The sequence below is a fragment of the Chiloscyllium plagiosum genome, unplaced genomic scaffold (assembly GCF_037043375.1).
Source record: "Chiloscyllium plagiosum isolate Xiang-an unplaced genomic scaffold, Cpla_swu_hap1 HiC_scaffold_13, whole genome shotgun sequence".
NCBI classification, from domain to species: Eukaryota; Metazoa; Chordata; class Chondrichthyes; order Orectolobiformes; family Hemiscylliidae; genus Chiloscyllium; species Chiloscyllium plagiosum.
This window is the reverse complement of record NW_028270151.1, coordinates 7,203,086-7,464,852: the sequence shown is the minus strand read 5'-3', so window position 1 is coordinate 7,464,852 and position 261,767 is coordinate 7,203,086. Positions and strand designations below refer to the sequence as shown.

The window sequence follows — 261,767 nt, the reverse complement described above, 5'->3', positions numbered from 1 at the left end:
GGTCGTCTTTTCTTCTTAGGGATTTCTATTTTACAGGTTACTAATTGATAAGGGCACCTTTAAGAGAGTTATTCTCTGGGCTGCCTGCAGATGCTGGTGGCTTGGCAGTTATAGTGTCATAGAAATGTACAGCATGGAAACAGACCCTTCAGTCCAACCTGTCCACGCCGACCAGCTATTCCAACCCAATCTTGTCCCACCTGCCAGCACCCGGCCCATATCCCTCCAAACCCTTCCAATTCATATACCCATCCAAATGCCTCTTAAATGTTGCAATTGTACCAGCCTCCACCACATCCTCTGGCAGCTCATTCCATACATGTACCACCCTCTGTGTGAAAAAGTTGCCCCATAGGTTTCTTTTATATCTTTCCCCTCTCACCCTAAACCTATGCCCTCTAGTTCTGGACTCCCCAATCCCAGGGAAAAGATTTTGTCTATTTATCCTATCCATGCCCCTCATAATTTTGTAAACCTCGATAAAGTCACCCCTCAGCCTCCCATGCTCCAGGGAAAACAGCCCCAGCCTGTTCAGCCTCTCCCTTTAACTCAAATCCTCCAACCCTGGCAAGATCCTTGTAAATCTTTTCTGAACCCTTTAAGTTTCACAACATCTTTCCGACAGGAAGGAGACCAGAGTTGCATGCAACATTCCAACAATAGCCTAACCAATGTCCTGTACAGCTGCAACATGACCTCCCATCTCCTGTACTCAATACTCTGACCAATAAAGGAAAGCATACCAAACGCCTTCTTCACTATCCTATCTACCTGCGACTCCACTTTCAAGGAGCTATGAACCTGCACTCCAAGGTCTCTTTGTTCAGCAACATTCCCTAAGACCTTACCATTAAGTGTATAAGTCCTGCTAAGATTTGCTTTTCCAAAATGCAGCACCTCACATTTATCTGAATTAAACTCCATCTGCCACTTCTCAACCCATTGGCCCATCTGGTCCAGATTCTGTTGTAATCTGAGGTAACTTTCTTCGCTGTCCATTACACCTTCAAGTTTGGTGTCATCTGCAAACTTACTAACTGTACCTCTTATGCTCACATCCAAATCATTTATGTAAATGACAAAATGTAGAGGACTCAGCACCGATCTTTGGGGCACTCCACTGGTCACAGGCCTCCAGCCTGAAAAACAACCCTCCACCACCACCCTCTGTCTTCTACCTTTGAACCAGTTCTGTATCCAAATGGCTAGTTCTCCCTTTATTCCATGAGATCTAACTTTGCTAAACGCCTTACTGAAGTCCATATAGATCACATCTACTGCTCTGTCCTCATCAATCTTCTTTGTTACTTCTTCAAAAGACTCAATCAAGTTTGTGAGACATTATTTCCCACGTACAAAGCCATGTTGACTATCCCAATCAGTCCTTGCCTTTCCAAATACATGTACATCCTGTCCCTCAGGATTCCCTCCAACAACTTGCCCACCTCTGAGGTCAGGCTCATCGGTCTATTGTTCCCTGGCTTGTCTTTACCGCCCTTCTTAAACAGTGGCACCACGTTTGCCAACCTCCAGTCTTCTGGCACCTCACCTTGACTATCGATGATACAAATATCTCAGCAAAAGGCCTCCTTCAACTGTTGAATTTTCCCCAGTCTTTTACCCCCGAAGCATTGAATTGTGTCATTGGCTTTTAAGATTGTCAATATACTAAATTCAAACATGATTGGAGTTTGGTATTTTTCGGGCTATAATTTAAACTGATTGGCCGAATTTGAATTTTGTTTTTGTCTCTAGGCAACCAGTTACCCTGGCTGCTGGACCACATGTTACATTGTATCTTGTTCAGAACACTTGGTGCTATCAGGTAGTTCTGCTAGCTTTTAGCTCTTAAAGGTACAGTACACCCACATCTTCATAAAACCACTATAAAGGTGACTATCTACGTTTAATGGCATCACCAATGTCTGACTTGGCCCTTACCTAACTGACAAGCTGGTAGAAAGAATATGAGCGAGACTAACAACTTGTCAATAATAACCAAACGAGGCACATATTACCATTTCAGTCTCCATTTTGATCCCAGCAAAATCCAAGGGTTCCAATCGAGCTTCCAAACTCATGCCAGTTTCTGCTTATGTTGAAATTATCTCTGAGTTTGTGGGAGAGGCAAAGAAAATGGAGAAACAAAGAGACACCATCTTAATATTCACAGTTCAATTCAGAAACAATTCTTTACAGAAGAATTAACAAGGTCGATGAAATGTTGGCCTTTTTCTGAAGAGTGCTGGAATATAAAGAAGTGGAATTTATGTATAGATGTACATAGGTCGGATTAAACTCCATCCGGCATAACTGCATTCAGTTCCAGGTATTGTACCTCGGGAAGGTTATATTGATCTCAGACTTAGCAGCTCCACTGCTCATGAGCCTGTAATCTGCGTAAGGTTGGACTTGACCGGCAAGACTTATTGTGGCCTGAACTGCAAGGACAGAGTTCTCTGGACTCTGGCAGGACTAAGAACCTGACTTATTGTGGCCAATCCTCTTGACTGGAATCGGACGAGTCCCTTGTGATGGTATCCCATGGATGACTGCAGTTGACCTTGACCCCAATGAAGACTTCTCCCCTTTGACTTTCAGACATGGCCATTTTCTTGGCAACTTGCTTGGGAACATTAGCAGTAAACACCAATTGTTGTGACAATCCATTCATACCACTTGCTTCTGTGACAAGTGACCCCACCGCACTACCACCATTCCAAGCATGGCATTCTGGAAGTACAGGGAATTAGGCCATTCATCATTTTCTGCATGTCCTTGGTAGAGTGGGAGGGGGAATTAGTGTTCAGCCACAGGGCAGTGGGTTGATCATTGCGGGTGTCCCAGAAACAATCTGCAAGTTAGCGTCCTGTCTCTCCGATATACAGGAGACCACATCAGATGCAACGGATGAAGTAGATGACGTGTGTGGAAGTACAGGTAAATGTCTGTCAAATGTGGAAGGATCCTTTGGGGCCTTAGATGGAGGTGAGGGGGTGGGGTGGGGTGGGTGGTGTGTGGGCGCAGGCTTTGCACTTCCTGCAATGGCAGGGAGGATAGGTTGGTGGGGGATGTGGACCTGACAAGGGAGTCATGTAGGAAATGGTCTCTCTGAAATGCAGATGGGGTGGGGAGGGAAATATATCTCTGGTTGTGGGGGTCTGTTTGTAGGTGGCAGAAATAGCAGAGGATAATGCAGTATATTCGGAGGTTGGTGGGGTAGAAGATGAGGACTGGGGGGTTTCAGTCCTTGTTGGAACTGGAGGGGTGGGATTCAAGGGCAGAGGTGCAGCAAGTGGAGGAGATGTGCTAAGGGCATTGTTGACCATATGGGAGGAGAATTTCTGGTCTTTCAAGACGGAGGCCATCTGGGATGTTCTATGGTGGAATTGGTCCTCCGGGGAGCAGATTTGACTGAGGCGGAGGATTTGGGAATAAGGGATAGTGTTTTTATATGAGGCACGATGGGAGGAGGTTTAGACCAGATAGCTGTGGGAGTCAGTGGGTTTGTAGTTAATGTCCATGTTGAGTCGGTCGCTGGAAATGGAAATGGAGAGGTCCAGTAAGGGGAGAGAGGTGTCTGAGATGGTCCAGGTGAACGTGAGGTCAGGGTGGAAGATGTTGTTGAAATTGATGAACTGTTCAAACTCCTTGTGGGAGCATGAGGTCGCGCCAATATCAGTCATCGATGTAGCGGAGGAAAAGGTGTACACTGGTGTAGATGCAGTGTAGCCACCACCTTGTGGCTGTACAACTAACTCCCCCTCCCACTCTGCCAAGGACATTGAGATCCTGGGTGTCAAACATCACCAAACCCTAACCACCTGACGTTTTGGAGGAAGAATGCTTCATCTTCAGCGTTGAGACCTTCCAACCACATGGGATCAATGTGGATTTCACCAGTTTCTCCACCTCCCACCTTATCCCAGTCTCAACCTTCCAACTTGCCACCGCCCTCTTGAAAGGTCTACCTGTCCATCTTCTTTCCCACCTATCTGCTCCACCCTCCTCTCCGACCTATCACTTTCAACCCCACCTTCATCTACCTATCACATTCCCAGCCACCTCCCATTTATCTCTCAGTCCCCTTGGCCCACAAGCTTCATTCCTGATGAAGGGCCTATGCCTTAAACGTCGATTCTCCTGCTTCTCAGATGCTGCCTGAATGGCTGTGCTTTTCCAGCACCACACTCTTCAACTCTAATCTCTAGCATCTGTAGTCTTCACTTTGTCCCACAATATCCCACAGTTCTTGATAGCTCAGTTATGGAATAAAATCTGAAACTGAGATACAGAGGAAGATATTAGTGTAGATTTGGTAAGTTTTAAGGTGCCAATTAAAGGAGAACAGAGAGGTAGCAAGGCGGAGAGCTTTAGGGAGAGAATTATAAAGATTTGGCTCTCAGCAATTGAAGGCACTAATGCTAAAGTGATTAAGATTGGGGATACTCAAGAGACCAGGATTAAAGGAGCACAGAAACCTCAAAACATTATAGGATGGAGGACAAGGAGACATGCCACTGTGAAGGGGTTTGAAAATAAGGATGGGAAACCTTAAAACTGACCTAAAATGAAAAATAGAAATTGCTGCAAAATTCTGCAGGTCTGGCAACAAGTATGGGGAGAAAGCAGAGTTAACATTTCAAGTCCAATGACTCTGATGAAGTTCTGTTCATTCTACTATTTCTACTTTAATTGATATATGTGAGAAGGATACAAGTGTATAAATACTTGAGAGTTGTCTCACAAACTTGATTTGAGTTTTTTTGAAGAAGTAACAAAGAGGATTAATGAGGGCAGAGTAGTAGATGTGATCTATATGGACTTCAGTAAGGCGTTTGACAAGGTTTCCCATGGGAGACTGGCTAACAAGGTCAGATCTCACAGAATACAGGGAGAACTAGCCATTTGGATACAGAACTGGCTCAAAGGTAGAAGACAGAGGGTGGTGGTGGAGGGTTGTCTTTCAGACTGGAGGCCTGTGACTAGTTTAGTGCCCCAAGGATCAGTGCTGGGTCCTCTACTTTTTGTCATTTATTTAAATGATTTGGATGTGAGCATAGGAGGTATAGTTAGTAAGTTTGTAGATGACACTAAAATTGGAGGTGTAGTGGACAGCGAAAAGGGTTACCTTAGATTACAACAGGATCTTGTCAGACGGGCCAATGGTCTGAGAAGTGGCAGGTGGAGTTTAATGCGAGGTGCTGCATTTTAGGAAAACAAATCTTAGCAGCACTTATACATTTAATGGTAAGGAGCAAGGGAGTGTTGCTGAACAAAGAGACCTTGGAGTGCAGGTTCATAGCTTCTTGAAAGTGGAGTTGCAGGTAGATAGGATAGTGAAGAAGGTGTTTGGTATGCTTTCCTTTATTGGTCAGAGTATTGAGTACAGGAATTGGGAGGTCATGTTGTGGCTGTACAGGACATTGGTTCGGCCACTGTTGGAATATTGTGCACAATTCTGGTCTCCTTTCAATTGGAAAGGTGCTGTGAAACTTGAAAGGATTCAGAAAAGATTTACAAGGATGTTGCCGGTGTTGGAGGATTTGAGCTATAGGGAGAGGCTGAATAGGCTGGAGCTGTTTTCCCCGGAGGCTGAGGGGTGACTTTATAGAGGTTTATAAAATCCTGGGGGCATAGATAAGATAAATAGACAAAGTCTTTTCCCTGGGGTGGGAGAGTCCAGAACTAGAAGGCATAGGTTTAGGGTGAGAGGGAAAGATATAAAAGAGATCTAAGGGGCAAACTTTTCACGCAGAGGGTGGTGTGTGTATGGAATGAGCTGCCACAGGAAATGATGGAGGCTGGTACAATTGCAACATTTAAAAGGCATCTGGATGGGTATATGAAAAGAAAGGGTTTAGAAGGATATGGGCCAAGTGCTGGCAGTTGGGACTAGATTGGGTTGGGATATCTGGTTGACATGGAAGGGTTGGACTGAATGTTTCCGTGCTGTACATCTCTATGACTCTAAGTACCTTAGCATATGAAGAATGAAATTAATCACATTATGCAAACTAAATCAGAGATATTTCAAGCTGCTAACATTATTTTAATGACAAAGTATCATTAACTAAAAATGCCTCCTCAATCAGTAGTGATGCCCATGCTGCATTTTTAACAGTTGTGTGTATTACTGCCCATCTCAACATGTCCACCAGATGGCAGAAGAACACCTTGCCATCATTTCCCATCTCTTTTATACTATTAGTGGGAAAATCAATGTAAAATGCTGATGAATCATCCAATAATGACAGGGGAAAAGTACCAGTATCCATCCATAATTAGAGGACCTTTGTGATATTAAATCTCAGAATCACAGAAACGTGATGGCTTGAAGGAGACCATTCAGCCCATCATGTCTGCACAGGCTCTTTAAGTGAGCATCATTATCTATCAATCTCCTGATTTTATCCCATACCCCTGTATACTACTTTTTATCCAAATAATCACCCATTTCTCTCTTTTTCTCATAAGTCTGTTGTGTGGCACAGCATCAAAGGCATCCTGGAAGTCAACCAAACCACATTAACCACCCTCAAAAAAACTCCAGCAAAATAGTTAAACATGATTTCCTCTTTAAAAATCCACGCCGATTCTTCCTAGTCAACCCACCTTTTTCCATGCAATTGCTAATTCTGTACCAATTAATTGTTTTTAGAAGCTTTCCCACCACTAAAGCTAAACTGACATTGGGTTTTAATTATTGGGCTTATCCTTACGACCTTTTTTTTAATATAGATATTTTTATTAGAAATTTAACATTTTTACAAGTTTACAAAAATAAACAAACTCTCAAGTACAAACATTGATATACAATTAAATCTTAAATATATAATAACCAAAATTTAACAAAAGAAAAATACAGAGAAAGAAAAAAAAACAAAACTCAACTAACTACTAATCTAACCTACAACTAACCAGAGTGTATATTTAAGTCTCTTACATTATTCAAATAAGAGAAAGAAAACAAAAACCAACGGATAACACAGAAATTGGGTAGTGAGATACATGCTCGGAATGTGTTAACATCAAATGTAACAAAACCCGTATTCGTGTGGGATTCCTCTCCCAAGGGGCCCCTGACCAGCCAGGTTCGTAATCTCAATTAAATAAAAGCCCTTTTTCTTGTTAAGATAGCTGAAATATCTGTATTCATATAGTTCAAGAAGGGCTGCCATATTTTATGAAATAATTCGGTCTTTCGGTGCACCATATTTGTAAGGCAGTCAAGGGGAATACATTCCATAATTAATCTGTGCCAGGGGGGCCCTCAGCCACCCAGTTTACCAAAATATTTTTCCTTGCACAGAAAGAGAGAATAGAAAATAGTCTCTTCCCGTGCATATCCAGGGAGGGTAAGTTCGAAAAGCCCACAAGGAGAGATATAGGGTTCACTTTAATTTCCGTTCCTAAAATTTCTGTCAGGGTACTTGGTACTTTAGTCCAGTATCTACGGATCTTATGACAGGTCCATAGGCAATGTACAAGAGTGCCCACCTCTATTTTACATTTGGGACATATTGGAGATGCTCCTACCTTAAATTTTGCCAATCAATCCGGTGCTATATGGGCCCTATGCAGTATCTTCAGCTGGATAGCCTGAGTTCTGTTACAGATGGTGATTCTTCTGGCGTTTTCCCAAATGTCATTCCACGTTTCTATAGAGATTTCTAGTCCCAATTCCTGATCCCATGTTTTAAGCAGATTGTCCATATCTCCGGATACTTCATCATGTAATAAATGATAAATAGTACTGACGGAAGATGCCCCCATTGGTCGTAGTACTCTACATTCTCTATCTGATTTATAAAGACTATCTAATAACGTAGTCTTCTTCTGTATATAATCTCGAATTTGGAAGTATCGAAAGAGGTCTCCATTGGGTAATCCGAATTTCTGACGCAGCTGTTCAAAAGACATCAGGACCCCATCTTTAAATAGGTCCCCTAGACATGAGATACCCCTGGCTCTCCAGAGTTTAAAAGTGGCATCTGTAAACGCCGGTTGGAATCCCCATGCTCCCACTATCGGCGCATAGGGGATGTTTTATGTGAGTTGCCCTCATTTTGCCACATTATATTCCAAGCTTTAATTGTGTTTAGTATAACAGGGTTTTTACAGTGATCCGTACTGATTTTCCTCTTATCTGAAAATAAAAGGTTAACAAGTGGGTATTTTACTTGAGAAGCCTCGATGTCCACCCAGATTGATTGCGGATCAGACAAGACCCAATCAGCTATGTAACTTAATAGGGAACTTAACTGATATTTCCTAAAATCTGGGAAGTCCAAGCCTCCCCTTGCCTGTGGAAGCTGTAGCTTCTTCAGCTTAATGAGGGGCCGTCTATGATTCCAGATAAAGGAACCCACCAGCCATATAATTTACGTAGTGCCAGCCTCTGCAGCATCACCGGAAGCATTCTCATAGGATATAGGAGACGGGGCAGGACATTCATTTTAATTAGTGCTATTCTACCCAGCCAGAAAATTGGCAGGTCTCCCCATCGCTGGAGGTCCTGCCTTATCCTTTCCAGTAAATCACAAAGTTAGTCTTGTATAACTGACCAAATACTGGGGTAATAAAAATGCCTAAATATAAGAAACCCGAAAGGGAAAGTGGGATCCGTCCACTAAGTGGGGTATCATAGCAAGGCCACCCATTGGCTTAGCCTCCGATTTTAAAAAAATAATTTTATAGCCTGAGAATGCGCTAAATGTATTAATAACTTGGATTAAGCGAGGTACGGACATCAGAGGATTATTAAGGAATAGAAGAACATCATCTGCATAAAGGGTAATTTTATGTTTACCTGTACCAATCCTTGGGGCTGTTATATTAGGATCAGCCCATATAGCTTCTGCTAGTGGTTCAATTATTAGTGTAAATAACAATGACGAGAGAGGACATCCCTGACGGCAGCCCCTACCCACACTGAAGCTATCTGAACCTAATCCATTGGTAACCACAACTGCTTTGGGATCACTATACAATGTTGAGACCCATTTGGTAAACACCTTTCCAATGCCAAACCTTTCCAATGTGTAAAACAAATATGACCATTCAACCCTATCGAATGCCTTTTCCGCGTCTAATGAGACTATTAATCCTGGTATCTTTCCCTGATGGCAGGCTTGAATCACATTCAAAACCCTTCTAATATTATTGGATAATCTACGGCCCTTAATAAACCCCATCTGATCCTCCTTTATGATATGTGGCAATACCCTTTCTCGTCTCAATGCTAACGTTTTAGAAAGGATTTTAAAATCTACATTTAGCAAGGATATTGGTCTGTATGACGCACAATCTTCTGGATCCTTTCCTTTTTTAAGGATAAGAGAGATATTTGCCTTTCAGCGAAGGCGGGAGACAGCCCTGACTGTATGCGTAGTTATACATGTCCATAAGTTGACCAGCTAATATTCTTGTAAATTCTTTATAGAATTCAGCTTGAAAACCATCTGGGCCAGGTGCCTTACCGCTCTGAAGTTGTCTGATTGCGTCAAGTATTTCTTGAACTGTTAGGGGAGCATTTAAGACCGATACCTGTTCCGGAGTTAGGTCCAGAAAGGTCAAATTTTAAAAAATTATTGCATCCTCCTAGTCCTGTCTTCACAATCCTGCGATTTATATAAATCAGAATAAAATTTTCTAAAGATTGCACTAATCCTTTTATGATCATGAGTCAAAATACCCGTACTTTCCTTGATAGACGTGATAGTTTGAGGGGCCTTTTTTTTCTTTGCAAGAAATGCTAAGTATCTACCTGGTTTGTTGCCAAATTCATATAACCTTTGTTTTGCAAATAATATTTCCCTCTTAGCCGTTTGGGTAAGCGTGGTGTTTAGAACTGTCCTAAGGGCTGTAATCCTTTGCAATTTGATAATAGAAGGTCTATCAGCGTATGCTGTTTCAGCTGCTTTTAAGCGAGCTTCAAGCAGACGCTGTTGTTCTCCCTTTAATTTTTTCTGGGTCGCTGAGTAAGAGGTGATCAAACCTCGCGCGTAAGCTTTGATGGTCTCCCACATCATTGTTGGGTTGCTAGCCGTACCTAAATTCATTTCTAAAAAAGTTTTAAATTCTTGAGAGAAGTACTTAACAAATTTACTATCTTTCATCAGGAAGGGGTCCATACGCCAATGCCGAGGGGATGTCCTGTTGTTCCTCGCCTTGATTTCCATATATACAGCAGAGTGATCGGAAATTGCTATACTGCCTATTTTACAGGATGATATGGAATTTTAAAAAATCGAGGGGGCAAAAAACATATCAATTCTGGTAAGACATTTATGTGGATTGGAGTAAAAAGAAAAATCTCTGCCCTGTGGATGAAGACATCTCCATACATCTACTAATCCTAATTTTTTGTTCAGATCCACCAATTGTCTGGATCTGGGAGGTACTCTTGGGAATCCTATCTATTTCCGGATCCATAATACAATTAAAGTCTCCCCCTATAATTGTATGACGGGCACCAAGAGCCATCAATTTTGAGAAGGCTTCCGTTATAAATTTAAAGGGGTGTGCCGGAGGGCAATACAAATTTAAAATCCCATATTCCTCTCCATTTATAAGGGCTTTAATCAGAATATATCGTCCAGATTCGTCTTTTATCTGATTAAGGATTTTGAAAGAGAAATTCTTCCGAATAAGAATAACAACTCCCCTACTTTTTGAGCTAAAAGAAGAAAAAAAGGCCTGATCAAATCCACCCTGTCGTAATTTCAAGTGTTCTTTATCCAACAGGTCTCCTGTAGGAGAGCTATATCAACTCTTTCTTGAGATTTGATAATATTTTCTTCCTTTTGACTGGCCAATTACTCCCCTTGACATTCCAGGTGCACCACTTAACCGACTGATCAACCATAATCGTCCGGGCAAATCCGAGACCCCTCGGGAGGGGAAACCCTACCAGAACATCCCGAGCATAGAGCATATAAAATTCACAAAAATAAAGGCTCTCTAATACACTCACAACAGTATAATAAAAAACTATTTCTAAATAATAAAAAAAATAAAACGTATTTAAATGGAGATTTTCCCCTTTGTTCCCAGGGCATGTCACTTCCTTTCCAAAGGTCCATCTTATCCTCTCCCAACCAGTGCCCCACCCTTGACCCAGGCACTCCTCAATAGGATGAGGAGAATTCAAATATACTACAAAGCTAGAGTTAACAGTGAGCACCCTACCTCCACACCCACACCAACACCTGAATATATTTGGTAATGTTAATACCATGTATAAACATATGTAACTATAAAATTACAACCTCAACAAATAATAATTAAATATAATAATACAAAATAACAAGGGAAAACAACCCCGCTCCTAGAGACAGAGGTAAAATAGAATAAGGTAACCACCTCCCCCCACCAACATTAACTAGACCCCCCGGTTATATATATAGAATAATTTTTAAAAACCCCAAGGGGGGGGGGGGGGGGGGGAGAGAGTTAAATAGAGAACAAATAAATAAATCCCTCTCTCCACCCCCCAAGATAATATTCAACAGTAAGGTTAAAAAAAAAGAAAAGGGGAGATATAAACCGGAGTGGGGGGAAGGCAAACCAACATCCATTATCTCTTACAATTTATCTAAGAGAGTCCAAAACTTCCTTAGCCTTTTCCAGTGATCCAAAGTTATACATGGATCCTTCATGGTTAAAGCGTAGCGTCGCTGGGTAGCGTAAGGAGTACTGAATATTTAAGTCCCTTAAACACTTCTACGCCTCATCGAATGTCTTCCTCTTTCGGACCAAGCTGGGGAAAAGTCCTGGAATAACATGATCTTGGATCCTTTATAGATCATGGCTTGGGACTCTTTTCCAAGATTTCTAGAGACTTCTAGAAGTATCTGCGCCTCCTTATAGCTCTGCAGCTGGAACAGGACCAGGCGGGGACGCTGGCTCGAGCCGGGCCCGCGTATTGCAACCCGGTAGGCCCATTCTACCCTTACCTGGCCTAATCCAGCCTCCAGAGTTAACAGCTGTGGCAGCCACTGTTCGAGAAACGCTGTAAGCTGGCCTTTCGGGAAGGCCCAGCAAACGAATATTTTTTCGACGACCTCGATTATCGAGGTCATCAATATGATTCTCTAAGGTCCGGACTCACTATTCGAGAGTCTGGACCTGATCCACGGCCAATTGCGCTGTAGTTTCGGAGGTCGCGGCCTTTAGCTCCGCCCATCCGACTCGGCGCTCGATTTCCTTAATGTCTCGGTCGTGCTTTTGCAGCGCGGCCGAGAGTGAGTCCCATCGACTTTGGGATTCTTCAATAAAAGCATCGATCTTCGCATCCAGTTTGGAGATGATTTCCACGAGGCTCGCCACCGTAGGTAAGTCCCCCGGGGCGGCTGCGGATGCCTCAGCGGCAGCTGGAGAGGGTGGGGGAGGGGTTCCTGCTTGCTTTGAGCTGTGGGATCCCTTCCCTTTAGTCATTTTTACTGAAGATTAGATTGTTTAAATTTAATACTAAGCAACTAATTAAATTAAACAGCTATTTTAAATGATTTGGTGAGTGTGATGGGGGGTGGGTGACCCACTTTGCCCAAGTCTTGGGAGGAGCACTGTAGACTCAGACTTGCTGGTTCGCCGCCATCTTGGATCCCCCTACAACCTTTCTTAAACAAGGTGATAATGTTTACAATTCTCCAGTCTTCTGGTACCTCCCTCAACTCCAGGGAAGACTTAAAGGTTATGGCTAATGTCTCTGCAGTTTCCATTCTCACCTCCTTCAATATAAATGGATGCATCTCATCCAGTCCCAGTGCTTTGTCACGTTTAAATCTGACCAACACCCTTACTAATTTTAGACCTTTCTAATGACATAATTTCCTCCTCTGTCACCATGGTTTAAGTAGCAACTCCTTCTTTGGTAAAGACAGAAGCAAAGTATTTATTTGACATTTCAACCATGCCAACCGCCTCAATGCTTAACCCCTTTCTGCTCCCTAATCAACCATGCTCCTCTGATTACCAGTATTTTGCTATTTATATTCTGGTAAAAGGTTTTTGGGTATCCCTTTACAAACTGTGATTTGCAGAACTAGGGTTATGGAAAAAAAATGATGTCATTTATAATCTCACTCAATTAAAGAACTCTGAAATGGTAACCTAAAATTTTATCTTACTACTCTGTGGAGTGGGGAAGTGGTTAACATATTTGGCTGGATGGCTGTTCTGTGATTCAGCATAAGACTAGCAAAAATGTAGCAGCACTTACTTTGGGTATCATCCATACTTAGAAGACCTTTGTGACATTGAATTGTAAAATCACAGAAATATTATGGCTAGGAGGAGGCCATTCAGTTCATCATGTCTGCACTGATTCTTCAAGTGAGCATCATTACCTTGTGTCAATCTCCTACTTTCTCTCCATATCCTTGCACACTGTGGGGTTCAATTTCTGCACTGGCTGAGATTACCAGGAAAGATTCTCTTTCTCTTTCTCAACCTTTCTCCTGAGGTTAAAATACCACCAATTATCTCTCTGATGAGAATGCAGTGCTATGGTCTGGTAAGACTATGATGACTTTATCTTTCGTGAGCATAAGTGACTTAAGTTATGATCAGGATGAAAATATTTTGCTGACACATCAGTTAAAGGCTGTACATCTGATTCTAAAGCCCATCTGCTAAAACAATCAGTATAACATCATTTTTGAGATGGAGGAGGCCACTTGAAAATAGCACACATTGATAGGATATTCATTTTGTCAGATTAACATATCAGATAACATACCAGTAAGTCTCTGGCAGAAATTTTCATCAAACCCTTAAGCAGAAACTGGATAACTTGGACAAGCTGAGAAAATAACTTGCATAAGAGTTCCCGCTGTGAGTCTCAAACCCAACACAGGCTAGCACACTGGATGCCAGTTCAGAATTATTTCCTATACAACAGTATAATTGTATACCACGGGGAAAAATAATAACATTGCAACATCTCTGCCAGCAGGTTTCCCTTTGTTTAAGAAAAGACTTTATGCATTGAAAGGCTCTGTATTCTTTGGCAGCTGGTGAGGAAAATAATGAATGTAAAAAATTCCTGTCAAAAGAATGAGCTGATGAATTCATAGGGCACACTGGTGTCTAGGCATCTGGGAAAAATCATCTGAATTAAAATTAGTTAAACGTGGTTACCAAAAAAATTAAAGCAGCTAGATTTTTAAAATTCTTTCATGGCATGTGAAATTTCTGGAAAAAGCAGCATCTGTTGCCTGTTCTGAAATGCACTTGAGAGGGTGAATGTGAGCTGCCTTCTTGAACTGCTCCAATCCATCCAGAATAAAGGCAAAATACTACAACTGCTGGAAATCTGAAACCAACAAAAAGAAATTTTGAGAAACTCAACAAATCTGGCAGCATCTGTGGAGAGAGAAACCGTGTTAATGCTCTTGAGTCCAATGTGACTCTTCTGCAGAACTCAACTTATTCAGATAAGTCATATCAAACCTGAAACGTTAACTCTGTTTCTCTCTCTCCAGATGCTGCCAGACCTGTGGAGATTCTTAAGCATTCTCTTTGCTTGTTTCAGTACATGAAGTGTAAGGATACCCACAGTGCGATTAAGTAGAGCATTCTAAGGCCCATAGACTGTGAAGGAATGGTGATACAATTCCAAGCCAGGATGGTATGTGGTTTGGAGTTGAATTTGCAGGTTCCCATGCATCTAATAGTCTTGTCCTTCTTGATGACAGAGGTCGCAAGTTTGAAAGATACTGTTGAAGAAGCTTTGCTGAGTTGCTGCCATGCTGCTTGTAAATGGCACACACATCTGCAACAGTGGAAGGAATGAATGTTGAAGGAGCTGAATGGGATGCCAGCCGAGTGGGTCATTTTTCCCAATTGGTGATGAGTTTTATGAGTGTTGTTGGAACTGCAGCCATCAGGCAAGTGGGCAGCACTCCAACACATTCCAGACTTATAGCTTGCAGACAGTGGACAGGCTTCAAGGAGTCAGGAAGTGGGTTAATCACAGAATTCCCAGACTTTGACCTGCTCTTGTAACCACTGTATTTATGAGTGGTCCAGTTCAAGTTTTGGTCAAAAGTGAATCCTAAGATGTTGATGATGAGTGTTTCACCAAACATAATACTGTAGAAATGATCAGATTTTTACCTTGTTAAAGGTAGTCTCGACTTGTCATTTCCCTAGCTCATATCTTAACTGCTGCTTATCAACCCAAACCTGAAATTTATCCAGGTCTTGCTGCATATTGGCATGGACTACCTCAGAATCTGAACAATGTATGATCAGAAAACATTCCCACATCAGACCTTAATTTGGAGGTGAAGTCATTGATGGGGCACATGGGATGGTTAGTATACTATAGGAAACTCCTGGAGAGATGGTTTGGTGGTAAGTCTCGGGTCATTCTCATTCATTAAACTCATGAAACATGTGGATATGCACAGGAAATTAAACACAACTGAAGAAACAATTTGATCTGGCTTAAGTATACTAAAAGAATAAAAAACAGAAACTGCAGGAGCAGGAGATTATCAACAGATATGAATAAATATGATTGAGCTACTGACATGTGGATGTCATCACGTAAGGGATTACGGTATGCATCTATTTTCTACTAATCAACAGTACTTCTCTTAGCATTTCCTCGCACACATTTTTTCCCCCTTTGGGGAATTGCTGGAAGGATTGTTGGTGGGTGATTATCAACCCAGTGAATCTATCATAGAGTCAGAGTCATACAGCATGGATACAGACCCTTCGAGGTATTGGAGTGCAGGTTCATAGCTCCTTGAAAGTGTAGTTACAGGTAGACAGGATAATGAAATAGGCATTTGGTATGCTTGCCTTTATTGGTCAGTGCGTTGAGTACAGGAGTTGGGAGGTCATGTTGCAGCTGTATAGGACATTGGTTAGGCGACTTTTGGAAAACTGCATTCAATTCTGGTCTCCCTATTACAGGAAGAATGTTGTGAAATTTGAAAGGGTTCAGAAAAGATTTACAAAGATGTTGCCAGGGTTGGAGATTTGGTAGGCTGAATGGGCTGGAGCTATTTTCCCTGGATCACGGAGGCTAAGGGGTGACCTTTATAGGGGTTTATAAAATCAAGAGGGACATGGATAGGGTGAATGGACAAGGTCTTATTCCTGGAGTAGGTAGTCCAACCCTAGAAGACTGAGAGGGGAAAGATTTAAAAGGAATCTAAGAGGCAACTTTTTCATGCAGAGGGTGGCACGAGTCTGGATTGAGCTGCCAGAGGAAGTGGTGGAGGCTGGTACAATTGCAACATTTAAAAGGCATCTGGATGGGAATATGAATAGGAAGGATTTGGAGGGATATGGGCCAAATGCTGGCAAATGGGACTAGATTTATTTAGGATATCTGGTCAGCCCATGAACGAGTTGGACTGAAGAGTCTGTTTCCCTGCTGCACGTCTTTGTGTCACCAGTCCATGCTGACCATGTTCCCAAACCAAACTAGTCCCACCTGCCTGCACTTGGCCCATATCCCCCTGAACCTTTCCTATTCATGTATTTGTCCAAATGTCTTTTAAATGTTGCAACTGTACCTGTATCTAACACTTTCTCTGGCAGTTCATTTCACACACAAAATATTCTCTTGTGTAAAAACGTTTCCCCTCATATCCTTTGTAAATCTTTCATTTCTCACCTTAAAGCTATGCCCCCTAGTTTTGAACTCATGCATCCTAAGGAAATGACCCTTGTCATTCACCTTATCTATGCCCCTCATGATTTTATAAACCTCAATAACATCACCCTTCAACCTCCTACACTCCAGTGAAAAAAGTCCTCGTCTTTCCAGTCTATTTTTATATCTCAAGCCCTGCATTCCTGACAACATCCTGGTCAATCTTTTATAAACTCCTTCCAGTGTAATAATATCCTTCCTATAAAAGGGCAACCAGAATTATACACTGTACTCCAGAAGAGGCCTCATCAACGTCCTGTACAACCTCAACATCACATCCCAACTTTTATACTCAAAGGTCTGAGCAATGAAAGTAAGGATGCTAAATGCCATCTTAACCACCTTCTGCCGCATCTGCTCCCAGGAGGACCAGTTCCAGATAGCCTCCTCCTTCAAAGACTGCAATTTCCCCTCCCCCATGGTCGATATTGCCTTACAACAAATCTCCTCCACTTCCCACACCTCCGCTCTCGATCCCCACCCCCTCCAACCGCAACAAGGACAGAACCCCCACAACCCAGTCCTCACCTTCCACCTCACCAACCTCCACATACATCGCATTATACTCTGCCGTTTCCACTACCTACAAACAGACTCACCACCAGTGATATTTTTCCCTCCCTACCCCTATCTGCGTTCTGTAAAGACCATTCCCTCTGTGACTCTCTTGTTAGGTCCATGCCCTCCACCAACCCACCCTCCCCTCCTGGCATCTTCCACTGCCACTGCAAGAATTACAAAATCTACACCCATACAGTCCCCCTTACCTCCGTCCAAGGCCACAAAGGAGCCTTCCACATCCGTTAGAGATTTACCTGCACTTACACACATGTCATCGACTGTATCCGTTGCTCCCAATGTGGTCTTCTCAACATTGGGGAGACACTTGTGGAACACTTCAGAGAACATCTCTGGGACACCCGCATGAAACAACCCCACTGCTCCGTGGTCGAACACTTTAATTCCCCCTCCCACTCCGCAGGACATGCAGGTCCTGGGCCTCCCCCACTGCCAAACTATTACCACCAAATGCCTGCAGGAAGAACGCCTCACCTTTCGCCTTGGGACCCTCCAATCACACGGGATCAATTTCCTCATTTCCCCTCCCCCCATCTTACCCTCGATCCAACCTTCCAACTTGGCACCACCCTCTTGACCTGCCCTACCTGTCCATCTTCCTTCCCACCTAACCACTCCACGTTATAACCTTCACCCCCTACTTCATCTCCCTATCACATTCTCAACTACCTTCCCTCCAGCCCCACCTACCCCCTCCCATTTATCTCTCCGCCCCCTTGGGCCACCCCCTCATTCCTGATGAAGCATTTATGCTCGAAACGTCAATTGTCCTGCTCCTCAGATGCTGCCCTGACTGGCTGTGCTATTCCAGCACCACACTTCGACTGATTTCTAGCATTTGCAGTGCTCACTTTCTCCCTTCTTAACCACCCTGGCTACCTGTGATGTAAATTTCGAAGAATTCTGTACCTGAACCCCTAGATCTCTCTGTTCTACACCCCAACCCATTGCCCTACCATTAATTGTATAAGTCTATACTGTCTTTGTCTATATTTCCAAAATACAATATCTTGTATCATCAATTCATCTTCTGTGATCCATGGCACTGATGAAATGCATAGCCATCATGATATTCCTTCAGTGGAGATGAACAATTTTCATTTGGTAAGAGCATTTCTTTTTGGATTCTGCGTTGTCATATGGTTAGCATTTTCATTGGCTTCAATATATTCTTGGCTATTTAAAGTTCAGCCCTCCTAAATTTCCCTCTCAAAGAAACTGTTTGTCTAGAGTTCAAAGCCCTCTATGGTCACATATCAGACATGACCCAAAGCTGCATTTTGGAGTTGGTTAATTCAGTTGGCTGGATGGCTGGTTTGTAATGTAGAGTGATGCTACATTGTGGGTTCAATTCCTGCACTGGCTGAGGTTACCAAAAATAATTCTCCTTCTCAATCTCTCCCCTCACCTGAGGTAGGTGTGGTGATCCTCCGGTTAAAAAACCACCACTGCCTCTCTAACGAGGGAGCATTCCTATGGTCTGGTAAGACTGTGTTGAGTTTAGCTTTTTATTCAAGCATGGAGGGGAGCAAGTACTTCAGTCAACGTAAAATTTAAGCTCCCAGAATAGAATACAAAAATTTTTATATGAGCAAGTTATTAGTAGTTACATATACTTGCAAATAGAACCTAAATAGTTAACACTGTTAAACAATCACCTCAGCATTTGAGAGTGCACAAACCCTGCATGCCTCAAGGGCACAATCAATACTGTATCAAATTACTGAATTTTAAACTGTTACCATCAGGATAAAAACAATGACGGCAGATGCTGGAAACCAGATTCTGGATTAGTGGTGCTGGAAGAGCACAGCAGTTCAGGATTTTACTGCTCCTCGGATGCTGCCTGTTACCATCAGGGACCTTGCACAGATTCCTGGGCTCATTTTCACAATTCTGATAAGGCTTAGTTACATTCAGGCTTGTACACATTTAGACTTGCTGATTTTTACATTCATGAGAATTCTTGTGGTTACCAAATCTTATGATTTGGAGATGCCGGTGTTGGACTGGGGTGTACAAAGTTAAAAATCACTCAACACCAGGTTATAGTCCAACAGGTTTAATTGGAAGCACACTAGCTTTCGGAGCGACGCTCCTACATCAGGTGATAGTCACTATCACCTGATGAAGGAGCGTCGCTCCGAAAGCTAGTGTGCTTCCAATTAAACCTGTTGGACTATAACCTGGTGTTGTGTGATTTTTAACCAAATCTTATATTACACTCTTTACACAATCTTTTTAAGTTTATTCGCCTTCGCCCTCCTGATAGAGTACAGTTCCAGGGATTCTGAAGTTTACAACTGAATATCTATCTATTAAAATTCTCTAATTTTCACATGTAATCACAAAAAAGTGCTTAATGCTGTTTTAAAATAAGGCTCTTTTCTAAAATTAATTGCACAAGGATCCAAATAAATGTAGTTCTCTCCTAAAATATGGAAATGAATGGTTACATTGACACTAAAGCAGCTATAACACAATCCATCATTACACTAAGCTGCAGTGCCCAAATGTTGTTTTATGGCTGCAAATATCCACATGATCAATTCCCAATTTTGTGTGGGTTCACACAATTCATGTAAAAATCCAAATAAGATCATAAGACCATAAGAAATACAAACTGGAGTAGGCCATTTGGCTCCCCTAATCTGATATTCCTCACATCAAATTGCCTGCACCTCCCCATAATCCTTGATTCCCCTACCAACTAAGAATTTATTTATCCATCTCCCCCTCAAATATACACACTGACCACATAGCTGTCTGTTGTAAGAAGTTCCAAAGACACTCAGCTGACACAATTTCTTTTGAGAGAAGAAATTCCTCCTATCTCAGTCTTAAATTGGGGTCCCATTATTCTGAAACTATGCCCTCTGGTCCAAGACTCTTCCATGACAGGAAATATCCTCTCAGCATTTACCCTCTCTTTAAGAATCCTACATGTTTCAATGAGATCACCCTTCATTCTTCTAAACTCCAATAAGGAGAGTCTCAATCCATTTAGCCTTTGCTCATAAGATAATCCCCCCATACCAGGGATCATCCTGGTGAACCTTCTCTGAACTGTTTCCAATGAAATAATATCTTTCCTTAAATAATGATCAACTCCATAATGGCTCAGAAACACCAATGTACATATGTAATAATATCTGCACATTTTGTTTCCATTCAAGTGGAATAGTGCAGAGGTGGTCAATGAACTCATAAAGCAGGAGAAATGAAATAAATGTATTATAATAACTGGAGATTGTTGCCATGCTAAGAATTCTAGGATTAGATATACCAATAAAAAGACTGATCCAGAATCTAATGATATGAATAGATTGTGTTGAACCTCGTATATCTAAATGGTTGGCAAATCGTCTGTACGCTTCTTATCCATCCCTGTTAGATCTCATAATTTCAATAAGAGTCCGAGTTGTGGAGCAGATTCCGTTGATCTTTTCTGTGATACATAGCTCAGTTACAGCACACAGCCTAAAAGGCACACAAAAAGCTTCAGAATGTCTTATACAGTTCAAACTTAGAGCACACGTCTCCCTTTGATTACTATTGGTCAGAGGCACTAAGTTATCCCTCCGTAATTGGTTTACTGGTACAGCGTTTTACAGGGCAACCTCAATTATCCGAACGACACAGGTGGGAAGTATTTTTTCAGATAATCGAATGTTCGGATAATCAAATGTTCAGATAACCAAGGGTGTACTGTACACAGTTCAAGCTTGCCTCAATGTATGTAATCATATCACTGAACAACAAAGAGGTGGACAGGCTTGTGGTCCACCCCGATGCTTCATGATGTTTTCCCAGACTTTCTTATCTTTCTTCTTGAGGCTTTTCACAATGGATACTGTATTCATAAAACATGGAACATAGAACAATACTGCACAGAACAGGCCTTCGATGTTGCGCCGATCTGTGAACTATTCTCAGCTCGTCCCCCTACACTATCCCAAAATCATCCATGTGCTTATCCAAGGATTGTTTAAATCTCCCTAATGTGACTGAGTTAACTACATTGGCAGGTAGGGCATTCCACGCCCTTATACTCTCTGAGTAAAGAACCTGCCTCTGACATCTGTCTTCAATCTATCACCCCTCAATTTGTAGTTATGCCCCCTCGTACAAGCTGACATCATCATCCTAGGAAAAAGACTTTCACCGTCTACCCTATCTAATCCTCTGATCATCTTGTATGTCTCTATCAAATCCCTCCTTAGCTTTCTTCTTTCCAATGAGAACAGACCCAAGTCTCTCATCCTTTCCTCATAAAACCTTCCCTCCAGACCAAGCAATATCCTGGGAAATCTCCTTTGCACATTTTCCAATGCTTCCACATCCTTCCCAAAATATGGCGACCAGAACTGTACACAATATTCAAAATGTGGCCGCACTAGCGTTTTGTATAGTTGCAGCATGATACTGCGGCTCTGGAATTCAATCCCTCTACCAATGAAACTTAACACACCGTATGCCTTCTTAACAGCACTATCAACCTGGGTGACAACTTTCAGGGATCTATGTACATGGACTCCAAGATCCCTTTGCACATTCACACTACCGAGAATCTTTCCATTGACCCAGTACTCTGCCTTCTTGTCATTCTTCCCAAAGTACATCACCTCACATTTAGCTGCATTGAATTCCATTTGCCACCTCTCAGCCCAATTCTGCAGTTTATCCAAGTCCCCTGCAACCTGTAACATTCTTCCAAACTATCCACTACTCCACAGACTTTAGTGTCATCTGCAAATTTACTAATCCATCCACCTATGCCTGCGTCTAAGTCATTTATAAAAATGACAAACAGCAGTGGTCCCAAAACAGATCCTTGTGACACAACATTCAAGTAACATTTGCCAACGGCACCATGTTAACTGCTAATTAATTAGATACTTGCCTATCACTCCAGGAACTTTTGTATTCCCTGTAATGAGAAATTTAAAAGAATATTGATTTTGGATCAGTTCCAACAAAGTTTTGTGATTACACCTGAAGTTAGAATTCTTTAGCTAACAAGTTGTGTCTTAATGTGTTTATTCAATCCACATTTCAATGTCTGCTAATCTCTGTACTCTTTCCTTCCTGTAGTGATAAAGGGGAGGGGAATCACTTTTACTGTCTGAAACTGGTTTAAATCTCTTCCTCTAATGCTTTTAGTGATTTGTTTGTACATAAGTGGATCTATAACTACTTTGGAATCTATATCAATGATTATCAATATTGTATCAGATGGTTTAAATAATTCAAGATGAGCAACTAATTAGTGTGAAACCGCAGTTGCACATTCTATCTCATTTAAGTTATCTTGATTATACAGAGTTACTATTGTTCTACTTGTGAAGACAATATTAAGCAAATATTTTCCCATATGCTCCAACTACTGTCTTGGTAGCTCCGGAATTTAAATTCAGTTAATAAATGAATTTGGAATAAACCCAGTGTCGGAAAAGCCCATCTACTGTCCTATAGGGCCCTTGTGGAGCAGTGGTAATGTCCCTCTAAGTCTGAAGACCTGGTTCAAGTCCCACCTGCTCCAAAGATGTTTCATAACATCTATGAACAGGTTTATTAAAAAAAACCTTCACTCTCTCTACCCATCCCATACCTTTGGTGTCATTGATTCCTGACTCTTCTCTGAAATGGCCTCATGGATCTTTCGATTACGATGCAAAAATACAACAAAAATAAAACTGGAGAAACCAGCTGGAATGAGTCAAGGCTCAGACACACCAGCCCTCTGTCAATCCTCCAACCTAATATCTGGGACTTATGTTAAAAATGGCAGAGCTGTCCCAGACTAGTCAATCAACAACTTGGTATAATCAAATAATACATCATAGACAATGTCCCAGACACAAACATAACTATTCTGGGTACATCCTGTGCCAGGACAGGACATAACCAGCAGAAATGGCAGCATGGTGGTATACAGTCAGGAGGGAGTTGACTCTGGACACCATAAGGTCTCACGATGTCAAGTCAATATGGGCAAGGAAACCTCCTAATGATTAACCATCACTTAGTTGATGAATCGTTTGGAAGTATTTGTTGTTGACTTTGACTGGGCAGGGGATTTTCAATTATGATAAGGGATTGGACAGAAGTGGGGAATTTTCCTTAGAGCAGAGGAGACTGAGGGGGGTGGGATGACATGATTATGATGTATAAAATTATGAAGTGCACAGATAGATAGGAAAAAAAACTGATCCCCTTGTTGGAAGGGTCAAGAGATTTAGGTGACAGGTAGGAGGTTTAGAAGAGATAGGAAAAACTTTTTCACCCAGAAGATAGTGGGAATGTGGACCTTGCTGCATGTAGGGGCGGTAGAGGCAGAAACCATCATAACATTCAAGACGTATTTAGATACACACATGCAAGACATACAAAGTTGGAAAATGGGATTAGACGGTTATAGGGTCATAGAGTTATACAGCATGGAAATAGACCCTTCCGTCTAACTCGTCCGCACAGACCAGATATTCTAAACTAATCTAGTTGCGTTTGCCAGCATTTAGCCCATATCCCTTTAAGGAGAAAGTGAGGACTGCAGATGCTGGAGATCAGAGTCAAGAGTGTGGTGCTGGAAAAGCACAGCAGGTAAGGCAGCATCTGAGGAGCAGGAGAATCAACATTTTGGGAATTCCTGGTGAAGGGCTTATGCCCGAAATGTTGATTCTCCTGTCCTTCAGATGCTGCCTGACCTACTGTGCTTTTCAAGCACCACACTCGACCCATATCCCTTTAAATCCTTCTTATTCATGTACCCTCCAGATGCCTTTTAAAGGTTGTAATTACACCCAGCAGGTACAATTATTCCTCTGGTAGCTCATTCCATACTTGCACCACCCTCTATGTGAAAAGGTTGCCCCTCAGGTGCCTTTTAAATCTTTTCCCTCTCACCTTGAATCTATGGTTTGGACCTTCTGGTTTGGACTCCCCCACCCTAAGAAAAAATACCTTGATTTTGACTGGCACAGACTCATTGGGCCAAAGGGCCTTTTTCTATGCTGCAGATCTCTGTGATTCTAAGTACTGAGGATAACAAGGGCACAGAATGTAGCCTGAAGAGGTAATTCAATCTCTTCAGTAAGTCTGGCTCAGTAGCACGATAACTGTCCGGGCCAACTAAGTTCTGAACGGCACAGTTACCAGATTTGCCTTGCAATAGGGTGGTGAAGTAACTAACATGATGGCACATTGATTTGACCTCATCCTCACTAATCTATTTATCGCTGATGCACCTGATGAGAGTATTGATGGGAGTGACCATCGCACTGTCCTTGTGGATGTAAAGGGCATACTCCATCATATTTGTAACACTACCATCTGTTAAATCAGATACATTCAGAACACATCTAACAGCTCAAAACTGGGAATCCATGAAGTGCAGGAACTGAATTGCAATTTATCGTGAGCCTCCATATGTAAACTTGAGCCTTCATATCTCTTAGTCCTGGTTCAATGAGAAGTGCAGGGGAGAATATTAGGAGAAACAAAAAGGCAGGCAAAAAACAAGGAGCCAACCTGGTGAAGCTACACAAAAAGAATACATATACTTCTTTCCACACCAGTACTCCCTCCAGACTTCACATCAACTCTAATTAAGAGTCATCTAGACTTGAAACGTTGGCTTGCTTTCTCTCCATGGATGCTGCCTGACCTGCTATGACATAGAAATATACTGTAGTTCTTTCACTGTCACTGAATAGAATTCTGAAATTCCCTACCTAACTACAGTATACAGTGTGAATGTCTTATCAAGGGCAGTTAGCGATGGGCAATATATGTTGCTGGCAAACCCTAAATTTCATGAATGAATAATTTAAAAATTTACAATATCCTCAAGGCCTTCAAAACATTTCAGAGCCAATAAAGTACAGCTGAAGCACTGTAATTTAGGTAAATTGATCAAAATACATATAAAATACCTTGTGGCCATAACAGTTTTATTGCTTGACTGGGAAGATGTTTTGTCTTTATCCAGAGTGTGTAACAAAATTCTGCAAATATAAGTCAAAATTAATATACACATATTCATGCTTCCAACCATCTCTAAAGTGTCTTGGGCCTTATTACCCCAAATTTATTACAAGGGTGAAGATTAGAGTGGTACTGGAAAAGCACAGCAGGTCAGGCAGCATCCGAGGAACAGGAAAATCGACGTTTCGGGCCAAAGCCCTTCATCAGGAAGGGCTCATTCTAATCTTGACTCTGATCTCCAGCATCTGCAGAGCTCACTTTCACCTTATTACCAGGGTGGTCTTGTGTCACTGTTCATGATCTGGGGGATTGGAAATTTGAGGAACTAAACTAAGAAACAGCAATAACATTAGAAAATAAGAGAAGAACAAAGTGAGAGAACAGCTTAACATTTTCATTTCATACTAATATCTCATGTTAAATAAGAATGAAAGGGATAGAATTCCAATTGATATCAAAACTGGATAAATCAGATCCCAGAGTGAAGTATGCCTTGATTAACCCTAACTTTCGTGGTAACTTTACTTGAACAAATTCACAACATTGTGCCAGTGTACTTTGAACAGAAAGAATAAATTGTTTATTAAACAACAAAAACACATCAACTATATTACACTAGACAAAAAAAGTTGGAAACGTTTCACGACAAACAGAAGAAAATGGTTCTAACTCATAATGTTCCTTTCATCCCGGCAAAACCCTTGCAAAAACCAAACCCCTATGTTCAAACACTATCTCCACATTAAGGATCTTTGTGCAAGCTGGCACAGCTGCAATTGGTTTCCTTCCTTTGAGATACTTCAAACAGACTCAATAGTACCTAAACCTCAGAGCAAACATGAGTTCTCTAAGCTCAGTCTCCAGAAATATTACAGGATTTCTTACTGGAGAACTTATCCCTCCTGCCTCCATTCTCTGGCACACTCACACACACTCTGTGATTGCCTGAATACTTCTGGATTTTAAAAAAATCTCTGTGTATTCTTGGACCCCTCTTGTTCACAACACCACAGTATTTTCTACCTTTGTTTCTAATCCACTAAATTAGCAAGATTCATCTCTTCATTTCAAGGGTTGGAAAACATGTACTCAAACAGGCTTTATACTTACAGGCACTAAGCTCACAAAAATAACTTTTAAAACAAACTAAAGCCATGTCCCTCCTTCTTAACACATAAAATAGACATTGAACTTAAATTTCTCCACTGTTCCTCACAGATAGGAATGAAAGGAGATAGGTATAGTTCAGATTCTTCAGATTTATGAGATCAAAGTGTACGGAAAGAAAGTAGGAACGGGGGACTAGATTGATTATATTGAATGGTGGAGCAGCTCAAAGGACTGAAACGCCTACCCCTGTTCCTGTGTTCTCATAGGATAAGGCCAATCAGATAACCCTATTCATTTTATCATCGAGATCCTGCTTTAGGAAGGAGTCTGGTCATTCTGATCTAAACAGAATTTCTCTACTTCATGCTTTATATTTACATCTTCTAATTCTTTCTGATTTTGCATAAAACATTTGATGTTGTTTTCATTGATGCACCACTCAAAAGAATCTTTCTCTAACAATTGCTTTTTGCAAGATTGTAGAGGCTTCCCTCATCTCACTCATGATTATAATTGGGAACCATTAAATTCACTAGATGTGACAAATATTTTGATCCCTGAATTTTGTTAAAGCAGATATCTTTCTGCACTGATCAATTTGCCCTGCACATTTATTAAATATTTCCTTTTGTGTGAAACAAATTCTGCTTTCTTAGAGCCAATTGCAATCGCAAATACAGACTCCATGTTTAAGTGTTTTTAATCCACTTGTGGAATGAGAGTGTTGTTGACTGGCCAACACTTATTGCAAGTCGTGGTGCTGGAAAAGCACAGCCTGTCAGGCAGCATCCGAGGAACAGGAGAATTGATGTTTCGGGCATAAGCCCTTCATCACTTTCTCCAACATTTATTGGAGGTCCTAGCTGCCCATGAGAAAGTGAGCTGCCTTCTTAAATCACTGCAGATCGCGAACTGTAGGTAGACCTACAATAATTTTAGAAAGGCAATTCCGGGATTTTGACTGAGTGACAATGAAGGAATGGAGATTTGGTTCCAAGTTAGGATGGTGAGTGTTCTGGAAGGAAACTTGTAGGGAATGGTGTTCCCATGTATCTGCTGCTGTTGTCCTTAGAAGTGGTCATGGGTTTGGAATGTGCTGTTTAAGGATCTTTGGTGAATATCTGCTGTGCATCTTGTAGACAGTACACATTGCTGCTACTCATTGTTGGTGGTGGAGGGAGTGGATGCTTGTGGAATATTGCGTGCAATTCTGGTCTCCTTCTTATTGGAAAGATGTTGTGAAACTTGAAAGGGTTCAGAAAAGATTTACAAGGATGTTGCCAGGGTTGGAGGATTTGAGCTATAAAGAGCGGCTGAACAAACTGGGCCTGTTCACTCTGGAGCGCGGAGGCTGAGGGGTGACCTTATAGAGGTTTGCAAAATGAGGGACATGGATAGGGTAAATAGACAAAGTCTTTTCCCTGGGGTCGGAAAATCCAGAACTAGAGGGAATAGGTTTAGGGTGAGAGGGGAAAGATATAAAAGAGACCTAAGGGGCAACTTTTTCACAAAGAGGGTGGTATGTGTCTGGAATAAGCTGCCAGAGGAAGTGGTGGAGGCTGGTACAATTGCAACATTTAAGAGGCATTTGGATGGGTATATGAAGAGGAAGGGGTTGGAGGGGTATGGGCCGGGTGCTGGCAGGTGGGACTAGATTGGGTTGTGATATCTGGTCGGCATGGACGGGTTGGACCGAAGGGTCTGTTTCCATGCTGTACATCCCTATGGCTCTAAGTAAAGAGTCATAGATTGGTGGAGTAGCAGATAGTGAAGGGGACTGTAATTTGGGGATTGGAAAGTTGGGCAGAGAAATGGCAGATGGATTCAATCCAGGCAAATGCAAGGTGATGTACTTTGGAATATCTAATTTAAGAACAAACCATACGGTAAATGGAATTGATGTACAGAGAGGTCTGGGTGTTCAGGTCCATTGTAACCTGAAGGTGGCAATGTAGGTTGATAGAGTGGTCAAGATGGTATACGGCATACTTTTCGATTACTCAGTGTCATGAGTTCAAGGTGAGAGGGGAAAAGTTTGAGGGAGCTATGTATGGAAAGTTCTTTACTCAGAGAGTGTGGTTGCCTGGAACGTGGTAGAGGCAGACACAATAGTATCATTTAAGATGTATCTAGACAGATACATGAATGGCCAGGAAGCATGGGGATACAGATCCTTAGAAAATAGGTGGTAGGTTTAGATAGAGGATCTGGATTGGCACAGGCTTGGAGGGTGAAAGTGGATACTGCAGATGCTGGAGATTAGAGTCAAGATTAGAGTGGTGCTGGAAAAGCACAGCAGGTCAGGCAGGAACATCCTAATGAAGGGCTCCTGCCTGAAACATCGATTTTCCTGCTCTTCGGTTGCTGCCTGACCTGCTGTGCATTGTCAGCACCACTCTAATCTTGATAGGCTTGGAGGGCCGAAGAGTCTGTTCATGTGCTGTAATTGTCTTTGTTCTTTGAGTCTGCACCAATCAAAAACATCGAGTCTGCTTTTCCAGCGCCACACTTTTCAACACCAATCAAAAACGACCTAAATATTCTAATCCCATTATATTGAGTTCCCTCGTCTAAATCAACGGAATGTATTATGAATAGCTGCGGTCCAAGTACTGATCTGTGCAGTAACCCATGCTTTCATGCTTTCAGAAAAAGACCCGTTTCGTGTCTGCCACCCAGGCTTTATTCCTGATGAAGGGCTTTTGCCCGAAACGTCGATTTTGCTGCTCGTCGGATGCTGCCTGAATTGCTGTGCTCTTCCAGCACCACTGATCCAGAATCTGGTTTTCTATGTCAGTACACCACCCCTAAACCCATGCACTTTAACTTTACACACTAATATCTTAAATGGGACCTTATCCAATGCCAAAGTAAACCACATCTAATGGTTATCTCTTATCAACTCTATTAGGTACATGGTTTAAATATTCCAATGTAAATATATTATCTTTATCCAATCCTGCACCGTCTTGCAAGTGCTCTGCTGTTAAGTCTTTTATAATGGATTCAAAGCATGATCGATCTTGAAAGGGGTACAACTAAGTTTTTTTGGAAGGAAGAAAATGTTATTACAGTTGTCCATTTCAGTCAGCACGGCGCCTTTATAAAGATCCTCGATTAATTTTCGCCAGTTCTGCAGAAACCCCTATGGGGATTGAAGGGACTACTCCGCCCCGATTCCCATTTCAGTTTGGGTGTGAGCCAAAGTGACCTTCAGTGTACACAGGGCTGTCTCTAAAAGGGAAATGGAAAAACACGGAACTTAGCAAGTCAAAGTCAACAGACGGTATAAAAGTCCCTTTGGTTAATCTCTCGCCCTCCTCTGTTGAGTAAGGAGCTTTTCTTTTCCATTGTGAATCAGAGTACATCCTTGAGATTTTCCCTCTGAAATTTCGACGTAGAGTTTTTTTAAAGTGGGAGATCCTTACTTAAGGCCGACCCAATTGAACCTGTATGTGTTTTCAAAATTATATTATTTGAGTGAGGACTTTTTTTTAGGGCAAAGGAGAAGGCACTGTCTCCTCCTCTGAAGAGACGCAGTTTACTTTGGAGCCGGCGAGCTGCTTGATTCGTTCAGGAAAGGCGCAAGAGGAGAGGGGCAAGAGGCAGCACCAAGATCACCCCCCCACCCCGCCTCTGCCAGCTCTCTCCCCCGGCCCACAGTGATCACCATGAAACCCGCCGCCTTCCCTTACCTCGGGCTGTTGTGCGCCACTCTCGTCTCATGTCAGGTCCCGCCAGGAAAAAGGTAAAGAAGTTTTTTCAGCAACAACAAAAAATTCGTAAACCTTTAGCCCAACCCTGGTGATTTTGTTGTTTGGTAAATGTCTGGAGTCGCCCGATCTATATTTGTACTGGAAATGAAGTTTGTTTTTCCGAAAAAAAATCATTATCTTAACTATGTTTCACATCGTCGGCATTTCTCTGTCATCCCGGTTTTAAGAAACTTGTCGCAAGATTGGTTTAACGTCGGTGCCTCCAAACGGTTGGTGGTCTCAGTTCTCAGTGAAACCTGATGATTGTTTGTTTTAGAGACGCGATTAATGCAATGTGGCTTCAACTCATCCTCTGTTCCCTCACACTGGACTCTCAGTTCCTGGACTTTACTTGCCTCCTGGGAGTTTTACTTGCTGACACCATAGATTGTTGTTATGGGGTAGAGGTAAGCAAGCATACAAAAACAAGATGTCAGAAATTGTACGTGAGAACTAAAGAAAGTTTGAGAAAGCGACTTAACAGAGCCAGGTGGCACCCACTGCTCGCTCCGTATCCATACACCTGAATACTGGGAGTGCAACAATATTGGGAAAGAAAGCTGAAAACATTTGATTTTGTGACATACTGTAATGAATGTATAAAATCAGACATATAACTTGCTTATACGCCTGTTGTTTTAATACATGTATAGGACGTAGGTATTGCTGGCAGAGCCAGCTTTTATTGCCCATCCTTAGTTGCCCTTGAGAAAATGAAGATCTAACATCTTGAACCTCTGCAGTCCATGTGCTATAGGTAGTTCCACAACGCTACACTTGCAGGTATCTGCTGCCTTAATGCAATGTAAGGGCAAAAAAAAAGTTCTGTTAATGAAGTGAAGTTTATTTTTATGCAGACTTGGTATAACTATGTCACGATAATGAATTATATGTAAGATGTGAAGTATGCTGATAGTGAACATCCATGTTGCTGATTTGCTAGACCAAGGAAACCTCATGCAAATTTGAAAAACTATATTGTAAAAGAAATACTAACGGGTAATGGTGACTTGGCTTTAAGACAGACTTGGAATACACTTCAGATAATAGATATCAAAAAATCTAATTACTTCTTGAGCTTAATTGAGCTCCTGCAAAAAATCTGAAACAGGTACAGAAAATGCTGGAGAAACTCAGTAGGTCTGGCAACATCTGTGCCGAGAAAACAATTATTATTTTGAGGCCGGTCAGCCTTCTTCAGAACCAAAAACAGTGAGAGAAAAATGATATTTATGCTGATCAGCATAAGGATCACTGAAGTAGAAGCATTAACACTCTTTTCTCTCCACAGATCCTGCCAAAGCTGTTGAGTTTCTCTAACAATTTCTGTTTTGTTTGTCAGATGTCCAGCATCTGCAGTTCATTGCTTTATTTATCAAAAAGGTCTAATTGTTTTTGATGTTAACAGAACCCTGGCATTTAGATTACTAGCTTGTTATGTCTGCAAGGAGATCAAGGTGGAATATAATGGTGTCTGATACCATCGAGTGTATCATGATTTGCAGCAAATTCCTTGCTTAGTTTAATAGCAAATAGAGGAATTTGATAGGGATGTGTTGGATTCATAGTGGTATTAAGTAGCATCATTCTCAGGCTTATATCTTCTGAAAAACAGAATAAATAAAGCATAACATTCAGTTATTTGCAAATTTGATATCTTTTGTTGCCTTTCCAGGAACTTTAAATGTGGAGGAGTACGAAGTGGACAGTCAGGTTTCATCGGAAGTGAGGGATTCCCTCGACTTTACCCACCCAACAGTAAATGCACTTGGAAAATCACGGTATGAATTGGGACTGTCATGAATACAAGCATATTGCAAAACATACTTTTAAATTACTCAAAAATGAATATATTTAATGGAACTGGACATAGTAGAATGTGGCTAAACCAAATTCAATTAAGAAACCATTATAATATTACAGCAAATAAAATATATCTAACATTTTTTAATTGTATATTAGCAATAATCTATCTGTTAACATAGAGTCATAGAGATGTGCAGCACCGAAACAGACCCTTCGGTCCATGCCGACCAGATATCCCAACCCAATCCAGTCCCACCTGCCAGCACCTGGCCCATATCCCTCCAAACCCTTTCTATTCATATACCCATCCAGATGCCTTTTAAATGTTGCAATTGTACCAGCCTCTGCCACTTCCTCTGGCAGCTCATTCCAGACACATACTATCCTCTGTGTGATAAAGTTGCCCCTTGGGTCTCTTGTATATTTTTCCCCTCTCACCCTAAACCTATGCCCTCTAGTTCTGGACTCCTTCACCCTAGTGAAGAGACTTTGTCTACTTATCCTATGTATGCCCCTCTGATTTTATAAATTTCTATAAGATCACCCCTCAGCCTCCGATGCTCCAGGGAAAACAGCCCCAGCCTATTCAGCCTCTCTCTATAGCTCAAATCCTCCAACCCTGGCAACATCCTTGTAAATCTTTTCTGAACCCTTTCAAGTTTCACAACATTCTTCCAATTGGAAGGAGACCAGAATTGCATGCAGTATTCCAAAAGTGGCCTAACGAATGTCCTGTACAGCCTCAACATGACCTCCCAACTCCTGTATTCAATAGTTTGTCCAATAAAAGAAAGCATACCAAACACCTCCTTCACTATCCTATCAACCTGTGATTCCACTTTCAAGGAGCTATTAACCTGCACTCCAAGGTCTTTGTTCAGCAACACTCCCTAGGACCTTACCATTAAATGTATAAGTCCTGCTAAGATTTGCTTTCCCAAAATGCAGCACCTCTTATTTATCCAAACTAAACTCCATCTGCCACTCCTCAGCTCATTGGCCTATCTGACCAAGTTTGTAATCTAAGGTAACTTCTTCGCTGTCCACTACACCTCCCATTTTGGTGTTTGAAGGAGTTGTGTTATTTAGCTGATGAGTTTTCCAGGGGGCTCAATGTCTGGAGTAAAGGCACAGGCAATAGTGGCTCGAGGATGATAGAAAACGATGAAGCCATTTGGCTGCAAGTCAGTGTCGGTCTAGCCTTTCAGCCAAAACTATTTATGATAATCCCAAAAGCCTGCTCTTTCCCATAACTACTTATTGTCTTCCTTTTCAAATATCCCTTTCAGTCATGTTGTAGTTTGTCTCAATTACAACTTGACCTCCACATTTTAATGATTCCATATCTGCCAATATTCTTCTAATTCCTCCTGTTGGTTTTCTTGTGATCATCCATATTTTGTATTTCTTGTTTCTGATCCATCAATTTGAAAAAAAATTCTCATTTATCGTTTAAAATATTTCATCATTTTGAAAATCTTTTCAGATCAGACTTTAAGCTTCTTTGTTCCACTAAGAAAAATTGCTCTAGGAATGAGTTTGTGGGGAACATTTGCTATGGGTGTCATCCAATTTCAGTCATTTTCTCACATTGACAGTGATCTTGATGTAAGAGCGTGTGACAATCCAATTCTTTTTCCACCAGCCCCAGGCTATGCTTAAGTGCACTGTGTAGCCCAGACCAGTGTTCATTCGGTTCCTAAGCTTAATAAGGTGACGGTGGAACTTAGTTGCCAATCTCTTGCTCTGTCTGGGCATGAAGAACACAGCTACTGAAACTATTTGAGCAAAAACAATTTCTATAGAATCATAGAATCGCTACAGTGTGGAAGCAGGCTATTCGGCCCATCAGGTCCACAGCATCCCATCCATCTATACTCTACCCTAGCCAGGTAATCCTGCATTTCCCATGGTTAATCCACCTAACCTGCACATCCCTGGACTGTATGGGCAATTTAACATGGCCAATCCACATAATCTGCATATCTTTAAACTGTGGGAGTCAGTTGCCTGAGGCTGGAATTGAACATGGGTCCTTGGCTCTGAGGCAGCAATACTAACAACTGAACCACCGTGCTTCCCCAATTTGTTTTAACTGGAAGTGTATTAAATCTTCACAAAAGGGCCATCCTTCCCTCCCTCACTGCTGACCATAACCACACAATGAGCCTCAAAATGCATGCATGGCATTTGCTTTCATTTTCTTTCTTCCCCTTCCCTTTACATTTTAAAACATTTAATTTTCTCCCTTTATAGGTTCTTCCACACCATGTACCATTCCAAGCCAAAAGAGTGGGCAGGAGGCCTGTTCCTGTTCTCTGCCAAAGCCGCTTTTGATCAGCTAGGAGGTATGCAAAAGTGGCCTGCAGTGTTTTCCCACTAACCTTCTCTCCCTCTGAACAATTATCAGGCATTTATTCAGCACCTACTTGTCAACAGAGTCGAAGTGGAAAATTTACCCACTCAATGTACCAGTGGTTGTCATTCTTGGTAAACACTTTTACACTGGGGTCATGACAAGCACTGTCCTCCTGCCTTTGTTAACACTGCCTAATATAAAACAATCTGGCTTCCATTCTTGTGGCAAGGTCTTAGGTCTGAAATATCGATGGCCAGCTTCAGTTTCGCCACACAGATGCTGCCTAGTCTGTTGAGTATTTCCAGTCATTTCTGTCTTTGCTATTCTGTCCAGTTTGCATGAGTTCAAAGAGCTGAGGTCAGAGTTTAGAAAACAAATGTCACCATCTGTTTCAGCCAGGAACTGTGGTACAGATCACAGCAAAAAGGCACCAGTGCTCCAAAACCATGCATAAGTGACATATTCCTAGAGCCAAAGTAGCATTGTACAAGTGTTTCAAAGTATATTTGAGTGTACTTTATTTTGAATGTACTCTCTGCTACAAAGTGGTTCTGGGTCATACAAAACTAGAAAATTCTGGAAATATAAAGTAGAATGAATGATAATCATCAGAAAGCAAAGAGTTCAAGCTTTGGGATGTCATTTAATCAGGAAGATAGGTTAATATCACACCTAGGGGTGGTGATAGAACATAGAACATTACAGAGCGTACAGGCCCTTCGGCCTTTGATGTTGCACCGACCTGTGCAACCAATCTGAAGCCCATCGAACCTACACTATTCCATTTTTATCCATATGTTTATCCAATGACCATTTAAATGCACTTAAAGTTGGCGAGTCTACTACTGTTGCAGGCAGTGTGTTCCACAACACTATTACTCTGTTAGTAAAGAAACTAGCTCTGACATAAATCCTATATCTGTCACCCCTCAATTTAAAGCTATGTCCCCTCGTGCCAGCCATCACCATGCAAGGAAAAAGGCTCACACTGTCCATCCTATCTAAACCTCTGATTATCTTATATGTCTCAATTAAATCACCTCTCAATTCTTCTTCTCTCTAACAAAAACAGCCTCAAGTCCCTGAGACTTTCTCCATAAGACCTTCCCTCTACATCAGACAACATCTTAGTAAATCTCCTCTGAACCCTTTCCAAAGCTTCCACATCCTTCCCATAACACGGTGACCAGAACTGTACACAATACCCCAAGTGCGGCTGCACCAGGGTTTTGTACAGCTGCAGCATGACCTCGTGGCTCCGAAACTCAATCCCTCTACCAATAAAAGCTAACGCACCATAAGTCTCCTTAACGCTATCAACCTGGGTGGCAACTTTCAGGGATCTATGTAAATGGACACATATCTCTGTGCTCATCCACACTACCGAGAATCTTTCCATTGACCCAGTACTCTGCCTTCTTGTCATTCTTCCCAAAGTGCATCACCTCACATTTAGCTGCATTGAATTCCATTTGCCACCTCTCAGCCCAATTCTGCAGTTTATCCAAGTCCCCATGCAACCTGTAACATTCTTCCAAACTGTCCACTACTCCACCGACTTTAGTGTCATCTGCAAATTTACTAATCCATTCTCTATGCCCTCATCTTGGTCATTTGTAAAAATGACAAACAGCAGTGGCCCCAAAACAGATCCTTGCAGTACACCACTAGTAACTGAACTCCAGGATGAACATTTCCCATCAACCACCACTCTGTTTTCTTCAGCTAGCCAATTTCTGATCCAAACTGCTAAATCTCGCTCAATCCCATGCCTCCGTATTTTGTGCAATAGCCTATCGTGGAGAACCTTATCAAAATGCCTTACTAAAATCCATATATACCACATCAACTGCTTTATCCTCATCCATCTGTTTAGTCACCTTCTCAAAGAACTCAATAAGGTTTGTGAGGCACGACCTACCCTTCTCAAAACCATGTTGACTGTCCTGTCCTTAATGAACTTATTCCTCTCTCGGTGATAATAAATCCTCTGTCTTATAACCTTTTCCAACACTTTACCCACAATGGAAGTAAGGCTCACTGGTCTATAATTACCACAGTTGTCTTTACTCTCCTTCTTGATCAAGGGGACAACATTAGGTATCCTCCAGTCTTCTGGCATTATTCCTGTAGACAGGAATGGCCTTGTGGTATTATCGCCGGAATATTAATCCAGAAACTCAGCTAATGTCCTGAAGACCTGGGTTTGATTGCCACACAGCAAGTGATGGAATTTGAAGTCAATTTTTAAAAATCTGGAATTAAGAATCTACTGATGACAATTATGGGGGTGAAAAGAAACATTGAGATGAAATAAAATGAAACAGGACAGACCACCTGGCATTGACTTAGGTACTAGAAAAGACAATGGTAGAAACAGCCCTGTCAGCCCTGCAAACTACTCCTTACTATTATCTCAGAACTAGTGCCAAAATTGGGTGAGCTGTCTCATAGACTTGTCAAGCAACAACCTGACAGTCATACTGACAGAGTCATGCCTTATACACAATGTCCAAGACACCACCATCACCATCCCTGAAAGCCTCCTGTCTGACCAGCAAGGAAAGACCTAGCAGAAGCGATGCCATAGTCAGAAGGCAGTTGACCTGGGAGTCTTCAAAATTCAGTCAGAATTCCATGAAATCTCTTGGCTTCAGATTAAATATGGGCAAGGAAACCTGCTCAGAGTCAATTACTGTCCCATCCGTCTACTCTCAATCATCAGTAAAATGATGGAAGTTGTCATCAACAATGCTATCAAGCAGCAACTGCTCAGCAATAACCTGCTGACTGTTACCTAGTTTGGGTTCTGCCCAGGCCACTCAGCTCCAGACCTCATTACAGCCTTGGTTCAAAGACAGACAACAGCTGAATTTCAGAGGTGAAGTGGGACTGACAGCCCTTGACTTTAAATCTACATTAGACTGAGTGGCATTAAGGAGCTGCAGTAAAACTGGAATCGGTGGTCATCGGGACAAACCCTCTGCTGGTTGGAGTCATAACTGGCATAAAAGAAGATGGTTGTAGTTGTTAGAGGTCACTCATCTCAGCTCCAGGACATTGCTGCAGGAGTTCCTCAGGGTAGTGTCCTCGGCCCAGCCATCTTTGTTGCTTCATCAATGACCTTTCCTCCCTCATAAGGTCAGAAGTGGCGATGTTTGCCGATGATTGTACAATGTTCAGCATCATTCATGTTTCCTCAGATAACAAAGCAGTCCATGTTCAAATGTAACAAGATCTGGATATGGCTGACAAGTGACAAGCAACTTGCACACTACACAAATGCAAGGCAATGACCAACTCAATAAGATACAATCTAGCCACTGCCCCTTGACATTCGGTGGTTTTACTATAACTGAATCCTCCCACTATCAAATATCTGGGGATTACCATTGATCAGAAACTCAATTGGACTCGCCCTGCAAACACAAGTGCAGGCTATAAAAGCAGGTCAGAGACTAGGAATAGTGCAGCAATTAACTCACTTCCTGAAGGCCTCCTCTCCCCAAAAAACAAAAGGCCTATCCATCATCTAAAAGCTACACACTCCCATTTGCCTGTTTGAGTGCAGCTCCAACAATACTTAAGTTTGACACCATCCAGGACAAAGCAGCCGGTTTGATTGGCACCACATCCATGACCATCCACTCCCTTCACCACTGGTGCTCAGTGCACACTGCAGAAATTCACCAAAGAGTCTTAGACAGCACCTTCCTAACCCACAACTACTTCCAACTAGAAGGGCAATGACAGCAGATTCTTGGGAACACCACACACTGCAAGATCCCCTCTAAGCACTCACCATCCTAATTTGGAAGTATATCGCTGTTCCCTCACTGTGTCACTGGGTCAAAATCATGGAATTCCATCCCTAAGGGCATTGTGGTTTACTTGCAGCACACTGACTGCAGCGCTTCTAAAAGGCACCTCACCACCACCTTCTCAAGGGCAACTAGGGACAGGCAATAAATGCTGATCCAGCAAGTGATATCCAAATCCCAAGAGTGAATAAAAATATAGCATGGAACACAACTTTTACCTTCTAATGGTAACATGCTGTGTATTTCCAAGATTTTTTCTGTTTAAAGTAGATTCTCACATTCAGGGGATTTTCTTTATTGTTAGTGTTCAGGTGTTATTTTTCACTAGCTTGGATTCTTTGCAAATAGCATCCAATATCAGCCAAAGTGTAGAATGAATGTCAGTTGAAAATATGTGTGGCAAATGGGGAAGATCTAAGATTCCAGATATCCACAGGAAATTACAGCTATGGAGAACTATAGGCTTAAACATACAACCAAATACTTTGTGACAGTGTCAATATTTCAGTGCAATTTTTCATTCTCTTTTCACCATTACGTGTTAGATATGGTATTTTCTTTTCCATTAAGGAAGTTAGCAAATCGACTTGCTGCTCTCCAACATTTTTTCTCAAGCAATGACTCATGTTGAAGTTTAGTTCCAAGGACACCCACACTCCTCTGGTTCCTTGCCCATGCAATATTTCTTTAATAACTCACTGATGATCTTTACAGAACTTCAATAATCTAAGCAAAAAAAGATTCCCCAAAAGCAAATTTTTCTCCTTTTTATTCCTTGATTCTATCAGCATTTGTTGTTTTGAATAAAAACCCCTTTAAGAAATTATGGAATTGAAGAATATCAGAATTTTACAAAATTATGCTTAAGCAATTAAGATGATCTAAGAAACTGGAAGCAATATTGGCAACTTATTTATGTAGCACCTTTTACTGTATTAATATGCCCCAAGGTGCCACACAGGAGCATTATAAAACAAAGTATGACACACCAGGCTATGTAAGGTGATATTAAGTCAAATCTCCAAAAGGTCAAATGGTCAAAGAGGTGTTAAGAGGCATCTTAAAAGAGGAAAACAAGGGAGAAAGGTGGAGATTTGATGGAAATAATTTTGGAACTTAGTGCCTCACCAACTGAGATTCAATATTAGTTGAGAAATGGGAAAATTGAGGGGATTGAAGGCTGATGAATCCCCAGGGCCATGGTAATCTACATCCTAGAGTACTTAAGGAAGTGGTTCAAAAAATAATAGATACATTGATGGTCACCCTTCAGGATTCTATAGACTCTGGTACAGTCCCTGCAAATTGGAAAGGAGCTAATGTCACTCCTGTATTCAAAAACGGAGGTTGAAAGAAACCAGGGAACTACAGACCAGTAAGTCTAACTTCAGAAGTGAGGAAAGTTCTGAAATCCATTATCAAAGACTTTATAGTGGAGCATTTAGAAAACAGTGACAGGATCAGACAGAGTCAGCATGGATTTATGCAGGGGATATCATGCTTAATAAATTTGTTGGAATTCTACGAAGATGTAACGAGTAGAGTTGACAAGGGAGAGCCAGTCAGTCAATGTGGTATATTTGGACTTTCAGAGAGCATTTGACAGAGTCCCGCATTAGAGAATATTGTGCAAGATTAAAGCATGTGTGGTTTGGGGAAGTATTTTGAGGTAGATAGAAAACTGGTTGGCAGAGAGAAACAAAGAGTAGGAATTAATGGGTCCTTTTCAAATTGGCTGGCAGTAACTAGTGGGGTGCCACAGGGATCAGTGCTGAGACCCCAGCTATTCATAATAGACATTAATGATTTGGATGAAGGAACAAAATGTTACATCTCAAAGTTTGCAGATGATACCAAGTTGGGTTGGGGATGGGTGGGGTGATCAACTGTGAAGAGGATGCAGAGATCCTTCAGCATGCTCTGGACAGGTTGGGTGAGTGGGCAAATCAATGGTAGATGCAGTATAATTTGGTATAAATATGAGGTGTTCACTTAGGAAGCAAAAATAAGAAGGCACATTACTACCTGAATGGCTGCAAGTTGGGAGAGGGGAGTGTGCAGTGGGACCTGGGTGTCCTTGTGCACCAGTCACTGAAGATAAGCATGCAGGTGCAGCAGGTGGTAAAAAAGGCAATTGGGATGTTGGCCTTCATTGTGAGAGGTTTTGAGTACAGCAGCAGGGATGTGTGATTGCAATTACACAGGGCCTGGGTGAGGTCACACCTAGAATATTGCATGCAGTTTTAGCCTCCTTTTCTGAGGAGGGATGCTCTTGCTGTCAAGGGAGTGCAGCAAAGATTTACCAGGCTGATTCCGGGGATGGCAGGACTGACGTATGAGGAAAGATCAACTAGAACATAGAACGTTACAGCGCAGTACAGGCCCTTCGGCCCTTGATGTTATGCTACCTGTGAAATCAGTCTGAAGCCTGTCTAACCTACACTATTCCATTTTCATCCATATATTTATCCAATGACCATTTAAATGCCCTTAAAGATGGCGAGTCTACTACTGTTGCAGGCAGCGCATTCCACAACCCTACTACTTTGAGTAAAGAAGCTACCTATAACATCTGTCCTACATCTATCACCACTCAATTTAAAGCTATGTCCCCTCATGCTAGCCATTACCATCTAAGGAAAAAGGCTCTCACTGTCCACCCTATCTAACCCTCTGATTATCTTATATGTCAAAATTAAGTCACTTTTCAACCTTCTCCTCTCTAATGAAAAAAACCTCAAGTCCCTCGGCCTTTCCTCATAAGACCATCCCTCCACACCAGGCAACACCCTAGTAAATATCCTTCGAACCTTTTCCAAAGCTTCCACATCCCTCCTATAATACGGTGACCAGAACTGCACGCAGTACTCCAAGTGCAGCTGCACCGGAGTTTTGTACAGCTGCAGCATAACCTTGTGGTTCCGAAACTCAATCCCTCTACCAATAAAAGCTAACACATGTATGCCTTCTTAACAATCCTATCAACCTGGGTGGCAACTTTCAGGGATCAATGTAAATGGACACTGAGATCTCTCTGCTCATCCACACTACCAAGAATCTTACCATTAGCCCAGTACTCTGCATTCCATTACTCCTTCCAAAGTGAATCACCTTACACTTTTCTGCATTAAACTCCATTTGCCACTTCTCAGCCCAACTCTGCAGCTTATCTATGTCTCTCTGTCACCTGCAACATCCTTCAGCACTATCCACAACTCCATCGGTCTTAGTGTCTTCCGCAAATTTACTAACTCATCCTTCTATGCCCTCATCTAGGTCATTTATAAAAATGATAAATAGCAATGGCCCCAAAATAGATCCTTGCAGTACACCACTAGTAACTGAACTCCAAGATGAACATTTCCCATCAACCACCACCCTCTGTCTTCTTTCAGCTAGCCAATTTCTGATCCAAACCGCTAAATCTCGCTCAATCCCATGTTTCTGTATTTCATGCAATAATCTACCGTGGAGAACCTTATCCAAACGCCTTACTGAAATCCATATGTACCACATCATGCTTTATCCTCCTCCATCTGTTTGGTCACCATCTCAAAGACCTCAGTAAGGTTTGTAAGGCATGGCCTACCCTTCACAAAACTTTGTTGACTATCCCTAATCAACATATTTCTCTCCAAATGATGATAATTTCCTATCTCTTATAACCTTTTCCAACACTTTACCCACAACCGAAGGCTCACTGATTTATAATTACCAGGGTTGTCTCTACTCACCTTGAACAAGAGGACAACATTTGCTTTCCTTGAGTCTTCTGGCACTATTCCTGTAGACAAAGACAATTTAAAGATCAAAGCCAAATGCTCTGCAATCTCCTCCCTGGCTTCCCAGAGAATCCTAGCATCCATCATTGGGGACTTATCTATTCTCACACTTTCCAGAATTGCTAACACCACCTCCTTGTGAACCTCAATCCTGTCTAGTCTAGCCAGAATCTCAGTATTCTCCTCTAAAACATTGTCTTTTTCCAGTGTGAATACTGACAAAATTCATTTAGTACTTCCTCTATCTCATTGAACTCCATGTACAACTTCCCACTACTGTCCTTGATTGGCCCTAATCTTACTCTAGTCATTATTTTATTCTTGATACACCTGTAGAAGGCTTTAGGGTTTTCCTTTATCCTACCTGCCAACGATTTCTCATGTCTGCTCCTGGCTCTTCTTAGCTCTCTCTTTAGGTCTTTCCTGGCTAATTTGTAACTGTCAAGGTTAGGACTGGGTTAGGATTGTTTCGCTGAAGTTCAGACAAATGAGGGGGGATCTCAGAGACGTATAAAATTCTAACAGGACCTGACAGGGTAGATGCAGGGAGGACATTCCAGATGGTGGGGTGTGTCCAGAACCAGGGGTCACAGTCTGAGAATTTGGGGTGGACCATTTAGGACAGAGATGAGACATTTCTTCATCCAAACAGTGGTGAGCCTGTGGAATTCATTACCACAGGAAGTAATTGATGTCAAAACATTGAATGTATTCAAGAGGCAGCTAGATATAGCACTTGGGGCAAATGAGTTTAAAGGTTATGGGGAGAAAGCAGAATTAGGCTATTGAGTTGGACGATCAGCCATGATTGTGATGAATGGTAGTTCAGGCCTGAAGGGCCGAATGGCCTCCTCCTGCCCTGATCTTCCATGTTTCTATGAAACATAGCCACCAGTGGCAAGAGTGATTTTAAAATCAGAGATGCTCAAGAATTGAGTATTAGGTACCTTGGATGGTTAAGATGGTTGAGACCAAGGAGGAACTTGAAAACATGAATGAGAAGTTTAAAACCTGCTTTACCAAGTTACCATGCAGTAGTCAGCTGTAAACATTGGACTGCTTAATTTACTGAATATGGACACTGATGGTGGTCCTGGCATTTAGATCTTAATGGAGGAATGCATTTAATCAGTTTTCAAAGAGCTGCTTGCAAGAGGTAATGGAGAAATTTAAAGAGAGAGGGCTTAATTCAATTTCCTCCTAATGTCAAACCTTATAATTCTCCCTCTGTCTTCAATATTGTCACTCATTTATGTTCTATGAGCACCACTTTTTAATCAGAATTTAGGAATTCCTTACTTGTTCCCTGAATGTTTCAAAGAGTTTATGCAATGAATAATTCAGCTGTGCTGACCAAAAGGTCCGATTGTGGTGAATCCATTGTGCTGAAGTGGTGATGGTGGGAATGCTATAATTGGAATCAGTTCCTCTGTATTAAAAAGGAGAAAATGTAGTCCTTTTTCCATTTGCATCAAGAACTGTCTGCTCATAAATATTGGGAGAGGACAGAATAAGCTTGGCTATGACCCCTCACATAGTAAAATAGCCCACAAATGTTCATTGTAAAAGCTCCTACATGGAAGTCTACTTGAAGCTGCTTTTAAAAAAGATTCATTTAAAAAAGTATCTTTCAAGACCTCAAGACATCCCAAAAAGCTTTACAGCCAATTAAAACCATAGTCAGTGTTGTAATGTAACTACCAGAAGGTACAACAGAAGTACTGTTTTGTACAATGGTACTTCTGTCTTTATTGCCTGAAGTACTTTTCTGTACAGGTCACATTAGACCACTGGGTAACTGTAGATGTGGTTGTCCAAGTCCTGCTGTTTAATGATATGTTTCTGTAAAGGTGTTGGCCCGCAGCAAGCTTCTCTCCCAGTTATTACCCAATACTGTTTCCCAGTTAACAGTATAAGCTTTTCTCTCTACTTTTGCTTTAATTCACTAATGGGTTGTGAGTGTTGCTGGCAAAGGCAATATTTATTACCCCTACCTAGTTGCCCTTGAAAAGGCTGTGGTGTGCCACTCTTGAATGACTGTATACACACCCACAGTGCTGAGAATGAAGGGATTTCCAGAATGTTGACCCAACAGTGTTATTAACTACAGAGCTCAGCATGATGTGTGACTTGCAGGAGAATTTGTAGTGGCACTGTTCCAATACAACTGCTGCCCTTGTTCTTCTAAGTGGTAGAGATTGTGGATTTTGGAAAGAACTGCCAAACGGGACTTGGTGACTTGCTGCATTGCACACACTGCTGCCACTGTGTGCTACTTGTGGAAAGAGTAAGTGTTTAAGTGGTGGATGGGGTGCTGGTCAGGTGTGTGCCTTGTCCTGGATGATGATAAGTTTGTTGAGAGTTAGAACTGCACTCATCCAGGCATGTAGAGAGTAGTCTATTACATTCCTGACTTGTAAGTGATAGACAGGCTTTCTGATGTCAGATGGTGAGTTATGCACCACAGAATTCCCAGACTCTGACCTGCTCCTGTACTTGAATTTTTAAATGGCATAATCAGTTCAGTTTTTGCTCAATGTGATATCCTCCCTGAAAGGAGAATTCCCAATAGTGATTCAGCAGTGGGAATGCCACTGTGTATGAAGGGGAGGTTGTTGGGTTATCTCTTTTTGGAATAGTCACTTGTGTGATGTGAACATTGCTCGTGTTACATCCATCTGTTAATTAAACTAAACACCCAGAAAAGCTCACCTTGCCTTGTAATCTGTTAAAATATGAGTGACAGAAGTCCCAAATTCCAGTATTTGAAGAAAATAATATCAATTTATTCTTTAACTCTAAAAGTGAACATTAAAGAACAACTATTCACAACTCTAAGCTGCCCTTTCTCTTAACTGCTTATTACCTGCCTCCAACTCTATAACAATATATTGTTCCAATAAAACACTTATTAAAATTACATCAACTTACAAACCATACATCAGCCCTCATCTTCAGTGTCTTTCTTCTTCTGGCTGAGGTCTCTGGGGTCGTCAACTTGCTTTTACTGCGAATATGTTTCATATGAAAAGGTACCTTTTGATAGAGAGTGTTTCAATGTCTTGGGTCTTTCTCAAAGGCAGCCTGTATTTTTATATCCCCAACATCGGATTGTCTCATTGGTTCAATGTTGGCAAATCAATAAATTCAAATTTGGTTGGGTTTTAGTATCCTAGGGCATAATTTAAATTGATTGGTTAAATTTGAATTGTTGTCAAAACAGCAACCAACTCAAGTATATATTTCACAGCCAAATATTACATATTTTCAATTTTCCAGTACACTCTAAAACTGCTCTTGTAAGCTCTCAGTACGCAACAGCATTCACTCTTTCTTAAAGGTACAGTACAAGCCTTCCACTTCATAACACTTGTCACTTATCAGCCCTAGCTTTGATGTTATCCACGTCTTGCTGCACAGAGACTTCAGTATCAGAAGAATTAGAAATGGCGCTGACCACTGTGTGATCGTCATCAGTGAACATCCCCACTTCTGCCTACTGATGGAGCAAAGATTGTGGATGACGCAGCTGAAGATGGTTAGGTCTAGGACATTATTGTGAGGAATACAAATGGGTTCTTGTGGTGCAGTGATAGTGTCCTTGCCTCTGGGTCAGGCAGCCTGGGTTCAAATTCCACCTTCTCCAGAGGTGTGTAACGACATCTCTGAACATGTTGATCAGAACATATCCACTCAAGAATGTAACCAGCGAGGACCAGGATTTAATACTAGTGGCCACCAGTAACCCCAACCAATTTCTTCAGTGTTGATTTTTGTTTCCCTGATTCACATTTCAATATTGCTGGTGCTGTTAATGCCAAACATGGTCAAATGTTTCTTCAACTTCAAGGGCTATTGCTGTCTCTTTACCTCTGGAATTCTTTTTTTTTCCTTCAAAGACTTCAATGATATCTAGGGCAGACTGGTCTTGGAGGAACCTTAACCGAGCATCAGTAAGCAAATTGTTGGTGAGATAGCACTAGCTAGCTAGCACTGTCAATAAAACACTTTCTGTCACTTTAAAGATCGAGAACAGATTGATGGGTTGCAGTTGGCCTATTTAGGTTTGACCTATTTCTGTACCTGAGCGATTTTCTACCTTGTAGATGCCATTATTGCAGCTGTATTGGAACAGCTTACTTGGGGATGCTGCTTCGAGTGCATTTCAGTACTTGTCAGTACTTTTAAAAGAAATGTAAATTAAAGCTGCATTCCAGTTTAATTCTGGATCTAAAAGTGGAATAAGAAGTCTGATTTTAACAGTGTGCAAATAAATGGTTTTGAGAGAATCAAATGAGTTCTGGATTGTGAGGTTTAAAAGAACCTTGATTGCCTCATTCGAGGAGAGAGAGCTGACAGGAGATCACAGCGAAGGTTGTCATGACTATGAAGAGTTTTTAGAAGTCAAATAGGAAATATGTTTTTACGTATTGGTGTGTCAGTAACTAGAAGGTCGAATCCAAGATCAACACGACAAGCAAAGGAAATAAAGAACCACAACAGCCCAGATATCCTGATCTTTAAATAGTTTAAATAGAGACCGGACATATCCCCAGAGATATGAGTCAGGACATGTTGGAAGTCCTGGCATAGTGACAGGTGGGAATTATCTGGGTGGCTTAAACTTCCAGTGGGGAATTACCCTGCATCCAGATACCTCCGATAAACTCAGATATAGATTTTGTAACTTTGGAAGGTTCTGATTCATTTACCTGGATAGTTACTCAGGAAATGTCAGATAGATAAAATCCAGAACAGGCTTGGAGTCGATTGAGAGTCGGCAAGACCTTGGTTCAGGTCCCACCTTCTCCAGAGTTATTTTCCAATTAACCTGTTATCACACATCAAGAGCAGCATTCCAAGGGTCTTTTGCAATGGCAGTGTCTTTGCCTGTGGGCCAGGAGGCCCACGTTCAAATCCCAACCTCTCCAGGAATGTGTCATAACATGTCCCAACACATTGACTAAAATAACAGGAGTGGTGTTCCTACCATCAGGCAGTGGGGATTCCCAGTGGAGGGCACTCTACCCGGGACTACTTCCATTTTCCATTGGGGTCCTTGGGTGGTGGTGTTTGGATGCAGCAGTTCCATGCAATTGTAGTATGGGTGGTTCTTGGATTCCTGGCCCAGAGGTTCATTTTACAGGGCTGTGGAGTCCGTGGACCATGTACATGTTGGCTGTGGGAGACAATATACCCCTGTTTAATTACTTAAAGAATCTTTTGTTGTTTTTATTGTTTGCGCTTCAACCCAGTGCTCCTGATCTTTGGGTACCCATTGCAGTGCTGAGGGATAGTTGGGGGAGTTCAACATACCACCTCATAAGCCTGCTCCTGCCCTCCATAATCCCGTCTGACTACTCCATCCCTGCAACTCCCTCTGACTCAAATTCACCATCTCCCAGTCACTCTAATATGCTGCCACTTCAACTACACTGCCAATCTAACCACTGACCTCATTCTCACTCATCCACTCGATAGACTGGAAAGTTTTTTCAATATCCCAAAGCTTTTGAGAGTGTTAATGAATGTAACTGAATACAGCAGCCAGGAGATCTGATTTGGATTTCCCTGACGAGCCAGCTATACAAAGAATGAGCCCAAAAGTAGGTCCGTTCCACATTTTTGAAGAGGCCTGGTAGGGAAGTTTAAACTCAAAATGCATGTCGTGAAAAACAGTAGTAAAGTAGCAATCTAAAAGTGATGGTCACAGCACAGAAGTTTTGAGCCTATAATCATGGAAAGAGAATTACAAATATCTTTTTAAAAAGAATATAAATAAAAGTACCTTTTAAAACAAAGTAAAATATTAATGTGGAAATGCAAGGGAATAGGGCTAAATAGATAGCTGTTTGAGTTTTTTATCTGCTCGTGTGTCACTGGCAAAGCCAGCATTTATTGCTAAATGACTTGAGCTTATTGCAGAGGGCAGTTAAGAGTCACTGTCTCTTTGTTTGTTTTTTCCCTAGTTGACCCTTGTGACCTCTCACTGTATTTGAGTGACAGCTATCAATGATTCAAGTTTTAATGTCATTACTTGCAGGTACCAAAAGGCCGAGTGGTAGCTCTGAATTTTCGCTTCCTCGATCTGGAACGGGACACTCTCTGCAGATACGATTACATTGATGTCTACAATGGACATGTCAATGGCCAGCGGTTGGGCAGGTTTTGTGGTACTTCAAAACCTGGAGCCATCATTTCAACTGGCAACAAGATGATGGTACAGATGGTAACTGATGCCAACACTGCAGGAAATGGTTTTGTTGCTATGTACTCAGCAACTCGGCCAAACCAGAGAAGTAAGGTTATTTCATTCCTGCTGACAGAATAAACATTATAAATTCATGGCTAATGTAGAAATGTCAGTATAAAATATAAATTGCCTTAATGGTGGCAGACCTGTCTCTTAGGCAAAGGTTGTTGCTTCAAGCCTAGCTTTTAAGACTTAAGAACGCCGTCTAGTCCAGCTCTTCTGTGCAGTCCTTTCAGCTGAAATGTTAAAGCTTGGAAGTTAAAGGTCATGATGTCACTATTTGAAGAAGAGCAAGGGGTTTATCCTAACCAATGTTTATCATTTAACCAAATCACTGAATTCTCCTTACAGTTTGTGCACAAATTGCCTATGTTTCCTTATTATGCAATAGTGTTACAACATGGGGTAAACCCTCCTGCTTAATTTAAAACCAACAACACAGAAAAACTTTATCCCGTGCAGTAATCTGTAAAAATCTGAGTGCCAAGAACTATGTAAAGTAAAAATTAACAACTTTATTTCTTAAAGTATAAAAGCGAATAATTAACTAACCACTATTTACAATTTCTTTCTCTAACCTATCTTCTACCCTCCCTTCTATAATACTAGTCCGATAAAACTCCCAATTAAGATTTACAAAATAACACTTCTTATCTCAAAACCAGGCAGCTGTAGATTCTTGTTTTCAGATCTTCTTGTGTCTTCTTTTCTCCTTGTTAGGAATTTCTGTATTCCAAGTTACTAATCGAAAACGTATTTTTAAGAGTTTTTTTTCAAGCAGTCTGTTACACGCTAAGCCTTGGCAGTTCTCCTCTCAACTGTTCAATATTCCCCTGGTCTTATACCCCAGAGCATTGGATTGTGTCATAGGCTTTTCAGATTGTCAATATACTCAATTCAAACTTGATTGGAAATTGATATTTTCTTTGGGGTATAATTTAAACTGATTGGCTGAATTTGAATTTGTTTTTGTCTCCAGGCAACAAACTAATCGAGTTGTTCAACCCAATGTTACATTGTTGCTTTATTGAGAACACTTGGTACTGTGTCTGGTAGTTCTGCTGCTTTTAACTCTCTTAAAAGTACACCCGCATCTTCATAACAATAGTGACTAGTTTTCAAAGGTATTTTCTTGGCCCTGAATGAAGTTTCCATGGTGTTTGAAGTCAGGAAAATGTAAAAAATACCCTGAATTGGCTGTCACCTTCTTTAGACAATTATAGTGTAGAAGTCTTATAAATGCTGCTTTAATTTTACTAATTGCTGTGGACTATATATAAGTGTGAGAGAGAGTGAGGACCAAAATACAGACAACTTCTTCTGATACTCACCAGTAGAACCTACTTAATGAACAACCCAAATTAAAGTGCCCTTTTATGTAGACATTGAGAGCAGAAAGCACTGTCATTCAAAACTGACAATGAATAAATTGATTACTTTAGCATCTCTATTTACGCATGTGGTAAGCTTTCTTTAATGTTTCACCCAAGTTGCTGCTGTTGATGTGCTATGATGTATATTGTTGTCAAAATATGCAACAACAGGGAAGGATGGGAATAGAAACCACAGCTGAGCTTAATCTTTTCCTTGTTTGATGAACATTACACCTACAGTTCCAGCAAACGTGATGAATGATGGCAGGAAGAACTCTGCTCCATTTTATTCTTCTGATCCCAGGACCAATTACTCAGTCCAATTAAAATGCCCTTTCCAATGATCTAACTGAAATAAATGAACACCAAATATTTGGCTTTGCTAAACTCACCTCTTCATTATCTAGTCTATGTTCCCTCAGCCTTCCAGACTCGCTTGCTTGCATGTTCACTCATAATTCCATCTCAGCTTCTCTACCCTCTGAATTGCTTGTAAGGATCCCATTCCCCTGCCAATCTAGTTTAAATCCATCCAAACACAATAAAGTAACCTCCCTGTGAGACTGTTGGTCTGAATCCTGTTCAGATATAACCTGTCCAACTTGTACAAGTCCCACCTCCCCCAGAAATGGTCCTAATGCTTCAGAAATCCAAAGTCGTCCCTCCTGCACCTTCTCTTTGACCAGACATTGATTTGTTCTATCCTTAATCTCACTACTGCATGGCACCAGGAATAATCAAGAGATTACTACTTTTGAAGTCCTGCTTTTTAATTTCCTGACCTGGAGTGCTTAATGTCTGAAATACTAAGCATGCAATGTCACATCCATTAGTAACCATTAACACCATCCAGGACAAAGCAGCCCCACTTTGATTGTCACCACATCCACAAGCATCCACTCCCTCAACCACTATCATTCGGTAGCAGCAGTGTGTACAATCTACAAGGTTGACTGCAGAAATTCCTCAAAGTACCTTCCAAACCCACACTTCCATCTAGAAGGGCAAAGGCAGCAAATACATGGGACACCACCACTTGCATGTTCCTCTCCAAGCCACTCACTATCCTGACCTGGAAATATGTCGCAGTTCCCTCAGTGTCACTGGGTCAGAATCTTGGAATTCCCTCCCTAGGGCGTCGTGGGTTTACCTATAACATATGGACTGCAGTGGTTCAAGAAGCTCACCATCACCTTCTCAAGGGCAACTACGATGGGCAGTGATGTCTGTGTCCCACGGGTGAATGAAAAAAATACATGCTGCCAAGCTTGCTGAGTGTCTCCAGCACTTTGTGTCTTGTTAAAACACTACCTTGATTGTCTTGATTTGTGAAAAAATTGAGGGGAAAAGGCAGATTTTAAACACGGTCTAATTGATATCTGAACATCAGTATTTTTCAATTACCTCTGTAACTCCCTAAAGTTTGCTTTCAGGACTTCATTTCTTCTTCTTCCTATGTCATTGGTCCCAAAGTGGGCTGTGACCTTTGGCTGTTTGCTGTCCCACTTCAGAATGCACTGCAGCTGTTCCATGAAATTGCTGACCCTGGCATCTGGTGGGCAAATTACTATCTTGGAGTCTTATCTATGACAACAGATGTGCCTGTTTATTCTGCTCTCTAATAAAATCCCCGACAAGTATTGCCCTTCCACACTTATTCCTCCTCCTCCCTGAGCAACTGAACCGTCCACAGTGCCATAAAATATATACCAACTCTATAAACCCCACATGGGGGAGACAACACATTGGGATAGAATAGTACTTAGACCTCTATACTAAATAATTTTCGACAGGAATGTAATGCTTAATTTAAATAGGGATAGTTGCTAAAAGCAGTTTAATACCAGCTAATGCATCAACTCTAAAAACAGTCCTATTGGTTTTGATATTAGTGGGATAATTAAAATAAATACGCATGTGCTAGCTTAAGCTCATTTTAGAGTAGTTACTGTATTGTTAGTGGTTGGGACGACTCTTGTACAATGGAGAGCACCTTATTTGGCGCTGCAGAGCTGGCATCAGCAGAAAGCACCAAATATGAAAGGGCTGAAGTATACAGTGTTAGAATGATGATTTTGCCATATGCTAAAAAAGTCTGCAATACAAGTACAATGATTTTTTTGCTTTGAGTGCTCATTGTTGAATGGATAGTTTGTAACATTTTTATCTAATCCCTACAGATGATCAGTTTTGTGGTGGTCGTTTGGAAAAATCACCTGGCTCCTTCAAAACACCTAACTGGCCAGACCATGATTACCCAGCCGGAGTCTCCTGCTCATGGCACATAGTGGCACCCAAACATCAGGTAATGGTGACTAAATATGTAACAATGCCTTATCTCATGATCTAAACCAATCATATGACTCCTTCCACAAGGTCCTGGGGGGAGAAAAGCAGTTTGGATATGGGGAATGAGTAAGGACATGAAGATGAATTGGACAACCTTTCTCGAAGAGCTGGCACAAGCATATGATGGGTTGAATGACCTCCTTCAGCCCTGTATAATTCTATGATTAATGAATTGATTAGCTAAGTGAACGATTTATTTTTCTGTGGCTGGTAAGATCTTAGTTGAGACCAGTAAGATTTTTTTATTTAAAGAAAATCTGAATTCGCAGTTTCCAGTTCTCAATCACTTTTTGGTTTGGAATCGCAGGTTCATGGATGGAGCTTAGCCATTTAAAGAGAAAGTGAGGACTGCAGATGCTGGAGATCAGAGCTGAAAATGTGTTGCTGGAAAAGCGCAGCAGGTCAGGCAGCATCCAAGGAGCAGGAGAATCGACGTTTCGGGCATGAGCCCTTCTCCAGGAATGAGGAAAGTGTGCCAAGCAGGCTAAGATAAAAGGTAGGGAGGAGGGACTTGGGGGAGGGGTGTTGGAAATGCGATAGGTGGAAGGAGGCTAAGGTGAGGGTGATAGGCCAAAGTGGGGGTGGGGGCGGAGAGATCAGGAAGAAGATTGCAGGTTAGGAAGGTGGTGCTGAGTTCGAGAGTTGGGACTGAGACAAGGTGGGGGGAGGGGAAATGAGGAAACTAAAGAAATCTGAGTTCATCCCTTGTGGTTGGAGGGTTCCTAGGCGGAAGATGAGGCGCTCTTCCTCCAGGCGTCGTGTTGCTATGGTCTGGCGATGGAGGAGTCCAAGGACCTGCATGTCCTTGGTGGAGTGGGAGGGGGAGTTGAAGTGTTGAGCCACGGGGTGGTTCGGTTGGTTGGTCCGGGTGTCCCAGAGGTGTTCTCTGAAACGTTCCGCAAGTAGGCGGCCTGTCTCCCCAATATAGAGGAGGCCACATCGGGTGCAGCGGATGCAGTAAATGATGTGTGTGGAGGTGCAGGTGAATTTGTGGCAGATATGGAAGGATCCCTTGAGGCCTTGGAGGGAAGTAAGGGGGGAGGTATGGGCGCACGTTTTGCATTTCTTGTGGTTGCAGGGGAAGGTGCCGGGAGTGGAGGTTGGTCCTTACCTACCACCCACCAACCTCTATATACATCGTATCATCCGTCGTCATTTCCACCACCTCCAAACGGACCCCACCACCAGGGATATATTTCCCTCCCCTCCCCTATCAGCGTTCCGAAAAGACCACTCCCTCCGTGACACCCTCGTCAGGTCCACACCCCACACCAACCCAACCTCCACTCCTGGCACCTTCCCCTGCAACCACAAGAAATGCAAAACTTGCGCCCACACTTCCCCCCTTAATTCCCTCCAAGGCCCCAAAGGATCCTTCCATATCCGCCACAAATTCACCTGCACCTCCACACACATCATTTACTGCATCCGCTGCACCCGATATGGCCTCCTCTATATTGGGGAGACAGGCCGCCTACTTGCGGAACGTTTCAGAGAACACCTCTGGGACACCCGGACCAACCAACCGAACCACCCCGTGGCTCAACACTTCAACTCCCCCTCCCACTCCACCAAGGACATGCAGGTCCTTGGACTCCTCCATCGCCAGACCATAGCAACACGATGGCTGGAGGAAGAGCACCTCATCTTCCGCCTAGGAACCCTCCAACCACAAAGGATGAACTCAGATTTCTCCAGTTTCCTCATTTCCCCTCCCCCCACCTTGTCTCAGTCCCAACTCTCGAACTCAGCACCGCCTTCCTAACCTGCAATCTTCTTCCTGACCTCTCCGCCCCCACCCCCACTCCGGCCTATCACCCTCACCTTAACCTCCTTCCACCTATCGCATTTCCAACAGCCCTCCCCCAAGTCCCTCCTCCCTACCTTTTATCTTAGCCTGCTTGGCACACTTTCCTCATTCCTGGAGAAGGGCTCATGCCCGAAACGTCGATTCTCCTGCTCCTTGGATGCTGCCTGACCTGCTGCGCTTTTCCAGCAACATATTTTCAGCTTAGCCATTTAAGCCAAGTTCTTTCTTTAGAGCTGTCTGTCTAACATGTGAAGTACAAATGATTGTGTGAATAGAGCCCAGCTGATGCAGTAGGTTAGATGCTAATATTTTCCTCTGGAAACTGGATTTCATTTCAGCCTAGGCTGATGGAATGAAGCTGTCTTCAGGTTTCTGTCTTCAGGTATGGGCACCACAGGAAAGGGGTTTAGACAGTTGTGTTCCAGTTCTTACTAGGCTGAAGACACAAATTTGTTCTCAATTTGACTCTGTCTAACATCTCATTTAGAGATGCCACAGGATGGCTGGCAAGGGTAAAAGAAAATTTACACTTAATACAGCAAGGAGGTGCATGGCTTAGGGAAGAGGCATATTTTGAGGGCAGAATAAAGGAAATTTTACAATGCAAAGCACTCTACCTCAAAGTGGTGACATTTCATCTTGATTTCTGCAAAAAATGGAAGGGAGTGAAATTATATTTTCAACTGTATAACTGATATTAAATACTAGACTAGACTGGCATATGGAAACTGATTAGATTGGTGAGGACTATATTCACTGGAGTTTAGAAGAATGAGGGGGAAGATTGCATAGAAACCTTAAGAGCATACAGAAGCAGAATTAGGTAATGAAACATATGATGTCCACTATGCCATTCAATCATGGCGGATTTGTTCTCACTCAATTCTCCTGCCTTTTTCCCATAAACCTTAATCCTTTGACCAATCAAGAACCTACCTATCTCTGTCTTAAATACAATTAGTGACTTGGCCTTGATAGCCCACAACATCAATGAGTTCCACAGATTAACCATCCTCTGGCAGAAGAAATTTCTCCTTATCTCCATTCTAAAGGGTCATCCCTTTAGAATCCCTTGGACCCAGTCTCTCATATTCATGGAAATAACTTCTCCATGTCCACACTATCCAGACCTCTCAGTATTTTGCAGGTTTCAATCAGATCTCCCCTCTACATTCCATCGAATGCAGACCCAAGGTTCTCAACTGCTCCATATATGACAAATTCTTTAACCCCAGGATCATTCTTGAAAATCTCCATTGGACGCCCTCCAAGGCCAGCACTTCCTTTCTTAGATACAGAGTCCAAAGCTGCTCTCAATATTCCAAGTGCAGTCTGATCATAGCCTTATACAGCCACAGGACTACATCTCTGCTCTTGTATTCTAGCTCTCTCGAAATTGTTACAACCTTGGGTAAATTCTCCTGCTTAATTTAAAACCAGCAATACAGAAAAGATTTATCCTTTGCAGTAATCTGTAAAAATCTGAGTAGCCAAGGACTATTTAAAGTAAAATTAACAACTTTATTCCTTAAAGTATAATAGCGAATAATTAACTAACCACTATTTACAATTTCTTTCTCTAACCTAACTTTTACCTTCCCTTCTATAATACTAGTCTGATAAAACTCCCAATTAAGATTTACAAAACAACACTTCTAATCTCAAAACCAGGCAGCTCTTGGTTCTTGTCTTCGGATCTACTGTGTCTTCTTTTCTCCTTGTTAGGAATTTCTGTGTCACAGGTTACTGATTGAAAAAGTACTTTTAAGAGAGAGCTATTTTCAAGCAGTCTATTTACATGCTGGGCCATGGCAGTTCTCCCCTCAACTGTTCAATTTTCCCTGGTCTTATACTCCAGAGCTTCGGATAATGTCATTGGCCTTTAAGATTGTCAATGTACTCAATTGGAGTTTGATATGTTTCGAGTATAATTTAAATTGATTGGCCGAATTCAAATTTGTTTTTGTCTCCAAGCAACAAACTAATCAAGTGGTTTGACCCAATGTTACATTGCTACCATTTTGAGTACCTTTGGTGCTGAGTCCGGTAGTTCTGCTGCTCTTAACTCTCTTAAAGGTATACTCACATCTTCATAATGAAATGAATACTGCGGTATCTGTGCCGGTAGAGGTCGAGAACAGACAGCAAAGCGAGTTAAGCGGAGGACTCAAAGACTATTGAACTTTTAACTTTATTTTCCTAGTTTAAACTGTGAAAGACTTTAATGTAAGCTATGATCTATTCCTTTATTTTTCTACTATTCTGTGAAGAAATGCTTAACCTTTTAATCTTGGTTTTCTTACTACTTTAGTACACAAGTTATTTCTGTACCTAGGTACCTTGGTATGTAAGATGGCGCCATGTGTGGCAACATCATGTACTTCTCACTGTACTCCTGTACTTGAGTACACATGACAATAAAATATAAAAAGTACTACATTGTCCTTCCTGACTGTCAACTGAACTTGCATGTTAACCTAAAGAGAACCCTGAACCAAGACTCCCAAGTCCCTTTGTGCTTCAGATTTCAGAAGCCTTTCCCCATTTAGAAAATAGTCTATGCCTCTTCTTCTTACTAAAGGAATGACCTCATACTTACTCACTTTGTATGCCACCTGCCCCTTCTTTTCCCACTGCCCTAGCCCGTCCAACTTCTGCTGCCTCTCTGCTTCCTCAACACTACCTTCCCCTCCACGTACCTTTGTGTCATCTGCAAATTGGCATATCTTTATCCAAATCATCAATGTATAACATGGATAGTTGTGCTCTCAACACTGATCCCTGTGGAACTCCACTAGTCACCAGCTGTCATCCTGAAAATAATCCCTTTATCCCTACTCTGTGCCTTCCGCCAGTCAGCCAACCCTCTATCCAAGCCAGTACCTTGCCCCTAACACCATGGGCTGTTACATTATTTAGCAGCTTCCAGTGCGGCACCTTGTCAAAGGCCTTCTGGTGATCCAATTAGATCACATCCACTGGCTCTTCTTTGTCTAACTTGGCAGTTACCTCCTCAAAGAATTCTAACAGATTTGTCAGACAACATGACCTCTCCTTGATGAAACCATGCTGACTCAGCCCTATTTAACCATGCCATAAAATTCTGCAAGGACTAAACAGGATAAATGCAGGAAGGATGTTCCCAATGACCAGGGAGTCCAGAATCAGGGATCACAGTCTCAAAATATGAGGCAGGTCATTTAGGACTTAAATGAGGAGAAACCTTTTCACCCAGACCGTGGTGAGCCTGTGGAATTTTCTGCCTAGAAAGCCGTTTAGGCCAAAACATTGAACGTTTTCAAGAAGGAGATATAAATATAGTTCATGGTACTACAGGGATCAAAGGGTTAGGGGAGAAAGCGGGTGCAGGGGACTGAGTTGGATGATCAAAGGACCAAATGGCTTACTCCTGCTCCTATTTTCTATATTTCACAAGAGCCTTGAGTCTGGATTTTTTTTGTTGATTTAAGTTTGTTGATTTTGTTGATTTTTGGGCAGCACTGGGATGAGTGTTATCATCATGGTGAACATTCTTCACCTTAAAAATCAGTTCAGTGATTGCTTGCCAGAGTGATGGAATGGCAAAAAGTTCACTGAAGGATGGAAGAAGAAATGAATTTTTAAAAACTGAGCAAAAATCTAGAATTTTTTTTTGTCACTACTTTTAGTTTACATTTTTCAAGCATGTCACTGCCTTTTTGATGGAGTACCTTCTTACCCCTTGCCTATTCTACAGTGAGGGTTGTGGGATTTGCTTTAGGAATAACCCTTGTACTATGTGGGCGGCACGGTGGCACAGTGCTTAGCACTGCTGCCTCACAGCGCCTGAGACCCGCGTTCAATTCCCGACTCAGGCGACTGACTGTGTGGAGTTTGCACGTTCTCCCCGTGTCTGCGTGGGTTTCCTCTGGGTGCTCCGGTTTCCTCCCACAGTCCAAAGATGTGCAGGTCAGGTGAATTGGCCATGCTAAATTGCCCGTAGTGTTAGGTAAGGGGTAAATGTAGGGGTATGGGTGGGTTTCGCTTCGGCGTGTCGGTGTGGACTTGTTGGGCCGAAGGGCCTGTTTCCACACTGTAATGTAATCTAATCTAAAAAAAAAAATCTATGTTACGTGGATGAAGAACATAGAAAACAAAGTTTCAAGGGAGGATGTGGCAGTCATTCACTGGTATCTTTATGACTAAAGATATAGACCAAGCAAGTCTCTATCCATGTGGTGATGGAACAAAAAGAAAATGTAATCAGCTTGATCAGAAATGACATACCTGCAGGACTTGAACACAAATCTTCCGGCCCAGAAGGAGGGACATTATTAACACACCACAAGAGATATTGATGCTGCAGCAGTACTTACAGGGGATAAACTTCACTAGGGACATGATCATCTATACCATGTACTGAAATCTTTAGTTACCCCACCTTTAACATTTCACTACTGGTGATTATATAGTGAACATACATTTTCCCTGTTCTGCATGATTATTGCAGATTGTGTTTGGGGATGTTGGCACTTTGTTTTTGAAAAATCCATTGAGTTGTCAACTGGAATACACTGGTGGAAGCAGATCCAATAGTAACTTCCAGTCAGTAATAAGGTTGGTTAGCTCAGTTTGCTGTATGGCAGGTTTGCATGAGAGTGATGCCAACAACGTGACATCAATTCCCAGGTTTATTACCGGCTGAGGTTACCGTGAAGGACTGTGCTTCCCCACCTGTCCCCTCACCTGAGGCAGGGTGCCCTTCCGGTTAAACCACCCCCAGTCATCTTGCTTTAATGAGAGAGCAGCCCTATCATCTCGTAGTACTGTGGTGATATTACTTCAGACGCATGCTTGAAAGTGAAATAAAAATAAAAGGTGAAGGAGAAAGAGCAGGGCTATGGGATTAATTGGATAACCCTTCCAAAGAACTGGCGCAAGCATAATGGGTTCAATGGCTTCCTTCTCTGCTCTACAATGCAATGCTTAAGCAATCTGTACAGCACAGATTTATCAGACAAGCTGTAGTTTATTTCTTTTGGATATGGCAGGCGTTGCAATCTCAGGCAAGACCTATAACTTTTTATGTAAAAAACATTGTGAAATTCCAGTTATTTGTTCGAAGAATGAAAATCCCCAAGAATTCACGATTTAAAGCAAAATAATTTTTTTAACGTGACACAGTAAAAACAAAGCAGACCCTAAATAATATATTGGATAACCACGTATACTTGCAGACTCAGAATCAATATAAATTAAACCTGAATTAAAAGCCAAATTATGGTTAATTTAAAATGAAAAATATACATTAAATGGCAGAGGCAACTAATCACATGCATTGGCTTGGTAACTCATTCATCATGTTTTCCAAAAGTCTCAGTCACAGATTCCTTCAACAGGCTTGTTTTCATCACAAGGAATTTCAGCTTCTCTTCCAATAAGGTTTGGCCTGATTCCAGGCCAACACAAGTACACAATCAACCTGGGTTCCAAAAGTATCAGCTTCACAAAAATGGTATGTGTCTGCAGAATCTCCTCCTTCTGGATACTATAAAACCACCAGCTGTATCTTCAAATGCCTTCATTTAGTCTATGCTCAGCTCCTGGAGCTAGCCTTAGCTATCCCACATCACTGGGACCATCATCTGAAGCTAGATTGTTCTGTGTTCTTTTATATGGTTTCAACCAGGATGGTCAACCCAAATAAAAACGTGAAGGAGGAACTCCACTGGTCTGGCAGCATTTGTAAAGAGAAAATGTTTCAAGTCCAGTGACCCTTCTTCATAACACTTCTTGAATTTATTCAATCAGAGAGTTGTGAATCTTGGAATTCTGTACCCATAGTGTGGAGGTTCAGCCAGAGATTGCCAAGCAGAGATTGATATATTTATAGATATTAAAACCATCCAGTAATATTGTGGGCAAATGACATTGAAATGGAAAATCAGCTGTTTACTAATTGACTTGTAGAACAGAATGGAGGGCCTGATTGGCGCAATTGGCCTATCTTAGTTTCATTTTCTGTGTCTTCCTTTGTGTTCCTTTTCAATTAGGGGATGGGCACATCAGAAATGTGGAGCTTATTCAAGGAAAAGCTCCTGTATGCCCTAGATAAGTATGTACCTGTCAGGCAGGGAGGAAGCTGTAGAGCGTGGGAGCCGTGGTTTATGAAGGAAGTGGAATCTCTGGTCAAGAGGAAGAAAAAGGCTTGTGTTAGGATGAGATGTGAAGGCTCAGTTAGGATGCTTGAGGGTTACAAGGTCACCAGGAAAGACCTAAATAAAGAGCTCAGAAAAGCCAGGAGGAGATATGAGAAGTTATTGGCGGATAGGATCAGGGTAAATCCTAAAGCTTTCTATGGGTATTTAAGGAATAAAAGAATGACGAGAGTAAGATTAGGGCCAATCAAGGATAGTAGTGGGAAGTTATGTGTGGAGTCAGAGGAGATAGGGGAAGCACTGAATATTTTTCGACAGTATTCACTCTAGAAAATGACAATGTTGTCAAGGAGAATACTGAGATACGGGCTACTAGACAAGGTGGGATTGAGGTTCACAAGGAAGAGGTATTAGAAATCCTGCAGAGTGTGAAAATAGATAAGTCCCCTGGGCCGGATGGAATTTATCCTAGGATCCTCTGGGAAGCCAGGGAGGAGATTTCCGAGCCTTTGGCATTGATCTTTAAATCGTCATTGTCTACAGGAATAGTGCCAGAAGACTGGAGGATAGCAAATGTGGTTCCCCTGTTTAAGAAGGGGAGTAGAGACAACCCTGGTAATTATAGACCAGGGAGCCTTACTTCAGTTGTTGGTAAAGTGTTGGAAAGGTTATAAGAGATAGGATTTATAATCATCTAGAAAAGAATAATTTGATTAGGGATAGTCAGCACGGTTTTGTGAAGGGGAGGTTGTGCCTCACAAACCTTATTGAGTTCTTTGAGAAGGTGACAAAACAGATAGATGAGAGTAAACCGGTTGATGTGGTGTATATGGATTTCAGCAAGGTGTTCGATAAGGTTCCCCACAGTAGGCTATTCTACAAAATGTGGAGGAATGGGATTGTGGGAGATATATCAGTTTAGATCAGTAATTGGCTTGCTGAAAGAAGATAGAGGGTGTTGGTTGATGGGAAACGTTCATCCTGGAGTCCTGTTACTAGTGATGTACCGCAAGGGTCGGTGTTGGGTCCACTGCTGTTAGTCATTTTTATAAACGACCTGGATGAGGGGCGTAGAAGGGTGGGTTAGTAAATTTGCAGACAACACTAAAGTCGGTGGAGTTATGGATAGTGACGAAGGATGTTGTAGGTTACAGAGAGACATAGATAAGCTGCAGAGTTGGGCTGAGAGGTGGCAAATGGAGTTTAATGCGGACAAGTGTGAGGTGATTCACTTTTTGGTCAGAGTAACCAGAATGCAAAGTACTGGGCTAATGGTAAGATTAGATGAGCAGAGAGATCTTGGTGTCCATGTACACAGATCCTTGAAAGTTGTCATCCAGGTTGACAGGGTTGTTAAGAAGGCATACAGTGTTTTAGCTTATATTAATAGAGGGATCGAGTTCCGGAACCATGAGGTTATGCTGCAGCTGTACAAAGCTCTGGTACGGCCACACTTGGAGTATTGTGTACAGTTCTGGTCACCGCATTATAAGAAGGATGTGGAAGCTTTGGAAAGGGTGCAGAGGAGGTTTACTAGGATGTTGCCTGGTATGGAGGGAAGGTCTTACAAGGACTTGAGGCTGTTTTTGTTAGAGAGAAGAAGGTTGAGAGATGACTTAATAGAGACATATAAGATAATCAGAGGGTTAGATAGGGTGGACAGGGAGAGTCTTTTTCCAAGTATGGTGACGGTGAGCACGAGGGGGCATAGCTTTAAATTGAGGGGTGATAGGTATAGGACAGATGTCAGAAGTAGTTTCTTTACTCAGAGAGTAGTAAGAGTATGGAATGCTTTGCCTGCAACGGTAGTCGATTCGCCAAATTTAAGTACATTTAAGTCGTCATTAGACAAGCATATCAACGTACATGGAATAGTGTAGGTTAGATGGGCTTCAGATTGGTATGACAGGTCGGCGCAACATCAAGGGCCAAAGGGCCTGTACTTCGCTGAAATGTTCTATGTTCCAATTAGGTTTTATCTCAAAGCCTTAAAATGATGAATTCCAACAGAATAGTAGTAGTAGGGAGTTTGTATCAGCACTATGACACATGGAGTTCTGCAGAAAGGAAGCATGCCCAAAGAGTAGGGAGACGTTGAGAGCTTTACTGTGTACTGTGCTGAATCTGTCTTTGGAGCACTTGATGGTGACAGTGTGGAGAGAGCCTTGCTTTCAGTTTAAAAGAGTAGACAGACATTTATTGTCTCAATGTGCCCTTTTGTAATCAATATCATGCAGTTTTACAAGTATCTTGCTCGCTCATTGTGTAGCTTGATTGTGATCATTGCATCACGTACATTCTGATTACACAAAAAGAGAATACCATGGATGCTGGAATCACTCTACAATCAGGGAACATCTATGGAAAAGAGAAACAGTTGTCGTTTTAGGTCAACGACCTATCAACTGAACTTAATCTTTGCTTTCCTGGCACTTACTGCCATATCTTTACCACAGTCTGAGTAACAAGATAATTTTCTCAATTATGTGGTGGCTTAACCAATGACCCTTAAAGGGAATGTTGGGGCAAAAAAAACGCTGGAGTCCACAAATGTTAGATAAGTTTTAACATGTTCACTTTTGAAAACTAACTTTGATGCAGAGTCAGGACAATTTCATTATCTAAATCACTGTTGGCATTATGTATCTTTTTGCAAGATGTCTGTTGATTAATAATACTAGTTCACAGTGAATTGTATTAGGGGTAACGGGTGTTTGCATATCAATGACTTGCATTCTATTGAAAGTTAATAATGCATTGTCTGAATAAATAATGAACGAGATAATGTTGCAAGTTTGAGTTCAGTAAGCAATGAAGATCTCCATATAAAAATACTGACACTGCAGTTGACTGTGTGCAGAACCGGTAATCAAAATTTGATATTCATTACTTTCCATCTTTAACAGATAATTGAGTTAAAGTTCGAGAAGTTTGATGTTGAAAGAGATAGCTACTGTCGATATGATTATGTTTCTGTATTTAATGGTGGTGAAAATGATGAAGCAAAACGAATTGGAAAATACTGCGGCGACAGTCCTCCAGCGTAAGTGATCTTACATTAGTTTTGCACGTATTAGTGTTTACTTTGTCATAGAATCATAGAATGCTGTGGCACAGAAGCAGGCATATGGTCTGTATCAGTTCTCTCCAAAGATCAATTTAGCCTGTCCCACTCCCCTGTTCTTTTCCCATAACACTTCAAGTTTTATATCTTTATCCAATTCCCTTTTAAATCTTCCTCCACCACACTCTTCTGCAGTCAATTCCAAATCTAAACATTTTACCTTTGATTTTTTAAAATTTCATTCATGTTAAATCTGTGGTCTCTAGACTTGTACTCCTCCAACAAAGGGAACAGTTTCTTCCTATCTACTTTTGGATTCTTCATCATTTTAAACATTTTTCTCAAATCTTGTCTCCACTTCTCGAAAGAGAACAATCCAGATGAGATGGTGGTATCGTGGTAATATCTCTGGACTTGTAATTCAGAGGGCAAGGCTAATATTCTCAGAACCTCGGTCCAGATCTCTCCAGCTGCTGTCATGTAACCACATTGCCCCTTCCTGTTGACTCATCACTTGCTTGACCCCACTTCTGCAAGATTTGGGAATGCAAACCTATCAGTAGGGCAAGTGATTTTTAAAATCATATTCTTTCAAGAAATAGCTGAGTACAATGGATACTGCAAAGGCTTTAACCCCTGGGTCCTGACAGCATTTCAGCAATGGTACTGAAGATTTATGCTCCAAAAGAAGCCATGCACCTAGTTAACCTATTCTGATGCATTCTTAATGCTGACATCTAACCCAATAATGTGAAAAATTGCTCCGTTATATTTTGACCATATAAAGCAGGGCAAAATCCACACATCCAATTACCACCCCATCAAAGGGTTATCAACAATAGAATCAGGTGGCAATAACCTTTTCATTAATGTTCTGTTTGTGTTTCACCACATTGTGTTTCCACATGGCTCATGACCTCATTACAGCTTTTGTCGACACGTGAATGAAAGCTCACTAGGGGAAGTGAGGGTTACTGTCCTTCCCATCAGGGCAGAATTTTACTAAGCATATCTTCAAAAGCTCTGGCAATGGAAATTGGGGGAAGATAGTTGTGGTTATTGGAGGCTCAGCATCACAGTCCTAGGACATACCTGCAGGAGTTCCTCACGGTAGTGTCCTTGGCCCAGCTGTCTTTAGCTGCTTCATCAATGACCTTTCCTTCTTCATAAGGTTAGAAGTTGGCATGTTCACTCAGTTGCAAAATGTTCAATACCATTTGTGATGACTCCAATGCTGAAGGAGTCCAAGTCTAAATACAATAAAACCTGAACAGTATCCAGGCTTGGGTTGAACAGTGGAAAGCAATATTCCTGCTAAACAAGTGCCAGGTAATGGGTATCTGCAACAATATCCTTTGCTATTAGATGGTGTTACTATCACTGAATTCCCCCCCCCCCCCATCAATGTCCTGGGGTTATCATTGAAAATAAACTGAACTGGATAAGCAATACAAGTACAGTGCTTACAAGAGCAGATCAGGCCAAGAAAAATTGTATTGAGTAACTTGCCTCTTGACTCCCCTTCATCTACGTGGCACAAGTTGGAGTATTTCTCCATTTGCCTGGGTGAGTGTTGTTCTAACAACACTTAAGAAACTCAACACTGTCTAGTCCACTTGATTGGCACTTGTTTAAGACATTAAGTATTTGATTCTTCTACCACTGATGCAAAGAAAGACCCTCAGCATCTTCCAAATCCGTGACTTCTGCCATCTAAAAGGATAGGGCCAGAAGATACATAAGAACACCACTACCTGCAAATTCATTTCCAAGCCACTCACTATCCTGACATGGAAATATATTGCCCATTCTTTCACTGGCGCTCCCAAAGGACATTGTGGGTTTACCTATTTTGTGTGGGCATGCTGTGATTCAAGAAGGCAGCTGACCACAACCTTCTCAAGGGCAACATGGGATGGAAAATAAATACTGACAATGCCAGCAATGTTCACAGAGTGAATAAATTAAAATTTCAGATCTGATCCCTAAGAACCCTAGAATGTTTTATGCATAGTAAATCATGACTTGTCTTCAACTCTCTTGCTCTTTTATATCACTTACCCTTCAGTGGGTAACTAAAGCTCCAAACCTGTCACCTGACAGTCTGACATGTGCATTATCTTCTTATTGATACTGTTTTGTTATGACTGAATTATATTGGAAGTGTGAAGAAAACTTATGTCTAGAGAGATGACAATTGATAGATTTTCTAACAGTACAGTGCTCGGATGCCTGAATTGCTGTGCTCTGCCAGCACCACTAATCGAGAAGCTCGTGTGTTCATGTCTAGAACTGTGCACAAGGTGAGCCCCTGATCCTGGCTCTGATCATTAAGAGAGAGGAGGAAAGTAATTCAAATATCTAAAGGAAGAAAGAACTGTCAGGGGTCCATCATCAGGATATCTATCTATTGTTTTGGCCAGGGAATCATGCATGGCACTCAGGAATTTGAACAAGTCCCTTCATATAGATTGGAGTATGGTTTTCTGTGTCGCAATTAGAGTTGTCTTCTGGTGCAATTGAAGGGCTTGGGGTCCTGGGCTGAGGGAAGTTTTGGGTTCCGATGCTTGTTCGGAGTGGAGGAAATGGGAGCCTTTGAAGCTAATCATAGGGTGGGAGTGTGGGAAGGGGGGAAGCTTTAATTTGACCATGGTGAAGTCTGAAGCATTTGGAGAACTACAGTAGTGTGTGAAAGGCCACGTGGGGCAGAGGGTAAGAAAAATGAGGGGGAAGTCAGCGTCTGGGGTGAGGATGAGGGTTTGTCGCACAGCACATAAATGAACCAAGTTCTCATTTGAATGTAACTGTTGGACTTCCTGAAGCTCTTTAAACCCTGGTCACCAGAGTTAAATCATTATCATGGGATTGGAAATCATGGCCATATTTAAAGCATTAACCCACCCCCTCCAGAATGAGAGAGTCACCCAACTACCTCCTGCCTCAATACAGCCAGAAAATGTGTGGAGATGGGGTGTGGGAGACAGGTTTAGCTTGATTTTTCAGAGTTTAACCTGACCCAAATCCACCTGTGTTTTTTTTTGAATGGCTCGAACCTTTCTGCAGTTATCATGATAGTAAGTTATTGCTTAACCGGTCACCTTACGTTACAAACTCGATTAATTGTGCTTCTCTTTTTCTTTGCTGTGGTCTAGGCCAGTTCTGTCCCAGGAAAATGAAATTGTCGTGCAGTTTCTTTCGGATCTTAGTGTCACCGCTGATGGATTTCTGGCTCATTACAAATTCCGGTCAAAAAAGTTTCTCAGCACAACAACTTCCCCGGTCACAGCTGCAGTGACAACCAGTAAGTAGCCAGCTAAGTTATTCCTAAACATTCAAAGACCTCAATATTGGGAAACAAAGTGTTTAAGTGTTTTGGGAACATGTTATACACTAAGTGTAGATAGAATATGCATTGCCCTTTCACTGACAAAATATTCAATAAAGCCCCGAGCTTCAGCAAAACAGTCAGCAAGCTGCATGTTGATTTTGGGTCACATACCTGGAATAATCATGCGTAGCTGAAGCTGCCACAATGTTTGCTGGAGTACTTTTCTGCGTATCGATTTACTTCACTATGAAAGAGACACAATTTGTACAATGTTTTCCAATGTAGCTTGTTTCTTCCTCAATTATGCCCATCAAGGAAAAATCCATACACAATCTAATGTATTCAAAAAGAATATGTACCCAATGAACACAATCCACCGATTTCTCAGCAACAAACCCAAACGAGCAGACAAAACACCTCCAGAAACCCTAGCCACTCTCCACTACATCAAAGACATCTCGGAAATGACTGCCGGAGTACTCAGACCCCTTGGCATCATGGTAGGCCACAAACCCTATTCCCTACTCCCCCACCCCCCCCACCTCCCCACCTCAGTCTGCACCTTCCCTACTCCCCCTCCCCATCTCAGTCTGCACCTCCCCCACTCTTCCCCCCTTAGGCTGAACCTCCCCCACTCTTCCCCCCCCCCCCGGGCTGCACCTTCCCAACCTCCCCGTCACCTTGGCTGCACTTTCTCCCCTCCTCAGGCTGCAAATAGTGTTTTTTTAATTTAATGTAGTTTCATATTTTATATGATTAGGAGCTGGAGTACACCATTCAGTCCCTTGATCTGCTCCACTATTCAATAAGATCATGGCTGGTCTGATTACTCCACATTCCTGCTTATCCCCAATAACCTTTGACCCCCCCACCTTTATCAAGAATCCATCTATCTCCACCTTAAATATATTCAAAGGCTCAGCTTCCACTTTTGATGAAGAAAGTTGCAAAGACTCATCCCTCTGAGAGAAACCAATTCTCCTCATTTCGTGGATAGTTGCATTGCTGAAATTTATACATGGTAATACACTTGCCACTGCTGGTTCAGTTATGTCGGCCAGGTAAAATGTTTGCTTTGTCTGTGCCAAATTACAATAGTTGCCTTGCATTATTAATATACCAATGCAAGGTGTCGCTGACCAACTATATGCAGTTAATTTAGCAGTTGTTAGCAGAGTTCAAACAATTTGGTTAAGACTGTATCTTTTATTCTTGTGTATTTTTGATTTTGAACTGAAATTTTAAAAAATGACTTTTTAAAACCAAGGATTGTGGAAGGCATAGTTGTCTTCTTAAAAGAAATTACAAACACTCGCTAAAAGCACTGTTTACACTGCTGCTTTACTCAACCAATGAGGGAGAGGCAGGTTGCACATGAGCTGGCATTAAGGGATGTCTACAAAGTGAGATTCAGCCAGCAAAAGGTTGCTGATTGGTTTGTGTGGCCATCTGCTTACCAACAACAATGTGATTAGCTCTTGGCTATGACAATATTGCCAGAAGTTTTTGGAAGGGAAGGTGGTATCTCTCTCTAAAACATACCTGAAGTCTGAACAAAGCCAGTTTTCCCCCACCAGTTGCTGATTACTTTTAACAAATAAATTAGACTTTATAATTTGTGAACCAGTCACTCATGCAAGAAATAAAAGAAACCTGGAGAAGAGATCGAGGAACAGCAAGTTTTGGGCAAGCAAGTGATTATCTCAATGAAGCCTGTGGACAGGGGCCACTGAAATTTTTTTTCTCCTTCACCCATAACTGTGTTTTTGTCTGTCTGTATATGTTGTGTGTAAGAGGAGATTTATAAGAGGTTTATAAAATCACGACGGGCATGGATAGGATAAATAGGCAAAGTCTTTTCCCTGGGGTGGGGGAGTCCAGAACTCTAGGGAATAGGTTTAGGGTGAGAGGGGAAAGATATAAAAGGGACATAAGGGGCAACTTCTTTCATGCAGAGGGTGGTGCGTGTATGGAATGAGCTGTCAGAGGAAGTGGTGGAGGCTGGTATAACTGCAACATTTAAGAGGCATCTGTATGGGTACATGAGGGATATGGATGAAGTACTGGCAAATGGGACTAGAATAGGTTGGGATATCTGGTCAGTATGGACTAGTTGGACCAAAGGGTGTGTTTCTGTGCTGCACATTTCTTTGAATCTATGTACTCAAGGATGCCCTCATAAGAACGGGGTACGATCCTCAACTCATCGACCACCAGTCCCGATGTGCCACAGAGAGGAATGATATTGACCTCCTTCGGAGACAAACACAACCTGCAACTGACAGGGTACCCTTCGTTGTCCAGTACTTCCCAAGAGCTGAAAAACTATGCCATGTTATTCACAGCCTGCAAAACATTAATAATGAGGATGTCAACAAAGGGCAATGCTAAGTGAAAAAAAGTGAAAGGGAGGGCAGGGATTAAATCAAAATAGAGTCTGAGGGGGAAATAAAACACTCCACACCCTGCGGTGCTCACCTCTTCCTGAAAGTCTCAAGGGTGTTGGTAAACACCACGGGCTCCTTCTCCACGGACACCTGGACCCGAACATAACTGCGGAAGAGGGGCAGGCAACCGGACATAATGACCCCCTCCATGACCTGCTGTCTGCATCAGTTTATGGCCAAGCTCAGGAGCAAACCCACGAGGAGATTGCTGTGACCTTTGATTTGTTTTAAAAAGACATTTTTGAGACACAGATAAGTGTTGAAGCAATTGCCAAATCCATTAACTGCTCCAAACATTTTCTGAGAAGCTTAATTGCTGCTCTTGTGGGGGCATCTATTGACAAAGTGTTCCATTGAAACCTGCGGCTGTTGCTGGTATGACATCAATTCCAGGTGATGAATTCTAAAGTTGACCCTTAAGTGCAGCTGATGATCTAGCATTTTCCATTGATTTGCAGATCTTTCTGCTCCTGTTCGATAAGCCTGAGGTAATACCTCTATGTTACCCCTCATAACGAACTTCAATTAGTATTTTCATGGCCTGTTTAACCAGCTCTGAACTGCTTGGTCTATGAAGTTTAGCTGCATTCTTGGTTTAGAGTTTGAATTGAGATAGGGTATTGGCCGACTTCCAGTTCATGGTGGGGCATTTGGCATCCATCCTTCTGTTTGTTTACTTTATCCAGACACAATTGAGATGCAGTAACATTTCAGTAATCCAATTGCAATGGGGACACTCTGCATGTACCCTCAGCAGTGTTTCTGCTGTCCTCTCTGCTTTGTGCTTTCCTATTTTTAAAAATTTACTTTGTATGCACTCCTTGTGTGTCTTAGCACTGCACTTAATTTTTTTTTCTATTTTTGGCTTGAAACTTGTTTTAGGTAGGTTTTATTGACTTGCACTCTTTCCAAATGCAGCATGTTTTTTTTTCTTTGTTTGAATTTAGGTATGCTTTTCTTTGTTTAGACCATGGGACTAACTCCCAAAATTTTGATTAGTGACTAGATACTAGTGCAACTGTGAACCAGCTGGCTGTATGTATGGATTAGGCCAATTTTAGGTACTCTGTTTGTGAAGAAGCTTTTGTTATAATATATGGAATGAGTTGCCAGAGGAAGTGGTGGAAGCTGGTACAATTGCAACTTTTAAAAGGCATCTGGATGGGTATATGAGGGAAGCAAGGGTTTGGAGAGATATGGTCCAGGTGCTGGCAGGTGGGACTAGATTGGGTTGGGATATCTGGTCAGTATGGACGAGTTGGACTGAAGGGTCTGTTTCCATGCTGTACATCTCTATGACCCTTTTCCTGCCTTTTAAAGTAGCCACTGATGTGTTCTCTCCTTATGGACTCTGGTAATTGATTCTACTTTAATGGCTGGCTCCACTGTCCCTAAACTATGTGCTGATCCTTAATTTTTGGTAACCACACTATAAGCCTGACCACTTCCTACTTTAGACACCACCCTTCAGTGTGTCAGATTACTTAGTTTGAATGGATCTAAAAAGACAATGCAGTTCCCTGTACCTCGCTCTCCTGCAAGTCAAAAGAAATATTAGTAATAAAATCAGCTAAGCATAGATTGCCAGAGTGTTCAGAGTTTACCAAAAACAGGAGATTGTCAGCTTATTATGGACCAGGCTTGGAACCCCTCCAAACCATTACAAGAAACTAGCCCAGACCCTAACTTGCTAGTTATTTAAAACAGTTGTAAAGTAGATATTCCAGGATTGATGCAGCTGGTCAAACCACTTAGTTTTAAATAAAACAGAATTTATTTACAACATTACTGAATTAAACACAAATGAAAGAGAACAGAGTAGAGAATAATGTAACATATATTAAAACACAACAGATTACCCCAACTTAATGATGCTGTTCCAAATACTTGCTACAATCCCCATAAATACCCCTTGGCACAAAAAAAAAATCAAACACAGGGTCTTATAGGAGAGATGTCAGAGAGAGGGAGGATCAACATGGACCTGCTTCTTTGGGTCCAGCAGCTTTACAACAACTGTACGCTTGCAGTTAACAGCCAGACCAAACCAGAGAAAAGCTCAGCTGGGAGAACTGGCCACTCCTTTTTCATTGTACAAGTATTTATTTTAAAAACTTTAAAGACTTTTGCAAGTAGATCAACCCCAGACATTTCAGAGCAATGTGTCTTTATGATCTCCTGAAAAAACATTGATAACCTAACCTTGTTAAAGAAGCGAGTTGTATTTAATTGGGGAGGCTGCAATAAATCTTGATGAACTAGTGTTAAATTGATCAAAAGTGATCTATTTTGAATATTTGAGGCTCTTGTTGATAAGCGGTGAGTTTCCACCTTGCTTACCCTTCCACCAATATAACCAGGATCTGTTTTACAACTTCCAGGGTTCTCTGAGCTCACTTAATGTTTCGTCCACCAGCAAGCTCCACAAAATCCAGCCCCTAAGTTATTAAGCAGGATGTGAAAAATCTGTAATATTGTTTTGTTTTACAATGTTTGAGCTACTCATCTTAATCATCATTACTATATAATCCATGGAATACTGTGTATACAGTTTTTGACGTGAAATGTTTGATCAAAGATGTGTATACATTGATTTTCACAGCTTTTACTATATTTTCCTTGAAGTAGGAGACATTTTGACTTTGAGACTTAAACTGTAGTTGCAATAATAATGACAGCATAATAATGTTTATTTTATCTTCTTCTGAAAAATAAACATATTCTAAACTTGTGTCATCAGAAGAAATAGTTTCTGATTATCAATGCCTGACGAACTGAAAGTTGTTTTTTTTGTTCTTTAGCAGTGAAACCTACCATACCCCCATGCCAACTGAAGTGTAAAAAAACTGGAACGCTGCGCAGTAATTACTGTGCTAGTGACTTTGGTAAGCCAAATATTTTCCCTTGCTAGTAAGAACATTCTTGCCTGTGTATCTGTGAATGGAATAGTTAGTGTTTTTCTCCCATATACAATCTTCAGCTCAATCATTTCTATATTCCAGTATCAGGGGCTTTACATAAATCCTTTCTAGTGAAATAGGCAATTATGTTTACAAAAAGAATGGATTCACAGTATAAAAACAACACACCAAACATGGAGTGAACTCCGTGTGAGAGAGGTGTTTATTCATTTACAACCTTTGGCACATTGAACCATTCCCTCTGCCTAAGGTACAATGGTGCATTTGTCATTTTGTGATCACAGCTTAGATTACAAACGGAGTCAAATAAAATGACTTAATATTTTCAGGCCCAAACATTACAATTTTTCATGCACTTGGCATAGCCCTATTCATCCAAGACACATTATATGGACAGGAGTTGTCACACTCTATTTCTCACCTCCACTAACAGACATTTTTCTTCATTTATAACTGGGGGCAATGGATTAAGGAAACGATACAGAGCTGTTCTGCAAAGAACTTGTTGGGCGGGGGGGGGGGGGCGCAGTTGCAGACAGAAGCATCCAAGTCAAGTCTTTGAAGCTTGTCATTGTAGTTGTATTATCATCTCATGTGGCACTGTATTAGCACAGGCCGGGAGATTCCAGTGTAATTTGCTGCTCTCAGCTAGTGCAGCCACTTTTGAAAGAGGTTGTTGTGAGGATGTTGGTAAAACAACATGTATTACCTTGAGAAGATGAAGGGTGTACCTTCTTCATGGCTAATGATTATATTTCTACTAGAATGGCTCATCAAACTACTTCTAAAGGCATTAAGACAATCATTTGATGTAAGTTTGATTTACACTTAGACCAAACATGGAGTGAACTGTCAGTGTGAGAGAGGTGTTTATTTATTTACAACCTTTGGCACATTGAACCATTCCCTCTCCCTAAGGTACAATAGTGCATTTGTCATTTTGTGATCTCAGTTTAGATTGCAAACCAGATTTACTTCAAAACTAAGATTTCTGTAAATAATAAAACTAACCCAGCATCAAATCATCAGATTTGCCAAATTAAATTTGTTTGATTTCGTGGTATTTGAACACTTAACTTGTGATTCCTAATCACATCACCATGCCCCTTATAGGTGCTACAACAGACCTCAGCATCACTGTAAGCTGAGAGACATGCACCAGATTAAATCTGTTGGGGATGGGATGTATACCAATGTTGCACGCTAGCTGACTGCTCAAAAGATAAATGTGTAAGAAGCAGGTTCTACCGGAAGTGCTCCATGTAGTTGGTTGTTTTCATGTTAGCCACTCATTATCATGGGAGATGCGGACAAGAGAAAAATCTTTACAAAAGAATCCCTATTCCCAACTGCTCTATAGTACCACTGTTAGTAAATTTAATTGGGCCAAATGTAGAAGTAAGTTTGAATGTGATGTTTACATCAAGTCAGGCAGTCAAGTCACCATAGTCCTACCAGACCATAAGGCTGCTCTCTCATTAGAGAGACAGCAGGTGGTGAGTTAACCTGAGGGCCACCATACCTCAGACAAGGGCAGAGGTTGAGAAGGAGAATCCTTCATGGTAACCTCAGCTAGTGATGGAAATTGAACTCACACTGTTGGCATCACACTGCTTCACAACCAATTAACATACTATTCAGCCAACTGAGTTATACCAACTCCAAATAGTTAGTGTCACACACAAAGTGAATTACTATTTGCCTGAGGTATCAGAGGTTAAAAAAAAGGAGAAACTTAGAGATAAAGAAATTCACTCTTTTCAGAAGAAATACTTCCACAAATTTGTCTTAAGCCATGTTCTTGTCATGTCCAACACTGCTAAATGAAGCTAGTTTTTCAATCAGGATTTGAATGTGGATAATGAAGTGCTGTTTGTTTTACCTATACTCTTACATTGATAATTAAAACACGACAATAAAATCATGGTTTCAAAATCTTGTTATCCTGAGGTGATTTGAGGAGCAACCTTTCACTCGATTTTCATTTTAATTTTAGGTATTTTTTCTTTCTTTCAGTGTTAACTGGCACAGTTATAACTGCTATAACACGCAACGGCAGTATTCACACCACCATCTCCGTTATTAATATTTTCAAAGAAGGGAGAATGGCAATTCAGCAAGCAGGGAAAAACATGAGCGTCAAAATAATTTCAGTCTGTAAAAAGTGTCCAATTATTAAACGAGGTAAGTTTCCCAGTTGGAAAGCTCATATTTGTTCTGTTATGCTTAATGATTAGCCTAAATTGGTGAACACCTCAGTTAAAGTAAGATTGTCAAATAGAAGCCTTAAACATTTATGCTAATATTGTCAAAGAAGAAAAGATTAAATAAATTGAAAAAGTGGTGGCTAGGTGAATCTTGGTATTTGGCTGCAGAAGGAAGGGAAGAAATAGTGACAAAAGCAGTTTCTTTCCAGGGAAATAAATGCTTTAACCCTGCAACCAGTTGCCTTCACTAGTTGTGTTATTTTCAGATACTTCTTCAGGCAACAACACCAGCTTTTAATAATGTGAATTAAAATAGCATAATTCAGAAACAATTAACAGAATCACTTGGCATTTAATGATAGTGCAAATCATTTGTTACAGTAATTGAAAATTAATCCTACTGCTGTTCTCTTCTAGCTTCATCTTTTCTGCTGGAATTTGTTCTGTTTTGGTTTTTTTTTCCTTAAAAAGATTAGATTCCCTACAGTATGCAAACAGGCCATTTGGCCCAACAAGTCCACACCAACCCTCTGAAGAGTAACCCACCCAGACCCATTCCCCTACCCTATATTTACCCCTGACTAATGCACCTAATACTATGGGCAATTTAGCATGACCAATCAACCAGTACATCTTTGGACTGTGGGAGGAAACTGGATCACCCGGAGGAAACCAACGCAGACATGGGAAGAATGTCTGTGTGGAGTTTACACATTCACCTGAAGCAGGAATCAAACCCAGGTCCCAGCGCTGTGAGGCAGCAGTTCTAACCACTAAGCCACCGTGCTGCCTGGATCTCTGCCTCAAGTATGTCCTGTTGTGAAGTAATCCATGTTCTTAACAACCCAACAGTTTTTCCCACACATCTGATTGCTTTCTTTAAGTGTTCTACATGTGTTAAGCCTTTCATTCATTCTGAAGAGAAAATGACTTTTACTCTATTTGTCTATTTTTGAAATAAACAAACTAATCTTTTGAATCTTCTTTTGCCTTGGTGCAAAAGATCCTGGAATACTGTGTACATAATACATAATTTGGAATCTGGAGTGAAAACTGCTAGAATCAGGCTCATCGGTTGACAAAATTACAGAATGAAATGTTAACAGTATCAGGATTTTGCATATGTCACAGCTGTAGTTTCCAATATCTGGTTTGATCCAGGTTAATCTGTAAACTCTGTGGTTTTAATGATCTTTCTATAGTGAAGCAACTAAAGTACACTAGACTTTACCAATATTTTGTGTTTTATCACTATTTCTTTATTCTTAAATAGTATTTGTCTTTTTATAAAGCCATGAAATAAATTTGATGTTTTATGTATCTGCACTTATAATTCTTGGAATATTGAATCCCTAAACCTGGTAATTCATCCATACCCTTCATTCCTTTTCATTCAGCATCCATTCCAATGCCAAAATTTATTACTTCTCACTTATGTCAACTTGGATCAATCACCCGTCTGCCCACTCTATAATTTATCCATGTTTCCCTGAAGTAGTTTACAGATATTACCATTTACTTTCTGCATTCATACCATCAAACAAGCCTCAAAATTGTATTTTCTCTATATCCAGGTTCAAATCATAGAACCTTACAGTGCAGAAAGAGGCAGTTCAGCCCATCAACTCTCCAAAAAGCAGCCCATCCAAATCCAGCCCTTACCCTCGCACTGCAACCCTGCATGTAGCAAGGTCAATCCATCTAACCTGCGTACCTTTTGACTGTGGGAGGAAACCGGGAAACCCGGAAGAAACCCAAACTGACAGGGGGAGAATGTGCAAACTCCAAACTCAAGGCTGGAATGAGGCAGCAATACTAACCACTGAGCTACATGTCACCCTGTATTTCTATAAATCATCTATGTATTGTTCTACAGAACACAAACGCAATCAGTTAGCGCCATCAAACGTTTGGACAGTATAAATAATTAAAGCAGATTTAACTCAATCAGCTGTACTGAATTTTTAATTTTAAGATACAAGATTTCAATACTGCACCACTGTTCAACTGCACTTTCTATACTCCTTATAATTAGTAATAGTAGGAAGTATATGCAAATGCAAGGATTGTGAACAGTATACCTGACAAAACCCTTGTTACTACATAGAATATGTGTTTATTCTTTTTTGTTATAGATCACAAATCTCCTGCTGATCCATCAGATAACTTCTCATCCAAACCAATTTGAGTTCGATTACTGTTTCTTTCACTGAATGTTGCCTTATGTTTTCAGCCCAACACCCTTATCTTTTGACTTCTTCATTAAACATTTTTTTAAATTGAAAATAACTGTGGTCCCAATTGTTCACCTACTCTTCTGTCTGTGCTTATTTCATTTTCCAAAACAGAATCATGAAATACTTCTTTCATTGGACTAGATGCATATCGAATGCAACAGTAATGACAAATTGCATTTATATACGGCATCTAACATAGAAAGAAATCTCCAGGTATTTCATAAACCCCTTCCCAATGGGCTTAGGTCTGTCCTCTTCTGAGGCACAGTCCACCTTCTATTCCTTTAATCATATTGATCTATCTGGTAGCTGCATTGATGATTCTTGAGGCACAGTGGTATTCTCCCCTTCTTTTGAGTTAGGAGACCTGGGATCCAGTCCCACCTGTTCGAGAGCTGTGTCATAACAGCTCTGAACAGATTAATAAGGAAAATATCTTCAGAAAAGTAGTGCCACGTTAATGCAAAGAGCAGCAAAATAGATAGTTACATTGACACAGGATTTGTTGGATATTATATTGAGATACAGATTATCCCATGCTTCTATCCTTGTGTCTTAAGTTGTCTATCTCTGTCTCATTTAGAGTGGTGCTGGAAAAGCACAACAGGTCAGGCAGCGTCCGAGGAGCAGGAAAATTGACGTTTCGGGCAGAAGCCCTTCATCAGGATGTTCCTGATGAAGGGCTCCAGCCTGAAACGTCGATTTTCCTGCTCCTCAGGTGCTGCCTCATCTGCTGTGCTTTTCCAACACCACTCTAATCTTGACTCTGATCTCCAGCATCTGCAGTCCTCACTTTCGCCTTCTGTCTCATGGCAGACACATTCGGAATAATACAATGCAGAAACCTTTCATCCTGCCTGATGCTACGAATTCTAGTCACTTGTTGTCTAACAGTAGAGATCTCCTGTCAAAGTGGAACAAATGAATTAGTCCTGGCCATGTTGAGATCCATGATGAACAACGTATCACACTTTATAGACAAGATCCCTTGCATAGCCATTCTTTTATGTGTCATTTAAAAATGCAGATAAAGTTCACCTGAATTTCCACTTGCATCAAACTCTCAAAGAATCAATAATTTCTTTCGACTCACTTTGCACAGATAATGATTAAAGGAAGAAAAAGTTCCATTAGAACCTCAAAAATTAAATTCCCTCCAAGATTAATCTCAAAATTCTAGAGTCTTTCTGTTTGAGATGACCCACTCAAATAAAAATGCTATTCAGAACATCTAATAATTAATTACCTTGTATTGTCAAAAATTGGTTCAATGATAAAGTTCTGCTTATTGATGTATTTTCACTATCTTTGCAGGACTGAATTACATCTTCATGGGTCACGTAGATGAAGCAGGCAGAGGTCAAGTGTTTCCTAATAGCTTTGTCATACCCTACAGATCAAAGAACCAAAGGTTTCTGAACAACGTAAAGAACAGACGATGCTAAACACACAGTAACAGCAAAGACTTTATTTTCCATTTATGGTGCTGGTAATCGTTACAGATAGTTTTCTTTAATTGATTACAAACTGCACTTCTTAACAGGTGGCTTTCTGCTGGCAAATAGAAGCATTGAAATGTAAAGTTGGTGAAATGTGTCCAAAGTGCTGACAAGAATTTGGATGTCTGTTACGAATATACCAATCCTTGTACTCGCAAAAATAAAGTCTGCACAGAATGATTAGCCCCAAAATCATGTTGCATTTGGAACTGTCTCCTTATTTATAACAATGCTGACAGAGGTTGAGTCAAATGTTTATCTTATATACTTATATATTGTAATAGATTATTATATAGGACTTAAGTGCAATAATGAAATACAAAGATGACTGATGATGTTTTATAACTGATTTGTTTGAAATTGGTGTTTGTTTTTGATTTTGTCTTTCTCAGTCACTCTTTGCATTATGTATCTGCTGCTTAATAAAAACATTTTGTTTTGAACTGCTGAATTTCCAAAAGTTGCCATTTCAATAACAATGTCAGATTATTGTATCTTGTGTACAATAAGATGACCAACCTAAGGGTCTTCAAGGCTTTGGTTATCTTTCTATTCACCATCCATCTCAAACGTGATTGGAAGGTCAGAGGTTATGCTAATCCTTAGTATGCTAAACCAGTCTTACCTCCCTGTCTGCAGTTAATTCTGAGACTTCAAGCAGATATAAAACAAACTGATGAAACAGATAGAGACCTGGTAGTTCAAATTTAATGAAAATAAATATGAGGAGATACAGTTTGGCAGTTGAAATGAGCAAAGCCTAGTTAACTTATGTTCTTTCAAAGGGGGTACAGAAACTAAGAAACTGGCAAGTTTGAGCACTCAAATGTTTAAAGCTGCTCTGACAAGATGAGAAATCTGTAAAGAGAAATGCATGTGTAATCCTTGACTTTATACAGGCAAAATACAAAAGGAAATTGTATCAAGTTGTTATTCAGCAATTTTTAAGCCTTGCCTGTAAGTTCTTTGCCCCCATTCTGGACTCCAGATTTCAGGGAGGATATCAACACCTTGCTGCAACTGTAGAAAAAAAGTTATGAAAGTGATCTGAGGGATGAGGACCTTCTGTTAAGTGGAGAGAATGGAGAAGCTGGATTTGTTCAGTTTCCAGCAAGGTTTAGAGTATATTTCAGTGTACAAAATGAAAACAGGCTCTTTGGTCTAACTTGTCCAAGCTGACCAGTTTTCCTAAACTAGTCCCATTTGCCGGTGTTTGGCCCATATCCCTGTCAGTCTTTCCTATTCATGTACCTGTCCAGATGCCTGTTAAAATGTTGTAATTGTACCCAGCTTTATCACTTCTTCTGGCAGGCTGTTCCACGTATGCACCACCCTCTGTATGAAAAAGTTGCCCCTCTGAATCCTTTTAAATCTTTTCCCTCTCACCTTAAACTAATGCCCTTTAGTTTTGGACTTTCCTCGGCTGGGGAAAAGACCTTAGCTATTCACCTAATCTATGCTCCTTGTGATTTTATAAACCTTGATTAGGTTATCCCTCAGCCTCCTTCAAGCCAGGGAAAATAGGTCCCAGCCTAGTCAGCTTCTCCTTACAACTCAAAACCTGCTAGTCTCAGTAACAGAGTAATTCAATATGGAAACAGGCTCTTCAGCCCAAACTAGTCCATGCTGACCATTGTGCCAGCTCAGCTAGTTCCAATTGCCCACATTTGGTCTATTTCCCTATAAACCGTTCCCATCCATGTATATCCAAATGTTTTTAAAATTTTGCTCCCTCAACCACTTTCTTTGGCAGCCCATTCCATATCAGCACAACTCTCTGCAAGAAGAAGTTGCCCCTCAAATCTTTTATCTTTCTTAAATCTTTTCCCCCTCACCTTCAACTATGCCCTATAGTTTTCAAATCCCCATTCCTGGGAAAAAGAATATGCATTCATCCTATCTATGCCCTTCATCATTTTACACATCTCAATAAGGTCACCCTCATTCTCATACGTTCCAATGAATAAAATGCTATCCTGGCCAACTTCTCCCGATAACTCAGGCCTACTAATCCTGGCAACATCCTCGTAAATCTCCTTTACACTCTTTCCAGTTTAACTATGCCTTTCCTATACAGGGTGATTAAAACCGGACACAATACTCCAAGTGCAGCCTCACCAACAACTGTAAAGAAATGTCCCAACTCCTATACTTAATGCCTTGACCAATGAAGGACTTCTTCACTGTCCTGTCTACCTGTGACACCGCTTTCAAAGAACTATGTACTTGTACTCCTAGGTCCCTCTGTTCCTAACACTCAACAGGACTTTACCATTTACTGTATAAGTCCTACCTTGGTTTGACTTTCCAATGTGCAACATCTCACACTTACCTGTATTGAATTGCATTTGCCAATCCTCAGCCCACAGAGGGGAATATGGTTAAGAACTCACTGCAATTTTTGATAACCTTCCTCGCTATCAATGATACCTCTCAATTTTGTATCATCCGCAAACTTACTAATCATGCCTTTTACATTCACATCCAGATCACTTATGTAAATAAGAAATAACAAAGGTCCCATCACCAACCCCTGTGACACACCATTAGTAACAGGCCTCCAGTTCCGAAACAACCTTCAACCAGCACCCTCTGCTTCTCACCATTGAGCTAATTTTGAATCCAATTATCTAGGTCTCCCTGGATCCCATTCTTGTAAAACTTCTTAGCACCCTTTCCAGTTTAATAAAATCTGCTCTGTAGCAGGGTGACCAGAATTGTAAGCAGTACTCCACATTTTGTAGGAATTTACAAAATCATGAATAGCTTTGATGGAGTAAATGAGAAATATTTTTCAGTAGCAGAAAGGTCAGTCATCAGAGAACTTAGGTTTAAGGCATAGAGAACTACTTATGTCATGACTTTTTAAAAAATGTATTGCCATCACAAACTGTTGTTAGGTTTAGCGTATTTATAAACATTGTTGTGATTTGTAAAGTACTGTCTGGAGGGATGTTGAAAGCAAGTTCAACAGTAACCTTCAAAGAGAAACTGGATAAATTCTTCAAGGAAAAGAAAATACAGTATTGTGAGGAAAAAAGTAGGGAGTGGATAGCTCTTTCAAACAGCTAGCACAGACACAATGGGAAGAATGGTCTCCCTTTCATGCTGCATTACATAGTGATTTTAATAATGACCATGTAGGATGAGTGAAATACACAGGAGGCAGGTATAGTTGGAGAGATATTTGAATTCCAATCCCTAGAAAATGAATACAATCTCCAGTTATGTGGTATAGACATTCTGCTGGTATTTCATTATCTTCGAGTACTTCTAATTAAAATCACGTTATTTATAAAATTTTATGATGTGGAGGTGTAGACGGGGGTGGACAAAGTCAGAAGTCACACAACACCATATTATAGTCCAACAGGTTTATTTGGAATCACAAGCCCCGAAAGCTTGCGATTTCAAATACACCTGGTTGTAAGTTTGTTCGCTGAGCTAGAAAATTTGTTTTCAGATGTTTCATCAAATTAGGTAATATCATCAATAAGCCTCCAGTATGGCCTGCTTTTTATTTATTTAGGTTTCCGTAGGTTGGTGATGTCTTTTCCTGTGGTGATTTAATTTCCTGTTCTTTTTCTCAGGGGGTGGTAAATGGGATCCAAGTCGATGTGTTTGTTGATAGAGTTCCGGTTGGAATGCCATGCTTCTAGGAATTCTTGTGCATGTCTCTGTTTGGCTTGTCCTAGGATGGATGTGTTGTCCCAGTTGAAGTGGTGTTCTTCCTCATCTGTATGTCAGGATACTAGTGAGATTGAGTCATGTCTTTATGTGGTTAGTTGATGTTCATGTATCCTGGTGGCAAGTTTTCTGCCTGTTTGTCCAATATCATGCTTGTAACAGTTCCTGCAAGGTATTTTTTAAATGACATTAGTTTTGTTTGTTGTCTGGATAGGGTATTTCAAGTTCATAAGCTGCTGTTTTAGTGTGTTGGTGGGTTTGTGGACTACCATGATGCCAAGAGGTCTGAGCAGTGGCAGGACCTCTTGGCATCATGGTAGTCCACAAACCCACCAACACACTAAAACAGCAGTTAATGAACTAGAAGGACCCTATACAGACAACAAGCAAAACTAATATCATTTACAAAATACCTTGCAGGAACTGTTACAAACATGACATTGGACAAACAGGCAGAAAACTAGCCACCGGGATACATGAACATCAACTAACCACATAAAGACATGACCCACTCTCACTAGTATTCTGACATACAGATGAGGAAGGACACCACTTCAACTGGAACAACACATACATCCTAGGACAAGTCAATCAAGAGACACGCATGAGAATTACTAGAAGCATGGCATTCATTCCACCTGGAACTCTATCAACAAACACATTAACTTGGATCCCATTTACCACCACCTGAGAAAAAGAACAGAAAATGACATAACAACAGGAAATGACATCAACCACCCAAGGAAACCTAAACATATAAATAGAAAGTGGGCCATACCATCAGTGTTTCACCAGAGGCTCACTAATGATGTTACCTAGTACGGTGACAAAATGTCTGCAAACAAACCTTCCAGCTCAGCAAGCAAACTTACATCCAGAACCTCAACCTGAGCTATAAATCTCAAAACTCACTAAAACAAACCTGTTGGACTATAACCTGGTATCACGTGACTTCTGACTTTATAAAATGTTACTAAGTGGCAACCCAATCTTATCCATAATTTTACATCTTTCAATTTAAAGATATTGGCATTTCAAATGCAATTCTTTGCAAATTTATCACATTCTAATGTGATAGTAACTCCTAATTTCATTGTAATTAAAAGAAATTTGAAGAATAATGTGTTTCCACATTAATACATATACATTTACTTATATTAGTGAAGGAAGGAACCCCTAAAGGTTAGAGATTTGAATTCTTCAGCTGGAAAAATTATAATTTGCATTTATTAAATGTCAATACTGAAATATATCAGAGTGCGGTTCTGTTCGCCGAGCTGGAAGTTTTTGTTGCAAACGTTTCGTCCCCTGGCTAGGCGACATCATCAGTGCTTGGGAGCCTCCTGCGAAGCACTTGTTTGATGTTTCCTCCGGTGTTTATAGTGGTCTGTCCCTGCCGCTTCCGGTTGTCAGTTTCAGCTGTCCGCTGTAGTGGTTGGTATATTGGGTCCAGGTCGATGTGTTTGTTGATGGAGTTTGTGGATGAATGCCATGCCTCTAGGAATTCCCTGGCTGTTCTCTGTCTGGCTTGCACTATGATAGTAGTGTTGTTCCAGTCGAATTCATGTTGCTTGTTGTCTGCGTGTGTGGCTACTAAGGATAGCTGGTCGTGTCGTTTTATGGCTAGCCACACACGCAGACAACAAGCAACATGAATTCGACTGGGACAACACTACTATCATAGGGCAAGCCAGACAGAGAACAGCTAGGGAATTCCTAGAGGCATGGCATTCATCCACAAACTCCATCAACAAACACATCGACCTGGACCCAATATACCAACCACTACAGCGGACAGCTGAAACGGACAACCGGAAGCGGCAGGGACAGACCACTATAAACACCGGAGGAAACATCAAACAAGCGCTTCGCAGGAGGCTCCCAAGCACTGATGATGTCGCCTAGCCAGGGGACGAAACGTTTGCAACAAAAACTTCCAGCTCGGCGAACAGAACCACAACAACGAGCACCCGAGCTACAAATCTTCGCACAAACTTTGAATATCAGAGTGCATAATTTTGCCAATGAAGGTAATGTACTCTTTGGAATATAGGAACAGAAGTAGGCCATTCAACCCCTCCAGTCTGCTCCACATTCAATCAAATTGTAGCTGAAATTTCCAGAGGACCAAGAAGAAAGATGAGGTCTACGTGATGCCTTCAAAAAACCTTCTAACCCTGTTGAACTAACATCTCAATGCAGAGCTTCTGCTCTATTCTAGTCTTAGCCTTGAATCATAAGTAACCTTTCATAAGGTCTCATAGTACATTCATACCCTATTATAACCCTACTTTGGAAATAGGGAAAGGCTTCAGAAATCTGAAGCACAAAAGAGACTGAGGAGTCCTAGTTCAGGATTCTCTTAAGATTAATATGCAGGTTCAGTTAGCAGTTAGGAAGGCAAATGCAATGTTAGCATTCATTTCAGGAGGGTTAGAATAGAAGGAATACTGCTGAGGCTGTGAAAGGTTCTGTTAAGACTGCATTTGGAATACTGAGAGTAGTTTCAGGATCCATATATACAGAAGGATGTACTGACATTGGTGGGGGTCCAGAGGAAGTTTATAAATATGATCCTGGGAATGAACAGTTTGTCATATGGGGAGTGGTCGATGACTCAGGGCTTGTATTTGATGGAGTTTAGAAGAATGAAGTGTGGAGGGAGGATACTCAGCATCTGTGCCCATTATATTCTTATTGGATCACCTCCAAAAATTCAGTTATTGAATTATTATGATCACATAAAAAGCTTCCTATGAGAATGCACATTTTACCAGAGCTGACATTCTTCACCCAAGAGAATTATGAAAAATATATTTTCAATCTTAGTTAAATATAAGCTGACACAATACACCATAGATATTACTGCATGCAAATATGCAACACTGCTGTATTATCTCTGAACAACAGAGTTGAAATTGCTCATGCTTGATATTTAATGAAAGCCTTCATATGATCATTTGAAATTTCTTTGCAATTTTAATGGAAACGTTTAAGTCAAATGGATGGTTCCCTTTGTTAAAATAACTTATGTAAGAATGAATGGGAACTTGTTAATGCTTTCATTACGAATGTAAAGCATGTTTTCACGTCCTGTATCTTTGATCTGCCTTGTGGGTTTCTGAAGCATTTTTGGAACATCCAGCGTAACCACTGATGAGTCAGCAGTAGGGTCGGGAAAACAAAATTTCTTAAAGGGAAATAAATACCAGGAGCATTCTCCTAAATAACAAAATGGCAGTATCTACTTAAAATAAATTATTGACAATTATTTGTGCGGCAATATCATCCAAATTAGAAACTCCATATGTATTGTAACTATATATTTCAGCTTGAAAATTTACGAAAATAGATCACATTAAATCAAATATTGAACAAACCATAACTATCTGTGGATGACAGATGATGACAGAGACGTCCTTTCACTTAGTTTCATACTTACAACATGAATGAAACACACATCAGCATCTAGTGCCTTCAAATACTTTTTAGTTCCGTGAATAGAACATGGCATATTTTGCTGTCCTGAAGCCAAGAAGGTCTCTCATTTCATTGCGAAACTTGGAAAGGTCCTGGCGCAGTTCATTCAGATTCTCTTCAGTCGCTTGGTCTGTGCTATGCATCTTTTGCCTCATTGCAGTAAGGTAACGATGGACCAAGCAACACATTACTTTTTGGTAATTTTGATCTCGTTTATGCTTGAGAGTCTTCCATTCCTTGTTAGACAGAAAAAAGTGTATCTTACGGTTGAGACCAGCATTTATCGTATGGAGGAACTTAATTAAGATGCTTCAGGGCATTTGCTGTGTTATAGGCACTATATAATTGCAAATTACGATTGTGACAATAAAAATGTTAGTTACAATATGAACCAGTATAGATTTACATGTTTCTAGATTCTTCCTTGTCATGTATTATACTCCAGCTAATGAAGCTCAATTACTAAAAGCCTGTGGTGAATTAACTATTAATGCATTAGAGTGACTCTCCCTGGAGATTTGACATCTTCCACATTAGCCCTTTAAGATTAATAAAAAAATGCACAGCCCATCAGTGATACCAAAAGTAGTCAATAAATTAAATCAACTGCATAATAGAATTCCCAGTTATAAAAGGTGGAAATAAGAAACATTCCCAACATCAATAATTACAATTAATTTGTATCCTAACATATTTATCATTACCATTGCAACACTGTAGTGATGTAAAACTCTCAATATTTTGTCCAAGATATATCATTTAGATGGCTGCTGTTCTTACCAGGGAAGATGAACAACTGAATACTATACCTCTCATCATCTTCACACCTTAGTCCTACTCTCAATTAATAACTTATGCTCTGGGAATACAGGGGGGTCATTTATAATGTACAGTTGGTGACATGGTGGCAGGTAAGTCAAATGGCAAGTCAGATATCACAAGTCACAAATCAATAATCATCCTGTCTAAGTAAATGCTTAGCCTTCATTCAACATTTGAAAAACCAGACAATCCATTCATTACCACATTGCTGTTAGGGAGATCTAGCTCTATACAAAGTGACTGCTGCACTTTACAACAGTGACTAAACTTCAAAAGTATTTATTGAACTGTAAATTCCTTTGAGAAGAATGGAGGTTATTAAATGTGCTTTTTTAAGGATTGTTTTCTTTTATTTATAGACTTCCCTATAAAACTATAGGAATGAATGTAAAACCATAGGATGTGTATGTGGTGTACTCTGGAGCTTCAAGACATTCTCTACTCTTTTAAACTGAAAGTAATGGTTCCTCAATGCTATCCCCATCAAACACTACCAGGTCGAATACAGCACAGGATTAGATACAAGATAAAACTCCTTCTACTCTTTTAAAATTAAAGTGAAGTTCCATCCCCATCACAGTGACACACTGGCGTTGCAGAGAGGGATTGCCAAACTGTCGGAAGACCAAGTTCCATTCTGGCTGTTTAGTAGATATAAGAACAGCCTCGCATTAGACTAATTCCCCTATTATCCTTGTCAGCTGAAATAACTCCAAAGAGGCCTGTATCCCGTCACCAAGTCACCCTTTATTTACACATGGACTGTCGCTGACACTGATCTAGCTCTCTCAGAGCCTGTTCTCAGAGTGAACAGAACCTCTGACATTCCTGTCAACCAGGGCTCCCTGATTGGGGCTGTGAAGCTGGTCAAATCAGGGAACTCATACAGAACACACTAGATGGCCTCCTTCTTCAAAGACCGCAAATTCCCATCCCATGTTGTCAATGATACTCTCCAGCACATCTCATCCACTTCCCACACCTTTGCCCTCGAGCCCCACCTCTCCAACAGCAACAAGGACATAATACCTCTGGTTCTCACTTTCCACCCCACCAACCTCCAGATAGACTGCATTATCCTCCGCCATTTTCACAAACGGACCCCATCACCAGAGATATATTTCCCTCCCAACCCCATCTGCTTTCTGTAAAGACCACTCCCTCCGCGACTCTCTTGTGAGGTCCATGCCCCGCATCAACTCACCCTTCCCTTCTGGCACCTTCCCTTGCCACTGCAAGGAATTGCAAAGCCTGTGCCCACACCTCCTTCACCTCCATCCAAGGCCCCAAAGGAGCCTTCCACATGCATTAGAATTCTATGTGCACTCCCACACATGTCATTTACTGTTTCCATTGCTCCCGATGTGGTGTCCTCTACATTGGGGAGACAGGATGCCCCCTTGCAGGATGCTTCAGACAACATCTCCAGGTCACCCGCACCAACCAACCCCACCACTCTGTGGCCGAATATTTCAACTCCCCCTTCCAGTCCGCCAAGAACATGCAGATGCTGGGCCTCCTCCATTGCCACATCCTAACTACCCGATGCCAGGAGGAAGAATGCCTCATCTTCCACCTTGGGACCTTCCAAACACGGCATCAGTGTGGATTTCACCAGTCTCCTCTTTTCCCTTCCCCCCCCCCCCACCTTATCCCAGATCCAACCTTCCAACTCAGCAGCGCCCTCATGACCTGTCCATCTTTCTTCCCACCTATCTGCTCCACCCTCCTCTCCAACCTATCTCCATTACCCCGCACTCTCAGCTACCTTCCCCCCAGCTCCACCCCCCTCCCATTTATCTCAACACCCCCAAGCCCACAAGGCTCATTCCTGATGCCCGAACGTCAATTCTCCTGTTCCTTGGATGCTGCCTGAGCTGCTGTGCTTTTCCAGCACCACACTCCCGAGTCATATTCTATGTCGTCCATCTGGCTGACCTTGTTACAATCACTGTAGCAGCATTCATCCTTCAACAAGTATCATCAAATGGTCGACTTTCTTCATTACTATCATCTGTTATTTGTGCAATGTTGTATTAGATTAGATTCCCTACAATATGAAAACAGGCCCTTCAGCCCAACAAGTCCACACTGACCCTCCGAACAGCAGCCCACCCAGACCCATTCCCCTATATTTACCCTTGACTAATGCACCTAACACTATGGGCAATTTAGCATGGCCAATTTACCTAACCTGCACATCTTTGGACTGTGGGAGGAAACCGGAGCACCCAGAGAAAACCCAAGCAGACACGGGGAGAATGTGCAAACTCTACACAGACAGTTGCCCAAGGTGGGAACTGAACTCGGGTACCTGGTGCTGTGAGGCAGCAGTGCTAACCACTGAGCCACCGTGCAACTACCTAGGAACAAAAGGAATCCAAAAGCTGCAATCTGTCTTGGGATATCCTTAGCACATAAATACTCTTCTATAAATGCATGTCTTTTTCATCGAGGTATGGCCTTTTAGAACAAAGAACACTACAGCATAGGAACAGGTACTTCGACCCACCAAGACTGCACTAACACATGATGCCTTTCTAAACAAAATACCTTTTGCCTCTACGCAGTCCATATCCCTCTATTCCCTGCCTTTTACATACCTGTCAAAATGCCTCTTATACATTGCTATTCTATCCACTTCCACCTCCAGCAGCACATTCCAGACACATACTACCCTGTGTGTAAAAAACCTGCCTCTCACATCTCCTTTAAACATATCCCCTTTTACCTTAAACCTAATAAAGGTCCCCTAATAAATGACATTTATATCCTGCGAAAAAGACTCCAACTATCCATTCTACCCATGCCTCTCATAATTTTGTAATTTTACTTGGAATGTAATGTGATCCACACGATTACCTAATAGGTAGACATAAGCCTTGAATAAATCAAATCTACAGTCACTTCATATCCAAAGTTAAAAGTGGTTCACCTAATGAAGGAGCAGCGCTCCGAAAGCTAGTGCTTCCAATTAAACCTTTTCGACTATAACCTAGTATTGTGTGATTTTTAACTTTGTACACTCCAGTCCAACACAGGCATCTCCAAATCATTATTAATATCCAGTATACAACACATGTGGACAATCAGAAACTGACACAGACAGCTCATTATACAAGATTGAAGCAAGCTGGCTGTTAACTATTGTGGAGAACGTTGTGCATTTTTTGTATTATTGTTCAAAATTAATAAAGGATAGATTTAACATTACAGATGTGTTTCTGTCTCTCAGCACTTGTTTTTCACAGAGGAGATCAGATTATTTGGGGAGTTTAATGACTGATCACATTTTCCTCAGATTCTATAAATTCTGTTATTGAACACTCTATGACTGACACATCGGATTTGCAGTTTTCTTACTTTAAGGCTATTCTGACGTTTCACTTTTCCAGCGCTGGTGTGAGAGCAGATCCATTTGTTAAGACTTGTGAAGAGATAGCAAATGGTTTTCGGGGAAGGAATGATATTGAATGGTGGCGGTAAAGTACATTTGTCATCAAAGTAGCTCAGCCACAGCTTTGCTCGGGCAAACTTCCATTCCTTGTCTTCGTGATTCTTGGGAAAAAAAAATGTTAATTCATTGTTAAAATATTGTTTAAAATATTTTAATAGGCTCTCGCCAAGCTATTCTAGTACAGCAACATTAATGGTATCTGCACAGCAATGTAGAAAATTGACCAGATTTGTCACATCCTCAAAAAGCAGGATAAATCTAAACTGGCCATAACCATCACATCAGTGTTCTCTCATTTATTAGGAAAGAAATGGAAGGTGTTATTGACAGTGCTCTCTGCCAGCACTACTCAACAGTAACCAGCTTACTGAAGCTCAGTCTGAGTTCCACTAAGCCTACTCAACTTTTGACTTGATTACAGCCTCTGTTTAAACATGGACAAAAGAGCTGAAGTCAATTCATCAGTGGTAGAGATCATTGACTGGACCAGCATTTATTGCCGATCCCTAGTTCCCCTCAAGATGCTGGTGGTGTGCAAACTCTACACAGACAGTCGCCCGAGGCTGGAATCGAACCTGGGTCCCTGCTGCTGTGAAACAGCAGTGCTAACCCCTAAGTCATCATGCCACCTTATTAGGGTCATTGAGCAAAGAAACAGACCTCTCAATCCAACTCGTCCATGCTGACCAAGTTTCCCAAACTAAACTAGTTCTACTTTCCTGTGTTTGGTCCATATCCCTCTAAACCTTTCCTATTCATGTACCTGCCCATGTTCGAACTTTACCTGCATTGATCACTTCTTCTAGCAGTTCATTACACATGTGCACCACCCTGTGTGTGAAAAAGTTGCCCGTCAGGTCCCTTTTAAATCTTTCTCCTCTCACCTTAAACATTTGCCCCTTAGTTTTTGAACTCCCCTACTCTAGGGAAAGGACCTGATATTTTACCTTATCAATGCCCCTCATAATCACTGCTGCACTCCATGTGCTGTAGGTAGTGTCACCAATGTTATTAGGAAGAGTGTTTCAGGATTTTGACCCACTGATGCTGAAGGAACAATGATATTTCTAAATCAGGATGACGAGTGGCTTGGAAGGAAACTTGCTGATGATGCTGCCCTTAGATTCCAGTTCTGGGTCTGGAAGGTGCTGTCTAAACAGTCAGTAGAAGAAACAACAGCACTGTTCTTCAGGGGCCAGGACTGGATGGTACATCTCAGGCCAAAAGCTAGGGCTTGTGGCTCTATGAGGCTCACTATGCTCAGGCTGGAGGCCGGAGGCTAAAAGCAAGGTCTGAGATTTCTGCTTGCCCTGCTACTGTCACCATCAAAGCTACAATTGACTGAGTGAATTATCAAAGAGTTCTAGCAAAACTGGAATCAATGGGAATTGGGGGAAACCTCTCTGGTGACGAGAGTCACACCCGGCACAAAAGAAAATGGTTGCGGTTGTTAGAAGTCAATGATCTCAGTTCCAGGAGATCAAGAGTTCCTCAGGGCAGAAATCAAACTATTAACAGGTGTTATTAAACACCTCTGGAGCAGGTGGGACTTGAACCCAGAACTCTTGCTCAGAGGTAGGGACACTACTATTGTAATACAAGAACCCCTAGTGCCTCAGAGTATTCCCCATCCTCAAATAGATATTCCTCAACATTTCTGTCTTAAATATGCTCTTAATCTGAGATTATACCTACTCTGGTCCAAGACTCTTCCACAGAGGAAACAACTATCTGCAGCTACCCTGCCAAGTACCTCAAAACTCTTCTACATTTCAATAAGGTTGCCTCTCATTCTTTTAAATTCCAATGAGTACAGACCCAACCTACTCAATCTCTCCTGAAAAGACAGTCCGGGCATACTTGGAATCAGCCAAGTGAACCTGCTGTGGAATGTCTCCATGCCAGGATATCTTTTCTTAGTAAAGGACCCAAAACTGATCACAGTTTTCTTGTTATGATCTGACTCGTGTAGTTTTAGCAAATCCTCCCTACTTTTATACTCCATTCCCTTTGAAATAAAGGAGTAGAAAGTGAGGGCTGCAGAGGCTAGAGATCAGAGTCTGGTGCTGGAAAAGCACAGCAGGTCAGGCAGTATCCGAGGAGCAGGAGAATCGACGTTTCAGGCATGAGCCCTTCATCAGGAATCATGCCTGAAACATTGATTCTCCTACCCCTTGGATGCTGCCTAACCTCCTTTGAAATAAAGGCCAACATTCCATTTGCCTTTCCTATTACCTACTGCCTTGGATACCAGCTTTTTGTGAATCATATATGAGGTTTCCCAAATCCCTATTCTGAACCTTTGTGCAGTCTTTCTCCATTCAAATAACATTCAGCTCCTCAATTCTTCCTGCCAAAATGCATAACTTCACATTTCCCCACATCATATTCCATCTGCCATGTTTTTGCCCACTTAATTAACCTGTCTACATCCTGCTACATACTCTAAATTGTCCTCATCACTTGTCTTCCCAGTTATTTTTGTGTCACCCACAAATCTGGCTACAGTACATTCACGTTCTTCACTCAATTATATCCATTAAAATATATTGGAAGTAACTACTGCCTTCTCCAAGATAGTTAGGAACAAATAATTAATGCTGGCCTAGCCAATGATGCCTGCATACCATGAATAAATGATAAGATATCAAAAATATTTCCTTTCATGCTTCCCATGAAGACGACAAATTCAGAGCCAAGACGGCTGGAGTCATGTCAAACCTTTTTCTTTCAATGCCACTTTTTCTCCAAGCCAGATGTGATAAGCAAATGGTCTCAGGTGGTTGATTTTACTGGAATCATAGAATCCCTATAATGTGGAAACAGGCCCTTTGGCCCAACAAGTCCACACTGACCCTCTGAAGATTAACCCACCCAGACTCATTCCCCTACCCTATTGTCCTCTATTTACGCCTGACTAATGCACCTAACCTACACATCCCTGAATACTATGGGTAATTTACCTTAGCCAATCCACCTGACCTGCACATCTTTGGATTGTGCGAGGAAACCGGAGCACCTAGAGGAAACTCACGCAGACACGGGGAGAATGTGCAAACTCTGCATAGTCACCCGAAGTTAGAAATGAACCTGGGTTCCTGGCGCTGTAAGGAAGCAGTGTTAACCACTGAGCCACCGTGCCGCCGCGAAACAATACTCCATATTTGACCTGAGTCTGGTAGTCCAATGGGAGATACAAAACCCCAGATGCAGTGAAAATGCAGGAAGAAAAATGTACCAGACACGCTTTGCAACAGTAAATTGATGTGCCTAAACTCCTAACCATAATCTTAAAATATCAGTCATGTTACTTACAGTTCATGGGTGGGCGTTGATACATCACAAGATAATAACCAAGTTATGCCATTTATAGGATCCAAAACACAATTATCTGCTTAAGAGGGAAATGAGTAAGCAGAGACAGAGACAGAGATAATAAAACCCTCAATTGAACAACTTAGCACCAGTTTGGCTGACATTTTTTGGATGCCATCTGTAGAATGAAATCGGTCATAGTGGAGTAAAAATAATGCTGATTACAGCTTTCAGCTGAGATTATGGAGGGTTTGTTAAATTTCTGGAAATAAATTCCAGAAAGCTTTCTCTTCTTAGAATTCTTTTCCTCTCAGGAGAACAATTACGTTAGCGTGCCAATAACAGCCAAAATTTAACAATTTCCAGTGGAGTCAATAAATCTTTTACAGATTCTCTCTTTCAATGCACATTTTTTAATTCATAAGTGAGTTCAGTTTCTGAACAAACTGTGAATAAACTGGAGTCATTTTTTTTGACAATCTTTTGAATTATTTACAATGTGGAGTCGATAAATAAATGTTTAAATGATAAATGTACATTCCAATCCGAAGATGATAATATCCTGGATGCCCATAATAGTGAAGTATACAAGTGGTTATGCACAGAACACTTGGTTCACACGATCTCTTGGCTTTGTTTTAATCACATAAATGGCACTGAAATTTAGAAGAATGAGGGGCAACATTATTGAAACATGCAAGATTCTTCAGGGATTTGAAAGGACAGATGTAGAGACATTGTTTCTGCATGTTGGAGAATCTAGGATCAAAACCATAATCTCAAATAAGGAGTTATATATTTAAAACAAAGAAAATGAGGAATTTCTACTCGCGGAGGGGAGTAAATCTGTGAAATTATTTGCTAGACAGCATTGTCTAGGCTGAGCAAAAATTTTAATCAGTAAGTGAATCAAGAGATATGGGGAAAAGACAGGAAAAAGTGTTGAGGATTATCAGATCAGCCATGATCCCTTGTGTGCCAAAGCAGACTCCATGGGCTGAATGGCCTACTTATTCTCCTACATTTCATGGTCTTATCAATTTTCAAAAACAGAATTTCTGACTGTTGTTTCAATGTTTTCATACATCACTCCAGAAGTTACAGGATTCCTTCCAGAGTGGCAGCAGTACAATATTTGCAGTTGTGATAAAACATTGTGAGGTTCAAGGCAATTGTAATGGACCATTTGCCCTGTTTCTGGCAGTGAAGTTTGTGTGCTCATTTGACAGTATGATGCAGACAATCACAGATACCAACTTTTGTTACGCAAAATGGGGTATTTTCTGACTGAATTTGTTTTAAGAATATCAGGAAGTACTTGCTCAGAAAAATGTCGGAACATAATTTAAGGAACAACTGGTGGAAGGGCTTTTTGAAACAATCTTTCATGGGGTTCTTTCAAGCAAATCCAGCATTTGATCACTCACCATTGAACAAGAGATCAGGCACTGAGCTGCTCTATTACAAAATCATAGAGTCATTACAGCACGGAAACAGACCTTTCAGTCTGACCAGTCTATGCTGACCATAATCCCAAACTAAACTTGTCCCACTTGCCTGCCATTGGCCCAATTCCCTCCAAATATTTCTTATTCATGAACTAATCCAAATGTCTGAAACACTGTAATTGCATCCACATCCACCATGTTCTCTGACAGTTCATTCCACACAATAACCACTTACTTGCTGGCAATATCTTTCTAAACAAAGATACTTCCCTCCTCTTCATTTTTGACCATCATTTTCATTCCTCTTCAGGATTAGCAAAAAGTTGAAATGCACTTCAGCTTTTTCAAAAAAATTATGCCTCTCTTCGAACATTTGGTACAAATTTGAGACAAAGAAAAGTGGAAGGCAGCTTACAAAACAGCATAGAGCCACTGGAATGAATGGCCTGATATAAATTCTACAAACAACTTACAGCGATCATCTGGAAGCTTTTGTGTAGCATTGCCACCAGCAGTTTAGTCAGGACAATCACAACCACCACGTTGTATGTGCCGATGATGAGTGCTCCAACAAAAGATTGCAGGTCATCAGTGTAACTGAATCTTGTGACAAACAGTGCCACATGTGCCAGGGAGAAAATATACCAAAATAGGGCATAGCAGGTCCCAACAAACCTGGAGGAATAAGACACAGTGAATTAATGACTGTTTTGCCATCCTGAAAAACAGAAGACTAAAAATTAAAGTGGACTCCATCTAGATATTGAACACCCCGCTTCAGAATTTCCACTAGACACAACAGGACTTACATTAGCAGATTAGCTGTGGCAGGTCTACCTGAATTGGCACTTGAAGTCTTTCCCTGGGCACTGACACAGGAGGATGAGAAGAGGGACACTGATCAACATGATGGTTAGAGCACCAAAACCGGCAAAGTACAATATTTTTCACTTTGTGCATGGCATAAACTATCTGTAGTTGGTAGAGCAGTTTTTTATCAATGCCATTGGCACTACCATAAGACTGGCATAAAAATGACTCCTTATGGTACTGCATCCTTTCTCTGTGGGGAAGTAGTTAACCTTTGCCAGGTCTTTAGAGTGACACATGGAGAGTATAAACCAAGCTTATGAGAAATTGCATATCTAACCATGAAAGTGCAGCTCTAAACCATCCAAGCATGATTATTTTATAGTACAATTCCTTCCTGTTTTGTAAAACAGTCTGCAATATGATCTATTAGAGGTAGCCTGACATTTGTAGATTAACCAGAACATAATTTGATGTGGTAATTCCAGCATTTGTAACAAAATGCTTAATTTCTTCCCATTCTCCTCCCCTCACCTTCCTCTCTTCTCACCCACTCAGTGGAGTCTGAATGCTATCAAAGCTTGAGAAACAGTTGAAACAAGAGACATGGGGAATTAAAACTTCTGAAGCTTCTCTTTACCAATCCATTGAAAACTCAATGTGAAAAATAAAACAACGGCTGTACATTAGGAGACCAGCAAGTAAAGATAAATGCAATTACCAGGAAAATCTTGTTTTCTAATTTGTGAATTAGTGCTTAAAAAAAATGTAAAGTGAAAAATACCGTATCGTAACATGCTATTGCAAAGACCTGAACGACAAATAAAACATTAAACAACATGGGTCACTAAATTCTACTTAAACTTACGAATGGAAGGCTACGTTGCTCTGTTGCTCACAGAAGATTCCAGAACAATCCTTGCCTTCCACCATCGAAAACTCCTTATCGTACAACTGAGTAAGGCCGATGGTGAAAGAGATCAGAACAAGCAGAAACATTCCCAAGAACTTTCCAAAATCTTGCAACATTTGTCCCATGGAAATCTGATCAAAAATATTGGTTACAGATTAGTAAATGACATGGATATTAAAAAACAAAAGAGTTTTGCTGAGAGAATAATGGCACTCATCAAAATGTTTTAAAAGGGTTCAGATGTAATAAAACTTTGAGAAATATGATCCTGAACCCTGCGCTCAATTTATAATGGGCACAGGGGGACAAAGCACAAACTGATTCAGAATTTAATGCTCAGGGAAAGATGGAACAAGAAAATAATTACTATTGGTATTCACAGGTCTTCTGAGATTGAGCTAAAGCTTCACTTTTCATCCATGTATTGTTAACATGATTTGAAAGTACAATAAGTGCCAAAAATGGAAATACTGTAGCTATAAATCCAAAAATTGAACAATGTTGATAAATGGGAGCAATTTCAGGGCAGTAACCCTTCGTGTCCTCAAAAGCGTTTTTCCAGCTTTCAACCTTTAAATTGATAAACCAGTTGTAATAATGAGATTAGATATCACATGTCTACCACCACTAACACTCAATAGTAGCAGTGTGTACATGCATAAGATGCACTGCAGCAATTCACTAACGATCCTTCCAAACCTACGACCACTGCTATCCTGAAGGACAAGGGCAGCAAGTATATGGGGGCAGTAGCACCTGCAAGATCTCCTCCAAGCCACTCGCCCTTCTGACTTGAAAACATATTGCTATTCCTTCACTACCACTAGGACTCCTAACAGCACACAAACCAACAGCCACTCTCAGACAACAACTCACCAGGATCCGATACCCAGCAGGAGCAAAACCAATGTAGTGTACAAAATCCCATGCAAGGACTGCACAAAACACTACATAGAACAAACAGGAAGACAGCTAATGATCCGCATCCATGAACACCAACTAGCCACGAAACAACATGACCAGCTATCCTTAGTAGCCACACACCCCGATGACAAGCAACACGAGTTCGACTGGGACAACACTACTTTTATAGGACAAGCCAAACAGAGAACAGCCAGGGAATTCCTAGAGGCATGGCACTCATCCACAGATTCAATCAATAAGCACATCGACCTGGACCCAATATACCGGCCACAGCAGCGGACAGCTGGAACTGACAACCGGAAGCGGCAGATACAAATCACTATAAATGCCGGAGGAAACATCACAGAAGCGCTTCACAGGAGGCTCCCAAGCACTGAGGATGTCACCCAGACAGGGGATGAAACGCCTGCAACACAAATTCCCAGCTCAAACAGAACCACAACAACATCAATTAAAATGGATGTCAATTTAAGGAAATAGAGTGTTAAAGGGAGGGGTGGGAGTAGGAAGGAGTTCAATAGCAATGGCATAGGGCTGGTAAGCTGCATCCTTCCTGTTTCTGTGGACAATCTGGTATCTGGATCAGGAACAGTGCTCAAAAACAACGGACAATTTTTCCCACTCGCGAGGAAGATACTACGTGATCTTCCCAGATGGCAAATAGCTACCACACTACAGCAGTGGTGGTATGTAACCCTCACACGACCCCTTAAGTATCCACTTAAGGGCCTTAACTAGCCTGCAGGCGGGAGACCATCCTTAAGCTTTGCCTTGCATTAATTATTGGGAGGCTGGAAGGTGACAGGATCTCCACCACACACTCACTCTCTCTCTCTCTCTCAATCACAGCACTTCGCAGCTCTAAATTCCACTCTGCATATCCTGTAGCATTGCCATTTCGTTTGACTTTGGTTTTTCTGTTGGTGATTTAATTGCCTCAACTCAAGAGGTTTGGGCATTCACTCTGCTTACCTCTTTACGTTTGCTCAAAAAACCCCATCTTTCATCATGTCATAACAGTCTGCATTAACTTAATTTCAAAGTTAAATGACTTTTGATAAGACATTTTTCCTCAATATAATGTTATGATGCACTGGTTAACATTTAAGAAATATGTGTCTCTTGAACTTTAAGAAACATACAATTCATTAGAAAATCATTAAATGACAGAATCCCTGCAATGTGGAAGCTGACCATTCGGCTCATCAAGTCTACACCGATCCTCTGCAAAGCATCCCACCAAAACTCATCCCAATCCTATCCCTGTCACCCTGCATTTCCCACAGTTAATCCACCCAGCTTGTACACCCTGAACATTATGGGCAATTTAGCATGGCTAATCCACCTAACCTGCACATCTTTGAACTGTAGGAGGCAACCAGAGCACCCATGCTGATCTGGGGAGAACGTGCAAACTCCACTCGAACCCAGGTCCTGGGCACCGTGATGCAGCAGTGCTAACAACTGAGCCAGCATGCTGCCCCATCTTGGTTGGAAACAAAGGAGCACAGCTCTAGCCTACCTCCCTGACAACAGAAACAAGCACAGGCAAAGTAGAGGAGCAAGGAATGGGGGGGCACAAAGTAGCTGATAACAGAGTGCCATAATGCTTTCTTTTTTTTCTTAAGTAGTCCAATATTGTGTTCCGTCCAAGAAGATGGACAACCAATCCATTCCCAATCAACGGCCAATATTATACTGTAAATCACCATAAGCAGATTCAGAGGAACATGCCATGGTTTTATTGTCCTCTTTCAGGCGAAGCTCTTTGCTTCCAGTGTCAGGAAATTGAAATTAGGAATTCACTGTGGAAGGAAACCAAGGTTGCAAACTCTACATTAAGACTTCAACATGAGGTTTAGCTGACTCTACATTGTTCAGAAAATACTATATTTTGCAGATGCCATCTTTTGAAACAGACATTAAACAGAGATTTGATCAGCCTGTTCAACAACTCAGTGAATATTAGAGATTGTTTGCTCAAAATAGTTTGTCAAGATTTCTCAACATCCTGGACAATATTTCTCCCTCAAACAAAATCATCTTAACGTGTTGACAGTTATTCATTACACATTGAGATATGCATTATCTGATACATGATGTAAAATGTCTATTCCATTTGCCTTCATATTTATGTTACAAGTAAAAAAGCCTATATTTCTGCAAATATTCATAGAGTCATAGAGATGTACAGCATGGAAACAGACCCTTCGGTCCAACTTGTCCATGCCGATCAGATATCCCAACCCAATCTAGTCCCACCTGCCAGCACCCGGCCCATATCCCTTCAAACCCTTCCTATACATATACACATCCAAATGCCTCTTAAATGTTGTAATTGTACCAGCCTCCACCACATCCTCTGGCAGCTCATTCCATACACGTACCACCCTCTGTGTGAAAAAGTTGCCCCATAGGTCTCTTTTATATCTTTCCCCTCTCACCCTAAACCAATGTCCTCTAGTTCTGAACTCCCCGACCCCAGGGAAAAGACTTTGCCTACTCACCCTATCCATGTCCCTCACAATTTTGTAAACCTCTATAAGGTCACCCCTCAGCCTCCGACGCTCCAGGGAAAACAACCCCAGCCTGTTCAACCTCTCCCCATAGCTCAAATCCTCCAACCCTGGCAACATCCTTGTAAATCTTTTCTGAACCCTTTCATGTTTCACAACATCTTTCCGATAGGAAGGACACAAAAATTGCACGCAATATTCTGACAGTGACCTAACCAATGTCCTGTACAGCTGCAACATGACCTCCCAACTCCTGTACTCAATACTCAGACCAATAAAGGAAAGCATACCAAATGCCTTCTTCACTATCCTATCTACCTGCGACTCCACTTTCAAGGAGCTATGAACCTGCATTCCAAGGTCTCTTTGTTCAGCAACCCTCCCTAAGACCTTACCACTAAGTGTATACGTCCTGCTAAGATTTGCTCTCCCAAAATGCAGCACCTCGCATTTATCTGAATTAAACTCCATCTGCCACTTCTCAGCCCATTGGCCCATCTGGTCAAGGTCCTGTTGTAATCTGAGGTAACCCTCTTCGCTGTCCACTACACCTCCAATTTTGGTGTCATCTACAAACTTACTAACTGTACCTCTTATGCTCGCATCCAAATTATTTATGTAAATGACAATAAGTAGAGGACCCAGCACTGATCCTTGTGGCACTCCACTGGTCACAGGTCTCCAGTCTGTAAAACAACCCTCCACCACCGTGGGCGGCACGGTGGCACAGTGGTTAGCACTGCTGCCTCGCAGTGCCAGAGACCCGGGTTCAATTCCCGCCTCAGGCGACTGACTGTGTGGAGTTTGCACATTCTCCCCGTGTCTGCGTGGGTTTCCTCCGGGTGCTCCGGTTTCCTCCCACACTCCAAAGATGTGCAAGTCAGGTGAATTGGCCATGCTAAATTGCCCGTAGTGTTAGGTAAAGGGGTAAATGTCGGGGTATGGGTGGGTTACGCTTCGGCGGGTCGGTGTGGACTTGTTGGGCCGAAGGGCCTGTTTCCACACTGTAAGTAATCTAATCTAATCACCACCCTCTGTCTTCTACCTTTGAGCCAGTTCTGTATCCAAATGGCTAGTTCTCCCTGTATTCCATGAGATCTAACCTTGCTAATCAGTCTCCCATGGGGTACCTTGTCGAACGCCTTACTGAAGTCCATATAGATCACATCTACCGCTCTGCCCTCATCAATCCTCTTTGTTACTTCTTCAAAAAACCCAATCAAGTTTGTGAGACATGACTTCCCACGCACAAAGCCATGTTGACTATCCCTAATCAGTCCTTGCCTTTCCAAATACATGTACATCCTGTCCCTCAGGATTCCCTCCAACAACTTGCCCACCACCGATGGCAGGCTTACTGATCTATAGTTCCCTGACTTGTCCTTACCACCCTTCTTAAACAATGGCACCACGTTAGCCAACTTCCAGTCTTCCGACACTTCACCTGTGACTATCAATGATACAAATATCTCAGCAAGAGGCCCAGCAATCACTTCTCCAGCTTCCCACTGAGTTCTAGGGTACACCTGATCAGGTCCTGGGGATTTATCCACTTTTATACATTTCAAGACATCCAGCACATCCTCCTCTGTAATATGGACATTTTGCAAGATGTCACCATCTATTTCCCTACAGTCTATATCTTCCATATCCTTTTCCACAGTAAATACTGATGCAAAATACTCATTTAGTATCTCCCCCATTTTCTGCGGCTCCACACAAAGGCCGCCTTGCTGATCTTTGAGGGGTCCTATTCTCTCCATAGTTACCCTTTTGTCCTTAATGTATTTATAAAAACTCTTTGGATTCTCCTTAATTCTATTTGCCAAAGATATCTCATATCCCCTTTTTGCCCTCCTGATTTCCCACTTAAGTATACTCCTACTTCCTTTATACTCTTTGAAGGATTCACTCAATCTATCCTGTCTATACCCTACATATGCTTCCTTCTTTTTCTTAACCAAACCCTCAATTTCTTTAATCATCCAGCATTCTCTATACCTACCAGCCTTTCCTTTCACCCTAACAGGAATATACTTTCTCTGGATTCTCGTTATCGCATTTCTGAAGGCTTCTCATTTTCCAGCCGTCCCTTTACCTGCGAACATCTGCCCCCAATCAGCTTTCGAAAGTTCTTGCCTAATACCATCAAAATTGGCCTTTCTCCAATTTAAAACTTCAACTTTTAGATCTGGTCTATCCTTTTCCATCATTATATTAAATCTAATAGAATTATGGTCGCTGGCCCCAAAGTGCTCCCCCACTGATACCTCAGTCACCTGCCCTGCCTTATTTCCCAAGAGTAAGTCATTATTCCTAAATTATGAATAAACTGCTACACCAGGGTGACATTAACTTTTTAGAATTGAGATTCAAAGACTTCACCAACTCAGATCTGGTTAAGGCTCAAACTGCACAAATCCAACACAGTATTTGGGCATAATTCTGTCAAATAAACTTGTCTTTGGGACTCTTTATATCATCAGCAGAATTGTTGTGTAAATGCAGTACATGGAGGAGAGAGGCATCAATGTACATTTGGTTTCCTTTCTCAAAGACAATTATTAAAAACCCCTCATTCACCATTAATTACTGATACTAGTGAAATTGGCTTAGTAGAATCCCAAATGACACTTTAAATGAATCAATGGTGAAATATGAATGTGTACTCCTACTTTCTTATAGTGGCCTCCTGGTTGTTTGGACACTTTTGACAGTGTTGACTTTTGAAAAAATATTCCCTTAATAGCAGTCCTATTTAATTAATAACATCTCAAAAGGGATGTTTTGACTGTGAAAGAAATCGCTTGAAATCATAAAACACTCAGGTCTGTGATTTTTTTTTTTAAACAAGTTCCTCGTCCTACTGGAACACAACCAGTACTTATCTGGTGCCTGCTTATTTTTAGAATTCCAAAAGCCGCGAATATCGTGTGGGCTAGTGTGCTTGGTGCTTCATTACAGGCTGTACTGCTGGAGATTTGAGTCTTCGTGAAGGATAAATGCATCAAAACATTATAGGAATCTTATTCGATCTCAGTGTAGAAGTGTGCTGAATCTTCATTTTACATAATATAACACGAAATGCTTAAACATTGAAGTTACTGAATATTAATCATAACAATGCTGACAAAATAGTTTTTCTATAAAATTAAAAGGGAGACGCAAGGTTGTGAGTGATAGAACCCATCAAATGCATGATTTGCTCCACTGCATTACATCGGCTTCCTCCAAGTACTTATTTCTATTAGATTTATACCATTACTTGTTCCCTATTACCCACAAGTTCTCAGTTGATAGTTATAGAGTTACACAGCATGGAAACAGACCCTTTGGTCCAACTCATCCATGCCTTTCAGAAATCTTAAACTAATCTGCTCCCATTTTACCAGCATTTGGCCCATATCCCTCTAAACCCTTCCTTTTCATGTACCCATCCAGATGCCTTTTACATGTTGTAAGTGAACACAGCTCCATCACTTCCTCCGCCAACTCGTCCCATACATGCAACACTAGCTGTGGGACAAAGTGCCCCTCAGGTCCCTTTTAAATCTTTTCCACTCACCTGAAACCAATGCCCTCCAGTTTTGGACTCCCCTACCCTGGACTATTCACCCTATCCATGTACCTTATGATTTTATAGATCATTAGAAGGTCACTCCTTAGCCTCTGATGCTCCAGAGAAGAGAGCCCCAACCTATTCTGCCTCTCCCTATAGCTTTCACCCTCCAGCAACTTCCAGCAACATCCTTGTAAATCTTTCCTGAATTCTTTCAAGTTTATCAACATTCTTCCTTCAGAAGGGAGACCAGAATTGAACACAGTATTCTAAAAGTGGCCTTTCCAATGTCCTATGCAGCCACAATATGACATCCTATCTCTTACGCTCTACGCACTGAACAATGAAGGCAAGCATACCAAATGCCTTCTTCACCATCTTATCTATCTGCGACTCTACTGTGGTGCCGTAATTTACATTCATGAGCCTTGCCAATGTTGTCCATGTTAGATTTGGTGTTAGTTGTTCTTCTTATTCTTCACTTCAAAGGTACTGTTGTTGTTGGCATCCTTCCCTCTTGGTAAGATGGTGGAGATGGGATTCTTTCATATGACACTCTAACATTGATGGCTAAAGAGACCAGTATGTGGAAAACAGATTCAGCTATAAAATGCCACATGTAATGTTTATCAGATGCCATTGTGGGACATCATTTTTGTGTTGTTCCCTGTTGCCAAACTGTTGTAGCCAATGATCATCAGGGCAGCACATGCTAGCCCACAGATGATGTCACCATTTCTTATGTTGCTAACTGGTACCTCCCAAGCATGTGAGAGAAATAATGTTTAGGGCCTTTGTGTTGCACTTGGAAACATCCTTGAAATGAAGCTCTGGGCATCCTGCTGGCAATATAGCTCTATCTACTCCAACACACAGAAAATGCTCACTATGTGATTTTCTTCTTTTCCTGTGAACAACCGAAATCACTTCTGCTTGACAAATATTAATATACTTGCAAGATTTGGCTTCCAGAGGATTGTCACATTCTTCATTTTGTTCTTCCAAAAGGTTCTCAGAATACGTTATAAACAGTGAAGATGAAAATGGTTTTGCTTCCTTTTTTGATAGATTTAAGTTTTTTTTGCTTAATTCATTCACAGGATATGGGTGTCACTGGCTGGACCAGCATTTATTGTCCATCTCTAATTGCTCAAGAAGGCAGTAAGAGTCGACCACATTGCTGTGGGTCTGGAGTCACATGTACGCCAAACCAGGTAAGGATGGCAGACTTCTTTCCCTGAAGGACATTAGTGAGCCAGATGGGTTTTTCCTACAATCAACAATTATTTCATGGTTGTGATTAGACTCTTTAGTCCAGATTTTTTTATATGGGTCCCTGAGATTAATAGTCTAGCCATAATACCATCACATCCCCATTTTACCACATATGCAACGTGTTGAGAGCACAGAACTCATAAACCAGGATCTTGATAATTGTCAGCTTGACATTATTCCACACACATTTTATGAATCAATCAATGGCGATAAGCTGCTTTTTCCATGCGTGAAATGATTTCTACATAAAGACACAGGTTGTTTGTCACTGTGGGCACAAGGTAGGAAGTTTGCTAACCATTTCCAGCCAGGTCTTTTTAGCATGATCAAAGTCAGAGATGTGACCACAGTCTTGGTTTTCTTCACACTTATAATTCGGCAGAACAAGTTACATGCACCAGCCTTTGTAGCAGATTTCCATGTAGCTCTATCAGCATTGTCACAGAGTCATCCAGCATGGAAACAGACCCTTTGGTCAAACTCTTCGATGCCAACCTGATATCCTAAATTGATCTAAACCCAATTGCCAGCATCTGGCCCATACCCATCTAAACCCCTCCTATTCAGGTATTCATTCAGATGCCTTTTAAATGCTGTAATTGTTTTAGTCTCCACCACTTCCTCTAGCAGCTCATTCCATACACACACTACCTTCTGTGAAAATAGTTGTTCCTTAGGTCCCTATTAAATCTCTCCCCGCTTACCTTAAACCTCTGCCCTCTAAGTTTGGACTCCCTTACCCTGGGGAAAATGAGCTGAAAATGTGTTGCTGGAAAAGCGCAGCAGGTCAGGCAGCATCCAAGGAGCAGGAGAATCGACATTTTGAGCATGAGCCCTTCTTCAGGAAAAAGACCTTGGCTATTCACCCCATCTATGCCCCTTATGATTTTATTAACTGCTACAAGGTCATCCCTCAGCCTCCAACGCTGCAGAGAAAGTAGCCCCAGCCTATTCAGTCTCTCCCCATAGGTCAAATCCTCCAACCCTGGCAACATACTTGTAAATCTTTTCTGAACCCTTTCAAGTTTCACAACATCCTTTCTTTAACAGGGAGACTAGAATTGAACGCAGTATTCCAAAAGTGACCTAACCAATGTCCTGTATAGCCGCAACATGACCTCCCAACTCCTATCTCAATAAACTGACCAATAAAGACAAGCATACCAAATGCCTTCTTCACTATTCTGCCTAGCTGTGATTCTACTTTCAAGGAACTACGAGCTTGCACTCTTTGTTCAACAACACTCTCCAGGACCTTACCATTAAGTGTATAAGTCCTACCCTGATTTGCCTTTCCAAAATGCAGGCACCTTGGTTTTATCTAATTAAACTCTATCTGCCACTCCTCAGCCCACCGGCCCATTTGATCAAGGTATTCTCTAATCACAATGTATTGTGCTTTTGTCTTCTCTTTCAGTCTGGACAGACTGTCGAGGCTGTCCTTGGACCCGGAATACAGGTAAGTTCTTTTCATACCTGCAAGATGACAAACGGCAGGGGTGTGGAGGGGAAAATACCAAATAAAGTAGGAGCTAGGACACAGGCTTGTTTCATTCCATTCTATACCCAGGAATTGTCAGAGGTGTTGCCATCGAAATATATATATTACACTGAATTTTGTCCTGGAAGGAATGAACAGGTAATTTCCACAACATCTTGGAGACTCTTGCTATGCTGTCAGTGTCAGAAAAGTAAAGTAAATAGGTATATTAAAAAATTCTAAATCAACCAGAGATGTTATGATACACCTGTGGCGCAGAACCCTGGGTGTCCTGGCCAGCAATAGGGACTACCACGGCAACACAACAGTTCCTCACATCACTACCTGTCTTCGTGGGGTTTGAATCCACATCCTCAGAACATTAGCTTGGGGGTCTAGTTACTAGCTCAGTGACATTACCAGCACACCTCTGCCCACATCCTATTTTCTCCTTCTTCAGGAATTCCTCAGGATGGATGATGACTTGCTTCCACACTGATTTGACAGTTTCTAGACTGACCAATAAGTTAAACTGCCACACGCAGGACAGGTGGTGCTTGTAGGTTCAGGTAGATTAGTCTTTGTGTTACGACATGGGGTAAAACACCTCCCCCCTCCCTTACTAATTTAAACCTGCAATACAGAAATGATTTAAACCTTGCTGTAATCTGTTAAAATTTGAAAGGCAAAGAACTATCCCAAAAGTCAGTATTTAAAGTAAAAATTAACTACTTTTTAACAAGTCTAACAGAGACTAATTAATTAACAACTATTTACAACTCATTTATCTAAACCTATCTTTTACCTCTACACCACCACCACCCCACCCCCACCTCACAATACTAGTCCGATAAAACTGCCGATTAAGATTTACAGAAAAATCCAAATTTCATAACCAACCAGCTGTCAAATCTTCTCTTGGTATCTTCCTCTGTAGGTTTGCTCTCCAGGTCAGTGTTGATGTTTTTTCTCCTGTGCGAACTCCTTCTCCACGCAGGTACCTCTCAGAGTTCTCACTAGTAACCTACATCTGTTGGTCTTTTGGCAGTTCTCCTCCAACTGTTCAATTTTTTTCTCTGTTTCATACCCCAAAGCATCGGATTGTTTCATTGGTGTTAATATTGTCAAAATACTAAGTTCAAATTTGATTGGAGTTTGGTATTTTGGGGCATAATTTAAACTGATTGGCTGAATTTGAATTTCTTTTTGTCTCCACGCAACACAGCTAATCTAGCTATTTGACCAAATGTTACATTGCTACCTTGGTGCTCTGACAGGTAGTTCTGCTAACTTTTAACTCTCTTAAAGGTACAATACCCCTTACACTTCATAACATTTGAAGGTTCATGAGTTTTCTCCTTTACCTCTACTTTGCCTCTGCTTGCTCACAACAAAGTCTCATTCCCATTATTCCCCAAAGGCAAGAAGAGGGTCTGTTTGATGATATGTTTCAAAAGAAACTGTTAATTGGATTTCTCAAATGCTCCAGCAGACACTTGGTCCTACACTTGACTTTCTGTTGGCCCATGGAGATCAGGTCTACTGTACCTCCGGCAGGACAGAAATCATAGGTCTGTGCATCTGTATATACTCCATCTAGATGTAGATGACTCTTTTAAGCATGATCCGAGGTCAATTGTTCCCAGTGTTGCAAAGAAATGGGACATCCCCGGCATATGCTCCCATCTCCTTTGGTTTTTTTGCACAAGATCATTTTTGCATCACATATGTCCTGTGGGATGGATCCGACCTACCATCAGTGTAAGAGATCCTGAAAGCATGACAGGAGATGTGACTTTGTAAACTTCAGCAGTTTGGCTGGGATTTCATCCTTGATGAAGGAGGGCCTCCTGCTTTGTAAGCAGTCAGTGGCCTTTTCAAGTTCAAAAGTCCGGGCACTTTGCCTAACTCAAGCATGACAGGAACCATAAAAAGACAAATGTATTTTGTGAGGCATCAGCATTCTCTTATTTTCTTTTCAGCACTGTTGAAAGAAAACCATTGAGTACAAGATGTATTTATTTTCTCCTCTGTGTGGATATTGACTGTCTAATACACAATTTCCCACAGTGGCCTGAACTGCAATCATGTGCTCAAAATGTGAGGAATCTTGGGCTTTGTTACTATAGCATACAGAAGAGAAATCTTTCAGTAGCATTTTGATTGGGATTGTGGCGCCTGACAGGAGCTTCATGAGTAGTTGCTGTATTTGCCACGTTTCTGCTTTTACACAGGTTTTCAGAAGCAGTAGTAAAGCAAATCTTTTCTCAAACGATGAGATGGAAGGTGAAAATGTTTGCAAGAGGAATCAAAACAACTAAAACCAAACCAGAATTCTGAGTTTGAAACTCAATTCTGGACATTTTGGTTTGAGGAAACCTTTTGCTTGTTGTGGGTCAGTTAGATGAGTCATGGGGAATGGGCATTTCTAGGTCAGATCAGGGAATGGAGAATTTATGGAAAGTATGCAAGTACATCATTTGTGTTAAAGGGTTTAATCTCTGGCCCTACAGGTCAGGAACTTCGGTATAGTTCAATATTTACAAAAAGTTGAATGGAGTGCTTTGGAGCCTCTAGAAAATTGCACTTTGTTCCTTCCTAACGGTGTCAGACATTCACCCTCCAATTTCTTGCTTTTTAGAAGGTATAGGTCATAGTCAAAGCCATGACTCCCAATCAGTCTCTACGTCCACCTAGACTGAAGACTGATCTCCCTGTTTTCCTTGAATGACCAAGTCTCTGAAAGGCTAATATGTGCTCATGTACAGTAATGTACATTCTGGTATAACGCAACAGTTGTGTTCCTTTTCAACCTCGCACTATAGAAAATCGTGCTGGAGAAAACTGCTATTGAAAATTGCTATACCTGTTCAGTAGAAAGTTCATGTTATCCAAACAGCGCCTGCAGTTCATCGATTGCATTATAGTCAATTTGTGTAGTTTTGAAGAAGTGCCAGGTCAGTCATGGGAATGGGCATTTCTGGGTCAGATCAGGGAATTGATTAAGCCAGAATTTGAGGAAAGTACTTAAGTATATCAGTTGTGTTAGATTTCTGGCACCTGACTGCCTGTCAGGAAGTCCAGTACAGTTGAACAGTTATGAAAAGCAGAATAGAGTGCTTAGAAGCCTTGGGATGTTTTTCATTGGGGGGGGGGGGGGGGGAGGGAGAGCATGGCATTAGAGAATAAATGGTAGGTGGAGGTAGAGCTCAAAGAAAAAGATGAACAAAACCGGAGGTTACTGGAAAAGGTCAGCAGGTCTGGAAGTACCTGTGAAGAGAAATCAAAGTTAATGTTTCCGGCACGGTGACCCTTCCTCAGAACGGGTCACCAGACCAGAAACGTTAACTTTAATTTCTCTTCATACATAGTCTCAATCCTGTGAGCTTTTCTAGCAACTTCTATTTTTGTTTCTGATTTACAGCATCCACAGTTCTTATGGTTTTTATTTGAAAGAGAAGAAAGGTTGGACAAAAGAATGGATTACAATTTGTAACAATCAGCCTAAATGAATGAATAGCTGCTAATGGGGACTATTAGTGGTTAACAATGGGTTGTGTGTAATAGCAGACCTTGTGATAACAGAGGGGTTGGGCTAAGGACATGGGAGAAGATGCTTGTGGGGGATGGGCTAAGATCAAGGGAGAAAATGTGTGTGGGACATGGGCTAAGGACATGGGAGAAGATGCGTGTGGGACATGGGTTAAGGACATGGGAGAAGATGCGTGTGGGGGATGGGCTAAGGAGATGGGAGAAGATGCGTGTGGGGGATGGGCTAAGGAGACGGGAGAAGGTGCGTGTGGGGGATGGGCTAAGGAGATGGGAGAAGATGCGTGTGGGGGATGGGCTAAGGAGATGGGAGAAGATGCGTGTGGGGGATGGGCTAAGGAGATGGGAGAAGATGCGTGTGGGGGATGGGCTAAGGAGATGGGAGAAGATGCGTGTGGGGGATGGGCTAAGGAGATGGGAGAAGATGCGTGTGGGGGATGGGCTAAGGAGATGGGAGAAGATGCGTGTGGGGGATGGGCTAAGGAGATGGGAGAAGATGCGTGTGGGGGATGGGCTAAGGAGATGGGAGAAGATGCGTGTGGGGGATGGGCTAAGGAGATGGGAGAAGATGCGTGTGGGGGATGGGCTAAGGAGATGAGAGAAGATGCATGTGGGGGATAGGCTAAGGACATGGGAGAAGATGCGTGTGGGGAATGGGCTAAGGACATGGGAGAAGATGCGTGTGGGGGATGGGCTAAGGACATGGGAGAAGATGCATGTGGGGGATAGGCTAAGGACATGGGAGAAGACGCCTCAAGCCCGAAAATTGTTGAACCAATACTGAATCCAGAAGGCAGTAGAGTTCCCAAGCTGAAAATTTTAGTCGTTATTCATTCTCCCAGGCTGATTGTTATCCACTCCTTTTGTCTGTCCAACTGTTCTCTCTCTCTTTGGGCTCTATCTCCACCTATTGTTTACTCCTTACCCACCCTATCTTCTGCATAAAAAAACTTTTTCCTAATTCGGTCAGTTTTGAGGAAGTGTTACTGAATCCAAAATGTTACTTCTGATTTCTCTCCACAGATGCTACCAGATCTATTAACATTTCCAGCAATTTCTGTTTCTGATTTCCAACATCCACAGTTCTTACATAGCCCTAGCATCTGAATGGCCTATCATGTTATTCTAATGGCATATTTACTTATTTGCATTTGATCTTTGAAAGTTATTTTTAAACTGAGACAGCTAATTTATTATTTTTTTAAACATTGTGCGCTAGAATGTATCCAGATTTCTATCCTTAGATGATATGTCCTACAGCAAGTTTTGATTGTGAAAGTTTATCATTTTAACTTCTTAATTTATGCCTGCTAAAAATGAGCCAAAATACAGAACTTTCATTCACATAATTCCTCAATTTGAGGACATCCCAAAGTGATTCACAGTAAATAAAGATTTGCAATTAGTAAAGTACTTTGGGACTACAGTCACTGCTGCCATTTATGGGAGATGCAGCCAATTTGCATCCAACAAGGCTTTACAAATAGGAAAGGAATAAAAAAAAGTCAGATAAATCTGCTTTTGTGACATTGGTTGAATGAAAAACAATTGCCTATGAATGAGCAAAACTCCTCTGTCCTTCTTCAAATAAGATTTAAAAAAATCACACGATACCAGGTTATGGTCCAACGCATTTATTTGAAAGAGCTACCTTTCGGAGCGCTCTGAAAGCTAGTGTTTTCATATAAACCCATTATACTATAAGCTGGTGTCATGTGATTTCTGACCTTGTCCAACCCAGTCCAACATTAGCACCTCCACATCATGATTTCTTCAAATAGTCATGGTCCATTTATACGCATCTGAGAGGGTAGTCAGAGTCTTACTTGATTTTAAAAAATCACCTCCAACGGTGCAAGCCTTCACTCTTTTGTTATGGACCACCTTTTAGCTGAGAACATTCCTCCTTCCCATGCAGGTACAATCAACAATTATTTTAGTAAATGATTGATAAAATTATTGGAAGGAAGATATGTATCTTCCTCAAATGTAGTTCACTGAATAGAAATTAATTACCTGGGACTACCTTCCCCCCTCACTTTTTTTTATATTTTGTTGGCATGTGGCTTAAAGACTACACAGTCTAAAAGATGTTTACTTCTGTGGCTGTTATGATCAATTGAATTGAAAAACATCATTCAAAACATATGCAGCCAGAAATTAGTCAGCAGCTCCAAAAAGGAATGTGATGTGGAAACAGCACAATGTAGATGAAACTATAACACAAATGACAGCAATGTCAAAGCTTAAAACACACACTGCAACATGCCCTCTGCTCCTGCAACAAAAAAGTGTTGTCCCTTTATTTTAGCAGTTACTTACTAAGATATAGCCTGTCTCATTTATGAGCCAAAACTTTATAGAAAGTCACATATATAGTAACACAGCTACAAAAACTCCTTAGACAGAAAAATGGTCATGCTCACAAAAAAACCCACAAAATCATTGAAACTTTAGGTGTGAAGTTTAGCCAGTGTCAAAATATTTGCAGTGCAAATATTTTTAGTATAACAGTACTTGCTATATAAACTGTTGATTTCAAACTTACTAAAGGTGATGGCAGGAATAGACAATGCCCATACTGTTTCTGTTTGAGATTTAGAATTCAGGTCAGGCTGGTGCTCGAAATGGCAAACTGAAGCACATAAGGCTAAATGGTATTATCTCATGGCCTGTAAACAAAGTTTGTATCTTTTATTCTATAGGCTTCCTTATCATTGCAATATCATGAATGCAAGATGCACAGGAGATTTCAAGATAGGAGGGAAGAAAGGGAAAATCAGAGTGCAGGCCAACTCTTCAGATTTCCTGGCAGCTGGTTATCCGGAAGAACTGATGGACAAGTCAGATCAAGACGCCTTTGTGGGACAGTCTAGGACCAGACATAAATTCTCAGATGAAAGGGTCTCACAATTGAGATAGAGATGAGGAATTTCTTCTCTCAAAGTTGTGAATCTGTGGAATTCTTTGCAACACAGAGTGTGGAGGCTGAGATAGACCGATTCTTAATCAGAAAGGGAATTAAGGAAAATGGGGAAAAAGCAGGAAAGTGGAGTTGAGGATTATCAGATCAGCCATGATCTCACTGAATGGCAAAGCAGACTCTGCAGGCTGAATGGCCTAGGTCCACAATATGTGTTATAGAGAAGGAAAAGTGACAAAACAAATCTTTGAAAAAAAATTATTTGATTATGTAAGATAAAGAGAGGGGAAAATAATAAACAATGCTCAGAAAATGAAGAAGCAAAAATGCTAACACACACAATAGTGAGGTGTTGCAAATGGGTACAACATATACAGGATCTCAACTGTGTTTGGGATGAGCAAGAAAGGCAGTGCATGCACTGGCCTAGATAGACAGAAGATAAATTAGAGAGAACAAATCAAGCAAGGGCAATTGGTTATTTATCTCAATGACTGGTTCAGAAGTACTGTTATCAGAAACCTAATTATCTACCCACAACTTCGAGCACTGTGTATTCTGCAGGGTGCAAATAATTAGATAACATGCATACAATACCTGCAATGGTCCAAGGATGGAACTAGTCGTGTACACAAAGAAAAGCCGTAGGTAACTGAGAATGTTGCCAAAAGCAAACAGACCCTCTGCCACTAAAGTGGGATGGAACGCATCCCAATCCTTCCTGTCTCCAATCGCATGGAACTAGAGAGACATTGGAAAATTTCACAGTTTGCACAAGAAATAACGTGACTTAGAGATTACTTTTACTTTTCAAAAATAAACATGCAATTATTAATCCAAAAATATAACCATTATGCAACTGTGGATAATATAACCATTATCCACAATACTCTCCTTGCATATTTATAAGGGTTTTCAATTCTATCTAGTCATGATACTGTGTTTCATGGTCAATGTCACAATTTCCAAACAACCAGCTAATATCTGAATGCTTCTGGAGAAGCTTGGTAAATAGGCAAAGGGACTTGCAGTTGTTGCATTTTCAAAAACCACTGTCACCAGTGCATGATGTTCTGGTTTGGGTAATTTGTGACCACAAATCCTCCTTTATTGCAAGAAAGAATAGGGAGTTTTTGCATTAACTAGCTAGCCATAATTACCAATGAGTCTCGAGAATATTTATGTTCCCTTCAGGCAGTACTCCACAGTCTCCACTTAGAGACTGCATGGGGGGGGGGGGGGGGGGGGGGGGGGGGGGGGGAGAGAGTGCCATGTAACATGAAAATTAACTAACTCCTTTGGAGTATCATCTCACACAATATCTGCCCCAAACATTATTCCCCTCACCCAGAGTTAATCATTATATATTCACTGGAATTCAATGTTAAGCAAGGGTGAAATTATCCATTTTGGGTTGAAAAGGAATAGATCAGGGTACTTTCCAGATGGTATGAAGTTAAATACAGTGGATGTCCAAACAGACTTGAGGGTTCAGGTGCACAGACCTATAAAATGTTACGAACAGGTGCAGAAAGTAATCAAGAAAGCTAATGGAATGTTGACCGTTATATCTAAAGGACTCGTGCATAAGGTTGCAGAAGTGATGCTGCAGTTATACAAAACCCTGGTTAGACCCCACTTGGAGTGAACAGATCTGGGCATCACACTTAAGTAAGGTTGGATTTGAGGGGTTACAATGTACGTTTACAAGAATGATACCTGGATTTCAGGGGTTAAGTTATGAGGAGGGAGTATATAAATTAGGCCTGCTTTCTCTGGAATTTAGAAGGTTAAGGGATGATCCTATTGAAGTCTTCAAGATATTAACAGGAGAGTGTACATAAAAATGAACTATTTCCACTGTTTGAAGCTTCTAGAACTCAGGATCATAGTCTAAAAATTAAGGTCAGACCATACAGAGAGAGGTTAGAAAGCATTTTTACACATAAAGGATGGTAGAAGTTTGGAAGTCTCTTCCAGAAAAGGCAGTGGATACTCGATCAATTGTTAATATTTAAATCTGAGATAGATACATTTTTGTTAAGCAAGGCTATTAAGGGATATGGGCCAAAGGTAAATATATGGAGATTGGCCACAGATCAGCCTTGATCACACTGAATGGAGGATCAGACCTGAGGGTCTGAAAGGCCTACTCCGGATCCTATATATTACAATTACCACTACCAGGCTCCCCAAAGGTCATTGACTTTACAAATGCAGGAGACTTCACAATCTTCCTAAAAAGCACTCTCTTCAGACATGGAATAATGACAGCTCTTCTCCTGGACCACTGTTCACTTTGATTCTGATTCTTCTGACCAAGATTCTTGATTTTGGTAGATGTTTAATCTCTTGGATATCCTTTAGAGAGGATGTTGCTCTGGTAGACCAAGTTATTGGGCCATTACCTTAAATGGAGTATCTTTAATCTCCTGAATTCCCTTTGCAAAAAAAAACCATGTTGACTCAACCATTTGCTCCATAGCCTTTAATCTCATTAATGTTCATCAGGCGATTATTGCTGCTTTATTTAAACAAGTAGTTTTGTCTTTGCAATGATCTTGACTTCTGGACCATGCAATTCACTTTTAATTAAAACAGACAAACGTTTCACAGTGTCATGGATCTTCAGGCCAGGTGGTAACAACTTATTTTTGATGAGGTCTTAAATCTTTGGAAACTGGATTGGCTTCCATGGACTCATATGCAGCTCAACTCTACTTTGTTCAAGCAAAACTAGAGGACATAGGTTTACGGTGAGAGGGGAAAAGATATAAAAGGGACCTAAGGGGCAGCTTTTTCGCGCAAAGGGTGGTGAATGTATGGAATGAGCTGCCAGAGGAAGTGGTGGAGGCCGGTACAATCACAACATTTAAAAGGCATCTGGATGGATACATGAATAGGAAGAGTTTAGAGGGATATGGGCCAAGTGCTGACAAATGGGACTGGATTAATTTGGGATATCTGGTCAGCATGGTCGAGTTGGATCAAAGGGTCTGTTTCCGTGTTGTACATCTCCATGATTCTATGACCTTTTGAAGCCATTCTCTTGCGCCCTTATCAGTAATTTCATCAGATTCTGTCTTCAGTTTGGGTTCTGCTATAAGTATACCAAGCACAATGAAGTTTTTGACTGTTTACTCCTTGTCTGATTGGTTGGTTTCTGAAGCAGTTGTTCTCGTCTCTAGTTAAATTACTCCAAAGATGTTGAGGTCAGGGCATGTTTGTAGGTTCAAAAATGAAGAGTGCGAACTGTGAACCACAGAGATAGCCAGAGACCTTTCCCCAGGACAGGATTGACTGGTACGAGAAGAAAAAGGTAAAAACAATGACTGCAGATGCTGGAAACCAGATTCTGGATCAGTGGTGCTGGAAGAGCACAGCAATTCAGGCAGCATCAGAGGACAGGCAAAATCGACGTTTCGGGCAAAAGCCCTTCATCAGGAATAAAGGCAGAGAGCCTGAAGCATGGAGAGATAAGCTAGAGGAGGGTGGGGGTGGGGATAGAGTAGCATAGAGTACAATAGGTCAGTGGGGAAGGAGATGAAGGTGATAGGTCAGGGAAGAGAGGGTGGAGTGGATAGGTGGAAAAGGAGCTGGGCAGGTCGGACAAGTCGAGTTGCTGGAGGTTAGAAACTAGGATGAGGTCGGGGAAGGGGAAATGAGGAAACTGTTGAAATCCACATTGATGCCCTGGGGTTGAAGTGTTCCGAGGCGGAAGATGAGGCGTTCTTCCTCCAGGCGTCTGGTGGTGAGGGAGCGGCGGTGGAGGAGGCCCAGGACCTCCATATCCTCGGCAGAGTGGGAGGGGGAGTTGAAATGTTGAGCCACTGGGCGATTTGGTTGATTGATGCGGGTGTCTCTGAGATGTTCCCTAAAGCGGTCTGCTAGGAGGCGCCCAGTCTCCCCAATGTAGAGGAGACCGCATCGGGAGCAATGGATACAATAGATGATATTAGTGGATGTGCAGGTAAAACTTTGATGGATGTGGAAGGCTCCTTTAGGGCCTTGGATGGAGGTGAGGGAGGAGGTGTGGGCACAGGTTTTACAGTTCCTGCGGTGGCAGGGGAAAGTGCCAGGGGAAAGTGCCAGGATGGGAGGGTGGGTCGTAGGGGGGCGTGGACCTGACCAGGTAGTCACGGAGGGAACGGTCTTTGCGGAAGGCGGAGAGGGGTGGGGAGGGAAATATATCCCTGGTGGTAGGGTCTGTTTGGAGGTGGCGGAAATGTCGGCGGATGATTTGGTTTATGCGAAGGTTGGTAGGGTGGAAGGTGAGCACCAGGGGCGTTCTGTCCTTGTTGCGGTTGGAGGGGTTGGGTCTGAGGGCGGAGGTGCGGGATGTGGATGAGATGCGTTGGAGGGCATCTTTAACCATGTGGGAAGGGAAATTGCGGTCTCTAAAGAAGGAGGCCATCTGGTGTGTTCTATGGTGGAACCGCTCCTCCTGGGAGCAAATACGGCGGAGGCAGAGGAATTGGGAATACGGGATGGCATTTTTGCAAGAGGTGGGGTGGGAAGAGGTGTAATCCAGGTAGCTGTGGGAGTCGGTGGGTTTGTAGAAAATGTCAGTGTCAAGTCGGTCGTCACTGATGGAGATGGAGAGGTCCAGGAAGGGGAGGGAGGTGTCAGAGATGATCCAGGTAAATTTAAGGTCAGGGTGGAATGCGTTGGTGAAGTTGATGAATTAGAAGTCATAGTTTGAAGATATTAGGAGGAAGGTATAAAGGAGAAATCAGAGGTAGGTTCTTTACGCAGAGAGTTGTGAATGCATGGAATGCATTGCCAGTTGAGGTGATGGAAGCGATTGGGGACATTTAAGTGACTGCTGGACATGCACATGGATAGCAGTGAGTTGAGGGGTGCGTAGGTTGAGTTACTATATTTTACATTAGGATTAAGTTTCGGCACAATATCATGGGCCTAAGGGCCTGTTCTGTGCTGTACTTTTCTATGCTCTATGTATTTTCAACTCTTGTACACCGTTTGTGTTTCACCTGGACCATATAGTTTTATTATTGTAGATTGTAACCTTAGCTTCGTCAGCCATGGTATCTGATTTCACAGTTGTTCCAGTATCAAGCTTTAAATTGACAAGATATTCATTGACATAAATAAGGTCCGTGAAAGTTAACTTGATTAAATTAGTACTTTCATTCAAAACAGCAAGTTCACTGAGAAATACCTTTGGCATCTTTTCTAATGGAAGTATGTCACCTGATGAGGGCAACTTTTCTTTGAATAGTAATGGGTGCTCTACTGTGTATACGTGTGTGTGTGAGACCAGCGTTTCTGCTGTCCTGAAACTGTCTTATGTCTGTGTAACTTCTGGAAGCGATCTAAAGCTTTACAGACACAGCATTCGTTTTTCATGGCTGGACATTGTCTTTGCCTGTGTCGCCTTTTTGTCTCAGAGCTGACAATGACTCTTAGCACCTGCTGTTTGGCTTACTCTTCATGTTGGTTTGTCACATGCATCTTTAGAGTACCTATACTTTATAAAATGAGCAGACACTGTTGCTCTCCTGAGGTAAGGTGATTCTTCTCTCAGGATCCCACATTATTTGGACAGTCTGCTTCAAAATTAAATCTACCACTGAGTACATGAAGTCAAAGTTTCATCAAGCGTTTCAACAAATCTGTCTCTTATGAATTCTCATTTTGAAGCTCATTGTTCAATATTTTCCACTAACCTGTAAATACTTTTTATCAAATTATCCACAGATTATCCTAGAAGTTGAATGCTTCTGCTAAATCTTGTTCATTCAATAATGCTATTTACTCTTGGATTGAAGTAATTATCAAAACTTTCAGGTCATTGTCATAAATATAAGCTCTCTTTAGTATTCTAGAAATTAATAGCATCTGCTGTAGGACCTACAAAACACAATATTGCATTAACTTGTTCAGCTTCAAATGTAGCGTTTAAGGCAACTCTGTACCTTACGAACAGTCTCCTCCAAAATGCAATTTTACAAGTTCTGAAGAACGGTCACTGGACCCAAAGCGTTAACTCTGCTTTTTATCCACAGATACTGCCAGACCTGATGAATTTCTCCAGGAATTTCTGTTTTCATATCCCATTTTATGTTCTTTCTGGTCCATCTCCGACTTTGAATCTTTGTAGAAGTGATATTTCTCTTTTTTTTCCCCTCAGTGCACTTAGAAATTCTTATTACAATGAAGCGGTTTTAAATCTGCAGCGTTTTAATACCACTTGTTCTGCTGTTCTTTGAGACTAAATGATTTTGTTTAATCAATGTTGTTTGACTTCAGTTGTAAACATTGATAGGTACTGTATTACAACAATATTGTAATTTGTCGATTTGTCTCCTTGAATACTCTACTGCAATTAAAACAAACCAAGTTCTTTAATAAATCTCTAAAAATTCAGTTAAATTATGTTTTTTAGTAATTTGCTGCTTCCATGCTTTTAAATTCTATTTCACTGTAATACCTTCTCAAACATTCACTGTGTTTGCCCACTTTCTGTCGCCAAGATGCAGTTTTCCCACTTCCTTAGAGGCTGAATGAACACTCTCCTGTCTTTCACAACTGAAAGCACAATACACTTTCTTCAGAAATTTTTTTAAAATTCTCTGGCTTTAGCCTTTATAAATCTTCCTGTTGAAAATGTGGTTTAATTATTCAGTGCTGGTCCTTCGAAATTGAAAATTTCTTCTGACATCCTCCTCTGCCTTAACGTTTCCTCAAATGTCTCTAAACCCTTCCTTTTCTGGCTAAAATAAAATCTTTGGGTATTCCAGATATTGTAGCCCTGGTATAAATTACTTTTCCGGCACTTTACTGTCCCATCCAGCTTTGCCTTGACAAGTCTTCTCGTAATGACATTTAAGTTTGCATTTGAGAGGTGACAACTGCAGTTATTTAAAAACTCCTTTGCTTTCTCTTTCTAGTCTTTGTATTGTTTTTGTAAAGATTGTCCCCTTTCTCTCAAGGATTTGTAAGTTTAGTTGTGGTGCCTTCCTTGCTTCCTGCAGACCTCTAAAGAGTTATGGGGAATGAGCAGGAAAGTGGAGTTGAGGCATAGATGAAATGAGCCATGCTCATATTAAATGGTGGAGCAAGCTTGAGCAGCTGAACTGCTTATGTCTGCTTCTATTTCTAAAGTTCCCATTTACCAAGGCCTCTGTCTTTTTCTCCGTGTGGCTGGCATTTTCTCTTCCTCTAGCCAACTCAAATATCTTAGCTCTCCCACAAACCTCTTGGTGAAGATTTGACTATGGAGTGTGAAGCTCCCCTGTTGCTACTATCAGTTTTCATTTTTCAATTGACTGTGCATTCTTAGAGCAGGAACATCCTTAAAGTGGTAATTCAATTTTCTTCAAAAATCTTCCTCTTCTTTCTTCAGAGTCAAATAAATTAAACCTAAGCTACCCACCATATTGTGATCACAATGTCTTATTTTCAGACACCACTTCCACCAGCATTTGGTATTCTGTTTGGATACAGTAGTGAGCAAAGATTTTGATTTAATTAGTGACCTAATCGTTTGTGAGCATGTGTTAAATAGTGATCATAACATGATCGAGATTCATGTAATGCTTGTAAGAGACAAGCAAAGATCAGATTCTAGAATTTTGGATTTAAGTAGGCAGACTTTAATGGGATGAGGCAGAGATTGTCCACAGCAAACTGGGAAGCTCTGCTAACTGGCAAAACAACCCAGGAACAGTGGAGGATGTTCACAGAAACACTTATTGCTATTCAGAAACAGCCATGGACATCTAAGGAGGTAAGGGACAGCATAAAATTAAAAGGAAAGGCTTACACATACATAAACAATAGTACAGATCCCACAGAACAGGACAAATACAAAGATTAATAAGGGCCACAAAGCGAGTGGCTAAAAAAGTAGTATAAAAGAAAACTTGAGAGGAGCATAAAAGACAATAAGACGACATTTTATAAATTATATGAAGGAAAAGCAATAGTGAAGAGTACTATTGGCCCACTGAAGGCTTAGAGTGGGGATATTATTAATGGCCAAGGGGAAATGACAGACAGAGTCATAGAGATGCACAGCATGGAAACAGACCCTTCGGTCCAACCTGTCCCTGCCGACCAGATATCCCAACCCAATCTAGTCCCACCTGCCAGCACCCGGTCCATACCCTTCAAACCCTTCCTATTTATATACCCATCCAAATGCCTCTTAAGTGTTGCAATTGTACCAGCCTCTATCACATCCTCTGGCAGCTCATTCCATACACATACCACCCTCTGCGTGAAAAAGTTGCCCCATAAGTCTCTTTTATATTTTTCCCCTCTCACCCTAAACTTATGCCCTCTATTTCTGGACTCCCCAACCCCAGGGAAAAGACTTTGCCTATTTATCCTATCCATGCCCCTCATAATTTTGTAAACCTCTATAAGGTCACCCCTCAGCCTTCGACACTCCAGGGAAAACAGCCCCAGCCTGCTCAGCCTCTCCCTATAGCTCAAATTCTCCAACCCTGGCAACATCCTTGTAAATCTTTTCTGAACCCTTTCAAGTTTCACAACAGATTGTTTTGTTTTGCAATTTCAGCAGAAAAGGTGGTTATTGCTTGTTGCAAATCCCAAAGAAATTAACAGAGGATTAGGACAGGGTTCAATAAAATTAACTGAAGTGGATCATGAATAATGGTAAAGTTAATGGAAGAAAGAATGCCAAATTTCCAAGACCTGATGGTTTCCATCCACAAGTATCAAAGGAGCAAGGACAGCATAATAAAAGATTATGGTCGTGGCACTGATAAGGTTCCTACATTCAGGAGTTGTATCTCTGGACTGGAAATCTGTTTATGCCACTCTGCTCTTTAAGGAAGGTGATAGAGGGAAACCAGGGAATTACAGACCAGTTAGCCTGAGATCTGTGTTGGGATACTGTTAAGAGTCTATAATCAAGGACAGGGTAACTGATCACTCAAAAAATTACAGACAATCTGGGTGAGTCAGCATGGATTCAGGAATGGTAAGGTATGCCTGACAAACCTCTCAGTGTTTTCTATGAAGTGGTGACAAAGGTAAGTTGATGGATGCTATTTATGTGGACTTCCAGAAGGCTTTGACAAAGTCCCACCCAAGTGACTGTTAGGTAGTGTCCAAACCCAAAGAATTGATGGCAAATTATTAAAATAGGAAATTGGTTGAGTGGCAGGAAATAGAGTTGGAATAATGGATAAGTACTCAGTTGGCAAGATGTGACTTGTGATATCCCACAAGTATCTGTGTTAGTGCTTCAATTATTCAAAGTATTTATAACAACTTGAATAATTGCATTAAAAAGTCAAATATCCAAATTTGCTGACAACACAAAATCGGGCAGCATTGTAGATGATGAGTACAAAATAACAACAGGATATTGATAGATTAGGTGAATTGACAAAGCTGTGGCAGATGGATTTTAATATAAGCATGTGGGAGATTAACCATTTTAGACCAAAAAAGGATATATCAGGACATCTTTTATTTTTAAGAGGGCACAAAATTAAATACAATGGATGTCTAAGGAGCTTTGGGAGTTCAGGTGCATGGTTCTTTAAAATGCCGTGAACAAGTGCAGAAAATCAACAAGAAAGCTAATGGAATGCTGGCCATCATATCTAAAGGGATAAAAAAATGTGTTGCTGGAAAAACGCAGCAGGTCAGGCAGCATCCAAGGAGCAGGAGAATCGACGTTTGGGGCATAAGCCCTTCTTCAGGAAGCTTGAAAGGGCTGGAGTATAAGGATGCAGACATTATGCTGTAGTTATACAAAACCCTAGTTAGATCCCTCTTGGAGCACTGTGAGCAGATCTTGGCACCACAACTTAAGAGGGACGTTGTGATCCAGGAGGGAGTTCAATGCAAGTTTAATAGAATGATACCTGGACTTCGGGCGTTCAGTGATGAGGAGAGATTAAACAAATTCGGCTTTCATTCTCTAGAATTTAGAAGGTTAAGGTGTCCTCCCCAGAGCTGCCTCCCCATCAGTGCCCCCTGCTAGTGCCCATCAGGCAGCTCAGATGACATAGATCCAAAATCCTGTGGATGCTGGAAACCTCAACCAAAACAGAGAGAGTTGGAGAAACTCAGCAAGTCTGGCAGCACCGATGGGGAGAGAAACAGAGTTCTCTGAAATAGAACAGAATAGAATCTCTACAGTACAGAGAGGGATCATTCAGCCCATCGAGTCTGCACTGATCCTCTGAAGAGTATCCCTCCCAGACCCAACTCCCCAGCTCATACCGCATCACCCCACATTTAGCATGGCCAATCTACCCAACTTGCACATCTTCGAACTCAGCAGAAACCTACACAGACATGAGAAGAACATAGTAACCCCACACAGACAGACATCCAAGACTGGAATCAAACCTAGGACCCTGGCACAATAAGACAGCAGTGCTGACCAATATGCCATCATGCCGCCCCAAGGAAAACAAACTCCCCAAATGTGGACTGCCATTCTGACTTGTGAGCAAAAGTCTAAACGAAAACCATGCTCGCATTTTCTGCACAATCTCTGCTGGCAGCATTGTGTAGCATTAGTAACAAGATTACGTGCTGACTGTTGAGTAAGGTGTGTAATGAGAGGAAACAGAAGTGGCGGGGAACAGTTGAAGAAAAGGACAAAGCAAGATACTTAAAAGCGGGGGTAATAACATAATTAAAATTATTGACTGGAATTCTCACAAGGCAAACTAAAGTATAATGTTTCCTTTTGTCCATCAGTAGGTAGGATACGGACTATTTAATACTTGCAATGGGCAGTGATCTTGTGCAGGTAACTTCATAATCAGATTCTCCTCTATTTATTTAATTTTTGCAACATCTCCTTTCAGTCAATGAGTAAACAGTTCTCACATCCAAATGGAACCAGACTCACCCTTCTCCCTTGTTTACCTTATTATGAGCCACAATTTTGAGAGCAAATGTTGCTAAATACAACGAGTTCATGACAAAACTGAGTTGATTTCGAGATTCCTCCATAAAATCTTCAAGTCCATCATACCACAGTCTCTTCACGTCTGACCACACCATTCCTAGAGATAAATTGTATATTAGCACATTCCAGAGGTGAAATGATACATTCAAACTACTGAGTCAACAACATCTGGGTTTACAAACTGCATGCAGAGAATAATGAGTGCGTTTCATAGAATCCCATTAGGCCCATTAATTCCACACCAACCCCTCTTATGAGTATCCCATGCTGATCCCCCCTGCAATCTCTGTAACCCTGCATTTCCAATGGTTAACCATTTAACCTGCACATCCCCGGACACTAGAGGCAATTTAGCATGGCCACTGTGCCGCCCATCCTTTCAGCTTTTCATCTCTTATGGAGTTTTTCTTTTGATTAGTTTAGATTCCCTACAGTGTGGAAACAGGCTCTTTGCCCCAATAACCCACCTAGTTCCATTTCCCTCTGACTGATGCACCTAACACTATGGGCACCTGACCTGCACATCTTTGGACTGTGGGAGGGAAACAGAGAACCCGGAGGAAACCCACGCATACACGGGGAGAATGTGCAAACTCCACACAGACAGTCGCCCGGGACTGGAATCGAATTTGGGTCCCTGGCGCTGTGAGGCAGCAGTGCTAATCACTGAGCCACCGTGCTGCCTGCACACGCAGAGTCAACAATAATAATTTATATAACACCTTTGATGTGGTGAAAAAGTCCCAAAGTCCTTAACTAGAACTTTTACCAAACCTATTTGACAGAGGCACAAATTAGGACCATGTGCCCAAAAACCTGGTCAAATGGAACAGTTTTAAGGAGCAGAGCTAGAAGGGCTTAGGGAATCAAGACTGAGCATAATTGTTAGGTGTAATTAGAGTGCAGAATATGCAGATGTAATTAGACCTATTTTAATGTCAAACATTCTTGCCTTATGATTCTTCAATTATAAATTTACACCCACACTTGCCATTTGAGACTTAAATCCTGCTACTCACGGTGGCAACTTCAGCATCTTGAGAGTTCAGGAGAATGTGAACAATTTAAGTAGGAAGCTGCCATTATGAATATTGATGTTTAAACTGATACAAGAACAGCTAGGATAAAGTGTATACAGACAAATGAATTTTGAAGAATCACTATGATGAATTTTTTTTTAAATCAGATGGCTAGTTTTTGGCCTCTCTCACAGAAAAGACATTTTTGCTTCAACAATGTTGCATTTTGCTTATGCAGTGTACAAGATTCAATATTCTTTTTAAAAGTAACGCCACATCTCTAGGGGTTCATAACCAGCATGCGCCAAGGTCTATACTGCTAACATTCAAACACAAGTAACAGTGTTCTGTTTGTACTCATTTCAAGGTGTACCTAATGAGAATTGAGTACCCTGGTTCATAGAAATATACATCAAATCCCTACAGTGTGGAAACAGGCCATTTGGTCCAACAAGTCCACACCGACCCTCCAAAGAGTATCCCACCATACCCACTCCCCGATACTATTACTTTACATTACCCTTGACTGACGCACCGAACTTACACATCCCTGGACACTAAGGGCAATTTAGCGTGACCAAATCACCTAACCTGCACAGCTTTGGCGCACCTAGAGGAAACCCATGCAGATACAGGGAGAATGTGCAAACTCCACACAGTCACCCGAGTCTGGAATCGAACCCGCATCCCTGGTGCCGTGAGGCAGCACTGCTAACCACTGAGCCAGCATGCCACCCCTTTCTCAGTGTTAATACAGTAATACTTGCCAGTATTCAATCATGGCAATGCAGTGTTTCTCATTTTTAAAAACTGCATTATTTTTAATGAAGAAACATACTGAAAGCAAGGATAATCTTTTTGAAACAGTAAAACATCTGGATAACTTATTCTGTAGGGCTCATGCAAATTAGCATTTAACTGGAATTAAAACTGAACTTTATTTCTAATCAACCTGTTCAGGGATGTTATTACACACCTCTGGAATGTGTGACTGGGACTCCAAGTCCAGGGATGTGTGCACTACCATGGTGCCACAAGATGGCCCTTTACATCTACTGACTATATCTTATTCACTGATTGAATTATACTAAGCAACTGAATATTCTAATCTTAAATTTACATACCACATTTAGATGCATGGATTAATACTATTTTCCTAATAAAAGCATAATACTTCTGGAAATGACACTGGAAATCTGAAATAAGATCAGCAGTCCTTGAAAAGCTCAGCTTTTGATCAAAACTGTGGGTAGAAAAATAGTTTACATTTTGAGTCCAGTGTGACTCTTCTTTGGAAGACTATTTTTCTGCTTTGCTCAACATCCAGAAATGCTTCAGTCCTGCCCTGCCCAAAAACAGCTGATCTGAAAGAGTATCCACACCATTTTGAGGCTTAACTCCATGTTCTCAAACGTCTTCCAACTACATGATTTTCTTCACTTAATGATCTTTGCCTGATCACAGACCATTGGCAGTTGTTGAGAATGTGTTGCTGGAAAAGCACAGCAGGTCAGTCAGCATTCGAGGAGCAAGAAAATCGATGTTTCGGGGCGGAGCCCTTCATCAGGAATGAGGAATTGGCATTGGCAGCCAAGTGGCAGCTCTGATATTACGCTTCTTACTTTCAAAGTGTCTGAAAAAAAATCTCTTCTGGGCTCTACTCTTAGGTTTTCTTAAAGAGTCTCTCTGTACGTTCTCCCTCTATGAAGTCTCTTTCCACATCAAATACTTTCAGACATTCACTTATATGAAGGGTTCAACAAAATGTAAGTGTTGCCACACCTTCCTCCTCTCTCAGACTCCTGGAGAGGTAAAAAGCCAGTCCAGTGAATGCTCCATAGTCAACATTCTCCCCATACTCCTGGAGAGTTTTTGGTCCTCAGTATGATATCTCTTCAAATCAGCACATTCAAAACACAGGGAAGGAGTTAAAACTGTGCCCCATCAAAGATGGTTTTGCAATCCATATGGTCACTCTGAAAACAGCAAGTCTGGTTTACAATACCCTTTCTGATTACTTATCAATTTTAATATAAAACTAATAATTTGAAAGAGAAACAAAATTAAGAATCTTTTCTAATCACTGTAGCTCATATTGAGACAGCTTTTCTATTAACAGCACTTATCTCTAGGAGTGATAACTTCATAAATTCTAAATCTATTATATCAAATGAGATTTTCAAAATGCTCAATTAAAATCTTTCAGTGAGGTTAAAATCACTTCATGTAAAGACTTAGGAGGCAGAAACATAGAACATAGCAGCAAGCCATTCAACATGATCATGGCTAATTCTCTATCTCAACATCACATTGTTGTTTTCTTCACATACCCCCTCAGCACCTTTAGCATCCAGAAATCAACATCTTCCTTAAATACATTCAGTAAACACTTCCATAGCCCTCTGTGATAGAGAACTGTACAGATTCACCACCCTCTAAGTGAAACTATTACTCCTCATCTTAGTGCTAAATGGTCTACCCAGTATCCTCAGACCACAATCCAGTGTTCTGGAATCACCCCCAACCCTAATCCCAAACCTGCCCAGAAGAAACATGCAATTGGTAGATTTCTGTCAGAAGTTTATAAGTTTTGCTGAAACCCCTCTCATTTTTCTAAAGCTCAGTGAATACAGGTCCAAGTAACTCATTCTCTCCTTGTATGACAATCTTGCCATCTCCAAAATCAGTCTGGGATTCTTCACTGCAGTCCCTCTATGGTAAGTATATCTTTTGTTAGGCAAGGAAAGCAAAACTGTACACAATACTCTTCGTGTGGTCTCACCAAGGCCCTATTCACTCGTAGTAAGAATCCCTGCTCCTGTACTCAAACCCTCTTGCATTAATGGCCAACATTTAAATTGCCTTCCTAAGTGTTTGCTGCCGCTACATGCTTGTTTTCAGTGTCTGGTGTATAAGCAGACCCAGGTCCCTCTGCACATTAGCCTTTCCCAGTCTGCCATCTGTTTTTCATACCAAAGTGGACAACCTCACATTCTTCTATGTTATACTGAATCTGTTACATATATCCCATTTGTACGACTTGTCTAAATAGCTCTGAAGTCTCTTTTCATCCTCCTCACCCTGTCTGTGTCATCAGCAAACTTAGAAATATTACAGTCGAGAGTGTGGTGCTGGAAAAGCACTGCAGGTCAGGCAACATCCAAGGAGCAGGAGAATTGACATTTCGGGCATAAGCCCTTCCTCATTCCTGAAGCTGCCTAATCTGCTGTGCTTTTCCAGCACCACACTCTCGACTCTGATCTCCAGTCCCTGGAGTCTTCACTTTCTCCTTAGAAATATTACACTCAATTCCCTAATCCAAATACATATTGTGAATAGCACTGATCCAAGCACTGGACCCTGTGATACACCACTCAATGACCCACTTACTCCTATTCTTCTTCCTGTCTGCAAACCATCTCTCAATCCATGGCCAACAAGAACAAAGAACAGTACAGCACAGGAACAGACCCTAGACCAGCATTTAGAACATAGAACATAGAACATAGAAGAATACAGCGCAGTACAGGCCCTTGGGCCCTCGATGTTGCGCCGATCCAAGCCCACCTAAACTACACTAACCCACTATCCTCCATATACCTATCCAATGCCCTCTTAAATGCCCATAAAGAGGGAGAGTCCACCACTGTTACTGGCAGGGCATTCCATGAACTAACGACTCGCTGAGTGAAGAACCTACCCCTAACATCAGTCCTATATCTACCCCCCCTTAATTTAAAGCTATGCCCCCTTGTAATACCCGACTCAATACGCGGGAAAAGGTTCATACTGTCGACCCTATCTAACCCCCTAATCATCTTGTACACCTCAATCAAGTCACCCCTAAACCTTCTTTTCTCTAGTGAAAACAGCCCCAAGTGCCTCAGTCTTTCCTCATACGATTTTCCTTCCATACCAGGCAACATCCTGGTAAACCTCCTCTGCACCCGTTCCAATGCCTCCACATCCTTCCTATAGTATGGCGACCAAAACTGCACACAATATTCCAGATGCGGCCGTACCAGAGTCTTATACAACTGCATCATGACCTCAGGACTCCGGAACTCAATTCCTCTACCAATAAAAGCCAGTACGCCATATGCCTTCCTCACCGCACTATTTACCTGGGTGGCAACTTTCAGAGATCTGTGTACATGGACACCAAGATCCCTCTGCTCATCCACACTACCAAGTATCCGACCATTAGCCCAGTACCCCATCTTTTTGTTATTCTTCCCAAAGTGAATCACCTCGCACTTAGCTACATTGAATTCCATCTGCCACCTTTCTGCCCAGCTCTGCAGCTTCTCTATATCCTGCTGTAACCTGCCACATGCTTCCTCACTGTCAACAACTCCTCCGACTTTCGTATCATCCGCAAACTTGCTCACCCAACCTTCTAACCCCTCTTCCAGGTCATTTATAAAAATGACAAACAGCAATGGTCCCAAAACAGATCCTTGCGGAACACCGCTAGTGACGGCACTCCATGAAGAAACTTTGCCATCAACTACTACCCTCTGTCTTCTTCCATCCAGCCAATTCCTAATCCAAACCTCCAACTCACCCTCAATGCCATATCTCCGTATTTTCTGCAGTAGCCTACCATGGGGAACCTTATCAAACGCCTTACTAAAATCCATATATACCACATCTACCGCTTTCCCTTCATCAACCTCCTTCGTCACCTTTTCAAAGAATTCAATAAGGTTTGTGAGGCACGACTTGCCCTTCACAAAACCATGCTGACTATCCTTGATCACATTATTCCTATCCAGATGTGCATAAATCCTATCCCTTACAATTCTCTCTAAGACTTTGCCCACAACAGAAGTGAGACTCACCGGCCTATAGTTACTAGGGCTATCCCTACTCCCCTTTTTGAACAAGGGAACCACATTTGCTATCCTCCAGTCTTCTGGGACTACTCCTGTAGACAAAGAGGACATAAAAATCAAGGCCAATGGCTCTGCAATCTCCTCCCTTGCTTCCCAGAGAATCCTAGGATAAATGCCATCAGGCCCAGGGGACTTATCTATTTTCACCTTTTCCAGGATTTCCAACACCTCTTCTCTACATACCTCAAAGCCATCCATTCTACTTATTTGTTCCTCAGTATTCTCATCGACAACAATGCCCTGTTCCTGAGTGAATACTGAAGAAAAGTATTCATTCAGTGTCTCCCCAATCTCTTCCGCCTCCACACGCAACTTCCCCCTACTATCCTTGACTGGACCTATTCCTACCCTAGTCATTCTTTTATTCCTAACATACCTATAGAAAGCCTTAGGGTTTTCCCTAATCCTATCTACTAAGGACCTTTCATGTCCCCTCCTTGCTGCTTTTAGCTCTCTCTTCAGGTCCTTCCTGGCTACCCTATAACTCTCAATCGCCCCAATTGAACCTTCACGTCTCATCTTGAGATAGGCCGCCCTCTTCCATTTAACAAGGGATTCCAATTCCTTATTAAACCACGGCTCCCTCGCACGACCCTTTCCTTCCTGCCTGACAGGTACATAATTATCAAGGACACTCAATAGTTGCCCCTTGAACAAGTTCCACATATCATTTACACTCTTGCCTTGGAGTCTACTTTTCCAAGCCACACATCCTAAGTCATGCCTCACCGCATCATAATTTCCCTTACCCCAGCTATAATTCTTGCCCTGTAGTACACACTTATCCCTCTCCATCACGAGTGTAAAAATCACCGAATTATGGTCACTATCCCCAAAGTGCTCACCTACCTCTAATTCTAACACCTGGCCTGGTTCGTTACCCAGAACCAAATCCAGTATGGCCTCACCTCTTGTTGGCCTGTCTACATATTGTGTCAGGAAACTCTCCTGCACACATTGAACAAACACTGACCCATCTAACGAACTTGAGCTATAGCTTTCCCAATCAATATCAGGAAAGTTAAAGTCCCCCATAACAACCACCCTATTACTGTCACTCATCTCCTGAATCACCTTCCCAATCCTTTCTTCAATGATTCTAGGACTATTAGGAGGCCTGTAAAAGACTCCTTTCGAATCTAAAAATCTTTTGCCTCGATGCAGTCTGCATCCCTCTATTCCCTGACTATTCATGTATCTGTCAAGATGCCTCTTAAACATTGCTATTGTATCCACCTCCACCACCTCCTCTGGTAGTACATTCCAGGCACTTACCACCCTCTGTGTAAAGAAACTTGCTTCTCACATCTCCTTTTACCTTAAACCTATGTCCCCTCTTCATGGACAGTTCTACCCTGGGGAAAAAAACTCCAATTATCCATTCTATCCATGCCTTTCAATCTTGTAAACTTCTTTCAGGTCACCCCTCAGTTTTGGACATTCAAGTGAAAACAAACCAAGTTCGTCCAATCTCGCGTCATAGTTAATACCTTCCCAACCAGGCAATATCCTAGTAAACTATTTCCGTATCCTTTCCAAATCCTCCATATATCCTTCTTTAGTGTGGTGACCAGAACTATATCCAACTTTCCAAATGCTGGTATATTACTCCCAAATCCATGCCTTTGATTTTGCAATTGAAGTACTGAAGGGAGTTTCTCGAAATGGAGAAAGGAGACCAGTGCTGGGGCCACTGTTGTTTATGATATACATAAAAGACCCAGAAGAGGGCATTGGTGGTAAGTTTGCAGATGACACGAAGATTGGTGAAGTAGCAGAAAACATATGGGACCGTCAAAGAATACAGGAGAATATAGATAGACTGCAGAGTTTGGTGGAGAAGTGGCAGATGGAGTTCAATCTGGGCAAACGTGAGGTGATGCATTTTGGAAGGTCTAATTCTAGAATGAACTATACTGTAAATGGAAGAGCCTTGGGAAAAGTTGGTGAGCAGAGAAATTTGGGAGTGCAGGTCCACTGTACTCTGAAGGTGGCTGCACACACGGATAGAGTGGTCAAGAAGGCATATGGTATGCTTGCCTTCATCGGACGGGGTATTGAGTATAAGAGCTGGCAGGTCATGTTAATATTGTTAAAATGCGGTTCGGCTGCGTTTAGAATACTGTGTACAGTTCTGGTCACCAGATTATCAAAAAGATGTAGAGACTTTGGAGAGGATGCAGAGAAGGCTTACAAGGATGTTGCCTGGTATGGAAGGTGCTAGCTATGAAGAGAGGTTGAGTAGGTTAGGATTGTTTTCATTAGAGATAAGGAGATTGTGGGGGGGGGGGGGGGGGAACTTGATTGAGGTCTAAAAAATCATCAAGGGTATAGACAGGGTGGATAGAGATAAGCTTTTCCCAGGGTGAGGGATTCAATAATGAGAGGTCACGCGTTCAAAGTGAGAGGTGAAAAGTTTAAAGGGGATACATGTGGAAAGTACTTTACACAGAGGGTGGTAGGTGCCTGGAACGCGTTGCCAGCAGAGGTAGTAGAGGCAGGCAAGGTAGATTCATTTAAGATGCATCTGGAAAGATGCATGACTAGGTGAGGAGCAGAGGGGTACAGATCCTTAGGATGTGGACAATAGGTTTAGACAGTGGATTTGGATCGGCACAGGCTTGGAGGGCCGAAGGGCCTGTTCCTGGGCTGTAAATTTTCTTTGTTCTTTGTACAAAGAGATCTGGATCAATTGGGTCAATGGGTTGAGGAGTTCAATTTGGATAAATGCGAGGCATTACATTTTGGTAAAATAAAGAAGGGCAGAACTTATATAATTAAAAGTACAGCCTTGAGTAGTTTTGTAGAATAGAGCTCAGGTACATAATTGTTTGAAGTTTGCATCACATGGAGACAGGTGGTTACAAGGCATTGAGCACACTTGCCTTCATTGCTCAGACCTTTGAATATAGGAGCTGAGATCACATGTTGAGGTTGTACAGGACATTAGGGAGGTATCTTCTGGAACACTGTGCCCAGTTCTTTTCACCCGGTTATAGGAAGGATATTATTAAGCTGAAGAGGGTTCAGAAAAGCTTTACCAAGATGTTGCTAGAAATGGGGGGTTTGAGTTATGAAGAGAGGCTGGATAGGCCTTTCTTTAGATTTGAATGTTCACCTGGCTTTTTGTGCCCAATCTCCTGAACCTCTAAACTCACAGCGAGAGTGCTTACACCAGAGTCAAGGCTAACTGCATTAACAGTACAACCAATAGTGGATTACAAAGTAACAGTAAAATGAAAAATCCATATTAATCTAATACTCAAATTACAAACAGAAAGCACAACATTACATTTAATTAAATATACTACATCACAGTGTTAGTTTCTTTCAAGATACAATGTATTAACACAACTTTTCAGTTATTGCTTACTGCTCAAATTAGCATTTCCTTTGTAAACAGCAATACCAAGGAATTATGTTTAAGAACATATACAAATAAACATAAAAGTAGGCCTCTAAAAAAAAACTTCATTCATAAAGTGCCAAACCCTTGAAACCTCCTGTGTTGACTATTACCCTGTTACATCTGCCCTTTCCATCTTGTGTCATACCTTAATGGTACTCCTCTTTCACGAGAGAGCAAATGCCTTCCATATCTACATTGTGAATGATGCAGAAAAAAAACTACGACATAAAAGATCATCACCAGGGCATATTTCTATTGCACAAACAATGGTTCAAATATATCTGCTTAATAACATTCCTGAAATATGCACCTTTTCAGGGTTTTTTAAATGTGGTACAATGGCAGCATGCCAGTGCCAGGAGCTATAGTTCAAGAAGACAATCTTTACTTTACGGGATTCAAATATTCAATACTGCATTCTGAGTAATCTACAAGTCCCTGACAAGGAAGACACAGGAATAAGAGGAGGCTCGTTCAATGCCTTGAGTCTATTCCCATTCCCTATTATATCACAACTGAACTGTACACAACCTCCATACCCATCTATACTGTGCAACCTTTCATAATATTGTCTAATATAAATGTATTAATTTATATTTGAAGGCTTCAACGTACCACCAGTTCCACTAACAAGTGTGAAGAGATGTTTCCTGATTTCACTCTTGAATAGCCTAGCTTTTATGGTCTTATTGTCAAGTTCTGTTTATTCCCCCGAGGTAATAAATTCACTGTATCTAGCTTATCAATTTTTATTTTCATTATCAGTACCTCAATATCATTTCTCAGTCTTCTATACTCAAGGACGTAGAAAACAAATTTATGCTGCCGGACCTCAATGCAACTTTTAAGTCCCAGTATCATTCTAGTGAATGTGCATTGCATCCAATCAAAGCCAACGTATTATTCCTGAGGTACTGTGTCCATAATTCAACACAATGCTCCAGGCAGAATCTGACCAAGGCTGTCTACTCTGAAACAATAATTACCTCACCCTTTCTACTCTAGCCTTCATGAAAGAAAGACCAATATTTGATTTGTTGCTGATTACATCTTGTGCCTATCTCTTTACTCTTCCACAGTTTGTTTCTCATAATTTGTAAAATACCTGATTCTTCTTTCTTAGATCCCAATTCTTCATCAGCCCATTTTGGCTACACATTTATACTGTCTAATCTGCACCTTGGATTCTCCCAGGATATCATATTTTCAAAAAAATTGATCTTTTCTCTTGTCGATGACTGTTTAGATCTACATTTAGAGGTATATGTCTCTGTTAATATCATGGGATGTTGCACAGGTGATCAAATGGACATAGGATATGGACAATTTCTGACACACGATACTTTTGGAATGTCATAACTTTCATAATACACTGCGCGCTTCCTCTACTGCTTGTCAGTATACTCATTTTAATGCATTCGCCGGTATTTTAAGGCAGGGCTTTTGCAGCAGTTATGCAAGACTGAACCACAAACTGACTGACTGTTGCCAAGGCTCCTGCTTTCGGTTGGAACTAAACATTATCTCTTCTCATGTTCTCTCCAACAAATTAAATCATTTTTAGCAGGGGTCTCTAACCAATCATCACATATGCCTTCCCTTTGAGTGGATATATTTAGGACAACTGCAGGGCATTCATCTTTGTCCAGGTGAAAATCTGCCAAGCACATACTCTGGACCTTGCTCAAGACCAAGCTTGAGCAATCTTCATATTCACATACAAACGTATAGAAGGGAAAATTGCATTGGTTTGTGAAGGGGTAAAGTCACCTATAGTCTTACCAGACACAGGGTTGCTCTCTCATTAGATAGAGAAAACTGGTGGTGGATTAACCTGAAGGTCACCATGCCTCAAGTGAGGGGAGAGGTTGAGAAGGACAGTCCTTCATGATAACCTCAATCAGGTAGGAATTGAACCCACACAATTCGCATCAAACCAGCTGAATTTCTTATTAAAAATGGAGTGTGACTATTTAATTACCAGAAGTTTGACAAATTATAATTTAATAACTATACCCTGTGCAACAGAAGACTTAAAATGCTAATAATTTTCCAGTGTGCAGCACGGTGGCTCAATGGTTAGCACTGGTGCCTCACAATGCCAGGGACCTGGGTTCGATTCCCACCTTGGGCGACTGTCTGTGTGGAGTTTGCACATTCTCCCTGTGTCTGTGTGGTTTCCTCCAAGTGCTCGGATTTCCTCTCACAATCCTCTCACTTGCAGGTCAGGTGAATTGGTGATGCTAAATTGCCCAAAGTGTTAGGTGCATGACTCTGGGGTAAATGTAGGGGGTCGGGGAATGGATCTGGGTGAGTTACTCTTTGGAGGGTCGGTGTGTGGACTTGTTGGACCAATGGCCTGTTTCCCCATTCTGTAGGGAATCTAATCTTATCCCTTAATGATTTCAAAGATTGTACTTCAAGTTTTAAATTTGTTCCATAAAACAAAAACTTGAAATAGTTTGTCCATGCTTTGAAAATGCTGAGAGAATGTTTCCACTCATGGGAGAGTCTTGGACCACAGGGCATAGTTTCAGAATAAAGGGGCACCAATGTAAGACTGAAATAAGGAGGAGTTTCTTCTCTCAGAGAGTTGAATGTGGAACTCCTCACCACAGAGAGCTGTGGGGGCAAAGTCCTTGGGTATATTTAAGCGGAGATAGATGCTTGATAAGTAGGGGAATCAAGGGTTATGGAGTAAAAGCAGGAAAGTGGATGTGAAGAGTATCAGAATAGTCATGATCCTACTAAATGGCAGAGCAGAGTAGGCTTGAAAGACCAAATGGTCTACTCTTGTTCTTATTTCTTATGGTCTTATGTTCATTCTTGGGAACGAATAATAGAGCTGTGAAATAGTTCACTACAGTGGAATCTTGACATGGTTTCAGAATGTGAAGTTTAGCGGTCAGTACAGATTTTTCTAAAGGGAATTTGAATGACTCAATGCCTCCAGTATTCCCTTGTTATAATGTTAAAACCTTGGAGCCACAATTAGATAGGTATCATAATCCCATTCCTGTAATGTGTATGAACCTACGTTAAAGTTGCAACAATGAAAGGCTAGATAGGAACATTTAAAGGTTATCTTAATATTAAAATTAATTTAGGAAAAGCATTTGAGTCAAACATTTTTTATCTCAAATGTTAGGGTTGTCTTGGATCAAGTCTGCTGGATTCTTAAGGGGGAGGGGGAGCATGCAGAAGTCATGGTACACATCAGTACCAATAACATACTAGGAAAAGAGGACCTGAAAAGTGAATATAGGGAATTAGGTTGGAAGCTAAAAGGCAGAATGAGCAGAGTAGTAATCTCAGGGTTGCTACTGGTGCCACGGGCTAGTGAGGCTAGGAACAGACAGCAAGTGGTGGAGGGGGAAATTACATTGCAATTAGGCAGGAACTGCAGAGCATAATTTAGGAATATATATTCCCAGGGAAATACACAACAGAAATGTGGGGTTTGTTTCGGGAACAATTGCTGCAACTGCTGGATAGGTTTATCCCACTGAGGCAAGGAAGGGATGGCAGGGTAAAGGAACTTTGGATGACAAGAGATGTAGAACATCTAGTCAAGAGGAAGAAGGAAGCTTACTTAAGATTGAGGAAGTAAGAATCACACAGGACTTAAGGTTATAACGTAGCCAGGAAGGAACTGAAGAATAGACACAAGACAGCTGGAAGGGGCATGAAAAAGCCATGGCGGGTAGGATTAAGGCATTCTACACTTATGAGGAGCAAGAGGATGGCCACAGTGAGGGAAGGGCCGATCAGGAATAGTGGAGGGAACTTGTGCCTGGATTCAGAGGAGGTAGGGGAGGTCCTTAAATGAATATTTTGCTTCAGTATTCATTACTGAGAGGAACCTTGTAGTTTGTGAGGACAGCGTGAAACAAGCTGACATGCTTGAAACAGTTTGATGTCAAGGAGGAGGATGTGCTGGAAATTTTGAAAAACATGAGTACAGATAAGTCCGTTGAGCCAGAAGGGATATACCCAAGGTTACTATGGGAAGCGAGGGAAGAGATTGCTGCACCTTTAGCGATGATTTTTGCATCCTCACTGTCCACTGGAGTAGGGCCAGATGATTGGAGGTAGCAAATGTTATTCCCTTGTTCGAGAAAGGGAGTAGGGATAACCCTGGGAATGACAGACCAGTTAGCATTATGTTGGTGGTGGGCAAAGTATTGGAGAGGATTCTGGGAGACAGGATTTATGAGTAGTTGGAAAAGCATAACTTGATTAGAGACAGGTCAGCATGCTTTATTCCTGACGAAGGGCTTTTTGCCTGAAACGTCGATTTTACTGCTCTAGCACCACAAATCCAGAATCTGGTTTCCAGCATCTGCAGTCATTGTTTTTACCTTGAGAGGGGCAGGTCATGCCTCACAAGCCTTACTAAATTCTTTGAGGATGTGACAAAACACAATAATGAAGGTTGAGCAGTGGATGTGGTGTACATGGATTTTAGCAAGGCTCATTCAGAAAGTAAAGAGACATGGGATATAGTGAAATTTGGCTAACTGGATATAGAATTGGCTGGTCCATAGAAGACAAAGGGTGGTAGTAGATGCAAAGTATTCAGCCTGGAGTTCAGTGACCAGTGGTGTTCTGCAGGGATCTGGTCTGGGACCTCTGCTCTTTGTGATTTTTAGAAATGACTTGGATGAAAGTTTGCTGATGACACGAAGGTTGCTGGAGTTGTGGATAGTGTGAGAAGGGCTTTTGTAGGTTGTAACAGGACATTGACAGGATGCAGAGCTGGGCTGAGAAGTGGCAGATGGCGTTCAACCTGGAAAAGTGTGAAGTGATTAACTTTGGAAGGTCAAATTTGAATGCAGAATACAGGGTTAAAGGCAGAAGTCTTGGCAGTGTGGATGAACAGAGGGATCTTGGGGTCCAAGTCCATTGATCCCTCAAAGTTGCCACCCAGGTTGATAGAGTTGTTAAGAAGGCACATTGTGTGCAGGCTTTCATTAGCAGGGGGATGGAGTTTAAGAGACACTAGATTTTGCTGTAGCTCGACAAAGCCCTGGTTAGACCACACTTGGAATATTGTGTTCAGTTCTGGTCGTCTCATTACAGGAAGGATGTAGAAGCTTTAGAGAGGGTGCAGAGGAAATTTACCAGGATGCTGACTGGACTGGAGGGTATGTCTTATGAAGAAAGGTTGAGGGAGCTAGGGCTTTTCTCATTGGAGCAAAAGAGGATGAGAGGTGACTTGATAGAGGTGTACAAGATGATGAGAGGCATAGAAAGAATGGAGAGCGAGAGACTTTTTCCCAGGGTGGAAATGGCTATCACGAGGAGGCATAATTTTAAGGTGATTGGAGGAAGGTCTAGGGGAGATGTCAGAGATAGGTTCTTTACACAGAGAGTGGTTGGTGCATGGAAAGCACTGCCAGCAGTAGTAGAAGAATCAGATATATTAGGGACATGTAAGCCACTCTTGGATAGGCACATGGAAGATAGTAAAATGAAGGATACATAGGTTAGATTGATCTTAAGAGTAGGATAAAAGGTCGGCACAACATTGAGGGCTGAAGGGCCTGTACTGTGTTGTTCTGTTCTATGTTTTAAAATCTACCATTTATCTAAGAACTACAAAAGTTTACAGTCAGCCTGGATGAATTATCTGTGTGGTTCCATCCTCCTGTCCATTTCTCACAAGCTTAAAAGATTTGTTTAACACTATTTAACCAGTTCCGTTTACAAAAACTTTCAATTGAATTCTGATGTAGAGTCTGAAGAACGAAATCAAAGTTCACCGAAGGTAAATTTGACTTCGGGCAATAGCATTATCGTTCCTACATGATACATTCTTGTAATTTTTATTCTCCATAAAGTCAGTGGACATTTCTGAAAGGAATTATATACTTTGATATTTTCTCCATTTGTGAGTTGTGTTTACAGCAACAATATGCAATGCAGCATCTCAGCACGGTTCCTTTAACCACATCTTCTAAATGTGCAATCTCTACACCTAGAGGGACAAGAGCAGCAGATGTATGGGATGATTATCACTGCAAGCACTCTTTCACATCACACACAATCTTGACTTGGAACTATATCATCCTGTCTCAAGGTTAAAATCCTGGAACTTGCTAACAGCACTGTGGTTGCATGTACACCACATGGACTGCAGCAGTGCAAAAAGGCAGTTTATCACCAACTTCTCAAAGGTAATTAGGGTAGATAATAAATACTGGCCTAACCTGTGATACCCACATCCCACAAACAAATAAACTCAGGCCGTATCTGCCTGTTCAAACGAACATAACCAAACCCATAATGCTTAGTTGAAAAAGGGAACTTATTTATACTAGCCCTAAATGACCCTTCTAGCAAAATCGGTGAAAATATATTAATTGCTTATTCATTCTCTTGCAATGTACAAATTGGCTCCTGTTTTCTCACTTAACTTGACTGCACTTGCAATGTTATCTATTTGACTGTAAAATGTTTTGGGATGTTGCAGACATATGATAAGCCACTGAATAGATGTGAATTCGTTGTTTTCTGAAACGATAAAGGAAACAGAAGGTAATATTTGAACATTAAAAGCTGTATATAAAAAGAAAAACTGTTGGTTTAAAATGATGGGTTGCAACTTGTGAAGTGTACTGGAGCATATGCAAATTTTTTAAATGTCCATTAATATGTTTATATTAATTGTTTGATCGAGAAAATATGTATAACAGCAAGAAATAGAAAGACACTGGATACAGAGAAGACATGACAAAGAATTATACAACCACAAAAAAGAATGCTTATATCAAAGGTCAAATGTTCAATTATAAATAAAATGATGGAAGTCCCTGCTACATTACTAAGCCATTTTAAATGTATTTATGTATATAACTGCGGTGTGAGTGGAACTAATAACATTTACTTATCTATCTGCAGTGGCTTAAGAAAAACAGTATTTATTTATTTTCCTGGAAGCCAGGAAAAAACACTTCACTCTCTCCAGGTACACCTCTCAATAGTGTTTTGACAAATTCTTTCAGCAGCTGTGAGCAACTCCTCTGCTCTATCACAAACTCCCCCACAATAGCGAAATCACCAATCCACCATCAGGACGACAAACAGTACTTTGCAAAAAGTAATACACCCCAGCTGCTAGCATCCAAATGTTAATTACCTGCTAGTACATGCTGCTCTTAGAATTATAATATGTCTGCATGCATTCAGATAATAGGTTAGAAAAAAAAGCTAATTGACTAATACTGGTCCATTATGGAGGTAAATTTCATAATGCTATTGCCTGTGTGGCACATTTCTCTATACACTTAAATCCTGTACCAAAATCAGTTTTGTGTTATTATAGAATCATACAGTATAAGAAGTTGTCATTTGGTTCATTGTGCCTGTATCTCATCTTTGAAATTTATCAATTATCCCACTGCTCTGCTTTTCCCCCCCACAGCCCTTCAAAATACTTCCTTTCCATGTATGTATTTTATTACCGATTGAAGATTACGATTTGAACTTTTTTTTTTATCAAGCTCTGAATACAAACTCTGCATTCAACAGGAAATAACAATCAATCTTTAAATATGAAAACCCACCAAAACTAAATGGTTGTTAGTGAGATTGAAGTACTGAGCCATTGCTGGAAATTGTCAGCATTCTCTTACTGCTCCAGTTTCTCTCTTGTAGAGTTAAAGAATTATCTTATTCTGAAGCAAAGCAGTTTCAACTATAAATTGGTACAAACTCAGTGAAAAACATGGGTATGAATTTGGAGAATTGAACTGAGCTATTCATTGTCGCAGATAGATCGGATAGTGAAGAAGGCATTTGGTATGCTTTCTTTTATCGGTCAGAGTATTGAGCACACAAGTTGGGAGGTCATGTTGCGGCTGTACAGGACATTGGTTAGGCCACTTTTGGAATATTGCGTGCAATTCTGGTCCCCTTCCTATCGGAAAGATGTTGTGAAGCTTGAAAGGGTTCAGTAAAGAATTACAAGGATGTTGCCAGGGTTGGAGGATTTGAGCTATAGGAAGAGGCTGAACAGGCTGGGGCTGTTTTCCCTGCAGCGTCGGAGGCTGAGGGGTGACCTTATAGAGGTCCACAAAATTATGAGGGGCATGGATAGGATAAATAGACAAAGTCGTTTCCCTGGGGTCGGGGAGTCCAGAACTAGGCATAGATTTAGGGTGAGAGGGGGAAGATATTAAAAAGACCTAAGAGGCAACTTTTTCACACAGAGGGTGGTACGTGTATAGAATGAGCTGCCAGAGGAAATGGTACAATTGCAACATTTAAAAGGTATTTGGATGGGCATGTGAATAGGAAGGGTTTGGAGGGATATGGGCCGGGCGCTGGCAGATGGGACTAGATTGGGCTGGGATATCAGGTTGGCATGGACGGTTAGGACCGAAGGGTCTGTTTCCATGCTGTACATCTCCATGACTCTATAACTCAATTCAAGGAGGTGCAAGCACGTTTGTGTAAAACTTCTCTTTTACCTCCCAACAGATGATGCAGAGTAAAACAAATAAGATACGCTGCTCCCTATCAGTGTCAAATTAGTTTACATACTATTAAACTGTCCTGAGTTTAAAACTATAACAAATTAATAGAGTTAAAGTCATACTCACTGACAACTATCTAATCTATGGGCAGGGAGAGTGAAAGAGAAAGCAAGACATCGATGTGACACAGCCAGTGAGAGACAGTAAGCAACATCAAGTGAAACAACAAACTAGATCCATTATAACTTGATTACCAGTTATCCATGTAATCAGGAGGTAGTCGATCATCTCTAGTGCTGGGCCCATCGTGTTTTTTTTGTCTTCGTTGTACACCAGTGAGTATAAGTTCAATAACAGTAGAAATGTAAAGTATGATGCACTGTGAATGATGAATTTCATAAAAGGAGTGTGAATAATTCGTCCTACTCGAGACTTTGGTGCGAGCAGGTAAAAAAGGGACAACACTGGCCATAGGGTGGCAACTGAAAGAACAGTCAGAATCTTCTTACAGGTATGCTTCCGCCGGTAGCCTGCCATCTGCCCAAACCAGACTGTGTTCAGAAACTGCTGGCAATTGGACTGAGCCACAAACTGTAGGATATATAGAAAAATGGAACTCAGTACAGTCAACTGTAGACTTAGAAGCTTACACTATAATTCCCCACCTCATACAGTACATTTACTGGACATTACTTCTTAACATGAATTCGTTTATGAAAACAGTATTTCTCTTGGAAACAGAGCAAGAAGTGAGGCAATTTGGTTAGACACAGATGCTGAGAGTCCTTGGGTAGGTCCAGTTTAGGGCATAATCCCCTATCCGCGGCTCAAGGTGTTGGGAAGGTTCGGGCGGGAAGAGTGGGATTCCCACAGTGCGACATTCCCATCCCTGATAGCATCATCAATAGGATGGAGTAACATAAATATACAAAGGGCTGATAGCATCCACAAAAACATTCTGTACCGCTGGCTCCCCTTTTCCATCTCTCCTTTTGTTGGCCAATATCCAAGATGCAAAATGCGTTTTGGCATTTTTAGAATAACATAATCTACCCATGACTCTTGATTCTTCTACTAGGTCACATATCCAGGTCACCAGCAAAGGGTGCCCTGTATGAAAGCTGCTTGAGAGGTTCTGTCCACATTTTTATATTGATGCATTTCTTTTCATTCTTCAATGGAATGTAGGTATTACCAGTCAGACGAGCATTTGTTATCCACCCCTAATTGAACCAGACAGGTTAATAGGGTATTTAAGAACGCATACGGGATATTTATGAGTCAATGGACAGATTATAACAGAGCATTAATGTTGGAGCAGTACAGAACTTTGGTTAGGCCACAGCTGGAGTATTGTGTGCAGTTCTGATCACCGCACTACAGGATGGATCTGATTGCTTTAGAGAGGCTGCAAAGATGATTCACCAGGATGTTGCCTGGGATGGAGCATTTCAGCAATGAAGAGAGGCATATAAGCTCAGGTTGTTTTCTTTGGAGCAGAGAAGACGGAGAGGGGACTTGATTGAGGTATATATGATTATGAGGGACATGGACAAGGTGGATAGGAAGCAATTGGTCCCCTTAGATGAAAAGTCAATAACAAGAGGGCCTAATTTTAAGGTGAAGGGTAGAAGATTCAAGGAGATTTGTGGAAACTGTTTTTCACCCAGAGGATGATGAGAATTGGAGAATGCCTTACCTGACAGTGTAGTAGAGGATGGAAACTTAACCTTCAAAAAGTAATGGGATCAGCATTTGAAAGGTCACAATAGTCAACTCTCTGGGTTAAGTGCAGGAAAGTGGGATTTACATTGATAGGCTGGTGCAGACTCGATGGGCCAAATAGCTTTTTCTGTCCCGTATGATTCTATGAATGTAATGGCTTACTAGGCTATTTCAGAGAGAAGTGTCAACCACATTGCAGTAGGCTTGGAGTCACATGGCCAGGCCAAGTAAGGATATTACACTCCTCTGGAGCAGGTGGTCAAGCCTCCTGGCACACAGGTAGTGAGAATACCACTGCACCACAACAGCCCTAAGAAGAGCTTTTCAATTAGCTGAATTTAACTTCAACCAACTGCCATGATGGGATTTGAACCCCTATTGCCAGAATGTGGGTCTCTGGACTATTAGTTCAGTAACATTATCATCACACTACTGTCTCTCCAATATTATTTACACTTTTAATTCTCTGCACAACTGAGTAGCAATGCTGCTATACAGATTTTAGAATACATACCTCTTTTTGGTTGTACTTAATTGCTAGTTTAAGTCGGCTTAGGTTCATCCTCTCCTCAAGCAATCCTCTCTTGTCAATAGGTTCATCGCTGGATGTATGATTTAAGATAACCTCCAATTCACGGGAATTCCGTGCCTGTGCTAGGAGATCTTTTGCAAAGGTCTTACACTGCTGTGCTAGTTCCTCATAGTCACTCCTGAAAATATTTACAAACAAATTGGTTTAGTTAAACATATTTCAGTCACATAAATCATTAAAGGAATGTTCAATGTGTCAGAAGAGAGAAAACACTTGAATTTAAATAGACTTTTCGCATCTGCAGGATATTGTAAAGCATGTTATCTAATGAATTATTTACAAAGTTTAATGACTGCTGATTTGAAGACAAATGCAACAGCCGAGTTTGGTATAGCAAGAACTCTGAACTAGAAGCAGGAGTAGGCCATCTGGCCCCTCGAGCCTGCTCTGCCATCCAGTAAGACCGTGGCTGATCTTCATGGCCTCAGCTCCGCTTACCTGACCTCCCACCTTTTGGACCAGATGGGCCAATGGGCTGAGAAGTGGCAGATGGAGTTTAATTCAGATAAATGCGAGGTGCCGCATTTTGGGAGAGCAAATCTTAGCAGGACGTATACACTTAATGGTAAGGTCCTAGGGAGTGTTGCTGAACAAAGAGACCTTGAAGTGCAGACTCATAGCTCCTTGAAAGTAGATAGGATAGTGAAGAAGGCGTTTGATATACTTTCCTTTATTGTTCAGAGTATTGATCACACAGGTTGGGAGGCCATGTTGCGGCTGTACAGGACATTGGTTAGGCCACTGTTGGAATATTGTGTGCAATTCTGGTCTCCTTCCTATCAGAAGGATGTTGTGAAACTTGAAAGGGTTCAGAAAAGATTTAGAAGGATGTTGCCAGGGTTGGAGAATTTGAGCTAAAGGGAGAGGCTGGGGCTGTTTTCCCTGGAACGTCGGAGGCTGAGGAGTGACCTTATAGAGGTTTACAAAATTATGAGTGGCATGGATAGGATAAATAGGTCGGGAAATCCAGAACTAGAGGGCATAGGTTTAGGCTGAGAGGGGAAAGATATAAAAGAAAGCTACAGGGCAACTTTTTCACACAGAGGGTGGTATGTGTATGGAATGAGCTGCCAGAGGAAGTAATGGAGGCTGGTACAATTGCAACACTTAAGAGGCATTTGGATCGGTATACGAATAGGAAGGGTTTAGAGTGATATGGGCCGGGTGCTGGCAGGTGGGACTAGATTGGGTTGGAACATCTGGTCAGCATGGACGGATTGGGCTGAAGGGTCTGTTTCCAAACTATACATCTCCATGACTGTATAACTCTGGATGGTGGGCAGGACCATGACATTATGGTCAATAAATTTTAAAAATTGTTTTTTAATATGAATATTTCTGACATTTGCTCAGTGTTTTGAGAGATTGCACTCTGCAGAGCTGTTCCACAAAACCAGAGGTCAGTGGCCTCAGCTATGCGATTAATAAAGAGTTTACCAAAAAAAGCCCTCAATGGAAGACAGTCATAATCTGTGATTGTAAAAAAATGGTGGCAGTGGGAGTGTGGGAGGAGAGTCATAATTAGTTTCAATAAATCAAAGAAATTGATCATAGAACAAACAGGGCACACATTAGTGACGAAGACAAATTTCTACTTCAATGAGTAATTGGAGTTACAGAGGTCGACCTCACTGGTGGTTTGTTTTTATGTAAACCATAGTTTCATTTTTGTCTTGCCACAATCTGATTATTGTATATCCTACATTATATAAATAAAGGCTCCCACTATAGTAGAATGTGTATGCCTCATGATTGATGAGTTTCTACAACATCATAAGTTGGAACTTATGGTGAAGGGCTTGTTTCTACACTGTAGGGAATCTAATCTAATCAAAATTGTTGGAGAAGACAAGCTCATGTACCATATGGCGAGAGTGAAATTTTGATGACATAATAACAAAGTACAGCCAAACTTAACAACACCAGAACAGGTGCTTCCTGGTAGCACCAGGAGACCTTTATGGGATATGGACAAGGTCAGCATTTGTTACCTATCTAATTGGCCTTGAACTGAGCATCTTGATAGGGCCATTTCAGAGGGCAGTAAAGAGTTAATCACGTTCTTATGGGACTGAAGTCACATGTAAGTAAGATTGGGCAAGGATGGTAGGTTTCCCTCCCTAAAGGACAACAGTTAACCAACAATCAATGATTGCTTAATAATCATTCCCTATACAAATTCCACCAGTTGCCATGGTAGGATTTGAATCCACATCACCAGAACATTAGCCAGGGCCTCTGAAATATCAGTACAGTCAGGTGACAACTGTTCCACTATCTCTCCAAGGAAGTCAAACTGTACTAGCAGCAATAGATTTTCTTGGCAATATTAAGGAGATTTTTATTAGCAATATTCACAGAACACCTTGATTCATGTCCAGTATGTTGGAGTCACTACTGAAGATGATCTTTCACTGTGGTTCTTTAAGTATATTAAAGGAAAAAGAATAACTAGAGACACGATAGGATCCCTCCCAAGGACCAAAGCAGACATGTATGAGTAGAACCGCAGGAGATGGACGAGGTCCTCAATGAATATTTTTCCTCCATGTTTACTGTGGAGAAAGACATGAAAACTTGGGAAAAGTTAGTGGTCATATCTTGGGAACAAATTATATCACAGTAGAGGTGGTGTTGGATGTATCAGTATGCATGAAGGTGGATAAATCTCCTGGCCCTGACCAGATATATCCAAGAACACTGCTAGAGGCTAGAGAAAAAATTGCAGGGTCTTTGGCTGATATTTTTGTATCAACGTTAGCCATGGGTGAGGCCACAGAAGTCTGGAGGGTAGCGAATGTTGTGCCCTTTTTCAACAAGGGCTACAAAGAAAACCCTGGGAACTATAGACCAGTAAGCCTAACATTTGTGGTGGGTAAGTTCCTTGAGAAAATTCTGAGAGATAAGATATACATGTATTTGGAAAAACAGGAGAAAGTGAGGATTGCAAGTGCTGGAGATAAGAGTCAAAGAGTATGGTGCTGGAAAAGCACAGCCAGTCAGGCAGCAATCGAGGAGCAGGAGAGTCGACGTTTCAGATTCCCATGTGGTCAATGATGCCCTCCAGTGCATCTCCTCCACTTCCCATACCTTCCACCCTACCAAACTCCGGATACACCACATCATCCTCTGCCATTTCCACCACCTACAAACAGACCCCACCACCAGGTTCTCCATTTCCCCACCCCCCACTTTATACGAGTCCCAACCTTCCAACCCTCTTGAATATCCATCTTCCTTCCCATCTATGTGCTCCCCCCTCCTCTCTGACTTATCACGTTCACCCCCACCTTCATCTACCTATCACATTCCTAGCTACCTGCCACCCCTCCCCAAGCCCCACCCCCTCCCATTTATCTCTCAGCCCCCTTAGCCCACAAGCCTCATTCCTGATAATGCCCGAAACATTGACTCTCCTGCTCCTTGGATGCTGCCTGACCAGCTGTGCCTTTTTAGCACCACACTCTTTAATATTTCTCTCCCCACCCCTACCTGCATTCCGCAGAGACCATTCCCTCCAGTTCCACGACCCACCAACTCACCCTACCCTCCTGGCACCTTCCCCTCACATCGTGAGAAGTGCAAAACCTGCAACAACACCTTCCCCTTCACCTACATCCAAGACCCCGAAGGATCCTTCCAAATCCAACAGAAATTTACCTGTATTCTGAGAAGAGTAACAAGAAGATGAAAGCCAACACAGTATCAGGTGGTCGCAACAAAATTCGGAAAACACTTGACAAGACACTTTTCAGCATCTTGCCACCAAAACCATTCAGGTAGGTCGAATATTTGAGTCACATGAATTTATAATGAACTTTTCATTAATGGCTGAATATCTTTCTGAAACAACCCAGTTACAACCAATTCTAATTATTAATCTCCATGATTTGAAATACATACAGGACAAATAATGGAATCAAGACTATCCAATGGATGCCACTGCATTAGATCCCATCTAAGTCATTGGTAAAAAATTTAAAATATTGAGAACCTAGCACAGACCCTTTATAGGGCACCACTCTTCACACCCTGCTAATCTGAAAAAAAAAACTGATTTAGATATACATTGGTTGGCTGGCAGAAAACAACCTTCTATCCAGGCTGCTATATCACTCTGTACAATATAAGCTCCTGATATGGGCCGTGTGCTGGCAGGTGGGACTAGATTGGTTGGGACATCTGGTCGGCATGGATGGGTTGGACTGAAGGGTCTATTTCCATGCTGTACTTCTGTATGACTATGACTCAATGACTTCCTCACACGTCATCTACTGCATCCATGGCGCCAAAGTGGTCTCCTCTACATTGGGGAGACAACTTGCAGATTGTTTCTGAGAACATCTCTGGGACACGTCCTGTGGCTGAACACTTCAATTCCCCTTCCCACTTCGCCAAGGACATGCAAGTCCTGGGCCTCCTCCATCACCAAACAGTAACCACCCAACGCCTGGAGGAAGAACGCCTCATTTTCCACCTTGGAACCCTCCAACACATGGGATCAATGCGATTTCACCAGGTTCTCCATTTCCCCACCCCCCACTTTATACGAGTCCCAACCTTCCAACCCTCTTGAATATCCATCTTCCTTCCCATCTATGTGCTCCCCCCTCCTCTCTGACTTATCACGTTCACCCCCACCTTCATCTACCTATCACATTCCTAGCTACCTGCCACCCCTCCCCAAGCCCCACCCCCTCCCATTTATCTCTCAGCCCCCTTAGCCCACAAGCCTCATTCCTGATAATGCCCGAAACATTGACTCTCCTGCTCCTTGGATGCTGCCTGACCAGCTGTGCCTTTTTAGCACCACACTCTTTAATTTGGAAAGACAGGGTTTGATTAGGAGCAGTTAGCATGGCTTTGTGCGTGAGAGATCATGCTTCACAAATTTGTTAGAGTTCTTTGATGAAGTGACCAGGAAGGTTGACAAGGACAGAGTTGAAGATAGACATAGTCCGTATGGATTTCAGTAGGGCCTTTGATAAGGTTCTACAGGGGAGGCTGTTCTGGAAAGTTAGATCGGAATGAATCCAGGGACAGCTGGTAAATTGTATACACAATTGGCTTGATGATAGGATGCACAGGGTAGTATTGGAAGGATACTTGTCAGACTGGAAGCCTGTGACTAGCAGACTGCCTCAAGGGTCAGTGCGTGGCCCATTACTGTTTGTTATCTATATCAATGATTTGGATAAGAATGGACAAGGCATGATTAGTAAATTTGCAAATGACACTAAAATAGGCAATATTGTGGACAGTAAGGAAGGCTGTCAGAAATTGCAGCAGGTCCTTGATCAGCTGGGGAAGTGGGCTGAAAAATGGCAAATGGAGTTTAATATAGGTAAGTTTGAGGTCTTGAATTTTAGAAAGTCAAATCAAGGTGAATGTTAGGGCATTAGGGAGTGTAGTGGAACAGAGGAATCTTGGAATTCAGGTGCATGGTTCTCGGAAAGTGGAGTCACAGATAGACAGGACAATGAAGTCGGCTTTTGGCATACTGGCCTTCATCAGTTAGGGCACCAAGTATCGAAGTTTGGAAGTTATGCTGCAGTTGTACAGGAGGCTGGTGAGGTCGCACTTGGAGAATTGTTGATGTGCAGGTGCTGCTGTTGGATTGGAGTGGACAAAGTTAAAAAACACACATCACCAGGTCATTGTCCAACAGATTTATTTGGAAGTACAAGCTTTCGGAGCACTGCCCCTTCATCGTAGCTACCTGACGAAGGAGCAGTGCTTCAAAAGCTTGTACATCCAAAGAAACCTGTTGGACTATAACCTGGTGTTGTGCGATTTTTAACTTAGAGAATTGTGTTCAGTTTTGGTTACCTTGTTATAGGAAGAATGTTATTAAGCTGGAAAGAGTGCAGACGAAATTTACAAGAATGTTGCCAGGACTCAACGGTCTGTGTTATAGGGAGAGGTTGGTCAAGCTAGCACGTTTTCTTAAGAGCGTAGGAGCCTGAGGGGAGAGCTCTTATAGCAGGGTAAGTGGATAGGGTAAGTGCACTCAGCCTTTTTCCCAGGGTTGGGGAATCATGGACTAGAGAGCATCAGTTTAAGGTTAGAGGGGAAAGAATAAAAGGGAACCTGAGGGGCAACTTTTTTTTTAAACAACGGAGGGTGTTTTGCCATGGAATGAGCTGCCAGCAGAAGTTGTTGAGGCTGGTACATTAACAACATTTATGGACAAATACATGGATAGGTGGGGTTTAGAGGGATATGGGCCAAGTGCAGGGAGATGGTGTTAGCATAGGTGGACATTTTGGTCGGCATGGACTAGTTTGGGCCAAAGGGCCTGTCTCTGTGCTGTAGGATTCTATGACTGTGTGCCAAAAATGGAGGGGGAGAGGCAGTGAAATAAGCAATCTCTCGAAGTAGATAATAGAACTGATGTGGTTCTGTTCGCCGAGCTGGGAATTTGTCTTGCAAACGTTTCGTCCCCTGTCTATGTGACATCCTCAGTGCTTGGGAGCCTCCTGTGAAGCGCTTCTGTGATGTTTCCTCCAGCATTTATAGTGGCCTGTCTCTGCCGCTTCCGGTTGTCAGTTCCAGCTGTCCAACCCAATATACCGGCCACTACAGCGGACAGCTGGAACTGACAACCGGAAGCAGCAGAGACAGGCCACTATAAATGCCGGAGGAAACATCACAGAAGCGCTTCACAGGAGGCTCCCAAGCACTGAGGATGTCACCTAGACAGGGGACGAAACATTTGCAAGACAAATTCCCAGCTCGGCAAACAGAACCACAACAACGAGCACCCGAGCTACAAATCTTCTTCCAAACTTTGAATAATAGAACTGAGCATAGCTGTTAAAATTGGATTAAAAAATGCAGCAAGAATTGAAGCATCATAATGGACAACAGGTGCTGGTGAGGCACAAATGGTCAAGAAACATAAAACGTGCATAAGCACAATCAATAAGATAAACATAGGATGCAAAAGTTACTGAAGGAGAAAAATATGAGAAAAAATACAGATGAAGTCAAGAAAAAGTATCAAGAAGCAGACTTTAAATGTTTGAGGAGGTGTTAAATTCATGGTGCAACAAGTCATTGGTTAATTGTTAAGCCATTGTGCTCTCTGTCATGTGCCTGCAAGAACACAGCAGTGTCAGTTTTGACTGCACAGTAGGGAAACTAAATAAAGATTTTGTGCTTCCTTGCAGTAGTACTAATTGTATGAAATTTTCTGATGTGTTAATAATTTTCTTCATTTGCTTGTGGTCAGCTTCCTTGACTTTTTCTTTGAATGATTCAGGCAAAATACAGACAAAGAGTCAGAGTTTTGACACAGTAGGGAATATGAAGCCCAGATTTAATAATACATAATAGTTGAGGGATAGGAGAAGGGAAAAGTATATCCATTTATAAATGAGTCCACACAACTATCCTGTGTTTGTTATATATTTGTTGATTTCACTATGATTGAATGTTAATGCTTACATTTTGGGTATTTTACATCACTTCTCTCTAACATTTGTACCTAAATTCCACCTCCACGAGGCTCAGTTCCTTCAAATCTGCGCTGAGTTCAAAAGCTCTTAGTATAGGATCCTCCTCTGTAAGCATGATCAACGATGGACTAGACAGGCAGCGGTAGATATCAAGACGGAACCTACAAAAAAAAATTCTGTACTTCACTGTATTCTGCATATTGTTTATTCCCAAACATTATTCCAATTTTGAACATCTGATATTTACAGCTTCATGAGACTTTATCACTTGCAAAGTATTTTTCACAACGCCAATGCTCGGCAAACACTGTATATAATTATCATGCAGGTTCATTTAGAGTCATAGAGATGTACAGCACACCTTTCAGTCCAACCAGATATTCTAAATTAATCTAGTCCCATTTGCCAGCACTTAGCCCATTTCCCTCTAAACCCTGCCTATTCATATACCCATCCAGATGCCTTTTAAATGCTGTAATTGTACCAGCCTCCACCACTTCCTCTGGGAAACTCATTCCATAAGCACACCATCCTTTGTTTGAAAACATTGCCCCTTAGGTCTCTTTTAAATCTTTCCACCTACCTCTCACCTTGAATAATGCCCCCGAGTTCTGGACTCCCCCAACCCAGCGAAAAGACCTTGACTATTTACCCTATCTATGCCCCTCATGATTTTATAAGGTTACTCCTCAGCCTTGAGGACCGCTCCCAGGAACACAGCCCTAGCCTATTCATGATGTGGAAGTGCTGGTATTAGACTGGGGTGGACCAAGTTAAAAATCACACAACACCAGATTACAGTCTAACAGGATTACCCCAGCTCCCAGCCCTGCCGAGTTTTCACCATCCCTCCAGACCTCCCCCTCACTGAGGACGAACGATCAGTCCTCAGCAAAGGACTCATCTTCATCCCCCTCCGTCCACGCATCAATGAATTTAATACACGCCGTGATGTCGAACAATTCTATACAACTGATCTGATGTATAAACAAACCTAGAATGTTGTTAAGTCTTTAAACACTTAGAAAGGGGATGCAGGTTTAAATTCATTCATATGTAAATCGCGGAACTCTTTTTAAGTCACAGTCCCGAGACAAAGGTTTTATAAAAGAAAGGTGACATCTCAGCTCAGACAATGCCTGAAAGGTGTAAGGTTAGAGTCTGTATCCCAACCTTCAGTCAGACTGGCTCTAATTCCAAAGTAGGAATTTATTGAACAGACGATGCTCAACTCATCGATCGCCAGTTCCGATGTGCCACAGCAAGAAACCGTATTGACCATCTCAGGAGACAGACACAGAATACAACTGATAGGATACTCTTCGTTGTCCAGTACTTCCTGGGAGCGGAGAAACAACGCCATGTTCTTTGTCACATGAACTGACTGCCTACTGATTGTGTACTTTTTGAACAAAATAGAATGTATCTGCAAATACAAATTTACCCCATAGACTTTTGTGTGTGTGTATGTGTACGCGCCCATATGAGGGAGGGAGAGTGAGAGAGAAAGTGTGTGATTGCGCATGTAAGAGGGCGTGCGCGCATGCTTGACAGTGAGTGCATACTTGACACTGCGTGCATACGAGTGTGATGGAGTATATGCTTGAGAGGGTGCGTGTGAGTGTATGTACGTGTTTGAGAGAGAGTATGTGTATGAGAGGCTCTGGGATCGTGTGCGAGTGTGATCACATGTGTATGAGTGCTTGTGTGAGAGTGTACAGTGTGGAGGGGTCACCTGTAGTGTGACATGAACCCAAGATCCCAGTTGAGGCCGCTCTCAGCCTCTGCTCGGCCACTCTACATTTTTGTGTATCCCAAAGTCCACCTTGGAGGACGGTCTCCAGAAGATCCAAAGCCACATGTCCCTGACCGCTGAAGTGTTCCATGACTGGGAGGGAACATCCTTGTCAAGGCGACAGTTGCACCGTGTCCACTCATCCGTTGTCGTAGCATCTGCTTGGTCTTGCCAATATACCATGACTCGGGGCATCCTTGGCTGCAGCGTATGAGATATACAACGTTGGCTGAGTCGTGAGTACCTGCCGCGCTCGTAGAGGGTGGTGTCCCCATGTGTAATGGTAGTATCCATGTCAACACTCTGACATGTCTTGCAGTGGTTGCTATGACAGTGTTGTATGGTGCTGTGATCAATATTGTCCTGAAAGCTGGGCATTTTGCTGCAAACGATGATCTGTTTACGGTTTGGTGGTTGTGTAAAGGCGAGAAGTGGAGGTGTAGGGAAGATCTTGGCGAGTGCTCATCCTCATTGCTAACGCAAAGAACATGGCATCGTTTCTCCGCTCCCAATACTGGACAACGAAGGATATCCTATCGGTCGTATCCTCTGTCTGTCTCCTGAGGTGGTCACAATGGTTTCTCACTGTGGCACGTCGGAACTGGTGATCGATGAGTTGAGCATCGTTTGTTCAATACATTGCATTAGCTGTATGACATTAAGATCTTTTACTCAAAATACTGTATCCTATGATCCTGCCCCACTAGCTACCTGATGAAGGAGCAGCACTCTGAAAGCTTGTACCTCCAAATAAACCTGTTGGGACTGTAATCTGGTATTGTGTGATTTTTTACTTTTACAGCCTATTCAACCTCTCCCTATAGTTCAAATCCTCCAACCCTGGCAACATCCTTGTAAATCTTTTCTAAATCCTTTAGTTTTACAACATCCTTCCTATAGTAGGGAGTCCAGAATTGCACGCAATATTCCAACAGTGGCCTAACCAATGTCCTGTACAGCTGCAACATGACCTCCCAACTCCTACACTCAATACTCTGACCAATAAAGGAAAGCACACTAAATGCCTTCTTCACCATCCTATCTACCTGAGACCTCACTTTCAAGGAACTATGAACCTGCACTCCAAGGTCTTTTTATTCAGCAACACTCCCCAGGATCTTACAATTAAGTGTATAAGTCCGATCCTGATTTGCCTTTCCAAAATGCAGCACCTGGCATTTATCTAAATTAAACTCCTTGACCCATTGACCCATCTGATCATGATCCCATTATACTCTGAGGTAACTTTCTTCACTGTCCACATTTCTATTTTAAGACTTGGAATAGTAGATAAATTATTAACATTCAGCACTGTGATCATATGCAGTAAACCTGGATAACTTTGATAAATGGCAATTTACATTTACACCACATAATGCCAGGCAATGACCACCTCAAAGACAGAATCCAAACCTCCTATATCCCTTGACATTCAATGGTGTAGCCATCACCAAATCCCCCAATACCAACATCCATCCTGGTGGATGTTGGTATTGACCAGAAATTGAAATGGAGCAAGACAAGAGCAGGTCAGAGACTTGGAATTCTTTCCTGTAAATCACCTCCTGACTCCCCAAAGCATGTCCCACCATCTACAAGGCACAAGGCAGGAACATGATGGAATACTCTCTACTTGCCTGGATGGGTACTACTGTAACAATATTAAAGAAGTTTGATGCCATTTGGGACAAAGCAGCCCACTTCATTGACACCACATCTACAAACATTCACTCCCTCCACCCACACTCAATGGCAGCAGTGTGTGCCATTTTCAAGATGCACAGCAGAAATTCAGCAAGATTTCTTAGACAGCACCTTTCAAATCCACAACCACTACCACCTAGAGGTTCAGGGGCAGCAGATTGATTCAGGAACAGATTGGTTGCAAGTTCTTCTCTCAGACATACGGCATCCAACTGGGAGCCATACCACTATTCTTTCAATGTCGCTGCGTCAACATCTTCAAATTCTTTTGCTAACAGCATGGTATGTATCCTTATATCTCAAGAACTGCAGTGGCTCACCACCACTTGCTCCAGGGCAATTAGGAATGGGAAATAAATTCTGGCTTGGCCAGAAATGCCCACATCCCATGAACAGACTTTTATAAACTTAACTAGATATAGGGCCCTATATTTCAGATTTTTCAAATCCAAGTGGTCTAATGCTGAACAGATTACAATCTGCCAAGTATTCTGTCTTAATATCTTCTTTTCCCTTTCTGTGCAGAAACAAACTTTGGAGATTCTAGCTGACTATACTGATCCACACATTATGGTTTATTCCTACACTATTATACAAAATTTTGTTTGAAATACTGGTCTCCTCATCTAGCAGAACCTCAGTGAAGCCCTCTACACAAATGCCTTTATGAAACCATGTGCTTAGTCTTCCACAGTGAAACTTTGAAAGTCAAATGCAGTTTTCAGAACTCAAAGACACCTCATGAAAGACAAATGAAGAAGATCCCTAGCTTCAATCTCCCACAATGCTTTGACTTCAACACAGGGGCATGATTAAGAAGTTTGCAGCTGATTCAAAAATTGGCAAAAACTGGTCCCACACCATTGTGACTTGGAAAGATATTGCCATTCCTTCACATTGCTGGGTCAGAACCCTGGAATTCACTCCCTAATAGCACTGTGGGTCTACCTACAGCACGTGAATTACAGCAGTTCCAGTGATTGTAGCTCACCACTACCTTCTCAAGGACAACCAGGGATGGGCAATAAATGCTGGCCAGTACCAAAGCCCATGTCCCAGAAAATCACAGAAATTGAGAATTTTAGCTATGAGGAAATGTGGGATAGGCTGGAGTTGTTTTCTTTGAATAGAAGAGGCTGAAGGGAAATCTGACTGTGCATTACACTATTGAATGTCAGCCCTATCCACAATCATAGTTACACAATTTGCCAGAACACTGACCCCAGCATAGCCTAAATAAAGGGGTCTAGATTAGAGTGGTGCTGGATAAGCACAGCAGGTCAGGCAGCATCCAAGGAGCAGGAAAATCAACGTTCCAGGCAAAAGCCCTTCACCAGGAATAGAGGCAGGGTGCCTGCAAAAAACAGTATCCCCTCACTATACTTTTCCCAATTAATACTATATTTTTCTTTTCTCCAACTCAACTCAAAGGTAGAAGACAGAGGGTGGTGGTGGAGGGTTGTTTTTCAGACTGGAGGCCTGTGGCCAGTGGAGTGCCACACGGATCGGTGCTGGGTCCTCTACTTATTGTCATTTACATAAATTATTTGGATGCGAGCATAAGAGGGACAGTTAGTAAGTTTGCAGATGACACCAAAATTGGAAGTGTAGCGGACAGCAAAGAGGGTTACCTCAAATCACAACAGGATCTAGACCAGATGGGCCAATGGGCTGAGAAGTGGCAGATGGAGTTTAATTCAGATAAATGCGAGGTGCTGCATTTTGGGAAAGCAAATCTTAGCAGGACTTATACACTTAATGGTAAGGTCCTAGGGAGTGTTGCTGAACAAAGAGACCTTGGAGTGCAGGTTCATAGCTCCTTGAAAGTGGAGTCGCAGGTAGCTAGGATAGTGAAGAAGGCGGTTGGTATGCTTTCCTTTATAGGTCAGAGTATTGAGTACAGGAGATGGGAGGTCATGTTGCGGCTGTACAGGACATTGGTTAGGCTACTGTAGGAATATTGCGTGCAATTCTGGTCCCCTTCCTATCGGAAAGATGTTGTGAAACTTGAAAGGGTTCAGAAAAGATTTACAAGGATGTTGCCAGGGTTGGAAGATTTGAGCTACAGGGAGAGGCTGAACAGGCTGGGGCTGTTTTCCCTGCAGCGTCGGAGGCTGAGGGGTGACCTTATAGAGGTTTACAAAATTATAAAGGGCACGGATAAGATAAATAGACAAAGTCTTTTCCCTGGGGTCGGGGAGTCCAGAACGAGACGGCATAGGTTTAGGGTGAGAGAGGAAAGATATAAAAGAGACCTAAGGGGCAACTTTTTCACGCAGAGGGTGCTACGTGTATGAAATGAGCTGCCAGAGGATGTGGAGGAGGTTGGTACAATTACAACATTTAAGAGGCATTTGGATGGGTATATGAATAGGAAGGGTTTGGAGGGATATGGGCCGGGCGCTGGCAAGTGGGACTAGATTGGATTGGGATATCTGGTCGGCAAGGACCGAAGGGTCTGTTTCCAAGCTGTACATCTCCATGACTCTATCTAAGATCACCTCTCATTCTTCTAAATACAAATATAGTCACAACCTGCTCAACAATTCCATTCAAGAAAACTCTTTATTCCACAAAGCTTTTCTGAACTGCTTCCAGCACAATTTTATCCCTCCTTAAATAAACAGAGCAGAAAGATTCATTGTACTGAGAATGTGGTCTCATTAACATCCTGTACAGTTTTGAGAAAACTTGCCTACTTTTGTGCTCTATTTCCTTTCTAATAAAAGCCAATATTCCATTTGTCTTTCTAATTATTTGCTCCATCGCAATTCAGTTCCCAAAACATGACATAATCATAGATCACGTTGGAAATCTGCCAATTTCCCTATTCATAGCACTCATTATAGGGATCAGTTAACTGAACAACTCGTTTGTGATGCAGAGTGAAGCCAACAGTGTGGGTTCAATTCCCAGCTGAGGTTACCATGAAGGATTCTCCTTCCCAACCTCTCCCCTCAAGTGAGGCACGGGAACCCTCAGGTTAAACCCCACTAGTGTCTCTGCAATGAGAAAGAAGCCCTATGGTCTGATTAGACTGTGGCAATTTTACTTTTTTCTAACACTATCAAGAAACAATATTACAAACCTCTTCTAACTTACATTAATTCTGTGGCTTTAAAGATGGCTTGATGGAGAGCAAACACAAATTATGAATATAGAGCCTTACAATTCGGAAGGATGACATTCAGCCAATTATGCCTGTGCAGCTCTTTAAAAGAGGATCCAATTACTGCTGCACTTAATGAATATTACTTCACAGCATGTGTACATTCTTGGCAAAGCTTGAATGAGTTGGCCATTCTTAGTTGCCCTTGAACTACTTAAAACCAAATGGTTAAGGTATTCCACAATAATGCAGAATGGGATGGTGACGGCCTACTGGTATTATCACTGCACTGTTAATCCAGAGACTAGGTAATGTTCTGGAGACCCAGGCCTGAATCCCACCATGGCAGATGATGAAATTTGAATTCAATTTTTAAAAATCTAGAATTAAGAGTCTAATAATGACCATTGTCAATTGTCAGGAAACCCCTATCTGGTTCTCTAATGCCCTTTAGGGAAGGAAATTGTCATCCTCACCTGGTCCAGCTTACATGTGACTCCAGACCCACAGCAATAGGATTGACTCAATTTCCCTTTGAGTCAATCCTAGGGACTCAGTTAGGGAGGGGCAATAAATGCTGGTCTAACTAGTGACTCCTTTATCCCGTGAAGGAAGAAACAAAAATGTTAGATAGGAAGTGCCAGGATTTTGACCCAAAGACATGTCAGGAGGATATGCAACTTGGAAGGAAACTTGAAGCTGTTTTATCACCTGTTACGATGTTTGTGAGGTGTTGTCAAGAAGCCTTTGGGAATTGTCTACTCCTCCTCCATATCTCTTTTCATTCTACAAGTATTTATCCAATTGTTTTTTTGAAGTGATTACTGATTCTGCTTCTTCCACTTACTCAAGAAGTGCATACTTCAGATTTACTTTTAACTGTGTCCAAATTACTTCGACATACACGTGAAATTTAAAATATGTATCTAATATAACTGTAGCAATTAGAAATCTAAACACACTCGTTACATCTTAATATGTTTTACTAACCTAGAATGGCGTAGGCTATCCTTCTTGTTCTTTGCATTACACAGTGTGCATTCACATCCTACTGCATGTGGTCTTGGTAGCGATAGGTCCTGTTTGAGTAACATGGTCAGGATCTCATAGTTATTACGATGAGCAGCAAGGATAACAGGAGCCACATCCATTGTAGTCGAGTATTCAGGATTCTGAATTCTCTGCATTAATTTCTATTTGGACAAGTTCCAACAAAAGACAGAGAGCAAAATTAATAAAGTGCATAATTGTAAACGAGTACATAACAGTCGAGGATTTATTATGTTTAATGGATTTTGTGATCAACTGAAATGTCTGAAACATAACAAGAACAGGTTAGAAGCCTTGATTAACTTCTTGACAGAGAAAGATTAGAACACTGAGCTTTGAAAGAGTGAAATGCACAACAGGACAGGACTGTAGCTGATGTTTTTAAATGGGAAAATGTTAAATGTCAAACATTTGTATCTGCTTTAATCATAAATGTTGCTGAATATAGTGCTTGAAAAAAATTGTGCAATTTACTATCGTGTATTTAACAATATTCTAATGATAAGAAAAATCTTTTTAAATAAACTATGTTCAAACATATACACTTTTCATTTTTGTCACAGTTTTTCATCAAGAAATCTCCAATTTATTTGCAAGCACTACTTTCTATCTCTATTAATAATAGTCTTGAGAACCAAAATGAAGAAGGTAAAAACAATGATTGCTGATGCTGGAAACCAGATTCTGGATTAGTGGTGCTGGAAGAACACAGCAGTTCAGGCAGCATCCAAGGAGCAGTAAAATTCCTGATGAAGGCTTTTGCCCGAAACGTCGATTTTACTGCTCCTCGGATGCTGCCTGAACTGCTGTGCTCTTCCAGCACCACTAACCCAGAACCAAAATGAATAAGCAGGCAAGTTTGCAATATATTGTTTAACATTGTGAAACATGCAATCAAAAGATTTCAACCTTTTCAAACCATTTATTAAAATATTTCTCATTAATAAAGGTTTTATTTTTAAAATTCGATTTGCAAACGGCAGTGATTAATAATTATGTTGGTGTCATAATTCATTTTGGAAAAAGGAGAATCCAACATTTAGGAGGCTGCATTTTGCAGCTAGAAGGGCCTTTATTCAACACAGGATCTTCATGCAATTCTTTAGGGCCAGTAGGTAGGTCTCCAGGATGAGTAAATGTGTCAGGCTCAACATGACATTAAAATGGAACAGTATAGCACAGGAATAGGCCCTTCAGCCCACCATGTTTGTGCGAATCATGACGGCACTTTAAATTAATCCCATCTGTCTGCATATGGTCTGTATTCCTTTATTCCCTACCTGCTCATTTGTCTGTCTTAACGTCTCTTAAGCATTGCTAACTACCACCGCCCCTGGCAGCGCATTCCAGGCACAGACCACCCTCTGTGTAAAAAAAAACTTACCTCGCACATCTCCTTTAAATATTCTCCCTCTCACCATAAACCTATGCTCCCTGGTTTTGGAGATTTCCACCTTCGGAAAGAGACTCAATCTTTCCACCCTATCCATGGCTCTCACAATTTCTCACTTCTATCAGGTCTCCCTTCAGCCTTGGATACTCGAGCAAAAACAAACCAAGTTTGTCCAACCTCTCCTTATAGCTAATATACTCCAATCCATGCAACATCTTGGTAAACCTCTTTTGCACCTTCTCCAAAGCCTCCACATTCTCCCTACAGTGAGATGGCGAGACTGCACAGAATACTCCAAATGTAACATTACTAAAGTGTTATACAGGTGCAACATGATTTGCCATCTTGTGTACTCAATGCTCCAACCAATGAAGGCAAGCATGCCATATACTTTCTTTACCAAATTACCAACTTTCTTTGCCACTTTCAGGGACAAAACTTCCAGTGCAGAACACAAAAGAAACTGTGAAATGATATTTGTGATGTCTAACCATTTTCAATGCTTGAAATGAGCAGATGAAAAGTTAAGTTTCTTGGCAAGTGTAATTCTTTAGATTTTTCTCAGACATATGTGTGCACATAGTTTACTTTCGGATAGATATACCATCCACAGTGATGTGATTTTAAAGATAATTATCTTTAACACGTAAATGAGGACAACAAGGTGATAATGGGGACTGATAAAGTAGTCATAGAGTGGACGTTTCCTCTTATGGAGCAATCTACAACAAAGATCATAGTTTTAGACCAAGGAGAGGTAGGCAAATTTAAAACAGAGATGGGGAGGAATTACTTCTCCCAAAAAACTGTGAATCTAGGAGTTCACTACCCAAGATTGCAGTGGATGCCAGCACACTGAATAAATTTAAGGAGGAGATAGACATATTTTAAATAGTGAGAGAAAGTGAGGTCTGCAGACGCTGGAGATCAGAGTCAAAAAATGTGGCGTTGGAAAAGCACAGCAGGTCAGGCAGCATCCGAGGAGCAGGAGGATCAGAAATGTGATGAAGGGCTAATGCCCGAAACGTCGATTTTCTTGCTCCTCCGATGCTGCCTGAGATGCTGTGCTTTACCAACGCCATATTTTAATTAGTAATGTGTTAAAGGGTTATGAGGAGCGGGCAGGAAAATCGAGTTAAGAGCAAGATGCGGTCTGCTATGATTGTAATAAATGGTGGAGCAAACACAATGGGCTGAATGGCCTATTCCTGCTCCTAGTTCTTATGTAATTCAACCTATGATAGCACTGCAGGAGCAGACACAATGCAGTTTATGGAAGGGATCTTTCAAACCTCCTTAAAATTAAGATACTGTCACACTTAATAAAGGGTACGTTTGAATGGTCAAAACATAGCATAGGAAAACAATGGTCTGAAGTCACACTCTGAAATTATGACCAACACATATTTTAAGTCAGAATTGTACACATTTATCAAGTTTCTTTGCTTGAAAATGTACAATAAATCTCACAGTTTTACGGGAAAATTGGTTAAAAAGCACAAAGGACTGCTACTAATAAAAAGATACACTTCTTGACAAGGTTTTGTGGAACCTACCAGTATAAGATCTTCCATCGCCAAAGGCAGACCCCAAAACACTGCATCACAATCTCCACCACATGATTTGGAGATAAGTCAAGGAGGCAAATTCAAGATCTACTCCAACTGGAACATGGATGAATCCCCATGCTGTTGGCACCAATCTGATCCTGAATATCCGTCCAGCAATTTCCAAACTGCACACCCCAAGGTGTCCAAGATGCTGTGGCAACATGCACTTTTACAAGCATAGAGTCATAGAGATGTACAGCATGGAAACAGACCCTTCGGTTCAACCCATCCATGCCGACCAGATATTCCAACCCAATCTAGTCCCACCTGCCAGCACCCTGCCCATATCCCTCCAAACCCTTCCCATTCATATACCCATCCAAATGCCTCTTAAATGTTGCAATTGTACCAGACTCCACCACTTCCTCTGGCAGCTCACTCTGAAGTCTAATCTGAATACTGATTGCAGATGCTCCAATTCTTTTCCTATCACATGATTTTTCAGGAATAATCTTCCCTGCTGTTACCCACTTGCCACCAATGTATGTTGAAAGGATGTGCAGATTGATATTCAACCTGTTTGGCATTATTATGAACGCGCCTTCCTTGCGCATGGTATTGGGGTCAAAGTACTAACTTGGATTGAATGTTGGTTGGCTGATAGGAAACAAAGAGTAGTGATAAACGGCTCCATTTCGGAATGGCAGACAGTGACCAGTGGGGTACTGCAGGGATCAGTACTGGGACCGCAGCTTTTTACAATATATGTTAATGATATAGAAGATGGTATTAGTAATAACATTAGCAAATTTGCTGATGATACTAAGCTGGGTGGCAGGGTGAAATGTGATGAGGATGTTAGGAGATTACAGGGAGACCTGGACAAGTTAGGTGAGTGGTCAGATGCATGACAGATGCAGTTTAATGTGGATAAATGTATGGTTATCCACTTTGGTGGCAAGAACAGGAAGGCAGATTGCTACCTAAATGGAATAATTTAGGTAAAGGGGCAGTACAGAGAGATCTGGGTGTTCTTGTACACCAGTCAATGAAGGCAAGCATGCAGGTACAGCATGTAGTGAAGAAGGCTAATAGCATGCTGGCCTTCATAACAAGAGGGATTGAGTATAGAAGCAAAGAGGTTCTTCTGCAGCTGTACAGGGCCCTGGTGAGACCACACCTGGAGTACTGTGTGCAGTTCTGGTCACCAAATTTGAGGAAAGACATTCTGGTTATTGAGGGAGTGCAGCGTTGATTCACGAGGTCAATTCCTGGAATGGCAGGATTACCTTACACTGAAAGATTGGAGCGACTGGGCTTGTATACCCTTGAATTTAGAAGACTGAGAGGGGATATGATTGAGACATAAGATTATTAAAAGATTGGACACTCTGGAGGCAGGAAACATGTTTCCGCTGATGGGTGAGTGCCGAAACAGAGGACACAGCTTAAAAATATGGGGTAGACCATTTAGGACAGAGATGAGGAGAAACTTCTTCACCCAGAGAGTGGTGGCTGTGTGGAATGCTCTGCCCCAGAGGGCAGTGGAGGCCTAGTCTCTGGATTCATTTAAGAAAGAGTTGGATAGAGCTCTCAAAGATTGTGGAATCAAGGGTTATGGAGATAAGGCAGGAACAGGATACGGATTAAGGATGATCAGCCATAAGCATATTGAATGGTGGTGCAGGCTCGAAGGGCAGAATGGCCTACTCCTGCACCTATTGTCTATTGACTATTAGGTCACAGAGCTTTCGGGAGCCTTGACACTATCCATTGCACCCAAACGCCTCTAGCACAAGAAACTCGTCCTAAAAGGATGAATCAATCTACTGCTGGAGTAGCAATTATTGAGTGAGGCAAGGATTAAAGCAGTAATATCATAACTGATTGCGCACCTTTTTGAAGCTGTCACTTTGCAGTGAAAGTTCATAAATAGGCTAGGGCTGTTTTCCCTGGAGCATCGGACGCTAAGAAGTGATCTTACAGAGGTTTATAAAATCATGAGGGGCATGGATAGGGTAAATAGACAAGGTCTTTTCCGTGAGGTGGGGAGTCCAGAACTAGAGGGCATAGGTTTAAGGGGAGAGGGGAAAGATATAAAAGAAACTTAAGGGGCAACGTTTTCATGCAGAGGGTGGTGCTTGTGTGGAAAGGGCTGCCAGAGGAATTGATAGAGGCTAGCACAATTACAATATTTAATAAGCATGTGGATTGGTATATGAATCGGAATGATTTGGAGGGATATGGGATGGGTACTGGCAGGTGGGACTAGATTGGGTTGGGATATCTAGTCAGCATGGACGAGTTGGACCAAAGGGTTTGTTTCCATGCTGTACACCTCTATGACTATAAGATATAGGAACAATTAGACCATTTGGCCCATCAAGGTTTCTCTGCCATTTGATCATGGCTGAAATGTTTCTCAACATTGTTACCATAGCTCCAGAGGACCATACCTCTCTTATTAGCCACAAATAGTTAATTAATGCTCAGTTTAACCTGAGGGTCACCACAGCTCAGGCAAGGGACACTGGTACAAGATTTGAACCAAGTATTGGTTTCATTTTGCATTGCAAAACAGCCATTCAGCCAACTGAGCTCAGAGACTCCCCCCTGCCCCCCTCCCTTAGTCCATACTAACTCACTGGGACACAGTTACTACCAAACAAATGACACTACATGGAACTGTGGAGTCCCTGTTTATTGAGAAAAAATGGCTGCACAAGCAACAGAGGCAGTTGTTTTGGAAAAACACCAAATGTAGGTTTACTGGTGTAATTAATTGTACAGGATTTCTGTTTAGTCAACATGGCAAGTAGCAGAAACAGTACTTGTTATGTAACTATCCAAGACCCTGTTTATTCAGCAGAGTAAGGGTTCAAGAGCTAGAGATAGTATTTGTTGTACTAACTGTATAGTGTTGCTGTTCAATCCAAAGGGAAGGATCAATCAATGGTCTGTATTTGCTTGTGTTACACAAAATCGACATTGATTCTTCTGTAAACATCTGGAACTTGAGCCAAATTAAATAAGTCAGATTTTTCCATGAATTCTACCTCATTTTTATTTATGTTGTAATCCACAAGAAAGTGATGTTAAAAAAATTGCCATTTCAGATAAACCTTTTGCTATTTGTTAATTTAGTTGCAAGTGCTTTATTAGCCATTTAGTTCACTGCAGTGCAGCCTAAGACAGAGATGAAGGTTTCCCCTTTTAGTTTGAAGCCAGTTTCAAAAACTGGCAAGTGCCATTTCCTTTGACAAGTGATGTTCTTTTTTAGAAGGACTTACTTTTCTACAGTACAGTGCACCTTTGATTGAGCACTAACAAATATAGCAAAAGCTTTTACTTTTCTTTAAAAAGAAGTCCGGCAGTCTACTCTCCCAAATGACACACCACCCTCAATCAAGACGATAAAACGGCAATATCTGCCCATTGAGTTAGACCGAAGGATCTAATTCTGTGTGACTCTATGACTATGTGCCCTTCTGTTATTTAAATCGCCATTAAGAAGCTTACAAAACAGACAGAAAACCAGTATTCAGACCACTGAAGTGCTGTTTCCTCTTTGCTTCATGCTTCCATAAAATACCTTGCTGTATCCACCCACTAACTTTGTGTGATTAGTGCACAAGTAACTCAAACCCCTCTGGATCTTTCACATTTTGAAACAAATTCTAATTTCCATTCATCATACCAAAGTGAATAAACCCATATTTCTGCACATTATACTCCACTCAGTCACCATCTAGCCTAATCACATAACCAAGTCTATACCTCTTTGTAACCTCCCTGTGTCCTCCACACAGTTTACTCGACCACCCAGCTTTGTATGGTCAACAAACCTGGCTGGAATACATTCTATTGTCTCATCAATGTCAATCACATAAATTATAAGTAGTAGATATCAACAGTAGTTCTTGTGAAATGCTAAGGGATATCACTTGGCCACCTGCGAGGAGAAGGGATCATTTGGCAAAACATGCAATGGAAATTACACAAAGTATATAAGTAATCATAATTCACTAACTGCTATAGTTGGCTTTGATGAACGTCGGGGACGATGATTGAGAAGAATATCAACTGCACCAACAACCTCAGAGTTAATTGCCACAAGCAGAGCATCCGTGGTCTAGAATGAATGAAAAAGTTACTCAACGTTTTAAAATTTATGTTTAAAACAATTACTGTAAAAAACATTTAAGCAACAATAAATATTGGAACCTGGCAGCCATGGTCCAAGAGAAGCTGCAGGATATCCAGATTCTCATTTTCAATGGCAATGGTAACTGCATTTCTCCCCAGAACATCGACACAATTTATATTCAGCTCACTGAATTTCTCATCGAGCAGCTTTTTGACCATGTAATTATCTCCTGAAGTGTACAAAAGTCACAAATGTTAAAAATTTATATCGTAAAAAAACTCTATATAGCACTAAAATAAAACATAGGCATTGCCTGGTGGTATAATCGCGAGACTATTAATCCCGGACCGAGGAAATGTTTTGGCAACCTAGATTCAAATCCTGCCATGACAAACAGTGGAATCTGAATTCAAAAATAATCTGGAAATAGGAAGTTAATGATGACCATGAAACCACTAATGATTGCCTGCAGAAAAAAAAACCTCATCTGGTTCACTAATATCCTTTTGGAAAGGATGTCTGCCATCCTTAACTGGTTTGGCCTTCTCCAGACTCACAGCAATGTGGTTGACTGTTAACTGCCCTCTGGGTAATAAATGCTAGTCCAGCCACTGATGCCCACATCCCATGAATGAATTTTTTTAAAACAAAAAATAGGAGACATAGGCCACCCAGCCCTACCAGTCTGCACTATATTCAGTATCAGAAGTCACAATTTCTGACTTCACCTAATGAAGTCAGAATGCTCCAAAGCTTGTGATTTCAAATAAACCTGTTGGACTATAACCTGTGACTTCTGACTTTGCCCACCCCAGTCCAACACCAGCACTTCCTCATCATGGCTACCATCGACACAAACTGATGGGTCAAAGTGGAGGATCTTCAAAAAGATCATGCATATCGATGACCTCTTCCAACGAAGGTCCAGCCCTCCGAAAGTTTGCGATTTCAAATAAACCTGGTGGACTATAACCTAGTGTCATGTGACTTCTGATTTTGTCCACCCCAGTCCAACACAAGCACCTCCACATCACCCCAGTCCAACACAAGCACCTCCACATCACATTCAGTATGATTGTGGTTGATCAACCAACTCAATGTCCAGCTCCTGTCATCTCCCAGTGCATTTTCAATAATTTTGGATGATGTTAAGGGCAGATAATGAGACATAAGTGCTACAGAGTGGAATATAAAACTGTTATCTTTGAAAACTGCATCTAACAATTAGAAGTTCCAAAGTCTGCCTGATTACCCACTACCTGCATCCACTTATCGCCTTCCCACCTACCATCCCCCAGCCCCATTCCCCACCCATCTATTTATCTCTCAACCCCTTCCCCTCCACATTCCTGAAGAGCTTATGCCCAAAACATCAACATTCCTGCTCTTCGGATGCTGCCCGACCTGCTGTGCTTTTCTACCACATTTTTTTGACTCGGACTCTCCAGCATCTGCAGTCCTCACTTTCTCCTGACAGCAAGTCTGGATGAGCTGAGTATTAGAGATTAAATACAACGCAGATTGTTTCCCTGGGAATAAAGTGCAAGGTGCTTATACTTAAGACTTAGTGGCAGCAATCGGTCTTCACCTGGGGGCATCACAGTAGCTCAGTGGTTAACACTGTTGCCTCACTGTGACCTAAGTTCGATTCCAGCCTCAGACAACTGTCTATGTGGGGTTTAGACATTCTCCCTGTGCCAATTCTCCCACAATCCAAAAGATGTGCAGGTTAGGGGGACTGGCTGTGCTACATTGTCCATAGTGTCCATGGATGTGCAGGCTAGGTGGATAAGCCATGGGAAATTTCGAGTTACAGGGATAGAGTAATGCTCTTCAGAGGGTAGTGTGGGCTCAATGGGCTGCTTCCACACTGTGGAGATTCTATGAACTGTGTGCTTCAAATTGTCCATTTACCAGCAAGTTTGAAAGGAAGATGGGGTCCCTGAAATAGCTAATCAGCATCTCTACCTAGATACAAGGCCCATTTGAATCACAGTTCCAGAGTGATAGGCTTTGACATGGGAAGGGTATTGAGAAAGTCATTGTGATAGTAGGTTCCTGAACTTTCTAAAGTAACACATGCAATCCAGTCTGGCAGGATGGCGGGGAGAGAGAGATAGAGAGAAAAGGTAGAAGCCAAAGATGTCCAAGATTCATAGCTGAAATGTGGGTGGAAACTCATCTCCAGATTGAAATCACCAGTTTTGCTCTGTTAAAACAAAGCTGAAAGATTTACCTAACTAGCGGTAGACAGAGAAGCTCAAGTAGTTCTCTCACCATAAAGGGCAGTTTTGGAGTTAGAAGTTACCAGACTGAGAAAGAAAAGGACATAAACCTTCAGGAGATAAGAATCATTCTGTTCTGGTTCTGGGAGAATCAAATGCCTACTTATAGAGTCATAGAGATGTACAGCATGGAAACAGACCCTTTGGTCCAACCTGTCCACACCGACCAGATATCCCAACCCAATCTAAGGACAGTGTAGCACATATCTGTGAAGTGTGTTTTCTTGGTGTGTCAAATATAAAAAGGGGATATTCCACTGCATGATTTCAACTATAAGTTGCATACAAAGATTATATTTTGCTGGAGTGATTTTTATCTTGCTATCAGAATGGTGTTAACACATGAAACCTTGTTTTGTCTTGCTTCTAGCTATCAACTGGAAATTTGAATTTCTTTTTAAAAGTTTCCAGTCTCTGGAGATGGAACTAACACATTCCAATTAATGGAATCCTTCATGGATATTCCTTCTTTCAAACATTTTGCCACATCAAAAGGCTTGCAATAAATGCAAGCTGTTGTTAGTTTGCATGCATGAAGTTTGAATCTAAATATTGACACCAGCTCCATGACTAACTCATGAGAGACTATAATCCATGTAAGATGGTGACATTTTCAACACTTTATTACAATCCAGGTACGTACAATTAGCTTTACCTTTAAAGAGGAATACAAACTCATTTTAGCCACAAAACTTCACATTCTTAAAAACACAAACTTTATTGGATATTGAACAAATTAAATAAAGGAAGTACAATTCAGTTAACAATCCAGCTTATGCTGAGATATGCTCAACCACTAGGTTTACTTCTTACCTCCCCAGAGAATTCTCTTTTATGATACATCACCTAACAAGTTATTTACTTCAATAGGAAACATTCATAGCCCTTTGAAAACATTTTTTTTTTTTAAGTTCCCCTCAGCTCTAGCTATTCTCAGGAAGTAAAATCTACCATGCCATCTCTCAACTGTGAATGCCTCACTCCTTTCTGTTCTGTTCCGGTTCGTTTTCGATATTTCCAAGCAAACCTGTTGGCTCATTTTGCTGCCACAAGACTCAGTCAGGGCTATTGTACATACTTCCATTAGTTTCAAAGTTACCAATCTTCAAACTTCTGTTCCCTCACAAACTTCTAACTGAGATTAAGTCTCATATATATTCCATGTGATGAACAATGTTTTTTTTTGTTTGATTTACAGTGGAGGCCTAGTGAATGGTCATTTATTTTGGCTATTTCTTAGTGAGCACATAAGGTCTAACTGCAGCTATTGAGATTGGATGGTTATGTGTCCCTTGATATAGCTTCAAAAACAGATGCTGGAAGTCAGAGTCGATAATACGTTAGCTAGAAAGGCATAGCAGGTCAGGCAGCATCAGAGGAGTAGGAAAGTCAACATTTCAGGTAGAGACCATTCATTGAGACTCAGCTATATTTTTGATTTTTTACAAATTGGGAGTGCCTTTTTAAAAATATTTTCCCTTTCATTTTGTTTTCAATTAGGTAATGCATTGTTTCTTGCTCTCCGTGTCTCCTATTCTGACTTTTAAGTGTTAAAAATATTAGCTGGCCCTTGGATGAAGAATAACACATATTCAGGGGTGGAGATTTCAGTTACGCACTTTCATGAGACAAAATACATCAACTCCAGAGCCACAGATGTCTTTGATATATATAGGTCAGGACATCTATGAGGTACTGGCATCTAGGGTGTAGGAGTTGTCTTATTTCCTTTCCGTCTCTGCAACTGCACTGCTTCATCATTAAAGGGTTTGGATCAAAGCTCGATGCAGTTTGAACGGCTGGTAGGTAACTCTTCCCAATCACTAATGTCAATGCAGCATTCTTCTAGGAGGGCTTTAGAGTAACTTAAGCATTTTCACTGTGCTCCCCAGAACACACTATATTTAAAGTTAAAAATCACACAACACCAGGTTATAGTCCAATAGGTTTAATTGGAAGCACTAGCTTTTGGAGTGCTGATCTTTCATCAGGTGATTGGGAAGTATAAGATTGTAAGACACAGAATTTATAGCAAATGTTTACACGTCTAGCAGTGTCTACTATGACAGAGTTGTATGGAGTTGTCCTGAAAGCCAGGCAGTTTGCTATAAATAATGATCTATTTGATTAGATTAGATTACTTACAGTGTGGAAACAGGCCCTTCCGCCCAACAAGTCCACACCGACCCATTCCCCTACATTTACCCCTTCACCTGTTTGAGGTTTGGTAGTTCTTTAAAGACGAGCAACAACTGACAACTTCTGAGCACCGTCCTACAACTCATCCGCTTTATCCTCAATTACAATGTCTTCACCTTTGACAACAGGTTCTTCATCCAGACACACGGTTCAACCACGGGGACCAAGTTGACATATTGGGGTACAAATATCTTCAGGCACAAGTCTGAACAAGACTTCTTCTCGACGTAGGACCTCCAACCAAAACTATACACCAGGTAGATCAATGACATTTTCTTCCTCTGGACCCATGGCGAGGAGTCACTGATAAAACTACACAGTGATATCAACAAGTTTCATCCCACCATCAAACTCACAATGGACTACTCTCTACTGTCTCATTCTTGGACTCATGTATCTCCATCAAGGATGGGCACCTCACTCTACCGCAAACCTCCAGATAACCTCACAATGCTACACTTGTCCAGCTTCCACCCAAAACATATTAAAACAGCCAGCCCCTATGGACAAGCCCTATGCATACACAGAATCTGTTCAGATGAGGAGGAACGTGACGAGCACCTGGTCGTACTCAGGGGTGCTATCATAAGAACACGGTACGATATGCAACTCATCGACCGCCAGTTCCGACGTGCCACAGCGAGGAACCGCAATGACCTCCTCAGGAGACAGACACGTGCTGCAACTAACAGGATACCCTTTGTTGTGCAGTACTTCCCAGGAGCCGAAAAACTACGCCATGTTCTTCGCAGCCTGCAACACATCATCAATGAGGATGAGCCCCTCGCCAAGACCTTCCCCACGCTTCCACTTTTCACATTTAAACAATGACCAAACCTCAAACAGATCATTGTACGTGGTAAACTATCTCATATGCTGCAGGTAAGGATGTCCTGAGGCATGGTACATAGCAGAAACTGAGCAGAGGCTACGGCTATGGATGAATGGGCACTGCACAACAATGAACAGACAGGAGTGTTCTCTCCCAGTTGGAGGGCACTTCAGTGGTCCAGGACATTCGACCTTGGACCTTTGGGTTACCATCCTCCAAGGCAGACTTCAAGACAGGCAGCAGCGATAGCAGAGACTGATAGCTAAGTCGGGTACCCATAGGAATGGCTTCAACCTGGACGTTGGGTTCATGTCACACTACAAGTGACCCCATTGCACTCCACCCACACACACACAATGCAAGTTTGTGGGGTGAATTTGTACTTGCACAGTTACATTGTACTTTGCTCATAAACTGTATGAATCCATGTAAGATTCTGTTAATTCATTTTTTAGATTAGAATCAGTCTAAACATTATGGCACAGACGACAGCACAGAGCGGTGCTAATACCCAATACATTGTCTGGGCTGACACCAATTATTAAAGTTCACTTGAGAATGTAACTTTTTTAAAAAAGGTTTTGTGATTTACATATGAAAAAAGTGAAACTAACATGGTCATTCTAACAGATGAGAGACTTAACAAGCAATCATGGTATTTTTCAATGTATAATGTCAGTTACATCACACTGTAAACTTTTGCTATAAATTCTGTGTCTTACAATCTTATACTCCATAACCACCTGATGAAGGTGCAGCCCTCTGAAAGCTAGTGTTTCCAATTAACCTGGTGTTGTGTGATTTTTAATTTTGTACACCCTAGTCCAACTTTGGCATCTCCATATCATGACTATATTTAAGAGTTGAGATGCAGCAGGGGAGATACTTTTCAGCCATCCAAACAGTATTTATCACAGCTGATTTTCTTTGTATGTTTGTCAAGCTGGCTCTCCCACTGAATCCGGAGAACAAAGTGGAGGCAATGCCTGTATAATCTCTTTAGGGCTGTCATATGTTACTGTTAGCCCATGTCTCATTGCAGTATAGGAGTAATTAGATAGGGTAATTAGATAGTGAAAGACTTTTTCCTAGGATGATGACATCAGCTTGTAGAAGAGGGCATAACTACAAATTGAGGGGTGATAGAATTAAGACAGATGTCAGAGGCAGGTTCTTTACGCAGAGAGTGGCAAGGGTGTGGAATGCCCTACCTGTTAATGTAGTCAACTCAGCCACATTAGGGAGATTTAAACAATCCTTAGATAAGCACATGGATGATTTTGGGATAGTGTAGGGGGACGAGATGAGAATAGTTCACAGGTCAGTGCAACATCGAGAGCCAAAGGGCCTCTGGGCTGTATTGTTCTATGTTCTATGAGTACTGTTAGAATGGCCACTTGGGCTTTTGTTGACCCAGAAAGAATGCTATTGTCAAATGCTCAAGGCAATCGTTTGTAAAAGGCAGGTGATCAAGTGTTGGATCCCATAGTTAATTTTGAGCGAGGTAGCTAGCAAGGCATAGGAAGATTGCAACATATTCTCTTTCAATATAAATGGGAGGACAAAGTTTGATTGACCAGGACTGGGCTGATATGATTCCAACTGTTTTGAGTTGGTGATTTGAAACAGACACTTTAAAAAGTCTGAACTAGTGTCAAGAATGGCTGTGTGATAGCCCTCATATGATTGAGGGCTGGTGTGTGTGTGTGTGTGGTATATATGCGCGCACAGCAGGCTGTAAATACCCTGACTTAAATACAGGCAAAAGATTTCCAGTAGATAAGTTAAGACATGTGACTTCCAAGCATCCTAATGACGTTTTCAAGTTCAGAAACCACTCATTTCTTTTCAAATGAACCAATATCCACGATCCTTTCAATATATTCTCAAAACGTTGGCAGTTTACAATCTGTCTTAACATTTTATTAATAAATTTACTATTCATTTTGTGAATGATATTTTATCTAATAGGAATAGGCCATTCAATCCACACTTGCTGCTTCTAATTATTGAAGTCTGCATTCAGCACTAATTTTATTCAAGCATCACGTTTAATTTCTGCGCATTTTCCAAGTCACACTTTGCAGAAAAAAAAGTACCCTTTTAGCAGGAGTCATGTTAGGGACAAGGGCTAATACCTATAAATAAATGAACAACTAAATAGTTAAAGTAATGAGTTACTGGTGGGAATATAGAACTCATTGTACCAGAATGACAGAGAGAGAGAGAGAGAGAGAGAGAGAGAGATATTTTTTGAGCCAACTCATTTGTACACCCAAGTGTGACACCTGAAAAACTGCTACAGCTTTTCTCTTGAATAGCCTCTGAATTCTTAACGATTTCTGAATAAACTGCATCTGCAAAGGTTCCAGTGACACTGGCACGTGTTAGTGATGTGTGTGCCCACACACCACACCAGGACGCCAAATGAAAGCCATCTTGAACATCTGAAACTTTATCCTTCTATTGTCCCTTTCCCCACCCCAGCAAGAACTTTAATAAAGAAACTTGATTGATTTTTAACTTTTTCTAAACTCAATATAAGTATATATATACTTGGCCACATTGGTAAGTGAACAAAGCGTTTAAATTCATGTTATGACCAGTAGAATGGTGGAAAAAGAGAGACAGTGATTGCAACAAAATAAAATTAGAACGCACAGAAACAACCAACAAATGAGGAGGAAATGGTACCAAACAGAGTGCTAAATTAATCACTCCAAATAGTCCTCACAGATTCTTTCAGCTGTAATCTTGAACTCTACTATTATTGATACACAAATTACTGGAAAAAAATCTAAATAAAAACAATGACAAATACGACACAAAATAAACACAGCACTGAAACAGCCATTATGTGTCTAAAAGATTTCCTTTTGAAGATCTGGTGTCACACTTAGGAAAATAGAATGAGATTCTGGGCTTTATCACCCTTCATTGAAGAAAAACAAGATGACAGTTTTGATAGTTCACAGTCCACATTTGTGCCTCAGTGAATGAGTTGCAAGGTGGATGCAGAGATGTTGCAGTGTGATTTGGACAGGCCGATTGAGTAGGCAAAAGCATGGCAATGCATGTGTATAAATGTTACGTTATCTGTCTTGGAAGAAAAAATAACAAGGCAGATAATTATTTGAATGGCTGTAAATTGAGAGACAAGAATATTCAATGAGATGTGGGTGTTCTCATGCAAAGTTTACTGGAAGTATGCATGCAGGTGCAGCAGGTAAACTGTATGCTGGCCTTCATAGTGAGAAAATTTGAGTACAGGAACAATTATTCAGGGCATTGGTAAGGCCACTCCTCGAGAAAGATGTGCAGTTTCTTGTCTCCCTGTCTGAGGAACGAAGTTCTTCCTAAAGAGGGAGTGCAGTGAAGATTTACCAGATTGACTTCTGGGATGGCAGGACTGACTTATGAGGAGAGCGCAAATTGGTTAAGATTGTATATATTGGAGTTTAGAAGAATGAGGGGTATCTTGTAGAAACATACAAAATTCTAACTGAATAGACATATCGAAAGATGTCCAGACAACAAGTCATAGTTAAGGATAATAGGTAATATTTTTCGGACTGAGGTGAGGGAAAACATCTTCACCAAGAAAGTTCCGAGACTGAGGAATTCACTGCTACAGAAAGTGGTGGAGGCCAAAATGTTGTGTGTTTTCAAGAAGGAGGTAGATATAGCTCTTGTGGCTAAACGGACCTCAGTGGTGGGCAAGTTGTTGGAGGGAATCCTGAGGGACAGGATGTAATGTATTTGGAAAGGCAAGGACTGATTAGGGATAGTCAACATGACTTTGTGCATGGGAAATCATGTCTCACAAACTTGATTGAGTTTTTGGAAGAAGTAACAGAAGATTGATGAGGGCAGAGCAGTAGATGCGATCCATATGGACTTCAGTAAGGCGTTCGACAAGGTTCCCCATGGGAGACTGATTAGCAAGGTTAGATATCATGGAATACAGGCAGAACTAGCCATTTGGATACAGAACTGGCTCAAAGGTAGAAGACAGAGGGTGGTGGTGGAGGGTTGTTTTTCCAGACTGGAGGCCTGTGACCAGTGGAGTACCACAAGGATTGGTGCTGGGTCCTCTACTTTTTGTCATTTACATAAATGATTTGGATTTGAGCATATGAGGTACAGTTAGTAAGTTTGCAGAGGACACCAAAATTGGAGGGATAGTGGACAGCAAAGAAGGTTACCTTAGATTACAACAGGATCCTGATCAGATGGGCCAATGGGCTGAGAAGTGGCAGATGGAGTTTAATTCATATAAATGTGAGGTGCTGTATTTTGGGAAAGCAAATCTTAACAGGACTTATACACTTAATGGTAAGGTCCTTGGGAGTATTGCTGAACAGAGAGTGCAGGTTCATAGCTCCTTGAAAGTGGAGTCGCAAGTAGATAGGATAGTGAAGAAGGCATTTGGTATGCTTTCCTTTATTGGTCAGAGTACTGAGTACAGGAGTTGGGAGGTCATGTTGCGGCTGTACAGGACATTGGTTAGGCCACTGTTGGAATACTGCGTGCAATTCTGGTCTCTTTCCTATCGGAAAGATGTGGAAGTCCAGAACTAGAGGGCACAAGTTGAGAGTGAGAGGGGAAAGATATAAAAGAGGCCTAAGGGGCAACTTTTTCATGCAGAGGGTGGTACGTATATGGAATGAGCTGCCACAGGATGTGGTGTAGGCTGGTACAATTGCAACATTCAAGAGGCATTTGGACGGGTATATGAATAGGAAGGGTTTGGAGGGATATGGGCTGGGTGCTGGCAGGTGGAACTAGATTGGGTTGGGATATCTGGTCGGCATGGGCAGGTTGGACCGAAAGGTCTGTTTCTATGCTGTTCATTTCTATGAAGAAGGGCTTCCTGAAGAAGGGCTTATGCCCGAAACGTCGATTCTCCTGTTCCCTGGATGCTGCCTGACCTGCTGCGCTTTTCCAGCAACACATTTCCAGTTCATTTCTATGACTCTACGAGCAAGGGATTATTGGGGAGGGGGGGGGGGGGGGTAGGGAATAGGACTGGATGAAGGTAATGAGCTCAATGATCAGCCATGATTATCTTGAATAGCAGGGCATGCTCAAGGGGTCAAACAGCTGACATCTGTTCCTACCTTCTGTGTTTCTATGTAAGCCCAGAGCTTGGCAAATTAAGGACTTCATAGCCTATATTTTTAAAATTTGCAGATGTCTCCAGCATTAATGGAACTTCCGCTCACCTAAGTTTTAATCTCTTGACCACAGTTAAAAAATCTAAATTGACACAACGCTTCCTGAAGAAGGGCTTATGCCCGAAACATCAATTCTCCTGTTCCCTGGATGCTGCCTGACCTGCTGCGCTTCTCCAGCAACACATTTTCAGCTCTGATCTCCAGCATCTGCAGACCTCACTTTCTCCTCCATTAATAACACAGGGAATATTCTTATACTACCACAACAGCTACCAGCGACAAGGTCAATGAGGTAGATTACACTGACAAGATCCCTTCCAAGCCACACACCGTTCTGACTTGGAACTACAACACACTGGTCCTTCACTGTGGCAGAGCAATACTCTGCAATTTTTTACCCACAGCATGTGGGTGTAGCTACAGCAAGTGAACTACAGTGGCTAGAGAAAACAGCTCACCACCACCACTTATTAAGGCCAATTAGAGATAGGCAACAAATATTGGCTTAGTCACCAACACTCACATCCAATGAAAGTATAAGAAAAAATACAGTTGAAACTTTATTGCTGGAACAGCACAGCAGGTCAGGCAGCATCCAGGGAACAGGAGATTCGACGTTTCGGGCACAGGCCCTTCTTCAGGAATCAGGCCTGTGCCCGAAACGTCGAATCTCCTGTTCCCTGGATGCTGCCTGACCTGCTGTGCTGTTCCATCAATAAAGTTTCAACTTTGATCTCCAGCATCTGCAGACCTCACTTTCTCCTCTAAGAAAAAATACAATCTTCTTGGATTATCACATAATTGGAAACCTACAATAAGGAAACATTATTTATTTTCTCATTAAAAATTGAGGTAAGCTATACCCAGAGATACGAGGTCAAATCACGCCACTGTAATTAAGAACTTGCAAGATCAAAAGAAAGTCAGCAATTCACCAGCTGCATAATCTGATTAATATTGTTGGCTCCCTATGAATAACAGGGAACCGAAATTCAGTTGCTGACCATTTAAAGTTCTTTTGGTAAGATGTGTTTTTTCACAATGCATTCAACCAGCTGGGTGATTTCTGAAGTCAGAAAGAAAATACTGTGAATACTGGGAATCCAAAATAAAAACAGAAAAATGTTGGTCTGGCAGCGCCAGTATACACAGATTTAGGCCTAATGAATCTTCTTCAGAGTCATTCCTCTTTAGACAGCACTGTGGATCTACCTACAGCAAATGGATTGGAGTAGTTCTAGAAGGCAGCACACCAGCACCTTCTCAAGGTGGAATGGACAACAAGTGCTGGCCCAGCCAGCAAAACTCCCATCCTGTGAAGGAATAAAGAAAGAACAAAATTTCTGAAGTCAGCTATGAATTAATGGATTTGGAAAATATATATACTGACAGATATCCTTCCCAAGAAAACAGTAATGAACCAAATTATCAATTGTTTAACTGATATAATTGCAATACGGAGGTTAATTTTACATTCCAGATTTACATTCCATGACAGGATTTGAGCCCAGTGCAATACCAATGAAATTCCAAGTTCAGTGGACATTGCCATTTCTAGACACAAAGCGTGGTAGAGGTTTAAAACTCTCTTCTACAAACGGCAATGGACGCTAGATCGTTTGTTAATTTTAAATCAGAGATAGATTTTTTTTAATTAAGTTAAGGCATTAAGGGGTTTGTGTCAAAGGCATGCAACATAGAGATAGGCTTCAGATCTGGATGGTGAAACAGACCTGAGAGTCTGAACAGCCCATTCTTCGTATATCTCTAATAAAACAGTGAGATTCCAAGTTCAGTGACATTGCCAACCTTCCATCGTCCCACAATGATAAACCATAAATTTATTTATTAAGTCATCTATACCATTCAGTTGGAAGACAGTTGGGTCATTTGGTCTTTATGATTCAGTTACTGCGAACAAAAACAGTCCTAAAACGCACATAACTCACACATTGCCTTTACATAAACACTGGCAGAAAATATTCTCTCCGACCCACTATTCTCTATGTTAAATCCACAATTCATCATTGGAAATGACTTCTGACTATAAACAATTCTGGTGGTTGCAGAATTTCCAAAAAGCTTTTATCTTTGGCCTTGATATGTGTGCGCACGCCTTGTTTACCATCTCCAATTTTGTCACATGCTATGGCAGCAGGAAGTGGCTGGGGTTGTGGTCAAAGTTTATCAGAATGAAAAATAAAACAGAAAAAATTGTTTTTTTCCCTCTTGACCAATCTCTTAGAAATTGGAAAAGTGGGCAGCACGGTGGCACAGTGGTTAGCACTGCTGCCTCACAGCGCCAGAGACCCGGGTTCAATTCCTGCCTCAGGTGACTGACTGTGTGGAGTTTGCATGTTCTCCCCATGTCTGTGTGGGTTTCCTCCGGGTGCTCCGGTTTCCTCCCACAGTCCAAAGATGTGCAGGTCAGGTGAATTGGCCATGCTAAATTGCCCGTAGTGTTAGGTAAGGGGTAAATGTAGGGGTATGGGTGGGTTGCGTTTCGGCGGGTCGGTGTGGACTTGTTGGGCCGAAGGGCCCGTTTCCACACTGTAATCTAATCTAATCAAATGGAAACCACAGGTCAGTAACTCTTTAATGAGTGAGAAAATTACACTTTCACCAACATTTTCCTGAGACAAGGAACTTGATGTCCTCCCTTGGAATCCCACATCCTCCCAAGAGGACAGCTCCCCGTGTGGGTCAAGGAGGACAGAGAGCATTGAGAGTTGGGGTAGTGAGGGAGCAGGTGAGGAGGGAGTGAGAGAGCAGGGGTAGGGAGTGAGAGCAGGGTTGGGAGTGGGGAGTGAGAGCAGGAAGGGTGACTGAGGGGGTGCAAAGGGGTGAATGTGGGGTTGGGGGTGGGGACGGGAGTGGGTGGGGTGCAGGCAGTAAAAGAAGTGTGTGAGTTAGAGTTGATTAGTTGGAGGGATTGGAGTGAGCTGGAGTTCGGTGTTTGAAGGTTTTGGGGACAGTGATGGGTTGGGGGGGGTGGCAAGTTTGAAGCGTTTGGGATGGCGGTGAGGGTGAAGCGTTCAGGGGCGGGGCAGCGAAGTTGAAGGGTCGGGGGGTCGGGGGGGCGGGGGTGAGGGGCTCGCAGGGGCAAAGAGGGTGGGGATGGTGAAGGCTACAGGGGAGGGGAGAGGCGGAAGAGGGTGAAGGGCTCGGGGGTGGGGATGGCAAAGGCTACAGGGGAGGGGCAGAAGAGGGTGAAGGTATCAGGATGCCGGAGGTAAAGAGTTGGGTGAAGGTATCAGGATGCTGGAGGTAAAGAGTTGGGGTATGGATTGGGGGAGGGGAGTTGAGTGAAGAGAAGAATTTGATGGGGGTGAGAGGTAGGGGGTTTGGGGGTGAAGGGTAATCAGGTTTTGGGTAAAGGGGTTTGAAGTGAAGGGTAATGGGACTGGGAGTGAAAGTTGGGGGGGTAGGGTAGGTGAAGATTTTAGGGGATGAAGGGGTTGGGTAATGATGGGTTTGGGGGGTGAAGTGTAAGTGGGTTTGCGGGGTGAAGTGTGGAAGGCAGGGGAGGTGAAGAGGTTAGGGGGTGAAGGGGAAATTGCCGGTTGTTGATACGGCGAGCGTGCCCCATTCCCAAGCGGGCCTTACCTTTCTCACACGCCAGAAGGAAGAGCTTCTCGTCGATGGTGGTCTCCTCCTTGACTTGCCGCACGTCCTTCAATGTCAGGTATTTGTTCGGAGAAGAGGACTCGGTGCTTTGGTAGAGACTGGCCATTGTTCATCCCCCTCGGAGCGGCCAGTACGAGCGGCGGAAAACCGCCCCTCCGCCCGCGCGCCCACTGACCCGCCCCCGGCTCGCGCCTTCCCACTGCCGTGCGCCCGTCACCATTCACCGCCTTTTGTGTCTTTGGTTCATGCCCAGCCCCTGGGAGAAGATGTCTCCCAGTTAAAAAAAACTGAAAAGCAATTTATTATTTTTATTATCGGAGCAAAGCGCTGACGAGACTGCTGCGCGCATGTGCATTCCCGCTATCTCAGTGTCTTCTTTCCGTCGTCGTACTGTAATTTTTCCACAAAAATGAAGGGGGAAATCTCAGAGAAACCTGTAAAATTCCGACAGGACTAGACAGGGTAAATGCAGGAAGGATGTTCCCAATGATCAGGGGTTACCGTGCAAGGACGTGGACTTCGAACATTTCAGACTGAGGTGAGGAGACATGTCTTCACCCAGAGTGGTGAACCTGTGGAATTCTGTACCACCGAAAGCTATTGAGGCCAAAATGTTGACTGTTTTAAAGGAGTGAGTTATAGGTCTCACGATAAAAGGATATGGGGAGAAAGTGGAAGCAGGGTACCGAGTGGCAGGATCATTCATCATCATTAAAATAAATCCATAGAGGCCAGTATCCCATCAACCAGCCACCCTTTATTTACACAAACAGAGTACTTGAAACTGGAAGATTTCCTCGGAGCTTGTCCCCAAATTGAGAAGAATCCCTGAGACTCCTGTTGATATCATTGGCGCTGGTTAACAACCCCAATTGGAAACTCATGCTCAACAAGATTCATCTGACCAACCTCATTCCGATCACTACAATCATATTAATTGGTACAGCAAATTTGAAGGGCCAAATTGTCTACTTTTTTTTTCTGTTTCATTTTTTCTCTCACACTTTTCTTACTTCCTCCTTATTCATGGTTTTTTTTTTAAATTCTATCTGTGTCTCTGTTTCAGTGCAGACGCAATGAGCCGAATGGTCTCCTTCTGTACTATAACAATTGTGTGATCGTCTTGCATATCATCTGTCACTCCGTGCCTGTTTTTCGCCTGTCTCTCTCGCTCTCACTTTTTTAAAGAATTTCCACGTTCCATCTCTTCTTGTACTCCCTGTAATTTCACATTTTCAGTTTTGTGCAAGTGAAAACCTAGATGTTTCCCTAAGGTTATTGAAAGGTCTCCTTTATTCTTTGAAATTTTGTTCTTACAATACTAGGAAGGTAGTGAGAAGTGACTGAGGAGGAATCTAGGAAAACTTGGCTGGCTCGTCACAACTGAAAGAGGGATTGTGGAGAACCTGGAGTTCAATAGGAACAGCATATAACCATTTTGGGAGTGGCCATTTTGGATAGGGGCTGTGAGGTCAAAGTGTGAATTTTGATGAGCATCAGGTTTTGCTGAGCAGGACAAGCAGCATCAAGGTATGTAAAAATAAGATCTTTCATTTTCTTTCAGAGTCATAGAGATGTACAGCATGGAAACAGACCCTTCTCCATGCCGACCACATATCCTAACCCAATCTAGTCCCACCTGCCAGCACCCGGCCCATATACCTCCAAACCCTTCCTTTTCATATACCCATTCAAATGTCTTTTAAATGTTGCAATTGTACCAGCCTCCACCACTTCTTCTGGCAGCTTATTCCATACACGTACCACCCTCAGTGTGAAAATGTTGCCCCTTAGGTCTCTTTTATATCTTTCCCCTCACCCTAAACCAAAGCCCTCTAGTTTTTTTTTGCGATTACATTACAGTGTGGAAACAGGCCCTTCGGCCCAACAAGTCCACACCGACCCGCCGAAGCGTAACCCACCCATACCCCTACATTTATCCCTTACCTAACACTACGGGCAATTTAGCATGGCCAATTCACCTAACCTACATCTTTGGATTGTGGGAGGAAACCGGAGCACCCGGAGGAAACCCACGCAGACACAGGGAGAACGTGCAAACTCTACACAGTCAGTCGCCTGAGGCGGGAATTGAACCCAGGTCTCTGGCGCTGTGAGGCAGCAGTGCTAACCAATGTGCCAGCGTGCTGCCCACGCGGTTCTGGACTCCACAACCCCAAGGAAAAGACCTTCTCTATTCACCCTTTCCATGCCCCTCATAATTTGTAAACTTCTATAAGATCACCCCTCAGCCAACGACACTCCAGGGAACACAGTCCCAGCCGGTTCAGCATCTCCCTATAGCTCAAATTTTCCAACCCTGGCAACATCCTTGTAAATCTTTTCTGAACCCTTTCAAGTTTCACAACACCTTTCTGATATGAAGGAGACCAGAATTGCATGCAGTACTACAACAGTGGCCTAACCAATGTCCTGTATAGCCACAACATGACCTCCCAACTCCTGTACTCAATACTCTGACTGATAAAGGAAAGCATACCAAACGTCATCTTCACTATTCTATCTGCCTGCGACTCCACTTTCAAGGAGCTATGAACCTGCACTCCAAGGTCTCTTTGTTCGGCAACACCTTACCATTAAGTGTATAAGTTCTGCTAAGATTTGCTTTCCCAAAATGCAGCACCTCACATTTATCTGAGTTAAACTCCATCTGCCACTTCTCAGCCCATTGGCCTCACTGGTCTATAGTTCCCTGGCTTGACCTTCCCACCCTTCTTAAACAGTGGCAACACGTTAGCCAAAGTCCAGTCTTAAGGCACCTCACCTGTGACTATCGTTGATACAAATATCTCGGCAAGAGGCCCAGCAATCGCTTCCCACAGAGTTAGGGTAAACTTGATCAAGTCCTGAGGATTTATCCACCTTTATGCATTTCAAGACATCCAGCACTTCTTCCTCTGTAATATGGACATTTTTTAAGATATCACCATCTATTTTCCTACATTCTATATCTTCCATGTCCTTTTCCACAGTAAATACTGATGCAAAATATTCATTTAGTATCTCCCCCATCTCCTGCAGCTCCACACAAAAGCCACCTTGCTGATCTTTGAGGGGGCCCTATTCTCTACCTACTTACCCTTTTGTCCTTAATGTATTTGTAAAAACCCTTTAAATTCTCCTTAACTCTATTTGCCAAAGCTATTTCATGTCCCTTTTTGCCCTCCTGATTTCCCTCTTAAGTGTATTCCTACTGCCTTTGTACTCTTCTAAGGATTCACTCGATCTATCCTGTCTATTCCTGACATATGCTTCCTTCTTTTTCTTAACCAAACCCTCAATTCTTTTAGTCATCCAGCATTCCCTATACCTACCAGTCTTTCCTTTAACCCTAACAGGAATACACTTTCTCTGGATTCCCGTTATCTCATTTCTGAAGGCTTCCCATTTTACCTGTGAACATCTGCCCCCAATCTGCTTCGGGAAGTTCTTGCCTAATACCGTCAAAATTGGCCTTTCTCCCATTTAGAGCTTCAACTTTTAGATCTGGTCTATCCTTTTCCATCACTATTTTTAATTTAATAGATTTATTTTAATCGTTACTAGAGGGGGTTGCATGCTCCTCCTGTGAGATGTAGGAGATCAGGGAGAATTCAATTGTCCCTGACAACTGTGTCTGCAGGAAGTGTGTCTGCTTGCAGCTCCCCGCAGAGTGTGTTGTAAGTTGGCAGTAGGTTGGAGCAGTGGTTTTATAGATTGGAGTTTCAGGGATGTGGCCACACCAAAGATTCAGCCAGATAGATGGGTGACCATCAAGAGAAGCAGGCAGGTACTGCAGGAATTACCTTTGGCCATTCCCGTCTCAAACAAGTATTTTGTTTTGGATAATGTTGCGGCGACGGTGGAAGGGAGGTGGTGGGGGAGGGTGTGGCCTATCAGGGGAAAGCGACAGCAGCAGCCAGACCAGTGGCACCACAATTGGTTCTGTTGTATAGCAGGGAGGGTCAAAGTGTAAGCAAGCAGTAGTGATAGGGGATTCTATAGTCAGGAGCACAGATTGGCATTTCTGTGGCTGCTAGCAAGACTCCAGGATGGTGTGTTGACTCCTTGGTGCCAGGGTCAAGGATGGCTCTGAGTGGGCACAGGACATTCCAAAGAGCAGTAGGTCAGCATGTGGAGTTATTGAGGAGTAGGTACAAGTTTGGTCAAATAAGTCCAATCAGAAGAACAGACAGGGGCAGGTTAATATGAGCTGACAGTTTGAAGTGTATTTATTTAAATGCAAGGAATATAACAGGTAAGGCAGTTGAGGTTAAAGTCTCGATTAACAACTACGATGTTCTAGCCATTTTAGAAGCTTGGTTGGGAGAAGGACAGGACTAGCAGTTCAACTTTCCAGGGTTTAGATTTTTCAGGCCTGATGGAGATGGATGTAAAAGGGTGGAGGAGCTGCATTACTGATTAAGGAGAATGTCACAGTTGCATGAAGAGAGAACATCTAATCACCATGAGAAACAAATATGAAAGAAGATGTAAAGATGTAAAAACATCAGAGTTGTCATAGTCACAAAAACAGAAAGTGCTGGAAAATCTCAGCAGGTCAAGCAGCATCTGTGGAGAGAAATCAGAGTTAACATTGTGAGTCTGGTGAGCCTTCTTCAAAGCCGATGGTGGCTTGAAAAAAGTCAGTTTTTAAGCAGAAGATAGATTGGGGAGAGGGGGGTAAGGAGTAAATTATAAGTGGAGAGAGAGCCCTCCTCAGATGCTGCCTGAACTGCTGTGCTTTTCCAGCACCACTAATCCAGAATCTGGTTTCCAGCATCTGCAGTCATTGTTTTTACCTAAGAAAGAAAAACAGTTAGACAGACAAAGGAGTGGATAAAGGTCAGCCTAGGCAAACGAATGAGGAAGGGCTTTTGCCCGAAACGTCGATTTTGCTGCTCGTCGGATGCTGCCTGAATTGCTGTGCTCTTCCAGCACCACTGATCCAGAATCTGGTTTCCAGCATCTGCAGTCATTGTTTTTACCTAAACGAATGAATAGCTGCTAATGGGGACTAGTAGTGGCTAACAATGGGTTGTGTGTAATACCAGACCATGTGATAACAAGGCCTGGTATGTTAGGAATGGGGTTAGGACATGGGAGAAGATGCCTCAAGCCCTAAAATTGTTGAACTCAATGTTAAAACCAGAAGTCTGTCGAGTTCCCAAGTGATAAAAGAGGTGCTGTTCTTCCAGCTTGCCCTGAGCTTCACTGGAGCACTGCAGCAAGCCTGAGACAGAGAGTTTGGCCAGGGAATAAGGCAGTGTGTTAAACTGTCAGACCACTGGAAGCTCAGGGTCTTTTTTGTGAACAGAACGTAGGTGTTCTGCAAAGCGGTCGCCTACTCTATGCTTCATTTACCCAATGTAGAGGAGATTATATTGTGAGCAGCGAATGCAGTGGAACAGATTGAGTGAAGTGCAGGTAAAGCCTGGACACTATGGGGCAATTTAGCATAAGGTGGAGGAAGCTAGGGTCAAGCTCCGCTCTAGAGGATTACAGGTAGGCAAGGAAGGAGCTCAAAAATGGTCTGAGGAGAGCCAGGAGGGGGCACGAGAAAGGCTTTGGATTAGGGAGAACACAAAGGCATTTTACACTTAGGTGAGGAATAAGAGAATGGTCAAAGAAAGAGTAGGGCCGATCAGGGATAGCATAGGGAATTTGTGTGTGGAGTCTGAGGAGGTAGGGGAAGCCCTAAATGAGTTTTTTGCTTCTGTCTTTACGAAAGAAACAAACTTTGTAGTGAATGAAACCTTTGAAGAGCAGGTATGCATGCTGGAATGGATAGAGATAGAGGAAGCTGATGTGCTGAAAATTTTGTCAAACATTAAGATTGACAAGACCTGGACCAGATTTGTCCTCGGCTGCTTTGGGAAATGAGAAATGCAATTGCTTCGCCACTTGCGAAGATCTTTGCATCCTCGCTCTCCACTGGAGTCGTACCTGAGGACTGGAGAGAGGCAAATGTAATTCCTCTCTTCAAGAAAGGAAATAGGGAAATCCCCAGCAATTACAGACCAGTAAGTCTCACATCTGTCGTCTGCAAGGTGTTAGAAAGGATTCTGAGGGATAGGATTTATGACCATCTGGAAGAGCATGGCTTGATTAACTGCAGTCAACACGGCTTTGTGAGGGGCAGGTCATGCCTCACAAACCTTATCGAGTTCTTTGAGGACGTGACTAGAAAAGTTGATGAGGGCCGAGCTGTGGATGTGGTGTATATGGACTTCAGCAAGGCATTTGATAAGGTTCCCCATGGTAGGCTCATTCAGAAGGTCAGGAGGAATGGGATACAGGGGAACTTAGCTGTCTGGATACAGAATTGGCTGGCCAACAGAAGACAGCGAGTGGTAGTAGAAGGAAAATATTCTGCCTGGAAGTCTGTGGTGAGTAGTGTTCCACAGAGCTCTGTCCTGGGGCCTCTACTGTTTGTAATTTTTATTAATGACTTGGATGAGGGGATTGAAGGATGGGTCAGCAAGTTTGCAGACGACACAAAGGTTGGAGGTGTCGTTGACAGTACAGAGGGCTGTTGTAGGCTGCAGCAGGACATTGACAGGATGCAGAGATGGGCTGAGAGGTGGCAGATGGAGTTCAACCTGGATAAATGCGAGGTGATGCATTTTGGAAGGTCGAATTTGAAAGCTGAGTACAGGATTAAGGATAGGATTCTTGGCAGTTTAGAGGAACAGAGGGATCTTGGTGTGCAGGTACATAGATCCTTTAAAATGGCCACCCAAGTGGACAGGGTTGTTAAGAAAGCATATGGCTTTCATTAACAGGGAGATTGAGTTTAAGAGTCGAGGGATCTTGTTGCAGCTCTATAAAACTTTGGTTAGACCGCACTTGGAATACTGCGTCCAGTTCTGGTCGCCCTATTATAGGAAAGATGTGGATGCTTTGGAGAGGGTTCAAAGGAGGTTTACCAGGGTGCTGCCTGGACTGGAGGGCTTATCTTATGAAGCGAGGTTGACTGAGCTCGGACTTTTTTCATTCAAGAAAAGGAGGAGGAGAGGGGACCTAATTGAGGTATACAAGATAATGAGAGGCATAGATAGAGTCGATAGCCAGAGACTATTTCCCAGGGTAGAAATGACTAACACGAGGGTTCATAGTTTTAAGCTGGTTGGAGGAAAGTATAGAGGGGATGTCAGAGGCAGGTTCTTTACACAGAGAGTTGTGAGAGCATGGAATGCTCTCCGCCGGTATCTCCCACGGGGGCCAGGCTACCGGAGGCCGCTCCGTTCTGAGTTGCCATTTTGCCGCCAGCCGCCCCCTGGTGAACCACGTGACCCGCGGCCCCGCCCTCCAGGTGGCGCTGCTGAGCACTGGTACCCGCGGGATGATTGACAGGTTCCCAGGCTGGGACTGCACTGACAGTGGATAGAGGCAACAGCAGCAGCAACCTCTGCAAAGACAACACTCTGCAGGGCCCTACCAGGTAACTATATAAGTCCAACTCTTGTTTGTCTTACCAAATTGCAACACCTCGCATTTTTCCAAATTAAACTCCATCTGCCATTCCTCAGGCTATTGGCCCAAGTCACCTGCAAACCTAGCCATTGAAGGTTTTGAAAACAAGGATCAAATTTTTAAATTGAGCCATTGTTTAACTGGTTAGCCAGTGTGGATTAGGGAGCATAGGAATGATAGGAGAACAATATGATGAGAATGAAGATGAAAGCAGCAGAGTTGAGAGTGTGGTGCTAGAAAAGCACAGAAGGTCAGGCAGCATCCAAGGAGCAGGAGAATCGACATTTTGGGCAAAAACCCTTCCTCATTCCTGATGAAGGGCTTATGCCCAAAATGTTGATTCTCCTGCTTCTTGGATGCTGCCTGACCTGCTGTGCTTTTCCAGCACCACACTCTCAACTCTGATCTCCAGTACCTGCAGTCCTCACTTTCTCTGATTTAAGCAGCAGAATTTGAATGAGTTTTATGAAGGGTAAAATGTTGGAGACAGCCCAGAACATGTTGAAATGGTAAAATCTAGAGGTAATGATTGAATGTTTCAACAGCAGACAGATTGTTTCAAGGGTGACTGAGTATTTTATGAATTGGCAACAACAGTAATTAGAGAAAAATGTCATTGGAGACTAAAGTATGACATCAGTATTGTGAACAATGTTTTCAACCTCAATCAGTTACCTGGCAGAAGAACACTGTCAGTGGCTAAGGAACAGAATTTACCAAAGGGGTCAAAGATGATGGCATTCACATAAATCTTTAGTTGGAGGAAATTTCTGCTGAAGTTAGTCAAATAGTTTGACAGTTTAGAGATGGGGTTGAAATGGGTAATGATCAGGTGTGGGAGGGGCTAGATTCTAATTAGAAGGATTCAAGATTTGAGTTCCAGAAAAAATTGGCTTGGATTTTGGAGGGCAAAAAATTGTTATTGGGCTTTGAAAAGGGATGGGAGATGAATTATTGCTTGCAAGGGCAAAAATATCAAAGGTTGGAAAAGGTTTTAAGAAAAGTGATGACAACAGATTTGAAGGAGACAGTTACTGAAGAGAGAGGGAGAGAGAAGTGAGTACTATTTAGTCAAATAACTCATTGGGATGTTTGTGTTTAGCTTTTAAAATATTCTGCTTGGATGGTTTTTTCAAAGATATTGGAAGAAAGGTTAGAGTTAGAAATTCAAAACCTTTTTAAATGCTCTGCACAAAAAGGAGAGGAAACAAATTTAATAATTTATGAAAGGGAAGCAGATAAATAATTGAAAAACATAGGGAAAGAGCAGGTGAATGAAAATCAGTGAACAGGTTTCTTTCAGCAAGTTGTCACAAGTGTAATGTACTCTATACCTTCCATTTCTCTGCAACACATAAAGGTCTGTTTTTTTATCATTGGAGAATATCAGGAAGACATTTAGCACTTAACATTATTACAGAGAAAAATAGACACACCTGTCGTTATTGTTGCATGCTCTTGTAAAGCAGAAATCCCAAAGTTGACAACTGCTCCATTAGGTGTTACAATAGATCTCGCCTAAAGATTCACCATTGAAAGATTTGTAATATGAACTTATGAAGTAGAAGTTACTCAGACAGCCCCTCTGCCATTCAATACGATCATGGCTGATGTGATTATAAGCTCAAATCCACTTTGACTCCCTTGTCAGTCAAGAATCTCTCTAGCTCTGCCTAAAAATAATCATGATGTGGAGGTGCTGGTGTTGAACTGGAGTGGACAAAGTTAAAAAAATCACACAACACCAGGTTACAAAGACTATAACACATAGTAGAAGACTCACGCCACTCCACTCCACCCAAGAATTCCTGAACACCATCAAAGACCCCAAGATAGAAGAGGATGAAATAATGGTCTCCTTTGATGTAACAGCCCTGTTTACATCCATCAACATCAACCTGGCCAACAGACTACACTATTAGAAGAACCAAAGACACATACAACTTCATTAGCAAGGGCAACATCATCAAGCTAGTGGACCTATGCCTTACTACTCACTTCAAGACAAACCAATGGAACACCCATGGGATCTCCGAGTACCTGCCGCGTACATGGTGGGTGGTGTCCCCATGTGTAATGATGGTATCCATGTCGACATTCTGATACGTCTTGCAGTGATTGCCATGACAGATTTGTACAGTGTTGTGGTCAATGTTGAAGGCTGGGAGAAAGTGAGGACTGCAGATGCTGGAGATCAGAGCTGAAAAATGTGTTGCTGGAAAAGCGCAGCAGGTCAGGCAGCATCCAAGAAGCAGGAGAATCGACGTTTCGGGCATAAGCCCTTCTTCAGGAATTTCTGAAGAAGGTCTTATGCCCGAAACGTCGATTCTCCTGCTCCTTGGATGCTGCCTGACCTGCTGCACTTTTCCAGCAACACATTTTTCAGATGTTGAAGGCTGGACAGTTTGCTGCGAACAATGGTGACCCCTCTACTCAATACACATACACACGCATTCTTACGTACTCACACACTCATGCAGACGCCCTCTCATTCACATGCTCTGTCACACACACACACTCACAGACTTATACTCCATCACACTCATGCACACACACTCACATGTTCACACTCTTTCTCCCTCACATATACACACATGCACGTATAAATCGATGGGGTGAATTTGCATTTGCAGAATTGTAATTGCAGATACATTCTATTTTGTTCAAAAAGCACACAAACTGCAGGCAATCAATGTAAGCAGTCAATCCATTTAACATTTTATAAATTCCTACTTTGGAAATAGAACCAGTCTGGCTCAAGATTAGGATACAGACAGACTCTAACCTCACACCTTTAAAGATGAGACATTACCTTTCTTTTATAAAATTTTTAAGTTCTCTCGAGAATGTCACTGGAAAGATGTTTTGAGATTTACATATGAGAAAACCAAACCCTGCAACCCATTCTAAAAGATTAAATACTTAACAGCAATCTAGGTTTGTTCAATATATCGTTTCAGTTACATGACACAGATCTTTTGCTGTAAATTCTGTGTCTCATGACCCTGCTCCACAGTTACCTAAAGGAGCAGAGCTCCGAAAGCTAGTACTTCCAAATAAATTTGTTGGACTATAACCCTGTGTTGTGTGATTTTTACAAATACTCAATGGGCCTGTCTCTACAGCTCTCTGGGGAAGAAAATTCCACAGATTCACAGTCCATTCTCTCCATCTCATTCTTTAATGGGAGACCCTTCATTATGAAATCGTGTCCCTTGGATCTAATTTTTCCCACATAGGAAAATATCCATTTACTACAGAAAAAATTAGTTTTTTTTCAAAATTTTTTTGAGTAAACAGACTCTCATTATACTTACTTTTTCCAGTTAAAAATGTAAACAGTACAATTCTTGACATCACAGAAATGTTACAGAGCGTAAGACGGTAAGCCTGCACCAGCTCTTCAAGCAAGCAACATTACCCACTGCCAATCTCCTGCATTTTCTCCTGTATCCTTGCAAACAATTTCTATTCAAATAATCATCCAAGGTCCTCTTGCATGGCTCAACTGAACTGGCCTCCTGTTGGCCCATTATCTCAACTTAGGATAGAGTGTAGCTGACAAATAGACAAAGGTCATTTAATCGTATTCCTAAAATGTCCAAAAGGACCTAACTGTCCTTGTCATCAACCTTTCTTTGTTTTTCATATTTTGGGAAATACCATCATTCCTCCTACTTAAGTAGTAAACTCATCCAAATAATTTATCCAAATTATATTTAATTTTCCATGTTCTTGTCCAGTCACTATCTGAATCCTCTTGAAGCCTCTTTTCATCTTCCTCGTAGTACATATTCTTAACTAATATGTTACCAACAATCTTGGAAATACTATATTTCATCCCCACATTCAAATTACTTGTGTGGACTGTGACCAGCTGGGGCCCAAGCACTGATTCTTGCTGTACCCTGGTCACAGTCTGCCAATCTAAGAATAGCCCATTTATTGCTACTCAGTTAACAAATTTTCATTGAAAGCCTTCTGAAAATCTAAATACACTGTATCCACTGGTTCCCCTTGTCTATTCTGTTGATGACATTCTGTCACAAAGCTCGTCCCTTTTTTTCTAAAAACTGTTCCTTGCCTCAAGGACACTCAGTTCTTGAATTTTTTTTCCAGAGGGCCATTAAACAGGGCCAATCTGGTTTGGTGCAGAGATGAAAAGGATTTTGAGAGGCCTCTTGTTTATATATAAACAGATGAGACTTCAGGCCAAAGTTGCCATGCTTTAAAAGTGACCTGTATACTGAAAGGGGAGAGGTCAGCTCTCTGGCTGAGCTGAGCTGTTTTTAGTTCAGTCCTGAACTGGAAACTCTATCTTTTCTGCCCATCAACTTGTCAGCATGTGTTCCATTTATACTGTTTTTTAAAGGGAGTTTGCTTATTGGGATTGTTGTGTGTATTCGGAACAGCATATTTAAGTCTAGTTGGATAGGCTGAGTTCTGTAGGGGTTCTTTATCCTGTTCTTCGTGTTTCATTGTGTAATGTTGTGAATAAATTTTTTGTCTGTTTTAAAATCTAGTTGTCAACCTAGCTATCTTCTTCCGGGTAGTTTTCACTGTATGCTTAACAAAACAAATTGCAAAGTTAGGTCTAGGGCTGCCTGCTTAAAAATGTTTTGAGTGATCTGGCCTAGTCCACAACAATTCTCAAAAAACTCTTCTCAAAAGCTTGTGAAACATATTTGCCTTTCATTAATTCATGTTGACTCTGCCCAAATAGATCAGTATGTTCTAAGTATCCAATTATTTAGTCATTTATAATAGATGCTAATACTTTCCCTACTACTAACATCAGGCCAACAAAGTCACTACATTGATTCAAAGTTTGTGCAAAGATTTGTAGCTCGGGTGCTCGTTGTTGTGGTTCTGTTCGCCGAGCTGGAAGTTTTTGTTGCAAACGTTTCGTCCCCTGGCTAGGCGACATCATCAGTGCTTGGGAGCCTCCTGCGAAGCGCTTCTTTGATGTTTCCTCCGGTGTTTATAGTGGTCTGTCCCTGCCGCTTCCGGTTGTCAACCGGAAGCGGCAGGGACAGACCACTATAAACACCGGAGGAAACATCAAAGAAGCGCTTCGCAGGAGGCTCCCAAGCACTGATGATGTCGCCTAGCCAGGGGACGAAACGTTTGCAACAAAAACTTCCAGCTCGGCGAACAGAATCACTACATTGATCCCTATCAAGAGAGATTAACTCTTTAGGCCTGTACTGTGTGAAGTCTAGATGAATGAAAGGAAATCTAATTGAGATATAGAGTCATAGAGATGTACAGCACGGAAACAGACCCTTCAGTCCAACCTGTTCATACCGACCAGATATCCCAACCCAATCTAGTCCCATCTGCCAGCACTTGGCCCATATCCTTCTAAACGCTTCCTATTTATATACCCATCCAAATGCCTTTTAAATGTTGCAATTGTACTAGCCTTCACCACTTCCTCTGGCAGCTCATTCAATACACGTACCACCCTCAGTGTGAAAACGTTGCCCCTTAGGTCTCTTTCCCCTCTCACCCTAAACCTTTGCCCTCTAGTTCTGGATTTCCCCCATCCCTGGGAAAAGACTTTGTCTATTTATCCTATCCATGCCCCTCATAATTTTGTAAACCTCTATAAGGTCACCCCTCAGCCTCAGACCCTCCAGGGAAAATAGCCCCAGCCTATTCAGCCTCTCCCTATAGCTCAAATCTTCCAATCCTGGCAACATCCTTGTAAATCTTTTCTGAACCCTTTCAAGTTTCACAACATCTTTCCGATAGGAAGGAGACCAGAATTGCACGCAATATTCCAACAACAGTGTAACCAATGTCCTGTACAACCGCAACATGATCACCCAACCACTGTACTCAATACTCTGACTGATAAAGGAAAGCATACCAAATGCCTTCTTCACTATCTACCTGCTACTCCACTTTCAAGGAGCTATGAACCTGCACTCCAAGGTTTCTTTTGTTGAGCAGCACTAAAGGGGATTGACAAAGTAAACGTGGAGATAATGTTTCCTCACGTGGGGCAATCTAGAAAGAGGGTCATAATTTTAGGGTATGGGGTAGCCGATTCTCAAAAGGTCATGTATCTGTGGAATTCACTACTCCAGAGTGTGATGGGTGTTGGGACAATGAATACATTTAAGGAGGAAATGGACATATTTTTAGTTAGTACTGGATTGAAGTGTTACGGAGAGCAGGCAGGAAAATGAGGAAGCTGAGATGAGATCAGCCAGGATCACATTCAATGGTGAGCAAGTTTGAGGGGCTCAATTGCTTTCTTCTCATGGTTCTTATGTTTTTTTCCCATTTTCTCTCTCTCCATTCTTAAACAGTGGAGTTAAACTTGTATATTCCAGAATCTAAGTCTTTTGGGGCATTTCAGAAAAAGGATAAGATGGCCTTTGCCTATTTGACAACCACCTTCAATCTTAAATCAGGATAATGGACTAAATGGATGCAGGTTCAACTGAGGCATGCAAGAGGACATGGATGGGATTGGGATTGATGGGTCTTTAGCACTATGGATGAGAAGTTGGCTAAAAGGTAGGAAACAGGGTAGATATAGATGGTAATTTCTCAATCTGAAGACAAGTTCAAAGTTCGATGTTGGAATCCTTGCCTTTTTTGATTTATATAATTGATTTCGAGAGAGGCATTCAGGGAAAAATCTCTAAGTTTGTAGCTGATGCTAAGAATACTACAGAGAGTAGTGAATTGTCAGGCTGACAAGGAGCAACTTCAGAAGGACATTGACAAGTTGGCCAAATGAATTTCATTACAGAGAAATGTGAGGTAATGCATTTTGATGGATGAAACACGGAGAGACAATACAGGTTCAATGGTCCAACTTTGAGGGGAGTACAGGAGCAGAGGGACCTCGGGGTTCACCTTCATGATTCTCTGAAGGTGTCCTGGCAAATTGAAACAGTTGTTAAGAAGGCTTATAGGACCCTGGGATTTATAAATAGAGGCAGAATAAAAAAGCAAATAAGTGATGCTACATCTCTATATTATCAATGGTCAGACCACATTTGGAGGTTTGTGATCTGGGTACCTTATTTAAGGAAGGATGTTAAAGCTCTGGAGAAATTGTAAAGGAGATTTACTGGAATAATACCAGGAATGAGGGATTTCAGATACAAGGAAAGATTAGAGAAACTGGGCTTATTTTCTTTGGAGCAGAGAAAATTAATTCATTGAGGTGTTCAGAATTATGAACAGTTTTGGCAGGGTAAAGGAGGACATTCTGTTTCCACAAGTTGGTATCTCAGTAGCTAATGGTCACAATTTCAAGACTGGCAGCAATAGAGCTAGGAGTGAGATGAGGAGAAATATCTTTACTCTGAGTTGTCAGGATTTGGAATGCGCAAAGAATTACATCACTAATTGTTGTATTCACCGTGACAACGCCTTTCCCACTCGGGAGATCACTTGCCAAACAATCAGCGCTCCTCCTCTCATAACAGTTTAAAAGTTGTTTTGGTAATTCTCGTGCAGTGTGTTGATGAGTGCAAGGTGGAAAGCTTTTTGAAAACTTTTTCAGCAATATCTACACCCCTCCAAATCAGGCGTCTCATTTTTCCAATAATAATTGCTCCACCATTCGTGGCTCTACCTTCAGTTGCTTAGTCGCCAGGTTTGTGAATTTTGTTCCTACACTTATGTCCCTCATGTTCCTCATTTGCAAATCACTTCAACACATCCCTCATTAGCCATATCTTTGGTCATAGAGATGTACATCATAGAAACAGACACTTCAGTCCAACTCGGTCATCTGACTTAATGTATCCTTAGGTAGCTCAGTATCATACTATGTTTTACGAGGCTTCTGTTAAATGCAGCATGTAAATTGCTGTCGTGATTACACTTGATATTACTCTCTTTGCTGTGATGTAACCTGGCTATCGCAAAAGACCAACGTCAATACAAGCTCTTTATTTGTTAGGGTCACATATTGGCAAATATGCTTTCATTATACTTCTAATACCATCAGCAACCAAAAAGAACCAAACATTAAAACCTGTAAAAATGTGTGCCCTGAACTAACAGCAGCTTTGCAAAGTTTTTTTCCTGCAATGTGAAAATAACTCAAGATTCATGATATTGAGTAAGTTGCAGCAGTCAGCAAATGTAAACAATACAGATTGCAGCAAATGCCATGTTATATCACCAAGACCAGCACATCAAATTGTTGTAAATGAAATTTGCCTCCATGAGACAAAATTGTTGAACATATGCAACTAAAAAACTGCAGTAATCAGGCCCAGGAGTTCTGATCCAAGATCTGCTGGCACAGACCCCAATGGAACCAAGCAGCTTGCAAATCTGGTATTGCCATCTCAGTTCAGGATTGTGGTTTGGGGCCAAGTAGCTTCCATAAGTCGGCTGCCTCTGCATTCAGGCCTCTTCACCTGTTTTAAAAGGTAGTCTGTCCCTCTTAAAAGGAAGCTGCATTGAATAGCAGTAGACTTCCGGATGCTTGTTCTGCCATTTTAAATAAGGAAAACAGAACACAAATATTCACAGCAGGTCCCAGGGCCACAACTGTAGTGCTAGATATGCACAGGAGAGACACAATGGCTCTTTAGGGGCTAGGAAGGTAATGGAGCTGAGAGATCTGTTCCAAGAGTTCAGACCCAAGGATCCCTTAAGTGGTGCCACAAAAAGTATAATGATAGAGTCAGAGGTTTTCAGCATGGAAGCAGGCCCTTCAGCCCAACTTGTCTATGCCATCCAATTTTCACGATTAATCTAGTCCCATTTTCCTACATTTGGTTCATATCCCTACAAACCTATCCCATCCATGTGACTGTTTCTTAAATGACAAAATTGTACTCGGCTCCAGTGCATTCCATACTGTAACTACTCAATGTGTGGAAAAAAAATCCATCCTCACTCTTGCTTCATTCGCAGAACACATCCAAGCAAAGCTCATCTTCGATTAGTATTAGTCGCTCCCGTGTCGAAGATTTTTAAAAGCTATTTTTAAAGCATGTGCTTTTCACAGAATACATGCTGATACTGTTATCTCACCTGATGGTCCACATCAGCAAATGCATCTTCACATGACATGTTCTAATCATCCCAGCCTGAACCTTTCACACAGTTCAATCCACCAAGACCCCAGCACTCTCACATTAGACATCACTGGTATTCAGGAGTCAGGTCTAAAATCCAGATACACCACCACACCAATGTCGTTAGTCTCACAGCTTTTAATTATTTCCTCTGTATGATTCCAGTTTTGCAGCTTTGGCAGACACAGTGCAGAACAATCACTTATATTCTGCTTTGTCTCTTGAAAGACAAGGTGGGACATCAGCTGAGCTGGAAGGGGACACCTGCACCTCATGAATCCCATTCTAGAGATAACCTCTTCATCATGGTGCCAACTGACAAAGCTTGTGGTATCCAGTGTAACAGAGAACAAAGAGGATGATGGCACACATTTAAACCTTACATCCCCTTTTAACTCCCAGCTGACCCTCTTCCCGCTATTTGGCAATGTGTGTGTTGGCGGTGAGAGCGTGGACTTCATATTTCTCACCAACTGCTCCTACCCTTTCCCCTCACTTAAAGCAGCACAGACCTACTCTTGCAACTAAGCAACTGATCCACGTTGAGTCACATTTAAAATCATGCAATGGACCTCTACAGTCCAATCTTGAGCATATCAGTTATAGACTTGTATGGCATTAAGATGGCACCAGTTCAACCATATTCACCACGCATATGTCTGCCTGATCTTAGTGTCATTTTGTTTTCAAATGATGAATTATAGTTTTTCTAGCTGAGAGCATAAATATAGAATCATGATGAGTTAGAGGCTTGGATAGCTAAGTCATCATACTTGAGGGTTTAAAAGGGTTAAAGGTACAATTAATGCCTTACAAAAAGGTCAAACCAATGATCAAAGTTAGTACAGAATATTCAAACCAAATCAGAAATAGGTGTCAATGGACTGAAGGATGGCTCATGTTGTGCCTTTATTTAAGAAAGGCTGTAAGGAGAAGCTTGGGAACTATAGACCTGTTAGTGTGACATTAGTGGTGGGTAAGGTGTTGGAGGTGTTTATTAGATTAGATTACTTACAGTGTGGAAACAGGCCCTCCGGCCCAACAAGTCCACACCGACCCGCCGAAGCGCACCCACCCGTACCCATTCCCCTACATCTAACACTACGGGCAATTTAGCGTGGCCAATTCACCTAACCTGCACATTTTTGGACTGTGGAAGGAAACCGGAGCACCCGGAGGAAACCCACGCAGACACGGGGAGAATGTGCAAACTCCACACAGTCAGTCGCCTGAGGCGGGAAATGAACGCGGGTGTCTGGCGCTGTGAGGCAGAAGTGCTAACCACTGTGCCACCGTGCCGCCCACGGAAGATATGATTTGCATGCTTTTGGAGAGGCAAGGACTGTGACCAGTAGTGTACCACAGGGATCAGTAGGGAGTCCACTTTTGTTTGTCACTTATATAAATAATTTGGATGAGAATATAGGAGGCATGGTTTGTGACTTTGCAGATGACACCAAAATGGGCAGTATAGTAGACTGTGAAGAAGGTTATTTAAGATTTTAAAGAGATCTTGATCATTGGTTAATGGGCTGTGGAGTGGCAAACAAGGTTTAATGTGGATAAAGGAGAAAGTGAGGTCTGCAGATGCTGGAGATCAAAGTTGAAACTTTATTGCTGGAACAGCACAGCAGGTCAGGCAGCATCCAGGGAACAGGAGATTCGACGTTTCGGGCACAGGCCCTTCTTCAGTTAATGTGGATAAATGTGAGGTATTGCATTTTGGTGGAACAAACAAGAGCAGGATTACGCAATTAATGTTAGGGCCCTGGCTGGTATTGTAAAACAGAGAGACCTCAGGGATCAGGTTCATAATTCTTTGAAAGTTGAGTCAAAGGTAGATGGGTTGTTTAAGAAGAGTTTAGCATGCTGGCCTTCATTGCTCAGACCTCAGAGTGTAAGAGTTGGGATGTCATAGAGTCATTGAGATGCACAGCATGGAAACAGACCCTTCAGTCCAACCTGTCCACACCGACCAGATATCCCAGCCCAATCTAGTCCCACCTGCCAGCATCCGCCCCATTTCCCTCCAAACCCTTCCTATGCATATACTCATCCAAATGCCTTTTAAAGGTTGCAATTGTACTAGTCTCCACCATTTTCTCTGGAAGCTCATTCCATTCACGTACCACTCTCTGCATGAAAACATTGCCCCTTAGATCTCTTTTCTATCTTCCCCCTCTCACCTTAGGCCTCTCGTTCCGGACTCCCCCAGACTTTGTCTATTTATCCTATCCATGCACCTCATAATTTTGTAAACCTCGATAAGGTCACCCCTCAGCCTCTGACACTCCAGGGAAAACAGTCCCAGCCTGTTCAGCCTTTCCCTATAGCACAAATCCTCCAACCTTGGCAACATCCTTGTAAATCTTTACTGAATCCTTTCAAGTTTCACAACATTTTTCTGATAGGAAGGAGACCAGATGTGCATGCAATATTTCAATGCAGTCACAATATGACCTCTCAACTCCTGTACTCAATACTCTGACCAATAAAGGAAAACAAACCAAATGCCTTCTTCAATTTCCTATCTACTGGCGACTCCACTTTCAAGGAGCTATGAACCTGCACTCCAAGGTCGCTTGTTCAGCAACACTCCCTAGGACCTCACCATTAAGTGTAGAAGTCCTGTTAAGATTTGCTTTCCCAAAATTCAGCACCTCACATTTATCTGAATTAAACTCCATCTGCCAGTTCTCAGCCCATTGGCCCATCCAGTCAAGATCCTGTTGTAATCTGAGGTAACCTTCTTCACTGTCCACTACACCTCCAATTTTGGTATCATCTGTAAACTTACTAACTGTATCTCTTATGCTCACAACCAAATCATTTATGTAAATGACGAAAAGTAGTGGTCTCAGCACCGATCCTTGTAGCACTCCACAGATCACAGGCCACCAGTCTGAAAAACAACCCTCCACCACCATCCTCTGTCTTCTACCTTTGAGCCAGTTCTGGATCCCATTTGGCTAGTTTTCCCTGTATTCCGTGAGATCTAACCTTGCTAAACAGTCTCCCATGGAGAACCTTGTCGAATGCCTTACTGAAGTCCATATAGATCGCCTCTACCGCTCTGCCTTCATCAATCCTCTTTGTTACTTCCTCAAAAAACTCAAACAAGTTTGTGAGACATGATTTCCCACACACAAAGCCACGTTGACTGTCCCTAATTGGTCCTTCCCTACCAAATACCTGCACAACCTGTTCCTTAGGATTCCCTCCAACAACTTGCCCACCACCGACGTCAGGCTCACTGGTCTATAGTTCCCTGTCTTGTCCTTACCACCTTTCTTAAACAGTTGGCACCACGTTTGCCAACCTCCAGTCTTTCGGCACCTTACCAGTGACTATCGATGATACAAATATCTCACCAAGAGGCCCAGCAATCACTCCTTAGCTTCCCACAGAGTTCTCTGGTACACCTGATCAAGTCCTGGGGATTTATCCACCTTTATGCATTTCAGCACATCCAGCACTTCCTCCTCTGTGATATGGATATTTTGCAAGATGCCACCATCTATTTCCCTGCATTCTATATCTTCCATGTCCTTTTCCACAGTAAATACTGATGCAAGACATTCATTTAGTATCTCCCCCATCTCCTGCGGCTCCACACAAAGGCCGCCTTGCTGATCTTTGAGGAGCCCTATTCTCTCCCTCGTTACCCTTTTGTCCTTAATGTATTTGTTAAAAACCCATTGGGGATTCTCCTTAATTCTATTTGCCAAAGCTATCTCATGTCTCCTTTTTGCCCTCCTGATTTCCCTCTTAAATATACTCCCACTGCCTTTATAGTCTTCTAAGGATTCATTCGATGTAACCTGTCTATACCTGACATATGCTTCCTTCTTTTTCTTAACCAAACTCTCAATTTCTTTAGTCATCCAGCATTCCCTATACCTACCAGCCTTTCCTTTCACCCTAACAGGAATATACTTTCTCTGGATTCTCGTTATGTCATTTCTGAAGGCTTCCCATTTTCTAGCTATCCCTTTACCTGCGAACATCTGCCCCCAATCAGCTTTTGAAAGTTCTTGCCTAATACCGTCAAAATTGGCCTTTCTCCAGTTTAAAACTTCAATTTTAAGATCTGGTCTATCCTTTTTCATCACTATTTAAATCTAATAGAATTATGGTCCCTGGCCCCAAAGTGCTCCCCCACTGACACCTCAGTCACTTGCCCTGCCTTATTTCCCAAGAATAGGTCCAAGTTTTGCACCTTCGCTAGTAGGTACATCCACATACTGAATCAGAAAGTTTTCTCGTACACACTTAGCAAATTCCTCTCCATCTAAGCCCTTAACACTATGGCAGTCCGAATCTATGTTTGCAAAGTTAAAATCCCCTACCATAACCACCCTCTTATTCTCTTACACAGAAGCTGAGATCTCCTTATAAATTTGTTTCTCAATTTCTCTCTGACTATTAGGGGGTCTATAATACAATCCCAATAAGGTGATCATCCCTTTCTTATTTCTCAGTTCCATCCAAAAACCTCCCTGGATGTATTTCCAGGAATATCCTCCCTCAGTACAACTGTAATGCTATCCCTTATCAAAAACGCCACACCCCCTCCTCTCTTGCCTCCCTTTCTATCCTTCCTGTAGCATTTGTATCCTGGAACATTAAGCTGCCAGTCCAGTCCATCCCTGAGCCATGTTTCTGTAATTGCTATGATATCCCAGTGCCATGTTCCTAACCATGCTCTGAGTCCATCTGCCTTCCCTTTTAGGCCCCTTGCATTGAAATAAATGCAGTTTAATTTATCAGTCCTACCTTGTCCCTGCCTGCCCTGACTGTTTGACTCACTTCTGTTTTCAGATTGATCTCTTTCCTCACTGTCTCCCTGGGTCCCACCCTCCCACCTTACTAGTTTAAATCCTCCTGATCAGCTCCAGCAAATCTCCCTGCCAGTACATTAGTCCCCTTCCAATTTTGGTGCAATCCGTCCTTCTTGTACAGGTCACTTCTACCCCAAAAGAGATTCCAATGATCCAAAAATGTGAATCCTTCTCCTATGCACCAGCTCCTCAGCCATGCATTCATCCGCTCTATCCTCCTATTCCTGCCCTCACTAGCTTGTAGCACTGGGAGTAATCCAGATATTACTACTCTCAATGACCTCCTTTTAAAATTCCTGCCTAACTTTCTGTAATCTCCCTTCAGAATCTCAACCTTTTCCCTTTCTACGTCATTGGTTCCAATGTGGGCAATGACCTCTTGCTGGCCCCCTCTCCCTTGAGAACAGTCTGCACTGTCTGCAGTCTGCAGATTAAGGGGAGACTTAATAGAGACGTACAAAATAATACATGGCTTGGAAAAGGTAGATGCTAGGAAATTGTTTCAGTTAAACGAGGAGACTAGGACCCGTGGACACAGCCTTAGAATTAGAGGGGGTCATTTCAGAACAGAAATGCGGAGACATTTCTTCAGCCAGAGAGTGGTGGGCCTGTGGAATTCATTGCCACGGAGTGCAGTGGAAGCCGGGACGCTAAATGTCTTCAAGGCCGAGATTGATAGATTCTTGTTGTCTCGAGGAATTAAGGGCTACGGGGAGAACGCTGGTAAGTGGAGCTGAAATGCGCATCAGCCATGATTGAATGGCGGAGTGGACTCGATGGGCCGAATGGCCTTACTTCCACTCCTATGTCTTATGGTCTTATGGTCTTATGCACCCTCTATGAGACATCGTTCATCCTGGCACTAGGGAAGCAACACACCATTCTGATTTTTTGTTGCTGGCCACAGAAACCTCTGACTAGAGAGCCCCCTAACACAATTGATCTCTTGGAACCTGACATATCCCTCATTGCATTAGTCTCAATACCACAAACTTGACTGTTCATGCTATGTTCCCCTGTGAATCGATCACCCCCTACGTTTTCCAAAACAGCATACTTGTTTGAAACGGGGATAGCCACAGAAGACTCCTGCACTAACCGCCTACCTCTCTTACCTTTCCTGGAGTTAACCCTTCTGTGTGACTGTATCTGTGACTTTTCCCCCTTCCTATAACTGCCATCCATCACATACCTGTGCTGTTGTAAATTCCTCATTGCCTCTAACTGTCTCTCCTACCAGTCCATTCGATCTGATAGTATTTGCAACCAATGGCATTTATTGCAGATATAATCCACAGTAACACATAAACTCTCCTTAAACTCCCACATCTGACAAGAAGAGCATATCACTCTACTAAAGGCCATTTTTACTCCTTTAGTATCTACAGACCCAGAAAATAACACCGTCATATTCCTCTACAAAACACCGTCCAGGTTAAATGAATACTTCTGGCTTATATTTTAAGTTTAATCAAAAACTGTCAGCCCAAAAAAAAATCAAGAACCCACTCTATTCGCAATGCAGACTTTCTGTCGGCCACACTTAAAAATATTCACTTATCTGATTCTGTTCTGTGAACTTCGCCCAACAGTTCCTCCAAGATCAGTTGTGAATTTCACTGTTTGTTAATCTTCCCAGATGCATTCTGATGTCCACGATACATGAATTCAAACAGCAAAGGCAGTAACTGTCCAGGTTCACTGTGGTGTCAGATTCTCTCTCTCTCTCTCTCTCTCTCTCTCTCTCTCTCTCTCTCTCTCTCTCTTTCTCTCTCTCTCTCTAAAATTGCTATTGTTTTGACTTATTTTCTCCAAACTATTACAACGTTTTCACTGGAGAATTACAAAATCACTTCCTGTGATCTATTTAATTTCATTTCCCACTAATAAGGCAACACTGTGCACTCTGCCCATCCTTTCAAGAGGATATGTATCCTTGAACATTTAGTTCCCAGCCCTCAGTTCCTTGCAGCCATGTCTCTTGAATATCCACAACGTTGTCCTTGCCAATTTCAATTTGGGCTACAAGCTCATTTAACTTTCTTGTATACTCCGTGCACTTAAGTACAACAATCTGCTTTGCAGATATAGAAGTGTACTGTACCCTTAAGAGAGTTGAAAAGCTAGCAAGGACTGACAAAGCACAGAGTCCTGAGCAAGGAACCAATGAAACATTTGATCGAAATCAAATCAAACCAACATCTGGGTTGCTATGAAACAAAAAAACAAATTCAATTTTGGCCAGTCAGTTTAACATATGACTCAAAATACCAAAATCCAATCAAATTTGAATTGAGCATTTTGATAACATTAAAACCAATGATTAAATCCGATGTTTTGGGGTATAAAACTGGACATTTTGAACAATCAGGGGATATCTGCCAAAGATCGACAAATGTAGACTGCCAGCTGAAGAGCTCTCTGAAAGGTCTTTGTCTGTGGCGAGTCTGCTCAGCAGAACATCAAGGCTGACCGAGAGAGAATCTACAGAGGAAATGCTATAAAGGAGAATCAGCAAAGCTGACTGGTCTTGAAACGTGATTTTTTTTTTTGTAAATCTTAATCAGGATTTTTTTATCAGACTAATATTGTAGAGTGGGAGGTAAAAGATAGGTTTAAGAGTAAGGAGTTGTAGATAGTTGAAGGTTTTAATATTCTCTGTTGGACTTAACAAAGTTGTTAATGTTTACTTTAAATAGTGATGTCTGGGATAGTTCTTTGCCTCTCAATTTTAACAGATTACAGCACGAGGTGAATGTTTTCTGGTGTGGCTGGTTTAAATTAGCAGAGGGGTTTACCTCAGTCCTATATTGGCTGTCCCACTTCACATAGTTACCCCATAACACCTTTGCTGGATGTCAGATTCCTGACCCTTTCCATGCTCTCTGTCCTATTATTTGTTCTGCAAACATCTACAATCGCTGCTCAGCCCTCCCCACCGTTAGCTTTTTCTACAATTTTCCATATAACTGAACCCCCTCTACCATTCAGTGTTATGATGTTGAAGGCACTTACTGTACCTTTAAGAGGGAGTGAATGCTGATCTGCACTGAGAGCTGAAAAGAGCAGTCTCAGAGTGTACTGGAAAATTGAAAATACGGAACATTTGGCAATGAAATGGATAACTGAGTTGTAGTTGCTGTTTTGACAACAATTCAAATTTAACCAGTTTAAATTATGCCCCAGAATACTAAAACCCAATCGCGTTTGAACTTATTGCTTTGTCAACATCGAATCAGTGAGACAATCCAATGTTGGGGATTTTAAAAAGGAAGGCATTTTGAAAATCAGACAGAGTAAATGCTATTGAGATAGACCCAAGACATTGAAACACTCTCTATCAAAGGTACTTTTCCATATGAAACATATTCGTAATAAAAGAAAGATGCAACCCAGGGAGATCTTCAGTCGGAAGACAAAACACAACGAAGACAACAATCGCTGTCTGGTTTTGAAATTAAGTTGATGTAATTTTATTACGTGTTTTACTGGAACATATATTGTTATAGAGTTGGAGACATAATAAGCAGTTAAGAGAAAGGGGGTCTTAGAAATGTGAATAGTTGTTTAATCTTCACTTTTAGAGTTAAAGAATAAATTGATATTATTTTCTTTTAGTAACGGAATTTGGGAGTTCTCTGTCACTAATATATTTAATAGATTACGAGTCAAGGTAAGCCTTTCTGGATGTTTAATTAACAGAGGGGTTCACTGCCATGTTGTAACAGTTTGGGGGTTTGGGTCCAAGATTTGGGCAGGTTTAGATAGATCCAAGATTTGGACAGATATGAACAGATTTAGGGTACAAAAAATCCCAGCAGATTTAAACACTTGCCGATTAGTGTCCCAGATCATTAAATAAAACGTAGGTGAGACAATTTGTTTAATTTCGATTACTTGTAGTTGGTTAAATTAAAAGTGAGAGAAATGGCTCTTAAGATTGTGAAAAAGGTTCTGAGGTGTGAAGATGATTCCCAAATTTGCCAAGACAGTTTAAAAATACAGAGGAAGGACATACTTTTAGAATTAGCAAATTGGTTAGAATTGGGTTTAACCAGAGACAAAAGGAAAGCTGAAATTGTAGTGGAGTTGGTCAAGCACTTAGGATTATCAGAGAAACAAACAAGTGGAGTAGAGTTAGAAAAACCTAAATTGCAAATGAGGCAGATGGAGTTAGAAGATAAAGAGACAGATTGAGAGAGAGAACAGAGAGAGAAAATGAAAGAGAGAGAAGATTCTTAGCTGAGCAAAGAGAAGAAAGAGAAAGACAGAGAGAAAAAGAGAAACAAGAAAGAGAAAGGGAGAGAGAATCTGAACTTCAGAATTTACAAATTAGTCAGGACAATCAAGTTAACAGGATGGAAATGAAGACAAAAGTAGTGATGTATACAAATATGTTAAAAACATTGCTACATTTTGAGGAGAAAGATGTTGAAGCCGTTTTTTCATTTGAAAAATCGGCTAGGCAGATGGAGTGGTCAGAGGACTTATAGGTAATGCTAGTTCAGACTAAGCTGGTAGGCAGAGCAAGTGATGAATTTGCAGTGCTGTCAGATGAAGGGTCAAGAGATTTTGCAGATGTCAAAAAGGTTATTTTGAGTGCTTATGATTTGGTACCAGTAGCATATAGACATGGTTCAGAAACATATAGAAGGAACCAGGTCAGACTTTTGTTGAGGTTGAAAGAATTAAACATGGTAATTTTGATAATTGGGTGAGTGCCTTAAAAATAGATAAGACCCATCAGGTTCTGAGCAAGATTATTCTGCTGGAGGAGTTTAAAAACTCACTTCCAGAAATGATAAGAATTCTTGTGAATGAACAGGCAGTGTGAAGAGCAGCACAGATGGCAGATGCATTGGTGCATAAGGCAAAATTTAGCTTCTTGGAGAAAGTGAGGAACCCTCCAACCACAAGGGATGAACTCAGATTTCTCCAGTTTCCTCATTTCCCCTCCCCCCACCTTGTCTCAGTCCCAACCCTCGAACTCAGCACCACCTTCCTAACCTGCAATCCTCTTCCTGACCTCTCCGCCCCAACCCCCACTCTGGCCTATCACCCTCACCTTAACCTCCTTCCACCTATCGCATTTCCAACGCCCCTCCCCCAAGTCCCTCCCTACCTTTTATCTTAGCCTGCTTGGCACACTTTCCTCATTCCTGAAGAACGGCTCATGCTCAAAACGTCAATTCTCCTGCTCCTTGGATGCTGCCTGACCTGCTGCGCTTTTCCAGCACCACATTTTCAAAATTTAGCTTCTGGCAAGAATTTCATCCCGAGAGGGATGTAAATTGGGAGAAGGGGAGATTCTACACTGTAAAACAAAGATTACAGCACACTAGTAATATCTTACCACAGTGGAAAAAAGAAGTCCTAAGAGGGTGAAAAGGAGTGTTTTCACTGTGGTAAAGTGAGGCACGTAAAGTCACAGTGCTGATCATTAAAGAAAAGCACTGTGAGAAAAGATGTGGTAAAAGAGGCTAAGCTAGTGGCATTAGTGAATGTAGTAAAGGAAACCCCAAAAAAGATTGAGGAGCTGCAGGAGAGTTCACAGCCTAGGGAGGGAATAGGTTTTGAGTTAGCGCCTGATCTCTATAAAGACTTTGCTTCTGTGGGTAAAGTTTACTCAGGAAGGACAGAGGAAGAAACGAAAGAAATTTTAATTTTGAGAGATACGGGATCTGAACAGTTTCTAGTAGTAAGAGATGAACATATTTGCACTCTTTCTGACATGTTATCCCCAAGAGTGGTAATTTGTGGGATAAATGGACAGAAATTCAGCATTCCCCAATGTAAAATCAGATTTGAGTGCCAAATGAAGACTGGGGAAGTAACAGTGGGAGTGGTTGACAGAGTGAAGGAGAAAGTGAGGACTGCAGATACTGGAAATCAGAGCTGAAAAATGTGTTGCTGGAAAAGCGCAGCAGGTCAGGTAGCATCAAAGGAACAGGAGAATCGACGTTTCGGGCTTAAGCCCTTCTTCAGGAAACTTACGCCCGAAACTTCGATTCTCCTGTTCCTTTGATGCTGATTGACAGAGTGTCAGTTCCAGGAATACAGTTTGTTCTTGGGAATGATTGATCAGGATCCAAAGTGGGAGTGACAGCCCTTACTGTGGAGAAGCCAAAGGAAGCCCAGGAAACTGAGGAGTTAAAAGAAAAAGAGTTTTTCCAGACGATGTAGTAACAAGACCCACTATCATAAGTCACAGCAAGAAGCAAAATCTAACGAGAAAGATAAAGGAATCAGAATGTATCTTAAAGATAGAATCCTAAGACAAAAATGGAGACCATGGCAGGATAATGCAGAGGAGAAATGGGTAGAAGTGCACCAGTTTGTGCTGCTGATAGCATACAGACAGGAAGTGTTATGAGTCGCACATGAATTACCGGTAGGAGGTCACCCGGTGTAAGGAAGACACAGGCTAAGGAACAAAAGCATTTCTGTTGGCCTGACTGCACAAGGATGTAGTTAAATTTTAACGTACATGTCATACATGCTGAATGGTAGGTAAGCCAGACGCAGTAATAAAACCTGCACTTTTGTTGCTGATTCCCACATTCAAAGAACCTTTCACATGTGTTATGATTGATTGTGTAGGTCCCCTTCCTAAAGTGACAACCAATACTTACTAACCATAACGGATGCATCCAGATTTACGGAGGTAATTCCATTATGGAGTGTTAAGGCAAAAACGGGCGGTAGAGGAGTTAGTGGCTTTGTTCACGCGGTATGGGTTGCCGAGATTTAGTCAGACCTAGGGTCTAATTTTACTGCTAGGCTATTTAACGAAGTCATGGTTAGCTAAGGCATACAGCACTTCAGATCAAGTGCGTATCATCCTGAATCCCAGGGAGCTTTGGAAAGATGGCATCAGACCCTGAAGACCATATTAAGAGCATGATTGGGATAAAGGTATCCTGTTCTTATTATTTACCATTAGAGATGCTCCAAACAAATTGACTCAAGTTTACTCCCTTTGAGTTAATATTCGGACATGAAGTGAGAGAGCCTTTGAAATTAATTAAAGAAAATATGACAGGACCAAAGTCAGAGATCAATGTAGTAGTCATGGGCGATTTCAACTTCCCAAATATTGATTGGAAGCTCTTTAGATCAAGTAGATTGGATGGGGCAGTGTTTGTGCAGTATGTCCAGGAAGCTTTTCTAACTCAGTATGTAGATTGTCCGACCAGAGGGGAGGCCATATTGGATTTGGTACTCGGTAATGAACCGGGACAAGTGATGGGCTTGTTAGTGGGTGAACATTTCGGTGATGGTAACCACAATTCTGTGACTTTCACCTTGGTTATGGAGAGAGATAGGTGCGTGCAACAGGGTAGGTTTTACAATTGGGGGAAGGGTAATTACGATGCTGTAAGACAGGATCTGAGGAGCATAAGTGGGAGCATAGGCTGTCAGGGAAGGATGTCATGGAAATGTGGAACTTTTTCAAGGAACAGATACGACGTGTCCTTGATATGTATGTACCTGTCAGGCAGGAAAGAAATGGTCGTGTGAGGGAACCTTGGTTGACGAGGGAGGTTGAATGTCTTGTAAAGAGGAAGAAGGAGGCTTACATAAGGTTGAGGAAACAGGGTTCAGACAGAGCAGTGGAGGGATACAGGATAGCCAGAAGGGACCTGAAGAAAGGGATTAGGAGAGCTAAGAGAGGGCATGAAAAATCTTTGGCGAATAGGATCAAGGATAACCCAAAGGCATTTTATGCGTATGTGAGAAACATGAGAATGACGAGAACAAGGGTAGGTCCGATCAAGGACAGTAGTGGGAGACTGTGTATTGAGTCGGAAGAGATAGGAGAGGTCTTGAATGAGTACTTTTCTTCAGTATTTACGAACGAGAGGGACTGTATTGTTGAAGAGGAGTGTGTGAAACGGACAGGTAAGCAAGAGGAGATACTTGTTAGGAAGGAAGATGTGTTGGACATTTTGAACAACTTGAGGACAGACAAGTCCCCCTGGCCTGATGGGATATATCCTAGAATTATGTGGGAAGCAAGAGAGGAAATTGCAGTACCGTTGGCAATGATCTTTTCGTCTTCACTGTCAACGGGGGTAGTACCAGGGGACTGGAGAGTGGCGAATGTTGTGCCTCTGTTCAAAAAAGGGAATAGGGATAACCGCGGGAATTACAGGCCAGTTAGTCTTACTTCGGTGGTAGGTAAAGTAATGGAAAGGGTACTGAGGGATAGGGTTTATGGAAAGACACTGCTTGATTAGCACGGATTTGTGAAGGGTAGGTCTTGCCTTACAAGTCTTATTGAATTATTTGAGGAGGTGACCAAGCATTTGGATGAGGGTAGAGCAGTGGATGTAGTATACATGGATTTTAGTAAGGCATTTGATAAGGTTCCCCATGGTAGGCTTACGCAGAAAGTCAGGAGGCATGGGATAGAGGGAAATTTGGCCAATTGGATAGAAAACTGGCTAACCGGTCGAAGTCAGAGAGTGGTGGTAGATGGTAAATATTCAGCCTGGAGCCCAGTTACAAGTGGAGTTCCTCAGGGATCAGTTCTGGGTCCTCTGCTGTTTGTAATTTTTATTAATGACTTGGATGAGGGAGTCGAAGGGTGTGTCAGTAAATTTGCAGATGATACAAAGATTGGTGGAGTTGTGGATAGTGAGGAGGGCTGTTGTTGGCTGGAAAGGGACTTGGATATGATGCAGAGCTGGGCTGAGGAGTGACAGATGGAGTTCAACCCTGCCAAGTGTGAGGTTGTCCATTTTGGAAAGACAAATAAGAATGCGGAATACAGGGTTAACGGTAAGGTTCTTAGTGAGGTGGAGGAACAGAGGGATCTTGGGGTCTATGTTCATAGATCTTTGAAAGTTGCCACTCAGGCGGATAGAGCTTGTAAGAAGGCCTATGATGTATTAGCGTTCATTAGCAGAGGGATTGAATTCAAGAGTCGTGAGGTTGCAACTGTACAGGACTTTGGTTAGGCCACATTTGGAGTACTGTGTGCAGTTCTGGTCGCCTCACTTTAGGAAAGATGTGGAAGCTTTGGAGAGGGTGCAGAGAAGATTTACCAGGATGCTGCCTGGAATGGAGAATAGGTCGTACGAGGATAGGTTGAGAGTGCTAGGCCTTTTCTCGTTGGAACGGCGAAGGATGAGGGGTGACTTGATAGAGGTTTATAAGATGATCAGAGGGACAGATAGAGTAGACAGTCAGAAACTTTTTCCCCGGGTACAACAGAGTGTTACAAGGGGACATAAATTTAAGGTGAAGGGTGGAAGGTATAGGGGAGATGTCAGGGGTGGGTTCTTTACCCAGAGAGTGGTGGGGGTATGGAATGTGCTGCCTTTGGGAGTGGTAGAGTCAGAATCTTTGGTGACCTTTAAGCGGCAATTGGATAGGTACATGGATGGGTGCTTAAGCTAGGACAAATGTTCGGCACAACATCGTGGGCCGAAGGGCCTGTTCTGTGCTGTATTGTTCTATGTTCTATGTTCTAATTGTGTATCGGAGGTGAGGGAGTGATGAAATTGGGTAGGTGAGTTAGCTAAACAGCACCTGAAGAGGGCACAGCATAGAACGAAGCAGATGGCAGATAAAAACTCTAAACTTTGGACGTTTTCTAATTATGTATTAGTATCATTACCAGTGGCAGGAGAATCCTTCAAAGCTGGGTTTAATGGTCCCTATCAAATTGAGAAAAAGTCAAGTCAGCTAAACAATCTGGTAAAGGTGCTGGATAGAAAAAAGCTGTATTGGGTATGTTATGTGAATATGTTGAAACCTTATTATAATAGAGACAAGGAGCTGGAGAAACAGGTATTAGTTACTGCCCACAGAGTAAGGAATCAAATCCACATGTTGTGGAGTTTGATGTACCTCAAAATACGTTAAACAATGAGGAAGTCCTTGAAGAGTGGGATAGGTTAGTGAACTATCTGTCTCAGGAGCAAAGAATCCAGTTGTAAGGTTCTCTTGGAGCAATATGAGGACACATGCAGGAATAAGATGGGGAGGACTAATACTATTGTGCATGAGATAGAAGTAGGGAATGCCGTTCCGATAAAACAACACCCCTATAGACTTAATCCTTTCAAAGCCACACAGGTTCAAAAGGAAGTGGATGCAATGCTCAATGAAGATATCATCGAATCAAGTAGAGTTCGCCAATCGTGTTAGTTCCCAAACCTGATAGGACTCAATGATTTAGTGAGGAGTATTGGAATATCAAGGCCATAACATAATTCTTTGAGAAGGTGACTAAGGAGGTGGATGAGGGGAAAGCAGTAGATGTGGTGTATATGGATTTTAGTAAGGCGTTTGATAAGGTTCCCCATGGTAGACTACTGCAAAAAATACGGAGGTATGGCATTGAGGGTGAGTTGGAGGTTTGGATTAGGAGTTGGCTGGCTGGAAGAAGACAGAGGGTAGTAGTTGATGGCAAAGGGTAGTAGTTGATGGCAAAGGCTGGAAGAAGACAGAGGGTAGTAGTTGATGGCAAAGGTTCATCTTGGAGTGCTGTCACTAGCGGTGTTCCGCAAGGATCGGTTTTGGGACCATTGCTGTTTGTCATTTTTATAAATGACCTGGAGGAGGGGTTAGAAGGTTGGGTGAGCAAGTTTGCGGATGATACGAAAGTCGGAGGAGTGGTAGACAGTGAGGAAGGATGTGGCAGGTTACAGCGGGATATTGATAAGCTGCAGAACTGGGCAGAAAGGTGGCAAATGGAGTTCAATGTAGCTAAGTGTGAGGTGATTCATTTTGGTAAGAGTAATAAAAAGATGGGGTACTGGGCTAACGGTCGGATACTTGGTAGTGTGGATGAGCAGAAAGATCTTGGTGTCCATGTACACAAATCTTTGAAAGTTGCCACCCAGGTAAATAGTGCGGTGAAGAAGGCATATGGCGTACTGGCTTTTATTGGTAGAGGAATTGAGTTCCGGAGTACTGACGTCATGTTGCAGTTGTATAAGACTCTGGTGCGGCCACATCTGGAGTATTGTGTGCAGTTTTGGTCGCCATACTATAGGAAGGACGTGGAGGCACTGGAACGGGTGCAGAGGAGGTTTACCAGGATGTTGCCTGGTATGGTAGGAAGATCGTATGAGGAAAGGCTGAGGCACTTGGGGCTGTTTTCATTGGAGAAAAGAAGGTTTAGGGGTGACTTGATAGAGGTGTACAAGATGATTAGGGGTTTAGATAGGGTCGACAGTGAGAATCTTTTTCCACGTATGGAGTCAGCTATTACAAGGGGGCATAGCTTTAAATTAAGGGGGGGTAGGTATAGGACTGAAGTTAGGGGTAGGTTCTTTACTCAGCGAGTCGTGAGTTCATGGAATGCCCTGCCAGTAGCAGTGGTGGACTCTCCTTCATTATGGGCATTTAAACGGGCATTGGATAGGCATATGGAGGATAGTGTGCTAGTGTAGGTTAGGTGGGCTTGGATCGGCGCAACATCGAGGGCCGAAGGGCCTGTAGTGCGCTGTATTCTTCTATGTTCTATGTTCTATAATTGAACTCATACACAACACCAAGATTGGAGGACTGTATAGAAGTTGGACAAGCCAGTTACATCACAAAGTTGGACTTACTGTGTAGCTATTGACAGGTACCTTTATCAGAGAAAGCAGTAAAAGTTTCTGCATTTATAACCCCGAACGGGCTATACCAATTCAAAGTGATGCCTTTTGGATGAAGAATGCATCAGCCACATTCCGAAGACTCATGAACAGAGCTGTGGCTGGATTAACAAATTCTACAGGTTATCTGGCTGACGTAGTGGTCTTTAGTGAGTAATGGAAAGATCACATGGTACAATTGGCAGAGCTCTTTGAACTATTAAGAGATGCAAAACTGATAATAAACTTAAAGAAAACAGACTTCACAGGTGACGTTCCTGGGACATAACATCGTTCATGGAAGGCTGTCATGACCCAAGGAATTCCAAGATGAAAGCCATCAAGGTATTTTCTTGACCAGTATCACACCAGAAAGAGGTACTTCAATTTTTGGGACTAAGCAGATTCTCTCTGTTCCACTAACAGATTTACTAAAGAAGAATACAAAATTTCAGTGGACAGAACAATGCCAGGAGGCATTTGAGAATTTAAAGCAGTGCACCAGTTGTAGCTACACCAATTTTTTTGAAAACCGTCAAAGTTACAATCGATGCTAGTGATATGAGAGTTGGAGCTGTACTGCTACAGCAAGGTGATGATGGATTTTGTACAGAACATTGGTAAGGCCTCTTCTGGAGCATTGTGTCCAGTTCCGGTCACCATTATACGAAGGATATTATTCAACTAAGAGGGTTCAGAAAAGATTTACCAGGATGTTGATGGGAATTACCAGGATTTGAGTTTTAAAAATAGGCTGGGACGTTTTTTTACTGGACCATAGGAAGTTGAAGGGTGACCTTACTTAAGTTTACAAAATCATGAGGGACACAGATAAGGTAAATAGCAATGATCTATTCCCTAAGATGGGGGAATTCAAAACTAGGAGGCTTTTTTTTTAAGATGAGAAGAGAAAGATTTAGAAAGGACATGAGGGCCAACTTTTTGTTTTACACACAGAGTGGTTAGTGTGTGGAATGAATTGCCAGAGGAAGGAGGCAATAAAGTTACAACATTTAAAAAGGCATTTGAATAAGTACATGACTAGGAAAGGTTTGGAAGAATATAGCCCAAATGCAGGCAGGTGGGACTAGTTTAGTTTGGATACATGGTCGGAACATGGACTGGTTGGACAGATGACTCTAGATTGGGCAGCATCTGTGAAGAGAAAGCAGAGTTAACACTTCAGATTCAGTGACCCTTCTTCAGAACAGTTTTTAAATAGCTGCTAATGGGGATCATTAGTGGCGGACAATGGGCTCTTTGTGGTGGTAGTCTAAGGTCTAGTGTGTGGTGTTTGGGGTAAGAGCTGAAAATGTGTTGCTGGAAAAGCGCAGCAGGTCAGGCAGCATCCAGGGAACAGGAGAATCGACATTTCGGGCATAAGCCCTTCTTCAGGATTCCTGAAGAAGGGCTTATGCCCGAAACGTCGATTCTCCTGTTCCCTGGATGCTGCCTGACCCGCTGCGCTTTTCCAGCAACACAGTTTCAGCTCTGATCTCCAGCATCTGCAGACCTCACTTTCTCCTGTTTGGGGTAAGGACATGGGAGGTGGTGCTCAGGCCCTAAAATTTTTGAACTCAATATTAAGTCGAGAAGGCAGGGTTCCAAAGTGGAAAATGAGGTGCTGTTCTTCCAGTTTGCTCAGAGCTTCACTGGAACACAGTAGCAGGCCTAATACAGAAATGTGGGCCAGGTGGTATGTTAAAATGACAGGCAACCAAAAACTTAGGGTCATTTTTGTGGGCAGAATGTAGGTCTTCTGCAAAGCGGTTAACCAGTTTGCACTTCATCTCTCCAGTGTAGAGGAAACCACATTGTGAGCAGCGAATGCAGTAGACTAGACTGAACGAAGTGCAGGTAAATTGCTGCTTCACCTGGAAGGTGTGTCTGGTACTTGGACACTGAGGGAGGAAGGAAGTAAAAGGGCAAGTGTTACATCTTCTGCAATGACATTGGAAGATGAAGAGCAAGGAGATAGGGTAGTGTTGGAAGTGGAGAAGGAGTGGCCCAAGGCATCCTGGAAGGAAAGATCCCTAAGGAATGCTAACAAGGGAGGAGAGGTGAATACCGTACATACTTGGTAATAGTCGATCTCATATAAAAGTCCTATTTTTGGCCAAAATAATCTGGAATTTTCCATATATTGTGTGTAAAAGTTGACCATAGTTCTTCACAGCTAACAGATCAACGTTAATGAGTCAGCATGCTGTCTGTCATGTCACGCTCCAGTTTTCCAGTCTGTTGGTCGTTCTGCTCTGTTCTTGGTCTTCCAGTCCACTGGTTGTTGTGTTCCGCTCCAGGTTTTCAGAATTACCTTTTTTTTTGCCCCCTTTATTCATTTAGGGATCAACTGGGCTTCTGCTAACGATATGGTATGAATTTCAGCCCATCAAAAGTAGTATCCACGTAATGGCCAACTCCATAAATTTAATTTTAAAAAGTAGTCAAAAAAATTCAACTATTACTCCAGCATATACGGTAGATGTGTGACATGGCATTCAGCTGGAGGTGGTGGAAAAGGCAGCTGATTCTTTGGATGTGAATAATGGTGGGATGGTAAGTGAGAACAAAGGGGATGCTATCACTATTGTGTGTGGGAAGACAGGAGTGAGTGAAGTAGTGTGGGAGGTGGATTGGACACGACAGACGGCTCTGTCAACCACGGTGGTGGAAAAAGTTGGACATTTTGAAAGTCTCCTTGTCAAAATTGGTATCATTAGAACAGATGTGATGGAGGCACAGGAACTGGCAGAATAGGAGAGAGTTTTTATAGGAAGCAGAGCATGAAGATATAGTCGAGGTAACTGTGGGAGTCATGGGTTTGGAGTGGTCTATTCCCAGAAATGGAAACAGATGTCAAGGAAGAGAAGGGAGGAGTCTGAGATGGACCAGATGAAGGTGAGAACAGGGTGGAAATTAGAAGGAAAATTGATTAATTTTTCCAATTCCTGACATGTTCTGGAAGAATATTCTAAGTGTCATTAGTAATGATAGAAATGTAACTGCTTATATTGTGTTTTGTGCTTGAACTCAAATTAAAAAAAAGGTTCTCTGAAGAACCTGGTTTCAGTGGTGTTCCCTTAAATGTTAAGGGATTTATATGTTCAAATACCATATGCATCAGTCTCTAGCGTAGTTCTAGCTAACAGATCTAGTTAACTATTTTTGTTTTGCACTGAAATGTCTTCTCATTTGCAACTTCAATTTCTTAGTGGTGTATAGCTGAAACGATATTTTGTTGAAGCTTTTCAACAAAACAGATTTTAATACCATATGAACAGAAGTAGGTCCTTTCGCCAATCAAGTCAGCTCCATCATTCGACAAGATCATGGCTGATTTTAATCAAATTAGATTATTAGACTGGCAGAAAAAAAACTTGGCAGCTGTCAGTCATCATCAACTGCTGCATTATTCATGGCAATACAGCTGCTAGAGTCTAATTGCTACAGCACGATATTTAAATACTTTACATTATCAATACCATTACAGTAGCAACATAACATCACTATTCATTCTTTCACAGGATGTATCATCACTGACCAGTGATGATACATCACTTATTACCCATCTCTTATTACTCAGAGGGTAGTTGGGACTCAACCACATTGCTGTGGGTCTGGAGTCATATGTAGGCCAGATCTGTTAAAGGCAGCATATTCCTTCCCTAAGTAAAGTTAATCAATGATATTTTAATATTCAGGGTAGATGTTCAACATCCCAACCAGGTATAGTCACTGTAGATCAGTTGCAGTTAAGACTTTCATTAAGCCTTGGGTGGAAATTGTACCACTAGGAGAAAGTGAGGACTGCAGATGCTGGAGATCAGAGCTGAAAATGTGTTGCTGGAAAAGCGCAGCAGGTCAGGCAGCATCCAAGGAGAAAAAGAATCGATGTTTTGGGCATGAGCACTTCTTCCTGAAGAAGGGCTCATGCCAGAAACGTCGATTCTCCTGCTCCTTGGATGCTGCCTGACCTGCTGCGCTTTTCCAGCAACACATTTTCAGCTCTGGAAATTGTACAACAGCAATTTCATGCTTGGGTAACATGTTGCAAATCATAGCTCCATGTCTGTTCCATAACATAGTTACCTGTGTATTTGAGAGATAGCGTGAAGATAATGATTGCAATATTTTTATTTTCTGTATGATTGCAATATTTTTATTTTCTGTATGATATATTACAGCTGGCAAATATTGGATTGGTTGACAGTGAGGTAGAAGGTGTTGGATTACAGGGGGATACAAATGCATTGGTCCAAACAGGCAGATCTGTGTCAGATGGAATCTAACCCTGTCAATGTGACATGATGCACTTTGGAAGAAGGAATAAGACAAGGGACTACTCAAATAAATGGCAGGACACTAGGAAGTTTAGAGGAACAAAGGAATCTTGGGTGGTTGTCTACATATCCCTTAAGGCTAATAGGGTAGTTAGGTAAGTGTTCCATATGCCTTCCTATCAGTCATGGCATTGATTAAGAGCAAAAGGTTATGTTGGAGCTAATCAGAACTTTGGTTGGGCCACAGCTGAAAGCTCTCTGTAGTTCTGGTCACCATACTATAGGAAGGGTGTGATTGCATGGGGTGGGGGGAGGGAAACAAAGGAGATTCACCAGGATGTTGCCTGGAATGGAGCATTTCAGCTATGAAGACAGGCTAGATAAGCTCAGGTTTTCTTTGGAGCAGATAAGTTGAGAGGGAACCAGATTTACATAGACAGTGAATAGAAAGCAGCTGTTCCACTTAATCAAAGGATCAATAATAAGGGGACATAATTTTGAAGTGAAAGGCAGGAGGGTGGTGGTAGTCTGGAATGGACTGCCGGAGTGGTTAGTTGAGGCAGGGAACTTCAAAATTTAAAAAAAGTACTTGGAGGAACACTTGAAGTATCATAACATTCAAGGCTTTGGGTTAAGTTTTGAAAATGGGGATTAGCGTAGGTAGTAGAGTACATTTGGCAGTACAGACTTGATGGACCTCTTCTGTTCTGTACGATTCTGAGTAAAAATGTGGTTTTTCCTTTTATGATGGTGTATCTTGCAAATTGTTCTGAAAGATGAATAGCTTCAACAAAATGTGTCTTTTCAAGCAATACACCAGTACTGTACTGTCAAATGACAATTTCCTAGTTGATGATTTGTGCAGTTTACAATTATTTGGACAGAAGATGCACTAGATATTTAGACTTTAAGAGGCTTCCTAACTATAGAATGAAGATAATGAATGCTCAAGATCTGAAAGTTTCTTTCTGGGACAAAAACCATAAATATCTATAGCAGAATGTAACAAAGATGTCAATGTCTGGGATAATGCTGAAAGACAACAGACTTACAGAAGAAACCCAGCAGACCATCAGACAGACAGTAGCAGCAACACCAAGCAGGAAGAAAGAAGGGAACACCCTCAACACACAGGAAAGGAAAGCCCTAAAAAGGACTCAGAAAAGACAAAAATATTGTAATCCTACCTGCAAACAAAGGACAAATGACCATCATCCTAAACAGAACACAGGGAAAAAAAGAATTTTTTTTCACTCTACTCACAGATACCAACATCTACCAGCAGGTGGAGATGGACCAGATTCCACAGCTAGAAAACTGTAACACATCAAAACTGAAGAAACTCCACAAATCAGGTGAAATTAACAAGGCGGACCTCCAAAGAATAAAACCTGACGGATCCAATACACCCCACTTCTACGGATTACCTAAGATACACAAACCAGGGGCCCCCATCAGAACCACAGTCTCACTTCCTGGCATACCAACATAGAGACTAGCAAAGGAACCGAAATACCTAGTTGTAAATGGAAATACCTAGAAGACAACTCATGCCACTCCAATAACTCCATTCAAGAATTCCTGAACAAAGACACCAAGATAGCAGAGGACAAAGTAATGATCTCCTCCGAATTTAGGGCCATATTCACATCAATTAATGTCAACCTGGCCAAAGAAACACGGACTTCACTACTAGACAAACCAAGGACACAAACATCAGACAGCATCAACTCCATGCAAGAACAGCATCCTCAAACTAGTAGACCTGTGCCTCACTACCCACTTCACCTTAAACAAGACCTACAAACAAATCAAGGGGACACCCATGGGATCACCAATATCAGGATTCTTAGCAGAAGCAGTAATGCAGAGATTTGAACAAACAGCCCTCCTCACAATCAAACCCAAGCTTTGGGTCCGCTATGTCATCATGAAATGGAACAAATTGGAGGAAACCTACAATATCATTAACAACATCCTTATTGACATAAATTTCACCAAAGAGGAAGAGAACAACAACAGACTCCCCTTCCTAGATGTCACAGTGGAATGAACAGTCAAATGGAGAACTGCAGACTAGCATGTACAGGAAAGCAACACACACAGACCAGATATTCAACTACTGGAGCAATCATCCCAACATTAGAGCTGCATCAAGACATTATTTAAATAGACTACAACACATTGCACCACCTAGGAACTACAAGCACAAGAAAAATACCTATACAGCATGTTCAAGAACAACGGATACGCAATAAACACAGTCCACCAATTCTTAAACAACAAGCCCAAACAAAAAGACACAACATGCCCAGAGATTCTAGCCACACTACCATACAAAGACGTCTCAGAGATGACTACCAGACTACTCTGACCCCTTGGCCTTTGACGGAAGCCCACAAACCTACCAACACACTGAAACAGCTACTGATGAACCTAAAAGGACCCCGTATCAACAACCAGCAAAATGAATTTAATTTACAAAATATCCTACAAGGATTGCAACAAAGACATCGGACAGACAGGCGAAAACTAGCCACCAAGATACATGAGCACCAACTAGCACCAAAAGATATGACCAGCTATCACTAGTATCCTTACATACAACGAAGAAGGACACTGCTTTGACTGGAACAACACATCTATCCTAGTACAGGGTAAACAGAGGCACATACAGGAATTCCTAAAGGCCTGGCATTCAAAGCAGAACTCAAATCAATAAGCACATCGTTTTGGACCCCATTTAGCAATCTCTGAGAAAAAGAACCGGAAATGATATTACCCACCTTAACAGACCAAGACACAGAAATAGAAAGCGGGACAGAACACCAGTGTTTCAATAGAGGCTCACTGATGTTACCTAGTATGGCGACAAAATGTTTGAGAACAAACCTACGAGCTCAGCAAGCAAACTTACAACCTGAATCATAAAAGCTGTTTACTCAGCCTGATTTTCAACAAGCATATGTATTAAATTCTCCATCAGACAGTTAGATAACTAACTTTAATTTCCAGCACTGAAATGGAGCTTTAACTAAAGTTTAGCTTTTTCCATGCTATTTGATCAGAATAATCGTTTTTATTCCAGATTTCCAGCATCTGCAATTCTTTGTTTTATTTTTAACAATGTATTGAAAACTTTTCAATTATCTGATCAGAATAAAGTAATTCTGCCACTTCCACCCAATAATGGCCTCTAGCAGCTTACATTGCCAGCTTTAATGCATCAACTAAGATTTGTATGTTACCTAAGCATAAAATAGATGTTGCGCAAGATATATAAATATCTGTAAAGATATACACCTCTTAGAGAAACCACCCAAGTCAGAATTTTAAAAAGGTGAAGGATAATCTGACCGAAACCTTCAAGATATTAACAAGAAAAGACAGGGTAGATAAACTATTTCCACTGATTGGAGATTCTAGAACTGGGGGTATAGCCTGAGAATTAGGGCCAGGCGGTTTAGGAAGTACGTCTGCACACAAAGGGTGGGAGACGTTTGGAATACTTTTCCAAAACAGCAGTGGATGCTAGATCAGTTGTTAATTTCAAACCTGACAGTTCAAGTTTTGATCAGCAAATGTATTAAAGGATGGGGATTAAGGGCAGGTACATGGAGTTAGGCCACAGAACAGCGATGTTATCATTGAATGGTAGAACAGGATCATGGGGCTGAATGGCCCACTCCTGTTCCTATGAAAATCAAACTAGAGGGCAGGTTGAACATCTACCCTGAATATTAAAGTAACACTGATTAGCTTACTGATGCTACACTGCACTGTGATCTCTATTAGGGCCATTGAAAAGGTGAATAAGAAGGGTCTTGTTCCTAGGATGGGGAGTTAAAAATATACCCTCTAGATTTGAAGGTGAGAGGAGAAGATTTTAAAAAGGACATGACGGCAACATTTTTATATAGAGTTGTTAGTGAACTGCCAGAGGAAGTGGCGAATGCAGATGCAACATTTAAAAAATATTTGGATAAGTACATGAATACTAAAGATTTGGAAGGATATGGGCCAAACACAGGCAAGTGGGACTAATTTAGTTTGAGAACAGGGTCAGAACATGGACTAGTAGGATCAAAGGGTCTGTTTCCATGCTGTTTGACTTGATGATTCTATTTAAGCATCTTGCTGTAAATTGCATTTTGAACATTTTGCAATAACATCTCCAAAATAAAAATAGTGAAATCTCATCAAAAGCAATGGAGTGTGCAAAAAAACTAAACCAGTCAAACTATAAACATTTTTCATTAAGCTGTTGAGACTGTTAGAATGATCCTCAGGGGAAGTTGCAGAACCCAGACATTTCAGCTCAGAGATAGGAACGTTATCATTGCACCATTTGAGTCCTAGGCTGTGCACCATAATTTGAATCAAATTTCCAAACCAGTTACACTCCTAATAGGAGCCACAAAAAAACAGTACATTATATTTGCATGTAGTTACTCCAGTTCATGAATTGGCATTGTACGCAGAGCACAATACTATAGTGTTAGCAACTGCACAGAGTACACTTCCTGCATTCAAAAGTAAGTTGATCCAAACAAATTTTAATCAATCAATATACCCAAAACATTTTCTAATCATTCATTGCTTACAATTCCTGCTACAAAGAACAAAACAACACATGAACATAAAATCCAAGTCTCACTGAACACAAAATGTACAAAGACGAGCAAGAGTAAGCCATTCAGCCCTTAGCGTCTGCTCCACCATTCAATATGATCATAGCCGATTGTCCAATTTCAGCCTATTCCTGTTTATCCCCATCTCCTTTAAAGACTTTAACTAAGTGCCATATCCAACTCCTTGAAATCAAATAATGTTTTGGCTTCAACTCTTTTCTGTGGCAGAAAATTCCATAGACTCAACTTTCTGAGTGAAGAAATTTATCCTCATCTCAATCCTAAATAATCAATCCCATATCCATAAAATCTGACCCTGGTTCTAGACTACCCCACCATCGGGAACATCTTTCCTGCAAATATCAGGTTTGGTTCTGTCAGAGTTTTATAGATTTCTATGAGATTTAGGATTAGATTACCTACAGTGTGGAAACAGGTCCTTAGGTCCAACCAGTCCACACCGACCCTCCGAAGAGTAACCCACTCAGACCCATTTCCCTCTATTTTTTTCCTTTAAGTTAGTATCTCTTGTGCATGTCCTGATGAGTGCCCAAGATACAAAACTTCAACAAAATGTGTATTTTTTCACTAGAACTCAAAATAAAGAGATCTGTTGTTAAGTGATGCAAAAGGATCTACCTGAGGCCACTTAAGGCTCTCACATAATTAATTCAACCTCAACAAGGGAGGCAATGGCCTGTTGGTGTCAATTAGGTTAGATTCCCTACAGTGCAGAAACAGGCCCTTCGGCCCAACCAGTCCACACCGACCCTCCAAAGAGTAACCAACCCAGGTCCATTTCCCTCTGACTAATGCACCTAACACTACGGGCAATTTAGCATGGCCAATTCACCTGGCCTGCACATCTTTGGACTGTGGGAGGAAACCGGAGCACCCGGAGGAAACCCACGCAGACACAGGGAGAATCTGCAAACTCCACACAGACAGTCGCCCGAGGATGGAATCTAACCTGGGACCCTGGTGCTGTGAGGCAGCAGTGCTAACCACTCAGCCACTGTGTTTCCTTCTCATTATTCCAGGAATCAGTCCAGTCAACCTTCACTGCAGTGCCTCTATCACAAGAACATCCTTCCTCGGAGACCAAAACTGCACACAATATTCCAGGTGTGGTCTCAGCAAAGCCCTGTATAATTGCAGCAAACATCTTCGTTCCAGTTCTCAAATCCACTCGCTACAAAGATCAACATAGCATTTCCTTTTTTACTGTCTGTTGCACCTGCGTGCTTACTTTCAGCCACTGCTGTATCAGAACACCCTGGTCTTGTAGCACATTCCCCTCTCTCAATTTATAGCCAGCCAATAAACTGCTTTCCTGCTGTACTACCAAAGCGGATAACCTCACACTTATCCTAGTTTAGAACCACATGAGTTTTTAAAAGATCAAAAAACCATAAGAAATAGGAACAGGAATAGGCCATTAGGCCCTTAAAGCCAGCTCCATCATTCAATAGGATCATGGCTGAGAAGAAATTCTTCCTTATCGGTCTTAAATTGGCATCCTTTTATTCTGAGCTTATGTCCTCTGGTCCTTGACACCCATAAGGAGAAACATGCTCTCAGCATTTATGTTGTCAAGTCCCTTAAGAATCCTACATGTTTCAATGAGATCACCTCTCATACTTCTGAACTCCGTGAGTAGGCAGTCTCAACCTGGTTTTTTGGATTAGTGGTGCTGGAAGAGTACAGCAGTTCAGGCAGCATCCGAGGAGTAGCAAAATCGACGTTTCGGGCAAAAGCCCTTCATCAGGACTCCTGATGAAGGATTTTTGCCCGAAACGTCGATTTTACTGCTCCTCGGATGCTGCCTGAACTGCTGTGCTCTTCCAGCACCACTAATCCAAAATCTGGTTTCCAGCATCTGCAGTCATTGTTTTTACCTAGTCTCAACCTGTTTAACCATTGCTGATAAGGCAATCCCTCCAGAGCAGAGATCATCCTAGTGAACGTTCGCTGAACTGCTTCCAATTAGTTATATATTTCTTTAAATAAGTGGACCAAAACTGCTCACAGTACTCCAGATGTGGTCTCACCAGCATCTTGTACAGTTGCACTTCCCTGTGATAATCCAATCCCCTCGATATGAGGGCTAACATTCCATTAGCCTTCCCAATTCCTTGCTACACCTGTGTGCTAGCTTTCGGTGTTTCATGTACAAGTCCCACAAGCATATAATGTAATCAATTTTTTCCCCCAAATTTCACCAAGGAGCAAAGTGAATTTTAGAAGTGTCTGAATGTTTTCACTCTGGTGAAAGAAAATAGTTTAATTATCACAATAATGAATATAAGACTGTGATGTAAAGTGTCGCAATTCATAGAAATGCTGATTCATGCATGTAATCTCTTATCAAACGGGTTATAGATTTATTAGGATTAAAGATTTTTAGTCACATAAGAATTCTACATTATTCAGCTTTGTGGAGATCGTGACCAATGTTGTACAAGTTTGTGAACACTGCGACATGACTACTTGAAGCCATGTGCTCGGGTGGCACCACTGTACCTCCTCAATAACACAGCATACCTGCACATGTCTAAATAGCAACTATATACTTATCATAGGGCAGAAATGATGGCAGAAGTTAAAAGTTGCAATTCAATCTCAGGACACTGCATATACTCAAACTGGTTAAACCAAAAATAGATTGTGTTACTCCAAGAGAACCACAGACTGAATTACAACTGATTCTTCCACAAAACCAATTGTACATATTTAAATATTTGCAATTTGATCATAATAGAAGTCATTTACAAAACAGCAGCTATTTTCAAAAAGCAGGTCAATCATGAATATGCTCAAGTACAAGAACTTTGGATACACGTTTTACATTGTAAGCATTACAGGACATAACACAATTGTCTGGTGAATGATGCACTATAAATAACAAACAGAAGTAAGAGTTTTAATCTTAACAGCAACATGGAAAATTAAATACAGGAACATTTAAAATACACAAATAATAAATTAGTGCTCAAAAATGAAAATGATTTCTAGTTAGCGTTTTGCTTCTGAAATTGTTCCCAATGATATTCTCTGCTGAAAACAGATCAAAAATAAAATAACAGATAATTGTATGAATTACAGGATGCTGAATTGGTTTGATATGGCAGACAGGATCAATGTGAACAAGGTTCTCAGTTCTCTTCACACCTTTTTCAATCCCTTTCCCATTAAGCAAGCAAAGACAGTCATAACCATCTTTGGCTTCACTTCCACCAGATCTTCAGGCAATGCATATACACGAGTGCCTATCTTTCGTGCTACTGAAATGGCATATCTGAAAGAGATAAGCACATCATAATTGAATACTCTTTTATGAAGAGAAGTGCTACTTCAAGACAGACTGATTTTTGTTTCTCATCCCTGTATTTCAGCTTCCAAGTTTTGCCTACTCCATTTTGTGCAGTGCTTCTTGTTTATAATTATATGCATTGCTTTCAAGTGGGAAATTATATAGTGGAGAGTTTCCCACCTGTGTTACTGATTCCTTGAACATTTTAATAATTGTTTTCCACACTTAATAAAAATCTTTTCTGATATTTCAGTTCAGAACTAATTACCACTACAAAAGTTAATGCAAAAACCAGTAACTCCTACTCAAGCTTAAGCAACGAAATCAAATTGTAAATCTTAAAACAGTAAAAACAATTGAAAATAAAATGTCTGTCTGCCTCATCATTCACACTAAATTGACTTTGGGAGATGGGGTGAGAAGAGATGGTAATTGCATTTCAAGCAGCATTTTCTCCTGTTTACGGATCAGTAGAAAGGCTGGGTGAAATACTCACGTAAATTCTGTTGAATTTTGTTTTAGTTTAATAGAAGCAAATCTGGTGGATAAAAATACAAAGAATCAAAAGGACCCTAATAGTTATTAGGTGCTGTTTTTCAGATGAGACTTTAATCTGAGGCTGTGTATACCCTCTCAGGAAGATGTAAAAGATCCCATAACACAAGAGTCGGTTCTGCTATAATGGGTGTTTCTTCAACACAAATTGGCTATAATGCAATTGAAGAATTTAGACCATTATTTGCAGAACACAAACTTTCCTTACTTGTATTGCCAAAACCAATTCCAGTTCCATTGGTTTAAATAGTGCTGCTATTGCGCGATTTTCTTATAACGCAAGATCGCACAGGAACGGAATTGTCGTGTTCTATCAGAACAAACTGTATTCCAAAGAGGAGTAGTGGAGAGTGGAGTTATCTCTCTCTCTCTCTGCCACCCACATCCCACTTCCCTCCACTGCACACCCTACCACCACCTCCAGCCAAAATTTATTTCTCAAACAACATCACAAAAATAGATTATCTGGTGAGTGTATTTTCATGGGAGCTTGCAGAGAGCGAATTGACTCTTTCCTATACTGCAAATAGTGATGAACTTTGAAAGTATTTCACAAGCTCTCTAGCATATAGAGTGATCCTGAAAGAAGCTGTATAAATGAAAGTCATTTAAAAAAAAGTTGTATAAACCAGATCTATCTCAACCAGAATTTGCCTAGTTTTACCATTATCCAACAAAATAGTCTCAAAATAGTTTCTGTGTTGAATTTCAACTATTTAAAGTAACTGTAATGGAGTAAAGCAGAAGGAATTACTATTCATGATCAACTTACTTAGCATTGTTTAACTTGTCAATATCAGAGAAGTCAGTCTGTTTCACCAGCTCGTAGCGAATTGTATTAGGTGCAATAGCATCGATCAAGTCTATAACAGGCAAACTGGTGCAAATGCACTTATCCTGGAGGATAAACAACATCAAAAAAACTTCAAAGTAGATGATACAGTGGAACCAGTTTAATTGCAACCAGTCAAGACAATCTTGCAAATTATGATAAAACAAGTTTCAATAAAATTGAATACAACAAAAGGTGGCCCAATAATAACAAGCTTCATTTACCTACAAACATTTACATTGTTCAAGAATGATGAATACGGATAACCTTGAAATAGAAAATTAGATGCCCATATTGGACCAAGTTTTATTTATGTTGTAAAGAACTGTGATTTTTTTTAAATGGGCATCGATCAAAAGGCTTCAAATTCCACACACATTCTTCCAGTCCAAAACAAGCATCAAACCTTTCACCACCTCTTAGCTCAATGAATCAACACAGAATGTAGAGTGCACAGCATACCTTCCTAACTTTGTGAATTTCTAGCTCTAGTGGGTCTTATGCGAAGAATGAAGCACTGTGTCAAGTCATCCATGAAATGAAAGTATAAAACTCTGCCTCATTCAAACAGTCAAGAACCCATTCCTCATCATCCTCAGCTTCTTCTGAGGCAAAGTTTTCTTTGCTCTGTATCTGGTTCCCTTTGTCCTTATCCACTGATCCAGGTGGATCCCAGTTCCATAAACACTTAAATCATTTCCCTCCCTTCAAAACACTTCTTACATTAACACTTTCTATCTTTGTAATGTCCTCCAGTCCTACAACTCCCAGAGAATTTATCTTTCCCAGTTTTGGTCTTGTCATCTCCACCTTCCTTCATTCCACCATGAGCAGCAGTACTTTCAACCATCCAGCCTCAAGCTCTGATCCTCTTATAATCATTACAGAGACATGGCTGTAAGATCATTTCGTTAATTCATCTACGTTGAAAACATCGTATTCAAGATAAAATAGATAAGTAAACTGCACAAATACAGGTTAATGAGCATGATCTTAAAGCCATTGAAGAGACATGGTTGGAAGGAAATCAAAGCTAGGAATGAAGTATTCAGAGGTATGTAACTTTTCAAAATGACTGACAGGAAGGAAGGGATGGCGAGGTAGAATTGTTAGTTCCGAATGGAATAAGTATGAAACAAGAACTTATTGTGGTTTAGAAGATGTAGAACCAATATGGGTGGAGGTAAGAATCAGACAAGGCAAGAAGGCACTGATAAGAGTATCCTTTAGGGCCCCTAACTGTAGCTATGTGATGAATCAGATAATGAGGGCACTTCATAAAGGCAACATATTAATCATGGGTAACTTTAATGTTCTTTAGATTGGGATAATCAGATTAGCAGAGGAAGCCACTGGGAAGATTTCTTAGCGTATTTGGGACAGTTTCATAGAACATAGAACATAGAACATAGAACATAGAACAATACAGCACAGAACAGGCCCTTCGGCCCACGATGTTGTGCCGAACTTCTAACCTAGATTAAGTACCCATCCATGTACCTATCCAAATGTCGCTTAAAGGTCGCCAATGATTCCGACTCCACCACTCCCACGGGCAGCGCATTCCATGCCCCCACCACTCTCTGGGTAAAGAACCCACCCCTGACATCTCCCCTATACCTTCCACCCTTCACCTTAAATTTATGTCCCCTTGTAACACTCTGTTGTACCTGGGGAAAAAGTTTCTGACTGTCTACTCTATCTATTCCTCTGATCATCTTATAAACCTCTATCAAGTCACCCCTCATCCTTCGCCGTTCCAACGAGAAAAGACCGAGAACTCTCAACCTATCCTCGTACGACTTCCTCTCCATTCCAGGCAACATCCTGGTAAATCTTCTCTGCACCCTCTCCAAAGCTTCCACATCTTTCCTATAGTGAGGCGACCAGAACTGCACACAGTACTCCAACTGTGGCCTAACCAAAGTCCTGTACAGCTGCAACATCACTTCACGATTCTTGAATTCAATCCCTCTGCTAATGAACGATAATACTCCATAGGCCTTCTTACAAACTCTATCCACCTGAGTGGCAACCTTCAAAGATCTATGTACATAGACCCCAAGATCCCTCTGTTCCTCCACCTGACTAAGAACCCTACCATTAACCCTGTATTCCGCATTCTTATTTGTTCTTCCAAAATGGACAACCTCACACTTGGCAGGGTTGAACTCCATCTGCCACTCCTCAGCCCAGCTCTGCATCATATCTAAGTCCCTCTGCAGCCGACAACAGCCCTCCTCACTGTCCACAACTCCACCTATCTTCGTATCATCTGCAAATTTACTGACCCACCCTTCGACTCCCTCATCTAAGTCATTAATAAAAATTACAAACAGCAGAGGACCCAGAACTGATCCCTGCGGAACTCCACTTGTAACTGGGCTCCAGGCTGAGTATTTACCATCTACCACCACTCTCTGCCTTCGACCGGTTAGCCAGTTTTCTATCCAATTGGCCAAATTTCCCTCTATCCCATGCCTCCTGACTTTCCGCATAAGCCTACCATGGGGAACCTTATCAAATGCCTTACTAAAATCCATGTACACTACATCCACTGCTCTTCCCTCATCCACATGCTTGGTCACCTCCTCGAAGAATTCAATAAGACTTGTAAGGCAAGACCTACCCTTCACAAATCCGTGCTGGCTGTCCCTAATCAAGCAGTGTCTTTCCAGATACTCATAAATCCTATCCCTCAGTACCCTTTCCATTACTTTGCCTACCACAGAAGTAAGACTAACAGGCCTGTAATTCCCGGGGTTATCCCTATTCCCTTTTTTGAACAGGGGCACAACATTCGCTACTCTCCAGTCCCCTGGTACCACCCCCTTTGCCAGTGAAGACGAGAAGATCATTGCCAACGGTACTGCAATTTCCTCTCTAGCTTCCCACATAATCCTAGGATATATCCCGTCAGGCCCGGGGGACTTGTCTATCCTCAAGTTGTTCAAAATGTCCAACACATCTTCCTTTCTAACAGGTATCTCTTCGAGCTTACCAGTCCATTTCACACTCTCCCCAATCTGTTTCTCCACATCTCTGCTGCTATTGTGCGCACCTATCTCTCTCCATAACCAAGGTGAAAGTCACAGAATTGTGGTCACCATCTCCAAAATGTTCACCCACTAACAAGCCCACCACTTGTCCCGGTTCATTACCGAGTACCAAATCCAATATGGCCTCCAATATTTCCTAGAATTTTGTGTTATGGATCGAATGTGGGATCAGGTTATTTTGGATCTGGTGAAATGTCATGAGGCGGGCTTAATAAATGATGTCAGTGCAAAAGCTTCTCTCAGAAACAGTGATCAGAGCATGGTAGGAATTTCGCATTCAGTTTGAGGGAGAGGAATTTGGGTCAGAAACAACTGCTAAACCTATATAAGGGTAATTATAAAAGAATGCAGGCAGAACCGGCTGGAATGGACTGGGCAAGGAGTTTAGCAACAAAGACACTTGAGAAACAATGGCAGACACAGCAAAGACATATCCCAGTGAGAAAGAAGGAATCTACAATGGAGATTTGATGGATGAAAGGCCTCTTCTTCACTATGATACAATAGCCGAGTATTCAGAAATGCATAATGTGATCAAGGAGAGTCAGCATGGCTTTATGAAGGGGAAATCATGCCTGATGAATTTATTAGAATCCTTTTTGAGGTAACAAGCAGGACAGATAAAGGGGCAACAGTGGATTTAATATATTTGGATTTTCAGAAGGTGTTTGATAAGGTGTCACACATTAGACTATTTAAGACGACATTATACTGCCAGCAGTTTTATTCTCCTTATTTAAGGAAAGGTGGAAGTAATTCAGAGGAGGTTTACTAGGAGTTATACCTGGAATGAGTGGATTGTCTTTGAGGAAGGAGGGCTTGTTTCTATAGAGTTTAGAAGAGCGAGAGGTGACTTGATTGAAGTGTGTAAGATCCTGAATGGTCTTGACAAGATGGATGTGAAAAGGATGCTTACTCTTGTGGGGAAGAGTTCAGAGCTAGGGACACTGGTTTAAAATTAAGGATCACCTTTTTACATCAGAGACGAGGGGGATTATTTCTGAGAATTGTGCAACTTTGGAAATGTTTTTAAGGCAGATTGATATTTTTGTTAGGCCACAGAATTGAAAGATTTTTAGGGATATAGAGATTGTGAATTTCTAAACATAAAACAGATCAGCCATTATCTTATGAAATGGTAGAACAGGCTTGAGGCACCGAATGGTCAACATCCGATTCTAATTTCATACGTTCATATAAAGCCAAATTTATAAATGTAAGTACCTTATAGTTTGCACTTACCTTGAAGCTAGTAATTGAGCTTCTTTTCTTTGCTTTTGCTAAAGTTTCATTTACCCATTTTATAATAATTTCATCTGTCACCTTGGAGCCATCTCCAAGTTCTGACAGCACCTTCAGAGTGTACCTGAAACAATAAAATTGAAAAGTCAAAGATTAACCATTTCAGCCACAAAAAAAAAGGAAACTTTTACGGTGTATCCCTCTTATAATTTTCATTAGAAGAAAAGCAATTATGATTTCCGTAATCCAACAAACCAGAAATAAGAATCTAATTGAGTACTGTGTGCAGTTCTGGTCACTCTGTTATGGGAAAGATATCATTAAACTGGAGAGGCTTTAGAAAGATTTACCAGGATGTTGTTGGGAATAGAGGGTTTGAGATAGAAAAATAGTTTGGGACTTTTTTCACTTGAGTGTAGGAAGTTGAAGGATGACCTTATTGACTTTATAAAATCATGAGAGGTATAGCAAAGGTGAATGACAAGGGTTTTTTCTGAGGGTGGAGAAGTTCAAAATTAAGGGGCATATTTTTAAAGGTGAGAGGAGAAAGATATAAAAAGGACATGAAGGTGAACCCCAGAGTGTGATTTGTGTATGCAATGAACTGCACGAGGAAGTGATGGATGCAGATACAATTATAACATTTAAAAGGCATCTGGATGGGTATATGAATAGGAAGGGTTTAGAGGGATATGGCCCAAACACAGGCAGGTGGAATTAGTTTAGTTTGGGATTATGATCAGTATTGACTAGTTGAACCAAAGGGCCTGTTTCCAGACTCTATAATTGAACAGCACTTCATTTAACTCCAGAGAGAAGGATGCGTCACCAAATGTGCTTTGCCATAGACACTAAGAGAAGGTGAAGTGGTCAAAATACAAACTTTCATCATCCAAATACCTGTTCCTTTATTTATTATAGGCTAAGGCATCATAACCTGCCATATCAACAAAATCACGGACTAGAGTCACAGATTTTACTTAGGAAAAAATATAAATACTTGAAATGTGAAAAGAATAAAAATAAACTTAAAATATCAATACAGAGGAACCTGGATTATCTGAAGGACATGGGCAGGCAATATTTCGTTTGGTTAATCGAATTCCGGGTAATTGAATGCTGGATAACATAGTTTAGCCGAGCATTGGGACCTTGCGATCTTGCCGGATAATCCGATATTCAGATAATTGAACGCCAGATAATAGAGGTTCCTCTGTGCTGGTAAGGTTAAAAGTCACACAATACCAGGTTATAGTCCAACAGGTTTCTTATACTTTCAAATAAACCTGTTGGACTATAACCTGGTGTTGCATGATAAAGGCTTGCGTAAAGATTTGTAGCTCAGGTGCCGGTTGCTATGGTTGTGGGTATGTGCCATTCTTAACTTTGTCTACCCCAGTCCAACACCGGCACCTCCACATCACCAATACTGCTAGTCAGCTCTGGTTGCAATACAGGCAAAATACTGCAGATGTGCAGAAAAAACTCAGTAGATCTGGCAGCATCTGTGGGGAAAGATACAGAATAAATGTTTTGAGTCTGGTGTGGGTGAAGTTGATTCACACTAGACTCAAAACATTTACTTTGTTTCTCTGTCCACAAATGCAGCCAAATTTGTTCACAAGATGGTTAACGTGTGGTTAAGAATGATGCCAACAGCCCAGGTTCACCAGAGCTAAACAGGAAACCTGAAAAATACTGCAAAAGACAAGTTCAAAATGACGCAAAAGCAGATAATGAGCCAAGAACCTACCACTAGGTACAGTGTGTGTGATGAACCTTGGAATGAAAAATGAATTAATCATACATTATTACCCCTCCCTGATGGAAGTGCTTTTCAAAACTTGGGATGGTGTGTACACAATTGTCTCGAGTCCTGAAAGAATGAAAATCTAGTATTCAAAAAATCTAATGTTCAAAATTTCTCAGGATATACTACAAAGGAATTTAGCCGAGATTAAAAAAAAACTGATGCAAAAGCATTTAAGAGCAAATTATATTCTGTCGTCGTTGTGGGTATGTTGTATAAATCAAGATTTATTTATTCATTCTATCTTAACATCTTGCCAAAGAACATTTCTCGAAACAAATCAACTTAGCTTTCAGAATATTGACTCTTTAGTTGTTTCTGTTTAATTCAAAATCCACACACAACCTCTGAAAGAAACATTTGAAAAAAGTGAGCATAATATTTGAGTTTTAAAGACATGCATCACTGTATCAATAAAGGATTCCCTCACCTTCTCATGAGCTGCCAAATAAGTGCCAGTGTAAGTGTTTGATTGCCATCATTCAGGTCTTGCCCACCAATACCCACAAGGGAAAAGGCAGCTTTGTTTTTCCCCAGTTCAATGACATAGTTGCAGTTTTCGATCTAAAGACAGCAAGAATACACATCAGATTCAGTTGTGATTTAAGCTTATGCAAATTGGTCTCCAATGCAACAATTAGGAATGGGGCAGAATGATTTTACTGGGCTTTCAGCAAAAATTGGGGGGGGGGGGGGGGGTGAGAACTAAATCTGCACACATTTCAAAAAATTCAGTACATACTTTAAAGAAAATAAAGTTTGAAGGAAACATTTCTGAAGTTATTTTCCTTCGACTACCATCTATGAATCTTAAGACATTGCTATCGAAACTGGGCATACAGTAATGGAGGCTTCATGAGCATGAATCCCAATGCACGCGTGAAGTTGAATTTAATGGTGAAAAGGTGGTGTGATGGCAGGTAGGACACCAGAGCAGCAACTAAGTCATAGCCATTTCTAGGAACACAAATATGATTCGGTACACTTTGGGAAATTCTCTGTTGGTACAGAGCCCCTGTCCCTTTAAGAGCGGAAATACCATCTCCAAGAACTGCTGGCAAATTCGAGGGCTGGTAGCTCTTCAGTGCTAGCAGCACAACCAGAAGCAGTGGTGGAGACACATTATGATGCGAACATCTTGCTGCAGTATGTGAACACTATCTTCACAATATTATGACTACAGCAATTCTTCAATCTGCAAACGTTTTCTGATAATCTGAAGGAGAGACTTCCAAAATGCTCATTGGTAAAGATGTGTAGAACTAAGCCATGCATTTGAGAAAGATTGGTGGTTCTAGCACCATTTCAAGATGGACTAGCTCATTTTCTTAAGGCAGCAGTGGAAAGTCCTGCAATTGGTCTTAAAAGTATGCAGCTCAAGGAGCAGCACACTAAATATTTTTGGGGGAAGATACTGGAGTACTTCTGTTTCCAATTGTTATCCAGCAACCAGCTGAAAAGTCAATAAGACGACAGGATTGCCTCAGACTTGGTCCTCTAAGTTCAAATACTTTGTTGATAATAAACATCTTACTTAACACATGAAGAATGGCCACTTGCCTGGAGGTACCTGAGAATATCTTGTGGATATGCATGTCTAATCTACTAAATTAGGAAACAATATTTTCAGATTGGGGATGAAATTTGGAAAATTTCTAAACAAAATGATTTAGATGCCAACAATAAGCTTATAGATATGCAGATGGGGATTACTCATTGGATAAAATGTACAGGTAAGCATGTTTAAGGTTTCCTCAGCCTAATGATTTGGTTCAGAGAGTGAGACACAATGGACATCACAATATTTCTGTTTGCTACTTTTGGGTAATCAAACTTTTACAAAGAAATACTCGAGTATCAATCCCAAGTAATAAAGATTGAGGAGATTTACTGCTCCAAGGCAGATTGTAATCTCTGCAGCATTGAGGAGCCAGTATTCCATATTTACATAGAGTGAGGATGTCATCTATCTTTGACTATCTCAGGACACACTGCTGCACCTTTGATTGCACTTTCAGCCCCACACTGCTGAACTTTGGCCACCTGTTGTGGAGTGGAAGTGATGGGCAGATCAGATAACCTCATTGTTAGCTTGTTCGCAGCTATGTCCAAGAAGGCTTTAAACAAGTACAGGCACTGGACAGTTGACCAATTTGTTTGTCTCTCGCTGGTGTGGTTATGTCTGAGCCTGGGAGTCCTTCGAGAGGAAGTATAAAATGTTGACTACTTTGCTTGAGGCATCTGCATCTAATGAGTACTACAGAGTGCATTATTACTTCCCAAAATACTATTTTAAATTTTCTTTTAAGTATTTTTTTACAATTCCCTTTTAAGAGATTGTCAACTAGCTAACTTGATGGTGTAAATTGTTTACTAAAGAGAATATAAGGACACATGGGTGTGGAGTGCATCAGCCTCAGGAGTGTTATTGTAATTTGATAAGTTTCCTTTGCAGTTTCTCTTTTGTTGCAATGCTGCCTGAAGAGCTGGCTCATTAGTTAATTAGAGATGGAAATGTGTTGCTGGAAAAGCGCAGCAGGTCAGGCAGCATCTAGGGAACAGGAGAATCGACGTTTCGGGCATTAGCCCTTCTTCAGGAATGAGGAAAGTTGGTCCAGCAGGCTAAGATAAAAGATAGGGAGGAGGGACTTGGGAGAGGGGTGTCGGAAATGTGATAGGTGGAAAGAGGTCAAGGTGAGGGTGATAGGTCAGACTGGGGTGGGGGCGGAGAGGTCGGGAAGAAGATTGCAGGTTAGGAAGGCGGTGCTGAATTTGATGGATTTGACTGAGACAGGCTGTGGGGAGGGGAAATGAGGAAACTGGTGAAATCCGAGTTCATCCCTTGTGGTTGGAGGGTTCCTAGCCGGAAGATGAGGCATTCTTCCTCCAACCGTCGTTTCGCTGTGGTCTGACGATGGAGGAGTCCAAAGACTTGCATATCCTTGGTGGAGTGGGAGGGGGAATTGAAATGTTGAGCTACAGGGTGGTTGGGTTGGTTGGTCCGGGTGTCCCAGAGGTGTTCTCTGAAACGCTCTGCAAGTAGGCGGCCTGTCTCCCCAATATAGAGGAGGCCACATCGGGTGCAAAGGATGCAATAGATGATATGTGTGGAGGTGCAGGTGAATCTGTGGCGGATATGGAAGTTTCCTTTGGGGCCTTGGAGGGAGGTGAGGGGGGAGGTGTGGGCGCAAGTCTTGCACCTCCTGCGGTTGCAGGGGAAGGTGCCGGGAGTGGAGGTTGGGTTGGTGGGGGGTGTGGATCTGACGAGGGAGTCACAGAGGGAGTGGTCTTTACGGAATGCTCACGGAGGGAGTGGTCTTTACGGAATGCTCACGGAGGGAGTGGTCTTTCTCCTCATTAGTTAATTAGATTATTTCTTTAATTGCTGTAATCTAACAAATACAAAGAGGTTATTGACACTGATTGTGGGAGCTAAACAATTGTAATGTTTTACTTTGTAAATAAATTTAAAACAGAGTAAAGATTGATATTTGCTCCTATTGGACTAGAACAAGTTCAACATTGTAGAATGTTTGCCCAACGCTGGGGTCAGAATCCGACATTCTTTTGATGAAGCCCAAGTGGGACTGGGCCTTTTTTTGGATGAATTCATGCCACAAAGTTATGCAAGTTATCTTGATAGATCTTATCACACATGATTAACACTCTATCCAGCCCTATGGTATTTGTCATGTCTGATTCTAGCCCCAACTGAGCATGAGCTGTTCCCAGGACAACTTGTCACTCCAATCCCCATCTTTAAAAAGGCCACTCTGTACCCAGACATGCTGGCAATCTGGCATTGACCCTCATGATGTCACAGCAGCCACATAGGCATGCTACCAATGGCTGATACTCTTTTGCACGTACAATCCCTTCTCTCACCCTCATTGCTGTTTGACCACCAAGCCACACACTTCATCTGTCCTTAGCTATAGCCCATCTGATTACCCTCTAAGTCAGCACTGCTCTGTCATCAATGCACGCTGTGACCCATAGCCTGGCATTGTCCAGTAAGAGAACATCACACACAGTCAAGCAATCCATCAAATCCAAAACATGAGCTTTTCATTTTTCAAATAGCAAAGCAAACAAAAAATACCGATAGAAATTAAAACAAAAACAAAAAACTTGCTGGAGGAACTCAGCAGATCTGGCAGATCTTTGGAATTTTTTTTCTCCCCAATAGAGGCTGAAGTTCAGTCTGACAGCACAAGCCAGATTTTGGAATCATGATCAATTACTATTTTACAGTTCACAGTTTTCTACTGTACCCAGCTTTCATCCATTGACCCCCATCCTCACCCACTCCATCACGCCCTCCGATGCTGTTTTGAACATTCAACACCAGTGTCCATACACACCGGCGAAGAGGGACACCAGTTCAACTGGGACCATACATCCATCCTGGGACGGGCGGGAATCCTGGGACACACATGTGAATTCCTAGAGGCCTGGCATTCAAACCGGAAATCCATTAACAAACATTGATTTGGACCCCATTTACCAACCTGTCAGAAGAACAATCGGAAGTGATATCACCCACCACAACAGACCAAGACTCAAATAGCAGTGAGACAGAACACCAGTGCTCCATTGAAGGCTCACTGATGTTACCTAGCATGGTGACAAAACGTCTGAGAAGAAATCTTCAGCTCAGTGAGGAAACTTACAACCTGATCCACAATCGGAGCTAAAATCTTAGCTAAAATCGCAAACATAGAGGTACTCAGTGACACTGATGGTAGGTTATATTATACACTTATAATATCTAATTTTATGAATAAATCTTAGATGAAGTCAAGATTGACATCTGGTCTTTTCCTTCAATTTACTGAAAGAAATTTAACAAGGTCATCCAGTACCATTATAGGATAACAATGACACCAAATGATAACACAGTTAACGTTCACCATTCAAATTCATGCTTAGTACAAAGACAATTAATCCTTAAAAATTAGCACAATTGGTGTTCTCGGGTTGATTTAAAAAGAGCTAATAAAATGAGCATACCTTCTTCATGTTAGCCCCAAGCTGTGGATAGGGAGGCCTGTTGACACGGTTCCAATCCACTGGTACAGTGACATTCTCATATAACTGGAATATTACTAAGCCATCAATCAGGTCACTGGATTAAAGCAAAACAGCAAGTAAGCATTTATGTGCAATTTACAGAAATGTAAAAGTATAATGATGAAATATAACCATGTGCACGGTCTCTGATCGGTCATGTAAGAATGCCATATCTTGTTTTATTTCTGATTTCTAACAACTTGCAATTTTGTTTCCCTTTTTATCAGATAAACCTGCTCCAGTGAAGAAGGTGGCATGCCACACAAAATTTCTTGATTTGATCAAGGGATCTGGTGGACACTAACAAAGCAACAGCTTTGTTGCTCATTCCCATTTGTTGAGAAGTGGGTGGCAGATCTTTCCTTTCAACTCTTTCAGCTGTTGCTCGTGTTTCCATTATTACAATTCATGGATTTCTGACCTAACCGTTGGTAAATGATGCATTCTACCCAGGTATTAGATTTCAGCTAACATACATGTGATTTGTGCACAGTAAATGTCTGATCTTTAGAATTTGGGAAAGGAAACCAAATCCAACAAATACTCCAGCCTTGCTCAAGAACAATGTTGACTCTCCTCCATGACCCAACACCATATCACAGGGAGGTGATGGCCTACCATTATTATCGCTAGACTTTTCATCCAGAGACCGAGGTAATATTCAGGTGGCACAGTGGCTAACACTGCTACCTCACAGCACCAGAGACCTGGGTTCGATTCTGGCCTCAGACAACTGTCTGTGGAATTTGCACATTCTCCCTATGAATGAGTGGATTTTTTCTGGATGCTCTGGTTTCCTCCCCCACAATCCAAAGATGCGTAGATCAGGTAAATTGCCCATAGAATTCAGGGATGTGTAGGTTAGGGGCATTAGTCAATGAAAGTGTAAAAGTAATAGGGTAAGGGAATGGGTCAGGGTGGATGGTCTTCAGAGGGTCGGTGTGGACTTGTTGGGACGAACAAGCCATGTCCACACTGTAGGGATTCTATGATTTCTATATTCTGGGGACCTGGGTTTAAATCTGGCCACAGCAGATGGTGGAATTTGAATTCAATAATAAAAAAAGGAAGAGTCTAATGATGACCATGAATCCATAGTCAATTGTTGAAAACTCCCATCTGGTTTATTAATGTCCTTTAGGGAAGGAAACTGCCTTCCTTATTTGGGCTGGCCTACATGTGACTCTGGACCCACAATGTAGTTGCCTCTTAACTGCCCTCTGGGCAATTAGGGATGGGCAATGAATGCTGCCCTAGCCAGTGATGCCCACATCCCACCCAGTAACTGCACTCAGAGTCAGAGATATATAGCACAGAAACAGACCCTTTAGTCCAATTTGTCCATGCCGACTAAATATCCTAAATAAATCTCGTCCCATTTGCCAGCACTTGGTCCATATCCCTCGAAAAACTCTTCTTATTCATATGCCCATCCAGATGCCTTTTAAATGTTGAGAAACTCACCAGCACTTTAACAAATGAATGCTACGAATATACCCAAAGGCATGACCGTCTGATGAAATTCCCAGTGCAATGGGATTGAGTGGCATGCTACAGGACTCTTTTCAGTTATCAACTGACTGGATACCTCTAAGTAAAAGGGCATTCAGATCACAGACTTGAGAGAATTGTTGGGTTTCTAGATCTTTGTATCCTCATTAGCCACTGGAGAGGTCCCAGAGGTCTGGCGAGTAGCTAATGTTGTTCCTCTGTTCAAGAAGGGAAATGAGGATGATCCAGGAAACTGGAGACCAATGAGTGTCACATCCGTGGTTGGGAAATTATTGGAGAGAACCTTTAGCGATAAGACTTGTGTGCATTTAGAAAGCATGGCCTAATTAGGGATGGCTTTGTGCAGGGCAGGTCATGTCTAACTAACTGGATTGAATTTTTCAATAATGTGACTAAGGTGATTGATGAGGGTAGAGCAGTGGATGTTGTCTACATGGATTTTAGTGAGGCTTTCATCAAGCTCTCTCATGGTAGGCTCATTCAGAAGTTTAAGATGCATAGGATTCATGGTGACCTGGCTGCGTGGATTCAGAATTGGCTTGCCCATTGAAGGCACAGAGTAGCGACGGAAGAGTATTTTTCAGGCTGGAGATCTGTGAATAGTGGTGTTCCGCAGGGATCTGTACTAGGACCTCTGCTGTTTGTGGTATATATAAATGACTTGGGTGAAAATGTAGGTAAGTGGGTAAGTCAGTTTGCAGATGAGACAAAGATCAGTGGAGTCATGGATACAGATCAGTTGCAGATATGGGCCGAGAAATGGCAGGTGGAGCTTAATTTGGTTTGTGTGAGGTGCTGCACTTTGTACTTTTCCTTAACATTGGATCTCCCACAGTTACTGGCATGACTCTGAACAGCATTGATGTACAGAGGGATTTTGGGGTTGAAGTCCATAGTTCCCTGAAAGTGGCCACACAGTAGATAAGGTGGTGTATGGCATGCTTGCCTTTATTTGTTGGAGTATTGCACACAATAGTCAGGATGTCATGTTGCAGCTTTAATCACACATTGGTTAGGCCACACTTGGAGTGTCGCGTTCAATTCTGGTCACCACATTACAGGAAGGATGTGAAGGCTTTAGAGATGGCACAGAAGAGGTTTATCAGAATGCTGCCTGGATTAGAGGGTATGAGCTACAAGGAGAAGCTGGAAAAACTCATTGTTTTCTCTGGAGCAATGGGACTGAGGGGAGACTCTATAGAAGTCTATAAAACTATAAAATGCATGGAAAGGGTTGACAGCCAAGAGTGTTTTTCCCAGTGTTGAAATGTCTAAAACAAGGCAGGGGCACGCATTTAAGGTGATGGGTGAAAGTTCAAAAGGAAACATGAAGGGCAAGTTGTTTTACAGAGAGCAGTAGGAGTAGGGAATGTGTTGTGAGGAGTGGTGGTGGAGGCAGATACAGTAGGGGTGTTGAGACATTTAGATAAGCATTTAGATATTTAAGGAATGGAGGGATATGGACCAAGGGCAGGCAGAAAGGATTAGTTTAATTTGGTGTCATTTTTGGCACAGTATTGTGGACCAGAGGGCCCACTCCTGTGCTGTACTGTTCTATGTTCAAGTTGTAACAAACCTTCGAGGTTACCAATTGTCTGCTTTCATCATAAACATCCACAGAATACAATGAGTTCTACAATGGGTGAGAGATTAATTCTGCCAGTTTACAACGATCAAAAGTGGTTTAAATAGTGCATTATGCAGTATAGGCAGTTCTGAAGAACCATACTGGAGTGAAAATGTTACCTAAGTTTGTCTCTCTACAGATGCTGCCAGACCTGCTGAGTTTCTCCAGCATTCTCAGTACTTGTTTCAGATTTTCAGCACCTATAGTGTTTAACTTTTGTTTGGCAGACTTATACACTGATGTATTCCAAAATTCTATTAGCATTGTCATGTTGTCTAGACATAAGTCTGATAGGAGATTAATTTTCTAAATCCTTTTCCAAGCGTGTTTATAATCATATGCTTTTCCATTCAATGTGGAACTGTGTAAATAAGTAAGGTAACATAGGGTGATGGGGAAAAGGCAGGAAAGCAGAGTTGAGGGTTATTAGCTTGGCCATGAGGAGCAAACTCAATGGCCTACTTCTGCTCCTACATCCTATGGTTTTAACTATCAGAGTTAATTTAACTTGTCTGAAAGTTGCATGACTAATGCAAGTCAGTCTGCAGATCATAAACAACATCCTTCGTTACCTCTCCCACACTACAGAAAACATTTCATAAAATTCTGCTTAAGTGCTTGAAAATTGCAAATTGTGAACTGAATTGGATGAAGTAGAATAAAATAAAAAGAACTGCAATTCCTGGAAATCTGAAACAACATGTGCTGGAGAAACTCAGGTGGTTCTGGCAGTATCTGGAGAGAGAAAAAGCAGAGTTAAAAGTTTAGAGTCCAGTGACCATTCATGCAAATGCTTTTTCCAGCATTGTTTCTGCATGATGGTGACTTTACTGCCCATCTTTTTTTTAACAAGAATATGTTCAAGGTATTGCAAATAAGAAGAGATGTGATAAAGTTAATTTAGATAATGGACTCTTAAGATGACTGAAGTATGTGTTTTGTAAAAGGGGTGAAGAAACATCAGGCATGCCCCCTGTATATATGGACACCATTAAAATAAGGGAGCAACTTTGGGTTGGACAGTGATGAAGATCATAAGTATACAATAATCGTACAAAAAGTAAATAAAATTCGATAAAATTTTGCTCTCAAAATTTGAGGAAGGTAGTTATGTTGTGGTGGTGTCATTCAACGATCATTCCTGAACCACAAGCGTTTGAATAACACTGCTGCCTCACAGTGCCAAAAACCTGGGTTCAGTTCCAGCCTTGGATAGCTGTGGAGTTTGCATGTTCTCCCTCTGTCTGTATAGGTTTTCTTTAGGTGCTCCAGTTTCCTCCCACAGTTCTTTTTTGTGCAGGATAAGTGGATTTGCCATGCTAAATTGCCCTGCAGTATCCAGGAATGTGCAGGATACGTGTATTAGCCATGGGAAATGCAGGATTACCTGGAGAGGGTGCAGAGTTGGGGCATGGTGGGATGCTCTTCAGAGGATTGGTGCAGACATGATGGGCTGAATGACTGTTTCTATATTGTACGGATTCTGTGATTCTTTTGTTTTGAGTCATAGATTAAAATCCCACCTTGACAGATGATGAAATATGAATTCAATAAAAATTTGTAATAAAGAGCTCACCCAATGGTGATCATATAACCACTGTAGTCAAAACCCATCTGTCTCATTAGGAAAGGAATACTGCCATTCCTTCCTGGTTTAGTCAACATGGTCCCACAGCAATGTGGTTCTCTGGGCAATTAGGGATGAATAGTGAATGATGGCCTAGTCAGTGATACTGACAACCACTGATGAACAAAAAAAAAGTGAAAGTTAAACTTGAAGTGTTTTGTACTTTGTTCATATAAGCTTTGACACATCCACAATTAGAATATTGCATCTAACCTACTCCCAGATCTGGTGAGGAAGATCGAGCAGTCAGAGTCAGAGCAGCACGGACACAGATCCTTCGGACTAACATGTCCATGCCAACCAGCAATGCTAACTCAATCTAGTCCCACCTGCCAGCACCTGGCCTATATCCCTCCAAACCCTTCCTATTCATATACCCATCCAGATGCCTTTTAAAATGTTGCAATTGTACCAGCCTCCACCACTTCCTCTGGCAGCTCATTCCATACATCAGGCTCACTGGTCTATAGTTCCCTGGCTTGTCCTTACCACTTTTCTGAAACAGTGGCACTATATTAGCCAACCTCCAGTCTTCCGGCACTTCACTTGTGACTATTGATAATACAAATATCTCAGTAAGAAGCCCAATGTACAGTCATGTCTCTTGCAGTCACAGTCATATGACATAAATGACCCACAGTTTTCTGAAGTTCCTTACGTAATGGGACCAAACTTTCCACCATTTCTTTTGACACCAGTTACAAAGTCTTTTCACATACATCTGCCTCTCAGTTATTTGCAGGACAGACAGCTGGAAAAAACAAATGTAGGAGTTTGCAACAGTTCGAGGATAGTGTTTATTGATGAACCTAACAATTTTTTTAACCTTTGTATTGTCTACAAATGTGAGCATGCATACAGTTTGCTTTTATATTCAGATCTTTTTTGATAGATTAGAATCAGCAAAGGTCAAAGTGTAACATATACATGGACTTTGGTGTTTGATTAGGTTCCCCATGGTAAACTAACAGAGAAAGTGAAGTCACATGGTGTGCAGGGTATTATAGCTAGGTGGATAAAGAACTGGTTGAGCAACAGGAGACAGTAGTAGTTGAAGGGAGTTTCTCGAAATGGAGAAAGGTGACCAATTCCACAGGGATCAGTGCTGGGGCCACTGTTGTTTGTGATATACATAAATGATCTGGAAGAGGGCACTGCTGATATGATCAGCAAGTTTGCAGATGACATGAAGATTGGTGGAGTAGCAGAAAACAAAGGGGACTGTCAAAGAATACAGGAGAATACAGATAGACTGGAGAGTTGGGCAGAGAAGTAGCAGATGGAGTTCAATCCAGACAAATGTGAGGTGATGCATTTTGGGAAGTCTAATTCTAGAGCGAATTATACAGTAAGTGGAAGAGCCTCGAGAAAAGTTGACGAGCAGAGAGATCTGGGAGTTTAGGTCCATTGTATCCTGAAGGTTGCTGCAGAGGTGGATAGAATGGTCAGCTGGAAAACTGCAGCCGGTCAGGCAGCATCCAAGGAGCAGGAGAATCGACATTTCGGGCATGAGCCCTTCTTCATGAATGAGGAAAGTGTGCCAAGCAGGCTAAGATAAAAGGTAGGGAGGAGGGACTTGGGGGAGGAGCGTTGGAAATGCGATAGGTGGAAGGAGGTTAAGGTGAGGGTGATAGGCCGGAGTGGGGGTGGGGGCGGAGGCGGAGAGGTCAGGAAGAAGATTGCAGGTTAGGAAGGTGGTGCTGAGTTCGAGGGTTGGGACTGAGACAAGGTGGGGGGAGGGGAAATGAGGAAACTGGAGAAATCTGAGTTCATCCCTTGTGGTTGGAGGGTTCCCAGGCGGAAGATGAGGCGCTCTTCCTCCAGCCGTCATGTTGCTATGGTCTGGCGATGGAGGAGTCCAAGGACCTGCATGTCCTTGGTGGAGTGGGAGGGGGAGTTGAAGTGTTGAGCCACGGGGTGGTTGGGTTGGTTGGTCCGGGTGTCCCAGAGGTGTTCTCTGAAATGTTCCCCAAGTAGGCGGCCTGTCTCCCCAATATAGAGGAGGCCACATCGGGTGCAGCAGATGCAGTAAATGATGTGTGTGGAGGTGCAGGTGAATTTGTGGCGGATATGGAAGGATCCCTTGGGGGCCTCGGTGGGAAGTAAGGGGGGAGGTGTGGACGCATGTTTTGTATTTCTTGCGGTTGCAGGGGAAAGTGCCGGGAGTGGAGGGGGGTGTGGACCTAACGATGGAGTCACGGAGGGAGTGGTCTTTTCGGAACGCTGACAGGGGAGGGGAGGGAAATATATCCCTGGTGGTGGGGTCCGTTTGGAGGTGGCGGAAATGACGACGGATGATACGATGTATATGGAGGTTGGTGGGGTGGTAGGTGAGGACCAGTGGGGTTCTGTCCTGGTGGCAATTGGAGAGGCCGGCTCAAGGGTGGAGGAGCGGGACGTGGAGGAGATGCGGTGGAGAGCATCATTGACCACGTCTGGGGGGAAATTGCGGTCTTTGAAGAAAGAGGCCATCTGGGTTGTTCGGTATTGGTTCTTGATATCCTTCCATATCCGCCACAAATTCACTTGCACCTCCACACACATCATTTACTGCATCTGCTCCACCCAATGTGGCTTCCTCTATATTGGGGAGACAGGCCGCCTACTTGCGGAATGTTTCAGAGGACACCTCTGGGACACCCGGACCAACCAACCCAACCACCCCGTGGCTCAACACTTCAACTCCCCCTCCCACTCCACCAAGGACAAGCAGGTCCTTGGACTCCTCCATCGCCAGACCATAGCAACACGACAGCTGGAGGAAGAGCGCCTCATCTTCCACGCGCCTCATCATCCCTCCAACCACAAGGGATGAACTGACTTCTCCAGTTTCCTCATTTCCCCTCCCCCCACCTTGTCTCAGTCCCAACCCTCGAACTTAGCACCACCTTCCTAACCTGCAATCTTCTTCCTGACCTCTCAGCCCCCTCTCACTCCGGTCTATCACCCTCACCTTAACCTCCTTCCACCTATCGCATTTCCAACGCCCCTCCCCCAAGTCCCTCCACCCTCCCTTTTATCTTAGCCTGCTTGGCACACTTTCCTCATTCCTGAAGAAGGGCTCATGCCCGAAACGTTGATTCTCCTGCTCCTTGGATGCTGCCTGACCTGCTGCGCTTTTCCAGCAACACATTTTCAGCTCTGGTCTCCAGCATCTGCAGTCCTCACTTTCTCCTGGATAGAAAGGTCAAGAAGGCATATGATATGCTCGCCTTTATCGTACGGGATATTGAGTAGAAGAGCTAGCAAGTCATATTAAATTGTACAAGACATTGGTTCGGCTGCATTTGGAATACTGTGTGCAGTTCTGGTGGCCACATTACCAAAAGGTGTGGACGCTTTGGAGAGGTTGCAGAGAAGGTTTAGGAGGATGTTGCCTGGTATGGAAGGTGAAGAGAGGTTGAGTAGGTTAGGATTATTTTTATTAGTAAAAAGGAGATTGAGGGGGGACCTGATTGAGGTTTACAAAATCATGAAGGATATAGACAGGGTGGATAGAGACAAGCTTTTTCCCAGGGTGAATGATTCAATAACGAGAGTTCACCTCTCACCTTGGATGTGTGAGAAGTTTAAGTAGGATACACGTGACAAGTACTTTACACAGAGGGTGGGAGGTGCCTGGAACGTGTTGCCAGCAGAGGTAGTTGAGGCAGGCACACAGTAGATTCATTTAAAAATGCATCTGGACAGATGCAAGAGTAGGTGGGGAGCAGAGGGAAACAGATGCTCAGGAATTGGGCGACAGGTTTAGACAGTGGATTTGGATCAGCACAGGCTTGGAGGGCTGAAGGGCCTGTTCCTGGGCTGTAAATTTTCTTTGTTCTTTGTCAACTTGTATTTAATATCACACATCCAAACCCCCTGACTGACATACCTTTGTAAACCATCTTTTAGCCAACTCCTTTGCTCTACTTTGGATCTACTTGACTTCTAGTTTTGTGCAAAACCATTCATATCGAATCAATCAAGAAATTTGTGAAAGCTCAAAAAGAAAGTGTCAGGGGCTTCATACTTGTTTTATTTGGCTTATCTTTTATCAAATCAAGGACCGTTGTCAGAGAGGAGAACATTCATCAAACAATGAGCCAAGACTGGATGTACACAACAGTAGGTTCCTCAGTACTGAAAACTTCACAGGAGCAACAGTTTTAAAATTCTTAACAGAAGAAACATCAATCTAAAAATAAACATGCTTTACCTGTAAAGGTGATTGACAAAGGGACTCACCCCCTGTGAATTTATCCAGTTCCTGAAGGTTCTCTCTTCCCTGGATTCACCTAAAACAGTGCAGGTGGATTAATGGAAAAAATACAACTGAAACATGTGGGAAACAGCATCAAGGAACTTCAAAGGCTAGTATAATTTTATTGGTCTTTTTGTCACTTTGATGCACCTGTTCTGTTTACAAGTCACATCCCACTGGCTCCTTTATCAATGTTATAAGTTAAATACAAAAGAAACATAACTCTTCTCCCCCTCCCATAATTTACTTTCAAGATAATGGCAAAGCTAATGTTAATCACTTATTTCCATTAAAATTTCAAGCAAGGGCAGACGTGTGGTTCGATGTTAAAATCCAAAAGCTCCTGAGAGAGACCATGCTGCTGTAAACAGTTTCTCATTATTTGACCTCTTATTGAAACGTATTGATGACGTGGAGGTGCCAGTGTTGGACTGGGGTGGGTAAAGTTAAAATAAAAATCACACAACACCAGGTTAGAGTCCAACAGGTTTATTTTGAACTACTAGCTTTCGGAATGCTGCTCCTTTAACAGGTAGCTGTGGAGCAGGATCCTATCCCACTAGTTACCTAAAGAAGCAGGTTGAACTATAACCTTGTGTTGTGTGAAATATATTGAACAGCCAGGATTTATACAGTAGAATCAGAGGGTCTCACAACCGAGTTCAGACAATACAAACAAACAATCATTTGGTTGAACAGAACTTGTGAATTGCAAGTCATTCATCAGGACAATACCAATATAAAGGGGACCAACATTTTATACTCTACAAGAAGTGTATAAAATATTTTTTTCCTTTAAGTTAGTATCTCTTGTGCATGTCCTGATGAGCGCCCAAGATACAAAACTTCAACAAAATGTGTATTTTTTCACTAGAACTCAAAGTAAAGAGATTTGTTAAGTGATGCAAAAGGATCTTCCTGAGGCCACTTAAGGCTCTCACATAATTAATTCAACCTCAACAAGAGAGGCAATGGCCTGGTGGTGTCAATTGATTAGATTCCCTACAGTGCAGAAACAGGCCCTTCGGCCCAACCAGACCACACCGACCCTCCAAGGAGTAACCAACCCAGGTCCATTTCCCTCTGACTAATGCACCTAACACTACGGGCAATTTAGTATGGCCAATTCACCTGGCCTGCACATCTTTGGACTGTGGGAGGAAACTAGAGCACCCAGAGGAAACCCACGCAGACACAGGGAGAATGTACAAACTTCACACAGACAGTCACCAGAGGCTGGAATCGAACCTGGGACCCTGGTGCTGTGAGGCAGCAGTGCTAACCACTCAGCCACTGTGCCACCACTACACTGGCAATCCAGGGACCCAGCTAACGTTCTGAGGACCCAGGTTCAAATCCCGCAGATGGTGTAATCTGAATTCAATAAACTCTGGAAGAAAGATTCTAATAATGACCGTGAATCCATTGTCAATTGTTGGAAAAATCCAGCTGGCCAACATGCGACTCCAGATGCACAGCAATATGGTTGACTCTTAACTGCCCTCTGGGCAATTAGGGATGGGCAATAAATGCAGGCCCAGCCAGCAATGCCCTCATCTCATGAATCAACTAAAAAAAAAAGCTATTGGAGGTTCTTTAACAACATGGTATGTGTTAATTCTCTTGCAAATGCACCTCTCAGTTGCCAGAAATTAACTATTAAGAGTGTGGAATCGTATCTCAATGATATAATAGTTACTTTGTGTATTTCAACAGTGACTCCACAACTGTAAAGCATTTTCAGATTACCTGATGTTATGTCATAGCTGATGGGGAGGTTATATCTTCTAGATGAGAGATTAAAAAATAGGCTTGCAACTAGTGGGAAATATCAGGAGGTCCTGATGTAAAACAGATCATTCCACGTGTGTGATAATAATGCTTTAAAGTTGTTCTACAGATATAACAATGCTTTAAAGTTGTGTGAGAGAGAGCGCGAGCCCGAGAGAGCGCGAGCCCGAGAGAGCGCGAGCCCGAGAGAGCGAGAGCACTGGAAAGATACCTGGAGATGTGCAGGCTGTAAAGACTTTGGTTTAAAACCCACCATGGCAGCTCGTGGAATTTGAAAACTGAAAACATTCTGGAATTTGTTCTCAATGAAACTAGCATCAGTTGTCATAAAAACACATTTAGTTCACGAATATCCTTTAGGGAAGGAAATTGCAATCCTAACCCAGTCCGGCTAACATGCGACTCCAAACCAACAGCAATGTGGTTGACTCTTAACTGTCGAGTCAAAGGGCGATCAGGGATGGACAACAAATTCATGCTAATGATGCTCACATCCAACACAAAACAAAGAATTTTGTTGGATTTTTTTCCCACTCTTAATTCAATCTATCCCTCTCATTTCTGATTCATGACAGGGGATTGACATTACAACACTTGGTACTGAGTCAATATTACCTGGCAGGTTTGTCACGTGGCTGGATTTCACAAAGGAGACAATTTACACACTCTAAACAGAGTTTCAGCTGCCATTTTTTCTGTTTGTTCTTTCACAGGCTGTGGGTGTCGCTGGCAAGGTCAGCATTTGTTCCCCATTTCTAATTACCCTTGGTTTCCTCGGTCCATTTCAGGGAGCAGTTAAGAATCAACCACATTGCTTTGGGTCTGATGTCACATGTAGGCCAGACCAGCTAAGGAGTTTGGATGTAGGTTTGCTCAGCGTTCTTTCCAACAATCTAACCTAAATGAGTCACAGAGATCTACAGCACAGAAAAAGGCCCTTTGACACATCAGGTCCGTGCTGGTCACAATCAACCACCTAATATTCTAATCCCATTTCCCAGTACTTGGCTCATTGCTTTCTATATTTTGGCATCCGAAGTACACAATCTAAATATTTCTTCAATGTTACGAGGATTTCTGCCTCTACCACTTTGCAGACAACAATTTCCAGATTTGCACCACCCTCTGAGTGAAAACAAAATTCCTTACATCCCCTCTAAACCTCTGCCCCTTCCCTTAAATCTGTGCTCCCTTGTCATTAATATCACCACCAAGGAAATAATTTCTTTCTCGTCTATCTGATCTACAGCCTGCAATTTTATACATCAAGCTTCTCTGCTCTTAGGAAAACATCCCCAGTCTGTTCAATCTCTCTTTAGAATAAACTCTCCAGTCCAGAACACATTCTGGTAAATCTCTTCTGCATTCTCTTCAACATAATCACACTTTCTCCATAACAAGGATTCCAGAATGACAAAATACTCTGGCTATGGCCCAACCAACGTTTCATACAGTTCCAGCATAACCTCCCCGTTCTTCAGTTCTGCCCAGCTTATGAAAGCGAATATCCTATATGCCTCTTAACTACTTTATCTACCTGCTCTACTCCCTTGAGGGAACGATGGACACATACACAAAAGAAACTCTGATCCTCAGTACTTCCCAGGATCCTATTGTTTTTCATGTATTACTGTGCCTTGTTTGTCCTGCCCATGTGTATCACCTCATACCAAACTAGATTGATTCCATTTACTACTTATCAGTCCATCTATATTCCCCTGCAGTTTAAGGCTATCCTGCTTACTGTTTACCGCCCCATCAGAATCTGCAAACTTACTGATCAACCCTATACGTTCAAGTCTAAATAGTTTATACACATCACAAACAGCAAGGGTCCCAACCCTGATCCTTGTAGGATAAGCTTCCAGTCACAAAAACACCCCTTTGCTCCCTGCCAGTCAGCCAATTATGGATCCAGTTTGTCAAATTTCCCTGGATCCCATGGGCCCTTCCCCAGTCTCCCATGGATGATCTTACCAAAAGCCTTGCTGAATCCCACTCCACTTACCCACTCTCTCATCATATCCTTTAATTCCTTTATTGTTCAAAAAATATTATCTTAGCTTTAAAACATTGACTGAAGTAGCATCAACTTCTTCACCTTTGGGTGAAGTTTCTTAATTCCTAAATCTGCTTCCTCTAATTTTGAGACTATGCCCTCTTGTCTTAGTTTCACCTACCAGTGGAAACATCCTCTCTACTTCTATCTTATCTATTCATTTCATAATTTTTATATATTTCCACAAGATTCTCCCCTCATTCTTCTGAATTCCAATGAATATAATCCTAGCCTACTCAGTATCTCCTCATAAGCCAACTTTGGAATCAACCTAGTGAAAATTCTCTGCACCCCTTCTAAGTGCCAGTACATCCTTTCTTAAGTAAGGAGACCAAAACTGTATGCAGTGCTCCAGCACCCTGTACAGCTGCAACATAACATCCCTGCTTTTAAACTCAATCCCTTTAGCGATGAAGGACAAAATTCTATTTGCCTTCCTAATTACCTGTTGTACCTGCAGACCAACCCTCTGTGATTCATGCACAAGGATATTCAGGTCCCTCTGCATAGCAGCATGCTGCAAATCTTTTCATTCAAATCAGAATCCTTTTTCCTGTTACTCTTATAAAAAGATATGACTTCATTTATTAACACTGTATTCCATCTGCCAGACCTTTGCCCACTCATTTGAAGATCTATGTTCCTCTGCAAAGTTTCACAGTCCTCTGCATACTTTTCTCTGCCACTCATCTTAGTGTCATCTGCAAACTTTGACAAACTATACATGATCCCCAATTCCAAATCATCACTGATCCCAGAGGTACACCACTAGTTACTGATTGCCAACCAGAGTAGCACATATCTATCCCTACTCTTTGCTTCCTGTTAGTCAACCAATCCTCTATCCATGCTAATACTTTACCCGTAACGCCATGCATCCTTATGTTATGCAGCAGCCTCTTGTGCAGCATCTTGTTGAAGTCCTTTTGGAAATCTGGGTACACCACATCAACTGGGTTCCCGTTGTCCACCTCGTTTGTAATTCCAAAAGATTTGTTAAGCACAACTGCCGTTCATGAAACCATGCTTCATCTGCCCAACAGGACAATTTCTATCTCGATGTCTTGCTATTTCTTCCTGTATAACAGACTCAAACATCTTCCCCACTACAGAGGTTAAGCTAACCGGTCTATAATTCCCCATCTTTTGTCTACATTCCTTTTGAACAATGGCATCACATTTGCTGTTTTCCAATCTGCTGGAACTACCCCAGAGTCCAATGAAATTTTGAAAAATTACCACAAGGACATTTGCTATTTCTCCCGCCATCTCTTTTAGTACACTGGGATGCATTCCATCTGGGCCAGGAGACCGGACTATCCTTAGTTCCATTAGCTTACCCAACACTAACGCTTCTGTAATAATAGTGGTTTCCAGGCCCACACCTACCTTCATCTTTGTCAATTACTGGCATGTTATTAATGTCCTCCACTGATACAAATTACATGTCCAATGCCTCAGCCATTTCATCATATCCCATAACTAAATGCCCCTTCTCATCCTCTAAAGGACCAATGTTTACTTTAGCCGGTTTTATTCATTTTATATAATTATGGAAACTTTTGGTATCTATCTTTACATTCTGTGCTAGTTTTTTCTCATGTTCTATCTTAGTTTTCCGTATAGCTCTTTTTGTGGCTTTCTGTTGACCTTTAAAGTTTTCCCAATCTTCTAGTTTCTTGCTGTTCTTGGCCACTTTATGCCTCCTCTTTCAATTTGTGATAGCATCCCTTATTTCCTTCGACACCCATGACAGATTTCCCTTTTTCTTACAGTCCTTCCTTTTCACTGGAATATACTTTTGCTGAGCACTTTGAACAATTGCTTTGAAAATCCTCCACTGCTTGTCAATTATCCACCATAAAAATCTTTGTTTACAGTCTACTTGAGCCAAGTCCTCCCTCATTCTATTGTAGTCTCCCTTGTTTAAGCACAGAGCCCTGGTATTGGATTTTACCTTCACACTCTCCAGCTGTATTCTAAACTCAATCATACTGCGATCACTCCTTCCAAAAGGATCCCTAACTATGAGGTCATTAATTATTCCTGTCTCATTACACAGGACCAGATCTAGGATAGCTTGCTCCCTCATCGGTTGTATTACATACTGTTCAAGAAAACGATTGCGGATACACTCAACAAACTACTCCTCAAGGCTACCTTGATCAAGCTAGTTTGACCAATCAACATGTGGGATTAAAATCCACCATAATTGCCACACAATTTTTACAGGCATATAGGGCATATCTCCAAGTAAAAAAAAACATTTGTATAAACTGGCAGATTACTTTTACTTTGTCAATTAGCTAAGAAAACATACTCTTAAAAAATTTAAAACAAATTTATGCAGGTACACATATACACTTCAACACTTTCACTGTCCTAGATCTATACATTCCCCCAGGTACACAGGGTGAAGATGGAGTTTCCTCAAACCATGGCCACAAAAGTCTTTATATTTTTCCCAATAATTACAGATAAAAAGTTTGCAAGTGTATTGAGCCAAATGCACACTTATTTTACTTTGCAAAGTGTGAACTATTCTGCAAATAATATATTTCAAATTATAAAATTCAAATGTTTTTTCAAAGACATATTAATTGCAAATTGGCAATATATTACATTAGCGTGTTTTTAAAAACATCTGCAACACAAAGTATCGTTTCAAGGCACAAAGACTGCATGCTGAAAGTAGTTATGAAAATCCAGAGGAACAAGCAGATTTTAATGATGCATTATTTGAATGAATAAATAATAAAAAAAAAACACCCATCACTAAAATTATAGTTTGATTTTAAACCCAATGCAGACTCAATCCAAGACGATGAAGCACTTTGTACAGTTTATATTTAAATTATAATCACAATTGGTCTTCCAATCATACTTCTTCAAAAAAGGAAGAATAAACATAATAATCCTTTTTAAATTAGCAGAGTTGGGGATGGTCCTGGGAGCTGAGCCACTTATTAAAATATTGAGATAATTAGGAGAGGGAAAAACTGTGTGAAGGACACATTTGTACGAACACCCCTCCAGTAACAACCAGTATTGTTGATCAGTTTTAATTAAGAAAAAGATAAAAATCTGATACCCAATGTCTAAATTTACTTGGGCAGAAAGTGAAATAATTTTCCATAATGCATCCTTAATTTTAAACACGTGTAGTGGGTGTTTTTGTTGTTAGCAAATCAACAGAAAACACTTAAATTGTTGTACATCTTCAAATCAAAAAGTTAACATCAGCCTGATGCTTTTCTATTGATATCAACTTGTCATCAGTCCAGATAGTTGAGATTTCACAATGCTGAGAAACATTGGACTATATATTATCAATACTTTATATCACTATTATTCGATCTTTGGGTTTTGCTAACTTTCAGAAGCATGTACAACACTAGAACCACACAATGGAACATTTGCTTTGAAACTGTTTTTCAGTCAATACTTCCCTACATTCATATGTCAACGAAGAACAAATTAAAAAAATTTAAAAAAGCATTGTCATGCTCTGTTACTGAGTGCAACAACTCTGGCAGTTTCTATGAAGGCAGCAAGGAGCCCCCCAGAAATTGCCCTGCTGAGAAAGCAAATCAACAGTTAACAAAAAGAGAGAAGACAGAGCACAGGGAAGTTGGGGATGCGGATGCTGTGGGGGATGAGTGTTCAAGGCTGATAGAAGAGGGTAGTGACAGCACAAGAAGCAGCTTGAATTACAGTACCTACAATGGGAGGGGTCAATTCTGCATTCACCAAAGCACATAGGAATATAAAAAAAGCAAAAATAAAACAGACTTTGAAGCAACCTGACAACTAGCATACTCTTCTAAACATTATTCATATAGTTTCTCCAAAACAAACCACCATAATACATTCAATTAGTTATCACAGCAACGGCTGAAAAGATTTATAAGGATGTTGCCTGGGTTGGAGGGTATGAACTGTAGGGAGAAGCGGAGTAGGTTGGGGGGGGCTATTTTCCCTGGAGCGTCAGAGGCTGAGGGGAGACCTTATGGAGGTTTAGAAAATCATGAGGGGCATGGATATGGTAAATAGACAAGGTAATTTTCCCCAGAGTGGGGAGTCCAGAACTAGAGGGCATAGGTTTAGGGTGAGAGGGGAAAGATTTTTAAAAAAAGGGCCTAAGGGGCAACGTTTTCACACAGAGGTTGGTACGTGTATGGAATGAGCTGCCAGAGGAAGTGGTGGAGGCTGGTACAATTGCAACATTTAAAAGGCATCTGGGTGGGTATATGAATAGGAAGGGTTTGGAGGGATATGGGCCGGGTGCTGGCAAATGGGACTAGATCCGTTTAGGCTGTCTGGTCAGCATGGATGAGTTGGATTGAAGAGTCTGTTTCCACGCTTTATGACTGAAGCTTGTGCACTCTTGCATAGAGGAAAGAAAAGGCAATTCCTGCTTCTGTATGTTGAAAAATTTCAAACTGTTTCACATACACAGCTATTTCTCAGGAACAATGACTGTGAGATCAAACATGAAAGTCATTTTGCACCAGGAAATTTCCACAAACAGCAACAAGATGAGTGACCATCTCCTTTTTGGGGAAACAAAAACAGAAATTGCTGCAGAAGCTCAGCAGGTCTGGCAGCATCTGTGGAAAGAAAGCATACTTAACATTTCAAACTAGTCCTGAAGAAGTGTCACAGGTCTTGAAATGTTAACTCAGTATCTGATGCTGCCAGACCAGCTGCATTTCTCCAGCAATTTCTGTTTTTGTTTTAGATCTTCAGCATCTGCAGTTCATTATTTTTCAGTTTTGACTAGAGCAGGAAAGCAAATCTTAGGACTTATACACTTCATGGTAAGGTCCTCGAGAGTGTTACTGAACAAAGACACCTTGGAGTGTAGGTTTATAGCTCCTTGAAAGTGGAGTCGCAGGTAGATAGGATAATGAAGGTGGTGTTTGGTATGCTTTCTTTTATTGGTCAGAGTATTGAGTACAGGCGTTGGGAGGTCATGTTGCAGCTGTACAGGGCATTGGTTGGGCCACTGTTGGCATATTGCGTGCAATTCTGGTCTCCTTCCCATTGGAAACATGTTGTGAAACTTGAAAGGGTTCAGAAAAGATTTACAAAGATGTTGCCAGGTTGGAGGATTTGAGCTACAGGGAGAGGTTGAATAGGCCAGGACTGTTTTCCCTGGAGTGTCGGAGGTTGAAGGGTGACCTTATAGAGGTTAACAAAATTATGAGGGGCATGGATAGGGTAAGTAGATAAAGTCTTTTCCCTGGGTTTGGGGAATCCAGAACTAGATGGCATAGGTTTAGGGGGAGAGGGGAAAGACGTAAAAGAGACCAACGAGGCAACTTTTTCACACAGGTGATACGTGTATGGAATGAGCTGCCAGAGGAAGTGGTGGAGGCTGGTACAATTTCAACATTTAAGAGGCATTTGGAAGGGTATATAAATAGGAAGGGTTTGGAGGGATATGGGCCGGCGCTGGCAGGTGGGACTAGATTGGGTTGGGATATCTGGTCGGCGTGGACAGGTTGGACCAAAGAGTCTGTTTCCATGCTGTACATCTCTATAACTAAACTGATTGAGGAAGGATACCAGTCAGGAATTCTTACCTTCAATTTGAAAAGCGTCAGGATATCTAACAGTCAACACTAACTACTCGGTCATACAACACAAACAATCCCTTTAGTCCAACTCGTTCACACCGACCAAGTTTCCCAAACCAGACTAGTCCCACTTCCCTGCATTTGGCCCATATCCCTCTAAATCTTTCCTATTTGTGTGCCTGTCCAAATGTTTTTTAAATGTTGTAACTGTACCTGCATTGACCACTTGCTCTGGCAATTCATTCCATATATGCACCACCTACTGTGTGAAAAAGTTGCTCCTCAGGTTCTTTTTAAATTTTTTCCCCCTCACCTTCAAAATATGCCTTGTGGTTCTGAACTCCCCTACCCTAGGAATTCCCCTGATCTATGTCCCTCATGATTTTATAAACTTCTATAATTAGAATTAGACTTTATTGTCACATGTATTCAAGTACAAGGATACCGAAGTACAGTGAAAAGTGTATAAAGTATTGTACCTAAGACTGGGAGCAAAGTATAAAACTAAAGAAATAAATTTAAAAATTGAACATTACAGTGATCCATCAGTCTCCTACACTCCAGTTGAAAAAGTCCCAGCCTATCCAGCCTCTCCTTATAATTCAAACCCTCCAGTCCCAGCAACTTTCTTGCAAATCTTTTCTGAATCCCCTCCAACATAATAATATCCTCCTTGTAGCCGGGTGACCAGAACTATACACAGTACTCCAAAAGTGACCTCAGGGCCATTGAAACATCAAACGTGTATTACTTAATACTTGAATTTCAAAATTGGTTGCTGGAAATGCTAGTTTTCAATCAACAGTAGACACTAGATTTTCAAAGTGCTTATAAATTGAAGTCTCTATTAAAGTGCTCTATAGCCATTTTAACTTATAACACTGGGCCAAAATGTCTCATATGTTATAAAATGGGCCTTTGAATCACAATGTGCTGGTTCAAAGTCATGTAGGTACCATACCAACTTCAAGGTTCCTACTCAGTACCTTAGCAGGGGGCACAGAATAGTGTGAAGTCAGTGCTACTTAAAAACCAGACTGCAGCTATTAAAGGTGAAGCACATTCGAATTGCAAGATATACTGATGTTATTTGAGAAGAGCGTGTGACTAAAGATTAATCTGCTTTTTACAAAAAAGAAAGCACAACATGGCAGAGAAAGGGCTGCCAGATATTCTGATGGAATTAAAATGTTCTGCTTCAACAGCTGGACGCATTGCTACACCATTTGTTTCAGTTTATCTTGGTTATTATTGTACCTTGGAACTGAAAAATGATTGGTTGACCCCGGGTGCCACATCAAACGATATATTGAAAGTGATGAGTCAAAGATATAACTTGTAATCAGGAGCTGGACAAGGGTGCAATGAATGAATTTCATTTTAGCTGTTGTGGTCTTGCTCAATTATCCAACACTTTATCATGTCAAGTAACTTGCTGATATTAATCCTCTAGGTTAATTCTAAATATAGTCATATGGGTAAAATATTAGAGCAATAAGAACATATTGAACCTGGTCATCTTCATAATGGTAGAGATCTGGTGAGGAGGGCAAGATAATTGGAGAAAAATATATGGCACATAGACAACTGAGGAAACCAAGTGAGTTATTAGCAATTAAGTACTGTGTCAGCTTTGTTTGGCAGCTTAGCTGAAAGCTGCCCTTTGTCACTCAAGCAAATGATTCTGCTGCAACTCTCGAAGTATTCACCTTAAATCATACTGAAATGAATACTGGAAACTTGAAAAAAAAATTTTCTCCCCCATTATGTTACTTATTTTACATAGAAGCAGTATAGCACAGGAACAGGCCCTTTGACCCACCATGTTTGTGCTGACCATGATGCCATTCTAAACTAATCCCACCCACCTGCACATGGTCCATATCCCTCTATTCCCTGCCTGTTCATGTACAGGTCTGAATTATTTCTGCTACTAAGACAGGCAATGTCATCCCTCCCCCACCCCCAACTGTTAATCCGATTTTAAACAAAACCTTTCAAAAACTGATAAGATCAATTTTAAAGAAAAGTTAGTAAATGGGTAGGATATGGCTCAAGGAAGAACTGATTACTTTTTGGTGAAAATGCAGATCTGGATCCTGGAATTTGATTTTAAAGGACCTTTAACACCAAGAGATAGGGTAAACAGATTGCCTTAGAGTACTGTGGATTGTCTTAGTTACCATGGTGGAATTAAAAACACGAGCAGAGATTTCAGAGCAGGTTACTGGATCTGGACTGACCTGAAGCCAGTTCAGCAAGATGGAAGCTCTCAATAAAGAGTTTGCAGTTTTGTTGTTACAGAGAGCACCAATTAGGCAGGAAAGGCATTAAGGAAGCCCTGTATAACCGTAACAACAAGATTAACACAACGCGGTGAAGGACTGCACTCCAAGTATCCCTCTTCATTTGTTTAATTATGTTATTTTTAAACGTTATGTTTAAGTTCATTTTTGTTATTACTGTACCTTGGAACAGAAAATGATTGGATAACATACAATTAGGTGCCACATCGATTGACATAATAAAAGTTAAAGATGTAACTTGTAATGAGTGTGTGTAAAACCTACCCATGCATCATTCATGTAAATAATGAACAGTTGGTCAAAAGAATAGAACAAGAAAACAAGGCACTACAGCAGTAAAGGAATAAACACAACAATAAAAACAATGATCCCCTCTTGGGGTAATGGTGGGGGTGGGGGGTACTTCCCTTTCAACTTGGGCTTTCATTTTGCATCCAGACATTCATTCTCCACACTTCACATGACACAACTTTCTTACCTTCCAACAAGGTGAGGTCATAGTTCTTGTTTGGCTTGTGCAAAGCTGGATATTTATTGAACAGGTTGGCGACAAAGGCCAAGTTGAGTTTAGGATTACCACTGACAACATCGACTGGAGTGACAAACTGTCTACAGCCTAATTTATCAGCTTCTTGTAGCATGGACTCTGCCCTTTTAAGATCATCTTTTTCCTGTAAAATCATGAAAAGTGCAAAATCAGACAACAGAATTGTTTCTTAGCAAGGAGAAAAGAAACAAAAAAAGGACAAATTTCTAATTTTTTTTTTAAAGATTCCCCACAATGTGGAAACAGGCCATTTGGCCCAACAAGTCCATACTGACCCTCCAAAGAGTAACCCACCCAGACCCATTTCCCCTTGACTAATGCATCAAACACGATGGGCATTTCAGCATGGCCAATCCACCTAACCTGCACATCTTTGGATTGTGGGAAGAAATAGAGTGTCCAGAGGAAACAGAATCCCGAATAGCAGTAGGGAAATTGAAGAACTCATAGGCCGGCAGATTTTGGAAAAATGCAGATGTAGCAGGGTTGTTGTTATGGGTGACTTAGTGCAGATGGTTTGGATGGAGCAGATTTTGTCAGGTGTGTTCAAGAGGGTTTCCTTACTCAGTATGTAGACAAGCCGGCAAGGGGAGACCCCATTTTGGATTAGATGCTCGGCAATGAGCCAGGACAGGTGTCAGATCTCGCGGTGGGAGAACACTTTGGTGACAGTGACCACAACTGCCTCATAATTACCATCGCCTTGGAGATGGAAAGGAGCAGTTACCGAGGGAAAATATTTAATTGGGGAAAAGGAAATTATGACGCTATGAGACAGGTGTTGGGAAATACAGATTGGGAGCAATTGTTCCACAGAAAGGGCACAACAGACATGTGGAGACTATTTAAAGAGCAGTTGTTGCCAGTGATGCACACATTTGTTCCTCTGAGACAGGCAAGGGGTAAAGTTTGGGAGAAGATTTGTAGCTCGGGTGCTCGTTGTTGTGGTTCTGTTCGCCGAGCTGGGAATTTGTGTTGCAGATGTTTCGTCCCGTCTAGGTGACATCCTCAGTGCTTGGGAGGCTCCTGTGAAGCGCTTCTGTGATGTTTCCTCCGGCATTTATAGTGATTTGTATCTGCCGCTTCCGGTTGTCAGTTCCAGCTGTCCGCTGCAGTGGTCGATATATTGGGTCCAGGTCGATGTGTTTGTTGATAGAATCTGTGGATGAGTGCCATGCCTCTAGGAATTCCTTGGCTGTTCTCTGTTTGGCTTGTTCGATAATAGTAGTGTTGTCCCAGTAGAACTCCTGTTGCTTGTCATCCGAGTGTGTGGCTACTGAGGATACAGAGAACAGCAGACAGCTGGAACTGACAACCGGGAGCGGCAGATACAAATCACTATAAATGCCGGAGGAAACATCACAGAAGCGCTTCACAGGAGACTCCCAAGCACTGAGGATGTCACCTAGACAGGGGACGAAACGTCTGCAACACAAATTCCCAGCTCGGTGAACAGAACCACAACAAGAAGAGGTAAGATTAAGGAGTCTTGGATGATGAGAATAGAGGAGCTTCTCATCAAAAGGAAGAAGGCAGCTTACGTAAGGTGGAGGTAACAAGGATCGAGCACAGCTTTCGAGGATTACAGGCTTACTAGAAAGGAGCTCAGAAATGGACTGAGGAGAGCCAGGAGAGGGCATGAAAAAGGCTTGGCAAGAAGGATTAGGGAGAACCCAAAGGCATTTTACTCATACATGAGGAATAAGAGAATGATTAGGGAAAAGGTAGGACCCATCAGGGATAGCGGAGGGAACTTGTGTGGAGAGTCTGAGCAGATAGGGAAAGCCCTAAATGAGTGTTTTGCTTCAGTTATCACCAAGGAAAGGGACCTTGTTGTGAATGAGAACTTTGAGGATCTGAGATACATGCTTGAACAGATCAAGATTGATGAAATTGATGTGCTGGAAATTTTGAGGAGAAAGTGAGGACTGCAGATGCTGGAGATCAGAGCTGAAAAAGTGTTGCTGGAAAAGTGCAGCAGGTCAGGCAGCATACAAGGAACAGGAGAATTGACGTTTCGGGCATAAGCCCTTCTTCAGGAATGAGGAATGAGGAAGCCCTTCTTCATTCCTGAAGAAGAGCTTATGTCCGAAACGTCGATTCTCCTGTTCCTTGGATGCTGCCTGACCTGCTGCGCTTTTCCAGCAACACATTTTCAGTGCTGGAAATTTTGGCAAACATTAAGATTGCCAAGTCTCCAGGGCCAGACCAGATTTATCTTAGGTTGCTCCGGGAAGCAAGAAAGGAGCTTGTTAAGCCACTGGCGAAAAGCTTTGCTTCCTCACTCTCCACGGGAGTCGTACTGGAGGATTGGAGGGAGGCAAATATTGTTCCTCTTTTCAAGAAGGGGAATAGGGAAATCCCTGGCAATTACAGACCAGTCAGTCTTACGTCTGTGGTCAGCAAAGTTTTGGAAAGAATTCTGAGGGATAGGATTTATGACTATTTGGAAAAGCATAACGTGGTTAAAGGTAGTCAGCATGGCTTTGTGAGGGGCAGGTCATGCCTCACAAATCTTTGAGTTCTTTGAGGTGACGAGACAGGTCGACGAAGGTGGAGCAGTGGATGTGGTGTATATGGACTTCAACAAGGCATTTGATAGGACTCTCCATGGTATGTTCATTCATAAAGTCAGAAGGTATGGGATACAGGGGGATTTGGCTATCTGGATACAGAATTGGTTAGCTGACAAAGCAGAGAGTGGTTGTAGATGGAAAATATTCTACGTGGAGGTCAGTGGGGAGTGGTGTTCCGCAGGGCTCGGTTCTTGGGCCTCTGCTCTTTGTAGATTTTATAAATGACTTGGATGAGGAAGTTGAGGGGTGGGTTAGTAAATTTGCCGATGACACAAAGGTTGGAGGTCCCATTGACAGTATAGAGGGCGATTGCAGGTTGCAGCTCGATGTAGACAGGATGCAGAGCTGGGCTGAGAAACGGCAGTGATGTTCAACCTGGATAAATGTGAAGTGATGCATTTTGGAAGGTCGAACTTGATGCTGAGTATAGGATTAAAGACAGGATTCTTGGCAGTGTGGAGGAACAGAGGGATCTTGGTGTTCAAGTGCATAGATCCCTCAAAGTTGCCACCCAAATGGATAGGGCTGTTAAGAAAGCGTATGGTGTTTTGGCCTTCAGTAACGGGGGTCAACTTTAAGAGTCGCGAGGTTTTGCTACAGCTCTACAAGTACCTGGTGAGACCACGCTTGGAATATTGTGTCCAGTTCTGGTCGCCCTACTATAGGAAAGATACAGAGGCTTTGGAGAGGGTGCCAAGAAGGTTTACCAGGATGCTGCCTGGACTGGAGGGCTTGTCTTACAAAGAGAGTTTGACTAAGCTCGGACTTTTCTCTGTATAGAGAAGGAGGAAGAGAGGTGACCTGGTCGAGGTGTACAAGATAATGACAGGCTTGGATAGAGTCAATAGCCAGAGTCCTTTCCCCAGGGCAGGACTGACTGGCATGAGGGTTCATAGTTTTAAGATATTAGGAGGAAGGTACAGAGGAGACGTCAGAGGAAGGTTCTTTTCGCAGAGAGTTGTGAAGGCATGGAATGTGATGCCAGTGGTGGTGGTGGTGGAAGCAGGGTTATTAGGGACATTTAAGCGACTGCTGGGCATGCACTTGGACAGCAGTGAATTGAGAGGTGCGTAGGTTAGG

At 41.7% G+C, this 261,767-nt stretch overlaps 3 protein-coding genes and 1 long non-coding RNA gene across 9 annotated transcripts in view; 1 reads left to right on the top strand and 3 right to left on the bottom strand.

The window, feature by feature from the left end:
- Positions 1–25,800: 25,800 nt before the first annotated feature.
- Positions 25,801–30,521, bottom strand: LOC148148232 (uncharacterized). Its single transcript, XR_015759101.1, has 2 exons — positions 30,052–30,521; positions 25,801–29,590 (listed from the first exon to the last, which is right to left on the bottom strand). It is a non-coding gene; the product is annotated as an uncharacterized LOC148148232 (long non-coding RNA).
- On the top strand, positions 29,613–77,951 carry pcolce2b (procollagen C-endopeptidase enhancer 2b). Its single transcript, XM_043702772.2, has 9 exons — positions 29,613–30,104; positions 31,787–31,892; positions 47,923–48,178; positions 51,686–51,810; positions 62,708–62,844; positions 66,018–66,166; positions 71,442–71,525; positions 73,578–73,745; positions 77,320–77,951. The coding sequence occupies exons 1-9, from the start codon at positions 30,028–30,030 to the stop codon at positions 77,448–77,450; spliced, it is 1,233 nt and encodes a 410-aa protein (XP_043558707.1). The 5' UTR covers positions 29,613–30,027; the 3' UTR covers positions 77,451–77,951.
- A 6,548-nt stretch (positions 77,952–84,499) lies between these two features.
- trpc1 (transient receptor potential cation channel, subfamily C, member 1) lies at positions 84,500–179,219 on the bottom strand. 5 transcript variants are annotated; one of them, XM_043702774.2, is made up of 14 exons: positions 179,023–179,218; positions 165,001–165,152; positions 164,807–164,908; positions 157,774–157,976; positions 150,205–150,336; positions 142,638–142,833; positions 140,653–140,989; positions 122,550–122,689; positions 112,260–112,403; positions 95,392–95,567; positions 94,523–94,582; positions 94,187–94,388; positions 88,857–89,051; positions 84,500–84,907 (listed from the first exon to the last, which is right to left on the bottom strand). In XM_043702774.2, exons 1-14 carry the CDS (start codon positions 179,147–179,149, stop codon positions 84,680–84,682), a joined length of 2,394 nt encoding a protein of 797 aa, XP_043558709.1. In that variant the 5' UTR covers positions 179,150–179,218; the 3' UTR covers positions 84,500–84,679. The 5 variants fall into 5 exon arrangements, with proteins under 5 accessions (XP_043558709.1, XP_087849437.1, XP_043558711.1 ...); XM_087993311.1 differs by lacking the exon at positions 179,023–179,218 and adding an exon at positions 176,633–176,705; XM_043702776.2 differs by lacking the exon at positions 150,205–150,336 and having other exon boundaries at positions 179,023–179,219.
- Positions 179,220–222,753: 43,534 nt separating this feature from the next.
- LOC122556217 (plastin-1-like) overlaps positions 222,754–261,767 on the bottom strand; it is a 149,760-nt gene continuing 110,746 nt past the window's right edge. For both annotated transcript variants that reach the window (XM_043702777.2, XM_043702778.2), the window contains exons 10-16: positions 258,043–258,235; positions 245,782–245,860; positions 236,758–236,872; positions 232,175–232,308; positions 229,935–230,058; positions 225,574–225,698; positions 222,754–224,231 (exon numbers count right to left, since the gene is read on the bottom strand). In XM_043702777.2, the coding sequence (XP_043558712.1) occupies positions 224,099–224,231; positions 225,574–225,698; positions 229,935–230,058; positions 232,175–232,308; positions 236,758–236,872; positions 245,782–245,860; positions 258,043–258,235 (903 nt within the window). In that variant the 3' untranslated portion in view covers positions 222,754–224,098. The remainder of the gene's footprint in view (positions 224,232–225,573; positions 225,699–229,934; positions 230,059–232,174; positions 232,309–236,757; positions 236,873–245,781; positions 245,861–258,042; positions 258,236–261,767) is intronic.

Excerpts from the sequence above, each read along its gene's own strand:
- pcolce2b (XM_043702772.2), top strand. The coding sequence starts at position 30,028 with ATGAAACCCGCCGCCTTCCCTTACCTCGGGCTGTTGTGCGCCACTCTC. Across the intron at positions 48,179-51,685 it reads AACTCGGCCAAACCAGAGAA|ATGATCAGTTTTGTGGTGGT; the intron begins GTAAGGTTATTT and ends TAATCCCTACAG. Across the intron at positions 71,526-73,577 it reads TTACTGTGCTAGTGACTTTG|TGTTAACTGGCACAGTTATA; the intron begins GTAAGCCAAATA and ends TCTTTCTTTCAG.
- trpc1 (XM_043702774.2), bottom strand. The coding sequence starts at position 179,149 with ATGGCCAGTCTCTACCAAAGCACCGAGTCCTCTTCTCCGAACAAATAC. Across the intron at positions 165,153-179,022 it reads CCTTCTGGCGTGTGAGAAAG|GAGATAATTACATGGTCAAA; the intron begins GTAAGGCCCGCT and ends TGTACACTTCAG. Across the intron at positions 122,690-140,652 it reads CCTGATTACATGGATAACTG|GAATGGTGTGGTCAGACGTG; the intron begins GTAATCAAGTTA and ends ATTTATCTCTAG.